Raw genomic sequence first — 288,358 nt, forward strand, 5'->3', positions numbered from 1 at the left:
ATCACCAGGTCCTACAGATCTTGTTCCACCAGTGACTGGGGGGTAAGATTTCATCTACATAAGAAATGGCACCCTATTCCCTAGTTCACAACCTTCGACCCGGGCCTATAGGGCTCTGTGGAAACCTACTGCAGCCTACAGAGAACAGGGTGCCATTTGGGAAGCAGCATTTCTCGTATGTGCTGCATACCCCTGAGGCTGCTTCCTATCAAACACATTCCATTTCACTACTTCTTGATTCTCTTCAGGTGACTTCTGTCCTGTGTTGCTCTCCGAGGCACATGTCTACTATGCAACGGATATGGCGTTAATATTTACGGCTAAAGGGGGACATGGGAGGGAGTGCACCACTCCACACCGGATGAGACTAACAAATGCCCAACACTTTTTATATACTTGGCCAGAGGCCGTGGACAGTGGGACGACAGCACATTTGAAAAGGCTTTGTTGTTTCAGATCTACACAGGACAGATGAATATAATCAATACTGTCATGAAATTCTAACAAATCTCCCTCCAACACAAGTCCCAGCCAGATTCGGGGCCTTTATTTCCACATGACTTTATTGCTGTGATCAATCAAGTGGACACTGTTAAAGCTACAGTACAGAAAATTGAGGCCCGGTTCATTGTCAGTCAGAATCACTCAGGAGGCTTCATCACCTCACCTTCCCTGTTATGCAGAATGGGAATGCAGTGTTATGATATGCAGAAGTGCACAGTGGCTGTGAGTCACGGAGTGAGTGGGCCGACTACAGGATATCTCTTTTCTCACAGTCACTACCTCTGGTTGACTGACAAATCATGACATCACTGGTGGTGTTGACATGCACTAACTTGACTAAAAGCTTCCAGCTGCTCTCCTCTGGCTAGGCAGACTCTAAATACCTCTCCTGTGACTAGATAGGCTGATAAGCTTCCATGCCCAAAGCATGCTTATAGTTTATGGCTTCTGTCGCAATCTCTGCCTGTGCAGAGATTGGGATCCATTCTCTGTTAAGCAAAAATATTTTAATAACCCAAACCCTAACCCTGAGAAGTCCTCTATAGATCAAGCTCTCTCAAACCATGGGTCAGTACACAGAGTGGGCACTGGGTCGTTTAGAGATGGGAGGTGATTCATTAGATTAAGAATTCTAGCTCTAGTCTATCCTAATTGGGTGAACCACCCATTGTTTCAGCAACCACAGCTGGAAGAAGAAATGTCAGTGACAAACATGATTGTTAAGTCACATTCGACAGGAGCTTCAGTAACAAAGATTGCTCAACTTGTTGATGCGTCACAATAGCCTCAGTCACCTGATCTCAATTAAACACTGTAAGAGAGATTTAAGAGCACCAGTGTTCTCCACCACCTTCAGCATTTTCGACTTTTCTAACTACACCCATTGATTTAATAGATGGTGATGGCTTCTTTGGCAGAAATAACTTCTTGTCTATCACTGTCAGTATTTTACATTGACTGGGAGGAACGTTTGCCCAGTCTTATTTACATTTATTCTTCAACTCTATCATGTTCCTGGGGCTTTCTTGTATATATGACTACTTTTGCATACCCTCCAAAGCATTTCAATAGGACTGGCATCTGGGCATTTCTCATCTTTTTGAGTCATTCTGTTGTAGCTATGCTTTTGTGTTTTGGATCGTTGTCCTGTTGCAAGACACATTTTCGGTTCAGCTTCTTTTTGACACGTCTTGACATTCTTCTAAAGAATTCAGGAATGACCAATGGAGTTGGCCTGGCCCTGAGGCAGCAAAGCAGCCCCAAACCATAATGCTACCGTCTCTTTGCTTTATGGTTGGTATGAGGTTCTTCTATTCAAAGGCAGTGTTTGAACACACATGGGCATCAATAAAATGTCTTCTTGCAAATCATTTCTAATAATTTGCACTTGTTCTGGTATTCCTGATTCTAACGTTAGCCACTTCATGTGATGGTAAAGCTAGATGTGTAATAGCTTTTTCCAAATAAGAAAATAGCATTTCTGTCTATTTTAATTGCATAAATCCACAGGATATTCTCACTTTTTCAAATGACTGAACAATCGTCCTGAAAAGTTTGCATACCCTTGGCGAATTGGGTAATATATGTACCATTTGTAAAGAAATGATGAGTGAGCAGGCAATACATGTATTTTATTTCTTATGGGATTTACATTCAACTCTAGGTCATAATAGAATGGCACAATCATGAAACAAAACATGTCAACAAAGAAAAAAATGAACTGACCCCTGTTCAAAAGTCTGCATACCCTTAGTTCTTAATACTGTGTATTTTCCCCCTTTAGCATCAATGACAAGGTATAGTATTTTGTAATAGTTGTCTATGACGCCCCTATTTCTTGCAGGTGGTATAGCTGCCCATTCTTCTTGGCAAAATGCCTCCAGGTCATGCAAAGTCTTTGGTTGTCTTGCACTAACTGCGCATTTGAGATCTCCCCAGAGTGGCTCGATGATATTAAGGTCAGGAGACTGTGATGGCCACTCCAGAACCTTCACCTTTTTCTGCTGTAACCACTGGAGGGTCAACTTGTCCTTGTGTTTAGGGTCATTGTTGTGCTGGAAAGTCCAAGAGTGTCCCATGTGCAGCTTTCATGCAGAAGAATGTAAATTGTCTGCCAGTATTTTCTGATAACATGCTACATTAATCTCACCATACATTTTCACAAGATTCCCCATGCCTTTAGAGCTCATACACCCCTATAGGCCTTGTTGACCCCACTCCAAACATGGCGCTTATAGTTGTGACCATAAAGCTCTACTTTGGTCTCGTCACTCCAAATTACACTGTACCAGAAGCTGTGAGGCGTGTCAAGTTGTTGTTGGGCATATTGTAACCAGGCTTTTTTGTGGCATTAGTGCAGTAAAGGCTTCTTTCTGGCAACTCGACCATGCAGCTCATTTTTATTCAAGTATCGTCATATTGTGCTCCTTGAAACAACCACATCTTTTCAATCTTTAGTTCCTTTACCTTGTTATGCAGGTCTTTTGACAGTTCTTTTCTACTCCCGATGGATCAGTATCTAGCCTGCTCAGTGCATCCTCATGAGAGCTAATGAACTCAATTACTATTTGTACACAGACACTGATTGCAATTTAAAAAGCCACAGGTGTGGATAATTCACCTTTAATTGCTATTTTCACCTGTGTGTGTCACTTTGTGTGTCTGTAACAAGGCCAAACATTCAAGGGTATGTAAACTTTTGATCAGGGCCATTTGGGTGATTTCTGTTATCATTCTGATTTAAAAAGGAGCCAAACAACTATGTGATAATAAATGGCTTCATATGATCACTAGCCTTAAACATAAGGATCTTTATTGCATGTCAGTCAAATTTTCTAAATCAATGCCAAAATTTCACATTTTCACCTGTAAATGACAAAACTGAATCATTAATATGTTAAAATACTGCTTGGTAACACAAAAAGAGCATTGTCATTTTCACACACTGTTTTATTTTGATCATGCAGTGTGGAAATATATTTATAAAAAAAATATATACTGCACATTAATGAAAGAAATTACAAATTATTTGGTTATTTCAACTAAATCACAAATCTGACATAAAAAGAAAAACACCAGGGAAGTCACATCTTAATTCTGCCAGTGTAGTCTCATAATTAAAGGTTTTGTCAGCTTAGTAGAGTTTAGTTCAGCGAATCCAAACAAACACTGTGACAAGCAAGCAAGAAAATATTTGGTAGAACTACCATTTCACTTAGATTTGGTCATTGCATCAGATCCGGTACGTCTCGAATTTGGGCCAGAGGAGCTTAACATTTTACCGACCTCTGCTATAGCACTAAATCGTGTGCAGAAAAACAAATCTGAAATGTTTGGGCGACGTTAAGTAAACACGGAGATTAGATAGGCCAGGTGCTTGGTGGTTTCCTTTGCAGAATAAGTCAAATAAATGGTTTCATGCTTTCATGGCGGGTCTGGGCCCCTGGTTGGTTCCCCCAAGAGGTAGCAATAATGTGACGGAAGGAGGATAGGACAAGATGGGGTTATGTTTATTCCCTGAACGGAACAAACACCGGCCGGCTAGGCTAATGACACAGGATGTGTTCCCATAAGGGAAACGTTTTAGTGAAAAGAACCAGTCAGCCACCATTAAACAACAGTCTCAATATCGTATTGTGATAAAATACATGTATAAAATGTATTCTGTCCTGTCTTATTCCAGTAGGAGTATATTTGGACATTTTCAAAGAAACAATAATTGCTTTTGATACACGTGAAAAAGCATAATGTCTTTTACTCAACTCTCACATACAAAGAAACATTGAATCCAACACTGCCTTTTAGAAGGTTTCAAATCACCATTATTGCCGTACGGCCAAAACAGGTGTCATGTCTGAAAGAACGGCCCATTAGCACTCATCTTGGCCCTAATGAAAAGGCCTGAGGTCTTAGTCTGGGCCCATCTACACACTATTCTCGATCCATTTCTTAACATTAGCAATGCAGAGTAGGGCTCCGCAAAACACCAGGCCTTAAAGACTCTTGATCGTCATTAAAAGGTCCTGCTTGGGTGGGGCTTAGCCTATAGCCCATTGAATGTATGGGAGGGCAACCAAAAGCCTGTTTAGACTGCGATAATGTGTTGTGATGACACATCCTTTTAAATAGCATTTACATAATATGTAAATGGTGTTTTCCATTCACAGTAGAGATAGGGAGGAACTCTCTCTGGGCCAGAGATATGCGGTAAGGCTTAACACATGTAAACACAGCTCTCTGGACAAACAAGTGCGACGGCTTGTGATGGTTTCATTTTTGAGGTGTCAGTGTGAGATTCGTTTCCCCAGTGACAAATTCATTTTATTTCTGTTTTCGATTCATACGTGGGGCAGGACTAGACCTCTTACCTCACCGCTCACACGGCTCCACTACACACTGAGACGTCTTAAGACCTGTGTAGCTGCAGGGAGCGTGTGTCAAGAAAGTATGCCACATTACCTCAGGAAGGTGTCATGCGACAATTAAACGTTTCACACATTTACACGATAAAAAGGTGTATCTCCCACACAAATCTGTCCTCGAAGTCTCGTTCATCTAGACTGAACTAACGTAGTGTGAAAACGTCTAAACCCCCTTGCCTGGGGAATATATATAGCCTTATAAACTATAAAACAGCTGTGAGGACTGAATGTAGTATATAGGAAAAGAACCAAATAAATCTGTCTTCATGTTCGGGATGAATCGATGAGTGACTGAAATGTGTGAATTTCACCCTGACAGTGGACATCTGTAATAGTCTGGTCCATCCACTGCTCCCTCGGGGCTGGGCATGGGTAAAGGAAGTCATAAAGCTGTTAAGCGGGTTTATCATGTCTGTCCTGAGAGCAGTCTGGCACCAGACCCCAGTCACAGGACCATGGAATCCAATCTGACCACACAAGAAAAACCAAACCGTGTGTCGGGTCAAATACAAAATTGGTCAAAATTTGATTACTGTGTCCTTGGAAATGAATCCTGACCACTGCTTTTTTTCCTCAATGTGTTTATGCATAAATAAAATACCTTTTTTTATTTTTTATTATGTAGATAAACATTGTACTGCTGCTACCTGTCTGGCCAATGGTTCTTTCAGCATGAACAGAACATACAGAATAAAACCAATATAAAACAAAACAGACCTCAGTCGTTCTTATCCCATGAAACCCATCTACACTGATCAAAAAAATTAAGGGAACACGTAATCATCACAGCATAACAACAAGTCAATTAAACTTCAGGGATGTCAATCTGTCCAGTTATGAAGCATAAGTGATTGTGAATCAGTGTCACCTGTTTTGGTGCAAGTGAAAATGACAATAGGTGTACTGGAGAGACAACAGCAAGATAACCCCAAAAAAGGAATGGTTTTGCAGGTTGTGGCCACAGACAATTGCTCTCTCATCCTTCCTGACTAATTCTTCTCTAGTTTTGCCTTTTGCTAGTGTCCTTGTCGCTACTGGTAGCATAAGGCTGTACCTGCACCCCATTCAGGTTGCACAGGTAGTCCAGCTCCTCCAGAATGGCACAAGAAGGTTTGCTGTGTCTCCCAGTACAGTTTCAAGAGCATGGAGGAGATACCAGGAGACAGGCCATTACACGTGGAGAGTTGGACAGGGCCATAGAAGGTCATGAACCCAGCAGCAGGACCAGTATCTGCAACTTTGTGCAAGGAGAAGCACTGCTAGAGCCCTACAAAATCATCTCCAGTGTGCTACTGGTGTGCATAATTCTGACCAAACTGTCAGAAACAGACTCCATGAGGGTGGCATGAGGGCCCGATGTCCTCGAGTGGGACCTGGGCTCACAGCCCAGCAACGTGCAGCTTGATTGGCATTCACCAGAGAACACCAGAACTGGCAGGTCTGTCTTTGACGCCCCGTTCTCTTCACAGACGAGAGCAGGTTCACACTGAGCACATGTGACAGACGTGAAAGAGTCTGGAGACGCCATGGTGGACGCATCAGGCATGACCAGTTTGGCGGAGGGTCAGTGATGGTCTGGGGAGGCATGTCCTTGGAAGGTTGCACAGACCTCCATGTGTTAGCCAACGGTACCCTGACTGCTGTTAGGTACCTGGATGAAATCCTCAGACCCATCCTCAGAGCTTATGCTGGTGCAGTGGGCCCTGAGGTCATCCTCATGTGGCCAGAGTGTGTAGGCAGTTCCTGGATGACGAAGACATTGATGCCATTGACTGGCCCTCACCTTCCCCAGACCTGAATTCAACTGAGAACCTCTGGGACGTCGTGTATGGGTGCATCCGACGCCTCCAAGTAGCACCACAGACTGTCCAGGAGCTCACAAATGCCCTGATCCAGGTCTGGGAGGAGATCCCCCAGGACACCTCTGCCGTCCCATCAGGAGCATGCCCAGACATTGTATGTTTATATAAAGCTCTGGAAAAAATTAAGAGATCACTGCACCTTTTTCTTTCCTTTCCAAAAAAGTGAGGAACAGAAGCGTTCAATTTGCAGGGGTCTCTTAATTTTAACCCTTCTTTTTCTCACTCAAAACCTTTTTTGGAAAGGAAAGAAAAGGGTCTCTTAATTTTTTCCAGAGCTGTATACATACACATATACACATATACATATTGTTCATCGAGATCCGATGTGTGATTTAAATGTTCCCCTTAATTTATTTTAGCAGTGTATAAATGAGGCAAAAACAGAGTACGGTTCACGTGTGTAAAGGACATGCACAATCTTTATTGGCAGATACAGTGATAATGACAACAGTCAACGCTGAGCATACGGTATATGTGTTCACTATAAAATATAGACTTTTAATAATGTGGTAGAAGAAAGTCATTCAAATTGGTACATTGTGTTTCTTTTATACACAACTACAGAGTAAAAATTCAGAAAGGTCAATTACTACAAGCCAGACTTTCTGGTGGACAAACAGGACATAAAACACATGTAAACATACAACACATGAAAGGAAACCATATCCCTCATGGAAAATAGTGCAATACCTTTGACCTGATCCTTATACTGCTCTAGTCAAAAGTAGTACACTACATACGGAATAGGGTGCAATTTGGGACAGTTGAAAAAGTGGGCGGACTACCTGGGCAGCATCTCCTCCAGGTCAGCCACTACGTAGGCTACAACAGCCCACAGGGCCGAGCACAGGTTCATCTCTACGGGGTTCTGGACGGACATGGTGTCTCCGTTCGTGTGGTGGAACCAGAAGTACTTGCTGTCGGCAACGTGCAGGCTGGCTCCTGCGGAACATAGAGAACACGCTTATTTATGTGGGTCCTTGAAAGTAGCACGTGACGGACCGAGGAACCAGCATCCATGCACTCTGACACAATGACATTCTAATCACGTCACATCTTCTCACCATGTTCAATGTTTACAAAACTCAACCGCAGCTGATTGCAAAACCCTTCTGTTATGTTTCCCCCCGTTTCTTGCTTCATGTGAGCGTAGCAGGAGCCAGGGCTACCAGCACTGTATTACCGTCTGGTCGTAGTTAGCGCTTAAGCTTGGCAAATCCGGGGCACCTGTACAGTTTCCAGATGGAAACAGTACAATCGAGCAGACTGTTCCCGCCCTAGCGTTCTCAAAGTGCTTCGGGAAAAAAATTTCACTTCCATCTACAGAGCTCTACAGGCGTAACAAACTGGCTAGAAATCACTTCAATTTCATAAATGATCACAGAATGTCTTTGTTTGACATTAATTGTAAAATGAGTTGCGGGATGGCAGTGGAAATGTTGCGCAAATATTGAGAACAATCGTCATATCGAAGTTAGCTTGGAGTCATGCTAATAAATGTTGTGGGTCTTTTCACAATGTCATGGGAAAGCATGCATTTTCTGATGATACAGATTCAATAAAAATTGAGGAGCTTTCCTATAAATATCTACTGTAGAATCCTTTTCTGGTGACATGGCGATTTTTCCTATCCTATCTATAATTCATCATATTTTATGCAGGCTAGCCCACAAGGTTTGAAACTGTGATCCTCCAGGGTAAAAACATAAGACAGCCTAAATAAACATTAGGGGCCCCAGAGTGGAGCAGTGGTTTAAAACACTGTCTCTATGTGCAGCCACATCATGCTGGTCAGAGATCAAATCCTGATTGCTGTATTCATTCAGTAGTTGTGAGTCCTGCTCCATACATGCCTCCAATATCAGTTTCATGTCATCGGACATCTTACAATTTAATAATACATTTCAATAAGGCCTCTAAAACAGATTACCATTACTTTAAATCGAAATTCAATATTTATTTTACATTCTGTTTGGGGCGAGTTCTCTTATATTAGGTCAAGAACAAATAAAATGAATGTCTATTGATCTCACAATGAAGTCCTATAAAGTGCTTACATTTGACTGGGTAATGTATGGACTCTCAAATATTTACTACTGGATCTTACACTTAAAATATGACAGAAATTATAATAGCTCATTGGAATGGAGATAGCGTCCTATTGTAGTTTGGGAGATTTGGTGAGGCAAATCTCTAAGAGAGAACTGTGAGAGAACTGATAACCTTCCTCACTGTGAGGGCAAAATACTCTTGACTACTCTTCCAGGCAGGTACATCACAGTTTTTGATCTGAACTTCTTAATTATTACCCCCTAATAGGTTCTAGGGGTGCCTATAGCCATGACACGTTATTGGGGAAAAATACATATTTCTTAATAAATCATTATACACTTACCCAAAGGATTATTAGGAACACCATACTAATACTGTTTGACCCCCTTTCGCCTTCAGAATTGCCTTAATTCTATGTGGCATTGATTCAACAAGGTGCTGAAAGCATTCTTTAGAAATGTTGGCCCATATTGATAGGATAGCATCTTGCAGTTGATGGAGATTTGTGGGATGCACATCCAGGGCACGAAGCTCCCGTTCCACCACATCCCAAAGATGCTCTATTGGGTTGAGATCTGGTGACTGTGGGGGCCATTTCAGTACAGTGAACTCATTGTCATGTTCAAGAAACCAATTTGAAATGATTCGAGCTTTGTGACATGGTGCATTATCCTGCTGGAAGTAGCCATCAGAGGATGGGTACATGGTGGTCATAAAGGGATGGACATGGTCAGAAACAATGCTCAGGTAGGCCGTGGCATTTAAACAATGCCCAATTGGCACTAAGGGGCTTAAAGTGTGCCAAGAAAACATCACCCACACCATTACACCACCACCAGCAGCCTGCACAGTGGTAACAAGGCATGATGGATCCAGACTCATCAAACCAGGCAACATTCTTCCAGTCTTCAACTGTCCAATTTTGGTGAGCTTGTGCAAATTGTAGCCTCTTTTTCCTTTTTGTAGTGGAGATGAGTGGTACCCGGTGGGGTCTTCTGCTGTTGTAGCCCATCCACCTCAAGGTTGTGTGTGTTGTGGCATCACAAATGCTTTGCTGCATACCTCGGTTGTAATGAGTGGTTATTTCAGTCAAAGTTGCTCTTCTATCAGCTTCAATCAGTCGGCCCATTCTCCTCTGACCTCTAACATCAACAAGGCAATTTCGCCCACAGGACTGCCACATACTGGATGTTTTTCCCTTTTCACACCATTCTTTGTAAACCCTAGAAATGGTTGTGCGTGAAAATCCCAGTAACTGAGCAGATTGTGAAATACTCAGACCGGCCCGTCTTGGCACCAACAACCATGCCACGCTCAAAATTGCTTAAATCACCTTTCTTTCCCATTCTGACATTCAGTTTGGAGTTCAGGAGATTGTCTTGATCAGGACCACACCCCTAAATGCATTGAAGCAACTGCCATGTGATTGGTTGATTAGATAATTGCATTGAACAGGTGTTCCTAATAATCCTTTAGGTGAGTGTATTTCTCCTTCATTAATAGTATGACATCTTTTATATTTTGAGTTGAAGATCAAGCTGAAAAACAACAATGACATTTTGCTCATCATCACTGAGCCAGCCAATGGCTCTGGAGGGAACTGTATGTAATGATACAGGCCAGGACTTCAGATGGACATGTACAGGGTAAAATACATTTGTAAAATCTTTAAGGACACTTCCATGGGACCACCATAAGAGGGTCATTGACATTAACATTTTTGAAAAGTTTAAAAACCCCTGCCTCCCTCCAATGTATGTGTAAGCAGTAGGCCACCACACACAAGCCAGGTCTGGAGTGGGCACATTCCCTATTTAACACAATAGCCTTTGTTACAAAAACATCTGTAGAGTTCAAAATGCAATGGAAACAGATCTACCATTCAGTCTACATTCAGCACATGATTATTTCGGCCAAAAAAACAATATTATACCCAAATAAGAGAGAAGACGCAACACCTCACATTTCAACTCTGGAAAATGAAGGAATGTCTGTAGTGAAGAGATGGAGCTACATTTCATATAGTGTGATTCCCAAATGGTACCTCTACATAGTACACTACTTTTAAGGAAAATCCTGAGGGAATCGTGTGACGTTGGGGAGGCAAACACAGCTCCGGCCAATACTAAAATGAGACAGAGGTGTTTGGACAGCTGGTCCGGTGATTCATTTGTTTAACATTATGGCTCTTTGAAATCTCAGACAGAATCCTGCCCTTCTATAGGATACACCTTTCATCCATTCAGAATGGTTGCTTTTCCACTAAAATAAAATGAAGTAATTCCTGAAACATTTCCTGTACACTAGAAGGCTGTGAAAAGGTCTTCATTCTTGTGCACTAACACGGTGTCTGGGCTGGGATAACTGACTGTGAAGTCTCAAACCCACCTATTACTTGGACTGATGGTGGGTAAAGTGAACTCATAAATATCAGACCACCTTACAGGTCTGGGTCTATAAATGTGTTTCTGGGTAGGAGTGCTGATCTAGTATAGTTAATCTCTGTGGGTCATAATAATTAACATGAGGCTAAATAGACAGGGCCGGTCATAGGTCAACACAACCAACACAACCAACCAAGTTCGTTTATCAAATGCACCGAATAACACAGCGTAATCCTCCACAATGAAATGATTGTGACATGGCACACCACATCCACGTAGTAAGAATTAAGAAAAATATATAATGCAAAATGTAGCTTGGGAAATCCAGCGACAATATACATACAGCAACACTTCTAAATATCCTCACCCTCTACTGGTTTCTAATCAGCTTCATTGTTCGCTGACGTGCTTCACCTCAGCTTTTATGGATTTGAAAACGTCTCTCTAACATTGTGTTGGATGAAACCGAAGTACATTAAGTGGGTCAGAGTTACACATACATACACACTCTTCCTCTTAGTTCCATTACATAGTCTACAGCTGCTTTCAAAAATTACAGTCTTTTTTTGTTTTTACATAAAATACTGCAGTTCTGTTTAATTCGTCCTTGTCCCCATGTATCCTGTTTTTAGAGCAGGACACAGCATATTTCACTTCTATATGGCCTTTGAGAAACCCACTTCCACAAAAATTACAACAGAGATTATGTGGAACTGAATGTCCAAATTAGTTCAGAATCAATGCGCTACTTCCTATTTAAGTCACAAGCACTTCTGCCCTGAATGACATAGACATAGGGGGTGTAAACATAGGGGGTGTAAACATCAAGCGGACCGGACCTCAGTGTGGCCATTTTATGGTGGCAAAGGTCACTTGCACAGATGGAACAAGGTTCACGTGTAATACTGTTGGGAAGGATACTCCACACAGACAGAAAAACGGGTCGGGACTTTTGCGACTACATTGGAACAAATAATAAATTGCTATAGTCCTTGACATATGAATGAATATGATTTGAAGTCCAGACACATAACTCCTGGTTCCTCAGTCAGCCAACAAAAGGTAGTCTACACATCAGACTCCTGGTTCCTCAGTCAGCCAACAAAAGGTAGTCTACAGACCTGGCACCCCAGCATCCATCCACATCTCAATATCTGTTCCCTCTGCATGTTCCTCCAGATTGGTGGTGTTAATGGGCTTCAGCAGCTTCATAACCTCAGCCATGATAGCCCTGGCCTGGGTACTGCCAGTGAACTGAAGACCCAGGGGGGTGAATGTTCCCATGTCAGACTCCATCACAAGGTTGAAGTTGGAGATGTTCACCTGGAGGAGAGGAGATGGGGAGAAATGGAGGACACAGCTGAAATATAGAAATAATTATAATGAAAACAACAACTTAGTACAAAGCTTTCATTATACAACAATAAAGTGCTAAACATGCTTTAAAAGTCAAACAGTCTGAACAGACGTGAGAGTGTCAGGTGCACATGTGTGGTCCAGAGGAGGAAAAGGCGCGATTGTCTATTGTTTGGAGCCTGGGTCCTGAGGTCATGAAGGGACTTGGGTCCTGGGGTCATGAAGGGACCTGGGTCCTGGGGTCATGAAGGGACCTGGGTCCTGGGGTCATGAAGGGGCCTGGGTCCTGGGGTCATGAAGGGGCCTGGGTCCTGGGGTCATGAAGGGGCCTGGGTCCTGGGGTCATGAAGGGGCCTGGGTCCTGGGGTCATGAAGTGACCTGGGTCCTGGGGTCATGAAGGGACCTGGGTCCTGGGGTCATGAAGGGGCCTGGGTCCTGGGGTCATGAAGGGGCCTGGGTCCTGGGGTCACTGGTAGATTTAAGTTCAAGTTCGGGTTGGAAGATATAATGTTCTCTCAGATAGCAGGGATTTTAGCCTTGAACAAGTGTTGCATTGCTGAGTAGTTGCTCAATGTGAGTCCCGTGGATGAACAGCAAAGGATCCACTCATCAGATGGAATTAAAACATTATTTCAGGCAGCAGGTCAGCTCATGACTCACAAATATAATACATTTTTTATCTATGAGGGGTGTGTGCTATTTGTTTACTAGTGATAAAAAATAAATATATAACTCACTGTCTGTCAGTGATTGTAATGATACAGGGTTGAAAAAAACAGAACTCGAAATCAAATTACCGGAGGAAAGCGAAGTTATGAAAATGATAGCTTATGTCTGGAGGCATAAATAAAACTGACGTTGTTTTCTGGGTAACTGGTCGGCTCGCAGGAAATAAATCCATGTAGGTGGGTGGGGTTGCAGAGAAACAATTTGGGTGCAGCTCCGAAAACATGACCCTTGCTGGGCTCTAACAGGGAGTACTGTCTCCTAGAAGACAGACTTTCCAAGGAACTGTAGTGGGGTGGACCAAATGTAGGAGTCGTTAACTGCATTATCAAGGCACTGCATGGTCCGTTAACCTAGCTCATGTACATTCAGGTCTGGGGCAGGGACTTCTCCAGTGATAATGAGCTGGAAAGTTTACTTCCACAGTTGTGTGTGAGGACGGTAGGAATGGATCCAAATGTTACAAACATTTACAGATAGAACCCAATCACATCTCGATGCTTATCTGGGGAAAAATTGGTTAGACTTGACATTCACTGCAAAGCAAAATCTTCTGCAAGTGGGAGTGCATATAAAAAAGAGCAAAATCGGAAGTTGACTACATGACATTTAATGCTGTTTCCACTTTAATAGGGATGTAGAACCCTTTGTGTCATAAATGTCAACGTTCAGCTAGATTAGTGTGTGGGTATATAGTCAGTAGTTTATATACCAAGTGGTATACTGAAGCTCTCCTGAGAAATCAGTGGACATCCTAGCCATCGTAGTTGGATAGTTTAGGGGAGGGAGACTGGGGGCTGCTGGCCAAAGTCAGTATGTGAACTCTCTTTGCCCCTCAAACCATTGTGATTACATTCTAGATTCAGGATAACATACACACTAACCACAAGGCTCTCCGAATGTTGATATTTACTGTGTGGTCCCTGCTCCATTCTGACTTAAACAATCTCTTCAGAACTCCCCGACAGATCTCTTACAGTAGATCTGACAAGCTAAAATTGCTGTGAATCACTCAGAATTAAACCAGTTCCCACCACATGTTGACTTGCAAAGAAATACTGGTCTTGGTCAAAAGCCAGCAGATACTGACAGTATTATGCTATTACACACAATGTGAATGGGCACTGCATCAACAGTTCAAATGCAAGGACAAAACCACAGCAAATGTTGCATCATAGTCATGTAATATTGTTTTAGGGATCTCTATGGCAATCTCTACCAGGGTACTGCGTGCGCGTTTGTGAAAGGGTGTATGTTTAACAATCTATGGAGATCACAGGATGTACTTTCAATAGTGTCCAGAGAATGTACAAGTAGTTTGGCAATAAAAAAAACCAACAAGATGGACCATGAAAGAAATGTACCTTGTGAAGCTGGAAGTACTGCTGTGCTCCTACCCCTCCCTGCTCCTCAGCGGACCAAAACACCGTCCGTAGGGTTCTTCTGGGGCGCAGACCTGAGGAGCACAATTATAACTTAAATATGTGTCAAAACCGTTTCAGCACAGCAATGGAAAAAAAGAGCATTACAATAAATGGTTTTTCTTTTTCCTCACAAAACAAACAACCAGCCCTTTAGCTATTTGAATATTCCTTACATTCAGCAGAAAATTATTTTTCAGCAGACTCTGATCAATATCTCCAACATTCATTGGAGTGACAAACCCCGTTCACAGAAAGGACATCCTTCGGATATGTGTCTCAATATACACTGCTCATAATAATAAAAATAAAAGGGAACACTTAAATCACATATCGGGTCTCGATAAACGAAATAAATTACAGATCAAAATCTTTACTGAACATTGTTTAATACATTGAGAACAAAATTACGTAACAACGGTCAACAGAAACCAAAATCACTAACTGATTGAGGGCTGGATTCAAAATCAATCAATCAAATGTATTTATAAAGCCCTTTTTACATAAGCAGTTGTCACAAAGTGCTTTTACAAAACACCCAGCCTTAAACCCCAAGGAGCAAACAACATTAGTGTTGAATTTCAGTGGCTAGGAAAAACTCCCTAAGAAGGCCGACATTTAGGAAGAAACCTAGAGAGGACCCAGGCTCAGAGGGGTGACCAGTCCTCTTCTGGCTGTGCCGGGTGAACATATTAAGAGTACACATTGTAATAATTAATAAATGCATGTGGGCTGAGTCCAGAGTCTATTTAAACCAGGTCGGAAGCATGAGCAGATGGAGACAGGGACAACATGGAGGAGGGGGGAGGTGTCAGCTCAGTGGCAGCTGAAATCGGCTTGATCTGCAAAACCATCAGAAGGACTTTGGACAGGGACAGCAACAGGTCTTTCAAGCCAGATACTCCTCAGGTATGGGCCAGGACCTCATGTCCTCCTAAATTTAAAACGGCAGGAGACAGGGAAAATTTTGAAAATGCATTAGATCTACATGAATTTATAGAGCAGAAGGAGAACTGACCCTACTCCCACAGCACAATAATATAGCAGCATAAGATCTTGGGGCTGAGACAGAGGAGTCCAGTGACACTGTGGCCCTATCTGGTGGAGGCCCCGGACAGGGCCCAACAGGCAGGAAATCAATCCACCCACATTGCCAAGCATCAACCAAAGGGACACCCACCAACTGCAACCACCCTGAATGAGGGCCGAGTATTGCCAGCAGAGTACAGCCCAATTGCACAAGTGCCCAACAGAGAGACAACAAGCCAGTGACTCCGCCCCCGAATGGCATTGGAGGGAGGGCATCCCAGTGGGGATGAGAGCCCACCTGGTAAGACAGCAAGGGTGGACAGTATCAAGTCTTTCTGGTCACCTTCACGCCTCTGGGCCAGACTACACTTAATCCTAGACCATACTGAAGAGATGAGTCTTTAGTAGACACTGGAAAGTTTGCACTGAGTTTGCATTTCTAACCTTAATTGGCAAATCATTCCACAGTAGTGGAGCTCTATGAGAGAAGGCCCTGCCATCGGCTATTTGTTTAGAAATTCTAGGTACATGATTTTTAAGTAATTAATTTGCATTTTATTGCATGACATAAGTATTTGATACATCAGAAAAGCAGAACTTAATATTTGGTACAGAAACCTTTACAATTACAAAGATCATACATTTCCTGTTGTTGTTCAGGTTTGCACACACTGCAGCAGGGATTTTGGCCCACTCCTCCATACAGACCTTCTCCAAATCCTTCAGGTATCGAGGCTGTCGCTGGGCAATACAGACTTTCAGCTCCCTCCGAAGATTTTCTATTGGGTTCAGGTCTGGAGACTGGCTAGGCCACTCCAGGACCTTGAGATGCTTCTTACGGAGCCACTGCTTTGTTGCCCTGGCTGTGTGTTTCAGGTCGTTGTCATGCTGGAAGACCCAGCCATGACCCATCTTCAATGCTCTTACTGAGGGAAGGAGTTTGTTGGCCAAGATCTCGCGATACAAGGCCCCATCCATCCTCCCCTCAATACAGTGCAGTCGTCCTGTCCCCTTTGCAGAAAAGCATCCCCAAAGAATGATGTTTCCACCTCCATGCTTCACAGTTGGGATGGTGTTCTTGGGGTTGTACTCATACTTCTTCTTCCTCTAAACACGGCGAGTGGAGTTTAGACCAAAAAGCTCTATTTTTGTTTCATCAGACCACATGACCTTCTCCCATTCCTCTTCTGGATCATCCAGATGGTCATTGGCAAACTTTAGACGGGCCTGGACATGCGCTGGCTTGAGCAGGGGGACCTTGCGTGTGCTGCAGGATTTTAATCCATGACGGCATAGTGTGTTACTAATGGTTTTCTTTGAGACTGTGGTACCAGCTCTCTTCAGGTCATTGACCAGGTCTTGCTGGGTAGTTCTGGGCAGATCCCTTACCTTCCTCACGATCATTGATGCCCCACTAAGTGAGATCTTGCATGGAGCCCCAGACCGAGGGAGATTGACCGTCATCTTGAACTTCTTCCATTTTCTAATAATTGCAACAGATGTTGCCTTCTCTCCAAGCTGCTTGCCTATTGTCAAGTAGCCCATCCCAGCCTTGTGCAGGTCTACAATTTTATCCCTGATGTCCTTACACAGCTCTCTGGTCTTGGCCATTGTGGAGAGGTTGGAGTCTGATTGAGTGTGTGGACAGGTGTCTTTTATACAGGTAACGAGTTCAAACAGGTCCAGTTAATATAGGTAATGAGTGGAGAACAGGGCTTCTTAAAGAAAAACGATCAGGTCTGTGAGAGCCGGAATTCTTACTGGTTGGTAGGTGATCAAATACTTATGTCATGCAATAAAATGCTAATTAATTATTTAGAAATCATACAATGGGATTTTCTGGATTTTTGTTTTAGATTCCGTATCTCACAGTTGAAGTGTAAATATGATAAAGATTGCAGACCTCTACATGCTTTTTAAGTAGGAAAACCTGCAAAATCGGCAGTGTATCAAATACTTGTTCTCCCCACTGTTGGAGCAAGTCCATGTATTGAATTATAGGTTAACAATAAAACCTTAAAATCAGCACTAACCCTAACAGGCAGCCAGTGTAAAGAGGCTAATACTGGAGTAATGTGTTCACATTTTTTGTTCTAGTTAGGATTCTAGCAGCCGTGAGCAGCACTAATTGCAGTTAATTTATTGATTTATCAGGGTAACCGAAAAGAAGAGCATTGCAGTAATCTAATCTAGAAGCAACAAAAGCATGGATTATTACCAAACCGGTCATGCTGCATGTTCACCACGGTATCTCCAGACTCTTTCACATCTGTCACATGTGCTCAGTTTGAACCTGCTCTCATCTGTGAAGAGAACGGGCCCCAATGGCAGACCTGCTAATTCTGGTGTTCTCTGGTGAATGCCAATCGAGCTACACAGTGCTGGGCTGTGAGCCCAGGTCCCACTCAAGGACATCGGGCCCTCATGCCACCCTCATGGAGTCTGTTTCTAACAGTTTGGTCAGAATTATGCACACCAGTAGCCCACTGGAGGTCATTTTGTTGGACTCTGGCAGTGCTTCTCCTCCTCGCACAAAGGAGGAGATACCGGTCCTGCTGTTGGGTTCATGCCTTTCTATGGCCATGTCCAACTATCCTCGTGTCCAGCTCGTCTCCTGGTATCATCTCCATGCTATTGAGACTGTACTGCGAGACACAGCAAACCTTCTTGCGACGGCACGTATGGATGTGTCATCCTGGAGGAGCTGGCTGACCTGTGCAACCTGAATGGGCAGCAGGTACCACCACATGCTACCAGTAGTGACAAGGACACTAGCAAAATGCTAAACTACAGAATAATCATTCAGGAAGGATAAGGAGAGAGCCACAACCTGTAAAACCAATCCCTTTTGGGGGTTGTCTTGTTGTTGCCTCGCCAGTGCGCCTGTGGTCACTTTCATATGCACCAAAACAGGTGACATTGATTCACAATCTCTTATGCTTCCTAACTGGACTGATTGATATCCCTGAAGTATAACTGACTTGATGTTATACTGTGATGATTATGTGTAAATAATTATGTGTATTATTTCTAACAGGGTAGTTTCAGCTACATTGAGCTAGCTGACAATCCAAGGATACAAACTGCAGGAGACAAATGACAGCAGTCCAGTCCCTTCCTTGGTGATCTTGAATGAATACTCTTAAGGCTATACATGCCTCTGACATTACCAGGGCTGAGTCACAAACAGCACCCTGTTCCCATTATAGTTTACTTAGGGGCCCTGGACAATAGAACTGCACTACACAGGGAATAGGGAGGCATTAGAGACGCAGCCCAACTAAGCCCAAGGGACCAATTTTGATTGCCGCTGAGCCATGACTAAAACAATTCCTTGATGATAAGTCCTCTTCTTTAATAATGGGAAAAACTGGGCAGTCAGTCAGGAGCTGTATGCCCCCATCCGTCCCACAGCCGGTGTTTTCCCTAAATAGCAGCCAAAAAAGCTGCTAAACCAAGCTGACCACTGTCTGTGTTCAACCCTTTACTTTTCAAGGCCTCATTGGCAATGCAAATTAGCCAGCATTGCCTGGGGAAGGATCATCAGGAGCGATTTCCTGGACTCCCTCAGGCATGGTCTTTGGGCTACTTACCATAATCTCAATAAAGCCGCACGTAACAAAACGCTATTCGGGTCAACCAAACGTAAATCTAAATGTTAGGTCTACGGTTGGCATTTACTGAGGTGCTCAAGTGAAGAATTCAGTCATATTTCAGTGCGATCATGTGAGCGTCGCAGAGGGAACCATTTAAAAGGGGGAGACAAATTCATAGGAGCCCATCTGTATGTGCCAATAGCTAAACAGCAGATAACTGGGGCTACTAGAACTACTAAAAGTGATACTTGATCAAGTGAGCAATGACCAGAACAAACAGGCATCAGCCAATGCAAATCGTTATTCTACTGTAATAACTTTGAGGCAGTTCTTGATGTTTTTTCAGAAGTCTGACAGGTTTGGATCATTTACCCAGGTCTTTAAGCAGAGACAGGGCCTCCCAGGAGATGAGCGCTCCACCCCCATCATCCATAGCCCCCTGGCCCACATCCCAGCTGTCCAGATGCCCACTGAGAAGCACCACCTAAGAGGGGAAGACAAACAGCAGACCAAAGGTCAGAATTAACGTTACATTACAATCTTGAAAGATACTGTGATACTGTATGTTAGAGGATTGGTTTCAAAGCAAAAATTGTGAAGTGGAAACATCAGCTTTTCTCCCCTGGCTGTTTTGGACCACAATACAGTACATACTGGAGGAGACAGCTACAGAGGGGTCAGGCAGGTTCATCAGAATGAAAAGATCTCAGAGAATGATGTCAAAGACATGTCAAAGACAACTGAGCAGCCAGTAACAAGCTACATTCATTGGTCCTGTTCTTATTGGCAACAGGTTTACTTTCAAAGCAAGAATGGTGATCCAAGTCATCTGGGTTAAAGAAAACAATATTTTACCCACGGCTGTCTCAAACTACACTAGTACTGCTGCTATATAGGAATCAAAATTCAATATCCTATGCAAAGTCCCAAATGGTACCCTATTTCTACAGTATTCATAGTGCACTAATTTCAACTGGAGCTTTGTAGGATATATATGAATGACAAGGATTACAAAGGTGTACACAACAAGAATATAAAGAAACACAAAAAAAAGTGTGATGTAACTTTAATGGTTATTATAAGAAAGTGGTTCTAGAACAAACTTTCCCAGATGTTGTCTGTCAGCAAGAATGAAGCACCATGGGGAGGGGTGGGTCAGGAGCTGGAAATATACCACATGACCACACCATTGCTAAGTGGGTGCCATGTGGTAGAAATATCCCCTTGAACCAGTCTTCAACCCGTCCCTGATCCAAGATACAACACTGAAGTATGCAGTCATAAGCATTAAGAATATAGATACAGCAACTGCAGCAAAAGAAACATAACAACCATACAGCATTGTAAGGGCACAAAATATATTAGGGGGAGAGAATAACAACTGAAAGAAACTGGCCTGAATATGTGAGTACCAAAACCCTGAAATTATGAGGAATCCATATGATCTTCAACGTTAATAACCTACTTCACTTAACAATTATGGTTTTCCCATCAACCTGCCAAAAACTAGAGCGTGAAATCAAATGCTTAGGCCTATTATTTTTTCCATGAAACATTTAATTTGGACTTTTCTTTTTGCCATACAAAAATGGTCTTGGTTACCATGCCAATGTGTATGCCATCGGAAAACACTCTGTGGAAGCTGATGTATTAGAGCCTTCACACCCCAAGGTTGAACCTTTTTAGGCTAAATCAAAAAAGGAAGCACTTTCTTCTTTGAAAATACAGATTTTATGCTCTGTGACAAATCGAAAAAAGAAGATACCCTCACATCCTAAACTGTGCCAACTGAACTGTTTACATTTATCCATATCAGTCAGATAAATCATCCAGTCATATCCCCTCGTCATCACCAATTTTGGGCTAGGCCTATTACAAACCAGGGTTAGCAGATGGAGCAGAATTGAGTGAAAGCCATGGAAACATATAAACGGAATTTCTACCATTAATACATTTAGAAAAGCAAGGGCCAGGAAGGAGGAGAAAGGAGAGAGGTTTTATTAAACGGCACGAAAGAAATAATTTCTGTGAAACATTTCTTCAAATGTCCAGGGATTAGCCTTAGTTTTGTACATCTAAGAAAAGAGCCACGTGGCATGTTGCTTCTTTTGTTACTGTATTATTTAGGGGGCCGTGGCAGCGGAGCCGACGTTCTCTGAATCGTTAGTGTACCATCCTGACAGATTTATAGCCTCCTGGAGCGTCGGTAACTGTGCAAAGTGTTTCTGTCCCAGACTTCTGTCAGGCTTGTCATTCTAGAATGCATTTATAGCCGATCAGAAACAGATATTCAACAATGTTGTGGTATAATTTCAATTATAAACCAGGTGGTTCAAACTCTGAATGATGTTGGGCTGAAAGCAGTGATGTATTAGACCTTATATAACAAGTATAAAACCTTTCACAGCTCTAATTGTATTCACCGATTTATACAAGTAATAAGATTCCTTGGGATTTTGTGGCATTTGGCCAATATAGCACAGTTAAGGGCTGTTGCATAGTGCCTAAAACTGCCCTTAGCCATGGTATATCAGAATCAGAAAGAGTTTTATTGCCAAGTAAGTTTCACAACAAATAAGCAATTTGTTCTGATCCGTTGCTGCAGCAATTAACACAAAAGGAAAAAGGGAAGTAAAAACCAATAAGAATAGTGGACTGAGCATAAAAATAGTTGACTGCGCATTAATAAATTACTAGAAATAACTAAAAAGTATATGTAAGCTGCAAGATCTTGTCCAATTGAAGGTTGTTTATGTATGTGGGGAGGGGTAATAGATTTGTCCAGTTGAGGGTTGTGTGTGTATGTTGGGAGCAGGCTATAGTCAATTTGGTTCCTGGGGCATGTTCATGAGGCCTACTGCTGTAGGAAAGAAACTGTTCTTGTGGCGCAAGGTTTTGGTCCTGACAGACCTCAGCCTTCTGCCAGAGGGAAGAGCACTGAATAGTCCATCTCCAGGGTGAGTGAGAAAGGCCCCAATTGTTGCCGCTCGCCTCTGCGTCCTTGAGGTGTGTAGGTCGTGTAGAGATGGCAGATTGCAGTCAATCACCCTCTCTGCAGAGCGGATGATGCGTTGCAGCCTGCCCTTGTCCTTGGCAGTGGCTGCAGCGTACCAGACGGTGATGGAGGTGGTCAGGATGAACTCTATGATGGTAGTGTAGAAATGGACCATCATAGATGTTGGCAGGTTGAACTTTTTCAGCTGCTGCAGGAAGTACATCCTCTGCAGAGGTGATGTTCAGCTCCCACTTGAGGTCCTGGGCGATGGTGGTGACCAGAAAGTGAAAGGACTCCACAGAGTTGACTGGGAAGCCACCCACGACGATGGGAGGGAGGGCAGCTGGGCTTCTCTTGAAGTCCACTATCATCTCCACAATCTTTAGGGCATTGAGCTCCAAGTTGACTGCACCAGGACACCAGATGGTCAATCTCCAACTTATAGCCGGACTCGTCCACATCAGAAATAAGTCTGATGGGGGTGGTGTCATCCACAAACCCCAGGACCTTGGCAGAGTGGTGACTGGAGGTGCAGCTATTGGTGTGAAGAGTAGGGGGGGACAGGACGCAGCCTTGGGGGAAGCCGGTGCTGATGGTCAGGGGGTTGGACAGGTGCTTCCCCAGCCTCACGTGCCGCTTCCTGCATGTGGACTCGGGCACTCCCAGTTGAAATAGCTTGTCCTGGAGCACAGTGGGAATTATGATGTTGTATCCGGAACCGAAGTCCACAAACAGGTTCCTGGCATAGGTTCCAGGGGAGTCCAGATGCTGGGGGATGAAGTGAAGAGCCATGTTGACCGGATCACCCACAGCCCTGCAGTGGGTCTAGTAGAGGCTTGTGACGGTCTTGGGGAGAGACAGTACAAGGGGCTGAAATGACTTCATAACCACAGAGGTCAGGGTGACGGGTCTACAGTCATTAAGTCCTGTGATCCTTGGCTTCTTGAGGACTGGGATGATGATGGAGGACTTGAAACATGCCGGGATGCAGCATGTTTCCAATGAGATGTTGAAGATGTCAATAAACACAGCAAAAAGCTGATCTGCACAGTGCTTAAGGGTGGATGTGGAGACACCGTCAGGCCCTGCTGCTTTCTGGGGGACCGGTCTCTTGAATAGTCTATCCCCTTCCTTCACTGCCTTACCAAAGCTGTATTTAGGCTCTCTGTCCCTGCTCTCTGTCAGGAGAACAGTACTGTAGTATGACTGTCACATCGTTGATATAAATTATTTCAGGTCAGGAGAACAGTCCTGTAGTATGAATGTCACATCCTTGATATAAATTATTCCAGGTTCAGGATAACAGTCCTGTAGTATGAATGTCACATCCTTGATATAAATTATTCCAGGTTCAGGATAACAGTCCTGTAGTATGACTGTCACATCATTGATATAAATGATTCCAGGTCAGGATAACAGTCCTGTAGTATGACTGTCACAATGTTGCCCCAGCCGTTGTCAATCTAGAAACATATTCCTCCTCCCTTCATTTTGCCCGAGAGTTCTGTGTCACCGTCTGCACGGAAGATTGAACAAGAAACCAGGCAAGCCTAGTTCAGCCGGCTTGTAATAAAAAAAGAGATGATCGTTGTTGCGCCTCCCTGGAAGTGAACCTGGTTCTCCCCATAGATACAGCAACTGCAGCAAAAGAAACATAACAACCATACAGCATTGTAAGGGCACAAAATATATTAGGGGGAGAGAATAACAACTGAAAGAAACTGGCCTGAATATGTGAGTACCAAAACCCTGAAATTATGAGGAATCCATGTCACACAGTAACATCACACAGTTTGAATATTTAGCTAGACACCATTAAGCATTGTGTTAAATTGAGTAACGTTTCTTGTTAAGTTCACCCTCACCACAAATAGCATATTACTTTTGCCACTGGCTGTTTTAAAAGCTAATTAGCCAGTAATACAGTGGATATTAAAGTCTACACACCCCTGTTAAAATGGCAGGTTCTTGTGATGTAAAAGAATGAGACAAAGATCAATCATGTCAGAACTTTTTGTACTTATAATGTGAACAATTCAATTGAAAAACAAACTGAGATCTTCTAGGGGGACATTTTTTTTTATTAAAACCTTACAATAACCTGGTTGCATAAGTTTGCCCACCCTTAAATGTATACTTAGTTGAAGCACCATTTGATTTTATTACAGCAATCAGTCTTCTTAGGTAGGAGTCTATTAGCATGGCACTTTTTTCACACGCCTATGACTGAGCACTTAAACATAACCGCACTGTTTAGCTTTAAAGCTTTTATAGCTTCATATGTTTTTGTCCCGTTTTTATTCTATTTCTATTTATTATTCTGTTTTATTATTATGATGTTGTTTTGATGTTTTCATTTGAGTATTTGTTAGCTATTGTATTTTTATATTTTTTATTTTTCTTTGTAAAGCACATTGAATTGCTTCTATGTATGAATTGTGCTATATAAATAAACTTGCTTTCTTGCAATATAGGTGGCGATAACAGACTTTTTCGTCAAGTGAAAAGACAAGAGAATAGTATTCTTTTTCCCAGCGTAGTTTTTGTCTATCCTGAACAAATCCTAATACATAATTCAAAAATCCAGCAGAAATAGTCAGGATATAACAGTAAACTGTTTTATTTTATGCTTCTTATAACGTAGTCTAGCTACTGAAGGTTGTAGCCAGCAACGTTTTTGTCTATCCTGAACAAATCCTCTTTTGCCACTGGCCATTTTAACAGCTAACTAGCCATTTGTGAATTACATTGATACGGTATCTATCAATATAGGTGATGATAACTTTTGTCAAGTGAAAAGATGAGAGAATCATGTAGACAGCTAAGTATTTCTCTATCCTTGACAAATCCTAATATCCACCAGAAATATTATATTTTAGGCTTCCTATAACGTAACTACAGAAGGTTATAGCCAGCAACGTTTTTGTCTGTCCTGAACAGATCCTGTCCTGAACATAATGAGTATAGACTGTGACAGAAGTCGAACGCAGGACCTGTTGCGCCATAGTCCGCGTCACAAACCTCTACACTATTTAACAAGCGGTAGTCAGTCAGTCAGTAAGAGACATTCGTTCTTCTAGACCGGCTCTGCTTACTCGGTTCGGGGGAAAAGAATGGCAATTTCAGCGCTGAATCAGGTATTGTGTTTCCGTGAAACACAAGGCACAGAATCCACTGGAGTTGTTTCCCTGATGTTCATGGGCTCTTCTCTTTAGAAAACAATCCAAGAATTGTCGATTTTCAGGCACAACCATTTCTAGGGTTTACAAAGAATGGTGTGAAAAGGGAAAAACATCCAGCATGCTTTGTTGAGGCTAGAGGTCAGAGGAGAATGGGCCGACTGATTCAAGCTGATAGAAGAGCAACTTTGACTGAAATAACCACTCGTTACAACACAGGTATGCAGCAAAGCATTTGTGAAGCCACAACACGCACAACCTTGAGGCTGATGGGCTACAACAGCAGAAGACCCCACCAGGTACCACTCATCTCCACTACAAATAGGAAAAAGAGGCTACAATAAGCTCACCAAAATTGGACAGTTGAAGACTGGAAGAATGTTGCCTGGTCTGATGAGTCTCGATTTCTGTTGAGACATTCAGATGGTAGAGTCAGAATTTGGCGTAAACAGAATGAGAACATGGATCCATCATGCCTTGTTACCACTGTGCAGGCTGGTGGTGGTGGTGTAATGGTGTACGGGATGTTTTCTTGGCACACTTTAGGCCCCTTAGTGCCAATTGGGCATCGTTTAAATGCCACGGCCTACCTGAGCATTGTTTCTGACCATGTCCATCCCTTTATGACCACCATGTACCCATCCTCTGATGGCTACTTCCAGCAGGATAATGCACCATGTCACAAAGCTCGAATCATTTCAAATTGGTTTCTTGAACATGACAATGAGTTCACTGGACTGAAATGGCCCCCACAGTCACCAGATCTCAACCCAATAGAGCGCCTTTGGGATGTGGTGGAACGGGAGCTTCGTGCCCTGCATGTGCATCCCACAAATCTCCATCAACTGCAAGACGCTATCCTATCAATATGGGCCAACATTTCTAAAGAATGCTTTCAGCACCTTGTTGAATCAATGCCACGTAGAATTAAGGCAGTTCTGAAGGCGAAAGGGGGTCAAACACAGTATTAGTATGGTGTTCCTAATAATCCTTTAGGTGAGTGTAGTATTGCCCAAAAACATTCACGCCAAAAACAGTACCGAATTCAAATTCAAATGAACCGATATTAATGGATAATTCATATTAAATAACAATAGTATTCACTAGCTCGAGGATTAAAATGTTTACGCCAATGTCTTTTGTTAATCTTCTTTTCAACATAATCTGATTTACGTTGTTTATATACATTCTATATCTGATAAAGCTTCAAAGGATGAGAGTTCTTTTGGGGGGGATAATCTGAAGTACCGCAAAAGAAAACTCTGTAATCTGATTAAATAAGATTATCAAAAATCCCCCCAAACAATGTCCAGTAGTATACATTCATTTTGCAATCATAGAAAGGAATGTACTAAATATAAATAATAAATAAAGAAAATTCAACATGAATCCTTTACAGACTACAATATTTCATGAAAAAAAAAAAATACCTAATTTCATTGGCTGGTGGACTACCCTGATAACAAGCCTTTTAAAGTGGAGGCAAACTTTACCTCAACTCTCTGTAAACAAACATTCATGTACACAGGCATAACACACAAATCGCTCTTCAACTGCAGCTTTACAGGATGTTTTTGGCAAAACAAGCCCACCAGCAGCCAAGCTCGTTGCAGTGAAAATAGAGGTGTCGTCTGAGGTTATCAATGTAAACAATGGGATTCACACACCTTGTTGATGCAGAGCATGAAGAAAGGCAAAAGTGATCAAGTATTATAAATATAATGTGTCACTGAATCATGGGAGGACATACTAAGCCCCACATGTATTGAACAGTCAAAACTAACAATTTTCAATTTGCTTATTTACTCCAGCATTTGGGGTTTTAGATCAAATGTTTCACGTGAGAAAGTCACTATGTATATGGTATTTTAACCTATGCCTGTGTCATACATATCTGTCTCATACAGTCAATCTCATACAGTTTTCATACATGTTTATGCTAAGCTTGTGATTCTACACGTTTTGGGATGCAGTTGGTACTGCGCACAATAGTAACTGACTGGCGAATCATATACTGGTGTTATTTTTGTAGTCACTTTTATTGCCACTACAAATACAGTGGGGAGAACAAGTATTTGATACACTGCTGATTTTGCAGGTTTTCCTACTTACAAAGCATGTAGATAGGCATCCCTGTTTCTTGAATACGTTCCTTTAACAAACAAGGGGAGGGTTTGCAAAACTTTCCTCTGGCCCCTCCAGACAAAACACATTGGCGCTTTCATCTAAAACTGGCACACCTAATTTAATTAGGAAAGGCATGAGATTTGCAGTTCACTCATTTGGTTAGATATGCTAGGTTAGGGTTAAAATGTGAAAAATTTTAATATCTGGGGGGAAGGTACCCTGCGGTAAGGGTATTCATATCACCTGGATTACTGTTGCTTCTCCTTTCTAATAACACATACCTGCCATCGCAGATTTAAACCAGACCAGATTTGAGTGGAAGAATAAAAAAAAAATAAGAGTGACTACACACTATCCATAAAGTGCTATAATTTCCCAGCTATAAAAAGGGGAAGGAAAATAACCTCAAATAAAAAGAGAAATTCTGTCATATGAAACTTTTGTTTCATACGCCACCATGAATATAACAATATAAAACGAAAAGCCGATTTTCCGGGCTCCTCTCTAACACAGTACTCTTGCTGCTCTGATGAGATTAAACCACAGGATCGTGATAAATAACGGGGAACATGGGTGCCTGGGAAATACATTATGAGCTCACACTATTACTTCACTAACAGTTCAATACCTAGCACCTCGAATGAGGCAGGGCTAATCAATACTGTAATGCACAATAGCCCTATACGATGGAAAGGGTTCAGATATACGGAGTAGGCCTGGCTCTCATTTAACCCAACAAAATGGCCTAATCGTTGGAGTTGAGCCATAGATTTTTTTTGCATTTGTTAGTTGGTGTACACCGATGAGTTAGGCGACAAGTCATCCCAAACCTTCAGATCTTCCACTCCTACAATAACCACAGGCAATTCCGGAGTTAAACATGTGTGAGCCATCTAGTACCATAAGGGCACGAGGGCCAATGGCGCTGTCGAGCGACAAACACTCCGCTCTGGGCAAAAGGGAGAACAGGTGTCGCTCGTCAAGGGAAGAGTTGAAGGGGAGCAGGCAACCTGTCACGGGACGAAGAGTGGGACGGCGTATGCGGGCCGGTGCGGACCGGGCGACGCGCAAGAAACTGTACTGTTTTGTTTGATTTAGCATATAAGGATCGCTTGCTTTGCTCAGAGGTGAGCTAGATGTTCATCTCTGTTGGGAAACGGGCACAACAGAGATAAATCGAATAAAGCAAGTCCTTTCAGTTTCTTTTTGCATACCACAGATGTTTCCTGTCCTGCAAAGCGTGAGACCCTGAAGATAAAGGCTCACACATGGAACACAAAGGGACTTTACTAAAAGACAACACATCGAGGTTTAACTTTTCTTTTCCAATCAGATAGTAAAACTTTTTTTTTTTTTTGGGTTGATCAAAATGATTACCCCGCGTTCTGTCTCGATGACACCACTGCACAGTGGTACGTGATGACTGCCGCCACTGTTCTTTTTCTGCAGTGTGTACCCTCCCTGAGAAGACACTATAGTCCAAATTCCATTATATAAGGTACTATAAGAATTTGGAAGCAATCTAAGGTCCACTTGATGTCACTACCAATAGCCGGGAACCCCATGTTTCGCCCCAAGATTGTTTAGATGAGAAATAAAAACTTTTCCAGACAGACAGACACACTCACATGGGATAAACAACGACGATCATACTGTTCATACAAAAGGCCGAGACTACTAAGCTGACAGACTGCGAACAGATTTCCACAATTCAACACAGACAAGATTGCATGCTCTCTCCAAATATTGAAATGACCACTGCCAACATACCCTGTAGTGGTCACATCTGGGCAGAGCGGGCCTGCCATATCAGTGTTACCCAACACCCCATCGCTGGTTCTCCTGGAGCTCAGATACCTGATCATCCTCACGTGTGTTCCTGCTCCTATTGGAGCGGTTTCCTCCCCCGTGTTGGTTGTCGGTCATGTATTTGGATTCAGTTTCCCCCTGTAATGTCTGCTCTGCGTTTCCCATTTGTGATCTTGTCGTTATTTCACTAAAATCCTGAAATCTGTCCTGCTTCCATCAACAACATCACAGTGTGTTAGATAGGGTAATAATAATATATTTCATTTGCATAATACTTTTCAATAATCTCAAACCTCCAAGTCCAACAACAATTCACCAAATGTAAATGATATACAGTGGGGAGAACAAGTATTTGATACAATGCCAGTTTTGCAGGTTTTCCTACCAGTCAGTTACAAAGTCTGTACATTTTTATCATAGGTACCCTTCAAATGTGAGAGACAGAAAGACAAAAATCCAGAAAATCACATTGTATTCACATTAAGTAATTAATTTGCATTTTATTGCATGACATAAGTATTTGATACATCAGAAAAGCAGAACTTAATATTTGGTACAGAAACCTTTGTTTGCAATTACAGAGATCAATATGTTTCCTGTAGTTCTTGACCAGGTTTGCACACACTGCAGCAGGAATTTTGGCCCACTCCTCCATACAGACCTTCTCCAGATCCTTCAGGTTTCGGGGCTGTCGCTGGTCAATACAGACTTTCAGCTCCCTCCAAAGATTTTCTATTGGGTTCAGGTCTGGAGACTGGCTATGCCACTCCAGGACCTTGAGTGGTTACGGAACCACTCCTTAGTTGCCCTGGCTGTGTGTTTCGGGTCGTTGTCATGCTGGAAGACCCAGCCACGACCCATCTTCAATGCTCTTACGGAGGGAAGGAGTTTGTTGGCCAAGATCTTGCGATACATGGCCCCATCCATCCTCCCCTCAATACGATGCAGTCATCCTGTCCCCTTTGAAGAAAAGCATCCCCAAAGAATGATGTTTCCACCTCCATGCTTCACGGTTGGGATGGTGTTCTTGGGGTTGTACTCATCCTTCTTCTTCCTCTAAACACAGCGAGTGGAGTTTAGACCAAAAAGTTCAATTTTTGTCTCATCAGACCACATGACCTTCTCCCATTCCTCCTCTGGATCATCCAGATGGTCACTGCCAAACTCCAGATGGGCCTGGACATGCGTTGGCTTGAGCAGGGGGACATTGCGTGTGCTGCAGGATTTTAATCCATGACGGCATAGTGAGTTACTAATGTTTTTCTTTGAGACTGTGTTCCCAGCTCTCTTCAGGTCATTGACCAGGTCCTGCCGGATAGTTCTGGGCAGATCCCTCACCTTCCTCATGATCATTGACTCCCCCACGAGGTGAGATCTTGCATGGAGCCCCAGACCAAGGGAGATTGACCGTCATCTTGAACTTCTTCCATTTTCTAATAATTGCACCAACAGTTGTTGCATTCTCACCAAACTGCTTGCCTATTGTCCTGTAGCCCATCCCAGCCTCGTGCAGGTCTACAATTTTATCCCTGATGTCCTTACACAGCTCTCTGGTCTTGGCCATTGTGGAGAGGTTGGAGTCTGATTGAGTGTGTGGACAGGTGTCTTTTATACAGGTAACGAGTTCAAACAGGTGCAGTTAATACAGGTAATGAGTGGAGAACAGGAGGGCTTCTCAAAGAAAAACGATCAGGTCTGTGAGAGCCGGAATTCTTACTGGTTGGTAGGTGATCAAATACTTATGTCATGCAATAAAATGCAAATTAATTATTTAAAAATCATACAGTGTGATTTTCTGGATTTTTGAAGTGGACCTATGATGAAGACTGCAGACCTCTACATGCTTTATAAGTAGGAAAACCGGCAAAATCGGCAGTGTATCAAATACCTGTTCTCCCCACTGTGTATCTGCAGAGATTGAGTGTAATGTACTTCGGAGGATGTTGAAGCAGTATGGACTGTATGTAGGTTATGCTTGACCTCCACCCTGAACTAGCTGTAGCCTGTTATTTATATTTCATTAGGCGACAGCCCAACTCAGCATGGTCTATCACAGAGGATGGAGAGTCACAAATTGCTTGTTAACAGCAGTGTTTGTACTGTACTATTCAACTCCCACACAGTGTAAAGTACTTCGAAACTCAAGAAAATATCAGTATCATGTATTAGTTCTTCTGCGGCCCTGATATACACTACCACTGGGAAGTCACCCACTAAGTCCACGTATTCATTCGAGGCAGTTCATTCAAGCCCAGACTATATGTGAAATTTCACAAGAAATTGCGTCAAAAACAATCAGTGTCTGGCGGTTGTCATCTGTAACTAAAAATAAAGCTTGGACCTCGAGACTGAAAATGAATCATACCAGCCAATGAATGGCTGGAAATGAGGTCAACAATGCAACTCATTTCATTTCCTGTGAATATTCCATCTTACGGCTCCAAGTAACGGGTCTTCAGCTTCAACTTCCTCATTGTGTGTAAGATTATATTGGTTTTCGTCTCCAGTATTGAGTTGACATAATAAATTCCCTCTAAGCTGTGTGTGTGCACAGACCTCCACCATGAAAATTGCACACAGAAGAAATATCATCCAGACCAGACAAGATTCAACTGTTCAAGGTTCAGATTATCAGTAAGATACATTATATGACCTAAGGTACATGGACACTCCTACTAACTAACTCATACAGGTGTGATGGTCGGTATTACACATACCTTTGGCCATATAGCGTATATAAAATAGTTTTTTTTCTGATGTTACTGAACCGACATAATGATGTTACTGAACCTTTACAAAGCAAAAAACCTAATCAACTGTTCAACTTTTCTATCTATATTTTCAGGTCTATTTTTTTTTTTTTGCTTTAGTAGACAGGAAAGTGGAAAAAATGTAGAGGACAGTTTTAGCTGAAAGGGGGTAGGAGTTAGGTGTTACACAGAGGGTGTAGGAGGTAATGGGTAGGAGTCATGCTGCAGCAGTACATTTGCACCAGGTGTTACCACCAATCCTCACAACTTTTCCCCACAAGACCAGAAATTAGCTGAGCGCCAAAAGAACTCAGGGAAGATCGGTAGTATTCAATATGTCACCTAATGGCAGCATAGCAGGCTTATGTTCAAGATGCGAGTATACTTCATCAGTGTCAGAGTTAAGAAGACACTAAATAAAAAATATATACACAGTAAGAACCTGCAATAATGCAATGATCCACAGTGGTTTTCTGAAGGTAGGTACGTCTGGCTAGGATAATCCATGGCCACTATTAGGCTTCCATCCTACTTCAAATCACAGGACTGACCGGTCAAAAAGTCCAGCACACGTGACTATTATACAAAAGGATATAAAAGGTCTACACACCCTAGTGAAAATGCCAGGTTTTTGTCAAGTGAAAAACAAACTGAAATCTTCCAGGGGGTTAAATGAAAAATAAAATCCTTACAATAACCTGGTTGCATAAGTGTGCACACCCTCTTATAACTGGAGATGCGGCTGTGTTCAGAATTAACCAATCACATTCAAACTCATGTTCAATAGAAGTCATTACACACCTGCCATCATCTAAAGTGACTCTAATTTATCACAAATAAAGTTCAGCTGTTCTAGTAGGATTTTTTTAGTTGCATCTCAGAGCAAAAGTCATGGTCCTCAGAGAGCTTCCAAAGCACCAGAGGGATCTCATTGTTGAAAGACATCAGTCAGGAGAAGGGTACATAATAATTTCCAACGCATTAGATATACCATGGAACACAGTGAAGACAGTCATCATCAAGTGGGGAAAATATGGCACAACAGAGACATTACCAAGAATTGGACATCCCTCCAAAATACAAGAAGAAAAACTGGTCAGGGAGGCTTCCAAAAGGCCTACAGCAACATTAAAGGAACTGCAGGAATTTCTGGCAAGTACTGCCTGTGTGCTACATGTGACAACAATCTCCTGTATTCTTCATATGAATGGGCTATGGGGTAGGGTGGCAAGACGGAAGCCTTTTCTTACAAAGAAAAACATCCCAGCCCAGGTGAAGTTTGCAAAAACAAACATCAAGTCCCCCAAAAGCACACAGGGAAATGTGTTATGGTCTGATGAAACCAAGGTTGAACTTTTTGGCCATAATTCCAAAAGGTATGTTTGGCGCAAAAACAACCGCACATCATCCAAAGAACACCATACTCACAGTGAAGCATGGTGGTGGCAGCATCATGCTTTTGGGCTGTTTTTCTTCAGCTGGAACCAGGGCCTTAGTCAGGGTGAAGGGAATTATGAACAGTTCCAAATACCAGGCAATTTTGGCACAGAATACTTTTTATATCCACTGTAAACAAGGAATTTATCCGGCCAATTCATCCATGCCACAGAGATACACGCAGCAATTGCTTCTATTACTTTTTATCACAGAAATAGTGGGTTGATAGATTTGTCTGCTGTGTCATTGTCTATTGAGACTGGTGGCCGAAAGGCTCCTCTTGACCTGGGAAGGGAAATAATCAGGCAGAATCCCATCTGCTATTCTATTCACTCTACTGCTGGCCAGGTCCTATGCCTCCTGGTTGAAGGGAATGCACAAAAAAAAAAGAACATGGTGTCGTTTGGGAAGCAACCTCAGAGTCAAGGTTATGTTTGCTTGTAAAGTAAGTTCCCCTAAGTTACACAAAACACATTCCATGGACCTGACTAGGCAGACGAGGGTCGACACAGTGAATCAGTGCTCATCACAAGAGACCTGTCACTGCTAGAACACATAGCTAAGTATTATATAGATTGATCGACAACAGTTTAATGTCCCCCTGCTTTACTTTCTTTATTGGACTTATGAATTGTTTAAACTGATCTGTACTAACTTTCAAAAAATTTGAAGAAAGGCTTGAAACACATCAAAAGATCAGGCAATAATTATGTATGATCTTCTGTGTATAAAAAAAACAACAATCATTATCCTTTCCTCCCTCGTCTGATTTACTGTTCGGTCTAGTCCACTCAGTTCTAAAACATGTGTTCCTGAGTCTTATCTGTCTGGAATGGGGTGAAATTATGTTCCAGCTTAAACAGAGTCACATTTGTTGAAAAGCGACATAAACCGCTCCGTTTCATTTAGTCACATTCCATGGTCACCAGAAGTCACTTGCGTTGTTGTCCCATTCTCTTTTTTCTTGTCCAGTTTCTTTTGGTTGACCCACTAAGGGCAAGTTGTCCGTGCCATAACCCCCCACGACCACGTTTTATAGGGTTCTTCTGTTCAAAGGCAGCACATTGTTCAAGTCTTTATCTTCTCCCAGGTCTTGTCTGGTGAACTAAAGCTTCACAAGTATTATACACGTTCCCGGGAGTCTTCTATTTCAGTGGTGTGGTGATTTTATTCTCACTGCAAAAAATATCTTATCAAATGTCTTATCAAGTATATTTAACTTGTTTTCAGGTTTAAAAAAAATCTAACCATCCATAAAATAAGGTACACTTTTCTTAACAAGCTAGATTATACCGCTTGTTTTTAGAAAATATGCCTTGAATATCGTGTCATTTGTATTGTTCCATGAAGCTTGGACAGTCCCATAGATCAACAAGAATAAACCAGAAACCACTTCATTATACATAGTATTACATACTTTTTATTACCGCTCATCCAAAACAACTCTTACGGTTTCACTAACACTCTGCCCGAACCTTGTTATAAATGAGCAGAGCTATCCACAAACAAAAATGTACACATCCATCGGCAAGCGTCAGCTTTACAAGTCTATTCCTCTGAATGGCTTGTTGTTTAGATTCATGAAGAAATGTAACCCCCTGATGACCCAAAAAGGTGCCCAGCAAACAGAGGATAAACTCTGGTTTTTCCCAGCTGGCTCTGACGCACAAATCAGCAGCAAGGATCAAACTTGGGGTAAAACCATGGCGGTTACGAACACTTGGTGCTGCAAAGGAGAGAGGTATAAAACCAAAGAACCAGGCCTGGGGATGACGGTTATACTGTATACAAGGTACGGAGTTGGAGGGGGACGGGGATGTAGTGCTGTAGGGGGCTGTGTAACATCTTAGCCCAGAGAGCAACACAACTACAGCCGTGAAGCTGGGTAAGTAAATGGCAGTACAATGGGAAACCACCTCTCTGCGGCTCACAGTACTTTTCAAGATGAGGGAATGGCGGGCCTCTGTGCCGTGTGTCTTGGACACACCCTATTCCCTATGTAGTGCGCTATATTGAAACAGGAGCCCATAGGGTCCGTGCTTAAAAGAGTGTACTTTACAGATTATGTTAGGGTGCCATTTGGGAGGCAAGCTCAGCCGGAGGAAATTAACAAACCCCAGACGGAAGCAGGGACTTCACAGATTTGCCGTCACCGACTCTCTAGGAAAGAAGGGATACGACAGGCTAATGGAAAACAGACCCTGGTTCAAAATAGCAGGCAGTTTGCTTTTTCAGATACTTTGAGGATTTGACAGACCATGCAATGAATGGAGTGTCAGATGAGCCAGGTTTTGCCCTTTTGGGACTTCAAACTAGTATCCATAGATACCATTCAAGGTCCACGACCTGATTCTTGCAAGTTGTGCTATTCTTGTGCTTTATTGCACAGCGGAGGGAATGAGTTGTTATGGCAGACAAAATCCCAGAGGACAGTAGCCTATCAACAGAGGTTAGCTTACCTGCAACTGACCTGGTTCCAGGCTGTTCTGGCATGTATGTGTGCGCGTGCGTGTTCTTGTGTGAGCCATATCCCACAATTACCTAACAGAGGAAACTTTATTTATTTGACAAATAATAAATCATTGCTAGGCACAGCGAAATGGTCCAAATATTTGGGTCATGTAAAGTGGATCTAGTTTAATGAAATATAATCTATACACGACGTGATTCATTACATAACCTAATCAATTCAGGAAAGGGAACAGCTACATGACAAAAGCTAAATTGAGATTTCATTGAAAATGCCTTGACCTATCCTGATAACTGTACTCTTGTCTGAGTCTAGTGTCACCCATTAGACTGCTGCTGCCTAAACACTCAGGTCAAAGCAGTTGAGAATCGATTTGTTCTGCTGGGACAAGAAAGTCAATAAAACGCTCCAGTGACATGTAAAATCACATCACACAGATCTTTAAGACGTTTATCGTCAGAAACAGGGCATACATATGGTAAAATACTAAGCCACCTACAGAGGACAGCCACTCTATTCTTTTACTTTTAAATCATTTTCAAATGTAACAACCATGACTGATCTCACAGGCGCCCAACCAACCACAAGGAGTTTCCAGAGCGCCATGAGAAAGGAAAATATTTCAGGCAAGGGTTGTCCTGTTTGTCAAGTACCCCTGAGAAATAAAGAAAAAAGTATCTCAGCATTGCAGATATTTCCCGTTCTGATTGTCCTTCAGTGTCTGTATGAGTGCAGTTGGCCACAGTGTCATTCAGCACCAGAATGACTGGAGTTTTTAAAGAGACATTGAGGCAGAGATCAGAGCAGAGTTCAGTATGAAAATGTTTACAGATTTGGGGGGTGGGGGGGTACTGCCTGAACACATTGGGATATTCTGAAGGTCTTTTGCTAGCGTGCCCTACTGAAACCTACCCAACTGGTTAGGGAAGGCTGGAAGGGCGAGATTGGAGAGGCGGGAGTTTGGGGCTCAGGTGGGTGGAATTGTAATGGGAATCGCGCATCATTACAGTAAAGCCACTCCTTTGACCCAGAAAACCTGCCGCTTCAAAGCCTCCAGAGGAAATTGGCTTATAGGATATGAGAAAACTAGTTTGAGAAAACGAAACAAAAAACACCAGCTTGTCCAAGGATAAACTTTAGGAAAACAGTTGTATTCATATAGTAAGACAGGCCTCTAGCTGCACCTATTTTACTAGCATTCAACTAAATATTTAGCTGGGCACCAGCACACCAAGAAATATTAAAGAGGCAGTTAACCAAATTTTGCAATCCTCTTAAAAATCTGTTATATCAGCACTTTAATCGGTACAATAATCACCACATAGTTGTTATCATAAGCACTGTAACAAGGAGAGAGATAGAGAACAGACACTGTAGGTGTTCCGGGCTCTGGAGGACTGTTTACTGAAATAAACATAGGTGGTAGCGGAGGAGGACCAGGAGCCAGATGGAGGAGGTGTCAAAGGAGCTTGTAGCTGCTCCATCTCCTGCGGCTCCTGGTTTGACTTTGCCATTTGCGGCAGCAACTCTTTCTGGTAGGCTTTTCCACTGGCCTGCTCTGCCGGAGCCTCTTCATACCTCCATTTACCAGGTCCTGGTGGGAGTCAGCCATGCAGGGTTGGGGTTGGCCCCACTGGCCGTCCCAGGTACTGCGTCTTGCCGCTGTAGCAACAACCTTGACTATCCACTGGACAGCAGAAGCTGATTGTACATGTCAGCTGTTTGGGCTACTCTCAAAGTTAGTTCAGCATATTTTGTTGCATCAAAGTATGCTGTTACATCTTTTTGCATAGCTGAATACTTACTAACTTGCATTGAAAGTTGCTAAAAGCTAGCTAGTTAAAGTGCTATTGCTAGCTAAACAAGCTGGAAATATTAGCTTGCATTGGCAAAAAATGTAGATACCTTATCATGCACTACAAAGGCTGGATGAATGTAAGTTTGCAATCAACAGCTCTAATCTGGGGAAATGGCTACGTAACCTTGTCCCATGTTTTGCACATGGCTTCACTGCTGTTGGCAACATCTGTGGCGATTAGTTTCTTGACAGCCATGTGCAATTGTTTTTGTGACATTAAAGTGTTAGTCATATTCATGAGGATAAAGTGCAAGCCTGTGGCATTGGCTGTCAGGAGAGGGAATAAAGTTAAAACCCTCAGCATTTACCTATAGTAATTGGTGATTATTGGGGTTCAAACAAACGTTGCGTTTACAGTCACTTCAAGAATTCTGGCTGTTATATTATTATCTATTATATTTTTATGATACACCGAAATGTATTAGATTGAGCCTGCATTTCTAAACTCACACACACTAAGGTGATATCTCATGAGAACCTCACTGCTTTAGTAACAGTCACTGCCGTTAATCTTTCCTTCGGCGAGGTTCTTGTGGCACTTGGTTGAAGATACCCGGAAGAGGTAAGTAATGGGGACTCAGTATTAATAACCCCAAGCTATACCTGAGACTTCCCTGTGGAAACCTGTGAGCAACTCGCCCCTGCAGCCACCTGTATAGATCTCCCCCCCAGCCAAGGAAGTCTTCCACAGGGCTTCCTGCTTTTTGCTCTGGGCTTGGCCAGCAGTGGCTGCGATTGCTTGATTAAACACTACAGTGGAGACGGGAGTTGGTAGAGAGACTGCGGAGGAGGAGATGTCCGTCTTCCCTCTGTAATTACAGCAGAAGGAAGGCGTCCGTCTGCCACAAGATGTCTGTGGGACGTGAGGAGTGGAACAATGAGGGAAGGAACATCCTGAGTCCTCGTCAACACCACCAGAACTATTAGCACCAGGACTGGCTGTGACAAAGTGGAGAGTCAGTGCTCCTTACAAAATAGAGTGGAGCAGACAAGTGTGAGGAAATTAGATCTGTTGCACAGGCTACAGGCCTATGTCTTAGGTTTCTACATCTGCACGAAATGGCTCACCAATTAAATTTTTCTATAAGAGTGCAGTGGGCTTAAACTTTATGGCCTTAAAATTAAACAACTGGCTGTACATACACATCGTTGTTCTGACGTTGGTTGAAATCCATTTGCAGACACAAAAAGAGGAAGTATAAAATAAAAGGCGTTTTTTATTACAGTTGTGCTCATAAGTTTGCATACCCGGGCAGATATTGTGATATTGGGGCATTGATTTTGAAAATGACTGATCATGCACAGAAACTGTCTTTCATTTAAGGATAGTGATCATATGAAGCCATTTATTATCACATAGTTGTTTGGCTCCTTTTTAAATCATAATGATAACAGAAATCACCCAAATGGCCCTGATCAAAAGTTTACATGCCCTTGAATGTTTGGCCTTGTAACAGACACACAAGGTTACACACACAGGTGAAAATGGCAATTAAAGGGGAATTTCCCACACTTGTAGCTTTTTATATTGCAATTAGTGTCTGTGTATAAATAGTCAATGAGTTTGTTAGCTCTCACATGGATGCACTGAGCAGGCTAGATACTGAGCCATGGGGAGCAGAAAATAACTGTTAAAAGACCTGTGTAACAAGGTAATGGAACTATATAAAGATGGAAAAGGATATAAAAAGATATCCAAAGCATTATAAATGCCAGTCAGTACTGCTCAATCACTTCTTCAGAAGTGGAAAATTCAGGGACCTCTTGATAGCAAACCAAGGTCAGATTTCAGGCAAAATTGCCAGAAGAATTGTTCAGGATACAAAGAAAAACCCACAGGTAACCTCAGGAGAAATACAAGCTGCTCCACAAAAAGACGGTGTAGTTGTTTCAAGGACCAATACAACAGCAAAAACGATACTTGAACAAAAATGAGCTGCATGGTCGAGTTGCCAGAAAGAAGCCTTTCCTGCGCCAATGCCACAAAAAAGCCTGGTTACAATATGTCCAACAACACCTTTGTAACGATTGGTGGTGGTGGAGAGGAACCAGGCACAGGCAGATCGCATTCGGATGTTGTTGTTTAATTCAAACAAACACTGAAAACAAAATAAAATGACTGAAAGTAAAGCGCTGACTTCAGCGGAAAGAACAAAAAACACTCACCCGTTATACGCAACATACAAGCAACAACAATGATGGACAAGTGAGGGGCGCAGAGGAGAAAAATACTGATAGAATGATTGGGACCCGGATGTGAGTCATTGAACATGTGACATGTTCGTGGAGTGACGGGAACTGGGGGTGCACGGCACGGTGGCGCTGACCCTCACCATACCGTGACAACCTTGACACACCTCACAGCTTCTGGCACACTGTAATTTGGAGTGACGAGACCAAAATAGAGCCTTATGGTCACAACTATAATTGCTATGTTTGGAGAGGGGTCAACAAGGCATACAGTGAACAGAATACCATCCCCACTATGAAGCATGGTGGTGGCTCACTGATGTTTTGGGGGTGTGTGAGCTTTAAAGGCACGGGGAATATTGTGAAAATGTATGGCAAGATGAATCCAGCATGTTATCAGAACATACTGGCAGACAATTTGCATTCTTCTGCACGAAAGCTGTGCATGGGACGCTTTTGGACTTTACAGCACGACAATAAGCCTAAGCACAAGGGTCTAACCAGTGGTTACAGCAGGAAAAGGTGAAGGTTCTGGAGTGGCCATCACAGTCTCCTGACCTTAATATCATCGAGCCACTGGGGAGATCTCAAACATGCAGTTCATGCAAGATGACCAAAGACTTTGCGTGACCAGAAGGCATTTTTCCAAGACAAAAGGGCAGTTATACCACCTGCAAGAATTCAGGGCCTCATAGAAAACTAATACTAAAGAGTGCACGCTGTCATTGATGCACAGTATTAAGAACTAAGGGTATGCAGACATTTGAACAGGGGCAGTTCATTTTTTTCTTTGTTGCCATGTTTTGTTTTATGATTGTGCCATTCTGTTATGACCTACAGTTGAATGTGAATCCCATAAAAAATGAAAGACGTGTTTTGCCTGCTCACTCATGATTTCTTTAAAAATGGTACATATATTACCAATATATTACCAATTTTCCAATGGTATTTCTAAATCAAAGCCAACATTTTACAATTTCTGCCATGGTATGCAAACTAATGAGCACAACTGTATTTTACTTAATAATTATAGTAAAAAAAAAAAGAAAAAAAATATAGAATAAGGGACATCTGTCTTAGTAGTTATGACCCTGGTTATGGAACAGACAAATCAGAGTCAACAGAAAAAAGCAAACAACTTATGCAACCTGCATTACAGGATTGTGTGGATGTTCTGCCAAGCCAAAGCAAATATTTTGCAACACAGTGTGTGCCTACCATGTATTCACAACCTGACAACTGCCACCTTAGCTTCCATGGACACTACACGAGATAGCTTCCTGACATCAATGTTCAACCCTTTACTTATCAGCCAATAGGACCAGGCCCATACCCTAAAAAGGGCCTCAGACTACAAAAGTGCTGAGATTTGAGACAATTTATGCAAACTCTTATTGGTAAAAGTAAAAGCTCTGCTCGAAGCCTTAATAAACATTCCAGACCGATAGATATCTAAGATAACAAAGGACCTGTCCAAATTATTTAACAGTTGCGAGCAGGTGTGTTGTTAACAGAAAGGCTACAAGTCAGTGGCTCCTGAGTCAGAGGCAGACAGTCTTTGGAGTAATCTAGACCTACAGTACATGTGACACAAGCTCTGTTGCTTCTGATTACAATTTTAAGAGAGGACATTTATGATTGCCCTAAACACATATAACCACTTGGCTAATAACATTTAGGAAAACGTTGCTTAAGATTATTTAATCAGTCAGGTTCATTGTTGGATGTTGAAATTGGGCATCTATAAAAAAATCTGGTCCATACAGTTAACTGATTGAACTCAGTGAAAATGAAATATCCTCTTATGTTTTACAGAGCATAGTCGACAACTGACTTGTTGCCAACATTTGCCAAAGCATTTACATTTTAAATGGATCTGATAAAAGTGCAACAATACTGAATGATTTACTGCTCAAATTATAACAGTAATAACAAATATGGGAACATTTGTTAAAAAAAACATTTCTACAAATATTTGGCAATAATTAGGCAAAATGATTGATTGAATATTCTATATAAAATGTTACCATTGCAGTATTGTTGATGCATTACAGTCAAATTCATCAGGGTTGATTGATGGATGGTCTTAAAAACTGGTTTAACAAGGGATTCCTAAATCCTTTTCTGAGATTTTGCACAGGCCAGGAATCCCAAAAAAAGATCTTCAGAATCTTTCGCACATTAATTTAATTGCCAGGAGAGTAGCACAGAATTTGGGTGCTTTTCCCTATCTCATGACGGGATGACTAAGACAGGCTGAGCCGCTCACTCACACAGCTGTGCCAACGCAGCGTTGACTTCTGACAGAAGCTAAGTCAGTAAAACACCCACATTCATTGTGCTGTCACTGTGAGTCACACACAGATTAAACGGTCAAATCATGCAGCTAGTTAGCTACATAGAGAGGTGATATCTTCTAAAATATCCCGGACAGCATGCTGACCATCACAGTCAAGGTTTGAGCACTGACTCTGCCACCAGCTGACTAGTGGCTGGGAAGCCCCATGGGAGACGCAAATTGACCAGAGTCACGCAGGGAACTGGCACAGGTTTCCTGGTTTTATCAAACTCCCTCAGGCGGATTGGGCGTCTGTGAAAGGTTTCTGAGGTTGTCAGGTGAGAGGGCATGCTGTCACAAGCACTGAGCCACATGATAGCCTGGTTGGAACGGCATTGTAGAAAAAGCTGAATGGCCTGTTACAGATGTCTAGGACCCCTTTCGCCTTCAGAACTGCCTTAATTCTACGTGGCATTGATTCAACAAGGTGCTGAAAGCATTCTTTAGAAATGTTGGCCCATATTGATAGGATAGTATCTTGCAGTTGATGGAGATTTGTGGGATGCACATCCAGGGCACGAAGCTCCCGTTCCACCACATCCCAAAGATGCTCTATTGGGTTGAGATCTGGTGACTGTGGGGGCCATTTCAGTACAGTGAACTAATTGTCATGTTCAAGAAACCAATTTGAAATGATTCCAGCTTTGTGGCATGGTGCATTATCCTGCTGGAAGTAGCCATCAGAGGATGGGTACATGGTGGTCATAAAGGGATGGACATGGTCAGAAACAATGCTCAATTGGCACTAAGGGGCCTAAAGTGTGCCAAGAAAACATCCCCCACACCATTACACCACCACCACCAGCCTGCACAGTGGTAAAGGCATGATGGATCCATGTTCTCATTCTGTTTACGCCAAATTCTGACTCTACCATCTGAATGTCTCAACAGAAATCGAGATTCATCAGACCAGGCAACATTCTTCCAGTCTTCAACCGTCCAATTTTGGTGAGCTTGTGCAAATTGTAGCCTCTTTTTCCTATTTGTAGTGGAGATGAGTGGTACCCGGTGGGGTCTTCTGCTGTTGTAGCCCATCCGCCTCAAGGTTGTGCATGTTGTGGCCTCACAAATGCTTTGCTGCATACCTCGGTTGTAACGAGTGGTTATTTCAGTCAAAGTTGCTCTTCTATCAGCTTGAATCAGTCGGCCCATTCTCCTCTGACCTCTAGCATCAACAAGGCATTTTCGCCCACAGGACTGCCGCATACTGGATGTTTTTCCCTTTTCACACCATTCTTTGTAAACACTAGAAATGGTTGTGCGTGAAAATCCCAGTAACTGAGCAGATTGTGAAATACTCAGACTGGCCCGTCTGGCACCAACAACCATGCCACGCTCAAAATTGCTTAAATCACCTTACTTTCCCATTCTGACATTCAGTTTGGAGTTCAGGAGATTGTCTTGACCAGGACCACACCCCTAAATGCATTGAAGCAACTGCCATGTGATTGGTTGATTAGATAATTGCATTAATGAGAAATTGAACAGGTGTTCCTAATAATCCTTTAGGTGGGTGTAGATGTCTTGGACTAAAGCTTATCACAGATGTCTAGGACTAAGGCTTATCACAGATGTCTAGGACTAAGGCTTATCACAGATGTCTAGGACTAAGGCTTATCATAGATGTCTAGGACTAAGGCTTGTCACAGATGTCTAGGACTAAGGCTTATCACAGATGTCTAGGACTAAGGCTTATCACAGATGTCTAGGACTAAGGCTTATCATAGATGTCTAGGACTAAGGCTTATCACAGATGTCTAGGAATAAGGCTTGTCACAGATGTCTAGGACTAAGGCTTATCACAGATGTCTAGGACTAAGGCTTGTCACCAGTGAGAGTCATTATGAGGACACAGGGGCATTGATACAAATGGATATGATGAAATTGGGGAATGAAGGAAAAGAGGGTATACAGAATAATTAAAGAGAATTTGAATAGTAACTGAAATAGCAATAAAGAACATAGAGACTAAAGACCAATGTGAAGTGAAGTGTATACAGAATGACAACCTCAAATTATGTCATTGTTCTCTGGGGATTATATTCTTTCCTCGGCAGAGATTACATCAGGGAAGTAAGCCGGTGTGGTCCAGTACAGCGTCCTGGCTGAATTAAGAATGGGTGTTGGCTTTAAGGTTAATACGAGTCTTTCAAGAAAAATTCATTGTAAAATTAGTAATATTGGAATGATCAGAATGATGTATACAGAGCAGGCTGAGCTGACGAATTTCTGCTGAAAATAGCACAACTTATCTCACCCTCATCTTCCCTTACTGAAAAAGACCGCAATAGTTATAGCTAATTCAGGGTAGTTTCAATGTAAGTCAATGCAAACTGATAGACGAATATGTCAGTCACTCATTAATTTCATAGAAAAATATTATTTGAAACATTAACTTAAAACATTAACTGCATATTTCTACTGGTAATTTTGCTTATATTTATGTTAATAGTAATGTACAAATCTTACATACTGTCCCTTTAAATTCAACAAAATTTCTGTTCAGGTGAGAAAACACTGTCATTGTGCCACATAAATCGTCTTTTTATATTTTTATTCTTTAAAATGAAATACCAAAAAAACAACCGGCAACTAGACTATAATTTAACATTGCCTCATGTCATGTCAGCTGCATGAAAACTAAAGGGGAGATGGAATGGAAAACCAGGATTATACCCTTCTGACGGCCGACAAAAAGATTGCCAAAGTGGGAGATAACAAATGACAGTCAACAAATGCCATCACAATTTTTGTTTTTCTCACAGATGTTTCTTTAATGATATTGTGGGGGCATAATGTAATGTTTTGATGCTGAAACTATTTTAGCATTGCACAGACGTGCGTGAGTAGCTAACCAGTAGATTTTCTGAAGTGACTGTTTTTCATTCAGACGGAAAACCCTGACTGGTTCTGTTTACGCCACACTACAAAGTAATAAATGATGAAAATGTTTTGACATATTGTTGTAGGTCCCATGACAGTAAGAAACTGAATCTCACTTCACCCCTGCAGAAGTTGAGCCCTTTTAAGTAAGCCAAGAGCTATCTCTGGGTTCCTTCCCCCTTATTCAACCTGGGACAGAGTTTAAAAGGAGAGACGAGTGAGACATGACAGGGCATGGCGCTACAATAACAGCTCAGTGCTGGGTCTGCTATGGAAGCGTTAAGGTGTACTAGCGCTGAATTCCAAATCAACCAGGTACAGTCCCTACTGCCAAGTCACTCCTGTAGGTCTGAAGGAGACTGAATAATGAGGGGACTGAGAGCAGATTAGCCCTTTGGAGGGCGTACTCATTTCAAAGCAGGTGAAAGCTGGAAAAAACACCAGAATGTGACCCCTTTCCTTGTGAACTCAAACAAAGAAACATCCTAGTCAAACAAATTCATAGACCCCTTGCTGACAGATCAAATCCTTAGATAGAAGAGCAAAAGCCATAGCAGAGACGGGAAGATGACAAATGTTTGCACAGAACCCTTGTTCCGGCAGTGGCTGATTCCCAAATGGCACCCAATTCCCTACACACTGCACTTCTGACAGAGTCCTGTGGGCCCTGTAAAGGGGAAATTGAGCAATTTGGGACACAAACGGTGTCCTATGACTAATAAGGAGCTCCATGGACAGGGCTCACAGTGTGCATGGACAGACGCTGGATAACTGTACAGACGACCCTTCAAATGACTGACATCCCAGCGCAGCTCCTGCTTTCTAATTGGCTCCCAGGGGAGGGGAGCTTCAGGCTTTTACACTGACCTCACAGCACACAGAGAACATGTGTGAAAACTATGTGAAATGAGTCACTCACTCTTACCCTACCCCAAATGGAGGTATTGAAGCCTCACAGCACCTGGGAGTCTTTGTAAAAGGATTTCTACTGTGAGTGGTACCAAGAACTCACATATACAATACCTTAATAACATAAATCGCCTCTAGATTACAAAACACTGGAGAGCACTGGTATGCATCACATAACCTACTGGAAAGAAAAAACGACTGTGTGTTCAGTATTGGACTTGAACTGCCTTTGATTGGCATAGCGCAGAAGTAGGCCTATTTAACAAATAATCTGCATTAGAACTCCACATCACTTCAAAGGGAAGTCGAGCGGCGAGCCATTTATATAAACGCTCTCTGTAATTTACTGGAGCCTACCTGTTCTGGGTGCTCACTGCCGATGATCTCAGCCACAGTGTTGAAGGAGTCAACGTCAGGGAACGTTTGGGCATTCATGGTGAGTCGGACTACAATCTTTTGGCCTCGTTTAGCCATCCTGGCCATCATCACGGCATCCTCCACCGTGATACAAGCTGTGGGGATCTTCTTCACACCCTCCTGATAGTCCTGCCAGCCTGTGTGAGGACTGAGACCAGAGACCAGCTAGAAATTATTTAAAGATATCTGAACTCCACTGATCTCTTTTTTTTCATGTTTTACACAGTATGTATAATTCAATAACAAGAAATGTGGGTCAAAAATGACAGAGACTAGAAAAATTGCTACATATTGTATAGTACTAGACTTAGACAAACAATCAGCTAATGAGCTGTACATGGAAAGGGATCCATTGGATGGTGACCCATCCAGTACCTGTTGATGGAGAAGGGTGTGACAGACCGGATGAGAGTCGCAACAGCTCCGACTTTAGCTGCCTCGGACGCCCCAAACTCCCTGTACTGCACCGTCTTCCCATAGCTGACAAAGGGCTGATTAAACGTCACAAACTTCCCACTGGCTTCCTTTGCCCTTTTCTTCAGCTCCTCAAAAGACTCCACCACCAGCACCTCTGCTTCAATGCCTGAACGAGCAGCGGACCCAAGGTAAAACGTAAGGCATCATGCATTTCTGCACCAGTTGAAGAATCATCTAAAACGTCCACGCCTTGGCCTCAGTTAGCACCCTCGGCATTGTGTGAGTGAAAACGCCAAACAAACCTCCTTTGGGCGTCGCAACACTACTCCCGAGTCCGAGGATGGCCAGGGTGTGATTCTGTGGATGCAACATCATGGCACTCTCTTCTCCTCTGACCCAGTGTGGTATTTTCACCGGCTCCAGGTGTACATTCTCCAGCCCGTTCTCCCTCAAAGCGTTGTACATGTACTTGATGGCCAGGTCCAGGTTCTTAGATCCGCTGACCCGATTCCCTATTGTATCAGTGAAATCTGCTAGTCTCTCATAGGAGCGGTTCTGGGCTTTGCCACGCACCGCCAGGTCAATAATGTCCTGAGCCACATTTGCATAACTGGCGATTTCTTCAGCTCTATCTGAAAAAGCCTTTTCATCTTTGTTGCGTGCCAAACAGCTACAGTGGATAAACGTGACAGTGAGAGCCAGTGAGAAAATGCTGAATTTTTTTATGTGCCCGTCTTTCATCTGTTGACAAGAATATATTAAGGTCAACGCTTCTGTGGGTAAACAAGTAGGAATTGATACCACCATGTTGTTAGAGGACAATATCTAGGTCTTCAACGATGTAAAGTAATAAATTGTGTGGTTCTTCTTATGGGTGCGGATTACATTATTCCTTCCAGGTCATCAGGAGGGATCAGCCATCCAATAATACTTATGAGCAAACATTCCATTACTGACAGAAGTAAATCAGCAACATCAGCTTTTAACCCATTCAAACAACACATTATCAGTCAGTTTGCCATATAATAGAAATAATAGAAATTCAAAATAAAGTTGGCCTTGGTAGCGCTGCCTTAGCCTCCATAACGGGGCATACAAAGAAGACATTTCATCATTCTCTATGTTCGCCATAGGAAACATCTATTTGTATGGATCACAGACTGGTAATCCTGGTGGAAAATGTCTCTATCATCCTACCGCCTCTTCTACTACATGATGACTTTTTGATCTCACTTACTAAGTAAATTAGCTACAATAAATTCAAAAAGGAAGTGTAAGTGACTTTTTTAAAGATTTTGATGGGGATCGATACAGCTTGTCCACTCAAAGCCTTTGAATGCAGGGAACTGGTATTGGAGTTCACGAGTGGTAAAGGGAGGTGATTTACTCCTTGTGAAGTCTTAACTACCACTTGAATCCATAAAGAGTCTACAATTTAACGAGAGGTAAAATCCATCTTCTCTGACCAGTGCGTGGCAAGGTGTTTGTATTGGAGGTGCGCTTTTTTTGTAAGTACACGTTACCTAACAGAGTTACTCAACAAAACTTCATGTTTTGGTGACTAAAGAAATAATGCTATTACATTGTAACTGTTGCAGATCTGGCAAATTCTATTCTACATGGCTAATTACAGAAAGGGTACATTCTATTGTATTGGAGGATCCAGAGCAATTAGAAGAATCACCTCTAAACTCAGTTTATTACAGTATTGCCTGATGCAGCAATTCGGCTCACAGAGAGACATACCTAGAAATGATATCAGCTGCTAAACACAAGTATTTCAAGCTAGCGAAAAGCAGGACCAAGTTTGGTATTCTCATAGCTACTGTACTGTACTCAATTTAGCTATGAATTATTACTCGATTCTTTGGAAAACACATTCCCTTTACAGTAAGGAATATACACTTACTTTTAAAATACGAAACTCTCAATAAAAATGGTACACACGTCTACAGTGAAATGCTGACCGTCTTTTCACATTGAATAATTCTAAACATGTATTTATTTCATTCTAGCGAAGTTTTAATCCGTTTTTAACTAACTTCCGTGATTTTTGACTGACGACGGGTACAGCGTATGGACAATCATGTTACGGTTTTTGCGTTTTCAGCTTTCGTGCACAGAGAACTTCGTTCTGCTTCATCCTCCATGTTGGGCTGAGAATCGATAAACCGTTTGCTAATTGGCACACTTAACACGTGCACGTGACCGCTAGCCACAACTAATCTTTGCAAATGTTTTTTTTTTCTGGGTGTTCACTTGGAAATATTGGTTACAATTAAAAACTTGCAGTCTGTTTTAGAATTTAGTATTAATATTAGCATTGATGGTTTACCTCCAGGATCAGAGTCTCAATTAGTTCATATATTAACTTCGGTTCAACAGGGAAAACAGGTAGAGATCAATTGGTACAGTTCTGACATTGTATTATTTTGGCTATTATGTTCACAAGATCTATCGATAAAACAAAAGTAATCATGAAAACATGTAAAGCTAGAAAGATAAATCAGTTCAAACACCCTTTTTTTCTAAATCTGAAATCCATTCACACAATGCTTGTCTTATGTCTTATGTCCTTCTGATCCACTGTTCAATGCAGTTGGCTCCTGTGGTGGTGCAGCATGTGTTCAAATCCATCCCACTGCTAATTTAGTAAAAAGCCTATTGTCCAAAAAGCCATCTATCAATCCCTGCTATCTCTATCGAAAACAAAGCATAGAACTCCTAAAAACATTTTAAAATGTCCTTTACTTATTGAACCATGGCAGTTCTGAAATAGTAATAATCTCAAAACTATACATTTTCAGATAGAACCATGTGGTGCCCATTCCTTGATGATTTAGGTTTCTGTCCTCCTGGGTGTCACTGAAATTGTCTTTACCACTGTTTCAGGATCATTTCTATAAGGTATGCTTTATATGGTAAAACACACAAAATCCTATAGTTCAGATGCCTTGTAGTGTGTTTAATGCCCACTGGGGAGGCATTTCTGTTTTAATCATGTTCTAAATCAATGCAATAGTATTTGTTTAATTTCAACTTTATCTAACCCGGCTGAATCTCTTTTTCTAGAGGGACCTGGTCAATCTGTGTAGTTCTCCTAAATATATGTGATTCGACCAAAATATCACTCACAAATGTGTAATAAACATGAATATATTTATTTTATGAATCATTAAATTATCATTAGATTGTTCAAACTTTCTATAGAACGATGCAGATTGAACCTTAATGGTATTCCTATCTGTTCCCAAGTTAGAGAGGTAAAACAAGTGAACCCAAGATCCCGGTGAAGGCACCAAATAGAGCCATTTCTGGATAACCTGACCCTGGGCCTATAATTGATATAATAGGCTTATAACTAAACTGTGAAAACAATCTGACAAAAATAAAAAATATGTAATGCCAGTGTAATTAACTACTTATGTTGGTGATTTACTGAAGACTCGTGGATTTAATCTGCATGACTTGGCAACATTTAGCTTACAGCAATGTTTTTTTGTGTTTGATTAAAGGGCCCATTTGTATGTTTTTACCTGCACTACTAGCATAAATGCAAGCCAAAATGGCCTGTAGATGTCTGCAGTTAATGCTTTAAATGAATGTTTCAAATTAAATTTTTCTACAAAATTGTTGAGAGTGCCTGAGATATGAATAATTTAAACTTGCTTTAAAATCAGTTTGCTAGCTAATGCTACCAACAGCTAGCTAATGCTATTCCGGTCTTGTTCGGTAAAGGAAGTCGTTATTGTTAAAATGTTGTATAAACATTAGAGGCAGAATTCTACACAGGGCCCCTTTAAATATATTTTACATTTTATTTTATTTGTACAGCACATTTTACAATTCCTTTGACTTATGTCTATGCAATGTATATGGAAAAAATTTAATTGTGAACTTGGCATATTCTGTCCCTATATTTTGCCTACCAGTAGCATCATTATACCTAGTACAATCCTGGGTGTGTAAACCTTCTTAGTGATTCATAGTGATTCAGATTCTATGTATGATTGTTTTACCACATTTCAGAGAACACACGGCTGAGAATGTTACAAATACATTGACCCAAAGAAAAAGCAAGTAATATTAATCCACAATGTTTATTTAGTATTGTCTCCTATTATAAGATACAATACTGTTTTTGTAACACTACTTGCCATTCCTCTCCTGTGCTTGTGATCATTCCAACTCTTTCTTAATGCCACTGTAAGGACATCATGCGTCTTGAACAGTAAAAAAAAAAAAAAAAAAAGTATTTCAGAATGGTAGGCACTTCAAAGGCTTTAAAACATTTGTGAATATACATATTTAAGAAACTTGACCTAACTTATTATTTCTAATATGTTCTATATATAAATTAATACATACATTATATTAAATTATGCAGATACTGTTGACTCAATAGTCAGGGCTAAAGGCAACACAAGTAACGGGGAGACATTGTTATACAAGTCATAATGACAGAAATACTGCTCCAAGTTCTATGGACGACTTACTCTACTCATTACGTACATACCATGAGAAAAACACACCCACCCTATGATCATACAGAAGCGCTCTCCCTCCTGGTAGACGTAAATAAGTCCTTACAAATGCTAGAACGGGAACAGGGCAATATTGAAGTATACTCTATCCTGTCCAGCGTGTCCGCGTTCCAATGGCACTGGGTTCCCTATTTAGTCAACTAGATTTTCTGCACTACTGTTCACCATAGATTCTGGTGAAAAATTTTAAAAAATTGTGCACTTAGTAGGGAGTAGGGATGCACACTCAGCTTTTGAGAATCTCCTAGATAGCCAGCTACTTCAAACTGATGTACAGCATTAGATTTGTCCAGAGTCCCATTCCCCATCTGTGTATAATGCATCACTAATACTGAAGTTGAATGGGTTGTTCAGAGCAGATGTGATTGTGTTCCATGGCATTCATTCCCCAAACGAGTCGAAACCTGGAGGTTTACACAAACATCATGACAATTCATGTCGTGAATTGGCCATAAAAGTAGTTTTACAGAGTTGTACCCGCTATATTAATGAATTGATACACCCCCATGTCTTACATACCACAGTGTTACTAAAAACAAAATGTACCATTATTTTACCAAGCATGCTAAGAACATAATCTAATTTATTGGCCTTCGTCAAGGATAGAACTACAGGGCTTTTCACCTTATTAGCTAGGGATTTGAACCAGCAACCTTCAAATTACTGCCCCAACACTTTAAGCCAATAGGCTACACTGTAGCCCCAAGTAACTAAGTATGGGTACATTTTTCCACTGTTTTTTTTTTAAATAACAGAAACAAGAACATAAAATACATACAGTGTACTCCTCCAAGAGTACCCTTTTAATTAGCAATAAATCACAGTAATTATTTACTAGAAAGGAATGCGCTTCACTTTGGTCAGTTGTCTTTGGGTAGTAAGAGAATAGTGTAATAATAGTTTCACCCAATGACAAAAAAAACATTAGAACCAATTTTGTTGTTTACATCCAAGTTAAAATGGAGACAAGATGGCTATGAAATCAGAAACACTAAATAATCTCAACATAGAAACTTAAGTTTAAGGTGAAAGTCACATGTTTAAATCTCACCTTACTTTATTTTCTGTGCTTTATTACCTCCACCAAATGTTCATATTTGTTTCTTACAGAAAGGTTGTTTGCATGTTTTGCCATGTCATAACATGCCTTTGACTACAATGCACTATGAAATACATAAAACAGTCAAACAAAATTAAAATACATCCAAATCATCATAGACTTTTGTCTTTGTTGGATGGGTGGGAATCTGCTGTCCCATGAATCCATAATAGCATTTTTTTCATGTATATCATTCAAATATGGATGTCAACATTTTTATGATTTTTTTTACAGATACATTCACTAAAATAAAATTCTGATGTTATGAGAGTTGTTTTTGAGCATTATAACATGCTTAGCCACATTTTCATAAAGAATTGTTATCCATTACTGAGGCCAGGCTGTAACACATGTTTTGTGGTGGATAACAGAAGCACAGAGCGAAAATAAGGCCATATGTAAAAATGTATGATTTTCCCCTTTAATAAAAAGCTTACAGCTTTGGACATGGAATGAAAAAAATAAATTTCATGAAGGACAATTATATTCCATCATCTATTTTTTTTTGCATCCTTCCTTGCAAAATTCGTACCTCTACAGTTAAAAAGTAGTCACAAGAAATGTCTGGAATATGGTTCACTTACTCACATAAAAAAGTTTTTGTAATTCTCCGAAACTGTTTACAATAAAACTGAAATTTTCTACAAAGCCCTGTTGGCCTTGTAAAGGAAACAAATAATATATTTGCTATATGAAAAAGATCCATGTAACCTTTCCCCATCCAGTACCATTCAACTAACAGCATGCGAGGAGGACATCGCCGTATGAGATGTTTTTCATGGGTCCCAAATGGCACCCTATTGCCTGAGTAGTGCACTATAGAGGGAATAGGGTAAAATTTGTTCATAGCCTTTGTCTTTATGTTGCTTCTGAAGTTTCTCTTCATAGTGATGTTGGTCTTGGTTCAGGCATAGAACTCCTTGGTGGGGGCTTTCTGATAGGCTGTGCTGGGGACTTTGCGCTCCCCAAGGTCGTAGCTCCCCTCGTCCTTCTTCCTCATGCGATAGACCAGCAGGAGGATTAGAAAGATGGCAAACAGGAACCCTATAACCCCACCAGCTATCACCGCTGGATATGTGGAGGGTGGTGGGATAGGGACGACATTCATGTCAGATGAGGCTTACTGATCAGAATTCAATGCATAATCAATGCCAGAGTGATTGGTGTGGAGAGCAATGACACACATAATGACACTGTTCAATATTTTAAGTCTAAATCAAATATGGAACTTTACCTTGATTGTGTTTGGTAATTACCACAGCTCAATTACCTTCAGTTAGCATGAATAAATAAGAGGGAACTATGATTTTTGTTTTGCTTTCTATATAAAACATGATAAATATTTGGTAGTAACTCATTTTGGGATATGAGAGCCTAACCTTTTTGGTAAGGTTGATGCACTAGACTGCTGTGCATGACTGTTAAACAAAGCTGCCAAATGATTATCAAACAGCTGTTGCATCATTCTGCCTTTCTGATTAACACTTGACTAAGAATGATATGCACACACAATGGACTTCGACCACACACAACCCGCAAATCCGTACCTTTAGAAATAACTACTTTACTTCAACCTACTGAACCTGAACCCTATCGTAAACGTAACCCAACCCTAACCTAACCCCAACCCTAACCCTAACCTAACCCCAACCCTAACCTAACCCCAACCCAAATTCTAACCATAATCCTAAACGGAAACCAGTCAGATGAAGCCTCTTGTTAAAGTCCGAACTGGCCAAATATCCTCACGTCGCATGAATTTCCCTGTTTTGTCATCAGATATTAAAACAGGAACACACACTCGACCACACATGTATACAGTATCACACACAGACATGTTTCTGTCTACTATTTATTACCTTCTATCTACTGTTACCTACAACTGTAAGTCCATAATTCCTTGTTACCATCCTTTGTATCAGTATAAAACTATATGCACTCACTACATTATCAGTTTGCCTGATAATGTATCATATGTACTTAAATGTGTCACCATGTTTATATATTGCGTTTCTTACCATTGTCTTTTTTATTTCAATTACTCAACACCTGGTTTTACCAAAGTGTGAGCAATTGCGTTAGATTTGAATATCAATTAACTAATAAGTTACAGGAGTTGTTCTATTACATATCCTTATAATGTGCTTAATGTTGTAAACCTATAAGTGTGGGTTTTTGTTGATTCTGAAAGCAAAGTCTTAGGTTAAACAAAGACATTTTCTTTAAAGAATGTAGGATTTTTTTCCTTATCAAATGCTGTCTTGTTATATATTATAATTTGGTCATATTTGAAAAAGAAATGCCACGAAGTAAACCATGAACCATAAACCATGAACAACTACTTTTAAAGAGGCAATGGACTCATAATGGCTCTCAAGGACATACCTGCTAGCACCTCCTTCCTCTGGAAGAGGTTTTCCGATTGGACCTCGTAGGGAAAGTCCTCATCAAACACAGTCGTGTCCAAACTGGTGGGGCTGGGAGGAAGCTCGCTGCTGCTGACCGTCTCCTCACTCGCATCCAGAGAATTTTCAGGGACCTGGGTCATAGAGAGAGACAACTAGAATAACCAACGGGAGACTTTTCAGGGACCTGGGTCATAGAGAGAGACAACTAGAATAACCAACAGGAGACTTTTCAGGGACCTGGGTCATAGAGAGAGACAACTAGAATAACCAACAGGATTCCAGTGGGGAACCACCAGGGCTCTCTAAGTCTTCCATGAAGTCACATGCATGTATACAAATTTCATTTAGTCACTTTGATTATCTTATGATTCAATCTCTTCCCTGTAGATAATTAAAAACAGAAAGTTAAATACCAAATATCCAATCAGGATCCAGGTGCTCAATTTCCATTTTCCCACGCCAAACAATATTTTAAACATGGCAGTTATCTTTTAAAAAAAAAATTGTTCAAAAATCCCTTCTGCTTTTGTGATTACACCGCATAGCCTATTCTAAAAGAAAAGTATATCTGATAAGAAGAACTCAATATTTCAATACATAACATGACTATAGATTATGGGTGAGTGGTACCAGAGCGAAATTGGGCAATACAAAAAGACATACCTTCCATAGGCCACTCCAGCTCCACTGAGCTAACATGCTCTGGCTAAGGCCGGATTGATTCATGTATAATGCCTCTTCCATTAAAGTAAATAAGCAATGCTATGATTGTTATTTTTTTTATCGATTGTTCAGTTTTTTTGTCCCAACATGTCCCATAGCTGCATTTGGCCATGGAGGAGTAATGTCATGGTGGGTGTGACTACCAGGCTGTAGAAAATGGAAAGAAACACACTACCAGCTCAGAACACACTCAAGACAACTAGACACAAAAAAATGGTCATAGATTACCTCCAACTGTGTTGTTTCTGTGAGGTCAGTGAATGTTTCTGTGAGGTCAGTGAATGTAAATGTCTCCTCCACGTTGTTTGAAAGGTCCTGAGTTGGCTCTCCACCAGGAATGACAAACATCCTTTTCACCAATTCCTCACTGCCTTCAGTGAAAGCTGAGAAGGAGAAAAGCCAATCCATCAGTCAGTCAAAATGCATTGCCGGCATAGTGCATCCTGGTTTGCAGGAAGTGGCTAACATGACAATATACACAATGACAATAATTCTACAGAAGAATAGGGAGCTGATAAGAGTCATACAACCATACTGCGACTGGACGCCAATACATCATGGCACAATCACTCGCAGTCTTAATGTCAGGTTGTATGAAATAATGAAAATAAAAAGATATTGCCACACACTCTATAAGCTTCAGGACAAATATCCCAGGAATGTTTTGAGGTCAGACTCTTCATTGAGATTGAAGGGGGCACGGATCTTAGGACTGAAAAGCCAACCAGCCTCTCTTTAACAAAATATGATCTGTATTACCTCCTCTCCTAGAGATTCAGTATATAAAGAGGGACAAAACCGAGTGGTTCATTTCCAGAAATTGGGCCGCAACGGGGCACAGTAAACCCTGCAGCTATCCACGGTTCCACATTCGCGTACTCAAGTATCCACAGAAATTTTTCTACAAGTCCGAAATTCTAAAAACGCCCTAATTTCAGCCATCCAAGCATCGATCTGGTTAATTGCATGAAGTGCAAATATAAATAAAATATAAATTAAACTGTCCATTACATAACGATTGTGCAAACGAACGGTCACGCACACAATGTTATTTTCCTAGATGCGATTGTGTTGAATTAATACTTATCCGCGATTTTCCACATCCGCGAGGGTTCGCAGAACCCTTGATGTACTGTACATCAAGTTTTAGCACCTAATCATGCTACCACGCCCTGATTTTCTAACTTAATTCATAATTGGTTTAGTCCTTTGAGACACTTTTTTGACGCCTCTGATTGTAGTCATTTTCCCCTGTTTGTGGGTGTTTTAAAGACCTCCCATTGAAGAGATCTGTGCACAGGGATTGGGCAGGACAGCTATAGCTTTAGATTCCGCCACAACTCTTAACGGAGATAACAGGATAATATAGGAAATAGCACTGACAAATGTAACCATTGCTTACTCATGTCACCGGACCCTGACCCAGAGTGGTAGTCGTCGTCATCATCGTAGTAATCTCCTGACTGGTCTTCCAGATACAGGTCATCCGACTGTGCTGAGGTGAACATCTGGGAATGGACAGAATGAGATTTAAATTAAACTCCACTCAAGTCCTGATCCCCTGACACAAACAATCCCCAGTTTAGATAATGTACCTTTAATCAGTGCCTGAATGGGGGGGGATTTTTTTTCTCCAGAGGATATCTGTGCAGTTTATTTGATACACAAATGTATGTGAAGCACAAGAGTGGGGAAATGAAAGCAACATTTCAAAGAAAATACATTGGCTGTATGTGACTGGTTATGTGGTGTTGTTTGCGTGTGTGTGCGCGCATACGTGCATGTGTTAATAAATGAATGAACAAACAGACAAAAACACTTTTTGATGGCACAAAGCAGGTTTAGAGCAGATGGAGCCATGTCTTGTCTTTGACTCTCTGAACCCTGAATCCATTTCTTCATGCCAACTCCTCTGCCTTTCTTTTAATCTCTACACTACCACTGTCGCCTGGTGCCACCTCTTCAAATAGCCTGCCAGGGCCCATGGAAACCACCATTCACAGCCGCTGATGCTCAGCAAGGCGTGTGACGTTTCCCAACACCACTGTGATTCACCAAATCCCCACAAAAGATCCTGCAATACATCTGACAAAGGTGCTCGGGATCAGCCCTCTGCGTGTGTGCGCGCGGGTGGCTGCTTGCTTAGCTGATAGATGATGACAGTAACGAGCCAGGTTCAATTTTCCTTGTTGGCGAAGAAAAGTAACAGGCAAGGATGATCTAAGAAAAAGACAGACGCCTTCCTTCAAAGAAAGCACCACACACAATAAGAGGCCAAGGCATGTAATTTCAGAATCACTGAAGGAAAAAGACTCATCAAAGAATACAATAAAGATCCTTCCTCAAAAGGAGGGAATACCCAGTTAGATAAAGACATTTACTTTTGACTTCTAACTGTGTTCACTGAGGCAAAGCACAGAAACCCATATGAACCTCTGATTAACATTTTCTTTAGGATGTTATTGTTGCATACCAGCTTGGTGTGTCATTGTGTGGTTCTGCGACTGTCTTTCAACTGTGACACAGTGGATCCTCGCACAGAGAATGTTAACACAAATTGCTAAGCAACATCCTATACAGAAAGCAGACAAAACATAAGACCAAGGAATTTGTGATCAAAGTAAGCCTCTGAAAGTGATGCAAGAAAACAACGGGGACTTCCACACGTCAGTGTACAGCCAATCCTAGCTGACCACTTCTACGCTACCGTCAAGAGTTTAACATAAGTGTGAAACCATACTGTAACAGTACTTCCATTTTCAGTCATCAAAAAATGTCAAGGTGTTCAAAAGTCTTTGGCTCTTCACTGCTTCAGAGCCTACTCAGGAAAGCGCTGTGACAAATGAGGTCATGTTCACTGGAAACATTCTAACCTCGTTCCTAGCCTGTATGAACCTGGGCACAACAACCACTGGCCTCGACAGGAGGGACCACGCTAAGTAAAGTATTTGTAAACTTTTGGTTTTATTCAGTCAAATTACTGATTGACTCAAATCAGCATGGCTGCAAATAGACCGCACATTTTCATGTCAGATCATTGAATTCTTAGGATGACTAGGGCCGTGCCACATTTGTTTTAAGTGTTGTCATGTAGTTTTGTCTGAGGACAAAACAGGGGAGAGGGTGAAGAGCAGTGGGCTGGATTCACAACCATCTGGAACACACCATGATGTGAGATAGACCCCTGGACCGCTAAACCACCAATGGGGAAACAAGGGCCAAAGCTGACCCACTGTTCAACCAGATCGTCCTCGCTTCTGAAAAAGAGTATGTAGTACATACAACACAAACAGACATTACACAGACCTTTTCTCAAGACCCTGGTAGTGTACAAAGTACAACTGGCCACTGAAAGCCCAGTGTTTCAAACTACATTCCAGATTTTTTTTCTTTAGACAACTGTTGGTTTAGGCCCTAAGAAAAGGTTAAGAGATTACTGTGTTGCTTTTCCCAGAGGCCAGTTTGGTCACATGCAGTTCTACAGTCTTACTGTACCAAACTTGTGGACACAGTACACACACACACAGTACACACACACACAGTACACACACACACAGTACACACACACACAGTACACACACACACAGTACACACACACCGCATGATTTATGGGGAATTTGTTTGTCAACACAGGACCTTGTAGGGTGACCGCCCTGAATTCTTCAGAGAATGAGAGGAAAGGTTAAAGTGTATTTTCAACAGCAGTGTAATATACAGTAGTGGTGAATAATATATCTCTCATTCCACTTTTGTCTGACACATGAAAGGTGAGCCTTGCATTCCTTGGCCAAAGAAGCAGGACAAGTGAGGTATTGTACATGTAGTGGAAGAGCTCAGGACTGGGCCTTCAGGCGGTGCCAGGTCTACAGCTGAAAAGGGAATACCAGTACTCCCTCCTCTTTCCCTATGAGCACCACTCACTTGCTTGCTTGCTTAGTTCATTCCAAACAGCCAAGCCAGCCAGCCAGGCAGCCAGCCAGCCAAACTACACGGTCAGCGTTCCCTGGCTCACTACAGGACAGTGGAGAATTCCAAACAAACCTGGGTTCAAGTAGCGAGATGCAGTGTGGTAATGACTGTCTATTGCTGTGAGAACATTGGTCTGCTTTTCACCTGTGATCATTCTCAGGTGTAGTCAGCAATACAGAAGAGAGAGGGGGAAAAACAGCTGACAAAAGACTTCTGAAGCTTTTTCACACAATCCAGGAAGATCTACAGTAGCAGAGAAGAATGACCTGATATTAATGGAATCAGAATATGAAGCAAATCTGGTTTCCTTTGAGACGTCTCCCATTATTCCTGAAGGCCTGAATGGGATGTTTCTCATCATCATACCCGCTTGACCATCAGACACATTTAACCACGCCAATACCTCTGCTAATACAGAAAGCTAAACCATAGTGCCTCTACTCTTAACCTGAACAAAAAGCATTCAATCCAGAAGAAAGCAGAACTCACCATACAAAATCAAACATCAGCATATAGCTCGAAAACAGCATATTAGGAGGTTATTATAACCAAATCTGCTAACTGTAAGGTAAGCATTTAGATCACTAGTCCTCAAAGTGCTCTAATAACGACACCTTTTAATCCAGTGCCAAGTGGTTAATGGGAGTGTGTATGTGCTGCTGTCTGACTGAGCAGAGGTGGATCTGAAAACATCAACAACGGAAGGGGGGGGGGGGCACCTTTAAACAAACGAACAAACTGAGATCCAAGGAGAGGATTTAACCTCACAGGGACACAAGCCAGACATTTGTGCATTAGGCATTAGGTGATTCATTTGGGTAAGCAGCAGGAGCGTTTCTCTGTTAAAAGCGTATAAAAATAAATAAACGCCCCAGTAACACCAGGGTGTTATAATCCTGCATGTGGAGCCACATAAACATGCCGAGGCCCGGCCCGGCCCGCCGTGCAGGGAAGCTGGACCGGAGCACAGATGCCACGGTGATATTAACCTACACCTGCTGTATCCTACTCCCTAAATCGGCACACCATCTGGAATGCAGATTCAGATGATGTAGTAGCTGTCCAACCAGCTGCGGACGTTCACAGCCCCTCAGGAGTACACAGGAAGAGCATTACCAAACTATTAAGACAGCGCTTGGCAACCCTACCAGAGCCGCACCAGATACTAGCAGGATGAATACACCCCATTCAGGCTGGAGGCACGTCTGGTATTCTCAATATGCTTCCACAAACACAGGTGTTGTGCTAGGACTGGGTCCGGAGAGAGAACACTGGATGTTTGTGTACTGTACTGGCCTAGGTTTTTCCAGTAATAAGGTCTTCCTGGCGGGGGCTGGCAGAAGATTATTGGGGTTCTATGGGTTTGGGAAACATCTGCAGTGCTTCTGTGCTACAGGCATCTTTCTTTTGCAACTGAACCAGATAAGAGGTTTTTTTCTCAAACCGGTATATTTCCATTTTTCCATGTTCTTTTTACAGTGACAGTTGTATTATTTATAACAAATATTTGAGTGTTGTCATGATTCAGGCCCACATTCAGTGGAAGCTCCATTACAGATCAATGCCATATTTCTCACAAATGACCACATACCCATCTAATGCAATGCTTTTCAATAAGTAAGAAAAGTTTTAGCAAAGATGAGTTAAAGAAACAATACTGACCAAACTTGAAGTTTAATTAGTTCTGTTTGTGATTTACGTTCTTGTAAATATGAGACGGTCCATGGGATAGGCAATGTAAAGTGTAACTTTTTAGGGAGAGTTCTTTTCAGAAAATGCACCTAACAATCGGTCATCTTGAAAGGTTTTCTATTAAGCTAACTTACATCAAGGTTTTACATGGTATCCAATCAGTTTATACCTTTTGATACTCAGCAGCCAATATCAAAAGCTGTCGAAGTGATGGATAATATTGCATCATCTTGTTGTGTCAGAAGTTTGTGCAATCAGTCTATATTCTGTGCATATTTTGGGATGTAGGCTTACATCTTAGTACCTGTAGAAGCAATATCTACAGGTACAAATTAAGTAGTAATATTTCTCAAATGTAGCAGTACAATTTTTAGATATGAGAAGTGAATTTATAAATGCACAGCAAATATGTTAACCTCAATGTCCAGAAGTGGTTAGATAATTTGTAGTATTTGTTGCAATATTTCAGAAAGATTATAATACAAATTATATTTAAACGGTACAGTTATCTGTAATAAATGCTAACAAATACTGTAATTACGCAAGCCTAGAATACTATAGCATTAAAAAGAAAAAGGTCAAATAGATTTTAATAAGGTCATCTTTAAGATTGGAGGTCCATTTTAGATTCTAACATCCATAACAAATGGTGTAATGTCCCTAATGTTTGTTTTGTTCTTTAAAGCAAAAATGGAAATGACAAGCTTTGACATACTGCCTTCAGTGAACATTTACTGCTGCGGTGTTGGTTCACATCTGTCCAATCAAATAATTTATGTTTTGACCTATGACTTTCAAACTCACAGTCTACCATAAAAACCTGTCATATCGATCATGATCACCTATTGCACTATTGCTCCATTTCTCTAACCGGCAAAAATATCTACATATTCTTATATGGTTGAATTGTTTGGTTGCACACTCCTGCCAATCAGGATACTATATATTGTATTTCATTTCTCCATTCTTTGAAACTCTAAAGTTGGGATTTTGCATACTAATGTAAAATATGTAATTGTAAGTCTAATGTCCCTCTTAGTAGAAAGAGGATTTGAATCTGAACATTTAACAGTCAGGCTGCCAATCATTTAAAACAAAATCCATTATTTTCACCACCACTTTTTTTTTCTGGAAATCACATTTGAAACTTCTGAATCGTATTCCAGTGAAAGTCAGAGCAAAGACATGGGCTAAAAACAAGGGCCATGGTCGGGATAGTATTAGAGGTAGCTTTAAAAAAAAAAAAAAAAAAAAAGCAATATTAACTACTGTAAAGCAGAAATAAAATATTCTAAGAACTGACATGAAATTGATAGCATCTTTCTGTAAATACCAGAGCTAAACAACGACTGATGGCAAATGAGTCTGCACATGAGATCCCTTCAAAAGACTGGATTACTTAGCAATTACTGTCTGAAGTCAGACTCTATGATAATTACAGCTTTTCACAATTCTTTAACCAAATCCCAGGCTTGGTTTGAGAGAGTCTGTGGTATTTCTTGAAGGCTTGCCACCATCACACACACACTCACATACACAGACACACCTTGTTGGCCCATACCCTCCAACTGGCCCAACACACAACAGGGTTAGAACCATTAGCAAATACATAATGACATCATGAACCTCTATAATCCAAACGTATTGAGAGACAACTGAGCTTATGAATCTGTATATTATTTATGATTATAAAAAGCCAGCCACACATTTTAGATAGACCCAGACTCCAAATAAACAGTGCTAGAATAGGAATGAATACACCCTCCCTAGAGCAGAACCTCTTGACTTGTGTTTCCCCTTCAGTACCGATGGCTTTTGGCCAAGCCAGTCTCCCTCTAGATCTATAAAAGGATCCCAAATGTACTGCTGAATTCTTTCAATTATACATGTTGGGTTGCAGGGCCTCTATGACATGCTTAGCAGAGCTCTCCAAAAACCATAAAAATATAATCTCCAGCAGGGACAAACAAACCCCAGTGTTAAGACGGACACAGCCTCTGTGAGCAACTTGCCTCCTGCTTGTTGTAAAGTAAAACTCATTGGTTTAACCCAAGTGACATGCGCTGACCGAACTCAAGATTCAAGATGGAAGACGGTGACCGGATTGGAAAATCTCAGAGCCCTAAACGAATAATCTACGAAGTCGATACAGACTAGCAGATAAAACAAAGATAAGATATCTCCTTGCATTTTGGGCTCGGAGCGCAGTACCTTCACATAGCCAGACAGTAGCACTGACCATACCACTCCAGCTGACAAGACACAATCAAAACGGGTTTCTTTAAAACATTCACAAAATAAGTCACAGTCACAAAAGACCACAAATCAAACATAATAGGTGGCATGTTAAACCGCAATATCACCTTACATCAATCTGAAAAATAACTCTTTGCAGTGACAAGCTGTAATATTATAATTCTGCCCTTTTGTGTTTCAGCCAAACTGAATGACATGCGGATTAGGCCTTCTTAGTCTACCCCATCCATTCCATTCAGACATTCACCTCTGACTCAGTTGTCTCCAAAAGGAAAACTAATGTCTAATGGCTAGAGCACACATACATAGTACAAAAGCATCTGGCGTGGATGTTTTTGTTTTCAGGAAAGCTGTGGCCATACATGGGAGTTACACAAGGCCAGAGACATTGAGCAGCAGTTACATCCATCAACACAGGGCAGGGGGGTTACATCTGTACAATGTTTTTTGACTGTGTAAACAATGTTGTCTGTACACCATTACGGCATTTGAGATTCTATAAAATGTTCCACTAAGTTCCATTTCACGCTAGGATCTAAAATCAGAGTAGCAATGAGGGTTTTATCTACAGTTCAATTAAAACCACACAAACTAACAAAACCTCTGAGACAAGGACGTCAGCGAAGAATTGACTACATCTACAACCATAGGATTATATCGTCAATAACAGGCAATAATTAACAACTGTAATCAAATATCCCATGAGTCAGATCAGAGTCTAAGAACCCACATAGCTTCAGTCATCAAAAAGCTACAATACAGTACACACTGTTACAATAAAGTACACAGCATTCAGTAGAAGCATAAACTATGCATTCCCCTCAATCTCTAACAGATCTGTTCAATTGGGCTGAAATCCCCCCTCTCGTGAAAGTGAAACCTGGTAACCGAAGAGAAAATGGACGAAGCAGACAGCATGTCTACATCACAAAGTTTTCCCACTCACAGCCCAGCTGCTTAGTGCCTAGCTGCTTAACCATCACCAGGTTTTCACTGAGAACTTTCCATTTGCTAAGCTAATTGAGGCCGGGGAGCAGTCTGTATCACTGCTTTACATAACCATTTTCCTCCCTCCCAAGAAATTATATTTGACAGGCTAGTATTTATTTACTTTTTTCATTCAGGTTTTTTGAGCACTTTTCACAGTCCTGATAAATACATGCAACTCTTGACATGTTAGAAGTGTTTCCAACAATGCCATAGTTAGTATTAGTTGTGGTACAAATACATTAAATGCCTTCAGAGACAAACTGTTGGTGATGATTTGACAAGTTATGTCCTTTCACTTGACACTTCATATTCTTTTGAAATGACTATTTCCTGATTGTTGACTTGCTTTCTAATCAGGGGAAACCCATGAGGGGTTGTTGGTGATGATTTTATGGTGAACAGCTCTAGATTTACAATAATGTTCTCCTTTTCACATAAACAAAAGATGGCTACTAAATATGGTGGCCAATTGGAAAGAACATTGGGCCAGTTCAAATCCCTGAGCTGAAAAGGTGACAAATAGGTGGTTATGCAACTGAGCAAGGCACCTAACCCCAATTGCTCCTTTAGGTTGCTCTGGATAAATTCAGCCAAATTACAAATATATAAATGTTTTTAAACAATTGTACAGGAATGAGTGTTGTTTGCTTTGCTGAATTAACTTGGTGGAGTAAAATCAGAGCGAACATCATGAAACACCTGGCAGTCAACACAAAACTTACACAACCCCCTAAAATGACTTTGTGAAATCACCTTTGCTGGACCACCTAGGTTGATTGCCTAAAACATACTTCTCCAAATGTAGAACCCACTCCCGTCAGCACAGAGCACACATACACACACGAATATGAAACCTACACAGCTACGCTGTATCTTAGACAGAACCATATTGCATCCACTTTAAACCAGAGATGAGGGCTCTTGCCTTTCCTGCTTCATTATTTTGGTTTATTCAACAGCCTAGGTTGGGGGGCTGGGGCTAATTAACACATCGATGTGCCTTGCAGCTAAGTGCAAAACTGCGGCTTCATTTCAAATACAGTAACAATTGATAATCTACTACGGTGTTGGACAATGGCAGCAGAATCCAATGCTACAGCTAGCCATGTCAGCTGCAGTGTACTGGACAGAAAATGTCCCTACAGAGCAAAATAACCCTATAATGTGTAGTATTTCATCTACTGAAATGACACTTCAGTAGTTGTCAAAATGTGTCTTTCAATATGAGGTAATCGGATCATAATTAAAAGTTACAATGTGTTTTATCAGTGTTTCCAGTCAGTGTTTCTAGTCAAAGTACTATAATTACGAATGTGGGTTTATACATAACTATGACCAATTGTTGTGGTTTGTATGAGTAAATATCAGTGTGTTTTATCGGGGTGTTTTAAACATATTGGGGCCATTGATGAGAGCTATAGTGAACTAATGAAAAGGAAAGATAATCATAAAAATAAATATATTATATGTACATCGACTTATTTAAGTAGAAATATACTCGCATGTTACCGAATGTAAGGCAGACAAGCAACTAGTAACCTACACCGATGCCTTATTCCATCGAGAAAACGATGACAACTTTTCACACATCATGTATATTTTGAAAATATGGAGGGGTATAATTTAAAACATCGTTCAGAAAACTTTACTCACCGGTTCACTCATCAAACAGGTCGCCAACGCAAGAGACAGGAGCATCCAAATGTTCATCATTATTCCTTTAGAAAAACCCTTGTGAAAGGTGAAAAATAATAGTAGTAGCTCTGATAGAAATTAAATCTTCAGCAGTTGTTAACACTCCTGTCCCCGATTTTACAGTGGCAGTCGAATTACTCCAAGAACCTTCGATCCACAACTCAGTGTTCCTCCCTGTATGAAAGAGTTTATTTCCGTTTTCCTACTACTTTTCTACTGAAAAACCGCAAACGCTACAGCTCAGAGGCCGTTGAAGGAATTGATGCGCTCAGCTTGGAATGCAACATTCACCAAAAGCGGAAACTCGCGCAGGGGAGAAAACCAGTCAACTGGGAATGCTAATTGATTGACGGTTACTTGGACCAGAAGAAGCATCCTTTACTTGAGAGGTACAGTAAAAAAAACTAAAAACAAAAAAAACACCCGCTTCTTTAAGATAGTGAGATTGTGACAGCATATGCGGATGAATTATAATAGACCATAGATAATCCACAGGAAATGAAAACACTCCGCTATGGCAGCTCCATCTCTTTTTTGACACCAGTGCAGAAATTCTGGAGGCGGCACGACACCTCACAAAACATTAAAGGTCTGCAATGTTTTGTCATCAGTAGATAAACAGAACGAGGGAGTCAGCCAACATACAGTGTATACTCTTGTCTAAACATCTAAGAACTAAATTTACAACACCCATATATTCAGAAATTTTTATCATGGGACAGGATCCTACCTTAACGTTATTATGCCAAAGATAATGTGATTATACCGCTCACCGCATGGATATATTTTTTAATTGTAAGGTTTTGCTTCCCCCTGTTGGTGAAAGGAGCACCGTGGACGCCGTGAAAAATGTGATGCGGGAAAAATGCATGTTTTTGCTGCATACATATTATTTAATTTTTTTAACACCTTCTGTCCAGGTTTGGAATCAGTGGGACAGTGATTAATTAAAAAACGGTGAACATTTAATTCCTTTAATTAATAGCCAGGTTTTACTTTTTGGTTTATTGAAAATGTAAAATATATTTTTGGGTTGTGGCAGTGTTTCCCAGACCCATTAATATATATATATATATATATATATATATATATATATTTTTTTTTTTTTTTTTTTTTAAATAGACTGGGGGGAAAGATTCATCTTTCACCACAATGACCTGAAGCACACAGCCAAGACAACACTGGAGTGGCTTTAGGACAAATCTATGAACGTCCTTGAGAGGCACAGCCAAAACCTGGACTGGAAGTCTTTTGAACATCTGTGGGGAGACCTGGAGATCACAGTTAATAAATGCTTCCCATGTAATCGTACAGAGCTTAAGAGGATCTACACTGAAGAACTGAACAAATTGCCCAAATCCAAATGTGCAAAGCTGGTTGAGACATACCCAAAAAGATGTGATCGTTTGCAGAAAGTGCTTCAACAAAGTACTGAATAAAGGGTCTAAATCATTAAGTCCATATTTCTGTTTTCTGCACTTCTACCAATTGATACATGCTCAACCACACTGCATTTGTGACTAGACAGAAATTATTAAAATTTAATGATGATAATTATTTCTGGAATATATCTTTATCACATTTCATGGCTAACTGACTCTTTATTCGAAGCATTAATTAGATAAATGGGTACTCAATAAAATTGAGACACTACTGTAAGAAATTTTTGCTATATTTACAGAGGTAAGTCAACTGAAATATAATTATGACAAACAACATGACAGGTATTATTTTATAGATTTCACTAATAAATAAATACATTGTGTAGGTTAGACTTATAGAACGTAAGCCAATTGATCTTGGGTTTTAGTTCTTCTGAAGTTTCGACAGAACAAACACAATGTCATCCGCTGTACAGTAAGGCAAACCCCTGTCAGAAGTGGTTTTCAGTGAACATTGTTCTTGGTAGGGAGTAAAAGCAAACTTTGGTGAAGTATCCCTGATTCCAGCTTGAGGCATACTGGGTGTTTAAAGACATAATATATCCATGACTATAAATACATTAATGAAGTTAGCAACCATTTTAAAACACTGGCAAAAATGCATTATGGGAAAAAAAAAAAATGATAACCCATTCCTCTCCATATGAGCAAAATATCAAATGAAAACAGTCTATTTAGATTCTTCTGCAGAGAACAAGAAACGATCATCTTATTCCACTCTTAAGCTCAGCTCCCTTGGAGTTCATTTGGTTTCTTTTCCACACATTTGGGATCTAGGGAGAAGAAACAGATGGTTTTATAATAAAGTCACAGAAATCATGAGAAGAATCTGAAGACAAAGGCAGGCGTGACAGACCAGTCAGCAACACATGCAGTACCCAGGGAAGGACTGGGACATGACTGAGCAATACAGGTCCCACACCACACTTAAAATGGTCCTGTTAGTGGTGCGTATTTGCGTGTAAGACAACCATAAGAAGTATCTATGAAGCACCTGTAGAGGGACAGTTGGCTCCAGGTGTCGGCCCAGGAAAGACAGCAACCTCCTCCAGATTAGCCCACTACCAAGAAACATGAAGCCTGTCACCAGCCAGAACACCTTGGGGTCCTGTGGGGAAGAAAACAACTCGTTGTTTCATCTAGAGTTAGATCTCAATGGACAACACGATTAGCCAGTCACCCTTCACCTCAGGTTCCCAAACAATTCATTTCTCATTTTTGCCACCTCACATTTTGACAGCACGCGTTCCTGGTTAACAACTGAGATTAAAGCATATCCATCGTTCACCTCCTCAAACGTGGACTCCAGGTTCATCCCGAAGGCGACGCCCATGAGGCCGAATAGGGAGAGGGAGAAGGTTCCCATGGTGAGCTGCAAGTTCAGACGCATCATCACGTTCCGGTGGCTGAGTGTGTTACGGCCAATGGGAAAAGAGGTAGACGGACGGTGAGAAACTAGGCCTACCGACCCGAGCGGTTTACACAAAACAACCACATCAGAAAAGGACAATGGCATCGTCACCAGGTGGAGAAACCGGCCACTTCCCCAGAGAGCCTTAAGATACATCTAAGAACTGCTGACAATGTAAAACGATAAATGATGTGGACCAAATGCTAGGTCAACACTGCCAGCCATGATGCATTTAAACAGATAGTCAGTATATGTTGCACGGAAGCGGCGTGATTGAGTACACTATATACAGCCTTTGCATGGGGGGGACGGGGGGGGTCACCAGGGTTCAGTAAACAGTACCTGTCCAGGTTTATGAAGATAATACTCTCTGAGTCATCTATCAGACCCTTCAGCTCCCTGGTGGTGTTGCCCAGCTCTTCAGCTTGCATGAAGTAGTTTTCCAGGAGAAGCTCCATCTCCTCCGCATGATCAATTCCCAGACTGCTCTCCTCACTGCCTCCAGAGACACACACAGACCAAACACCCTGGAATAAATAAGGGCCCTGCTGTACATGTCTAAAGCCTCCTAAATACACACACACACACACACACACACACACACACACACACACACACACACACACACACACACACACACACACACACACACACACACACACACACACACACACACAAAGTAAACCCCCCAGCTATCCACGGTTCCACATTCGCTAACTGAAGTATCTGCGGAAATGTTTCAAGAAGTCTTGAAATGCTAAAAACGCGCTAATTCCAGCCATCCAAGCATCGATCCGGTTAATTGCATCAAGTGCAAATATAAAGAAAATCTAAAGTAAACTGTCCATTACATAATGATTATGCAAATAAACAGTCACGCGCACGATATGTTTTCCTAGATGCAATTGTGTTGAATTAATACTCACCCGCATTTGTGTCACTTATCTGCAAAAAACACACACGCGCGCTAAAACACACACGCGCGCTAAAACACACACGCGCGCTAAAACACACACGCGCGCTAAAACACACACGCGCGCTAAAACACACACGCGCGCTAAAACACACACGCGCGCTAAAACACACACGCGCGCTAAAACACACACGCGCGCTAAAACACACACGCGCGCTAAAACACACACGCGCGCTAAAACACACACGCGCGCTAAAACACACACGCGCGCTAAAACACACACGCGCGCTAAAACACACGCGCGCGCTAAAACACACACGCGCGCTAAAACACACAGCAGCAGAGAGCAGCCAGTGCCAGACCCTGGCCCCATCCCCAGCCCTTTGGATAGTACCATCAACCCCACGATGCCTATGCCACTTCTCTAACCAAACATTCAGATCATCAAAAATGTGTAGAACGGACACAGACTTAAAAAAGGAATGATATTTCTACCTAAAGTGCATGTTGAAATTTCACCTACAATGCACAGGGATCCGTCCACTTGGTGACGCAAAGCTCCTCAATCATCTCGTCCTCATCTAGGATCTTTAACAGACTGTCCTTGAAGACCTTGATGTCTGTCTCCAACTCTGACAGGCTACACAGAAAACAAAATTATTACATGCTGGGAATTTTCCCAAGAATGACATTTTGTCTGATGTTCCAGAAGGGAGAACATTAACAGAATTGAAGACAGAGTTCAACCAGCCTATTGCAGGAACTTCATAATTCTTCACCTTCAATGGAGGATCTGCTTGGATAAGATGAACCGAACATTAGACTGAACACCTACTACGCTCCTTTTCACGCTCTTCCACTCACTTCTTGCTGTTCTGCAGTAGTATGTGCAGTTTGCTGCGATCTGCGGAGAGCAGTTTAGGATCCACGAGGGACTCGAGGATATCCAGAATGACAGGCTGAACTTCATTCAGTCGAGCCTGCAGGGTGTTCACCTACACAGAAACAAACAATAAATAGGTGCCTGATGAAATACCACCTGGACGTGCTAACCACAGCATACCTTAATCCCTTTAAAAACTGCTTTGTCCGTTTCAGACTGGACAGAACAGCGGTGAAGCAGTGACTCAGAGCAGCCCGTTTCATACCCTGTGCTGCAGAATAGCTTCCAGGGCACGGAACTCGAATGGCAGCGAATGAGTGGCCAGCGCCCCGTGGTCCCCACTCAACTGAGGTGCCAACTCCTGGACCAGCCACCTCTCTAAGCCCAGACCGCGGAAATCCAACACCAACAGGCAGTTAGGGGTCACTACAGCCTTTAAGGCCTAAGAAAGGACACAGGAACACAAGGAAACACTGCTCAGCACTGGAGGAACTTCATACGGGATTTTCACAAATGTCACAACAGGACAAAACCAAGCCAACTGCTGGCCTAACAGTTCCCTCAGTGAAACAATGATTGTGAAAGTCGAGATTCGAGACAAACTACACCGCACGATTATGGATCCTTGTTAATGAGCCATATTACAAATCCTCAACTAGGATATTCCTACACACATTTTCCTTTCACACAAACAACCCTGGATTGAAATCCCTCCAGGGTTGTTTGTGATTGAATGGTAAACTAGCTACCTCAATGCGAATGATGATGTTGTTGTTCCGAGCAGTGATGCTGGTGAGGTGTTGGAATCTCAGGTCTCTGGCCTGCAGACTCAGTTCTTGATACAGCTCCATTTTCTTTCTCTCTGAGGGTGTTAGATCAGGAATCAGAGCTCACACCCAAAACTTGAATTGGGAATGACAACTTGTCAGTAGGGCAGTAAATGGTTGCATTCAAACAAGGTGGTCCTTGTGAGCATTTAAAATAATAGACAAGCTAAGGAGGACTGTGACTACCGAGTGTGTGTGTGTTCCAATACTACCGAGTGTGTGTGTGTGTGTGTGTGTTCCAATACTACCGAGTGTGTGTGTTCCAATACTACCGAGTGTGTGTGTGTGTTCCAATACTACCGAGTGTGTGTGTGTGTGTGTGTTCCAATACTACCGAGTGTGTGTGTGTGTTCCAATACTACCGAGTGTGTGTGTGTGTGTGTTCCAATACTACCGAGTGTGTGTGTGTGTGTGTTCCAATACTACCGAGTGTGTGTGTGTGTGTGTGTTCCAATACTACCGAGTGTGTGTGTGTGTGTTCCAATACTACCGAGTGTGTGTGTGTGTGTGTTCCAATACTACCGAGTGTGTGTGTGTGTGTGTGTTCCAATACTACCGAGTGTGTGTGTGTGTGTGTTCCAATACTACCGAGTGTGTGTGTGTGTGTGTTCCAATACTACCGAGTGTGTGTGTGTGTTCCAATACTACCGAGTGTGTGTGTGTGTGTGTGTTCCAATACTACCGAGTGTGTGTGTGTGTGTGTGTGTGTGTGTTCCAATACTACCGAGTGTGTGTGTGTGTGTGTGTGTGTGTGTTCCAATACTACCGAGTGTGTGTGTGTGTGTGTTCCAATACTACCGAGTGTGTGTGTGTGTGTGTTCCAATACTACCGAGTGTGTGTGTGTGTGTGTTCCAATACTACCGAGTGTGTGTGTGTGTTCCAATACTACCGAGTGTGTGTGTGTGTGTGTGTGTGTTCCAATACTACCGTGTGTGTGTGTGTGTGTGTGTGTGTTCCAATACTACCGAGTGTGTGTGTGTGTGTGTGTGTGTGTGTGTTCCAATACTACCGAGTGTGTGTGTGTGTGTGTGTGTGTGTGTTCCAATACTACCGAGTGTGTGTGTGTGTGTGTGTGTGTTCCAATACTACCGAGTGTGTGTGTGTGTGTGTGTGTTCCAATACTACCGAGTGTGTGTGTGTGTGTGTGTGTTCCAATACTACCGAGTGTGTGTGTGTGTGTGTGTGTTCCAATACTACCGAGTGTGTGTGTGTGTGTGTGTGTGTGTTCCAATACTACCGAGTGTGTGTGTGTGTGTGTGTGTTCCAATACTACCGAGTGTGTGTGTGTGTGTGTGTGTTCCAATACTACCGAGTGTGTGTGTGTGTGTGTGTGTTCCAATACTACCGAGTGTGTGTGTGTGTGTGTGTGTTCCAATACTACCGAGTGTGTGTGTGTGTGTGTGTGTTCCAATACTACCGAGTGTGTGTGTGTGTGTGTGTGTGTGTTCCAATACTACCGAGTGTGTGTGTGTGTGTGTGTGTTCCAATACTACCGAGTGTGTGTGTGTGTGTGTGTGTGTTCCAATACTACCGAGTGTGTGTGTGTGTGTGTGTGTTCCAATACTACCGAGTGTGTGTGTGTGTGTGTGTGTTCCAATACTACCGAGTGTGTGTGTGTGTGTGTGTGTTCCAATACTACCGAGTGTGTGTGTGTGTGTGTGTGTTCCAATACTACCGAGTGTGTGTGTGTGTGTGTGTGTTCCAATACTACCGAGTGTGTGTGTGTGTGTTCCAATACTACAGAGTGTGTGTGTGTGTGTTCCAATACTACCGAGTGTGTGTGTGTGTGTTCCAATACAACCGAGTGTGTGTGTGTGTGTTCCAATACTACCGAGTGTGTGTGTTCCAATACTACCGAGTGTGTGTGTGTGTTCCAATACTACCGAGTGTGTGTGTGTGTGTTCCAATACAACCGAGTGTGTGTGTGTGTGTTCCAATACTACCGAGTGTGTGTGTGTGTGTTCCAATACTACCGAGTGTGTGTGTGTGTGTTCCAATACTACCGAGTGTGTGTGTGTGTGTTCCAATACTACCGAGTGTGTGTGTGTGTGTTCCAATACTACCGAGTGTGTGTGTTCCAATACTACCGAGTGTGTGTGTTCCAATACTACCGAGTGTGTGTGTTCCAATACTACCGAGTGTGTGTGTGTTCCAATACTACCGAGTGTGTGTGTGTGTGTGTTCCAATACTACCGAGTGTGTGTGTGTGTGTTTGTTCCAATACTACTGAGTGTGTGTGTGTCTGTTCCAATACTACTGAGTGTGTGTGTGTGTGTGTGTGTGTTCCAATACTACTGAGTGTGTGTGTGTGTGTTCCAATACTACTGAGTGTGTGTGTGTTCCAATACTACTGAGTGTGTGTGTGTTTGTTCCAATACTACTGAGTGTGTGTGTGTGTGTGTTCCAATACTACCGAGTGTGTGTGTGTTCCAATACTACCGAGTGTGTGTGTGTGTTCCAATACTACCGAGTGTGTGTGTGTGTTCCAATACTACCGAGTGTGTGTGTGTGTTCCAATACTACCGAGTGTGTGTTCCAATACTACTGAGTGTGTGTGTGTGTGTTTGTTCCAATACTACTGAGTGTGTGTGTGTGTGTGTGTTCCAATACTACTGAGTGTGTGTGTGTGTGTTCCAATACTACTGAGTGTGTGTGTGTGTGTTCCAATACTACTGAGTGTGTGTGTGTGTGTTTGTTCCAATACTACTGAGTGTGTGTTCCAATACTACTGAGTGTGTGTTCCAATACTACTGAGTGTGTGTTCCAATACTACTGAGTGTGTGTGTGTGTTCCAATACTACTTACCAAATGAGGTAACATTCCCATCTTTGTCAAATTTCATCTATGAGGAAAAAAGCACAGTTGAGCGTACATCATGTTTCTTGATGAATATCTTAATTCCACACAATCTCACTCCAATGAAAGAAATACTTAGGTAACTGACATATTGTTTTACATGTTTAACACATTGAGTTAAAGCAATAAATCTGACCTAAAATGCATTTTTGAGAAGGCAATTTAATTCTAGTTCATAGTGTGTCAAGGCTGATTTGACGAATACCTGTTTATGTGAAAAATGCAATATGATTTGAAATATCTCGGTAGGTAAATATTTCTGGGTACGATTAACACATCTAAAATGTGTCACTTACGACAACAAATGCAGGAGCCACAGTGGAGAGGGATGCTTCAGTTACTCTATGGCGAATGAAATATGTTGCTGTGTAAAATGAAACATTACATTAACAAATATCAACACGTGTGTATGTTGCAGCTACAGCTACCATAAAAGACAGTAACAGCGACTCTCTCATACCTACCAAGCTGGCATGGTTGTAAAAATGTTGCGTTCCCCCTCGTCACCGACAGATGCTTGGAGAGTTGGCATTTTAAAATTGATCTAGAACAATACGCTGTCCTGCAGGTAAAACCGATAGGAAGGACCCTGCATTGAATTTCTAGGCTTCTCCAAAGGATACCAGCCCTTGTAAATGACTTGAAACATGCTTCCATTGTCTTAATAACACCAGCTCATTTAAGAAGTGTCCTTAGTTTAACTGCAGTGGATGTGTTGCATTGCAGGTTATTCCAGTCTCATTCGGGAAGTCTAAAGAAGTACGAGTCCTCATTGAATTAGCTAGCTTGCGGGATAGTTAGCTACATGGTTTGGCTAGGTATTTACGATTCATTTGACAAATAAAGTAAGTCAGTGGTTTCGGATTGGAGAAGTTACACAACCAATTCAGTACCAAGTCGTATGAAAACAATTTGCGATCACATTGAAATAGCTAGATAGCTAGTAATTTAGCTACCTTCAATTAGCTACTGTAGCTAACCAACTTTTATGCTATAGCAACACTAGCTCGTTCTTCCTGTACGAACATCTGAACCTCTCGTAGAGTCAAAAGAAAATCCAATAATAAGGAAAATAATAAATGTATTGATTATATAGCTCAATCCTAAAGCCATTGGTCTATTCTTCCGTTTGACCGGGCGGTAGCTACCTGGCTAGCCAAGCCTACTCAACAACTACGACACTACTGGGCATGGGTATTGGTGTCAGAGAACACGTGCATGACCCTGAACCAAAGGTTGCAACCCATTTGAACTAATTAACTCAAGAAGATTTGTTCAAAGGAAGGAGTGTACATTTTTGCTAGCAAAATCACAAAATAACCTTGAATATTTCCCAATGTATCAATGTTACTCAAGATAAATACATTAAACTGAGAATTGTGTTTTCATTCTGGAGAACCAATCGTCACCCAATGTGTTACATGACGTTGAACAAGAAGGCGTTACCACAGCTTCATCAGCATCAGCACCATCGAACTGTGACTGAACCGTCAGCATTTTCCCGAGCTCCGACTCGGTTCTGCGTTGTCTTCGGGAGGATGCCGAGGGAAGAGATGTACCTGTTTTGACAAACTGTATCATTTTAAAAGAATACTTTTTTCGGTGGCGTAGTTTCATATAATCATACCGTCAGCTTTTGCTGTCAATATCCATCAATTGGATTTTTCTCTTAAAAAAATAGATTTTATACAGTTAAAATGTTCCCTTCGTGCTATTCAAAGCCTACGAGTTCAAACAATCTATTTAAGAGGACTTCTATAACAAAGCTATTACTTGGAGTGTTTGTCGTGTATATGTTGCACACCTGCTGGGTGATCTATGGCTTCCTATACATCAAGTCTTGCGACAGAGGTAAAGGAGACTGCATTTCTTCATACCTTGCAAACAGACCGCATCTTCAGGTAATTAGGGGACTTGGTCTTCCATATATTGTAGACAACAGCAGCGAAATGTCGTGTTGTTAGATATAGAGTCGTTTCTTTGATTGAATACTTTACTTAAGCTATTGTGTTGTTCGGAGAATGCACTGCAATTTGATTACTGTATAATGATTGCAAGTTCAGGGCCCATAAATATATGTATATATTTAATGGAATACATGTTAAATATTATATATATTATTCATTTTGATAGCTCAGCATTTTCTCCTGTTTAAAACCTGACGACAGTGAACTCAATCTCATCATCAAGATAGATGACTTTGACATACATTCCAAATTTGAAAGGTAGGTCGAATTGCCATTTAAATCTGCACTCACATGGTGAAAAAATAGCATGTAAATTATAGTCAAGTTACCTACATTATAAAGATGAGTTAATGGGCTATTTCCCCAAGTGATACTTTTCATCAAAGTTCCATGAGCTGTGGTCAAAAGTTATATAGATATATCTATAGGCAAGAGTGTGGTATTTGGGATGCATGTCTCTCACCTGTCATCGTTCTTTTTAAATTAAGGGTGGTGAATGTGTCCTTGCCACTGGCAACGCGTAACAACGGGACCTTGCACACAGTGGTTTTTGTACACAAGGCTGGAGTGTCTCCCTTGAAGGACAGCCAGCAGGTCCATCATGTTGCCCAGCTCAGCTCATACATGGTTCCCAAAGATACACTGAGCTCACATGTAGAACTCCTCAAAGTAAGAGAAGAAAATGATTCCCCTGTCCATCTTCTAGCCTGCCCTGACAAAACGTCTGCTTTATTAAACTCTCTGTTTGATCCACCCATTTGATTACCACTTTTCCACCTTTCCCTGGTATTGTGTTCCTCAGAAGCAAACTGTCACTAGTCCTCGAATAGGCAGACCAGTCTCTCACTGGCGGTCCCGTCTAACCCTGAACATGATGTCAGAGGACTTCACCTTCAACAGAGGGACCTTGCCAAGTGATGTCTGGCGTTACATGCGAGTGTAAGTCCAATACTCTATAAACCATGTTGAATTGTGTGTGTGAGTGTGTGTGTGTGTGTGTGTGTTTGTGTGTGTGTGTGTGGGTGGTAGTAGGCGTGCAATAGCAGACTAAACCTTAGATCGCATAACATCACTCACATCACGCTAAGCCATAGCTACAAAAATGGTGAGAACTTTTTACTTTATCAATAATCAGATATTCTTGTATTTTTAGATTTGAGGAGGAAAACAGGATGATTTATCTCCCCCTTCTACACATTGATGAACTCAGTGTCAGGGTGAAGGACATGATGGTGAGCTGTCACTCTGACTCTACTCTCCGTTTTATATCTGTCACATTCAGAAATGCTATGAATATAATTACATACGCCACATAAACTACTTGGAAGAGACTTTTAATGTGTTTTCTTAGGAGATTAATGGCTCCTTAACACAACTACCTCTTACAATATCGTACGAAGGCCTATCGCTGAGGCAATTCCGTTTCTGGATCCACATGCAAGATGTAACGTTTTCTCTGAAACATTTTGGTGAGTTATTTGCCTTAGTGCTAAACTTATCTGGATAGTTGGGGATTTTAGCAATGATGCCCTTTATCTACTTCCCCATAGTTAGAATAGCTTGTGAATACCCTTCTGTATGCATCCTGCAGTGGCTAACTAGTGCTTATGTAATAGCTCACTAGCATTATCTCAATGACTTGTTGTGGATGGTATGTAGGAGCATGCTAGCAGGAATTAATCTGTCCCAGGGAAGTAGATAAAGGTCCTCGGTGCCAGAATCCCAAGTATCCCTTGAAAGGTAAAGTTAAAACATTTCCATATGGCCTTACCTACACTGTTTATATGTTTGCAAATGATCCCACTAAAACAGATCTATTTTCAATTTACTTTGTAATGGAGTTAGTGTATTGTTATGTTTGGCTTAATCACTTGTAAAAAACTAACAAAAAGAAAGCATTTCAAAAGCATTGTCCAAAGTAAGACTGATGTAATATGAGTTGGCTTAGACACATTTTCATTAAGCGTTGAAGTCATCCATCACCAGGTGAAACAATTCAAAATGAAACAAGAACGCTTTGGGGGATCACTGCTCACATAAGCAGTCAAATATGGTCACGTAAGATATTGAGGAGCTTTTGTAGTCCTTTAATAAACTGTGATACAATTAATAATTTATTTCACAATTCTCTGCTGTATGCATTTTAGGGTTCACTGAGGTGAATATAGATGAAATCAAAGGCGTTCTTGTCGACACTAACTTGTACCTGTTGGCATTGACGGCCCTGGTGACCATGTTCCATGTAAGGGTTATTATCAGAACAAACTGATTATATCATTTCAAAGCATGTCAGCCATCTACACTTAGTCATTTGTCTAATTCTTGCAGTTCACATTTGAATTCCTGGCCTTTAAAAATGACATAAGCTTTTGGAGGAAGAAGAAAAGCATGGTGGGCATGTCTGGAAAAGCAGGTGAGAGTGGTATGGGAGTGGTAAAATATATATTCATAATGGGAGTGGTAAAATATATATTAATAATATCATATGTATACCTTGTTCTTATGGATCCATGTTTTCATGACAATTTAATGAATTAGGAAAGATGAGGCATAAGGTTATAGGCTGCATTTTAAATGGCACTCTATTCCCTTTGTAGTGTACTTTTTTGACTAGGGTAGTGCACTTTGTAGTCAATAGGATACCATTAGGGATGGATGAGATCAAGGCCATAAAGATCCATAGACAGGCCTCGACATTAATCAGTTTTCTGCCCATAAACACCACCTCCAGCAGATTTCTGACATGCTGGCGTCATCTCATCTATGTCACATCAATTCAATTGTCTGTATCTCTAATGCTCTCCCATTCCAGTGCTGTGGAGATGCTCCAGCACAATAGTGATTTTCCTGAAAATTCTCGAGGAACGAAGCAGTTTGTTAGTACTTATCCCTGTTGGAATAGGAGCCATTATTGAGGTACTTTATCCGACACAAATGACCAGGTTTGAAAGGATTTACAGTGTCAATGCCTAATCTCTTGTTTTTGACAAGCTTTATATTAGCCGGGGATGGCAGGAGGTTCTATGTTGCCTGCTGTTCTGTAATATGTAGTGGTATTAGATGCTGCATATGTTAGAACTTTGAGTCAGCCCACTTTTTAGTGACGTTTGAAACGTGATGTTCTTCTCACCCTATAGCTATGGAAGGTCAAACAGGTTTACAAGATACAGCTTCAGTGGAGAACCTCAAGGTCTATATTTCATGTAAGTGTGTGATTACATTTTTTTTGTGTTCATAATATTTTGTCATTGCACGAATGGAGAGGGCAATTTGTCCTGTTTTTACATGTTATTACACATTTTGATTAGGAAAAACGTATATATGTATGTACTCAAATGTATCTTTTAATGTCAAATGATGTGTTATTATTTTCTTCTTGAAAATTGTATTCAGGTTGGTAAATTTGATGAGTCGGAGAGAAAGACGACACAACATGATAGACAGGTGCACTGGAAGTCGCAGAATTGGTTGTAGTATGTTTGGTTTCTTAATAACGCTGGCACACTAAACCAAACACACAAGTATTTTCTAATGTAGCACTTATTTTTCTAGGCGATGAAATGTCTGTCGTATTTAGTGTATCCATTGTCTATTAGTGGAGCCATCTTCTCTCTGTTGTACCTGAGGTACAAAAGGTGAGACCATTCTGGAGTTTAAATACATTTAAAACACAAATATATAGTTTTGACTGGGACATCTATACTAAACCTCTAATATTCATATTTCGTTTGACAGCTATTATTCATTGTTAATCAACAACCTCGTCAGTGGTAGGTTTTACACATTATCTGTCAAGTGTACTTGGTCGTTTTGAATGTAATATAAATTGATAAAGGAAATACATATATTTATATATATATATTTTACACTAGCCTGGTCAATCAGACTGGAGGCTGTGCTCCAGTCTGTATTGTATAAATTATGTATTTAACTATGAAGTGTGTTAATAGCAGCTATTAGTCGGTAATATCAAATGTGTTTTCCTGCAGGAATATATGCTTTTGGGTTCCTATCCATGGCGCCGCAGCTGTTCATTAACTACAAGGTTTGCCTTTTCTTGAAATGTACTGCATAATGTGTGTAAAATGTTATGCATTGACAGAAATGTTCAAATTGTTCTTCTTCTATTTCTTCTTCACTCTTGTTCCCACAGTTGAAATCTGTGGGCCACTTACAATGGAATGTCTTGATGTATAAAGTGAGTAGCAACAATAACCATTTTGAAATCCAGTTCACAGTTGTGGGAGTGTTCTGGAACATCTGCTAATTACATGCATCTAGTTCTGTTCGGTTTGTGGAGGCATTCCACATAGCACCCTATTCCCTATAAGCCCTGTGTAACAAGTACTGCATTATACTGTATATGGAATACTATACTGTATATGGAATACAGTGTATGGGAGGCACTCGCAATTCTAATAAAGCCTTCTTGTGCCTCTCATTTTGTTCAGGCGGTCAATACATTTGTCAACGATACCTTTGCCTGTATCTTTGGCACACACCCGTGCCACCAGCTCTCCTGCTTTAGGGATGACATTTTGTTTCTCGTCTACCTTTACCAGAGGAGGTGGGTGAGCCTTTGTTCAGCTGTCCCTCTAAATTGCCACTAAACAAGGCCCTCTAAATTGCCACTAAATTGTAAAGGAAGGAAAATGTAAAAGTAAAATACATGAATTTACACTGTCTCCCCTATCACTGTTATCACTGGGTTCTGGTCACATTATAGTGTGTGGATATAGTGACTAATAAGATAATTGCCCCATCTTTCTATTTTTCTCTTTCTATCGTTCAGGCTCTACTCCACAAACAAGTCCAAAGGTTGTCAGTATGGATCAGGCCACCACAACCACAGGAAACCTAAAGCCCAGTGATGACTGAGTTTAACACAAGCAAACCAAGTTAAATGAGTGAAACATTCCTGCACACACTGGCGTTGCCAACAGCATGGGGGGCTCTCAGAGGGTGCATTTGGGTTTAGAATAAGCCTTTAATAAAGTGTATTATATGTTTGCAAGTCGAGAATGTAGAGAACACACCCTGAATTGTTCATCATTATCCACTTACATGTCAGTTAAGATTCTTTGTAATTACCATGACCAACAATGCACTAGATACGGCCAGCCAGTGTGAACCTTACTAAAGCATGAAGCTTCCCTTCTGGAATTGCACATCGTTTCCAAATGGAGGCATGGTTGTCAGCTTCTTGCTGTACTGTTGCCCGCTGGTTATTTTAGTATTCTTTTTATTTTTGCGAATAGTGAATGTATAATGCTAAAGGGAGAAAGTGGTAAATCAATGACTTTTGACAGTTGAAAATGATTGCACTAACTGGATAATGAACATACATACACTACCGTTCAAAAGCTAAGGGTCACTTAGAAATGTCCTTGTTTTTCATGAAATCATAAATTACATTTCACCCCCATGCTTCCAGAAGCACCTCCCAAAAGTTGGATTGGATTGATGGGCACTTCTCACGTGTCGTATGGTCAAGCTGCTCCCACAACAGCTCAATAGAGTTGAGATCCAGTGACTGTGCTGGCCATTATAGACAGAATACCAGCTGACTGCTTCTTCCCTAAGTAGTTCTTGCATAGTCCATATTGCAAAATGGAGTGATGGCCTTCCTTCCTCAAGATCCCTTTTACCCTGTACAAATCTCAGTGTGAGATATGGCTTTTTCTTTGCAACTCTGGCTAGAAGGCCAGTATCATGGAGTCTCTACACTGTTGACGTTTAGACTGGTGTTTTGCGGGTACTAATTAATTACGTTTTCTCAAACTAGACGCTCTAATGTATTTGTCCACTTGCTCAGTTGGGCCTCCCACTCCTCTTTTTATTCTGGTTAGAGCCAGTTTGCACTGTTCTGTGAATGGAGTAGTTCACACCATTGTACAAGATCTTCAGTTTCTCAATTTGTTCAATTTCTCATATAGAATAACCTTCATTTTTTTTAGAACAAGAATATACTTTCGAAAACATGTGACCCCAAACTATTGAATTCCAGTGTATAAGTTAGATGTTTTTACTAATATCCATATGCTAGTCATATCCAAAATGTATGCAGTATGTATCTGACATTGAACGTTTGAGCTGCAATGAATGCACTAATGCAGTTTATGCACTTACATAATATGCACTTATCAGGAATCTACAGAAGTCCTAACCCTAAAACTTAGCCCAGAGACTAAGTTTATGTCGTAGTATCTTGTTTGAACAATATAGTATCTTGTTTAAACGACTTAGCAAAAAAATTAAGTAGTAAAAAAAAAAAAAAAAAGACTACTAAGTCATTACTAAGTCGTTCAAATGAGATACTAAGTTGTTCAAACAAGATAATCATTAGTATGTCTAATTAGGTCAAATTCATTATGCACCAGCATTAAAAGGACATGTAATGGTTGCTACAGCCTATCGTTCTTTGATTCCGTCCAGGTGATGGGCCTATTATTGTTCATTAATATTTATTTGAAACCCTAAAGCAAGGCAACCTTTGAACTCCAAAGCATTAAGTCAGAACAGTGGGCAATCAGCTGAATAGTAGCACGTTGGCATAAGGTGAGGATGCATCAAGTGTGCCATGACATTTTGCTCAAATGATAAAACATTGTGTGTAATACAAAACAGGACTGTCCAATAAATATTCAATCCAGGAAACATTACAACGAATACAAAACTGATAATGATAATATCAAATGTGTTTTTATTAAAAACATTTCAAATATTTATTAAGAGCTCTCTGAGTGAACAAGACTGAGCAAACATTGATGATGAAACCTAACCAGAATTCTCTATTAAACACATTTTAGAATTACGAAATGTCTATTCTCAGTAATTTTTCATAACAGGGTGGAAACGTGTGAGTAAGGCATACAGACTAACCTAATGAAACATTGAAATATATTGAACCAAGATCTATTGTTTACCCACGTACAAAATGATGATCATCCTTAAATGTGAGGTAATTGTGAAAAGGGGCTTTTAATTTTAGTAGTCAAGAAGAGTGTCTTTTTCTGTTAATGTCAAGCTTACAGGAGGATTTGAGGTGTGAGGTTTGACAGCAATTGCCTTAAGGACTTTCTTGATGTCCCACTTCAATGACATCTGGTATATGAAATAATATACAAAACAACTTTTAATGTGTCAGTGTGTTCCTTCCACTCTAAAGTATCACATACAAAACAACTTTTAATGTGTCAGTGTGTTCCTTCCACTCTAAAGTATCACATACAAAACAACTTTTAATATGTCAGTGTGTTCCTTCCACTCTAAAGTATCACATACAAAACAACTTTTAATGTGTCAGTGTGTTCCTTCCACTCTAAAGTATCATATACAATACTTCCCACAGAATACATTCTCATTATGTTGGGAATTAAATAGTCAACACTTTTTTGTAGCCTTTTACTCTGGAATCACCTGATCAACTTACCTCTTGTTAATCATCAGTTCTCATTTTTAACCATGTGACAGCCCCAAGCACACTTGCCTTGGTAACTTTTCATTCAGATTTTACGTCTTTGGAGGGATTACACCAAACTCAGTTTACCAGGCACTGTAATGTATCGTGAGTACTGCCTGGTGCTCTCCAAGGTGTCGGTCTTTCGCAGCAGTAGCTCACTGGAAACACAGGGCTGCGGCTCAGAGGCAGAGGAATTATGATCAAGCATTTGACAATCTTACACACACACACACAGAGACTGAGAGGGAGACAGAGCTCTTATAAGTTCTCACCTTCATTTGGGTTAATCAATCAGCAGTACAAACAGTGCCTTGTTCTGGGAAGATCCAGTAGCCAAGAGTCAGGTCAGCTCTTCTCAGGTCTTTCATCAAACTCTTGTTAAGGGACTCTCCAGGCCCTTTTATAATGTTTTTTATTCATGATGTTTATGAAGGAGGTACACATTTTACATTATTATTCAATGATTGGTTTAGTATGACATAATCCAATCCCCTCCCCTTGTTAATGAAGGAAGTACACATTTTACATAATCGCTCAATGATTGGTTTATCATTAACACATGACCTATACTTTACATCCCCTCCCATAGTCCTTATTTTGGGTCTATGTAGGCCCTCCCCATCTCTTCACAGAGCCTTTGAAAGTTTTCTGTTTTTCGGGGTCTCCGGCTGGTTGATAGATGAACACCAAGAGGGAGGGGGTAGGTTGACGCCACCTGTTTCAGGTCCTGGTGTAGATGAACATCAAGAGGGAGGGGGTAGGTTGACGCCACCTGTTTCAGGTCCTGGTGTAGATGAACACCAAGAGGGAGGGGGTAGGTTGACGCCACCTGTTTCAGGTCCTGGTGTAGATTGTTGATGTTCCGCCCCGCAGTTCATTCGAGTTCTTCTTGATTACTTGCAATCATTTGTCCACCGGAGTTCACGTTTCCTAGTGTGTCGAGAACTGAAAAAGGTTGGCCAAAATGATTAATTGTATTTTCAAAATGCACTAAGACTTTCAAGACATTAACATGATACAAGATCAACTACTTGCAATACATTTACAATTGTTATCTCATGAAAAGTTATTTAAATAAATCACAATGGGCCAATAAAAACTAACTCAAAGTGAATGTACTCTTTATATATGTGCCATTTGTTGCTACAATAATTGATGTATGTACAGTGGGGAGAACAAGTATTTGATGCACTGCAGATTTTGCAGGTTTTCCTACTTACAAAGCATGTAGAGGTCTGCAATTTTTTATCATAGGTACACTTCAACTGTGAGAGACGAAATCTAAAACAAAAATCCACATTGTATGATTTTTAAATAATTTATTAGCATTTTATTGCATGACATAAGTATTTAACCACCTACCAACCAGTAAGAATTCCAGCTCTCAAAGACCTGTTAGTTTTTCTTTAAGAAGCCCTCCTGTTCTCCACTCATTACCTGTATTAACTGCACCTGTTTGAACTCGTTACCTGTATAAAAGACACCGGTCCACACACTCAATCAAACAGACTCCACAACCTCTCCATGACCAGAGAGCTGTGTAAAATTGTAGATTGGGATGGGCTACAGGACAATAGGCAAGCAGTTTGGTGAGAAGGCAACAACTGTTGGCGCAATTATTAGAAAATGGAAGAAGTTCAAGATGACGGTCAATCTCCCTTGGGCAAGATCTCACCTCGTGTGGCATCAATGATCATGAGGAAGGTGAGGGATCAGCCCAGAACTTCACAGCAGGACCTTGTCAATGACCTGAAGAGAGCTGGGACCACAGTCTCAAAGAAAACCATTAGTAACACACTACGCCTTCATGGATTAAAATCCTGCAGCGCACGCAAGGTCCCCCTGCTCAAGCCAGCGCATGTCCAGGCCCGTCTAAAGTTTGCCAATGACCATCTGGATGATCCAGAGGAGGAATGGGAGAAGGTCATGTGGTCTGATGAAACAAAAATAGAGCTTTTTGGTCTAAACACTTGCCGTGTTTGGAGGAAGAAGAAGAATGAGTACAACCCCAAGAACACCATCCCAACCGTGAAGCATGGAGGTGGAAACATCATTCTTTGGGGATGCTTTTCTGCAAAGGGGACAGGACGACTGTACCGTATTGAGGGGAGGATGGATGGGGCCAGGGAATTGTGAAATCCTGGCCAACAACCTCCTTCCCTCAGTAAGATGGGTCGTGGCTGGGTCTTCCAGCATGACAACAACCCGAAACACACAGCTGGGGAACTAAGGAGTGGCTCCGTAAGTAGCATCTCAAGGTCCTGGAGTGGCCTAGCCAGTCTCCAGACCTGAACCCAATAGAAAATCTTTGGAGGGAGCTGAAAGTCCTTATTGTCCAGAGCCCCGAAACCTGAAGGATCTGGAGAAGGTCTGTATGGAGGAGTGGGCCAAAATCCCTGCTGCAGTGTGTACAAACCTGGTTTCTGTACCAAATATTAAGTTCTGCTTTTCTGATGTATCAAATACTTATGTCATGCAATAAAATGCAAATTAATTACTTAAAAATCATACAATGTGATTTTCTGGATTTTTGTTTTAGATTCCGTCACTCACAGTTGAAGAGTACCTATGATAAAAATTACAGACTTCTACATGCTTTGCAAGTGGGAAAACCTGCAAAAATGGCAGTGTATCAAATACTTGTTCTCCCCACTGTACCATAAAATGCAAGTAAAGATTATCACAGCATGGGCTGTTTTATCTTTCCTTAAATTCCTTGATTTCTCCAAAGACAACAAATGCAGAATGAATGTCACTCAGAAGCAAAAACTGTAATCTAGAAATTACTTCCTATAAAAACGTGTACATGTGAAACCAATGGCATACACAAATAAAACTGTAGACAAACCTAATAATTTGCAATATCTCAAAAGCATTATCAGAAATTGCAAAAGGACTGCTGGATTAAAGTTGGAAAATGTGTTCCAACTTCGAGCCTGCAGATTTGAAAGAATACTTGTCGCCTGTTAGCCAGAGGTTGCCGTTTAGAATGTTACAAACCCCACAGGAAAAGGCAGCAAAGACTGAAGAGAAGCCTAAAGCCAAAACAGGAGTATGGCATTTTGTAAAACCTCAAATACAAACTACGATAATAAACCTCAAAACCACTTAAACATTTTTAGCTCCAAAGACACTGTTGGTGCTGCAAGGCCAGACCCATTACAACAAGGGGGAGGACACACCCCAAGCACCCCTCCTTGGTTTGACTGCTAGAGTTGATCGAGTGACTTAACATGAGAGAAATATGTTTCCTGTTTTTTGTATTACGCCTATTGTCATTGGTTCCATTAAAAAGTGGCTGAGTCAAATAAAAAAATATAAAATGGTTTATGACAGATATTTTCGTTTTCCCCATAGAAAGTAAGAAGGTCATGGTGAACCAGTGTGCTGGTTCAGCCACCTGTAACGGAGCGGCAGCTAGTGCAGGCCGAGATGCCTTTGGAGACGGCAACGTGGTGACCCCAAAACTGGGACCACAGCCGTCCACATTCATACAGCTCTCCTGCTTCTACCGCTTTGTGCCCTTTCCCTGATCAACAAACATTAATGGTAGCCCTAAATGGTCACTGTTTACTTGGCCTGGCAACTTTCAGTAACCTAGGCAACATTTTAGCTTAGGTACAGAATAATTACAGTGATGCCAAAGTATTTAGACAGTGGCACATTAAATGTTTTTTTTGCTCTGTACCCAAGCACCCCCAAGCATGACTTTGAGAATAAGGAGACTCATGGGTACTATCATCCATTTTGAGTGCAAAATATATAAGTTATAGCACTTTTTGTTCCGTTTATGGAACCGAAAGTATTGGCACAAATGTACCTACAAGTCTGTCTGTGTAAACTGGTTCAGTATTGGGTCCCATATTCCTAGCATTCGGTGGGTAGATCAAGAGTGTGAAATGTATTATAGTGTCCTTTTGCACAAATGCCTTGCTGTGTCATTGATCATTATTCACAATTAATTCAGGATAAACTGTTATTGAAGCGTCAACATTAATGTGAAAGTATTTACAAAGCTATTTTATATTTTAGTTAACCATAGAAATTATAAGTAAAAACGAAACAAATGATTTAACCATTAAAACACAGAATAATATGACAGACAGTCATAACATACTGCAAATGCATCCAACCTCTTTATAGTCGCAAGCGAAACACTGTCATTGTATGCTAGGAATATTGGACCAGATCCAACATGTGGCTACTTAAGACGAATACAGTAAATTTGTCCAAATACTTTTGGTTCCCTAAAGTGGAGACACTATGTACAATGTGCTATAATTTCCAAATTACATAAAATATCCTCACGGACTACACTTAAAATCCAAAGTCCCGGAGAACTGAGCCACATTTACAGCTTTGCAGTCCAAATACTTTAGCGCCTGAATGTCATTGTATTTGAATAGCCAATAAGTATGAGTAAAATTACTAAGATGCTCCACTTATGTTATTCATTCCCATAGACTAGACCTTATGACTTTTGATGTTAAATGGGCACTTCAGCAGATACGCTGTGAGTGTTGATAATGTTCTAATATGAATGCAAATAAAATAGAGGATTCAGCTAAATCATTCTTGAAAATAAATAACATGCAAACTTCCCAATAACATACTTTTACAGTCATGTATGAACAAATGGAAGAATTGTCAGTGCTTTTTCTTCTTTGCTGTCGTTTTATTTCATCCTTTGTTTTATCATATTTAACAACGCAGATTGAGCCTAGAGAAAATATATACTGGTGGTTGTGATCCTCCATTAATTTCTCTTGAGTTGTTGACACGGAGTGTTAACAATGAATCATGTTAGATGTAGTGTTAGGAGTTCAGTGTTCTCCCTTCTATGGAGAACCCAGTTCAGTTTCCTCATCTGTCTTATCTCCCATATGTCCACTGGGGAGGAACATTTCTGAAATGTGTCTCCAGATTCTTTTGTCTCTGGGACTGTAGAAATTCACAGTCAGTCAGCACACAAAATCTTTGCAACAAAAAATATAGACAAATTAGACCTGTTTAAAAGGTTCCAAGTCTTTACACACAAAGTTCTGTGTTGGGCTATGAGGGTCTGAGGTGGCGTAGTTCCGCCTTGTTGATGCATCGAGTTCTGTACATCCTGCTATTACTGTAGGAGCAGCGCCCTGTTCAAATCCCCCAAAAAGTGCATCCTTTGTCCCTCATCCCATTCCAAGAAGAACCACTGATCAGACATGAATGGACAGGTGACAGCACCTCTCCAGTAATAAGTCAGTCATTCATCCAACAGCAGCACTGAGTTCAGCAGGCTCATCCCCCGCCCCGCCCCCTCCGTCACTAGTGAGGCGGCGGCCGGGCCTGGCCCATCATCCTCAGCCGGCTCTGGTCGATGACATCCAGAAGGTTTTTGGCATCCACGGCCAGGGCGTGGGCCGCCGTCAGCATCTGCTTCTTGTAGTCCTGCTGCAGGCTGGTCATAACGTACTGCTGAGCCAGCTTCATCTTGTTGATCAGCTCAGCCAGGTCAGAGTTCAGCAGCTTCTGGGCCATCTCCACCTGTAGGTGAAACACGAGACATTACTTGATTAAAACAGAACAATATGCAATTAGAGATGAAATACAACCCTGTTTCCAAAAAAGTTGGGAAACTTTAGAAATACAGTTGTGCTCATAAGTTTGCATACTCTGGCAGAAATTGTGAAATCTTGGCATCGATTTTGAAAATATGACTGATCATGCAAAAAAACTGTCTTTTATTTAAGGATAGTGATCATATGAAGCCATTTATTATCACATAGTTGTTTGGCTCCTTTTTAAATCATAAAGATAACAGAAATCACTCAAACGTCCCTGTCAAAAGTTTACATACCTTTGAATGTTTGGCCTTGTTACAGACACACAAGGTGACACACACAGGTGAAAATGGCAATTAAAGATTAATTTCCTACACCTGTGGCTTTTCAAATTGCAATTAGTGTCTGTGTATAAATAGTCAATGAGTTTGTTAGCTCTCACATGGATGCACTGAGCAGGCTATATACTGAGCCATGGGGAGCAGAAAAGAACTGTCAAAAGACCTGCATAACAGGGGAATGGAATTTTATAAAGATGGAAAAGGATGATGGGGAGGGGTTCAACACTGTGAAAGACTGCACAGGCAAATAATGCAACAATTTAAGAATAATGTTTCTCAAGATAAAAATGCAAAGAGTTTGGGGATCTAATCATCTACAGATGGTCATGATTTTCTGGCCCTCAGGCCAGACTTCACTGCATGGGCTCAGGGTCACTTCCAAAAACCCTTGTCTGCGAAACACAGTACGTTGCTGCATCCACAAATGCAAGTTATAACTCTACCATGCAAAGAAGAAACCATAAAAACAAGATCCAGAAATGCCGGCGCCTTCTCTGGGCCCGAGCTCATTTAAGATGGACTGAGGTAAAGTGCAAAACTGTCTTGTGGTCTGATGATTTTTATATATTTTTTGGGAATAATGGACGCTGTGTCGGACAAAAAAGGAGAGGGCCCATCCGGCTTGTTAACAGTGTACAGTTCCAAAGCCAGCATCCATGATGGTATGGGGGTGCATTAGTACACATGGCATGGGTGACTTGCACTTCTGAGAAGGCACTATTTATGCTGAACAATATATACAGATTTTGGAGCATGATATGCTGCCATCAAGTCTTTTTCAAGGAAGGCCTTGCTTATTTCAGCAAGACTATGCCTAACCACATTCTGCATGTATTACAACAGCATGGCTCTGTAGTAAAATAATCCGGGTGCTAAACTGGCCTGCCTGCAGTCCAGACCTGTCGCCCATTGAAAACATTTGGCACATTATCAATCAAAAAACAACAAAGGAGACCCCAAACTGTTGAGCAACTGAAGCAAGAATGGGAAAACATTTCACTTTAAAAACTACAGCAGTTCCTAAACGCTTACAGAGTGTTGTTAAAAGAAGAGGTGATGCAACACAGGGGTAAACATGCCTCTGTCCAAACTTTTTTGAAATGTGTTACTGGCATCAAATTCAAAATGAGCATGAATTTTTCCAAAAACAATCACATTTCTGAGTTTCAACATTTTGTATGTTTTCTTTGTACTATTTTCAATTAAATACAGGGATAAATGATCTGCACATCATTGCAGTCGGTTTTTATTTGCATTTTACACAGCGTCCTAAGAATTTGGAAACTGGGTTGTACAAATACGTTTCAAGAACAATACACGAAGGAGGGATGGACACATGAAATGTACAAAAAGGTTTCAGGGTGCATATATTCCAGTAAATACCTTTTAAGGTAGCAACATTGTAGAAGTTGATAGAATAGGATATGGCATGAGGGGACAGTTCAACAGACTAGTAACGTACCTCTCGGTGTGTGCTAGCCGGAAGTAAAGTGATCGTTTCATCCACTGTGGCCAGGAGTGTCCTCAGTGCCAAACCCACATCCTGCAAAACAAATATCATATGAACTCATATGAACTAACCCCATCAATCTGCTCTCCACAAAACACCCCGTGGGAATAGAAAAAGAAGACAGTTTTCTGTGGTAAAATGCTTTGCTGTGGGGTGCCCTGTTGAACATGACTGATTTACGGCGTGGCTAAAGGAAGCTGTGTCTGTTCTACCTTGACCATTGGCACGTATTCCTCGGGAGGCGCCGGCTGAATTTTACTGGACATTTCTATGACAGCCTTCACCAGTCCCGTGACGTTCTCATAGACTTTGTCATTGGAGCGGTCCAGGTTGGCAGTGGGGGGCGGGGTGATCTCCTGAGGCTGGAGCTAAATTTAAGCAAAACATGAAGAAATAACAGAGAGGTTCAGTAGATCAATTTCATGTTCAACCTTTCATTTCAAATTTTGGCCAAAAGATGGCAGTGTTCTCATTAGTCAACAACACAGTCATTCATGGTAGTGAATAACAATGAAAGAAAATGACAAGGGAATTGGAAAATTCATATAATATTAAGTATATCATTAATAATATAATATTATTGGAATTGTAAATCAAATGTAGAGAGGTTTAGCGGTTATGTTAGAATTATGTCAGCATTCACATTGTATATGATTTATGTGGAATTCATCATGATTCATCATTCTTGTCCAAAGTATCAATAGCGCAAAGATTCCATCTAGGAAAGATTCATTGGGTAATGTGTTCACGATTAACTGGGTTGTTTGAAATTATAAACGACAAACCCACATTATCATAGTCACACAGACCTGATTAAACAAAACCAGCCTATCATATGGATGGTAAAGATGTAGTGTCAGTAAATTTAATGGAAAGAATGCATTAAGATGAAAAGGTTTAATTGACAGACAACAAGTGAACAAACCCTAGTCGAGACCCAATTCTATTCAGAGACGTTTTATAACGTTTACCAGTGATAAAGATGTCCCACCCCACAACAGCAAAACCCATAGCCGGCTTTTTGAACTTAAAACAAGTAATGAGTGACGATTTGGTGAGAAATAAGGTTAGAGACACACACTCCCAAACATACACACAGAGAGTCTCAGATTCACAGTGTTCTCTTACCCGCCAGGGCTAAGTTCAACAAGAGTAAGGCAGAGAGGCAAAGAGGGACAGAAGAAGGAGAAATATCAATGCAACAAGCAATATAAATCCATGCAACAACACAAGACAGCAACCTTTAGTTAAAATTGAAAAAACGGTCGAGTAGATCCCTAATCAGCTCTGGAGGTGTTGGTGACTCTATATTAGTTGACCGTGACCATGCAACGTTGTGTTTCAGTAGTCTTCTCTGGGTCAAACATCCCACTGCTTCACACAGCGTACTGGAACAGGGAGGACATTGTTTTGGCAGTGTGGAGACGCGTCATATCTCAGCCCAGTTAATAACTGAGAATGTCCGCTGAATGTCCATTTCAGCTTTTACACGTCGCCTTAATCTTACTCCTTAAGAAACAACCACATTCAATGGGGTATTCCTTCTGTCTCAGATCAGCTTCCCTAGGGCTGTTAATAAGATTGTGTACTGGATGGAGTATTTTCCCACCCCAGCCTGACCGCTTGCTGGTCATGTGTTATTTGTGCTGTTACTATGTCAGCTAAAGAGGAACCCCAAATGGCAGCCTGTTCCCTATGTAGTGCCCCACTATTGTGCAGGGCCCAGGTGAACTACCCAGGGGACAGGGGGCCATTGGTGACACAGCCCTCCTAGGCCACTGGTGCTCTGGTTCCCTGAGGTAAAGCTAACACTCCAGAAACTCAACGTAGCCACAGTTATCATCACTGGGTATTTCCAGTCTTCGCTGTATACAATGTCTCTCAAAAGTATTCACCCCCTTGGACCTTTCCACATGTTACTATGTAACGACATGAAATCTCTTACGTGTACAAGACTGAATATAGACAATGAGTTGTCATGAGCTCTCACCCCCTCATCCGCTACCATACAAATTGGTACAAAGTGTTATAGCAATGGGGCTGAATACGTATGCAATCAATTAATTTTAATTTATGTTGTAAAAAGAGGAGGGGGTGAATACTTTTGAGAGACATAATGAAGATGTAACTTTCAGGGCATGTTCAATTACAAATTGAAAACCGGTCAGTTGATTCAAGTAGCCAGGTGAACTTCTATAGTTTAAAATGTTGTTGTTTTGTAGAGTAGACGCGCAAAGAGAACCCCCAAACACAATACCTACAGAGCCAAATCACAGAGTTGTTGTATGTATGTGGGTGTAAAGTGGGCAATAAAGACAGCTGAATGTCCTTGCTGCTGAACCACAGTTTGGATGTCTAGATATGTTGAATCAGCCTTACCTTCACTCCGTCATTGTAACTTTCCACAGGGTTCAGGCTGGCCTGACTGCCCAGATGACTGGGCGCCCCGGGCCGAGGGGGTTTCTTTGGCGGAGCCGCATGTTCTGCTGGAGAACGGCCAATAGGGTGCGTGAACACAATGTCATGGGCATATACCTCCGCGTGCAAGTAGAAAAGCCTAACAGAGCCCCGTAAGGACAGGATTCGATTGCCTCTGTTATAAAGCTGTAGAAGACTCAACACATTCCTATGAAATGCTATTATGGCAACACAGACGGACACAGGCCAAGCCTGTCAACGCCGTTAAGCTGTTTGAATGATGGAGAAATGTGGTGGAGCAGCTGAGGGAACAACAGCATGGGTCATCACTCAGAGCCTTCACAGTCAGAGCACCACAGGGAAAAGTGAAAACAATAAATGGTGCTAGAAACTGTAATTATGCGTTCCACATTCGCCAAGGCATTACCTGGTTGGCCTATGGGCTGGTATATGTGCTGGTTTCCCGTCTGCACAAACAAAAACACAAACAAGTAGTTAAAATAAATACGCTAGAAATCACACAGCATTCCAGAAGGCGTGTCTCGGGTGCTAGTGGCATTGTTGGAGCCTCTTAGCCGACACACAGAATACTCTCGCTGCTTGGAGACACACTAACCAGACAACCGAAGACTACTAGTTTATATGATGGGCCGTCATTAACAATATCCCTTACTCTTATGCCCTTTCTAAGTGTAAGTTAACATAACAGTTGATTGAAGCTTACACAGTGGCCAACCGTGTCAACTCAACCCGTCGGCTTTACCCTCCGCCTCTGGGACTCTGACAGTTGTCTTTCTCTGAAGCAAGATTATGGTTTGGCAAATTGTAAAGTAGAGTGAAAGACCTGAGCACTGCAGCCTTAATGTGGTGGTGCTTTTAAGAGGGCATAGGAATGGAATGCCTGGGTGAGTTTGGCCTGAACCCAATCAATGATCCATGCAGAGAGAAAACACAGCTCTCAATACAGCTTAACATAATGCCACAGATCAACGAGAGGGGACAGATTAAATGATTCTGGTCCTGTCAATCAGAACGGAGGGATACTCATTCATCCCATGTCAACACTGTATCCCAAAGAGAATTCAAACAGCAGATCTCCAATGCTTTCCCACCCTTTCCCTGTCTGTCTGGATATTTATAATGGTTGGTCCCCAGATGTTCTGTGTGAATCTGGTAGCCTCCTGACCCTTGACTTCCCCTCCTCCAGCTGAAGACAGATCCCCAGAGTGCTAATACAAATATATACAGCCTGGGGATGGAAACCTGCCTCAGGAATGCTCATGCAGTAAGTATTGCCATCAGCACTGTAAACGAAGTCTATACTTTTTTGTATGATTAAGAACACATTCATATTTTCAGAACAAGCAGGGTGTGACTTGGGTAATAGAACCAGCAAACCTTAATTTACTGACCAATCATGTATATGTTAAATGTATACTGACCAATCATGTATATGTTAAATGTAAAACTGACCAATCATATATGTTAAATGTAAAACTGACCAATCATATATGTTAAATGTAAAACTGACCAATCATGTATATGTTAAATGTATACTGACCAATCATGTATATGTTAAATGTAAAACTGACAAATCATGTATATGTTAAATGTAAAACTGACCAATCATGTATATGTTAAATGTAAAACTGACCAATCAAGTATATGTTAAATGTATACTGACCAATCATGTATATGTTAAATGTAAAACTGACCAATCAAGTATATGTTAAATGTAAAACTGGCCAATCATATGTTAAAATGTAAAAGCTAATATAAAAAATATGTATAAATACATGAACAATCGCTTGATTGATATAATCTAGCGTTTCAACCCACTGTCTGACTGACAAGTATAAGCTTATGCCTCATCAAAAACCCCAGGTCACAACAAGCAGAGACCGACGGAGGCATTTAGGGAACAATCTTTTCTCTTTAATCCTTTTCAGAAAAAACAATACTCCAAATGATATTCTGCAGGTTAGCAGGAGAGATAATGTCCTGTTTTTCCATCTAGAGAAACCAATTAAAGAGAACACTTACTGTGCCTTGAAGGCTGCAGTCATCCTGCTCAATGCTGCCTCTTGAATTCCTTGGATCTGGTTTCTGGTTGAGACAGACAGAGGGATACAGCAGATAAATGAAACAATCACACTGTCAAAAAACAAAGTAATTCATTATCCACAAAATGAACAACTGGAATTAACATCAGTGAAAAAACATAACAATAAATGTAACAACCATATAAATACAAAATGCAGCTTTGTAAACCCAGAACAAAATGAAACAACAGGTATTGAAATCTACAGCAGGCAGATTAGCAAATTAAACTATTGGTAGCGCTTTCACTCAAAAGGAAAAGTTGAACTGGAACATAACTCTGAAACCCCCAGAGCAGAAAATGAATTTCTGGTCCTCTTTTACTGGTAACTGATTAAAACCTTAGTCTTTACCCCATCTGCCTCCCAAGCAATTGGCATTAACCCCCCCCCCCCACCCCCCCCAATTCCTCCCTCTTTGCCAAATGCTGTACCAGTTTTCCTAAGCAGGACTTGAAAACCTGCATCCTCTGGGCTGCTGTTCTCCTTTGGGTATTCCAGTGCCTGGGAGCAGAGTATAAAACGAGCTGCGAGGAATTCCATCAACTGGATGAGAAAGAGTCCACACTTGTACTCCTGTTTCCTGCCAGATGAAAAGTCTATGTGCCTGTTGAGTGAATGACTGACACACTGAACATGCAGACAGCTAGCTGTCTCTCTCTCTTTCCTCTCTCTCTCTCTCTCTCCTCCCACCCTTCCTCCCTCCTCACCCCCCCCCCCGCTCTCTTTCCTCCCTGGTTCCACCTCTTCCCTCTCTCCACTGGTCCTTGTCTCCCTCTTCTTCTGGTCCCTCCCCTTAAATGAAATAAGTGTCTATGGGTGTAAACTGCACTCAGCCTACTCAGCTTTCCAGTAAAGATCATTGGCTTTCACCAACTTGTGGGTCAAAAGAAGTTTACCGTACTTAGTGGTGCATAGAGGGAATAACCTATAATTAGATAGGAATTTGCTGTAGACACACCTGAGCAAGCTAACACACACACACACTCCATATGCAACTTCAAAAACGATCATAACTTGGTTTTCCAAAGGACTGAAAAACACAATGGTCTTCTCTGAAAAGATCTTTGTTAAAAGTGAAAAATTATATGGGAAGGTGAAGGAGGCACTCTGGGACCTATCTCTGAGATAATGACACAGTGCCACTTAAAAACCTGAGGGCTATGAAGCCAGTGCTAAACATAATGTACAACATCTGTGCACAATTAACTCAAGGCTTTCCAAGGAATGTCAACGCATATTTGCCAGACATTATAGTGAAGTTGTGAGTAAACAAGGGATTGAACTCGCACAATATAGGAATAATAAAATTGTATCTAATGTGACTGATTCCATAAAATATCGGCCCCTTTTCAATGCAAAAAAAACCGAAACAGTTGTAACCTGGCAAGGTTAAGTCTGTTGGGGACAGGCTGACATACACAAATCAGCCGATACTGTGAGTGACGTTCTGAAGTTGTTGCTTCACACACCACAATGCAATGCACCTTACTGCAGCTCATTCTGATCCACGATGTTACAGAGCAGGTACGACATTGTGTTCCAATGGAAGTATTTAGACGTCTTATGGAAGGACTTCATTAAGCACCACATGAAGGCCACGGTTATGGAAGTGTTACGACATTTACTGCATCAGTGTGTTGATGGGACAACATAAAAGCCCATTACGTTCAAACAGACACAAGATATGTAGCTATTCATCTTTGTCATAAGCTGTGTGCATGTGAGTGTTTTAGTGTGTGTGTGTGTTTTAGCGTGTGTTTTAGCGTGTGTGCATGTTTTAGAGTTTGTTTTAGCGTGTGTGTGTGTGTTTTAGCGTGTGTGTTTTAGAGTGTGTTTTAGCGTGTGTGTGTGTGTGTGTTTTAGCGTGTGTGCATGTGTTTTAGCGTGTGTGTGTTTTAGGGTGTGAGTGTATGTGTTACCAGGAAGCGTTCCTCCTGCTCCAACCAGCGCTGGTCCTCCTTCATTTGGTGCTGTTGCATCATCATCTGCTCCACACTCTGCATGTCCGGAGGCCCCCTGTCCTGCGACACCCAGACACAGAGAAGAAAGAAGATAAATAGATGGGGGCGTTCCAGGGGCCCGCCAGGGGGGCGCTCCCGTCGCTGGCCTATGTCGTCATTCTCACCTCCTTGTTGGCGGACCACATGGGGAGGTCTGGCTGCCGGTGGTGGTTCCAGGGGTCGTGGGGGCCCTGGGGAGGGTACAGGCTGTTGGGCATGGAAGGCAGGCCGTGAGGACCTGGGTATCCGGTCACCTGGGAATTAAAAGAGGCTTTGAGACTAGGTGGCGGGGCACTAGTCCTTCCAAAAGCTGGCCAACAACGTGGGTCGTCTGCTTGGCGGAAACGGACCGGCTTGACTGGCGCACTTCAACACCCCATCTTCCAAGATGGAAAGGCACGTGTCAAAGCCTGATATAACGGTCACGGTGGCAGTACCTCGTAATGGTTGTGCTGACCCAAATGCTGTGGGCTGGGGTAGAACCCGTCACTGGAGCGAGGGCTGGGGTACCCTGGTCTGCTGGGCTACGGAGAGAGTTACAGAGCTTGGTTACATTGGCTATTCAGTCATTCACTATGTCAAATGTCGTCGGTGGTGGTGGGGTGACAGGCGCACGCACACACGAGCACATACACACACACGCGCACACACATGCACACACACGCACGCACGCACACAGGCACAAGAACTCCAGGTGCAAGTTGATTAAACAGAGTATTAAAAAAAACGGGTTACAACAAAAAAAGTAGACACACAAAAAGCAGGCGGTTAGTTGAAAGGTATCTAGTGAACAGTCATGAGAGTTCTGGTGTTAGTTGAAAGGTATCTACTGAACAGTCATGAGAGTTCTGGTGTTAGTTGAAAGGTATCTAGTGAACAGTCATGAGAGTTCTGGTGTTAGTTGAAAGGTATCTAGTGAACAGTCATGAGAGTTCTGGTGTTAGTTGAAAGGTATCTAGTGAACAGTCATGAGAGTTCTGGTGTTAGTTGAAAGGTATCTAGTGAACAGTCATGAGAGTTCTGGTGTTCTGGTGACATCCTAGAGTTGATGGGTGGATATAGTGCAGGGGGAGAGAATTAGGAATCACTCTTCAATTCAGGGTTAATTGTTGAAATGAAGGCAGGCAACACCTCATCTGAGCATCACACAGCGTCCTCACAAATGGGGACATCTACCTGACACACCCTCTCACAGCACGCTGCTCGAGGCCAAACCTCCCATGTGCAGAAGACAGTGAATAAAACAGAACAGGCTGTATGTTAAAGACACAGAATAAAGACAAGGTGCACAGGAACATATGACACGATGTGCAACATACAGAGAGAAAAGGAACGTTACACAACACAGGAGATACATCCTATCAGAGGAAATCCTAGACGCAACATTAGGATACCTTAAGATGACGACGGTGGAAGGAAAAACAAAGAACTACAAATGAGCAAGAGAAAAGCACGTTGCAAAAACAGTACAGAACACCTGTGGCGGCCTGAGTTTACCATCTGTTCACCATCACTGTTCTCTACACTACGGCACGGCTGGGACCCAAACTACTCATTACACAGCACACATTGGACATCACAGTGCTGTATGACTCCACAGTGCTCTATGACTCCACAGTGCTCTATGACTCCACAGTGCTCTATGACTCCACAGTGCTCTCTGATGCCACAGTGCTCTATGACTCCACAGTGCTCTATGACTCCACAGTGCTCTATGACTCCACAGTGCTCTATGACTCCACAGTGCTCTCTGATGCCACAGTGCTCTATGACTCCACAGTGCTCTATGACTCTACAGTGCTCTATGACTCCACAGTGCTCTATGACTCCACAGTGCTCTATGACGCCACAGTGCTCTATGACGCCACAGTGCTCTATGACGCCACAGTGCTCTATGACCCCACAGTGCTCTATGACTCCACAGTGCTCTCTGATGCCACAGTGCTCTATGACTCCACAGTGCTCTATGACTCTACAGTGCTCTATGACTCCACAGTGCTCTATGACGCCACAGTGCTCTATGACGCCACAGTGCTCTATGACGCCACAGTGCTCTATGACGCCACAGTCCTCTATGACCCCACAGTGCTCTATGACTCCACAGTGCTCTGACTCCACAATGCTCTATGACTCCACAATGCTCTGTGACGCCACAGTGCTGTATGACGCCACAGTGCTCTATGACGCCACAGTGCTCTATGACGCCACAGTGCTCTATGACTCCACAGTGCTCTATGACTCCACAGTGCTCTATGACTCCACAGTGCTCTATGACTCCACAGTGCTGTATGATGCCACAATGCTCTATGATATCACAGTGCTCTATGACTCCACAGTTCTGTATGATGCCACAATGCTCTAGGACATCACAGTGCTCTGACTCCACAGTGCTCTATGACTCCACAGTGCTGTATGATGCCACAATGCTCTATGACACCATAGTGCTCTATGACGCCTCGGTGCTCTGACATCACAGTGCTCTATGACGCCTCGGTGCTCTATGACGCCACAGTGCTCTATGACGCCTCGGTGCTCTATGACAGGAAATTAATTGGCACTAATATATGACAGTAATGTGTTGTATTTAATGCTGATAATGACAGTAATGTGTTGTATTTAATGTTGATAATGACAGTAATGTGTGTTGTATTTAATGCTGAGAATGACAGTAATGTGTGTTGTATTTAATGCTGAGAATGAAAGTAATTTGTTGTGTTTCATGCTGATAATGACAGTAATGTGTTGTATTTAATGCTGAGAATGAAAGTAATTTGTTGTGTTTCATGCTGATAATGACAGTAATGTGTTGTATTTAATGCTGATAATGACACAAATGTGTTGTGTTTAATGTTGATAATGACAGTAGTGTTGTTTAATGTTGATAATGACATTAATGTGTTGTGTTTAATGTTGATAATGACAGTAGTGTTGTTTAATGCTGATAATTACAGTAGTCTGTTGTATTTAATGTTGATAATGACACAAATGTGTTGTGTTTAATGTTGATAATTACAGTAGTCTGTTGTATTTAATGTTGATAATGACAGTAGCGTTGTGTTTACTGCTGATAATGAAAGTAATTTGTTCTGTTTCATGCTGATAATGACAGTAATGTGTTGTGTTTTATGCTGAAAATGACAATAATTTGTTGTTTTTAATGTTGATAATGACAGTAGTGTTGTGTTTTATGCTGAAAATGAAAGTAATGTGTTGTGTTTTATGCTGAAAATGACATTAATTTGTTGTTTAATGTTGATAATGACAGTAATGCGTTGTGTTTAATGCTGTTGACACTGTGTCCTGTCACAGGCGTTTGTGGTCAGCTGTCTCTGTTTCTGGGTGGCAGGGGTGGGCCTGCTGGTCACTGTGGAGGTGGGGGTATTGGAGGGGCTCCTCCAGGGCTGAACAGTGGGGGGCCCTGAACAGGGGAAAGCGGGAGAGAGCTGAGCGCTAAAGCTTTGAGGTACGGACACCAACAGGCCAACAGGCATTCCCGACTAATGCTCTGCTGCATGGACTGCTGGGGGTGGGGTGAGCTGGTAAAACAGACAGAACGAACACAGAGTATATAGCAATGTGATGATGAGATACTGTAGAAAGACAGACAGGCAGCCAGGGAGACATAGACAAGCAGACAGACAGGCAGACAGAAGCAAACAGAGGCACAAAAATCAAATGTGGGTTCAAATGTATTTGAGCATGTGTTAACATACTTTAAAATAGTTATTTGTAAAAACCTTACTGATTAAAAAAAAACTATTTACAAATAACTGTTCAATGTACGCTGAGATTGAAAAAAGGTGCATGTACAAAAGCCTTCCAATATTCCACAATTTGTTCTTTCAAATAAAGGTGATACTTATCTAAAAATACATGTGAAAGTAATTGCGCCATTCTAACTAGTATTTGAACCCAGGTGTGACTGAGGGACAGTGAGAAATGATAAGACAAAGAGAAGCACAACAAACAGATTGAGACATGATAGAAGTCAAGCCAGTGAGGAGCCGGTGGGTAGAGGGTGCGGAGAGCCGGCTGATAATGTAAACAGTGAGGAGCCCGTGGGTAGAGGGTGCGGAGAGCCGGCTGATAATGTAAACAGTGAGGAGCCCGTGGGTAGAGGGTGCGGAGAGCCGGCTGATAATGTAAACAGTGAGGAGCCCGTGGGTAGAGGGTGCGGAGAGCCGGCTGATAATGTAAACAGTGAGGAGCCCGTGGGTAGAGGGTGCAGAGAGCCGGCTGGTAATGTAAACAGTGAGGAGCCCGTGGGTAGAGGGTGCGGAGAGCCGGCTGATAATGTAAACAGTGAGGAGCCCGTGGGTAGAGGGTGCGGAGAGCCGGCTGGTAATGTAAACAGTGAGGAGCCCGTGGGTAGAGGGTGCGGAGAGCGGCTGGTAATGTAAACAGTGAGGAGCCGGTGGGTAGAGGGTGCGGAGAGCCGGCTGGTAATGTAAACAGTGAGGAGCCCGTGGGTAGAGGGTGCGGAGAGCCGGCTGGTAATGTAAACAGTGAGGAGCCGGTGGGTAGAGAGTGCGGAGAGCCGGCTGGTAATGTAAACAGTGAGGAGCCGGTGGGTAGAGAGTGTGGAGAGCCGGCTGATAATGTAAACAGTGAGGAGCCCGTGGGTAGAGAGTGCGGAGAGCCGGCTGATAATGTAAACAGTGAGGAGCCCGTGGTTAGAGGTTGCGGAGAGCCGGATGTTAGTCACCTCATTAATCAACAACAAACGTAGATCTCCACCATCATGTAAAACTTGACCCGCAATTCCAGAGAAAACAACCACCAACACCTCCATCTAACAGTCATCGTGCATTGTAACCTGAGTGTTTGAGGTATAATGGTGGCTGTATACACATCAGGTCACTCACGTCAACCAACAATGCTGTATTTGTCCATGGTGGAGACTTGGGCTTAGGTACAGATAAGCAGTATAGCTACCCTCAAAGCAAAAATAAAATATAAAAAAACTATTATGAGGCAGTTGTTGACTAAAGCTCATTCTCAAACTGTGCTGAGCTGTCCTATAAAGTGTTTCCATACGTCCTTGGGCAAATGATCATCCTGCAATGTTACCAGCCAGAAGTGTGACTGACTGGGCAGGTGTTGATGATGACGCACGTCGCCACCTTAAGTCACAGTGTGTGTGTGTGTGTGTGTGTGTGTGTGTGTGTGTGTGTCTCTGTCTGTGTGTGGAAGCTCTTACTTTAGGCGGTGCCTCGTCTGTCCCCCCTGACTCCCAGGACACGTTGACCTGTCGTCTCATCTCCATGCGTGTCCTCTCCTTCTGCTGGAGCTTCTCCTCTTCCAGGATCAGGCTGCAGAGGCACAACAGACCACCGACCAGGGGGTCAGGTTAACCCAGCACAGTACAAGGATGGTTACGGTTGCACGTATGCTCACACACAAGGCCGATGCCCTCCTCTGGTCGGCTCTGACAGTCACGGTCTCCCTTTTCTGTTAAGCCTTACAGCACACCGCTGCAGTGAGCTGGCGACAGGGCGGCTTTCAGACAACACAGCTGAGCCCTAGAATAACCTTCCCTTGTAGCTGACCTGCACAACAAATGCCACCCTATTCTCAACGCACCCCAGTCAAACGTAGGGCACTGGCACAGGGAACAGGGTGCCACTTGGGACACAGGCCAGGCAGTAATCACCCGGGACCTTGACGGGATGCCGAGCAGGGAAGGCTGACAGCGGTCTGGACCCAGACAGGATCTGCTACAGTCGTTTAAAGTCTCCGGTCCGCTGCACATGGAAACACACTGGACCAAAGGGAAAGCCTTTCGAACACATGAAACTGCTTACCTCCCTTAAAAGCCTGCAACAACCATTAAGAGAAATGCTATTTATAGCAGCTAAATTAGAGGAGGGGCGTGTCTACTATACTGTACAGACTCTACCCTACAAGTCCAGCCTTTAACCCCATATTCACAGGCAATGTCTAGTGCAGCAGAAAACTGAAATACTGTCAAAACATACAGCACCTGTGATCAGGGCAGTGAGAGCTCCAGAGTACTTCTTCCTCAGTGGACAAAGACCCAAATACAGAGAACACACTATTTCCACTGGATCCCTGTCTCACCCTCTCCCTCTAAATCTCCCTCTCGCTCTCACCCTCCCTCCCTCTGTTCTTCTCTACCTCCCCCTCCCTCCCTTTTTTCTGTCGGTCTGTCCATGCGCAGTGTGTGTGAGCAACTGTGAATGACACAAAACAATAAGACTGGGGCCACCTGTCCTGGCCATTCTCCAGAACACTGACCTGACCAGGCAAAGCACACGACATTCACCAAAACCAGTCGCCACTTTCAACAGACAATTGTAAATAAGGCATTCTGATTAACTTAAGTATTACTAGCTACTACCTTTTAACGGCAAAATGAAAGAGTCTGACGGTATATTAATGGGAGCACACTAAGCACCATGTCATACGATCCTCCAAGTTCACTAAAGGACTGTAATGTCCCTGGCAATGTATTGGGATGTACAGTACCTGAATCAGAATCACCACTCCACATGTGCTCAAGGAACACCTCACAAGGACAAAGTCCGCTGACTGAGTCACGATGAAAAGGAAGAGTGAAAGGCTAGGAAAAACACCTGTTACCTCTTAACAAAGGGCGTTCAGCTTCTGCTGGAGCTCGTGCAGGAAAGGGAGAACACATCTTTTTAGGTAATCCATTAGGGAAGAGACATCCAGTACGTGTGGCACTATCAGCACAGCATCCCATGGAGACCACCAGGCATGGAGCCCAGTCAGTATAAGAGTGTTGAGTAGAGGACAGAGTTGGGGACTAACCCACTGCCTTCTCTGCTGAGGCCAGCTGCTTCCTCACTCCTTCCTCCTCACTGTGTAGGGGAGTGTTGCACTTGGCAGCTGTCCCCTGGGTATATCGCAGGCGGGAGGCTTGTTAAAGGGGTGGGGTCTCTGGACTGAAGCTCTCCCCCTCGTGGAGCTGTCAGTCCAAAGGAGACGGTGCCGGTCAGCCTGGAGGAAGCAGTGGTGCCGTCTGGCTGCCTGACTGGCAGGGAAAGACGTGGCCGAACAGACAGGCTCAGGACAGAAAGTAAGTCAGGCTCTGGCGTGTAGGGTTTCGTTTTGACAGCCCTCCTTTCCATGGAACCTTTTAATAATGTCCCTTCCCTGCTCCTCTAATAGCAGTGCCCTAGCCAATGTTGCATCCCATTAAAACAATGCTGAACAGGCTTTACAATTACACAACTGACTTCCAGGCTGCAGCTTGTTCAGCACCTTATTCAGGGAATATTACAGTGGTACCTTGTTAGGGCATTTGGTACTAGATCCAAACAGGCAGCAAAATAAGCACCAACAAGGGAGAGTCATGTTCGTTAGGACTGGTTTTGGGGAGAGATTCTGGCTGTGTGGAGAGAGATTCCAGCTGTGTATTAAAGTATGATAGAGAGATCGTTTGTGTGAGTGTTTGTGTGAGTGTTTGTGTGAGTGTTTGTGACACAATAGAAGATACTCTAATACTGTATCTGCCAGTCACACACACACACACACACCAGTCTCAGCAGCTGGGCTGCCTAATTTATATTATAATGACGTAAAACAAGCCTCAAACAATTAACCCCACATTAAATGGAATTTGTACAAATATTGACATGGTTTCCAGGACACAGCGGCCTCCACCATGCCCCTGTAGCACCAGAACATAACCAGTGTGCTGGATGTCAAACAGAGACGTCTACATTGGAGGTGGGACTCATGCCGAGCGTTGAACGGCGTAATGAAAGCACAGCCCTGTTATTTTCCCACAAGTCATTTCTGTGTAAACCAACATAGCTGCGATGAGAGCCGGCATACAGCATGGCCACCCATAAAGACACTGCAGCCGGGCATAAAAGCGCTGTGTCCTAAATAACCAGGTTCCCTACAGAGTGTTTTAACTTGGATCCCACTATGGAATATAGGGTGACATTTGGAATGTGACAACTGATGGAAAAGTCCCAGACCCCTGGCAGTCATGGGGTGAAATGATGACGTAACGTCCCTCAGGGTATCTTACCTGGACATCTGACTGCCAAGGAACACAAGTGTAAGCATGCATAGATGTTATGATCACGCTGTATTATGACTAAAACACAACACCGGGGAAGTATTCCAGTGTTGCATTAGAGGGGACGTCAGAGCCAGTCACCAGGGGTAGGCTGTCTATCTGTACTGTCTGGGAACAAATGGCTTTAATCCCCTTTTTGACCATCCCAAAAAACGCGAAAACTCAAAGCTCAACCAAACACACAGGTATATGGACCTAGTTCTGACTCCCTAACAAACACACAGGTATATGGACCTAGTTCTGACTCCCTAACAAACACACAGGTATATCGACCTAGTTCTGACTGTCTGACAAACACACAGGTATATGGACCTAGTTCTGACTGTCTGACAAACACACAGGTATATGGACCAAATTCTGACTCCCTAACAAACACACAGGTAAATGGACCTAGTTCTGACTCCCTAACAAACACACAGGTATATGGACCTAGTTGACTCCCTAACAAACACACAGGTAAATGGACCTAGTTCTGACTCCCTAACAAACACACAGGTATATGGACCTAGTTCTGACTGAATAACAAACACACAGGTATATGGACCTAGTTCTGACTCCCTAACAAACACACAGGTATATGGAGCTAGTTGACTCCCTAACTAAAGGAAAACCTAATAGAAGGCAAGATTTGAGGGTTGGGCCCAGGAACTGTTTATCTCAGTTAGTCATCCCAGACAGGAAGTGCTACAGACAGGCGTGGTCTGACAAGTCAGGGCTTCTCAGAGAGACGTCCCATAGTCCTAGACATGTATAGTAGTAAGCATGTCCTTTATGGCACCTGGGAGAGCATTGGCAGCACTAATAAGGCCATCTTCAACAAGTCCATTTCCTTCTTCTTATACTTCGGAGTAGACAACCAAACTACAGTAGTGTGCACACTAATACTGTAATGTCGTAGTGTGCACACCAGCAGGGCCAGCCCTAATCTTTTGGGGGCCCTAAGCTAAATGTTCCTATTTCCTATTGGTCCAGGGCTCACCAGCGGACACAAGAAAAGTATGTTCTGTTTGAACAGGTCTAAAGCCATTTCCCACATGATGCCCAGAAGTGTGACTGAATTGCAAAGCTCAACTGAATCACCGCGCCCAAAGTCCACAACGTGCCAGCCAGAGACCAGGTCATGTAGTACAGTACATCTACCTGCACACACAAGCCAGAAACATCCCACCTTCCATCAAATGTTGAATGCTTTAGTGATGGACTGACATCTAGTGGTGAAAGAGGAAACATATTATACGGATTTATATTCTCCCCCACTCGACCCCTGTTGGACAGCCTCCCCACTGATTAAGCCGTCTGGACAAGACTTGGCCCACCAACCAGGCTTAACTGAAAATGATTGGACCACCAACCAGGCTTAACTGAAAATGACTGGCCCACCAACCAAGCTTAAATGAAAATGATTGGCCCACCAGCCAGCCTCACTGTTTCTGAGCACCTCGATTTGATTTCAGTCAAGATTCTGTGAAAGTTTCAACTGTAAAATAAATTTTTGCCAAGTATACCTCCTATGACACAGTAGTCGTAAAAAATAAACCACTCTCCAAGACATGATAAAGAAGGACCGGAAGAGAGTTTGAGTCCACAAGGCGTGGCACCAGTAATGTAGACGTATTCAGACGGACGCACCTGAGCTGTGCTTTGAGCTCCGTGAAGCGGGGCCTCTTGCTGGGGTCATAGGCCCAGCACTTGGTCATCAGACTGTACAGAGTGGGGGGACAGTTGTGAGGCATGGCCAGCCGCTCGCCGTTCTCTATCCGGCCAATCACGTCGTTGTTCTTCACCCCCTGGAAGGGCTTGACTCCGTACATGAGGATCTCCCACATGCACACACCTGGGATAAAAAGAGGCACCTGGTTATTTACTGAAACCCTCGGGTACCCGGTCGGCTACTGTACAGCCAACAGTGAACTGTGAAGGGCTTCTGGTCCCTGGGCCTACCAAACATCCACACGTCACTGGCTGAGGTGAAGCGCCTGAAGTTGATGGATTCCGGTGCCATCCATTTGATGGGTAGTTTCCCCTTGGAGGCTGTCGAGGGGGTGGCATAAACAAACACAGCACTTACACACTGGTACCGTCATTTCTCGTTTATAAACCGAGGCTTGTACACAGATTTTGCAAACATCTTGGACCACGGCGGGTAAATACATGACTGCTTAACGTCGTAGAGGTCTCAGAAACTCCAGTAGCAAATACGATGCAATTGGTCTTTCAGTGTTTTCAAAAAAACATATTTTATTCTTCAACAAATTAGTTTTGGTAGCGCCCTATGACTGATGTTTAACATTATTGTACAAAATTCTCCGGGCAAATGCGGTTAATACTCTGGTTTGTATACACACAGAGCTATAAAATTAATGGTGCGCTTTATACACGGTGTGGGTTATAACCATGGAATTACGGTAAGCATTACAGAGCTATTCATTAATGTACAGCAGACCATTACGAAACTACAACCTTTGTAGTAGGAGCTGTCTTCCATGTATCGAGACAAGCCAAAGTCTCCCAGTTTCACACAGTCCACTGATGACACCAGAACGTTCCGGGCAGCAATATCCCTGCAAACGGCAGACACGGACACCATAACCATGCTGAATTACATGAGATACACGCTGAGTGCATTAGGCTTGGTGTGAGGCTTGACTCACCTATGTACAAAGCGTTTGCTCTCCAGGTAGGCGAGTGCTGTGCTTAGCTGGAAAGAGTAGAGGATCAGGGACGCCAGGTCCAGGTTGTATTTTCTGACTTGCAGAAAGGAGCGTAGCTGTAATGATAGAAACAGAAACCTCAGTGTACATGAACGTACCTCACAACCTACATTTCGCAATATTTGTGATCCCCCTATTGAACACTAGATGGCACCAGCCACGTGTACAGTAGAATCCCTTATTCATGAAAACAAGTGTTATAAATGATTCCAATCTTTACGAGATTTCAGGCAGGCAGAGAACACTCCTGCATGACCCACAGGTCACTGTAACGGATGGCACCAGTTAAAACAATCCCGTAATAAATGAATGTCCTGTACATCTACCGTAACTCTGTGTGTGTGTGTGTGTGTGTGTGTGTGGGTGTGCGCGTCCTTGACCTCTCCCAGGGTACACATCTCCATAATGATCCACACAGGGTTCTCTGTGATCACTCCAATCAGCTTCACTATGTGACGGTGGTCAAACTGTCGCATGGTCACTGCATGGGAACAAAACACAAACACACAGTCAGGACCTTACCATCAAATGCTCATGGGAACTTAAACAAGGTATTAGAAGCTTCACCCTACAGCTCAAATCGAGCTAAGCATCGTGGACAGCCGGGGTAGACATTGTCATGAAAAATAAGGGTTAGATAGTTAAGGTGGAAATCAACCCGTTTGTTAAGGTTCGGATCCGACAGTTTGTCTTTGTAAATATTTCTGTCCTGGACCTGATAAGTTGGATGTGGCATATTGAAAATAGCCCATGGATGAGGTCCGTGATGAACTTCATGTTTTTCTTTGGCAGTGCACAGACAGTACTTCTATTTTACGTGTGAGCTTGAAAAATATTTTCTTGCAAAGTGACATCCTTGTTGGCACGGGCTTCAAACCCCCAAGCTTTCAGCTTGGTGTAAAAAAGTACAAAGTAAAAGTCCTCAACAGGGTCCGACTGTTCACCACTTTAGGGAAGCATCTAATGAGGTCTATAGTAACCAGGTAAAGGGAGTTCAAAACTAATCAGTGATCAATTAAATAAAAAGGAAGAGTGTAAATTAGTAAGGTCACTAGCTAGATATAAACTCTGTTTACCTGGTCATTAAGCTCTACCTTGGAAACTTCCCAAAACGCAGCAGAGTAGTTTTACTTTTTACACCTCTGCCTTTCAGCAACTGGTCTGTGTGTGTGTGTCACAAACTTCAGACAGGAGGACATTATTGGTGTGACGAGTGCACAGTACTGGGGCAAGGACTGTGCAAGAGTAAACCCACTTTCTCCGAGCCCATCCATCTCTACAGCAGCTTTCACAAATTCCTGCTGTGTTTTCATACATGGGGGTTAGCTCAGTCCCACCTTGTCTGGGCATTTCATCAGGATAAAGGGGCCTTTCTCTCCGTCAGGACCACTGGAGCTGAAAAGCATCAGTCTTCTGATATTTTTCAGAACCCCACTGCTACACTGAGGATGTCTTCAAAATGGCATCCTATTCCTTCTTTAGTGCACTACCTTAGACCAGGACTGAGAGGGAACATGGTGCCATTGGGGATACGGCTTAAATCTCTGCATGTCTTAGCCCTAAAAAGGTAGAACAATTCCTCTGTCCTCCTAAAAGACAGAACTATTTCTCCTCCTTTCTATAATGTGTATGTGTCTGTATCACGTATAATGTTCAACTCTCAGCCAGTGTCCACACAAATAAAGATATTTATATACAGCTCCGGAACAAATTAAGAGACCACGGCACCTTTTTCCAAAAAAGTCGAAATGGAAGGGTTAAAATTAAGAGACCACTGCAAATTGAAAGCTTCTGTTCCTCACTCAAAACTTTCCTTTTCAACTTTTTTGGAAAGGAAAGAAAAAGGTGCAGTGGTCTCTTCATTTTTTCCAGAGCTGTATATATATATATATATATATATATATATATCAAGCAAGCACATTGCAGAGTAATCTTTTCAGCTGGGATGAAAAGAAAAGCGAAGCTTACAGGCTTCTTGCAGGAACTTTTCCCTGACACTATCAGAGGTGCAGTTTTTACATGTCTTGATAGCCACCGTCAGAGCAGGGTTTTCCTATGGGGAGAAATCAAATAAAAGCATGAGAACATTATCCAATGAAAGAGCCTAAACGAAGGACTACTCTAAGAGCCCTGGCTAAAAGTAGTGTGCTACACAGTTTTCAGGAGAAATCCTACCGGGTTCATGTAGACCCCTTGGTGAACATCTCCAAACTGTCCCTCTCCAATGCAGCGTCCCAGCTCAATCCTCTCCCTCTGGATCTCATAGTCTCCGGCTGTGTACAAACACAGCATTAGACACAGTGACTTAACTTCGACGGGAAGAACGGCACTGGTCTGTCCGACTGACATAAATCAATCTGCTCTTGCCTAAGGACAGAGGATCACAGGACATGCACTTCCATTCAAATCAGGACGGCACGCGCGTCCATGGATTTGCATGCAATGGATGATTTGCGGACATTTACAAATTGAAAAATATAATAAACTCTACCATATTAAAATAGTGGTTGTAAAACCTTTCATCCATAACTTCCTCCTGGGAGAGACCAGTACTATTTCTCTTTAAGCCAGACAATGTCTACTCTTTACCAGTTCTGCAAAATCCAGAATTAATAATACACTACTAACACTACTAATACACGGCTATTGTGGCAGGCAAAATTATAGAATACTACAAAAACACCATTACACCAGTCAAACCACAAGAAGACCTGGGTTACATGGTAAATACTTTCAAATACTTGATTAAGCTTGAATATTGCCCCTCGTGAGAGAGTACTCGGCTGGTTCAATTTTACTAGGCACATTAGCTAAATCAAGATTTGCCCAAGTACTTGAAAGTATCAGACATATACTGTTAACTCTGGTCTGACCACAATACAACCAAAAGGCAATCCGCATGTACAGAGTAGAGATGGACAGGATTACCTTCCTGGTATAATCCATAGTACTCTGAAGGGCATTTAACGTGAGGAGAAGTCATTTAGAATTACATCAACATTAGAAGTACATCGGCCATTTATACATACCGTACATACCGTACATACAGTAATACAAAACATTAAGTACACTCTCTTGTACATATTTGGACATACAGATAAAAGTAACCTAACTAAACAAATTACACTGAAGTAATTTATTCATGAAAAATCTACAGAAATTCATAGTGCAGAAAAAGAAAGCACACCCGTAGCTTAAAAAGCTGGTGATTCCCCCTTTGAAATAACTTCATGGAGCCATTTCTTGCAACTGTCTATCATTCTCTTACACTGACTGGGAAGAGTTAGAGTAGGGCTTTCACTTGGCCATCCCATAACCCTCCTTTGCTTCTTTTTGTGCCATTCTGTTGCTGTTCTTGTGTTTTGGATCGTGTTACTCTTCCAAGATCAATGTTCGGTTCAGCTTCAGCATTTTGACAGCCTCACAGCCTCCTCAAGGTAAACTATGCACATCGTTCCAGTGGTTGTGGCCTTCACGTCAGTTGTGTCCTGATATTCTTTTAAGAGAGCAGGGGCTTCTTTCTTCTGGACCTCCCATTGTAGGCCAAATTTGTGTCGACTGCACTTTGTAGATCCCTGGATGTTACCCTGGGGTTCCATTAACAACTTGGGTCAGCTCTTGGTCTGAATTTGGTGTGACGACCTGTTCTACAGTATGTGGAATGATGTAGTTTGAATTGCTTGAAAAAGGCTTTGCTTTTTTCTGAGGGCCTCAGATTGGTCTTTTGGTCACACTCATATGATTAAGACCAAACCAGAAACATTTCTAATCTTTATGGAGGGCTAGTTATTCTCTAATGATTTTCCAAACATTTGCACAATTTTGGTGCACCTGACTAAAATGTTATCCATTTTATGTAATGGAAAAGGCACAAGATATTTTTATACATGAAAGTTGCATTTCTGTTTATTTCATTGCATACATGGTTTCAATGTTTATTCATGTTGAATTTGGTTACCTTTCTCAATAAATGTGGTTGGAATTTAGCTCAGACATCCGTGCGTCCAAATACGTATTAAAAACAAATACAACTTTCCAAGGGGTGTACTTGCTTTATCTCATGACTGTACGTTGGCCAGGGGCTTCCTAACACAAGCATCACGTTAATAGTATTCACCACACTATATTTGGATATTTACAAATGTGGCCTTACGGATGTAACGACCAAGCTTGGCTGGTTTGGTTCTCTCCTTTGTTATCTCCAGGGATGACGTACACAATTACCTCAGAGTGCTTTTCTGGCAAAGTGGAGTGACATTTGTTGCATGTGGAAGACAGTCAGCGCAAACGAACTGCAGGGAGATATATACCCTTAAACTACACAGTAATTCATCAGCAGGCTCTGTTCTGGCTGTGTGTGTCGTGTGTGTGTGTGCTCAAGATATAAACCGCTAGCGTTTCAGGCTATATGTATGGGGTACTGCTATGGTACGAGGTAGACCATGGATTTGTCTGGAGTAAGACAAATAGCAGACATGAAAAGATGAAATGTTCAGAGCAGAGGAAATGTTTTGAATAAGCAGCAAGCAAATACAGAAAAATAGTAAAGCCAGTCAATTCTACTAATTGCCATTCAGAAATACAATTACACATCAAGCACTCAGTGTCAGGCATTTCCCATCAACACTGAACATTGTTAATTGCTCTGTATAAACAATAATTTTTTACATTAACAGCTAATATAAAAGAACTGACAAACACACTTAGATATTGCTCTTGAATAGTATCCAATCTACAAACAAAGAGAACACTATTGGCCACTGCAAAAACACTTCAAATGAACATAAACTTGACCTCTGTAGGTTTACAAGTCCAGTCTCACAACAACAACAACAACGACAACCAGCACCAACCATCCGAGAGTGGGACACACTCATCCACACGGGGTTAATGCCTGTGTTAATTGGGCACTAGAGCCAAGTTCAAAGACACTCAGGGTCTGGAGAGAACATCTGCTCTTCGGCGGCGGCGAGGGGGGGGGGGGGGTACAGCTGGTTCTCTGTAACTGCCCCCCTACCACCCACCCAACATGTGTCCCGTCCCCACATGACCCCGTTTACACCATGTCCCACAAGTGCTAGAGTACTTACTGGAGGGCATGGTGTATGTATCGTCCTCATCTACGATCTCTGCATAGTCGTCTGTCTCTGGAAGAAAGAAAGACAGCAACACACAGTCAGCACAACAGTTAGATGGAGGGGGGGAGGGGGAGAGAAAGAGGGAGGAGAGAGGGAGAGAAAGAGGGAGGAGAGAGGGAGAGAAGTGGAAGAGAAAGAGGCAAAGACACCAAAACACACACAACACTGATTCTCCATGTACCCGTGTTATGCCAGGCGTTCAAACATCCCTACACTTGGACCTGACCTACCTTTGGTAAAGTAGCAGACATGTATCTTTCCACAATCCCCTTAGCTTTGTAAGAAGCCAACCTCAACCGCCACCACGTAGCACAAACAGCACAGCTCTGCGATGTGTCTCCGTGTGCTCTTCACACAGAGCTCGGGCCATGTGCTCCAATAGGAAACACACCAACACAGCTGTGGTCTTTAAGTGGAGGGGAGGAGGGATGAGTAGGAGTATGGGACAATAGGTTTTTTTTCAGAGAAATGTCTTTATGAAACTCCAGAGTCCTTGTGTCGGTCTATTCCGATTGCTCTGCTGTTAACTGAAAAACAACGTTTCCAGGGAATGATTAATTCCATAGGAATGCTGGGACTGCCTTATATTTTTTGCTAACTAAGAGAAAGAAAAAAGATACTGATAACTGTGAAATGGCGGTAGTGAATTCTTTCCAAAATATAGCTCCGGAAAAAATTAAGAGAACACCTTTTCTTTCCTTTCCAAAAACGTTGAAAAAGGAAGGTTTTGAGTGAGGAACAGAAGGGTTAAAATGAAGAGACCACTGAAAATGTTATGCTACAGTTCCTCACTCAAAACCTTCCTTTACAATTTTTTTGGAAAGGAAAGAAAAAAGGTGCAGTGGTCTCTTTTTTTCCAGAGCTGTATATCCACTCTGTAATACCATGAATCTCATATTTAAGAGAATAATTGTATTACGTGACCATTTTATACTGTTATTGTCTTCTAAAGAAACGAACCAGCCATGGAGTGATTGGAGTCATTGTTTTACTAGCTATTAGCTAGTCATCTACAGTAATCTTTGTACCAGAGTACACTTTAGTTCTGTTAATAAACGTTCTGTTGCCAATGTTATTTCAGCAAAAATGTAATGGCTGTGATAAAAGTTGCATTTGGAGACTATATAGAGATGGACTGACTACCAGCAAGCCCTGTGGTCTTGTGGGAACATCCCCGACCTTCAGTATTTTGACCCTGGTTGAAATTAAGAGACCACTGCAAATTGAACGCTTCTGTTCTTCACTCAAAATCTTCCCATTTCAACTTTTTGGAAAGGAAAGAAAAAGGTGCAGCGGTCTCTTAATTTTTTCTGGAGCTGTATAATGATAACCGTTAAACCGGGGTAATGTCTGGTGTTAAAAAGATACTGATAACTGTTAATCATTGTGTTAAACTGACTAACATTTCTTAAGTTAACGTCCACCAAAAATTGCATCTATGAACTGTATGGCTTTTATTAGCCAGTTATAGGCCTACTAGTATCATTTTGTCATATGAAAAGAGAGAATTGTGGAAACCCCTCCTCTTTTACTGCGAAAGGGGTTGTGATCTATAGGCTATTACCCCAAAAAGTATGCACGGATGCGTACATCGAAAATCCACCAGAAATCGTCACAATATAACCATAAACAGTTTTAGGCTTACTATAACGTAGCTACTGAAGGTTGCAGCCAGCAAAGATTTTGTCTATCCTGAACGAATCCTAATGCGTAATTTATGTTTGTGATGAGGCTCGAACATCGGTTGCTTGCGTGGAAGGCTGCATCTCTAACCCCTATACTATTTAACAAGGGGTCGTCAGTCAGTCACTCAGTAAGAGACATTCACTCTTCTTGGCCAGCTCTGCTTACGCAATCCGGCAAAAAGATACTGATTACAGTTAAATGGGGGTAATGGCTAGCGTTAAAAGGATCCTGATAACAGTTAAATGAGGGTAATGTCTAGTGATTTAAAGGTACTGATAACAGTTAGATGAGGGTAATGTCTAGTGTTTTAAATGTACTGATAACAGTTACATGAGGGTAATGTCTAGTGTTTTAAATGTACTGATAACAGTTACATGAGGGTAATGTCTAGTGTTTTAAATGTACTGATAACAGTTACATGAGGGTAATGTCTAGTGTTTTAAAGGTACTGATAACAGTTACATGAGGGTAATGTCTAGTGTTTTAAATGTACTGATAACAGTTATATGGGGGTTACATCTAGTGTTGAATGGTTTAAGAATGCTAGGGCAGGGTAATGTTTCAAAAAGATGCAAAATAAAGGCTACATGATCAATTCTAAATATAAGGAAGACAATGCAGTTTGATCGATAGACTATGATTAATGACATATGCGCACAAGCAAACAGGGAACTAGGAAAAATAAATGAAACTTTTAACTTTACCATCCCCACTTAAATCACCTGCTGATCCACATAGGTTGCATGCACAGGTTAGAAAAGGGCAGAATGAGAGAGGGAGACAGAGAGAAGGAAAGAGAGAGGGAGAGAAAGAATTAAACAAAGTGGTTAGGGCATTCTCTGGATCGAAAGCCTTTGGTTTTTATGCATACATTTTGGGGCATTGCAATTCTTTATTTGATATATACAGTCGTGAACAAGAGTTTTTGGTGTAAGAGCTGCACCAGAAGTAAATGAGGCAGTGACCTAAACTGCAGGACCACCTCAGGCCACAAATAGAAAGCTAACAAGCTAATAACATGTCAGTGTCAATGTGCAAAGCCAAGTTGCAGGCACCTGCTATGACTCTCAGGGAGTTCTGAAGGCATTCACCGAGGTGTTGACAGTAAGAGGCTGTCTTGGGGATATAATCGGAGATATTTTGGGGGGAGAATGAAAACGTCACTGGAGCCAGTAACCATTGGTTATGGTACCCATTCAAGTGAATGGGACTCAGTTGGGTGTAAACAAAAAAGGCTTGAAATGTTTCACTTTATGCATAATTAATCTAGTATATATGAAGGTGTCACATTTTGATTTGAATCACCACGATATTCAAATTTTCCTACGATATTCAAATATTTTACATGAAAAATCATAACATTACCAACATTTTCAGAGATATCTGATAATGCCTTTCTACAGAACGGCCAATACACCAGAGGTAAGATGTGCCCTTAGGCGTCTCTCATAAAATGGGTACTTCAAATCCTGAATGCTGATTGGCTGATAGACGTGGTATATGACATATTTTCCTTTACTGTTAAATTTGTTAACTTGTTGGTAACCATTTTATAATAGCACTAAGGACCCTTTCATTCTTCTGCATCAGAGACGGAAACCTGCAAAATCTTACTGTGTCACAATAACAATTCAAATGGTCAGAGAATAATATGTATGTACGCAAAGAACAGAGAGAGCTCATCAAACTTGAGCCCTGTTCCATGCAGTCCTGACAAAAATAGTTTCCCCCGATTCTGACGCGGCCTTAGATGTTTCTGACCGAGACACAGATGGACACCACCACAAGAAGTTCCTCCCCGGCAACATCATCCTACAACATGGGGGATTCCAGGTTCCAGACAGATGTCTTTCTATTCTTTCTGAGTGTACGGTCCCTTTGAGGTCATATGCACACAGGCCTGCCTGTCTCCTTCACCCAGCTGTATCCGGCTCCATCCACCCTCTAAATCAGCTCTCTATTTGACTCTCACCCAGCGAGACTCATTGACATTCTGCTGCGATGCAGGCCAGATACCGAAGAGCTCTGTGACATTTCAAGAGGAGAGAGGCTGGACGAAGGACTGGGAGGGGACACAAACCAACACACACGCCCTAACACTTACCGACATCAACACACACAAAAGAAAACACATACCAAACCATACACACACACACCAACACATACACAAACTAACACACATGCCCCAACACATACACACACCAACACATGCACCAACATGTATGGAAACCAACACATACACATACCAACATGTACAAGCACCAACACACACATAAACCAACACAAAGACACACGTCAACACATGGGTGAGGACCAGCCATTTTGTACCATTCACAATAAAATAATTCCCTAATTCCTAACCTTAACTTTAACCCTAACCTAATCTTAATCACATAACCTATCCCTTAATGCCTAAACTTAACCCAAATTCTAAGCCTAATTTTAATCCAAACCGAACTTAACCCCAAGTCAGGTACATTTTCTTGTGTTAAGGTGAATGTTAAGGTGTGCTACGTTGAGGAGGCATTGTTAGACAAGAATTGTCTGTCAGGTGAAACTGAACCTTTGGGTGAAATATGTGCCACTGGCCTGGTCTGGTCTTTGGGGTGATTCATAAGGATGTTTTATAGAGCTGTCTGGCAACAGACTAGGATCAATGAGCATCTAGGACAGACTGTACCAGTAAATCAGCCAGATAACAGCTAAAACATTCTACCCTCCACATTTATGCTCTCACACAATCAAACAGACAACTGAGCCCGGTTCACTCCAGTCGAGGGTTTGGTTTGTCTTAACTAGCTATTGTTGGCTGGCTGGGATGACGTCAGTCCATCTTGGAACTGGAGTAGCAGCATCGTCCTTTAAATGGGCCAATTACTAGTGTGTCTACAGACTGATCTGACCACATCCGTATGACATACTGTAGTCCAATACACACACAGTATATTTGATCCTAAGCTATGGTCAACATGATGCTTTAGGGCTCTTCTGTTCAAAGTCTATCCTGCAAGATAGCAGACACAACCTGACAGCACCACAAACAATTCAGTTTGACCAAAACTTCACATTAAACCCAAAAAGTGGAAACAGGGGTGCATGACCCACAGTCTGGTGGTCTGAGAATTAATACAACCCCAGAGACCAGGGTTCAATTCCTGTCACAATACTTCCCACTCACTCTCTTTCTGTCTTACTCTGTTTACCCATGCTGTTTCAGGAACATTTAAACGCATCTAACATTTTCTTAAATATACAGTATATAAGACAACAGGGAACAGAGGGAGAACTGCTATATGACATGTAATGCAGACATCTGCTGTTCTATGACCATCAACATTGTGGGGGGAACGAGTGAACAATGTAGAATAATATATCATCTTTTGCTTTTCCACTAAAACAACTGCACCCGACCATCGGTATGCAAATATGAAAGTAAAATTCAAACATCTAGTCAGAGATATAAACCATCAGGGGTATTGGTCTGCAACCGCCGCGTCTTTCTGCAATGAGCAAATTCTGTGCCAAAAGGCCACTGCGTATGGAAATCTTTCTTTGTCACTGTGGCAAAGAGCAACAAAACAACTCAAACAACTTCACATCACAACAGCCCAACTACAGGGCATCTTGGCTACATTGGTAGGGCTTCTCGGCTACTTGGTAGGGCTTCTCGGCTACTTCAATATTTATAGGGCCTCTTTGCACTCTGGACTTGAGAAATATTTCTCATTCATGTCAATGGGCCATTACAGCTTTATATGAAAAAATACACATATGACCAAAAATGATTCCTTGTAAGATTAAATACCTCTCCTGTCTATTTGCAATTATGCCCTGTAAACTACAAACCATTAAAACTAGAAATCTGTAATACAATTAAACAAAAACTAATTGACTCCATTAACCTAACCCTAATTCACAAAACTAAATTGATGTTAATAAATATTTTAGAACATTCTATGAGATGGTATTTGAAGTGGAGAGGACAAAAACATACCTTCATTGCTGTTAGAACCATGTCTTATCATTCCAATTGGGCAATTACCATAAATAACCCTGACTAGAAAAAACAGGCAATGCTGCAAAAACAACAATTGGCAACATTTGGAAGTAATGGCAAAAGTAGCTTACCTTAAACCTGTTCAATACCCAAGATAATGTAACAAACCTGTTATTTTGGTATGGTTGCATGTTTAGTGCAGTCACAAACAGTCAAAATTGTATGGCTATTTTGACAATTTTATAGATTTTGGGCCTTATCTTGGCCTTAGATAAAGATACAGGCAAGCTACTTCAGCTACTCCTTCACACTTAGCCCCCAGTTGACATAACCAAAGCACCAGTCTCAATTGTTAAGCTTTCATATTTTTCAAAGAGGTCAGGGTTCGTTCCGTAAGGATAAATTGTGCCTTTAAAAGGGTAAATTGCAGGATCAATAACTGAAAAATTCCACTGTAAAATTGTCTCATCTTGTTACAACCTATAGATACAACTGTGCAGTTGACAATTTAAAAGTTCCAAACTGTTATCTATTGTTATTTTGGTATGGTTGCATGTTTAGTGCGGTCTCAGCTAGTCAACATTGTATATACATCTTGATAACTATTTAATGACGTTTTAGCTTAGCCACTTCACCCCTTTCTTCAGACATAGCCCACTGTTGACACATCCAAAGCACCAGTCTCAACTGTTAAGCTTTCATCTTTTTCACAGAGGTCAGGGGTTGTTCAATATGAATGAATTGAACAATTTCAAGGGTAATTTGCAGGATCAATAACATCAAAATTCCACAGTAATATTGACTCATACTGTAATATCTTGTAGATATACAAGTGTCTAGTAAATAGGTTACCAGGTTGGAAATGTTACCTCTTGTTGTTTTTGCTGCATTGTCTGCTTTGTGCATTTAGGGACATTTATGGTGTAGGTTAAGAGAGTTCACCTAGAGGTGAAAATGTAAACAACATTAAAATTATGTTGTTTACATTTACACTTCTCATGCTATGTCATAGCATATTCTAAATCATCTATCAATATACAGCTGGAAAAATAGAGTTAAGATATTGTTTTAGATCATTTTGTGAAATAGAGTTAGGTTTAGAATTTAGAGAGGTCTCAAAGAGGCCCTATTGGGATGTAAACTAATGATTATTGGACAAAAAAACAAAAAAGGTAACTTTCATTCACACTTCACATTGTGTATAACAACAAATTCTACACCAAACATTAAACCTAATTTAGAGAAAACACAGTTTAGACATAGATTTAGTTAATTTTGTAAAACAGCGTTATGGTCTCCAAGATGCCCTATTTTCCAAAATATTGTTATTTTCACTATATTTTTCATAATTTAACAAATATCTACAGTTGTTTGTAATGAATATGGATTGTATCTACTCATTTCCTATAATAAGTTAATCAATTCACACAACAGATGAAGTGTAATAATAAAATTATCTGTATTTTTGGTCCATCTGATAGGGCCTCTGTGCTACCTACAACTTATAGGTTGAAATGATCATAAATCCCAAAATAAATGACATAACATTGTAAAACGGAATGCAACTGACAGGAGAGTTCTAAGGAACATGCTGGCAAAGTTAGAAATGTCTGACAGCATCATGAACATTTCTTATCCACCTTTGCAAATTGTCTTTGAAAAACTATTTCCCCCCGTTTGAGACAAAAACAAATTACCATGGAGAGAATGAGAGAGAACAATCTTATTACTAGCTACCTAGTGATCCCTCAAAGACTGAAAAAAAACTATAATTCTCTCTTTTTTTAGGTATTGCTATAAGATAGGGCCTCTAGGCTACCTGTCTCCAGGGTTTTCGTAATTTAATGTAACATTTAACAGATTATAACAAAAATTACTGTTTGTAGCATTGCAAATGGAAGAGGACAGTGATAGCCATGTGTTAATTTATGAAAAAAATATAAAATTGAAATATGTATTCAAGAAGAGAGAGATGGTAACCTAGCGGCCCTTCAATACTTCTAAAGAGAGAGAGAGAGAGAGAGAAAACGAGAGAGAGTCCTACCTGAGACACACGCCACCCTTGCCCGAACCCCTCCATCAAGACGTTTCTCATGGTTGGAGACTCTGTGGAATAAGGGTTTAAACAGATGAACGCCATACATTGTCCAGTGAAAGTTCAGTCACAGAAAGATAGACACAGACTCTGGCCTGTCCACACAGTGACACTCAGACTGGGCTCTACTACGGACAGTTTCTGGACCATTCCATTCATTGGCAGGGCAAATTTAGCAGGGGTGTTGTAAGGGGGAGACCCATTAAATAGACCCTTCCATTTCCAAAAGGAAATGGTTTAAAGGGGTTGGGGGGTAAATGGGCGAAGGGGCAGGGATGTAACCTCTTAAAAATGGTTAGAGTCCCTGTTACGGCACACAGAGAAATTCCTCATGGTTCAGCCAAAAGAAGAGCAGGAGTGGAGCAAGGAAAGTGTTGTTTTTTTAGAGCACAATCTGACTGAAAGTCCAGCCTTGCAGAAACTCTTCCCAGATGGAAAAGAGAGAGAGGGAGGGACGGTGGGAAAGAGGAAAAGACGGGGGTGGGCAGAGTGGCTTTAAAATGTACTTACTTTGGGGTGGACTTTGGGATGGAAGGTAGTGCTCTCTCTCCCTCTGTTGGAGAGAACATGATGGGTTAGAGACACAGTCCTGCCACTGGGCCCATTTACAGACACAGTCCTGCCACAGGGCCCATGATGGGTTACAGACACAGTCCTGCCACTGGGCCCATGATGGGTTACAGACACAGTCCTGCCACAGGGCCCATGATGGGTTACAGACACAGTCCTGCCACAGGGCCCATGATGGGTTACAGACACAGTCCTGCCACAGGGCCCATGATGGGTTACAGACACAGTCCTGCCACAGGGCCCATGATGGGTTACAGACACAGTCCTGCCACAGGGCCCATGATGGGTTACAGACACAGTCCTGCCACAGGGCCCATGATGGGTAACAGACACAGTCCTGCCACAGGGCCCATGATGGGTTACAGACACAGTCCTGCCACAGGGCCCATTCAAATGCCCGTAACAACACATTCATCATTGTACATTATATTTAATAATGAGATGTAATATTCAACATTATTTAGTAATTTAGTCATGTTTTAAGAAATGGTGTGAAAGGAGTTTCTGGGCAATTTCATTTGTTGTCTTCAGCTTTCTAAATGAGTAAAGAAATGAAACAGTAGCCTGTCAACAGCTCTATAACTGCCTCTCATAAAAGCCATTTGTTCACTGAGCTCATTTGCCGGAAAATCAATAACAATCTATTATCTCCAATAAAAATCTGCAACAAAACATCTCAAACTGTGAATGAGAGCGGTCTCATTAAAATTGGTTTCAATCAATCTGCAACACTGCAATCCAGCCTCAGTATAATCCCATCTGGATCTCTTTGTGCGTGTGTGTGTATGTGTGAGTGTGTATGTATGTATGTGTGTGTGTGTGTACGTGTGTGTGCGTGCATGTATGTGTGTGTACATGTGTGTGCGTGCATGTATGTGTGTGTGTGTGTGTTTGCGCGCGTATGTGTGCGTGCATGTATGTGTGTGTGTGTGTGTTGGCATACCTTTCTGTACCCGGACAATGAAGGACTGGAGGGATCTGTTGACCAGGCGACAGTATCCATCTATGAGGTCAGCCATGTTCTCTGCCGTGTTCAGAGAAGCAGTGGTCACTGTGAGGGGCTGCAGACCGACAGACAGGAAAAAACCTCCATCAGTACTGCTATTGCTCTCGGCCCAGCTGGTTCCTCCCATTAGGACAAAGGCCACTAAACCCACCGGCAGACATCCAAACCTCACAGGTCCTCCAAGGACATCTAGTATGTTCTGCACGTATCACAAGAGTGAATGTCTTTATCACCTGGACACATGGTTTTTAATCAAACTGTTACTGCTCAGAGTTCCTCATTCTCCATCCCCCATCTTACAGGACAGCACCTCGCTGAAGTCATGTGTGGCATGTTACTGAAATAATGCACACACACACGCACAGACGCACACACACGCACACACACGCACGCGCACGTTCCCGCGGTACCTCAGGGGCCCCGGCCACGTTGAGCTGCAGCATTCCTTGGCGGACCTTGTCCTCCGCGCTGGAGTACTGGATGGTCTGGATCTGGGTGAAGTTGGCCAGGTGGGTCGGCTGAACACACAGACACAATGGCCCTTAACGCAAACGCAACAACGCCGGCCCCCACCGACACCGGCCAGAGCTGAACGTCACCGAATGCCAACCAAACCCAGGACACACCGACGCACCGTGGACGTTGCCACGGAGCGGCCAGAAGTCTTCACAACTCACCGTTGAGCCTTTGTCCGTCAGGTAGCTGATGCCCTCCTCAGGTCCAATGGCGAGCTCCACGGAGATAATCCAGCTAGACTAGAGGGCAGACGGACAGACGCAGGGTCAAGGATGTGTTTGCCCAGTAGGTGTCAGGAGAAAACGTGCATTGCAGGCTGACAAGGGCTTTCCTCAGGGCAGGAGGCGGTTATCACAGTGGGAAGAGTGAAGGGTGGATCAGGAGCCAGCTTACCCCAAGGGCACATTTAAAACATTCCTTGTCAAATCTGTAAACGGGGGACAGGATCTCGAAGAACTTGTGGATGCACTGCTCATCGTTCAGATTGGCAAACTGCTTGAAGGTCTGCTGGATCAGTTTCCTTAATGTTTTGGCCTTTGAGAGATGACAGAAAGACAGACAAATTGTTAGGACACCGAGCCTACATTTCCTAGAAAGCTAAGCAGCAATAAAGGGGAAAAATTTACTTTATTAACCCCTTACACTTTCGGGAATAGACCTATATTAGTAATGCTGCATTTGAAGAGTTTCTGTAAGAAGAATTTTGAAATACATAAGCATTGAAAGCGAACAGTTTGGATGGTGGAAAATTATTGAAGAACATTTTTGAAAAAATCTAAACATTTGCATTTGTTGACAATAAAATCAAATAATACTCTCAACACATTCAGCAATATGATAAAAAATATTCATAAAAAATATGACCAAAAAATTACAAGGGTTTGATGAACAGGAGTAACTGTTGATTTTTTATGGAAATTACTCATCACAGCTACTCTGTCTTCTTCACAGCTACACTGTCTTCATCACAGCTACACTTTCTTCATCACAGCTACACAGTCTTCATCACAGCTACACAGTCTTCATCACAGCTACACAGTCTTCATCACAGCTACACAGTCTTCATCACAGCTACACAGTCTTCATCACAGCTACTCTGTCTTCATCACAGCTACACTGTCTTCATCACAGCTACATTGTCTTCATCTCAGCTACTCTGTCTTCATCACAGCTACTCTGTCTTCATCACAGCTACTCTGTCTTCATCACAGCTACACTGTCTTCATCACAGCTACACTGTCTTCATCACAGCTACACTGTCTTCATCACAGCTACACTGTCTTCATCACAGCTACTCTGTCTTCATCACAGCTACTCTGTCTTCATCACATCTACACTGTCTTCATCACAGCTACACTGTCTTCATCACATCTACACTGTCTTCATCACAGCTACACTGTCTTCATCACAGCTACACTGTCTTCATCACATCTACACTGTCTTCATCACAGCTACATTGTCTTCATCACAGCTACACTGTCTTCATCACAGCTACACTGTCTTCATCACAGCTACACTGTCTTCATCACAGCTACACTGTCTTCATCACAGCTACACTGTCTTCATCACATCTACACTGTCTTCATCACAGCTACACTGTCTTCATCACAGCTACACTGTCTTCATCACAGCTACACTGTCTTCATCACAGCTACACTGTCTTCATCACAGCTACACTGTCTACATCACATCTACACTGTCTTCATCACAGCTACACTGTCTACAAAAACAAACCAGTATAATGTAAGTTCGTTAAAGTGTCATCCTCTGAGGTGACTCACTCACACAGCCACACTATGAGCTCCATGACAACAGTTACAATGAGATGCCTTCACACACAAAGCCCATACTGTACTTCCCAACCACATGTCCCCAACACAATCTTCTCCAATCACTTAGACAAATCACAAATCTCTGCTATTAAAAAAACGAAAACTGGCAGAAAAATAGTCAAATCAGATCTAATTAGCTAGGATGATGAAACTTAATTCGATCCTTGAGAAAAGTGAAAAAAATTTTCATTACGCAATTGTTCATTTGCAGAAGCATCAGTCATGAACAGCCTAATTGGATAACAACAATCAAAGTAATTCGTCACATGACATGTTCTGGAACGTTATCATATAAGTTAATGCTCCCTTACGCAAAAAAAACCATCTCTGTCAGTCTGCTCAATTAGTGTTCAAAATCCTTCTGAGAAAACAATCAATTTCCTGCTGCATTCCGGGTATCATTAATAGTGTTTGCAAAATCCAATCCTGATAGATGTTATCCCCTGTGGCTGTGCCTAACACAGAGTCAGAGGGCATGAGTTCAGAATGCCAGGTTAAAAACACAGGCCAGACACAGATACAAGGTGTTCAGCAATGCCCGGCTAGTAACAGAATAAAGTGTCCAGAGAAGGAGACACCTGAACGGCAGCAGGTATGGAGAGGAGGACAACTGGGGCAGCAATTTATGGTCTGTCAGCGCCCTGCAGACTGAGGTGATACACTGAATGATGAAATTCATTTGGCTCTAACACACTTTTTGCGACTCAATTTCACAGGGCATAAACAAAGTACATGAAAAGACTACCTTCTCGTAATGGCGGACAAAGCTTCTCTGTTGATTTATAAAAACAAAGCCTGAGGGCAGATTTATTGACCGAATAAAAGCGGATCACCTGAAAGGGGCAGTTGGCTGTGTTGACTGAGGTCTCCTGGGGTCGACACACACACGAATGCATACACCATAGGAAAACAAACAGGAGCCACACAGCCGTGAAGCCACACGCAGTGACTTCACTCAGAGGCAGTCAAGGTGAAGGCCTACTTCTCACAGCAGCCCTGTTGTCTACAGCCAAAGAGCATGAGATGAATGCTCCTGCTCGCAGTGTTTCCCAAACCTTTTCAATTACTGTACCAATAACAGAATTGTGCCTTGCTCGGAAAACCCCTGAAGTAGCCCCTCATATTAATTTTACTAGTACGCCTATGGTGTCATGAGTGTTCTAAAGTACCCCCTGATGATAGGCCAAGTACTCCCAGGGGTCCTCGTACCCCTGGTTGGGAACCACTGTTCTAGGGGATCATCCAGTGTTAGATTAAACCCATGGAGAGGTTGGAGCACGATCACAACACCAGGCTATTGGCATCCGTCGAGTCAAAGGGGTCATGGTTACTGTAAAGGGGCCATGGTGAATTTACTGTAGACAGCCTGTGGCAAGTGAAATTATGTGTTACAGTTTTAAGTTCACCTGATTTATTGTAAATGCTGTATGGAAGTAGTGGGTAATAACACACAATTTACTGTAAGATGTGGTATACTGTATGAAATGTAATGCTACCTCCTCCATGAATTGCCACCTTAACGTGGTGGAGGGGTTTGAGTACCCGAGTGACCCTAGGAGCTATGTTGTCTGGGGCTATATGCCCCTGGTAGGGTCTCCAAAGGCAAACAGGTCCTAGGCGACGGGTCAGACTAAGAGCGTTTCAAAACCCTTTAATGACGGAAAACATTTTGGGTACTGTAACGTCGCCTGGTATGGCGCAGCCGGGGTCCCACCCTGGAGCCAGGCCCGACTTTGTTGTTGTTTTATCTGACCTGCGGCCGTATGTCTTGAACACTCGGGTGAAGAGAGGGGCGAAGCTGTCAACTGATCACCACCTGGTGGTGAGTTGGATCCGATGGCGGGGGAGGAAGCTGGACAGACTCGGCAGACCCAAGCGTACTGTAAGGGTCTGCTGGGAACGTCTGGCCGAGTCTCCTGTCAGAGAGATCTTTAACCTCCGGCAGAGCTTCGACTGGATCCAGAGGGAGGCTGAAGATATTGAGTCCGAGTGGACCATGTTCTCCACCGCCATTGTCAAAGCAGCCGCTCGGAGCTGTGGCCATAAGGTCTCCGGTGCCTGTCGAGGCGGCAATCCCTGAACCCGGTGGTGGACACCGGAAGTAAGGGATGCCGTGAAGCTGAAGAAGGAGTCCTATCAGGCCTGGTTGGCTTGTGGGACTCCTGAGGCAGCTGACGGGTACCGGCAAGCCAAGCGGACTGCAGCCTGGGTGGTTGTGGAGGCAAAAACTCTGGCCTGGGAGGAGTTCAGTGAGGCCATGGAGAAGGACTATCGGCTGGCCTCGAAGAGATTCTGGCAAACCGTCCGGCGCCTCAGGAGAGGGAAACAGTGCCCTACCAACGCTGTTTACAGTGGAGGTGGGCAGCTGTTGACCTCAACTGGGGATGTCGTCGGGCGGTGGAAGGAGTACTTCAAGGATCTCCTCAATCCCGCCGTCACGTCTTCAATTGAGGAAGCAGAGGATGAGGGCTCAGAGTTGGACTCGTCCATCATCCGGGCTGAAGTCACAGAGGTAGTCAAGAAACTCCTCGGTGGCAAGGCACCGGGGGTGGATGAGAACCGCCCTGAGTACCTCAAGTCTCTGGATGTTGTGGGGCTGTCTTGTTTGACACGCCTGTGCAACATCGCGTGGCGGTCGGGGACAGTGCCTCTGGGATAGCAGACCGGGGTGGTGGTCCCTCTTTTTAAGAGGTGTGTTCCAACTACAGGGGGATCACACTTCTCAGCCTCCCCGGGAAAGTCTATGCCAGGGTACTGGAGAGGAGAATATGGCCGATAGTAGAACCTCGGATTCAGGAGGAACAGTGTGGTTTTCGTCCGGGCCGTGGAACACTGGACCAGCTCTATACCCTCTAAGGGGTGCTGGAGGGTTCATGGGAGTTTGCCGAACCAATTGTGGATTTGGAGAAGGCATTTGACTGTGTCCCTCGCGGCATTCTGTGGAGGGTGCTTCGGGAATATGGGGTCCTGGGTCCTTTGCTAAGGGCTGTCAGGTCCCTGTACGACCGAAGCAGGAGCTTGGTCCGCATTTCCGGCAGTAAGTCAGACTTGTTCCCAGTGCAAGTTGGACTCCGGCAGGGCTGCCCTTTGTCGCCGGTTCTGTTCGTAATTTTTATGGACAGAATTTCTAGGCGCAGCCAGGGGCCGGAGGGTGTCAGGTGATGCGGATGATGTTGTTGTGTTGCCCCCTTCAAACCAGGAACTTCAGCATGCACTGGGACGGTTTGCAGCAGAGTGTGAAGCGGTGAGGATGAAAATCAGTACCTCCAAATCCGAGGCCATGGTCCTCAGTCGGAAAAGGGTGGCTTGCCCACTCCAGGTTGGTGGAGAGTGCCTGCCTCAAGTGGAGGAGTTTAAGTATCTAGGAGTCTTGTTCACAAGTGAGGGAAGGATGGAACGGGAGATTGACGGATCGGTGCAGCTTCTGCAGTAATGCGGTCAATGCATCGGTCTGTCGTGGTGAAGAAAGAGATGAGCCGCAAGGCGAAGCTCTCGATTTAACAGTCAATCTACGTTCCTACTCTCACCTATGGTCATGAGCTTTGGGTCATGAACGAAAGGACAAGATCCCGGATACAGGCGGCCGAAATGAGCTTTCTCTGCAGGGTGGCTGGGCGATCCCTTAGAGATAGGGTGAAAAGCTTGGTCACCCGGGAGGAGCTCAGAGTAGAGCCGCTGTTCCTCCACATCGAGAGGGGTCAGCTGAGGTGGCTTGGGCATCTGTTCCGGATGCCTCCTGAACCATGGGTCCGTCCCACCGGGAGGAGACCCCGGGGAAGACCTAGGATACGCTGGAGGGACTATGTCTCCCGGCTGGCCTGGGAACGCCTCGGTGTCCACCCGGAAGAGCAGGAGGAAGTGTCTAGGGAGAGGGAAGTCTGGGCATCTCTGCTCTGCCCCGGATAAGCGGAAGAAGATGGATGGATGGATGTAATGCTCCCAAATTAATAAATGATCGGATTAATAATTAATTAAGGGGAAGGTTTGTTACTGGAATTCTGGGGAACCTGTTATTTCCTCAATCAAACTAATGACTTCTGAAGTGACAATATACTTATTTGTTTTAGCACTGCGTTTAGTGTTCTATTTTTTTTTTTACTGTATATTCCCTAAATTAGTGTGTAAATGTCAGTTGTGTAACAAGGACTTGAGTAGCACTGGCTACTTCATGTGCTTGTAGGACTTTCTCACAATAGATCATGTCAAACCAACAAGACCCTGGGGTTAAATAACAGCAGTTGAACAACACGTTCTCTAAACATAAAAAATAACCCAGCCCCCCTTGAGGTAATGGATGAAGGAGGAAGAAAGAGCCTTAACAATATTCCATCAGAATGGTTTCCAGCAAGGCTGCTGTGAGGTTTGGGGCCGGGTAATCTGGGCCACCAATTCTCTGGGGTGAGACACTGGAGGAGCAGCCAGCCAGGCAGTCAGCCAGTGAGCCAGCCAGCGAGGTAGGTACTAACACTGTTTGATCAGAACAATGGGGTCTCTCTGTTTGCAGATGATGGAGTGCTCTTGATGAGTGGCAAAGGAGGAAAAGAGGATTTCTTACCTTCACAGAATCCAGCAAACTCTTGGGGAAGAATCTTCGTAAACCCACATCTTTTCTGCAGAGGACAGAGCAGAAAAGGGACTTAATTACAGCAATAATAAACAAGACCTAGACCAGGACCAAGCCTGGCTGAAGAAACTTCAGTAAAATAATGTCTGAGACACTGAAAGATAATTGATTATAATAAAAAGCCACACTCCCTCTTAAAGCACCTCTATTTTTGGCTGACTGTTAATTTTCACACAATGTCAGACTGTTCATTTTATTTTGCCTCGTCTGGGATTAGAACCAGCTACGTTCACATTACTGGACCAATGCTCTTGACCTTCTCGACTATGTCATCTCATCAACCCCTCCACAGCCCCATCATTTGGTAAAGAGTCAGTCACCAGTCTCTCTCGGTATCGCCCCAAAGTCTGACGTAAATACACTGTAATATTCTGTTAGGCTGACAATGGAGAGGTGCTGGTTGAGCCCTGCAGCACACAGCCAGTCAGAAAACATTCAAGCAAATGTGCCCCTGAGTTTGCTGGACGGATCCTGTTCACAGTAAAGCAGTGGCGTCACTGTAGGAAATGACTGAGGGCGAGTATGGGTTATTAGAGCTCCTTAAATAGATCAGACATGTTTCGACAGAGGCTGCCCACCAAATGGCCCCCTATTCCATTCACAGGGCACTACATCAGACCTGAGACACAGGAAACAGGAGATGTCTTTCCAGATGGAAGTGCGGAATGCTCGGTTCACAGGGAAGGCAGTCAATTCAACCTGGCCTACATATGTCCAACCAGGAGGGATGACGCTCGCAGTCAGATCCACAGCAGGACGGGCCCACTGACGGAGCGGGTGAACAACAGAACCACTAGTATCAGCAGGACGGGCCCACTGACGGAGCGGGTGAACAACAGAACCACTAGTATCAGCAGGACGGGCCCACTGACAGAGCGGGTGAACAACAGAACCACTAGTATCAGCAGGACGGGCCCACTAACGGAGCGGGTGACCAACAGAACCACTAGTATCAGCAGGACGGGCCCACTGACGGAGCGGGTGAACAACAGAACCACTAGTATCAGCAGGACGGGCCCACTAACGGAGCGGGTGACCAACAGAACCACTAGTATCAGCAGGACGGGCCCACTAACGGAGCGGGTGAACAACAGAACCATTAGTATCAGCAGGACGGGCCCACTAACGGAGCGGGTGAACAACAGAACCACTAGTATCAGCAGGACGGGCCCACTGACGGAGCGGGTGAACAACAGAACCACTAGTATCAGCAGGACGGGCCCACTGACGGAGCGGGTGAACAACAGAACCACTAGTATCAGCAGGACGGGCCCACTGACGGAGCGGGTGAACAACAGAACCACTAGTATCAGCAGGACGGGCCCACTGACGGAGCGGGTGAACAACAGAACCACTAGTAACAGCAGGACGGGCCCACTGACGGAGCGGGTGAACAACAGAACCACTAGTATCAGCAGCACGGGCCCACTGACGGAGCGGGTGAACAACAGAACCACTAGTATCAGCAGGACGGGCCCACTGACGGAGCGGGTGAACAACAGAACCACTAGTATCAGCAGGACGGGCCCACTGACGGAGCGGGTGAACAACAGAACCACTAGTATCAGCAGGACGGGCCCACTGACGGAGCGGGTGAACAACAGAACCACTAGTATCAGCAGGACGGGCCCACTGACGGAGCGGGTGACCAACAGAACCACTAGTATCAGCAGGACGGGCCCACTGACGGAGCGGGTGAACAACAGAACCACTAGTATCAGCAGGACGGGCCCACTAACGGAGCGGGTGACCAACAGAACCACTAGTATCAGCAGGACGGGCCCACTAACGGAGCGGGTGAACAACAGAACCATTAGTATCAGCAGGACGGGCCCACTAACGGAGCGGGTGAACAACAGAACCACTAGTATCAGCAGGACGGGCCCACTGACGGAGCGGGTGAACAACAGAACCACTAGTATCAGCAGGACGGGCCCACTGACGGAGCGGGTGAACAACAGAACCACTAGTATCAGCAGGACGGGCCCACTGACGGAGCGGGTGAACAACAGAACCACTAGTATCAGCAGGACGGGCCCACTGACGGAGCGGGTGAACAACAGAACCACTAGTAACAGCAGGACGGGCCCACTGACGGAGCGGGTGAACAACAGAACCACTAGTATCAGCAGCACGGGCCCACTGACGGAGCGGGTGAACAACAGAACCACTAGTATCAGCAGGACGGGCCCACTGACGGAGCGGGTGAACAACAGAACCACTAGTATCAGCAGGACGGGCCCACTGACGGAGCGGGTGAACAACAGAACCACTAGTATCAGCAGGACGGGCCCACTGACGGAGCGGGTGAACAACAGAACCACTAGTATCAGCAGGACGGGCCCACTGACGGAGCGGGTGAACAACAGAACCACTAGTATCAGCAGGACGGGCCCACTGACGGAGCGGGTGAACAACAGAACCACTAGTATCAGCAGGACGGGCCCACTGACGGAGCGGGTGAACAACAGAACCACTAGTATCAGCAGGACGGGCCCACTGACGGAGCGGGTGAACAACAGAACCACTAGTATCAGCAGGACGGGCCCACTGACGGAGCGGGTGAACAACAGAACGGGCCCACTGACGGAGCGGGTGAACAACAGAACCACTAGTATCAGCAGGACGGGCCCACTGACGGAGCGGGTGAACAACAGAACCACTAGTATCAGCAGGACGGGCCCACTGACGGAGCGGGTGAACAACAGAACCATTAGTATCAGCAGGACGGGCCCACTGACGGAGCGGGTGAACAACAGAACCACTAGTATCAGCAGGACGAGCCCACTGACGGAGCGGGTGAACAACAGAACCACTAGTATCAGCAGGCTCTGTCACCCAGAGTGTGGACCAAACCATGGGTATGCTGTTAATACAGAAGGGAATAATTTTTGAAGATAACCACTTACTCCAATAATTCATAGTTTGACTTCTTATCCAGGGCGTTGCCTCGCATTTCCCTGAAAAACCTCCTGGAACAGAAAGCAGAGACAGCAGAAAGACAGTGAGTAGTCAAAGTCTCTATTACAGAAGAGTTTTGAATTGAAATCTTTAATATAACTACATAGAGATTTGAATGAACTCCTTTGTTTAGAACACATCAACCACAACTGAACACTAACCTGATTTCAAGGCAACCCAATTTAAGTGCAATGTCTTGGTCGACTTGATCTGCCATTTCCAACATGTAGTCACTCTTCACCTGGGAATCAACATGAGAGTTTCAACGTGTTATGAGTCACATACACGTTTACAATGCTAGGGTAGGGTATAGAAATGCTTGTGTGTCGGCTCCTAAAACAGGTCATCATAAACAGAGTAGCTTTAGTAGCTTTAGTTTAGACAATTAAATAAAACCCAACACAAACGTATACACCGAACATTAAAACATACTAAATCAATTTCACAAGGATTTCAAAAAAACAACAACAAGGAGAGTGTGTGTGGTGGAGGGCATGTTCATGGACAGTGTGTGTAGCAGAGTGTGTATAGGGTGGGTGTTGATGTATGTGAGCTGGGGTCTGGATTTGTGTGTAAGTGTGAGAAAAGCCTCTAAGGTGCGTATCAGTTTGCAGGGCAGATTGTCAGCTAGTTCAACATTCTGACGGCCTGGGGGTAGAAGCTTTTTCAGTTTTTCCATCTTGGCAGTGACGTTTGAGTACCATATCTTTCAGCTAGAAGCGCAGAAGAACAGCCCAAGGCTCAGATGGCTGAGGTCCATTACGTGTTATTCCTCCACTACTAAAGCAGTGACAGGTAGTGTGCATTGAGAATCCAGTGTGCAACAGGTCGATGGAAGGAGGATGTAAGTCAGTCTGATTGATCGGCAACAGTTAGGCTTCGCTCACGTGGACCAGTCACAAGAGCGTCCCTTTGTTCTCCACCAGAGAAAGAACACAGCTGAGCTGATGGCTGAGTGCGTTAATAAGCAGCAGGCCAATTTATTGTCTCTACCCAGAATATCAGCTGTCACTGTCTGTTCATTACCAGGCAATTCTTTAGGAAATATATTTCGTAAATGCTGAATCCCTTTTCCTGTGTTTTTCACCAGAAATGATTGCACTCACATTTTATGGGAAAGAAAACTGCAGAGAAAACGCAAATTACTAAGATTTTACAACTAATATTCTGTACTGAAGATGTTTTTTCATACTGATATCATAAACATTACATTTATACCTATTTCTTAAAAAATTTAATGTTTGAATGTGTTTTCTTTGACTATGACTGCCGTTTATCAGGCTATAAAGGAAAGAATTAATAAAAAAAAAGAACATTTTGGAATATGAATGTACAGCGTTTTGGAAAGCAACTCTTCATATGTTGCCTCTATTTTAGAACACCCAGCAGGTTATCGCCAACAGAGCCCGGCTTTTAGTTCGGCTTCCTTGTTTGTTTCTTCAAGGAAACTCCTGGCGAGCGGCCCAGACAGACCTGCAGTCATACTGCAGCCGTGGTGACGGGGATACGGCCCTGCTGCGGGAGGCAGAGGGCCCATCCCAAACGACACGCTGACCCCAACAGTATACTTTGGCCAATAAGGCCCTCGTCAAAAGCAGTGCACTACACGTGTGACAGGGCGCCATTTAGCACGTCCTCTAAGTGACTGTAGCTATGTGGGGAGGGGGGAGGGGGGGGGGGGCCCACAGTGTGCAGTGCAGGAGCCGGGACACAGTGATAGCGGCGGTGAGGGAACAGGGCTGACTTGCGGTGTTTAGTCATGCGCAGCCCGGGCTGTAATTCAGTGGGAAGTGGTGCCCAGTGCCCCGAGCCCCCTAGAAGCAGAACGGTATCGCCCGTTCTCGCGTCATATTTATGGACGAGTGGCCGCCTACAGTACAAACTAAACCAACAGAATGCATATCTGTGAGTTAGGGTTCCCCCCCGTTGTTGAAACTACGATCAGCGCTGTGTGGCTGCCCCTCGAGGCCACAGGTCTATGTCATTGAAAAGGACGGATATCCATTGACCTGTTTTGCTGCTCACTACCAGCTTAAAGCCATTGTGGAATCTGAGCATTAACAATTACAGTGTGAATGTACGTTTCATTGGAAGTTGATGTGCCTAGATAATGAGAACAACAGAAACCTCTCTGTTTAGATTATCTCTCTGTAGGTTGCGCTCTGATAACCCCAGGAATGTTCACATTGACCATATGGCATGGGGGTTACTGTCTTGGAAATATGATCTTTGCAATGTAGAAACGCCCTTAATGTATAGGCTAGCTGGCAACATTGATGTTCTAACTAAAAGGCCAGAAGTTATATACATGTTCTAACTAAAGGGCCAGAAGTTATATAAATGTTCTAACTAAAGGGCCAGAAGTTATATACATGTTCTAACTAAAGGGCCAGAAGTTATATACATGTTCTAACTAAAGGGCCAGAAGTTATATACATGTTCTAACTAAAGGGCCAGAAGTTATATACATGTTCTAACTAAAGGGCCAGAAGTTATATACATGTTCTAACTAAAGGGCCAGAAGTTATATACATGTTCTAAATAAAGGGCCAGAAGTTATATACATGTTCTAACTAAAGGGCCAGAAGTTATATACATGTTCTAACTAAAGGGCCAGAAGTTATATACATGTTCTAACTAAAGGGCCAGAAGTTATATACATGTTCTAACTAAAGGGCCAGAAGTTATATACATGTTCTAACTAAAGGGCCAGAAGTTATATACATGTTCTAACTAAAGGGCCAGAAGTTATATACATGTTCTAACTAAAGGGCCAGAAGTTATATACATGTTCTAACTAAAGGGCCAGAAGTTATATACATGTTCTAACTAAAGGGCCAGAAGTTATATACATGTTCTAACTAAAGGGCCAGAAGTTATATACATGTTCTAAATAAAGGGCCAGAAGTTATATACATGTTCTAACTAAAGGGCCAGAAGTTATATACATGTTCTAACTAAAGGGCCAGAAGTTATATACATGTTCTAACTAAAGGGCCAGAAGTTATATACATGTTCTAACTAAAGGGCCAGAAGTTATATACATGTTCTAACTAAAGGGCCAGAAGTTATATACATGTTCTAACTAAAGGGCCAGAAGTTATATACATGTTCTAACTAAAGGGCCAGAAGTTATATACATGTTCTAACTAAAGGGCCAGAAGTTATATACATGTTCTAACTAAAGGGCCAGAAGTTAAATACATGTTCTAAATAAAGGACAGGAAGTTAGAAACCGGTCGTAAGGAAACAAAACATGCTTCCCTCACCTGATGGTAGAAGTAGTTCAGTGTAGGTTTGTCTTCTGAAAAATGGTTCAAGAATCCTTTTGGCAAATAGCGTATACGCAGCTCATACCTGCAGATGAAGAATGCCATAATTAGCTTGGTGCACAACACAAGGTTCCAAGGTAAGACATTTACACAAAACAGTTAGGAAAGGCCAACTACGATGCTTTGATTTCAAACAAAACTTGTGTGTTATGATCTTACTGCAAACGTGTAGGATGTAAGGTAAAACTGAGCAGATGTTTTAATTATTCTGTACTTCCCCAGAGAATCCCTTTCAAATGAACTGATCAAAGAGACGAGCGAGAGCATGCCTCCCGAACAGCACCCTATTTACCACAAAGTGCCCTAATGGCCCTGGTCTAGAGTAGTGCACTGCAAAGACAATAGGGTGCCGTTTGGGCAGCAGGCCCAGCCTTGCTCACCTCTGGCAGAGAGAACCCTCCCCCGCAGCCTTTTCAACAACCCACAAACTGCTGAGCGGCTGGAAATAGCATGCCGGTTCAATCTCAGTTCCAAGCCTGTTCCTTCTAATTACAAACCCTTTGACACACCGTAGAGCAAACACTTCCCTGATGTGGCGTGCTTGAGACGGTCTGACAAAGTCCAAACGATCCTTTGCACTGTGGCGTTCTCTGTGGCGCTCTCATTAAGCTGATTTACGGTGGAATTCGATAACAGGACGCGCAGCCAGTTGAATGTAGGGGTATTTCCCTGCATGAATGCCGTGATGACAGCGTTGGGACGTTTCTACATGGTGGAGGGCTTGCTTCTCTGTGTCAACACTAGCACTGAACAGATTGTCCTTTTGAAAGGATTATTAGTGGTTAACCAGGACCCTGCATGCCTGCCGACTGACAGGCGTTGTGCCCGAGACCAGCCTTTTGGATGTGTGATTATCAGTATAATACAGGTAACCGCGCCTTGTGTCTCTTTGATGAACACGCAGCATCAACAACAACAAATCAAATGGGACTGTTGAGAATGCCCTCACACTCAACTCAGGACACCGAAGCCAGTTTCTCGGCATTATCTAAATGCAACCCCTCTCATCAGGGACTGGTTTAGACCGGGGACACAAGGTGGGAGCCATTAATGATGAGGTAAAACAGAAAAGCAGCAGGCTCCAGACCAGATCGGGGAACAGTTGAATAACCCTGGTCCAGTGTATCATTGCTTGCTGGTACCACACATGCACACAACCTTGTGGAAAGAAAAGCAGGAACATGCTTCACGGCAAAGGGGTACGGTCAAACACACACATATCCATCCTTTGTTATTATCAGTATATCTTTTCCACGGTGAGGAAACCAGGGTTACTGTGACGCGTCACATGGAGTCTGACCCATGTGCAGCACTGTGAGGAAGGCAGGGTTACTGTGACATGTCGCATGTAGTCTGACCCATGTGCAGCACTGTGAGGAAACCAGGGTTACTGTGACGCGTCGCATGTAGTCTGACCCATGTGCAGCACTGTGAGGAAACCAGGGTTACTGTGACGCGTCGCATGTAGTCTGACCCATGTGCAGCACTGTGAGGAAACCAGGGTTACTGTGACACGTCGCATGTAGTCTGACCCATGTGCAGCACTGTGAGGAAACCAGGGTTACTGTGACACATCGCATGTAGTCTGACCCATGTGCAGCACTGTGAGGAAACCAGGGTTACTGTGACGCGTCACATGTAGTCTGACCCATGTGCAGCACTGTGAGGAAACCAGGGTTACTGTGACACATCGCATGTAGTCTGACCCATGTGCAGCACTGTGAGGAAACCAGGGTTACTGTGACGCGTCACATGTAGTCTGACCCATGTGCAGCACTGTGAGGAAACCAGGGTTACTGTGACACATCGCATGTAGTCTGACCCATGTGCAGCACTGTGAGGAAACCAGGGTTACTGTGACGCGTCACATGTAGTCTGACCCATGTGCAGCACTGTGAGGAAACCAGGGTTACTGTGACACATCGCATGTAGTCTGACCCATGTGCAGCACTGTGAGGAAACCAGGGTTACTGTGACGCGTCACATGTAGTCTGACCCATGTGCAGCACTGTGAGGAAACCAGGGTTACTGTGACACATCGCATGTAGTCTGACCCATGTGCAGCACTGTGAGGAAGGCAGGGTTACTGTGACATGTTGCATGTAGTCTGACCCATGTGCAGCACTGTGAGGAAACCAGGGTTACTGTGACACGTCACATGTAGTCTGACCCATGTGCAGCACTGTGAGGAAGGCAGGGTTACTGTGACACGTCACATGGAGTCTGACCCGAAGTGCGTCCTAAATGGTGGCCACCAGCAGACTCTGAAATGAAAGACAAATGTGGACACCATATGATGTGCCTTATTAAGGAACTGAAGCAGGGGTAGTCCCCTCTGGTCCTGGGGGGTGAGATAATTCTGTTATTTGCCGTCACCTTGAGTCACAGGCCATACTAATCTCTGATTAGAAACGGCTGTGTTTATTCCTCTAGGAACAAAGACGCCCATCTCCAAAGTAGCGCATGTGATCATTATTTTTTTTTTGGTTTTGATGCTACAGGGCTTCCTCTATTGGACAGAAGGAATTAGGGCTAAGAATAAATTACTAAAGAATCCATTTTATAATGAAGAATTGGCACAGTCACAGAGAATCCCCAGAGCTAACTTCAATAGAGGCACTAACAATAGCACACAGAGTAATTCATTTCCTCTGTATTATTTAGCTCTGTTACTCCACTGCACTGACTTCATGCCTCACAGATGTTTGGGTGGACAGAATCAGCTCCACTGTAGTTGACAATTTCAATGTATCATCTGACTGTGTACAAAGGTAGGTAGGTAGGGCCAATGCAATAAAATGCTTCTTAGGAACAGAATCGGCTGTTCTGAGAGGTACAGCAGTGAAAAAGTAAATATGTTCCATGGAATTGTGTTGTTCATTGTACATATTTGTACACATGGATATTTGAGCTGAATTCATTCAAATTCATTGACAAATGTAACACAACTTGAAAAAAAACACACACAAACAAAAACACTTTGAAACCATTCATGCAATTAAAATGAACAGAAACATAATTTCATGGTGCAGAAAAAGGTAGCTTCTTTAGTTAATGTTACTACCTTTGGCTGAGCAAACTCCATCGGTCTATCAGTCTCTAACATCAAAAAGGAAGAATCTTTGCCCACTCTTATTTACAGTTCTGCTTCAACTGTCATGTTTGAGGATTTTTTTCCATGCACCCTGCTTTAAGTACATCCTCAGCATTTTGATAGGATTGAGATCTGGATTTTGAATCAGCCAGTCCACAAGCATTCTTCTATTTGTGCTGTTGTAGATTTGCTAGTGTGTTTTGGATCATCATCCTGGATCAAGATCTATGTTTGGTTAAGCTTCACTATATTGACAGACGGCCTCACATTCTCCTCAAAAAGTCTCTGGTACAATATGAAATTCATGGTTGATTCAAAGAGAGCTGAGGCCTCAGGCAGCAAAGTAGCCCCCAAAAAACAATGACACCACCTCCATGCTTTACAGTTGTTATGAGGTTCTTCTGTTCAAAGGCATTGTTTTGCCAAACATGGCACCTGGTTTGCAGGCAAAGAACTCCACCTTTGACTAATCTGGACAGACTGAGCATACTGTTCCAGTTTCAGTCTTTAGCCAGGTGTTGTCTGGCAAACGTCAGTCATGTCTGGCTATTTGTTTTTGAGACAGATGCTTCTTCCATACCGACCTCCCATGTAGGCCAACTTTGAGCAGTCTCTTTCTGACAGTTGAGTCATCCACCACCGACTGGTGTTTTGATCTTGGCATGACGTGTTACTACAAAAACATATGGTCAAGACCAAACTAGCACGCACCCAAGTCTCTCTTCAATGATTTTCTAAATAATTTGCACCTGTTTTTTTTATGTGATTTGTTGAATTTTTCACCTTTTTCAATGAATGTGGTTGAAATTTTGCTCAAATATCCAAGTGACCAAATATGTTTAAAAAAAAGACGACTTTCCACGGGTGTACGTCCTTTGACACAGGACTGTAGAACCTTTTGAATATGTTCAGAACATTTGTATTACACGCTGATGTCTAAGCATCTGTCCAGGACAGCCAGTTGGCCAGGGATTTAACTGAATCATGCAATGCCGGCCGTCTTGTTTGTGTTCTTTGGCAATATTGAGAAGTGAAACTAGGTCTGCTACATTATTAAAAGTTATTTCTCCAGCAGGACAAACCAGCATTAAACACAAAGGCACAAGCGCGCACAGCCACGTTTGTAATCCCATTTAAATATCCCTATTTTTCCTATTCAGTAACCAAACCTTTCCTGATACTTGACATCAATAACTTAACCTTCCTGCCTAAACTTAACTTAACCCAAAGAACTAACCCTGATCCCTAATCCGACAACAAAAAATTAACACTGATGCAAATTGTTTGTTTTACACCAAACTCCCTGAATATAAACACCTATCTCATGCAAATAGTCCCTTCACAGAACTAAGCAAAGTGTCTCTAACCAGAATAGAAAGAGAAGTGTGAGGCCCTGGTGAGGCCCTGGTGAACGGTACATCAGACTTTTAATTTGCAGTGACCCATCTCAGTACACATACACGTTGGTTTTTAGAAAAACTGAAATCCTAACCTAACCCCAACCTCAACCAAACCCACCAATAATGTCCTCATCACTGCCCTGGGCCTTAGGGATTTGACTAGAAGGAATAGTGACCCTAGTGGTCCTGCTTGGCTTCAGGAGAGCCAGCAGGGCGCTACGCTGCTGTCACCACACCTCTGTTAGCCACAGGGAAAGCAGAGGTTAGGAGGGATTAGTGTCTAAAACGGAACAGAAATGAAAAGGTCATGTCTAGACATTATCTCTAATACATCATTCGTCTCCAGTTACCTGCCACTCGGTCTGGGGGAAAAGGAAATCTATCAGCATTAGGCACGTGACATCAAACACTGGTTGTCACATCCACAGGTAGCTCGGTCCTCTCTTATTACCATACTCATCAACTGTTGACTCGGACAGAATGTTCTTTGTTGCATCTTCAGCTACCCTTAAAGTTACTGTGTTGTGTCTGCCCAAAAAGATATACTGGACTGGCAGGAGGAGTGTTTTTTTTTGAAGAAACATGTTTTATGCAGGCAGATATGAAGGATATTCAAAGCCAAGCAGTCAGCCTACTAGAATAAATTTGTCTTGGGTATATTTCTACTCTTAAAAATTCCTCAACTTTTATATTAGATTTTAATACAAGAACAAATTCTGTACTTTTCAATATGCTACACTGTTTTACACTATATCCAGGATGTTTGTTTGTTGACAAGGTTGGTTGTTTTCGTTGTAGTGTGAGCAACATTCAGACAAACAATAATAACTCGGGTCAGCTAGCTAGGTACAGCCCGGAACAATGGATGAATGGATAAATGGAAATACTATAAAAAATGTGTGAACGCTCATGACATGAAGACAGAAAAGCACGTGGCAGTGTGGCTTAGTGTAACATGTACATAACAGCTTATTGAAAAGAATAATGGCAAAGCAGATTTGAACTTTGATCAGACGGTACCAGCACTGAAAGGCCACATTTCATTTTCATAAAAGACTAAGGATGCAATAAACATGGGAGGAAAGACCACATGGGGGTGCATACGTGAAAGTAAACAAATGAGGCATGATAGACAATGTAAACACGGTTAAACAAGGAGATTTGACACACATATGTTTAACACCAGAAACTGACGGACATTTACTGGAAATGGAATTACACACTGGTGCAGCTGTTGTATGCAAGTATGCTGTTCCAGTCACCGTGGCAACCATTATACAGTAGGGGTGGACAGTGACAGCAAAACTGAACAAGCAGAAAGCAAAGGACCCTATGTATGTTGTAAAAGGAAATGAACCACCACTGTTCGGAAGACAGTGGCTGAAGGAAATGTAGGCTATTTAAAAAGGCAGGAAATAAAGACAGTACAATAAGTACAATGTGACACACTAGAGGACATGTTACAGTGACGTCCACATATTTTTGGCCACACAGCCATGACTGAGTCAGCCGAGCATCTTCCCATAAACCATAACAACTAAGGTGGGGGCTGGACTGACATGTTTAATAGTAACCGGGGTACTGTCTGGGTACTGTCTGGGTACAGTACGGTGAAAGGCCCACATCTGGGAGCCCAGGCATGTAGATGGCTCTGTGAGATTCTGCTGTCACTTTAACGTCACCTTGAATGCCCACTGTGTCCGTTCACCAAACCACAGCAGCAAACACCCAACTGCGTCCTCGGCAGGATGGAAAACGTGACACTCCATCATCGCAGTGTAGCCCCAAGTGTGGAGAACAGTGGAGAAAGCTGAACGTCACACTTCAAGGGTTGGTAAACCACCTAACCGTTTCCTGGTTAATGGAGGGACTTATCGTTAACTTCATAATCTAAAGGTCGTCACAAAAAAAAAAAAAAAGACTGTAATTGGTTGACATCAGGCCAAAGAAAAGCCACCTTACTCGTTATTCAGTATAGAAGATATTGCATTTACTATAACATTATTAATTAGGAAGGAAATGTTATGAATACTGTGTTAGCAAACTGCATAACTATGCCGGACAGTAGGTGGCGCTGTACTTCCTTCGATGATTTTACTCCTAAGAGAAGCAGAACAAAAGTAGAACTAACGGTGTTCACATGTGGCAATGACTGGTTCTCGTTTTATTACAACAGTATTATATTAAAGCGATAATCATGACAATATGTATCTTTTTGGGACATTTTTTCTTCTGTGAAGATTTTATTCTATCAAAAATGTCAGAAATATTAAACGGTCAGGGCAAGATGACTAGCTTAATGCAGAGAAGGTACAGAGTGTAAAGACCTTGAACCATTAAACATGGCTAAGTCGTCCAGAGCCTGTGGTCTAGCAGTAAGGCACCCAGATCTCTGTGACGTTCCCCATTGGAGACAAGGGTTCAATCCCCAACTCCACCTTGCAAGGTGTGTCTCACTCCTCACAATACCCCCTCGAATTCAATTTGTCTAAATTACGCTACAAATTCCTGCAAATATACAAAATAAAATAAAATGGGGTGACTAAAGATCTTAGACATACACTCATTAAGACAACCGAATATGTAAGCTCTGCCTGTGGAGAACAGCTGCCTTCCGTACAAGATATGGCAAAAACTGCTAACTTGCTACAGGCACACTGTACATATCTCCATAGCAACAATGACCCTTCCTTCCAAGACATACTTCAGCCCCATGGCATTGCCACTGGTCTGAATCCATTAAAACAACAGACTCCCTCGTTTTCATTCCCCAAAACAGGCACATTGCAGTTTTAATTAGGAAAATAAATATTCTAGACAGTTCAACAACAGTCAAGTGCTTCATGTGGTGGGTTACTATGAAGAGCTGCAGTCAAGTGTTTAAATGAAGGGCATCCAGACAGACATTCTAAAACATTTATAACCCACACATAACAACTACACAGGCTTTATCGAGACTCTCAGTCCCAGGTCTTCTTACCTCCACTCGTCCTGAGGGTGGTGCAGTTCGTACCTCTCCCTGACGTGCGACACCCCCAAGTCTGGGTGCAGCCAGTGGACGTCCCCAGAAGGCAGGTGGCTGAGACGGAGGCCCAGGCAGGACACGCATTTGACCTTGTGTATGTCCGCTATCTTCTGGATGATGCTCTGTCAGAGGACGCACACAGGGACACACTCAGGATACAGCAGGAGGTGAAGTTCATCGGACAACACGTCAGGAACATTCCCCAACAAGAGCTGACGAACCGCGTCACCAAAAGGTCTACCCCCTTGGTGGACGACTTTCTACCACAGCCCGGGGGAAACAACGCGACACCTTAAGGACTTCACGCCGTTCAGGACGTTGCCTGGGAGCCTGACAGACTGCAACTGACAGTCAGTAATTGTCCTACGTTTGGGATGAAGCGGGAGATGGAGATGAATAATTAGCTGTCACAGTCACTTAGCTACAGAGTGACACGTCGGCGGAGCTGTGTGGGCGCCCACCTGACACGTCCGGGTCTACAGGAGTGACATGAGGACTCTTCCAATGAGAGTGGACCACGTGGAGACCTCAGGCACCAGGCCTGAATGATATACGGTCCTATCTCTCAGAGGCTTGCACGAACAAATTCTCGTTGTTTGTCATGTTTTGTTGAGGCAGGGGCAATTATTGCAGGGGAATCCATCATTGTGAAGTCACTGCGGGCTTTTGACACAATCTGAGAAGTGACACCACACTTTGGTCAGAATGATTAACTAGGAGTCCTTGTTCCATTACGTCCTTAACGTAGTCTGACAACTCAACTACAGGAGTTAGAGACCAGTGAACCTTACGGAGGTCAACTACTTAGTTCAATAATCTTTTTGCTACTTCATTAAAGAGACAGATGCATTCCAAAGGAGATGCCGAATCCAAACATTTTGAATCTTTTCCAAAAAAATTGTCCAACTGTTTGATCACCTATTTAACTGGGTCACTCCACAAAGAGAGTGCTTTTTGGGTAGTGTAATTTGGTCAAATGAACAATTTCACCCCCAGTCAGAGTGGAATGAAAGGGAGAGTCTCTGTCACAATAACAAGACAACGCTCCAAAGTAACTTCTTCACCATACGTCCTGGATTGGTTGAACAGTGAAGAAGAGAATGTCCCAGGCCTTTCACTTCTCGTTAGCCTCAGACCAAACCATCCTGGTCATTCAAGCTTACGAACTGCTTAGCTGTAAGCCTGCAAGATCAGAATGTTTGGACAATGCTACTAATTAGCGCAAATTATGTCAATTAAAGCGAGAGGTTGACGTAATATGACTGGAAGATTTAGAAATTGTTAAAATATTTCTAGTCTACATGGGTAACAGGTATAATATATTCTCTACATTTCTTTGTCATTTGTTTTTATTTTCTACATTAAAAGAAGCAAAAACGTGTTGTACTTATTTTTGGTCAAATTGTAATTTGTTTATGTTCAATAAAAATTATTTGAAAATTATTTGAAACTGAAAGGTGTACAAGCTGAGTGTTTCTCCACAGAACACCAGAAAAGTGTCAAAAAGTTTTCGCAAGGAGTTGACAATTAGATGTTTAATGTTTACTTAAGAAAGATTATAAAAAGTATTAGCTTCCACATATTAACACTACTAAGAGTTCCATTCAAATAAGATGGTTGATATGAGTCAAAAATATTACGAGTTAATGAGCACTGACAATTAGTCCCAAATTAAACCCTATTTCCTGTAGTGAACTACAGTTGTCGACAGACCCTGTAGACACACTGCTTAGGGAATCATCAAAATGCAATCAATCACTCTAGTGATAGACAACTAAATCCCAAGAGACAACAGACTACCAAAAGCCACTTTGTCTGGTACCGTGTAAATAAAAGCTGGAATCCTTAATGGTAAAATGTTTAGAATGACAGGAAGTATGCAGGTTGAGCGGTGGCCACGGACCGTCTACTTAAGTCATGATGGGTGGCGACTACCAACCCGGAACTTAGTGAAACATACTGTTGTGTGTGCGTTACACGTGTTCTAAGCCAATCAGACGCTCAGCTCACCCTGACATCGGTGGCGTCTCCGTGGCGGATGTTGCTGGCCCAGGTGGACGGTTCACTGTTGCTCTCGAAGTAGTGGTGGATCTTGAGCACGCGGTCCATGGTCCCCGGGGAGCGCTCCATTCCCAGGCTGAGACGTGGCTTCACCCCCCCACCACACAGACCGGCCTGGTGGTTCAGGCTTGGGTCCAGGTACGCTGACGCCATGCCTCCTTTGATGGGGGCTAGCTGTCGGTCATATTCTGAGGGAAGGGGGAGACAGGGATGGTTCAGGTGAACGGGCGCATTAGGCTCCTTTGGTTGCGTGCTACTTCTGAAGGCAGACAGGAGAGGACCGACAAACACGCAAGCGGACAGACTGACAGATAAGAGCGTGTCATCAGGGGGGCTCCTAGTGCAAGTCCCTGGGCCCAGCTGAGGAGAGCTGGGCTGGGCCTGACAGTTGGGTGGCCTTGGGGAGACAGTAGGGAGCAGCGCTGTCAAAAGCACTGCCAGCACGACAACAACCCTCCCCATGGCTCCTCTACTGGGGCGGTCACGCAAAAACAAGGAAATAATATAGACTCAGTGATGGTCAGTGACATTCCTGAGCCCTCCTGTATAAGCTACTGATAACAACAATACCAAACTACAGGAAAAGCTGCCCTTTACAAGCCACACGCTGAACGCAAATGCGCTCACGCACACATTTATGGACGTCCTCTTTTGCCGGGATTAACGTTCTGATAATCCCAGCCGAATACTGTAGATGCAAGGGGGCTGGAGGCAATACGGAAACTTCGGACCAACAAATTCACAAGCAACCAAGAGTACAACACCACAATAGTACCACAGTAGTAACACAGACATGAGCTGCCTAAAGGAACTGTCCGACTTCCCTTTGGACCAAAAGCTTTTAATGAACCCCGGAAAAAACAAAAGCGAAGACAAACACTCACAACCTAACAGCGGCAGAGTAACAACACAACCTCCCAACCACTCAGCACTTCCTACCTTTGCTGAGGAAGGGCCAGCATGTACACGCCCCTGCGGAGTCCCGTTCTGGCATCCTGACACTGGCCACTACTGCCAACATGGGTGTTACAGCGCGGCGCTACACCGCGGCTCCGCGGCTACTCATCACCTACGGCTTAGTACTTAAGGAAGCTGGGAACAAACACTGTCGACGGACCCGTGTCTCAATGCACACTCCTTTTCGTACACACATTCCACTCCCACTCTTGCTCAAACATCACCCCCCCCACACACAGTCACACACACACACACACACACGCAAAGTGAATAACACATTCATGTCTTTCCTGCCCAGTCACGTCACATCCTGGTTTTCACAATGAGTCGAGTCCGCTCAGGAGCCCCGGTGAGTCATGAACATGTCACAGCTGTCTCCTCACACAGCACAGGGCTCTTCCTGGCGGAGCGGGAGGGTAGACAGCCAATCACAGGGCAGAGCCCTGTGCACTCAACACCATTGCACTGCCTTCTCTGTGGAGTGCCGAGATCAACATGTCCCCCCTGTTCCTTGGCTGAACTCGGGGGCGGGGTAGGTCAGAGTCCTCTCTGCAACACAATACAGTCTGTTCTGGCTCCTCTCCTGGTTAGTACATAGCCTAGGTTCCCCTGGGCGGGGCTGAACAAAGCAGAGGGAAGGACATCCCAGAACCCTCCAGCACTCAAAACAGTCCTGTGAATACTGTGACAACCTTCACACTGTTTACTTAAGCACAGTGGTATTCAACGGCAGGGTCGCAGTTCAAATATATACGGTATTTCTTTAGTTTTAACTATTATTCTGCAATGTGGGGTGGAAAATAGTAAGACATCATAACTTGCAAATAACACAAAAAGTGTTTAACATTGAGACATGAAACGATGGACTGTTATTGTCTGGAACATCTCAAGAACTTTGTAAGTTTCTTCAAGTGTAGTCACAAAATCCCCATACCCAAGTGCTATGATGAAACTGTTTCTCATGGTGAGCGCCACAGGAAAAGCAAGACCCAGAGTTTAAACAGGACAATAACCCCAAACAAACCCCCAGGCAGTCTAAAGTCTATCTGACCAAGAAGATGTGACGGCATGCTGCCTCAGAAGACCTGACCTCCATAATCACCTGACCTCAACCCCACTGAGATGGTTGGAGATTAGTTTGGACCGCAGAGTGATGGAGAAGCAGCCAACAAGTGCTCAGCATATGTCAGAACTCTGTTGAAGAGACCACCTCATCAAGCTTTTCTAGATAGATTAAAATGTAACCAACAGAAGGTTATAATGCTATCGATATTGGGGTGGGAGTGCAAGACACCCCCCGCCCCCCCCCCAAGTTGAGTCCCCGAAATTCAAGTAAGAAAAAGGGGATCCCTGTTCCAGTTATTTTCATACCTCTAGTCTAGCCTCAGAGTGTAGCAGCTGCTACCCACACAGGTTCCACAGGCAGAGAGGGGAAGACTGGAATTATCCAGGTAACACAGTGAAGACAAAGCATGTGTGGCATGGCTTAGAGCAAGGTTTGGCAAAAGACGGCCCCCGGGACAAAATTGGCATGCCAGCAATAATATCTGGCCCGCGGCATGATTATTTTGACAGCAGCTGGTGCTGAAATAGATCTCAGTCATGACAGTAACATTTACTCACATAAACACTCTCTTTAGTGATTTTACCTAGAAAATAAATGTGCGAGAAGGTTTTTTGCAACAATGCTTCATTTGGAGTTGAACTGAGAGTTTTTACCTCGAAAGGTTCTGAAGTGCATTCAATTGTGGCTTGCTTGACACACCTCTGAAATACCCTTTGCAAACAGCGACAACTTCAGTGCAAATAAGACACACCGGCTTTGCATTCAGGAAACTAGGTAGGATGAAGGCATAGTTGTCTTTCCATTCATCTTTGAATGCCCTATTTTCGCTGTCCACTTTCCTCTTTAGACTCATTGATAGTGCCATTTTGTGTATACAGCTAGCTTAACTGTTTAGTTCTGCACACAACGTAGTAGCGTAGCCTAGCTCCAGCACGCAAACAATAAAAAAATGCAATGTAGTACGTGAGGATGCAAAGGAATAATTCTGACAGTAAAAGGCTACGTTAAATAATGTTAGGCTCCGATGTGTAACAAAGAAGCTAATTAAAATTATACACATTATTCACAAAATGGAGAAGGAGATAAAACATAGGTGGTTAAAAGCATGACTCAAACAGGCCATTAATAGGCTTATTCAAGTCCTCTTTTAGAGTTATTTTATCCGTTACGCATTTCCCATGTGTGTGTGTCTTAGAAAGGTGGTCTGTGTTGCAAGCTGGTGAATGAAGACACTTGCCGGATCAGGCCTACGTGTCAGTAGTACTGTATTAATCCAGCACAAAACCCGCACACTGTCACACAACTGTGGCTTGTTGTTTCTGACTGTCCTACAGGATTTAACCACAAGGTAACCACAGCTGAATAAGCAGTTACAAAATAGTAAAAGTCTGTAACAGTCAATTCTAATGGCATTTTGTAACAAAGATTACAAAACGACCCCCTGACTATGGTTTGGGCCCCCTTCTAGTGGCTTAAAATAATTGGCCTGATGCCAAACGTACTTGCCAACCCTTGGCTTAGAGCCTTTATACACTACAATGTAGGCGGTGGTTCTCAATCCTTTCTGGGCCAGCGCCCCCAAATCCATTATCCAGGTCTCTTACCACCCCCCATCAAATAACACGTAGGCTAATTGCCCTGAATATTGATGATGACGATGATAATGATGACCGTTATGATTATTATTATTGTTGTTACTATTGTTATCATCCAAAAAGTGAATGACAAACAACAGACTTGTTAGTCTCCCAGGGAAACAAACAGGAGGCAATCAGAAACAGCTAGCAATTTAACATTCAAATCGTAATTAAACAACAGCCAATCAGAAATGCAAACAATAACCATTCTTATGAATTGTTCCAACGGAAAACAAGGTGCCACTTATCAAAGGGTGGAAGCAGAAGGATTAACTTGCCAAGGAAACAAGTTAAAAACCTTTGAAAGTCAGTGAGAGCCCTACGCTTGGTTGTATTGCAGTCATGTCAACAAAGCCACTTGTATTGAATAGTGTTTTAATACAGGGGAGGTCCGACAGCGAAATATCCCTCTAAATGTGTAACCACTGCGATAACGAGGCGTTCACGGTGTATCCCTCAGAGAAATTAACACTTTTAAAAGAAAGAAATTCTTCCACGGGTAATACCAAGAAAGTGAAAAACTCAATTTTCCAGAGTTTACAAAGTAAACGCCTTGTGGGACACATTTTATAGATGATACTCTGACGTCCCGTTCCCGTGAAGGCATCACGGAGCTGCGCCACAAGAAGCTGACAGAAACACTGAAGAGTTACAATACAGTCTCATCCAGTCGCAGTGGCGTAGACTGGTAGGTTTTAATGTTGCAGACCACAGTTCTCTGCAAGTAGTTGGAACCTCAAACTCGTATAGTTGTGAATCTTCAGTGTAAACTTAAAAACAACCTAAAAACAAACACCTCACCTCAACGCCCCCCTTTCCAAAATATTGGGTTAGGGTTAGCCTAACCACCCCTATTGAGAAACAATAGTGTAGAGGGTTAAACAAAGAGGAAAGACATCTAGTCACAGGTGAAATAAGGTATTCTATGAATCATCCTTGTCCAGACAGGCTGATCAAAGCTCATGTTGATTTAAACGCTAAATTAGTGTTGCAAAGGCAGTTGGGCATTTGTGTCACCTCATAATTATATACAGCATGGGTTTCATTTTCAATTTTTTACTGACACATTTGCTGATGTTCAACACATACACTACAAAACAAATAACTTGCTCCACTTTCACTTTATTTAAAGCTGACATTTCTGATCAGTTATCGTTTTCTTGGTCAAACCAAGAGTAGCACCTGACAAACTCTCTTGAAACCCAAGGATGTCAGTTCAGATGGGACTACGGTCAGAGGTCCTCAGTGTAATCCAGAAGGGATACTAAAGTCCCAAATAAAATGACTTCCACCGTAGCAACAACACCACCCCTTACATTTAGATACATCTGAAATTAGGTGTAAACTAGACTTACACTATTTAGAAAAAGAAAACAAACGCCCCATTTTTCACTTTTACACTGTAAAGAAGTAGTCTATGTAACACGTATTTTTATAAAGCAATCCTCGGAAGTTAGCAACTGAAGAATTCTGCAAGTTTATAAGCAATAATTTGCTATAAGGTATGTATATGGCCAAAATACAAGTGTTTAGAGCTGTTGTTAGGGATGACGTGGCATAAACAGTAAAAAGCAATGTGATGTCTTACTTGTGGTATATGTTCTCATATACCGCAGCTTTCAACCAATGAGCATTCTGGATTTGAACAAACCTCTTTATAATAGAAATTAATCTATCGGATTAAGTATCTTACTATGCGTTTTTGAAAATATATCGTAGTATAAAAGAGGTGAATGAAGGATTCCAGGGCAAACCAAAGGAGTCTACAACACGTTACTGTCAGGTCCTATCTATGCGGATCGCCTCTAGTCATCTCCATGTTTGTGTGGGTAGTCAGGGCATGACAGCAGGTGCCTCTAAGCATCTCTGCACTTCTGTTTTGTAGGTCCCCAATTAGATGCTGCAGCCAAGAGTTGTCTCTAATTGGGGATCTTATTTAAGTTTGTTTCCACACTTTGTGTGGTTCATTGTGTTTCAGTTGCGCTCTCCTTTGGTTTCTTTTGTTTCTGTGTGTATTGGAAAGAGGAACATTAAAGGATGTATTTCAGCTCTGCTGCATGTGTCCTGCCACACCACTGCGACAGCGACCCTTGTCAAAAGCCAGTCTAATGGAATATTTCCATACAAACATCTAGAAAAAGCATATTGTTGTAACAAATGTGTACTTATAATACAAAAACATTGCATCGGCCTCTGGCACATCAACAGAGTTCTTCCAGGCTAAATGGTTAAGTGAGAAGTTTCAATTAACATGGACGGTATGAACAGGATACAGTTGTGTTCATAAGTTTGCATACCCTGGCAGAAATTGTGAAATTTTGGCAATGATTTTGAAAATATATGACTGATCATGCAAAAATAAATTATTTTATTCAAGGATAGTGATCGTATGAAGCCATTTATTATCACATAGTTGTTTGGCTCCTTTTAAATCAGAATGATAACAGAAATCACCCAAAAGGCCCTGATCAAAAGCTTACATACCCATGAATGTTTGGCCTTGTTACAAACACAGAAGGTGACACACACAAGTTAAAATGGCAATTAAAGGTGAATTTTCCCACAGCTTTTTAAATTGCAAAAAAGTTAATAAATAGTCAATGAATTTGTTAGCCCTCACATGGATGCACTGAGCAGGCTAGATACTGAGCCATGGGGAGCAGAAAAGAAATGTCAAAAGACCTGCATAAAAAGGTATTGGAACTTTATAAAGGAAAATGGAAAAGGATATAAAAAGATATCCAAAGCCTTACAAATGCCAGTCAGTACTGTTCAATCACTTATTAAGAAGTGGAAAATTCTGGGATCTTTTGATACCAAGCCAAGGTCAGGTAGATCAAGAAAGATTTCAGCCAAAACTGCCAGAAGAATTGTTTGGGATACAAAGAAAAACCCACAGGTAACCTCAGTAGAAATACAGCCTGCTCTGGAAAAAGATGGTGTGGTTGTTTCAAAGAGCACAACATGACAATACTTGAACAAAAATGAGCTGCATGGTCAAGTTGCCAGAAAGAAGCCTTTACTGCGCCAATGCCACAAAAAAGTCAGGTTACAATATGCCCAAAACCCCTTGACATGCCTCACAGCTTCTGGCACACTGTAATTTGGAGTGACGAAATCAAAATATTTGGAGAGGGGTCAACAAGGCCTATAGTGAACAAAATACCATCCCCACTGTGAAGCATTTTGGCGGCTCACTCATGATTTCGGGGTACGTGAGCTTGGGCATGCGGAATCTTGAACAAATTGAAGGCAAGATGAATGCAGCATGTTATCCGAAAATACTGGCAGACAATTTGCATTCTTCTGCACAAAAGCTGCGTATGGGACCCTGTTGGACTTTCCAGCACGACAATGACCCTAAGCACAAGGCCAAGTTGACCCTCTAGTGATTACAGCAGAAAAAGGTGAAGGTTCTGGAGTGGCCATCACAGTCTCCAGACCTAAATATCATCCAGCAACTCTGGGGAGATCTCAAACGTGTGGTTCATGCAAGACGACCAAAGACTTTGCATGACCTGGAGGGATTTTGCCAAGAGGAATGGGCAGCTATACCACCTGCAAGAATGCGGGGCCTCATAGACAACTAATACAAAAGACTGCAAGCTGTTATTGACACTCAAGTGGGCAATACACAGTATTAAGAACTAATGGTGTGCAGACTTTAGAACAGTGGTCATTTCATTTTTTTCTTGGTTGCCATGATTTAGTTTTATGATTGCGCCATTCTTTTATAAACTACAGTTGAATATGAATCCCATAGGAAATAAAAGAAAAGTGTTTTGACTACTCATTCATGTTTTCTTTACAAATGGTACATATATTACCAATTCTCCAAGGATACGCAAACTGTTGAGCAGAACTGTACCCGACACATGGCCCATGCGACGAAGTGTTTAGGCTTAAAGTGCAACAACAATAGAAACATTTGAGCAAATCAATCAAGACAAAACAATGATAAAGATGTTTGTGTGATCTAAGCAAAGGAAGGAAACACAGAATACAAGGGTGCTGGGGAGGGTAATATTAGTGTGTCCTTCAAATAAAAAAAAAGTAGGCAGCAAGCAGGCAGGTAGCAGTCAGCAGGCATCCATGCAGCAGAAAATGCACAACCAGAATAACGTAAAGGAGGAAGTATAACACATCCTAGCTGCTGAGTCTGCTGTTAAATTCACTGACTGACCTACAGTCGCCTTTAACTGAGAAATATTCTCACATAAACAGCGAACACACACAAGCACATACAGAGAGAGCACATGACACGTTACCGAGTAGGTCTATTCATGGAAGACAGATTAACCAATGCCTGCCAGAACGCATACACAGAGGAAATTCCTCACAGTACTCCCCTCACAGTGAACCTACAGTAGGTAAGAGTAACAGTAAGACACGCAGTTATTGACACTTCATTGTCGTTTCTTGAACCGGGTGGTTCTAATCCTGTGCTATTTGAGACTGTACAACATGGGTATGACCAAAAATAACTCACTTATTTCTAATGGTGTTGTTAATGACCACACACCACCATTACACCATGTCCATGGAGCCGGTTCCCAAGGCAAATAAGAGTGTTGGAGCCACTATCTAGAGCTACACCATTTACTCTGTCTTTCTGTATGTGCAGTCATGAAGCCTGTACAGAAAAGCAAGGGACGACATGTCTACTTCATGTGGTCAGTGAGGGGTAAAACACTTAACGTACCAGTACCAAAGCTGAAGTAGCAAGGTTGTTTTCTTCACTGAGAAAAATCATTTTTGAGAGATCTTCCCAAAACATTTATTTTCTTTTGAATTTTACTATGTCAGGTGGTTTAGAAAGTGTTAAAGTGAGTCTGAGCACTGTAGTACATGGCTTGTGCAATCAACTACACATCCAGCTACCTACATTTTGACCAAAGTTTGACCAAAACAACTGACTGGATGACGCTTCAATACTAAAAGCAAGTGGAAAACGAGTGGAAAACATGCTTTAAAAGAAAACAATGTTCCTTTAAAAGATCCACCCGCCCCATTACACTGTTGGACATGACGCTGCTTAAAGATCCAAACTTCTGCCAGGACAGGTTTGAGAAACAGCGCTCCAGACTGCTCAGGTCAGCAGTAGTTCACTACCCAGGGAATAAGGGTCTGTTGGGAGGTGGCTGACGGTGTCACCGCCGGCTCCTGTCCAGGCTAGATATTGACAGTATTCTGGGTCCACATTGGCCACAGCAAAGTCACTAAAACAACACATGTCAAAAGCAATGAGAGTCACGCAGCGGTTCATCAGCACTACTGAACAATCATAGATTTCTGTTCCAGTGTTTCGATGCTGCGAAGAAAAACACTGCCTTTGCAAACACACAAGGCCCATTCAACGGCTAGGCTAGGCTAACTCCGGGGAGGTAGAGTTGCTGAGTTATGCTCCGAGAGGACAATCAGGCGGGTCAGGCTACTGATGTAACGTGGCTTTACTTTGAACAATAATCTAATCACGGTAATCTACAGTAAAGTCAGGAGTAAAGGAAATAGGAGAGGATTGGGAAGTATTACCAATATCGTTTTTTAATTCAAGCTAATTGAGAAAAACACAGGCCTGGTCTCAAATCCTGAAGTCAGAACATTTCCCTGAAACATAAATCTGACTGGTCTTAGAGAAGATTTCCCTGAGAGGAGCTGAGTCAGAGAAGTCCTCTTAGAGTACTTTTCTCTGAGAGTGGAGTCACTGTAGTCTTACTTGTTAGAGAACATTTAACTGACACAAGCTGAGTCAGAGTAGTCTTCAGTAGAGAACCTTTCCCTGAGGGGGGCAAAGTCACAGTTTTCTTCATTTGAGAACATTTCCCTGACAGGGCTGAGTCAGAGTAGTCTTCATTTAAGAACATTTCCCTGACAGGGTTGAGTCAGAGTAGTCTTCATTAGAGAACATTTCCCTGACAGGGCTGAGTCAGAGTAGTCTTCATTAGAGAACATTTCCCTGACAGGGCTGAGTCAGAGTAGTCTTCATTTGAGAACATTTCCCTGACAGCGGCTGAGTCAGAGTAGTCTTCATTAGAGAACATTTCCCTGACAGCGGCTGAGTCAGAGTAGTCTTCATTTGAGAACATTTCCCTGACAGCGGCTGAGTCAGAGTAGTCTTCATTAGAGAACATTTCCCTGACAGGGCTGAGTCAGAGTAGTCTTCATTTGAGAACATTTCCCTGACAGCGGCTGAGTCAGAGTAGTCTTCATTTGAGAACATTTCCCTGACAGCGGCTGAGTCAGAGTAGTCTTCATTAGAGAACATTTCCCTGACAGCGGCTGAGTCAGAGTAGTCTTCATTTGAGAACATTTCCCTGACAGCGGCTGAGTCAGAGTAGTCTTCATTAGAGAACATTTCCCTGACAGCGGCTGAGTCAGAGTAGTCTTCATTAGAGAACATTTCCCTGACAGCGGCTGAGTCAGAGTAGTCTTCATTTGAGAACATTTCCCTGACAGCGGCTGAGTCAGAGTAGTCTTCATTAGAGAACATTTCCCTGACAGCGGCTGAGTCAGAGTAGTCTTCTTCGTAGAGAATTTAATATATAAAACCAGACTGCTCAGCACTGGTGCTAGAGGGTAAAACACTTCTGAGTATCAGCTTTGAAGTAGAACCACACAAATCTCAGAGAGAACCTGAGTTACATCATGTATTGAGCAAAGCTCTCCATCAGAGCCCCAGTGGACCTACCATGCCTTCTGGGCCCCTGTATAATCACCCCTCTCTGCCTTCCCCGACTCCAATACAATCAGGACAAGAATGCGCTACAGCTTAAGTCATATTAAGGGGATTTTGACCTTGACTCTACAGCTGACTGTGAATTGAGGTGATAGCGTTGCCGACTGAGTCGTTTAATTTAATTTGGGGAAACTGGTTAACGTTACACTCCTGTTTTGATAGACTACAGTGGCATCCATACTGAAACAATGCAAATACACTTATCTCAGAGTTTTCTCAGTATGGGATCACGACTGCCACTCCTGATTGCATTACACTACAAATCCAATTGAACAGTCCTAGATATAACATTGTGCAACAGCAATGGAAAAGCAAGCAGACAGTCGGCCCCCCCTATCTAAAGAAACCATTCTCCATTGAACGGCAACTGTCCTCCGAAGGTGCACATCCATGCTAACATTAAAGGGCCAGTCCACAGTTGCTGAACTCGGCAGTGTCTGCACCAACAGTCAGAGGGTTAGCAAGCATGTAAAACAAAAACAATGAGCGCTGGCCTTTTGCCTCGTGCTCCTCGGTTGGAAAGCAAGGCCACAGAAGCCTCTAGTTTGCCCTACAGGCTAGCCCCTTGAAGCTGCGGTGCCACTGACTGACTAGCGGGAGTTAAGCGTATCCATACAGTCAGTCTCATTGCCGTGGCCCCCAATGGAGGCAGTCATGTGACCGGCGGGGGACAGTGAATCGGAAGGAAACCAACAAGTTCCTCCGGGCTAATTGCAGTAGGGAAGATGAGAATATTCTGTTACCCTTATCCATTTCTGTAATCCTATAGGTCTGAAACATGAACGACAGGATGTCAACAAGCCGGGGAAATTATATCAGGATCAGGAACTCACTGTTCTTTGTTGGAGTCCCAGATGTTTCACTACTTTCGACCCCTGCAATGTATTGCACAAGACAGGGAATAGGGTGAATAGCAGAAATGGAAACCTGTTTGTGTGTGTGTGTGTGTGTGTCATTGCATGCTAAAAGTTATAGTATGGCTGAGAGTCATGGTCGAGATCACATTTACATGAACCAGGGACTCATACCAAACTATTTAACAATAAATACATATACACTAAAACAAATTTACCCAAATCTGATCATGACGTAATGTAGCACTGTTTCCCTCCACTACTTAATACAGATCACAACCGCGTATCACACTGTTTCCCTCCACTACTTAATACAGATCACAACCGTGTGTTACACTGTATCCCTCCACTACTTAATACAGATCATATCAGCATGTTACACTGTATCCCTCCACTACTTAATACAGATCACAACCGTGTGTTACACTGTATCCCTCCACTACTTAATACAGATCACAACCGCGTGTCACACTGTTTCCCTCCACTACTTAATACAGATCACAACCGTGTGTTACACTGTATCCCTCCACTACTTAATACAGATCATATCAGCATGTTACACTGTATCCCTCCACTACTTAATACAGATCACAACCGTGTGTTACACTGTATCCCTCCACTACTTAATACAGATCACAACCGCGTGTCACACTGTATCCCTCCACTACTTAATACAGATCACAACCGTGTGTTACACTGTATCCTTCCACTACTTAATACAGATCACAACCGCGTGTCACACTGTATCCCTCCACTACTTAATACAAATCACAACCGCGTGTCACACTGTATCCCTCCACTACTTAATACAGATCATATCAGCATGTCACACCGTATCCCTCCACTACTTAATACAGATCATATCAGCATGTCACACCGTATCCCTCCACTACTTAATACAGATCATATCAGCATGTTACACTGTATCCCTCCACTACTTAAAACAGATCACAACCGCGTGTCACACTGTATCCCTCCACTACTTAATACAGATCATATCAGCATGTTACACTGTATCCCTCCACAACTTAATACAGATCACAACCGCGTGTTACACTGTATCCCTCCACTACTTAATACAGATCATATCAGCATGTTACACTGTATCCCTCCACAACTTAATACAGATCACAACCGCGTGTTACACTGTATCCCTCCACTACTTAATACAGAATACAGATCACTCACACAGCCGATGCTGCTAATCAAAGTCGATGATTCGTTGATAAGCTAGGTAAATCAGGTGTGCTACTTGTCTAGAGGAAACATCTGAGTGCGGGAGATAAAGACTTCTACAGTTTAGAGATTGTGGCGAACACTTCTACAGTTTAGAGAATCACTTTAGAGATTAATGGGGCAAATTGTCAAGGATGGGCGTGTGATAAATAGTTACAAAAATGCCAGGAATTAAAAATTATGTGATTGTGGAATGACAAACAAACTCTGAGTCGTCATTAGAGGCAGCCATTCAAAGTGTTTGTTTGATTTGGCCCTACTTCTGACTCAAGGAAACACGGTGACCTTAATTACACGGGGAGAAAGAAAAATCCCGTGCGTCACACACTCCGACACATCGTCTGTCCGTGTGAGCCGACAACTCCGCCCATCGTTTCAGCACATGCCTCTGGAAAGGTCTGTGCACGGCCCTGCTTCACTGTGAAGTCAGTCCACGGGGCAGAGCGCATGCTGCTTTTGGAGCCCCACTGACACCCTGCTCCCCGAATTAAAGTAGTGCAGTCGGGTAAATAGGGACCATGTTGCCAACTGGAGCACACGCAAAGTCCATGGGAGCCCTGTGGGGACTGGGGCTGATGCCACGGACCCCCCCGTTCCAGTCCCGCCACTCCGCTCGGCTTTACACCACCACATCCTTATTACATCCTCTGCCCTCCTGCCCCAATCAAGGCTTTGCCTAGCTTCTAATATATGCACACTTCACTCTCCAGTTCCCATGGTGGAAGCTGTGTGAAGAACATCCAGAGCCTGGAAATAGACAAACAAGGGAGGGACCGGCGCCTAGCCTCTCCGAACCACTGGGACCCATGATAGATTGCTGGTGCCTGGGGAGGGACTAGAGCAGCTGCCGCTGCCGTCCGCTGGACAGTTAGCTTTCTACCTGGCCTAGTTATCACCAGCTAGCTCCTCCACAGGCACACCAATCACAGCCTGGGCTGACACATAATCAGTTCACAGCCAACGGGAATTCACCCCTCCGCTCCGTATAATGAAACACGCTCAGGCGACAGACAGCTGTTCTCCTGTGAGGCAGAGCCGAGCACTATGTGATCGCGTTCTGATTACTTCCACAATGACGGATGACTTATTAATCGGGCACAGCCCGGCACGCTACGCGCCGGAGAGGAGCCGTGTCACCACGGCCTTGACATTCACCGCACCGGCAGTCCTGGCAAGGTGCTGCAGGACAGGAAGACAAAACACCTGCAAGGAGCGCCGAGCGCCACATCGCCATTATCGAAGTTCAGCGCCTTGACAGTCACAAAGGAAGCACAGCCTCTGGTGGATCACATCATCTGTCGGCGCTAGTACATACTTGGGAGTGGCGGGTGTTGAGCGTAAACGCAGGCACTTCGGGCCCAGCACAGGGGGATGCATCCGCTCCTCTCCATGACGCCCTCTGCAGAACCAGCGCCGGTCTGTCTATCCACCCTACCAGACACCCCGTGGCCAGAACCAGCCCCCGGCTCCCTGTCGCCTTCCGCATAGAGGCCGAGCCGGGCCGGGCCGTTGCCACCGAGGATGCCTCCGCCGACCCCCTCTGGCCTGCTCACACAGGCCTGCCTCAGCACCCAGGGGTCAGCGGGGGGGGGGGGCAGGGGGGGAGTCAGTGGAGTAGGAGGAGGTGTCAAGGGAGGAACTCTTGGTTTTTATCCCAACGTCCACCTTGCCTGACAGGCTGTATCCAGGTCAGAGGTGTTCGGTGTCAGTCAGGGAAAGAAACAGGTTCATGATGTCAGCGCCTGATCTTCTGATTCCTCTTGAACACACTCAGCTCTGGCACCCAGTCTCTAAATCCCTCAGCATGCCTCAGCCTTGGAGAATTAATCCAGTCCGGGCGGCACTTGACTTGAGCAAAGTAACAAAACAAACAACAAACAAACCCACGCAAAACGGTGTCGTGAAAAAAAGAGTGAAAGAAAACAAAACCACTGTCTCGTTCAGCGGTACAAACAAGACTCTAGCTTCTCTGCTCTGGCTGTGTATCCAGGACAAGCTGCTGCTCCTCTGAAACACTGCTGCTGAGATGGCTGTATCAGGAAGGACTGTGACTCAGAGAGAGAGAGAGAGAGAGAGAGAGAGAGAGAGAGAGAGAGAGAGAGAGAGAGAGAGAGAGAGAGAGAGAGAGAGAGAGAGATAGAGAACGGTAGGAAGAGAAAAGGAGTGGGGGGGCAAGAGAGAGACTACTCGAGAACTCAACCTCATTTGGGGAACTGAAGGAGGTATCGGAGAAGGCGGCTTATGCAAATCTCGCCCCATTCTCAAATTCACTCAGCCTTTCTAGTTTTTCTACCAAACGGACAGAAGCTCTTCAGCGGCAGTTGGCAGAGGGAGATAAGGACAGAGAGAGGAGAGAGACGGAAAGGAAGAGACAGAGGGGAGGAAGCTGCAAAGCCTGTCCGACCGGGGTCACGACCAGAGCTCAGCTATCCACAAACAAGCCGTCCTCCTCCTGCCCCTCGTCTTGGAGCTCCGCCTCGGACAACCACGGGGATTCAGACCGGGGCCTGTGGCAGTCGGACAGAACAAGTCCCTCCCTCCTCCTCCCTCCTCCTCCCTCCTCCTAATCTCTCCCTCCTTTCCTTTGTCATCGTCACGTTCCGGTGGTAGCAGCCTTCCGCCCAGCGTGCAGACAGCTGAGGGATTCTGATCAGATAACAGGAGACGCTCTAAGTGCCTCTGCAATGCCACCCTACAGAATGCATAGGTTCGGAATCTGAGAGATGCCCACGTGTGATTGGTCCAGAGCTGGGACTCGACCAACCACGTGGCAGAACGGTCCACAGGAATGCCATTCTGTAGACAGTCACTGTCGGTGAAGCAGGTCTGCCCTCATAGCATATCCCGTTGCAGAGCCTGATGCGGTTATTACATTTTAGCACACTAGCGGATCCCTTGAGACATTTTCATCTCTGCATATTGACGCGCGAGACTGCAAGTGTCTACTCTACAGTTCTCCTGTCCTCTCAGGCTTGGGCCTTTGGTCTAAGTCGGTCATTCGCGTTGAATCTCTGCGACAGGCAGACGGAGGGGCCCGCCACTTACTGGCTCACCTTAGCAGTCTGGTGGCTTTCTGCGCACTGCTGTTTTATAGCTAGTTACGATGATCTGGCACAGCCACAACATTCATTATTCATTGTAGAGGGGGAAAGTGATCCAGTTGTCACTTTCCTCACAGTATAGACTGGCGGACACAGTATAACCGCACTCACATGGTTTCTAAAATGAATGTGCAATGGCCAATGTCCTCTCAAGATGTCCTGGATCTGTTCTTCAGGGAGGACATAAACACTTATTGGGGGCCTGCATCCTAAATGCCAAAGTATTCTCTTTATGGGGTGACATTTAGGATGCAGAGTGAACTGTGTGTGTGTGTGTGTGCACGTGCTAAAGCCCAAGCACATACAGGCACATTTCTGTGCTTTTAGCTGTAAGAGATACAATGAAATACAAAAGCTTGAATCAACACTAAGGTGTTGGACCATGAAATTCTTCAATCAGAATACAGTCAGACAGATGTGTTGCATACGCCCTGTATACACTGTTCATTTGTTTACAGGTATTTATAGATTTTTTCCAGAATATACCGCTCCAGGAGGAAATTAAGAGACCACTGCACCTTTTTCATTCCTTTCCAAAAAGGTCAAAAAGGAAAGTTTTAAATGTAAGGAACAGAAGCGTTCAATTTGCAGTGGTCTCTTAATTTTAACCCTTCTGTTCCCCACTCAAAACCTTCCTTTGTTCAACTTTTTTGGAAAGGAAAGAAAATTGTGCAGTGGTCCCTTGATTTTTTCCAGAGCTGTATGTTTTTCAGTGTAATGCCTCATCCAAACAGGCTTTTAGTGCAGTTATCTAGTCACGGCCCAGACACATTTACTGCTCCAATATGGATCAATATAACCATTCAGCTGGATGTTAGGTCACTAAATGCAACCAACCACTCAACCTGACAGTCCTCACAGTGAGCTCCTTCCTAACCCTGTGACTACAGAGTTCAGAGCTGTGTTGCCACGGTTCATCTGTCCCACCACCTACCCCCAGAGATCGAGGCCACCTCAGATATGTATCAGGTTGGAAACCCAATTCGGTCTTAAATAATGGGCCACATAGACTAATTCACACAAAAACAACTTCGTCAAGGAGCAAAAAAAAGTAGACCATAACAAAACTCTGTCGTTCTAAGAGGAACTGGCAACTGGAAAGTGGGAAGACCTGCAGGCATTCGGGATGAATCAACATTGTCAACTCAAAGGAACGTTCAAAGGAACGCAAACCCTGAACTGATTCATAGGCTGAACAAAATGTGCACATCATCTCAAAGGAAAACGCAGCATTTTGACAAGAACATCCAAAGTGAGACAAACGGATATGCCACCAACTTGACAGAATGATGATTTATTGATGTAAATAGTTATTTGGTAAGCTCTGCCCCTCACCTTTCAGGCAGAAGACAGTTTCTACTGTTGAGGTGATTTAAGAGAGTGGCACCATTCGACTGATGGGGAACAGGAAAACTAAGTGGAAGAAGTTAATATTCTTCCATTCCTTTTTAGAGATGTTTACTACTACTAACACGTTAGGCATTTTCTATTAGCATATATTCTTCTGATAAATGTTATTCAAGCAATTAAATATTAACGAAGAACGAGATGGGCGAGCGGCGCTGATGGCAGACTAGATTCAGATTTTTAGCTACTCCTGCATGGCGCATCCTTGAGATAATATAGACGCTACATAGGACATAACAAGCTAGTCTAAGAGCAGTTTGTATTTGTGGAGAATAGCTACACAATCTCACTCGTTAAAACAATCTCTACTGCCAATCCAACAAAATTAACCTGAAGCAAAGTTGTGCAAAATTACCAGTACAGTAGGCAAAAGAACCCAGGTCCTTACCAGCGTAGTACGACGATATCCTTGAAAGGTCTGCAAGGGAAACAGTGAGAGAAAGAGAATGTTAGGAAGGGATTTAGTGGTATTACTCAGGGTATTTCACACATATAAATGAGCTGACTGTGATCCATTCAGAGTCCAGAGCCAATCAATGCACCAATGAAGGCCAGCCAGTAGCCAACAGCACCTGTGCAGATAGAGCCCCCTAGCTGCCATCAGTTTAGCACAACTGACAGGGTGGCAGATTGCACTGCCAAATGGACCAGGATCTTGGCCTGCTCTCGCAGAAGTTGTGCCAGATGATGTAACAGTGACAGTGTCATCTCAAGTAGGATTAGATGTCATTTTTAAGCTGCCGCAGTATGCTTTCACATTCGTTTAAGATGAACGCGATAACCGCAAGTATTTTGGGAATTATTACAGAATGTAAATGTACAGTCCCAGTCAGGAGTTTGGACACACATAATCATTAAAAGGGTATTTATTTAGTTTTACTATTTGCCACATTGTAGAATAGTAGTGAAGACATCAAAACTATGGAGTAACATATACGGAATCATGTAGCAACCAACAAAGTGTTGAACAAATCAAATAACATTTGCCATTGTCGATACTTCAAAGAAGGTACCCTTTGCCTTGATGACAGCTTTGCACCCTCTTCGCATTCTCTCAACCAGCATTTCAATAAACAAGTGTGCCTTGTTAAAAGTTAATTATCTTTCCTTCTTTCGGTCTTAATCCGACCCGGCGAGTCAAAATACGATTACTTTAATTATATACTAAAATGTATTAAACTAAATGAATGCTACATCCAGACTTTATTCAGTTTAATGTTAGCTGACAGGACCCAGCAGGCTATTGGCATCATTGACTCAAACGAGTCAAACATTGAAAGTAAAACATCCGATAGCAACATTTTCCTCTTAATTGAGCTTTCTCTTTCCAACTCTCTCCCTGTCTATTATCTGTGGAAAAACAAACACAGCTTTAAATGATAGATTGTGTCATTGCTGCCCGTCTACCCCCGAATCCCACAGTCAGGCTCAGCGATGGATTGACACACTGCAGCAGATCAGGCTTGTTTGACTGATCCGAGTGATTGTCCAGCGATTATGTCTAGGGGGGGACTTGCTGAGACGGCACATCGGCTTGTTAAATGGATTACTTAGGCTGAATCCCGAACGGCACCATATTTCTTACGCTTGACCAGCGTAGTGCACTTTAAAGGTAACAGGGTGCCATTTGAGACGGGGGCATAGTGTGTACAGCGCAGCACACCTGGGCCTTGATGCGACTATACATGGGCGTTGTGACTCAGCAGAATGCAGCGGTTCTGTCATTGACTACACAGCAGTGACCCTGCCAAGGAGAAGCAAACCACAATGTAACTTAAACTGGACGATAATGCCGAACACCCAATCAAGCCTCAGCCAACAAACTCCAGTTTAAGTTGCACCATTTAAATGATATTATAGACAGGGGAGCACTGAGGCATTAGCCCTCCAGGGCTCAGCACAATTAGGCTACATTGTATGAAATAATGCTATCCTATCCATTACAAGAAGCTAGACAGGACAATTTGTCACCTTGCTACTGTGGACCTTGGATGTCAATCTTTGTGCAATCATTTGAGAGCTGCTGCTGTAGAAGCGGGTGAGTAATCCTAATGGCCCAGAGATTAGTTACCGTGATGCTAAAAAGACAATCTCTTCCAGCCTCAGACTTTCAAGAATGAACTACATTAATACATCGAGAGTTGAGATCATGCCAAGCGGAACATCACTTTATCATCCACTAAACACTCTTCAGATAGAAATGTATTGCTAAGAACCGACATGACTATCACGGCGGTAGAATGGGCCAGGTCTGCTTAATACGTTTCTATCTATCCATTTCCTAAACAGTTTCACCTCACTGAATTAATTCCAGATGTGTGCCTTCTATCAATGAACAGGAAATAAAAGAGAGGAACGTGAGAGCTGACAAAAACTGCCAGAATTATAAGTTCGAACTCAGGTTATTTTCCCGGGAAAGGATGCAAGGTAAAATTCAGTCCAAAGAGGGAAATCCAATTGAATCACTGTATTTGCAATTCACATAATTTTCTGGTCATCACATAATTAAATTTGTATCTGGCAACATATAAAATATGGATTTGTTTGCTGTAACAAGTTGTCATCACAGCGAATAACACAGCAGAGCCAAACACTGTAATACTGCGTTGCCAGTGAGCGTTTATGTGTCACGGATCATCTACGTCAAGAATCATCATGGTTGTTTGTAGAACATATGGAACGGGAGGAGTTAAGTTGGGTAATTTGGTCGTCACATCCCCGTACTGAAGGGGCTGGGTGTGACAACACTGGCCTCAAAACTGAATTCCAGGGACGGCTTAGCTTCCTGAACTCTGGTAAGACATTGGTGTCATAAAGAAAAAGGTTCTGGGGGTTCTGAGAGACCATCTCAAGTCTTAACAATCTTCCTTTAGTCTTTTAGGTGCCTCTGAAGCCTATATGGGCTAACGGACACTCACAAAGTAATGGTGCATCCATTATACAGCTCTGCTTGCTCTTGTAACCCCATTATGCCAGGCATCCAACACTTTCTACACAACATTAACAACAGGTAACATAGTGGGGATGTCAGTCGGACGTCACCTCCGAAGATGATAAAAGAGTTTGCCCGTGAGGTCAAAGTAGGGAGCTAGGGACTAGGGCGCCGTTTGGCAGGTAATCCTTAGTGACTCACGACGGGCCTCATAGTGTGGCTGCATGTGTATCCTGCTGCCTGGCATATCACCATTGTGCAGAGGGAACCGCAAAGACCGCCGTACTTCCTCCCGAGACCTGGCTGGCAAAGAGTCTAATCAGCACCTTCACCTAATCACTATCTAGGCTATCTGCGGAGAGAAAAAGAGAGCTGCTTAATAAATCACTACGGGTTGCACAGCTGCAGTATATTTGCACACTTCTGTTTACAATACAGTCAACTCAAGATCCAGTCAACAAAACAGATGGGACTGTTGTGATACTGTGTAGTAAAACCAGAGAGTCTGGAGAAAGTTATTCCCACAAGCCATTTCAATAGTGGCTGGTATCCAATTCATGATTATAGACTCAAAGCAGAAACTCCCAGCAAACTCTGTAAAGTAGAGGCCATTCCGTTTCTTCCTTTATTCAGACGTTTTCTACATATCTCCAGGCAATTGCTTTTAGGACAGCGACAGTGGGCAAAGAAGGAGAGTCAATGCAGAAAATGCAGTGGTCTCTATTCAAAAACATGGTGCTGTTGGGCCCAGATCTCAGGACTTCCCCGAGCCATTTAGTTCTGCTTCTTTTCACATTGCTCGTTCAAAAAGGCATTTGATTGAAACCAACGTGCCTGAAGGGTAGCAATCCCCTGGCCAACAATCACAACTTGCAGGGGTCCACCCCGCCATAAGCAGTCTCTAGAGAGCAACGTTACAAGGCAACCCTGTCTGACCATACCTGTTCCAACCCGGACAGTGCTAGGCCAACTTGCACCATCCTTAGCAGCACTCCCGGACCCAGTATGCCGAGACCAGTCAATGAACCGGGGTCATGATGATTTTTAGGGATGAGGGAAGAAAAAAAATTACAATCATAAAAAAAATATATATATAAAAAAAATGAATAAATGAATTACAAAAAACATTATTTTAATGTATTAAAATGTTGTTCAAACTTGACAGCCTTGGTGTCTTAATAGATTTATTTTAACATTCGGTAATTGCGGCAGACATTAGCCTATAATCCAGAATGACTTAAAGTTACAATTTGATTGTTGTAAATAATTAATTGTCGACGGGCTGAATTTCTAGGTCTCCAGAGAGATCTTTAAACAACACCATTTGACAAGGTATTTCACCCCCCTATCAGCTTCTCAGTGTGTGTCTTGCCAAAGTAATTGACAAGAAGATCCATGATGAATGGTACCTGTCGTTTATCAGGTTCAGGCTAATACATGCTTTTTGAAAATGATTAGGCAAACTAATGAGCTGCAGTAGGTGTGCATGTGCTGTAAGGTTTTAGCAAGGACGTTTCGATCCCATTGGCCTCATGTCTCTGTCGGAGGCCTATCAAAATACATCGCGAAAGAGAAATAACTACAAACAGATTGCCACGGTGAGGTTCTACAGTTTAGTTATTACACAACATGACATGTCAGGACAATGCAAATTCCCTTGATTTAACATTGATGAACCAACAAAGATATGGTGAGCACATGAAGAGGGCCTGGAGTCGCCTGAGGCGTACTTAAGACTGCAATGTTCCTTTATCTTCCTACTGTTATAACACACAATGCCAGTGAATATCTGATCACCTCAAATCTGATTGAACAGAAAGCTTGTCTATGCCTGACTTAGAGCGATTGGAATTTGTTCCAAAACACTGCTACAACAAGGAACAGCTGGGCTGCCCTCTGGATGAGCTGAGTTGACTTCAGAAAGGTGGGCCTAAAACAAAATCTCTGCTTACACAAACCACCGTTGACAATATCAGCCTTCAAGAATTTGACTACTGATTTGACTATTGTTTTCATATTTGGTTCAAACAGCCCCCCCCCCCCCCCCCAGTTGGGAACCAACCCACAATCCACTGCAACACACGGTCCCCATTAGACTGTGTGTTCACCAGTATCATTGTAAACAGAAGCATACTGATCTAGTTTCACAGACGTATAACTCCACATTTGCCTGGTTAATACAAGCCTTTCGACAAGGCAAGATATGGTAACGCATACCAAGGAACTTGCCCTGAAGCCACATATCCTCGGAGACACACAGAATCGCAGTGTTCTGGAATGCACCAGGTAACTGTGACAAACCAAGTAGGCTGTGAGTTCTTCTGAGGGTTGAACACCCAGTAGCACAAGGCTGACAATCTTATGTTCACCCTACAAACTTGTCTGGGGACACTTTGGGTCATGTTGAGAAATGCTTGACCTGTCTCTTAGGTTTCACATGCAAAAGCTTGCACAGCCAGGACATGAGCAAATTCCTCACCTTATCTCAGGCACTCTCAGGCTTCCTGGGCATAACACACTTTTAGTTCAGAGCGCAATAAGCATTCCACCGCTTCTCATAAATTGACAGTCATATTATGAATATAAATATAACACAAATACCATACCTCCATTTGCACAGCCCAGGAAGTTCCAGAACTGCATATTGGTAGTCTGTTTACATGTAAACTTATATCCAAATCGGAGCAAAGCACTTTCCACTGCACTTCTGTCACTGCTGCGGAGCTTACTACACCCTCTTACAAACACACCTGGCCCCTCCTTTAGCCCTCTTCCAAACCCCGCCCTCAGTACACCAGCTATCTAGCTTCACCGACCTGCTTGCAGTAATGATATAGATCATGTAACAAACGAAATGTCTCTGGCATTGACGCTAGAAGAATGGTATATGGCTGCAACAAAGAGTAAACAAATCAATGGAATTTACTGTAAAAACTTACAAAATCACAGCAGTTTATGCGCCTACTGTAATCAATTTTCTGTTATCTTGTGGGATGTCCTGAAGATCTATGGGATTCTCTTTAGGACTAGCGGTTAATGATAACATATCATATATAAAAATGCATTTGAATTGCCATTGGAGTTTAGCAGTTCTCTGGCAAACTTGAATACCCGACTTCAGTAATACAACCATTTGTTCAACTGCACCGTACAATATTAGCGCGGACGATAATACACACAACTGCAATGTGAATGACTGAGGACGTGCAGGCTAAAGTCCAGCAATATGTAATGAAATGGTTCAAAATTGAGCAACACTCAAAACAACCACTGGAGTTATTAGAGTTTGTAAAATTGAAGTAATATTTCACCAACTTTTTGGTTTTAGATGAGCAACGCTAACAATACACTTTTAACTTGTCTAAATCAGATAGAATGTAGACTCTTTCTGCACTCTCTTTGAACTGGACTGTGTATTCCCTGTACATTTAACCTAGGCGTGAGATTCGGACATCGCACAAGTGTTCGCAGAAAAGTAAATGCATATTCATTGCATTTAGGATCTCGTTAAACCGTTTCCCCACCAAAACGCAAATTAAAGTATCCCTAAAACCTCGGACTCCCACTGCAACCCATTGTCAATGACTGGGGGTCTATGCTAACTGGCTAACGTTAAAGTTCTTAAATATCTTTCACATAATTCAAAAATGTAAACGGTCACTTTATACTCACGTTTATCTTGACTATCGATCGTTTCACCTCAACTATTGTCGTTAACCGGTACCCTTTCCCGCAAACGTGTGTTACAATCCCGTTATAGCTATATAGCAGTGCGGGGTTCCCTCCGTTTCGCTCTCTTCAATCCCGTGCTTGGACTCCCTCCTCGCGGTTCCCACTGACACAACAGCGTTGCAACCCAATTATTCCAATATGGCTGACGTGTAGCGCCACTAGAAACGTACGGACGCTCAGTGGACTCACTGACCCATCTCAGGTGGAAAAAGGGACATTCATAAGTTGCTTTAGGCAACCATATAGCTTTTTACCTGAGAAAATGGTTGCAATTCTTCATGAAGTCTTACTTTGTTACAATAAAATCACTATAATACAGTACATGTCCTTAACGTTTCATGAAATGTCAACACGCATTTTACAGATAGACACGTTAGAAATATTACTTTGCAATGCATAACATGCTTTGACAGGATGCCTGCTAACAAGCTGCTTTGCTGAAAGAAGCAGTCCATGTAGTGTCACAGACTTACAGTACATTTACATGACATTCAAGCACACCCACACAAGCATAAAGAGAACTCTGTGTTCCCATTGTTAAACGGACACATCCCAAAACATTCCTTCCGCTGACATCCCGGCATAGTCTGACAACAGCAGGCCCATAGTAGACCCCCAGAGCAGCCTCCAACCATCTTGTGTATGCCAAATGGCACCCTGGTCCCTATATACACCAGTAGGCCTACAATACTGACCATAGAGCACTGGGGTAAATAGGGTGCTTTTGGTATTTAGTCCTGACCGAGACCAGATCACAAAATCTCTAACATGGGCGTGAGGAATGTGCTGTGATGATTATCTTAATGTCTGGAATAATGAGAGAATTAGTGATTCGCTGGAAACCATTTGAGTTGTTTACTAACATTGGTGTAAACATTTGGGGTTGGCTGAATCAAGGTCATGGAGCAAAATTATACACTCACCTAAAGGATTATTAGGAACACCATACTAATACTGTGTTTGACCCCCTTTCGCCTTCAGAACTGCCTTAATTCTATGTGGCATTGATTCAACAAGGTGCTGAAAGCATTCTTTAGAAATGTTGGCCCAAATTGATAGGATAGCATCTTGCAGTTGATGGAGATTTGTGGGATGCACATCCAGGGCACGAAGCTCCCGTTCCACCACATCCCAAAGATGCTCTATTGGGTTGAGATCTGGTGACTGTGGGGGCCATTTCAGTACAGTGAACTCATTGTCATGTTCAAGAAACCAATTTGAAATGATTCGAGCTTTGTGGCATGGTGCATTATCCTGCTGGAAGTAGCCATCAGAGGATGGGTACATGGTGGTCATAAAGGGATGGACATGGTCAGAAACAATGCTCAATTGGCACTAAGGGGCCTAAAGTGTGCCAAGAAAACATCCCCCACACCATTACACCACCACCACCAGCCTGCACAGTGGTAAAGGCATGATGGATCCATGTTCTCATTCTGTTAATGCCAAATTCTGACTCTACCATCTGAATGTCTCAACAGAAATCAAGACTCATCAGACCAGGCAACATTCTTCCAGTCTTCAACTGTCCAATTTTGGTGAGCTCGTGCAAATTGTAGCCTCTTTTTCCTATTTGTAGTGGAGATGAGTGGTACCCGGTGGGGTCTTCTGGTGTTGTAGCCCATCCGCCTCAAGGTTGTGCGTGTTGTGGCTTCACAAATGCTTTGCTGCATACCTCGGTTGTAATGAGTGGTTATTTCAGTCAAAGTTGCTCTTCTATCAGCTTGAATCAGTCGGCCCATTCTCCTCTGACCTCTAGCACCAACAAGGAATTTTCGCCCAGAGGGCTGCCGCATACTGGATGTTTTTCCCTTTTCACACCATTCTTTGTAAACCCTAGAAATGGTTGTGCGTGAAAATCCCAGTAACTGAGCAGATTGTGAAATACTCAGACCGGCCCGTCTGGCACCAACAACCATGCCATGCTCAAAATTGCTTAAATCACCTTTCTTTCCCATTCTGACATTCAGTTTGGAGTTCAGGAGATTGTCTTGAACAGGACCACACCCCTAAATGCATTGAAGCAACTGCCATGTGATTGGTTGATTAGATAATTGCATTAACGAGAAATTGAACAGGTGTTCCTAATAATCCTTTAGGTGAGTGTATGTTATTCAGCATGTGTGTAAAACTATTGCAGGAGATGCAGTTGCACCTGGCCCGCGATGCCGTGCTGGACCTCCATCATAAAAATATAAATTTTTCTTATTTTACATTGTGTGTTTCTATTCTATTATAACCAGAAGCCAGTACATCTACCATAGGATTGGCATCACATGCGTATACATTGGGGGGGCATCTTGCACCCGGGCCTGGCGTCACCACGTTACAGCAGTGAAAGGGTAACGTCAAAAATGTAGAAGTCAAAAATGTATATACTGTAACAACTGCAGATTCCATCTTTAGAGTTAAACACAGGCCTATTCACTGAAAAACTTATGCAGAAACCCAATACAATGACTTGAAACATCAGGTAAATGCACATAGGACTGATAACAGCTTGCATTCTTAGATGCAAGGTCAGGTCCAGGCATAAACAACATAAGCGGTTCCTTAGGGCCGCTGACTGCTAGGGGGCCTCCAACTGCTAGGGAGTCCTCAACAGAGGGGAAAGGGAACCCCGAATAAAATGTTGCTTAGCGCCCCCAGAAGGCTAGAGCCGACACTGCTTGTAGGACCAGTTTCAGTGTGATGTGCTAATGAAGAAATAGGCAATGCATGCAATGTGTAGGAATACAGACAGCACAATAGCATTTTATTGAAAATAAGATTAAAGACATGACGTGTGTGGGGGAGGGGGTCAGTTGAAAGATTACATAACATATCCAGACTTCAGATCTTTAAACAAAAATTAAAATGCAGCATCTACTTCAAAGATGTCAGGTAGTTGAATTATCTTGACAAAGGAGAAATGCTTACTAACAAGGATGTAACCAAATTTCATGACATAAATTTGTCAACAGGTGATAAGCTTCTTGTGCTAATGGAAAAGCCCTTATATTTTATGTCACCTCATGAAACATGGGACTAACACTTCGTTAATATTTTTGTTCAGTAGAAATACAAAAGCTGCTAAACATCTTGCAGCATCCTACAGTGGCAGACCGCCAGACAAGACTTGAAATTGTTCTGCAACATAAAAAAATTCCCTGAGAATCACTATCCCCCCTCCACTGACGGAAGCAGGAACCAAACCAATGCAGCTACATTCCTTAATGTGTATATTCTATCTCACAAAGGGATTCAGCGACAATAAGAACAGCAAATAGCCTTCATCATTTTATTATGTCGTAGTCCTCTTCCTTCACTCAACTTTCCAAATGGCGATTTTGCCATCCTGGCAGTCAGAGCCACTGAGTACATAGCGTCCCTCTGCGGAGCACAGTGCCTGGACGCTGTCTGTGTGGGCCATCAGCTCCTTCTCCACACTATGTTCCTCTGTGTTGACTACGTAGATCTTCCCCCTCACTCTGCCATGACCCAGCCTCTGCCCTCTGCAGCCAACCCAGATCTGGACCAGGGAGGAGGGGAGTCAAAGATGAAAGAGAAGCTTGTTGACCTGTTATGATGCAAAAATCTACAACCTACAGTTGCCCTGGAAATTGACTTTCCTATTACAAAAGATGAGGAATGAGCAGTAGTAGATTGTAAAGTATGTTCTGAGACGAATAAACTGCAAGATGAAACAAACGTTCTGCTATGAGTAGAATAATGTGTCAAACCCCCAAAAATCCTTTGTTTCTCACCTGGTTCTTAACCTTGATCATGCAGTTTACCCCTGGGCAGTTCTGAAGCTGTATCCTCAGGACCGGCTTGGTCAGGTCTTCAGAGTGCCAAAGACAGAGCTCATCAGAATCAGAACAGCTCGTCCACAATTGGTCCCTCTAGAAAACAAAGTGGACAGGTTCAGCTAACAGGTCATGACACCGCTGACAAGACTTGAACAGCTTATTTGAAATTGACCGCACAAAAGCACTACTCATCTCTGTGATAGAGATGAGCATTTGTACGCCGTTGTGATAAGATCCTGCTGAGGCTAAAGCGCAAGGAAACATAGGCCTTTTGTACCTCTAGAAAGAGCAGGAGGCTGCTGAACTCAGTGGGCACGTTGCGCAGATTCTCAGGAACTGTCATCTTACGATGTGGGGTTCCGTTCTTCCGCAGTTCAATGACAGAGTCCCTGGCACCTAGTCAACACAACAATAAAATCTAAACTGAACAGATTATTTTGATGGGCTTCGCTGTTGTTAACATGTCCTCACTGTGGTCACTGGATCCATGCCAGTTATTTGGTCACTGACATGGCATGCGGCCCCCAGACTGACTGTAGTCAACTTACAGCACCACAGTGATCCATTGAAAAGCTGGATGGACACGAGCCTCCCACAGGTAAGGTTAAACTGCTTTTTCACTTTAAGCGTTGAGACATCCCAAAGAATGACTGTGCCATCGGAGCTGCAGGAGTACATTTGGCTGGGAGGAGGAGAAGACGGACGAATTAAAACGAAAATCATACAGCAGCTTGATTTTGGTTAAGCTACTGAAATCACTTAGTGTAGTTTTCATGTACACTGCTGCCATCTACTGGACTGAAATAGCCATCACAACACTAAAATCATTACACATTCCAAATGAGTCATGCAGTATCATACCGATTTGATGTCAGTATAACTGTATTTTCTAATCAGTACTTCGGTCATTTTAAAAATGTTGAAATACTTTATCATCCCATTTTAATACAATCATGACCATCTGTTGATAGCGTGAAGTGACCATCACAAATGAGTCAATATGTTGATAATGTGACATCTGTAGCTTGAAAATAACATGTTATGTCGCAAATTGCACCAGATCACATATACATAGCCAACTCATTTTCACCAAAGCCAAAATAAGTGCACTGATTCATTGAGATGCATTAATACTGTACATGCTCATCTTGTCACTCTCATCCAGGGCAAAGTCCAGGACCTCATGTCGGTGCTCTGTCAGCTGCTTATTGCAGGACATGCTGCGAGTGTCAATTATGTAAATGATGGAATCCTGGGAGGCAATCCATACTTGATCCTTGTCCAATCGCAGCATGCAATTCTATCCACAAAAAAAAAGTACACATATTTAGAGAGGGAGGTCTCAAATGTCACCCTATTCCCTACATTTCACAGGACATTTATCAAAAGTATGACAGTATATAGGAAATGGGGTGCTATTTGGAATGGAACCATCCAGACATTCTGGTCATGTGAATTTTATAGATTCCTCTACATTCCTCACAAACCACAATATCACTATATAATGCCAATATTTTAGAATATCTAGACAATTGTCAAATGGACATTAAATGACCTAATGGTTCCTTACACTATTCAGCACTCGTTTTCCATTTGAACTTGAGAGAACTGCAAATAATTTTGCATCCAGGAAATGACAGAGGGGTTTGCTTGCCCCAAAATACCATTGTTTGACATACAGTGTTTATAAAAAGTCTACACACCCCAGTTCAAATGCCAGGTTCTTGTGATGTAAAAGAATGAGACAAAGATAAATCATTTCACCACATTTTCCACCTTTAATGTGACCTATAACGTGAACAATTCAATTGAAAAACAAACAGAAACCTTTGAGGGGGAAAACTAAAAATTAAAAACAACCTGTTTGCATAAGTGTGCACACCCTTAAAATAATAATTTGTTGCAGCACCTTTTGATTTTATTACAGCATTCTTCTTAGGTAGGAGTCCATTTGCATGGCACATCTTGACGTGGAAATATATGCCCACTTTTCTTTGCAAAAGCGCTCCAAATCTGTCAGATTGCGCAGACATCTCCTGTGCACAGCCCTCTTCAGATCACCCCACAGATGTTCAGTTGGATTCAGGTCTGGGCTCTGTCTGGGCCATTCCAAAACTTTAATCTTCTTCTGGTGAAGCCATGCTTTTGTGGATTTGGATGTGTGCTTTGGGTTGTTGTCATGCTGAAAGGTGAACATCCTCTTCATCTTCAGCGTTCTAACGGATGCTTGAAGGTTTTGTGCCAAAATTGAATGGTATTTGGAACTATTCATAATTCCCTCCACCCTGACTAAGGCCCTGGTTCCAGTTGAATAAAAACAGCCCCAAAGCATGATGCTGCCACCACCATGCTTCAATGTGGGTATAGTGTTCTTTGGATGATGTGCAGTGTTGTTTTGGCGCCAAACATACCTTTTGGAATTATGGCCAAAAAGTTAAACCTTGGTTTCATCAGACCATAACACATTCACACATGCTTTTGGGGGACTGGATGTTAGTTTTTGCAAACTGCAGCCAGGCCTGGATGTTTTTCTTTGTGAGAAAAGGCTTCCGTCTTGCCACCCTACCCCATAGCCCATTCATATGAAGAATACGGGAGATTGTTGTCACATGTAGTACACAGCCAGTACTTGCCAGAAATTCCTGCAGTTCCTTTAATGTTGCTGAAGGCCTCTTGGAAGCCTCCCTGGCCAGTTTTCTTCTCGTCTTTTCATCAATTTTGGAGGGACATCCAGTTCTTGGTAATGTCTCTGTTGTGCCATATTTTCTCCACTTAATGATGACTGTCTTCACTGTGTTCCATGGTATATCTAATGCTTTGGAAATTATTTTGTACCCTTCTGACTGATATTTTTCAACGTTATCTCTCTGATGCTTTGGAAGCTCTCTGAGGACCATGGATTTTGCCCCGAGATGCAACTAAGAAAATTTCATGAAAATCCTACTAGAACAGCGGAACTTTATTTGTGATTAATCAGAGTGACTTTAAATGATGGCAGGTGTGTAATGACTTCTATTTAACTTGAGTTTGAACGTGATTGGTTAATTCTGAACACAGCCACATCCCCCGTTATAAGAGGGTGTGCACACTTATGCAACCAGGTTATTGTAAGGTTTTAATTTTTCAATTCTCCCCCTCGAAGATTTCAGTTTGTTTTTCAAATGAATTGCTCACATTATAGGTCACATTAAAAGTGGAAAATGTTCTGACATTATTTATCTGTCTAATTCTTTAACATCACAAAAACCTGGAATTTTAACAGGGGCGTGTAGACTTTTTATATCCACTGTACGTATATTCCACACATGGATAAAAAGGCAGATTTTGTGTGTTTAATGTCAATATATTACCACTTGGTATCAAGTATGTTGAATTAGAAGCTATAAAACTATTAAACATGTAGACCAAATCAGCCATTTCTGCATGTACTTGGATGGTTTGGGCAAGAGGGTTGATAGCTAATGTGAGGAGTAGTGGTTACAGCACACAGCCCTGTCTTGTTCAACTATCAAAGTTTAATTGTGCTGATAGTGATTGGTTGGTGGGTGAGTTTTCATACACAGGGGCTCTTGTATGAGATAAAACGCTACCACCACACATTAGAAAAACAGTGCAAACATAATTTTATAGAGACGCCTAAAACTGAACGTTAAGGATGAAGCCAGTCTGATCCGAATGAACTACTCCACCACCGAGCCGAGACAGTTAACCATAGCATACCAGCTGACAGTATCCGACTTGAATGGAGTTCTGTGACATGGACCAGCTGGTAGCGTCAAACACCACCACCCTCCCACCACTGAGGGCACACCACAGCTTTGGGTTCCTGGTAGCGTCTGCCTCAGAGTAATATAACTGGCCTGGATACACAGAGAAAGGGCAACAAGTAGTCAGAGCAACTCTGCTTTTAGATGTGACTGTTTAGATACAAAGAGAAGCACACTAAAACCTGAGTGTATATACCATGGGTCCTCACAGTGAGCCAACATATATGCTAGGGCCCAACCGATATAGCGGTTGACCCATTTTAATCAGGCGATATTAGCAGCTTACCGATATATTCGTATTGACGATTTATTCACTGATAAGAGACGGATATATTTGTTTGCAATTCATTATTTGTTCTGAAGAGGGTGCTCTTTCACAGGGTATAAGTTTGCGCTGTACAAAAGGACATCACCCACAAAACTTGTAAACAGTGGGAGGGAAGAGAATTGCTTTTAAGGTGAGTTTAAATGGAAGCTTTCCACAAACCTGCACACAAAACTATACATTAATTTAAAAGTGGCATGACAAGGTGTTTACAGCTGAAATTGGTGCTATGGCCAAACTCAGTGGTAACTACTCTGTACTGTAGGTACTGTAGCTTCCTTTTTTCTGAAATTGCACCAAAAATACTCAACTTCCTTTAAGTAAAGAGCCTGCATACTATTGGTACTACTGAAGCTCTGGCATTAAAATATTTTTTGAGATGTATAACAACGGGGCATTGCAACTGACCCCCTTTAAATTAACATAGTGATGTCAACACTTCTTCCTAATTTCAAAACATTTGTTACCTATCTAATGTTCTCTGTGGGACTGGGGAAGTGTGTTTCAAAGCGTTCGCTGTGGGGGCACGCTTAGCTTTGACTAAAGTACTGTAGTTACATCTCAGCGCTAACGTTAGTTAGCTACAGTATCTAGCAGTCTTGGGTAGTTTAGTTTGGACGAAAGCAGCACTGTATCACCAGCAGACCAGTTTATTTTGTGATTTCCCTTTTAAATTATGACTATAAGACTTATTTGGCAACATTCCTACAGTTGTTAAAAACATAGCTACATAACAATACATTGTAAATGTGTCATCTTGTGTAAAAGGCAGCTCAAAGCAAATACATTAGTTCCATGTTTAGTTGTTGCTACAATTGCAGTAGTTACCGGTTGTTCAAAAACAACATAGGGAAATAAATAGCATCTGCGTCAGTAATTGTTAATTAGCTCCATGATTTTGCTACTTAGTTTTATTTTTTTTTACAATTATCTGCAAAAAGTTAAATACGAATAGTGAAGAAAGCGCAACATTCAAGTCAATATGTATGTTTTCAATAGGGTTATGTGTAGCGATGGATCACTGGCAAACAAGTATTTTTTCAGTGAACATCGATAACTGAATCACACTGGTGAAAGGATTCATTCATATTTGTTTATTGTAGCCTTACCAGTGTTATTCATATTCATTTTACTTTATTGTTTTTCCTTTTACAATTCAATACATTCCATTTTATGGAAGATGTTGTTACAGAGTAACAAAGAATTGACAAAGAAAAATAAAATGTAATAAATTACTTTGTTACTCTGTATCTTTGTAGGCTGGTTTTAAGCACAATCCACAAAGAAAAAAGTACCTTTTTAATTTCAGATATAATAAGAGGAAATCAGCAGATATAATCAGTAAATAGTTCCACTAAAAAATCTGAAAAGGTATCGGGTACAAAAATCCCCTCTCGGTCGGGCTCCAGTATACGCTCTAGTATGACATAGTGAAGGCATATAGAAAAAGCTCTGCATTACAACATTTTTTTTTTCTTGTTTACAGTTCACATTTTGTACTACATTTCCACACCTGTGTTTACAATACATGCATAGTGTACTAATTTCTGTTCGGACAGCCATTATACCCATCTGCATGCTTTCTGCCTGGTACCAATAATGACGGCTTCAAAGCCTATCTGTGCTACTGAGGTGAAATTGGTCAATTTAACACTATCCACCATTATCTCATTAAATGACTGGGCCCGATAACACAGTAACACATACACTCACCTAAAGGATTATTAGGAACACCATACTAATACTGTGTTTGACCCCCTTTCGCCTTCAGAACTGCCTTAATTCTATGTGGCATTGATTCAACAAGGTGCTGAAAGCATTCTTTAGAAATGTTGGCCCATATTGATAGGATAGCATCTTGCAGTTGATGGAGATTTGTGGGATGCACATCCGGGGCACGAAGCTCCCGTTCCACCACATCCCAAAGATGCTCTATTGGGTTGAGATCTGGTGACTGTGGGGGCCATTTCAGTACAGTGAACTCATTGTCATGTTCAAGAAACCAATTTGAAATGATTCGAGCTTTGTGACATGGTGCATTATCCTGCTGGAAGTAGCCATCAGAGGATGGGTACATGGTGGTCATAAAGGGATGGACATGGTCAGAAACAATGCTCAGGTAGGCCGTGGCATTTAAACGATGCCCAATTGGCACTAAGGGGCCTAAAGTGTGCCAAGAAAACATCCCCCACACCATTACACCACCACCACCAGCCTGCACGGTGGTAACAAGGCATGATGGATCCATGTTCTCATTCTGTTTACGCCAAATTCTGACTCTACCATCTGGAAACATTCTTCCAGTCTTCAACTGTCCAATTTTGGTGAGCTCGTGCAAATTGTAGCCTCTTTTTCCTATTTGTAGTGGAGATGAGTGTTCTGGTGTTGTAGCCCATCCGCCTCAAGGTTGTGCGTGTTGTGGCTTCACAAATGCTTTGCTGCATACCTCGGTTGTAACGAGTGGTTATTTCAGTCAAAGTTGCTCTTCTATCAGCTTGAATCAGTCGGCCCATTCTCCTCTGACCTCTAGCATCAACAAGGCATTTTCGCCAACAAGACTGCCGCATACTGGATGTTTTTCCCTTTTCACACCATTCTTTGTAAACCCTAGATATGGTTGTGCGTGAAAATCCCAGTAACTGAGCAGATTGTGAAATACTCAGACCGGCCCGTCTGGCACCAACAACCATGCCACGCTCAAAATTGTTTAAATCACCTTTCTTCACATTCTGACATTCAGTTTGGAGATTGTCTTGACCAGGACCACACCCCTAAATGCATTGAAGCAACTGCCATGTGATTGGTTGATTAGATAATTGCATTAATGAGAAATTGAACAGGTATTCCTAATAATCCTTTAGGTGCGTGTACATAAAAGGGCCAACATTGATGGACAGCTCACCGGTCAAATATAAACAATATGGATAAGACATTTTACAAAAGCTCTATGTAATAAAGAGGACATGCACATACCTGGACATCTAAATTTTAAATAACATATTTATTGTGAAAAACAGGAGACTACTATCATAGCATGTAATCTGGCTACATCCCCTCACCTGGTGTGTAGAGCAAGACATGTACTGTCTGTGGAGTTGGGAGGTCTAGTGAGGGGTTTATCTTGTGTTTCAACATCTCAGACGTTGTCTTTGGTACCATCATGGACACTAATTACAGTGGAAAATAAACAGAAGGGAGACCAAAACACAAAACACATTTTTGTGGATGTTATATCATTACACAAATGAGCCAATATTCTGATTCATAAATGTTTTCTCATACTGAAAGTCATTGCTTTACATTTGTCATTTCACAAACCCTCTTTTCTTGAACAACTTACAGCGCATTCATCCCAGGATATCCATGTGGGAAAACCACACAACCTGGTAAAAGTACACCTAACTAAATGAAGGAGCCATCAGCCATGAAGGCTAAGAGATGAAACCATACAATTGCAAGCATTATTGCATGAAATCCCACAATGAGAAAAAAAAAAGGGACCTGGAAATAATTATTTCCAAACAATTATTTCCTAGAATCTCTAAGCTGGGACTAGAAACCTTTTCCAATGGAGAATCTCCATTGAGTTTTCACGTTCAGCGACTTGGCTTCATCTGTGTCCGGAAACCAACCCGTTCAAATGATCAGTACACTAATGGAGCGTGTATCTGGATCAAGAGGCATACCTTCATCCTTCACACTGTCAAAGTATGCCAGTTTAGAGGCAGCAGCTATGGCCTTCTGTGTCCGCAGGCACCCGACCACAGCATCCATGAGCAGGACATTGGTCAAAGCCTGCTGCATGTACTGGGGATCCTAAAAGAGACATATTTCACACACAGTGAAATTCACCCTTACACACTACAATGAGTGGGGACACAATGACAGGACCAGATGTCGGGGAAAGGCATGTCCAGTAAGAAGACAACGAGACCAATGCGCCCTAAAGGGGAAAGTGAGATTGCAGACTTGAAGGTCAGCACTTTTAGACAAGATGCAGTAGCTTATTAAGAAACAAACTGTCATAACCTTAGATTGGCACTTTTGGGAGGAGAGATTTGCCATTGTTGCATCATAATACCGTAATTAAACAATGTGATATTGTTAATCCAGAGTAGAAAACAGCCACCAGGTTGCAGTAAAGCAGAGTGTAATGTTTTCAGCATAACAGGCACAAAGCCCATGGATGGAGCAGTCAGGATTCCTTCTTTGAGTCAGAGAGGCTCACCACTTCATTCATTACGGCCACAGGAAAGTAGATATCTGCCAGAAGGTCTCATGTTAGGCCATACTAAACAACTTTTACAGACGTGTTAAGATTTATCTCAATTACAAACCATCATAAACCAAGTGGGGCAATTCTTCAATGCTGAAAATCGTGGTTAGAAGACCATATACAACAGGTACTACAGCACTTTTTATTGTTCAACTTGCATTGATAACCATTTTATAACAGCAATAAGACACCTCAGGAATTACTGCCAAACACCATGACTCTGCAATGCATTGTGCCTAAAAACAGCCTTTAACCTTATTGGTTCATTATAATGAAGTACCTTGTGTTCGTCTGCCATCTTTCTCCCAGCCCACATCTCTTTAATCAGAAGGTTCCACAGGTCACACTCAGATTTAAGGCTGGCCTCAAACACCTCCTTCTTCAAGCTACTCTTGATCTTTAGCGACGGGATCCTCAGCAAGAGTAACGGAGCGAAGGAAATGTTCACCTCCTGATGGAAGGGATAGGAATATCTGCTTTGTGATAACATATGCACATTCCCCCCAAACAAAAGCATGTCACTTCAGGTCGACGCCAAGGTTATAATCGTTAACGAAAACGAACGAAAAAACGAAAACTAGGTGGGAAAAAACATTGTCGTTAACTGAAATAAAAACAAAAACGAGGCATTACAAAATGCCTAACTAAAACTATAATGTGTGGTTGACAAAACTAACTAAAATAAAATTAGAGTAAATGTTTAGTTTTCGTCAATGTCTTTCCTTTTTTAACGCTATTTAAAACATACAGAGTATTTGCTCAGCTGTTTCCTTTCCCTGCTCTCCCTCCGTCTCTCTGTCACTCACTCACACACACACGCACGCAGGCACACACACGCACACACACACACCCCTCCCCTCCGTGCACACCGCGTCTCCATGAGAACGAGTGTTCGACGTTGAAGCAAGTTCGCGAAAGGTTGGTATCTCGTGAACACATTTACACAATCACACATTAAAAAGTGGTATAAAAATATTTTAAATTCTGAATATATTTTTGTCAGTGTGTTAATGTCTACCCGAGAAGCGATTGCGCCTTCTTTAGAAAGTTAACTAGTCGCAAGTTTGAGGTAAAATGCACTTGGGTTGTCGATGTCAAAACACTATAAGCTGTGATTCAAATATTAAATATTGTTATGTCATTTTTACTTTTACACAACGTTTGCTGCTTCAATCCAGATGAGTAGGCAGAAGGCTATTGTATAAATTTAGAATAGGGTGTGAAAATTGTACAGCTGTGGTATTTGTATGGAGTGTGAATTCTGTTTAGAAGATGTGTAACGTTAGATTTTTGGTACGGCGTATGGATTTTGTAAGAGGTAACTTTAATGTTAAAGGAATTTCCATGGGGTGTGAATTTGGTAGGCCTCTAGGGTGTTAAATGTATATATTTTGTGAAGGCGTGAACCATATTTAATATAAAGTTCTGTGTAACATTATTAACGAAGGAATTATTTTAACTCTGCCTTTCAGATAATTTTTTCAAAACATTAAAGCAAATCTACTAAATAGCGATCAGATGGCTAAAAACTTCATCTGCATTTTGAGTTCTATCTATTTATGCTCTTGGCAAAAGTCATAACAAAACTAGTGCTAGACATATAAATGTATGATGATTCATGGTTATCACAGGTTTTGAGTGCTAACATCTGTGAATCTGTGCCTTGCTCCAAATAAACATATCATAACACTTTGCCCCTAGACAACATAGTTTTTGTTGAGTTATTATTACACAATACTTTTTCTGACCTTTTTGAACCTTACCCCTGATAGCCCATATTACAAAAAAAGACTAAAACTAACACTAAAACTAATAAAAACTAAACTAAAACTAAGCATTTTCAAAAAATAAAAAATAAAATAAACTAGCAAACCCACTTTAAAAACTAAATAAAACTAAACTGAATTTGAAAACAAAAAGTCAAAACGAAATAAAAAAGGCAAAACTATAATAACCTTGGTCGACACATGTAAAAAGACTACAACTTTCTGTTTTAAAACAATCACTGTGTTTCATTCAAGCGTCAGAGGATTACGATTATTTAGGTCCATTGCTTGTACTTGCCAAAGATCATCTTAGTTGTAAGAAGCATTTCCCTGTAAACATTACTACCAACTGCCAGAAAAGGTAGTAAATGCACCTCTATATCTCTGAACTTGCTGATCTCCACAAACCCAGGCCTTGCGTCGGTGAGTAGGAAGATCCTCTTCTGTGTCATGGCGATCTTGCCCACACCCTGGTTGGTTTTGACACAGGATGACAGTTTATAAACGCACTCGTTGGCATCCAGGAACTGCATGACCTCGGCTGGGAGGTCAATGTCTTCGGCCTTTGCCCCGGTCTCCTTCCAGGATGTGTAGAACATACCGAACAACTCTGGATCTACCTGCTTCAGTTGCCCTGGAAACAGAGGCAGGCGGTTAGGAGTATGGGGCCAATTTATGATACAAATTGTACATAATCTTTAGGATCAGGGGTTTTACCAGGTGACTTCACAAGGCAAAGGCTCTAGGTTCATCCAATCTAAACATATTCAGTGCTCGCAGTTCAGTTCACATGGTAACGACAAAGTCCCAGTGATATAACCTGCTCTTAGAAGAAATCCATCACCACAAGGAGTCATCATTTGCAATAGTCATGGAATGAATTTCAACAGCGCATCAAGAGTCTAAGCAGGCTCAATAAAACATGCTCATCAAAGGCACATTTAAACTTGCAAATTAATTCCACCATTCTAGTTTGATATCCATGCACGTCATATAAGCCAATAAAAACAAGCTTCAAACAGCATCCACTGTAAAAACTGTGGTTTAAAAAAAGAAACTTCACATCTTTCATTGCTGAATGTAACCCATGAAATAACAGCCTTGAGTATAATTTAAGATGCAATGAAATTAATGAATGTTAAATCTAATCAGAGATGAGGAGTTAAAAATGAAATATTGGTACAACATACACCGATTAGCCATAACATTATATTCACTTCACCTGTCAGTGGTCAACACTGATAATCTCGTTATCATGGCACCTGTCAGTGGGTGGGATATATTAGGCAGCAAGTGAACATTCTGTCCTCAAAGTTGATCTGTTAGAAGCAGGAAAAATGGGCAAGTGTAAGGATGAGTGACTTTCAACGGCCAAATTGTGATGGCTAGACGACTGGGCCAGAGCGTCACCAAAACTGCAGCCCCTGTGGGGTGTTCCCAGTCAGTAGCTTTCAAAGTGATCCAAGGAATGAAAAGCAGTGAACTGGCGACAGGGTCATGGGCGACCAAGGGGTCATTGATGCATGTAAGGAGCGTGGTCTGATCCAACAGACGAGCTACTGTAGTTCAAATTGCTGAAAAGGTTAATGCTGGTACTGATAGAAAGGTGTCAGAACACACAGTGCATCACAGTTTGTTGTGTATGGGGCTGCGTAGCCACAGACCAGTCAGGGTGCCCATGCTGACCCCTGTACTGCCAAAAGTGCCTACAATGGGCACGTGACCATCAGAACAGGACCATGGAGCAATGGAAGAAGGTGACCTGATCTGATGAATTACATTTCCTTTGACATCACGAGGATGGCTGGGTGTGTGTGCGTCACTTACCTGGAGAACACATGGCACCAGGATGCACTATGGGAAGAAGGAAAGCCGGCAAAGGAAGTGTGATGCTTTGGGCAATGTTCTGCTGGGAAACCTTGGGTCCTGCCATTCATGTGGATGTTACTTTGACACAAACCACCTACCTAAGCATTGTTGCAGACCATGTGCACCCTTTCATGGCAACGGTACTCCCTGATGGCATTGGCCTCTTTCAGCAGGATAATGCGCCCTGCCACAAAGCAAAAATGGTTCAGGAATGGTTTGAGGAACACAACAATGAGTTCAAGGTGTTGACTTGGCCACCGAATTCCCCAGATCTCAATCCAATCAGGCATCTGTGGAATGTGCTGGACAAACAAGGACCTACACAATATTAGGCAGGTGGTCATAATGTTATGGCTGATCGGTGTATGACGCAAGTTCCACAGACCAGCAATACGATGGGATGCTTGCAGGAACTAGACAGTCATTGGATTCCCAACCAAAGAGGACTCAACATAAAACCCAGATTTGTGGGGACTCCTCCTGACTGCACCCAAATCTAGGTCACTCTCATAAGAGACAATCAATGAAGCATAATGAGATGATACACTATGTTGCTAAGCAGAATAACAGAGCACACAATGTCGAGTTATATAGCAGAGCACACACTGCTGAGTTAGAGGACCAACCATATGCTTATCATCACGGCTGTTCTCATTGTTTTCCTGCTCAGGCATATGAACTTACCCAAGGTGAGAGCCTCAAACAACCGATAGATGGTTGCTACATCTTTTACAACTCCAGATTCCTGGATATGCTTCACAAAGTCATCCGGCTGCATGTGGCTTTTAGGGAGCTTGAAGTTCTTCACCGGGTCGTCAGTTTGGACCAGCACAATCTCGTTGTCTTTCATCACCTTGGAGATCAGCCGTTTGAGCTCTGGCCTCCCGTCCGCCTGGGAGCGCTCGTCCTTCTCCAGCGAGTCCACCAGCGTCTTGACCAGGCCGCTGGGGAAGATCTCGATGTCTGTCTTGTAGAGGCTCTGAAAATCACTGAGAGCGTCCAGACGCTTCGAGCACAACGTGTTCATGAAGCCACGCAGGTAGAAGTGCCTGGACAGGAAAGGGTGGTTTGAGGTAAGACTACTCATAAATGACTGATCAAACGTGTGTACAGTAGCGCTTATTATGATCATTTGGACAAACACCTAAAGGGCCTCTCTGTCTCGCCTGCCACGTGACCCTCTTTGTTAATCCACGGGAGAACACCGCCTTCGTTAACCCGGAACTCCGGCTGCATTACGACTTCTCAATAATTACCGGCGCTACTGTTGTACGGACAAGACCAATGTTCTAAAAGGGTACCTGGCCAGGAGGGCTGAGTCATCAGGAGGAACGTGGAAGATCGCCATCCCCAGCAGCTGGATCACCTCTTCATAGTAGTTCAGGGCATAGTCATTGGCCGTGGGAGGGGGGAACTCAGGCAGCTGAAACATCTTCACAGGCTTGGGTGGGACCGTAGATGCTTTGTGTAGGCACAGACAAATATAGTTAGTGAACTAACACAGTACTCAGCTGCCGGCTATGGGGTCATTCACGCGTTTACAGAAGTCTTGGCCTGATCATGTAGGCTTTTCTTTAACCTCTTCCATTGTAAATCTTCATTATGACGGGGTAAAGTAATATCTCATGTCACCTTCATGTTATTCATTTGTGTAGAGTTATCCCTTGGGCAGACTCATAAGCATATAAACTTTCAGAGAGTAAAATCAAATTCTGCATGTTAATCAGTGTAATGCTATCATTCATTGGTCCTTTCATCTGTAGGGCTGCAAAATTCTAATAACTTCCCAAGAATTTTGTAGGGCTGCAAAATTCTAATAAATTCACAGATTGTCCCGAATTCCTGATTAAGACTTAATTTTATTTCCTGCGTACAATGTGAATGCTTTGGGACGGCAGGGAAAGCGTAGCGGCCTATTAAATAAAAAGGTACTGGTCCATTAAAAAAAGGTTGCTTTGCTCATTCCCCAAGTTGACCAGGTGTAAAAACCATGTTGTTCTGTCCCTGAGAACAACAGCTAATACAAATTACTACCATGCTGTTGGCTGTACATTTTGGGAAAGCTTCCAGAATTTTGCCCCAGTTCTCACCACTCTTAGGGTTAAGGATTTTGTTGAGAGAGGATTTCCTGAGAAGGCTAAGGTGGCGTTCCTCTCCCAGGTTGGAGAATCTCATCCCCAGACTCTTGGTCAGATGGTGGTCTGGGCCAGTGCTGTACTTCTTGGCCATCTCCTGCATGGTGTGCCTCCTGGAGATGTTCGTCGCGTTCATCCTTAAAAAGGAGAGCAGAAGATGGGTGGGATTGCAGTGAATTAGACGTTGCGGGAAGGGACATGCAGGGATAGGAAAGAGACAAGCTTACTTCTGTGTTCCTGAGAGGGTGTTGACCACCATGCGTGTAAACACATCCATCTTCCGATTGAGGCGGTCTTTAAGGAAAGAATGAAAGATGTGCGTCTCCAAAACCTAAAACATCAGGTATACATGAACAAAAGGCTCTGAACATACTCTTCAGTGATGTAAGAGAGTATACACTGATGAGCCAAAACATCATGATCACCTGCCTAATATGCTGTTGGTCCTCTATGTGCCACCCAAAAAGCGCCAACCCGTCGAGGCATGGACTCTACAACACCCCTGTAGGTGTGCTGTGGTATCCGGCACCAAGACGTTAGCAGCAGATCCTTCAAGTCCTGTAAGTTGCGAGATGCAGCCTGCGTGGATCAAACTATTTGGTCCAGCACATCCCACAGACGCTCAATTGCATTGAGATCTGGGGAAGTGAGGCCAGGGCAAGACCTTAAACTCTTCACTGTTCCTCAAACCATTTCCGAAGAAAATGGGACTTATCGTACAAGACAACCTTCATCCACTGATTCAATAGTTGGGATAGCCTTTGATGACCTTGTGCATTGATGAGCCTTGGGCGCCCAACACCCTGCAGTCTGTTTGTGGTTTGTACCTCCTCGGTCCACTGTCGGTAGGTACAGTTTCAGTTTATTCATCAAATTTACCGAATAACACAGCGTCATCCTGCACAATTAAATTATTGTGCCATGGCACCCGACACCACGTAGTAAGGGTTAAGAAAAATATATAGCAAAAAACTACAAAATAATTTAATAAAATCAAGCGACAATATACACAAGACTAAAACTGGTGAAACGATTATGACCACCTGCCTAATATGCTGTTGGTCCACCACGTTCCGCCACAACCCACCGAGGCACAGACTCTTTTAGAAGCCTGTAGGTGCCCTGGGATATCCGGCACCGAGACACTAGCAGCAGATCCTTCAAGTCCTGTAAGTTGCAAGGTGGAGCCACCATGGATCAGACATGTTGGTCCAGGTACTCACCACTGCTGACCAGGAGCACCCCACAAGCCTGGCCATTTCAGAGATGCTCTGAACCAGTTGTCTGGCCATAAAAATCTGGCCCTTGTCAAAGATGCTCAGATCTTTGCTCCTGCCCATTTCTGCTGCATCCAACATTTTGACTACAAGAATTTATTGTTAGCTTACCATCTAATCTACCCAGACCTTAACATATGCCCTTGCTGTGAGAGGTCATGTTGTTTTGGCTCTTCAGTGTATCAATAGAATAGAACTTAAACGTTAAAACAAGGGTACATTTTTTTTAAACCTTTTTATAAAACGGCTGGTCGGCAAGCTCTCGGTTGTTCAGGAACCCCTCACTGTTAAACACTCTGTGTTCATAGTTCAGGTGACTACTAACATCCCTGACGAAAGAAACAAATGCAACAGGCTATTAGTGCCTTCAAAAAAACTGAAATCTTCATGCATATCACTAGATGACTTTCTCCTTAAAGGAGCCTTGAATTGTACTTGATGTTAAAATGTCCTTACTCTGAAAGTAATGTTTTAGAGGTGATACCAATTATCAGTATAGATACCTATTATTGTTATGGATACCAATAACAATAATTTAAAAAAAGATAACAACAACAACATGCTTCCAGACCCTGATAACTTCTGTTGAAAGTTAGCTGAAGTAAAAAACAAACAAAAAACAGGATCATAAACTTCAGAGTGAGGAACCATCTCAAATCAAGTCAAATTTTTACTGTAAATCTAATTCATACAACAGCAACAAAACTCTGTTGGCTTTTCCCAGTGTGGGTATCCCTTGAGGGAGAACAATCTAGACTTCACAATAGGAAACGACTAACCTAAAAGTGTTGACAATTAGCTCCAAGGTAATCTTCTGTATATCCCGGTTCAGGTTCTGCTGCCATTGTCTTCTCAGCATGCGCATCTCATTTATGTCTGCTCCAGCCCCTTGGCGACACACCTCTAAATCATACTGCAACTGGAGTTTTTGGCTCCTACAGACCACCAAGAACAGCAAATGTCACAAGCACATAAACAATGTTACATGAACACACAAGAATGACATTGAGATTTTCCACGTGTCTTCAGTCCTATTGAATGCACAACCACAAAGTAGATTGTCCTACCTCTTAATGAAACACTCTGCTGAAGCGAAGGGGATGTCCGGTATGTCCACAGTCTCATGGCAGGAGGAAGACACTGTTCCATCATCGATATTAATCAACATCAGGTCAACGGTTTCCTGTCATTAGGGGATGGAGTCCCAAATAAACCTCTCTTCTCCAACGTCTATGACACTTCCAATTTGATGAAGAGACAATTTAATTTCGACAAATGCAACAATATTTCAGGGCATTCAACAAATGCACTGAAATAATACCCAGGAGGCTGTTAAATCAAGGTTGCGACTACAAAAGCCCTCCTACCGCAGCAACCTCCTGAAACTGGTTGAGGTGGCATCCCATGATGAACGCGGTGGGGGCCATTGTGAAATCCAGCATTTGGTGTGAGAGGATTGGTGCATACGGGTGCTGCCAGCGGAGGGGTTGGATGTATAGCAGGAAGCACTCTGCCACTAGGGTCAGGCGCGACCAGTCAGCTGAGAAGAACACAACCTTCTGTTCCATCAGGATCCCTGTGATGATCTGGAAAATATGTTTATTGTCCATCAAAACAGAAATGAGTGCAGCCTGGCCACTGAAATGACTAAATTGACCAACACCTGACCCCAGTGACCGTTCTCCTCACCTGTAAGATCTGTTCAGATGTGAAGCACAGAAAGGGGAGATGGAGGTCAAGGTCCACAGCAGGGAGGTCCTTATCCTCTCTGGCTGGAAGGAAAACCATCAGAGGTCTCAGGTTGAACATCTGGGTTAAGTCACGGGTGAGGGACAGGAGGAAAAGAGAGGGAGGTACAGGAGGAGATGACAGTTAGGCACAGAGGAATCAACCAACAATGTCAGGGTTGTTACAATACTACAGCCATACAGTGTATTAACTGGGTAATATAAAACACCTTACCACATGTAACTGCCCAGGTGGTGGAATCGGCACGAGAGACAATTTGGCAGCAAATTCCTTCACCATCTCTTCAGACAATCTGCATGTCCTAAGCTGCACCAAGAAACTACAGAAGTGTACACAAAACAACTTATTTATGAAATGCCAATATACACTTTTGGCTGTATTGTATAATACTGTATTATATAGTATAAGATTATAATTGGATTATATAGTATTAGATGTTTCACCCTACCATGAAAGACAGTCCTTAAGTGCATTGTAGTAAGGATGCTTGGATATGACACAGATGGCATGTGCAGTGTAGAGCTTTGATGTCTTTTTGGATGACCAGTGTCCATCCGGATAAATCACTGATCCTTCCTAAGAGGATAAAAGAGATCAACTGTGAAATAATTGAGTCTCTAGCAGGAAGCCGCATAATGGCGAAAGTGAAATTATGAAAATACAAGGAAATTAAAATATGGAAATTGTATATTTATGTAATATAAAACAAAATAATTTACCTGAAATGGCCGATAGCACCGAAGAACAACTCCATGGGTTTGGTTACCGAACACATCAGTTAAGACAAGAAAGTGAAATTGCTCTTCTTTTGGTTCATCTGTTACTTGAAGCCCACCTAATTCCAAGAAATAGGTTTTATTTGTACCCCTTTATACATTTGCAAGAGAAAGCACCAGTCTATGTGTTTGAGCTCATGTTGTAAAGCAGTGACTATAAAAACTGATGACTTCCAGTTTTTATTTAGGAATGACATTTAAATCTTATCTCCAAAACAGCAACTATTTCCCTTCTCAGCATCACAATGTACTCTACCTGGAAAGCAAAGGTGAGACAGGGCCATGAGGTCAATTTCTTTGGGGACGCCGACAACCTTTGTGCTCTCGGCTTCCACAGGGTCACTGGGAGCCGACACTGGCCTCTCGTCCTTCTGGATGAAGGACTCTCTGCGCTGGACCCTGCTGAAGGTACCGTGGCCACCAGACTCGCCAGTATTGCCTTTGGTCACAAATGGGGGCACGTGGACTTGCAAGACCTCTGGGTCTAAAACAGGCATGTCTGTTGTTCCATCTACCTGCTTTAGAGACTGAACAGAACCATTTATTGTGAATTCCGTTTTTTATATTTATGTGTCATCAACAAGACACTTATACAGAGCATTGTATATTGATGAGTGTACATGTAATCAAATCAAACCCACAACCCTTTGCATTGCAAGCACCATTCTCTATAGCCTGAGCTGCACAGGACCTCAATTTCCCATCAACAATGTATCTTGTCTTTTCCAGGCAGGGCTTTTACTGTAATAACTTTTCACCAAAGACATAGCTTAATAAGCGCTGTCTTAAAAATACAGCCGTTGATTAACATTACCTGGCAAACATCCTTGAGTTTATCCTCAGAGGCTCCGACAACAACACATGCTTCCAGTAACCCTGAAGGAACATGGTCTGCCATCAGAACCTGGCTGTCCTCTTCTGTACAGGTTCACAGTGGTGAAATCACATTGGAACGTATGATCTGCACTTCAGAGGATGGAAAGCAAGACCCATTTTGAATTTGATTGAACTCTAATTTGGAGTATTTTTGCATGACACGTGACACATCCATAACACATGTATCCCACGTTCACCCATAATCACTTCAGTTAGCGCGCTAACTAACTATAAAGAAAACATGACATCCTACTTATTCCTCAACTGAGACCTACTGGATTAACACAGCTCAGACAGTGGATCCCCATTAGGCCGACAGACCCAAAGAAAGACAGCAGCCTTATGAGAAAAATATGTAAACAAAGCAACTTGTGGCAACAAAGCAAAATACGGTCGATGATATGTGTGAGAAAGTATGAACACAAACACATTCGTCCCCCCCCCCCAAAAAAAAGAGCTGTGCCCAGGCCTTTAGGCGGGGCCAATTAGCCGCATTTTGGACATGGTCATCTTGAGCCTACATTCATTAAACGTTTCATTAATATTTTGTGTTTATATTTTTTGATACATTACAGATGTGATGACACATAAATATCATGTCCATAACGCTGAAATTGCCCTTCAATACTAATGGAGTTAGTAACCGGTTTCAAAATAACAATGAACATGCCAGTAAGTGTCCACGTGATGTATCGCTATAGCTACAGAAATAAAATAATCAAGGGCAGAAGTGAGGCAGGTCGTATTTTCGAGTTTGCTTTCATTGTTATGAGTTTAATCCTAGGTAGATTTAGTGTAGAACCATAGGACTACTGCATATTCAAAGGCTCAAAGCAGGTATACCTTTTTGTCCACCTAATAAGTGTAACGTTTGATATAAAAATGCATATCGTTTCCATTGGTGAATACCTGCATCTAATTCGTGGCTCCGGAAAACTTAGCAGAATTGACTGCCGCCCACCTTAATAAAAAACATTTTAAGAGACAGTAACAGTAGCTGTTGCCAAGGGCATGTGATCATCATATTCGAAGTTGAGTGCCGAACACAGGCAGTTGCGAACATCATAAACGTGTACCGTAAATCAAATCACTGTTCTCCTGAAAATGCCTGGGTCAAGGCTACATTTCTACCAACACGTCGATTACAGTATATATATATACACACACACAAACAGAAAGCTAGTCTTGAACTGATTTCCAAAGTAACGGCCTTCACCAACCTTTAGGTCTATCGGTGATCCACGGGAAATGGCCAACACCACTGACACTCGTCCGAATGAGTTAGCAGTCAAGAGGGAGAAAACACCTCTGAACACACCAGTGAAATAGTTCATCCTTGTAAACGCTGTGTGGCTGCGGTTTGGAGCATACGCACCTCTTCCTGCTTTCAGACAAAATACAAATTCATCTGCACTGAGCAATATGGGAAGTCAGCCGCTAGATTTGTAAGAAAGGCAAAACCCTACTTATTTTTAGTTTTTTTGTCTAATACATAGAAAGTACAGCTTACTGTTAATAATGTCAAGAGTCAGATGAACCATTCTTTAATTATGCCAGAGTCAGATGACCCATTCTTTTTCGCAATTCACTTCTGCTACAGCGCAATCCATTGGGCAATTTGCATAATTTGCATAAAAAGTTATCCCCCATTGGTACAACATATCTTGTTAACGGTATGGAAACTCTATAGAAAATATAACGGAATACCAACTCTCAAATGTCATTTTGAAAATAAAAACGTTTAATTTGTAAATAACACTCAAATCACACATTGGGTCTCGATGAAGGAAATGTATTAAAGATCGAAATCTTTACTGTACTTTGTGTAATTTGTTGAGAACAAAATTACATAACGGTCAATGGAAACCAAAATCACTAACCCATTGAGGGCTGGATTCAAACTCAAAGTAAAAAATGTAAATCATAGGCTGTTCCAACTTGCGTGAATTTCACCACTGCAGCACATGTGACTCAGTAGTGTGTATGGCCCCCATGTGCCTGTATGCACTACCAACAACCTCTGCATGCTCCTGATGAGACCGCGGATGGTGTCCTGGGGGGGGGATCTTCTCCCAGACCTCAATTGGATTCATGTCTGGGGAATGTGAGGGCCAGTCAATGGCATCAATGCCTTCGTCATCCAGGAACTGCCTACAACACTCTGGCCACGAGGCTGGGCATTGTCCTACACCAGGAGGAACTCAGGGCTCACTGCACCAGTGTAAGGTCTGACGATGGGTCTGAGGATTTCATCCCAATACCTAACAGCAGTCAGGATACCGTTGGCTAGCACGTGGACGTCTGTGCGATCCTCCAAGGATATGCCTCCCCAGACCATCACTGCCTCCCCAGACCATCTAACAGTTTGGTCAGAAACATGCACACCAGTAGCCCACTGGAGGTCATTTTGTAGGGCTCTGGCAGTACTCCTCCTGTTCCTCCTCGCATAAAGGAGCAGATACTCGCCCTGCTGCTGAGTTGACGCCCTTCTACGGCCCTGTCCAGCTCTCCTTGTGTAAAGACCCATCTCCTGGCATCTCCTCCATGCTCAAGACTGTACTGGGAGACACAGCAAACTTGCGATGGCACGTATAGATGTGCCATCCTGGAGGAGCTGGACTACCTGGTGGTAGTCCAGTGGCTGCAGGTACCGCATCATGCTACCAGTAGGACACTAGCAAAACGGAACAATAAAGAATCGGTCAGGAAAGGATAAGGAGTGAGCAGTTGTGTGGCCACCACCTGCAAAACCCTTCCCTTTCAGGGGGTTGTCTTGCTGTTGCCTCTCCAGTGCACCTGTTGTCACTTTCATTTGCACCAAAACAGGTGACATTGATTAACACTTATGCTTCCTAACTGAACAGACTGATATCCCTGAAGTTCAACTGACTTGGTGTTATGTGATGATTGTGTTCCATAAATTATTTTTAGCAGTGTTTTTTTGGGTCGCATTTTAGGATACATTTTAGGATGCAGCTGTATCAACCAATTTATTTAGTCATTTTTACATATTTACAAATTAAAACTATGCACAGCCAATTAGACATTTCTGTTACCTATTACAGCCAACAATAAGTACACTGTCATGCCAGTGGCTGGGTCTTCATTGCAAATGAGAGTTGGTTCTCAGTCAGCTTACCTGGTAAAATAAAGATTACATATTAGTAAGCTGTACCAGAAAAAGCTGTACCAGTCTTCATTTTTTTTCTACAGCCAGCAACTATATTTATACTACGCTCCTTTTACCCAGAGCCCATAAGGTTCAAGTCAACATGTGTACACTACATAGGGAATAGGGTGACACTTAATGAAGAAATAACACAACATATACACACTGAGACATTAAAAAGGCACACTCATTCATCTTATGCTATAGTTCTTGCATTTATTGAGACAAGTACTTTAGTGCAGCTTTGTCAGCTGTGATGTAAAAACCAATACGGATTATTGCATGTTATCCAGATGACTTAGAACCCAGCCCGGACAATTACTGTAGCTCGCTACAGTAACCGTTACAGTAAATACTGCAGGTGTTCAACACTGAATGGGACCAAAGACATTGCATGGTCCTAAGTCACTTGTCTAATACCGGTTGTCGTACCAACTGCAGGATCCTTCTATGCAGAATATGGTCAATTATTACAAAAGAATCCCTTTAAAAACATTTATACAATGGGTTAGCATCCAGCATTTGATTATTTTAAACATTCCAAGTGTTGTAAACAGACAGCTATAAGTAGGCCACTTAACCCAAAGATGAGCTACAAAAATGAACCTCCTGAATACTTCAGTACATTTGGCAAGTTCTCCTCATGGGGAGATTTGGTGCTGGTCCACTGAATACTAGGAATAGGTGAAACATGGACTGATGCAGCCATTTGTAGCTTTTTATACCCCTGAGTGATGTCATGATGTGTCCATAGCTAAAAATTAGGGAACATAAAAGGAGTTCCCCATCTTGTTTCAGACTCTCTGTGGTTGCAGCATATTTAGTGAAGTCAATGGCACAGTCTGAAAAAGAGGCTTCTAGCAGTCTGTCTGGAGAAAGTTTGATCTGAGACTTTTTATACAATCACAAAAGAAATCAATGAATTTTTTTTCAATGTAAACATGCAGTGGAAATATTCACATTTAGTCAAAAAAATGTAATATATAACAGTTGTCTACAGTAGTTCCAAGTCACATTAATGTAAAGTAATCAGTGTGTAATCCAAGCATTATGGTATATGGTCATGAAGTGGCTACTTTTACCTCCTAGAGGCCTTTAAAACTTTGAATTAGTCCAAAATGGCACCCTACTCTTTATTCAACTCACTACCTTCCACCAGAGGCTTATAGGCCCTTGATGAAGATAGTGCACTTCAAAAGGGAATAGGTTACCATTCAGGACAGTGACATAAACATTAGTACCCTACAAGGAAAATAAGCAAATTAAAACAAGACACCCATCTGCATCACAGCCATATCTGTCAATTTTAAGAATTGCACAAAAATCGGTTCAACTGAACCAGCAATCCCAACTGCAGTGATGTGTTTTCGTGAGTGTCATCGTTTGGCCACAGTCTCACACATTACCCCTCTTTGTGATATCAGTATAGATGCAAGAAAGGACACAAATGGTGATTATTGTGATGCCACCCCCCCCCCTTTCTCTGTTAAATAGTGGACTCATATTCTGGCCTCCTGCTACAGCCTATGGACATTAGTTTAAGCCGGACTTCTGGCCCCTGCATAACAGTACCACTGGAGCCTGGTTCGGACGCCAACAGGTTGTTAGGCTTCTCTCCAACCGACCCATCCTTCTCGCCCTGTGCAGAGGTAGGGGTGATGGAGTCTGGATAGATGACCAGGAAGGCAGAGGTGAGGAAGCCCAGGAAGGAGCCTGCAGATGCCACCATGGGGATGACCTGGACACTGCCCACTGCGTCCACCACCGCGCTCAACGCGGATGCCACCAAGATCTGGGCGATGTACACCTGGCACGACAGGATGGCGCAGTCGATGCCGAAGCCTCGCCGCGAGTTCCCCGGACTGTGGTGAATGTACTAGGGGTAATATGGAGAGGACAACACTAGTTTGCTTTGTAATCCGTAGAACCCAACCTCATAAACTAGCATCCAATATATAGACAATGAGCAACACTGGTTTTGCCTCAGATTAACCCTAGTCCTGGAATAAATAACATTTCTTAACACAGATTCTCCAACCGCGTGTTAGTTCAGGAAGTGGCGCCAAATTCAAGTCGTTATTACTGTTTTTTCTCACAGTACTGCCTGACAAATTGTATTGTACTAACTAATGACACAGTTCTGTTAACATCTCCAGCCAGTCACCGACCTGCTTGTTCTCGTGGTACTGACCCAGCAGGGCGTAGGGGCAATAGGAGATGCTCATGGAGATGACGCCCATGGTGCTGATCATCACCATGGCAACGTAGACGTTGGGGAAGATTGCCATGGCAGCCGTTCCCACAGAGAAGCCCAGCGTACCCAGGATGTAGATGACTTTAATGCTCAGGTCGTAGTTGTCCAGGTACTTCTGCAGCATCGCTGTCACCAAGCACAACAGACTGAGCATTATTGAGCTGGCAACACAAGTAGCACCAACCATTTCACTTTCCTAGGTGTCAGGATTTTTATTCTTTGCTGTAATGCCGTGCTGTATTCACAGATCTGGGTCACTGGTGAGGCAGGCGAATAGGATGGAATTCCTACTAGACAAGCTGATATTTCTGCTAGACTCCAGACTGAGAAACCTCTGGCTTGGCTGTAGTGCTTGGTGAGTATTTCTCGTGTACCTGAGCAGACTGCTGCTGTAGCAGCGTAGACAACAAGGCCCCAGCAGCCCATCTGGACCCCTTTATGGTAGTTCTGCAGCTCAGTGGAGTTGGCAGGAGCCTACATGAACAAGACGTGGAATTCATTAAGTCAACAGAGTGCCGAAGCAATGGACCGCCACATCTTCACTAATGAACTAGCAAGTCTTATTTCATCTACACAGGACAAAATAAAGAAATAACGTTGAGCCTTTTTTTTCTATTAGTGATCCTCTTAAGTGTGAAGAGAATTAGCAAGACCCAGGGAAAAGGAATAGAGACACAGAAATGGAACATGGACAGAGTATTACTGAGTAGAGGAAAGGCTAGAGGACAGGGCAATGAACTTAGGTAAGAAACAGTTGATTGGAGGGAGGACTGGAAAGAACGACTGCCCTTACAGTGGGGTGTCCAGCATAGATGACCTGGCCCATGAAGTCTGTGTAGAAGACAGCCTCTGCGATGATGGAGAACCAGGTGAGAAGTTGGCAGACGCAGAGCCTCATCAGCTGGGGGGGCATCTTCAGCATGGACAGCCAGAGCAGTTTGACCGTTGTGCCCTCCTCGTCCCCATCCTCGCTCTCAGAGTCCTCGCTGGACAGCGTGGCGCCGCTCTGCTGCAGAACCCTCCTCCCGTGCCGCTGCTGCATGTGATCGTAGATGTCGTTCAAGCTCCGCGAGGCCTTGACCACGAGGTTGGCGCCTGCCGCGTTGCCCACGGTGTTTCTGCGATGGCGGAAGCGTGCCGCACCCACTCGGCCGTAGTAGGAGAAGGTGAATGAGGGCTGGCGGTAGAAGGTGTGGGGGAAACGGCGTGCTCCGCTCGCCGCGCTGGTGTTAGACGGCCTTAGGCCCGGCATAAAGCCCTGGCCGGAAGCCCCGTTGAGACCCTTGGCCCCCTGGTTGACCTGGGTGTGGAGAAACTTCTCCCCGCTGTTGTAAAGGTAGGACTCCTGGAGGAACAGGGGAAGCTTACCGTCTGCCTGGGGCTGGTAAGGGACCTCCTGGTCCCAGATGCCTGATCCACTGTAGTGTCTCACAGGGGTCCCTGGGTAGAAGTCCTGGGGGTAGTCCTGAAAGTCCTGGAAGATGGAGGGCTCAATGTCAGCCAGGAAATGCCCATCTTGGTCAAGGTCTGAGTCCAGCTGGATGGTGGCATCAGGCATGGCTAGCACTGAGTCACTCTTACTCCTTGCCCTTTCTACGTTGAGGAAGACCTCCTTTTCTGACTGTGTGTCCACGCAAGCCTCGAAGGCATCCTCCTCTCCTATAGGGTCCAGCAGAGGTATACTACGAAGTCCTGCAAGGCCCCCGTTCAGTTTCCCTGAGGAGGTCGTCAGACTGGGGGTCTCTTCCTCTCCTTGATCGTCCCCACGAGCCTCAAAACTCTCCTCCTTAATACTAAACATATGAAGAATCACAGATACTGTGAAGATGACAGCAGCAAAGACAAAGAGGATCTGTTCCTGGGACTTGAACGCTGTGCCCAAGATGGTGCTGGTCCAGTCCAAGCCCCCCAGCATGTAGCCAACCGCTCCCCCCAGCCCTGCAAAAGAAAAAAACAATAGCAAAACATTAGCTTATCTACTAAATGGTGAGTCTCTGAAATGCCTCAAATGATAAAACCAGTTTAATTACATTTCTTTATCTTCCCCAGGATATTATAAAAGGAGAAACCATGACCATGAATGTGAATATTGTATTATAGGCGCCCTCAGTGACCATAAAATCCACAGACATAGTGATATTGATTGACAGTCGAACATAGACACCGATTTCAAAGTCATCAACAACACTCGCAAAACAAAAAGGAGAAAGGTCTCTGCCATGTGTGACTGAAAAATGCCCACCACAACGAAGAGAGGAAAAAGCTAACAATACACAGGCTAAACTGCAAGGTCAACCCACAAGTTGGCTTCAAAAACACGATGGCCAGGTTACAGTTAAAAAGGAAGTCTGCAGACTTCTGGAAGAAGATATTGTGGACAGATTAGACAATGGTTGACACACAACGGCCCTCAAATGTTAACCTCAAAGTAACGGTTTGATTTGAAACAGAAACTTTTGGAGAACAGCGCGAAAAACAATTTTAAAACGCATACTGCTACAATATTTATTGGGAGAGCACTGTATGGGTCAGGTCTACTTTATTGCAGTCACACTGCTCAACTTTATTGCAGTCACGACTGCCCAGTGCTACTAGGCCGACTTACCAGCAGAGAAGGCGTGGATGTTTAGGGCCATGTCCTGCTCCTCCGTGTCAGCCACGTCCAGCAGGTATGCCCTGATGGGTCCTTCTGAGGCGTCTGCACTGAAGTCCAGCAGCACCACACCCACCACAGTCAGCACTATCCCTATGGGCTGACTGTTGGGAATGTCCCCGAGGGCCAAACCTGTATCACGCATTACTTGTTAATAATCATTTTTGTAATAACTAGTTTTTAACTAATAATTAGGCATGTGACAGAATGGAATTCAAAAGAGTAAAGGGACAGATGAGAGAAAATGTCCATTTAGGAGAAAGGAGCAGCCCGGTGCTACATCAAGATGCTCTCGGACGATGAGACGGTCAGTTGAGTGTGCTACTGTGTTCTCTGGGGTATTCCATGTCTCTGTCAGGGCCAGAAAAAGTGTTGGGACTGAAGGGAGATCATCTTAGCCTTTTTGACCATAGATTGGCAGTTCCAAGGACTGCCGGAGACAGAGACTACTATGTGGGTTGTGCACGAAGGGAAGTATGAAAATATGCTACAACAATCTCAACGTGCCTTTACACATGCAGAACCACTGACCTGTGCAGCTGTAAGAGGGAATGTGAAATTCAGTTTTCTACCCTGTAAATATTGGATAGGACATTTTTAATTTGAAAAGAATAAATGCGTAGATCTTTATGTTCATGGAGTGCAATGTGCTGAATGTAACCTAGACTAATCCTTGGACTGAGCAGTAAAATAGCTTTTGAAATGTGAGATGCTTCTGAACTGACTTTTATAACGGTCATAAACCAACAGGACATAGGAAGCTGACATGATTTCTCAACAAGGTCACCTTCTCAGAAATGCCCAGCAAAGGTAGTAAAAATATACTACATGACAAGGGCCTTTCATTGATGGTTGGTCCAAGACCTATACTGAATGGGTGGGAGAAACATCATCTAGACAACTTTATCTGAAAATATTCAAAATGCATGTGATTTTATGTTTAATTTAAACAAGTGTAGCCTATACAGGATTCATACTTACTGTATGCAGGCAAGTCAAATTCGAAGAATTTAATTGAATTACTTTTTCAATCACCACATTTATTTCAATGGCAAGGCAACTACTATTGCTCAAAGGGCTTTTCAATGACCTTTGGATAATCACATTTTTATAGTAGGAAAATTAATTGCACAATGACTAAATTGTGTGTTGCAAATATTGAACCAAGATTTGGAAACCCTAGTTTGCATAACCATAATTTAGTTGGCATCTACAAGTAGACATCTTAAGATGTTCATACCCCGTCAGCCTTTGACAGGCTGTTCCACTTAACAACCAACCGTTAAAAAGCTGCACTCACGACAACTCAATCAAGGCGTGCAGCTCCGGTGTGATAAACAATCAACACAATTATCAGCTTCAGCAATTCATTTGTTTCCAGTCAATTCTATAGCCTTAATTATAGCCTTATTACACTATTTATTCTCCCTGGCCAAAGCGGGCCACTGACAGGAATGATCAACGGGGCCAGAGGATTTCCAAAACCACCCTGGGCCCTCAGGCCCTTTCCACGTCAAGCCCCGAACCAGTATCTTCCCAAAAAAAGTTACGCACAGACAGATTCAGGTTTACCTATGAGGGACCCATTGAGGAAAAGAGACACCCCCAGTAACACCCCCACACAGAGGGCCAAGATGAAGGGCCTCCTCCGGCCCCATTTGAGGGTGCAGCGGTCACTGGCTGAGCCAATGAGAGGGGTGAGGATCAGACCGAGGACAGGGCTCAGGAACCACGTCAGACTGTTGTACTGCTCTGGAAGACCTGCGAGGAGAACGACAACGCGTTAGCGCATTTAATCAACATGCTTAAGGATGACCCATTACATTGTGTGACTTCCTTCAGTGAGCTTGTTTTGTCCACGCAAAGTTCGTCAGGTGTCGGAAAAATGTGTTGCCCCGTTAAGTTCAGACGCAAAATATATGTACAGTATCTCACAAAAGTGAGTACACCCCGATTTATTTATTTTTTATATTTGATTGTATCATCCCCGGTGTCATGTGACTCGTTAGTTTTACAAGGTCTCAGGTGTAAATGGGGAGCAGGTGTGTTAAATTTGGTGTCATTGCTCTCACACTCCCTCATACTGGTCACTGGAAGTTCAACATGGCACCTCATGGCAAAGAACTCTCTGAGGATCAGAAAAAAAGAATTGTTGCTCTACATAAAGATGGCCTAGGTTATAAGAAAATTGCCAAGACCCTGAAACTGAGCTGCAGCACGGTGGCCAAGACCATTCAGCGGTTTAACAGGACAGGTTCCACTCAGAAAAGGCCACACCTGCTCCCCATTCACACCTGAAACCTTGTAACACTAACGTGTATGTGGAAACCGGGGAGGGGACAGCAAATTTACACTGTTATACAAGCTGAACACTCACTACTTTACATTGTAGCCAAGTGTCATTTATTCAGTGTTGTCACATGAAAAGATATAATCAAATATTTGCTGTATTTCAGAGCCGAAGAGTCTTTCCAAATGCTTTGTTAACTTCCAGTCCCGACACTTAGCACTAGCCTATGATCTTTTTTGCTGTATTAGGAAAGGTACTGCTGCTGCTCCTCTTCAGTTCCTGGACGTTGTGACCTCTGCCTTTTTGACAACAAACCGGCAGTCCCAATGGCTGATGGAGACTAGGAATTCCACACGGATTGTGCATGTGAAAAAGTATGGTATTACACATTCCTTTGTGTAGAATGCTACAGTCCAGAACTGGGCTACTGCAAACACTGCACAGTATGCCTTCAAAGGGGCATGTACAATTTAGTGTCCAGTGCCTATTGAAATGTGAGTGGCTTCTGTACTGACTTTCGTAACTCTCATAAACCATGAAGACATGAGAATCTGAGATGTTTTCACAACAATTTACAAGGTCACCTCCTTAAATAAATATCAAGCAAAGGTGGTTAAACATAGGCTACATGACAAGGGCCTTGAATGGATGACTGGGCGTGGACCAATACTGATGGAAACAAACGGAAATGTCAGCAGTACAACCTTATATTTGCAATAATTTTCTAACATTAAAATATACATTTCTCTGGCCTGGTGTGTTCCAACACGATAAACCACTGCCTCTAGGTCACATACTGCTGAGCACGGGTACTAACCCAGCATACCGTTTTATCCCAATGACTGTCCAATAAAGCATTCAAACATCTGAAAATATATCCCAAAAATATAACATTAAAAAAAAATAATGTGTTCCAGAAAGTCTGGAAGTTCCCATGCTTTCTAATACTAGATCCTACTTTCTAATACTAGATCCTACTTTCTAATACTAGATCCTACTAAGCTCAAACGTTCAACATGTGCGCGTCTACAATGTATGTGAATTAAATAGAATGTGAGGTACTTCCATACATTACAACTAAATACTTTCCAGTGGGAAAACAGGCTGACTGAAATGTGCCGACTCACGCATTCCCACCATACCTACCAAAATTGTACAAGTCATTGTTATTTTCTGCATTGGTGGCAAACCTGGCGATGGCCCCTCTTCACCCTGCTGCTTATGCCTAGTGTGCAGTTAGTTAACACAGCCCCATGGTCACAGCCTTTTACAATGCAGTAAACATAAAATTAGCCTTAAACAGGGCTGTCCAATCCTGTCCTATAGGCTCTCTCCAACTCTAATTTAGCACACCTGATATTTATAACTAGATGGATGAAAAGCTAAATCCGGTTAGTCACAAATGGGGTTGAAGAAAAAAAAAAAACACAGGACAGTAGATCTACAGGAACACGGTTGGCCAGCCCCCCAATCATTGACTAAAGCCGTTCTGTTATACCTACCTATCTGCAACAACACTGGTGTGACTAGGGCTGTCTCCATGGCATAACAGAATTCTCGTCCAAACATGACGCTTCCGTGCATGACCCACTGGCGCAGGGGGATTCGGCCCCTGCCAGCACTCTCGCCCAGAGACCCATCAGGAGTCTCCACGTCCGTATCACTGCTCAGCTTTTTCACTGGAGAGCTCACATCCTGACAAGGCAATGAAGCATCCGAGACAGCTTTCTGAGAGGTCATGGTCACCGGCCCACACAGGAGAGAACACTGCTCCCCTAAAGCCTTGATGTAGTTTACAGTCCTGTCCACCGTGGAAGCAACGGTAGATTCCCTTTATATTCAAACAGAGGACCTTGAGAGGACGTCCTACAAAACAGCAACACTATAGGCTCAGGGAAAATCCTGTTTTTCCTTTAGTTCTTTCAAAGCACTTTTGACAGCAATTCATAAGGTTGCGTGGCAACATACAGCTTTTTAAGAGACTCGCTCTCTTCAGCCCTGCGTGATGTACTGATTACAAATCCATATACAGTGCCATTCAGACAGAACCCCTTTCATGATATCTGTAGAGGGCAGTCTGAGGAGCATTAGTGGGTGGAAAAGACAGGGGGCAGTTGATGTGGATGTTGTTCCTCTGTAGAGACCCATGTGAGTGACTTAATGACCTGTAGAAAACAGACACATTGAAACTCAATAGGTTAACCAGGAAATCATCCACAGACAGTAATCCATGTATAACAAATACACCTATACACATTTGATTACTGATTCTGGATTGGCAATTTGAGGCATGTCATTTGTTTTGACATATATTAAATACAATCTAATAGTCAGTACAGAGAAGTACAATGAAATAAAACAATCTGCACTAGACTTGCGATTTAGTCTGCAATTAGAGTCTAATGCATCCTCAGAGGAATTCCACTCAAACATTACTCATTATACAGTTAATCACTTAACCACATTTCAACCTTATTTAGCATGTAGTCAGTTTCCATCAGTTTCAAATTTGACTTTTATTTTGAAGGCGAAAAGCGTATTCCACTATTTTGGTCAAATTATTGTTAATCACTGCACAAAGATGTTGAAGATTTTATAGAATTTGTAGACTTATCTGGAAAGTGTGAGAGCTTTCATCGTAAAATAACTAGCTAGTTTGGTCAACCATACATTTTACTCATTGAGTACAGTACATAAGCCTATTGACAAGTCAGTGCATACTGGTCTGTTGACGTTATTTCTATAAAACGGTCGATTATTTCCAGTATTTCTATATCGTTATACCTAGCTAACCCTATTATGGAGAAAGTCGCTATCTAAAACTCGTGCGAAACCTGTTCTTGAAATAGAACATTTATTTGAACTTATGTTATGAAAAGTACCACCCTCAAATCAACACTAGTCCAGCCTAGTGACGTATGGTACAGTACGTTACAGTATACAAAGTAGTAAAAAAAAAAAACGTGTTCTGGACAGTAGTGTCCTGTTGCGACATTGTTTTTTCAGTTAAAACGTTAACATTACTAAGTCACTTCGGATGCTGACTGGCTGTTAATTTTAACACCAACTAGAAAGAATTTTCATCCAAGACGTGCTACATTAGTATCCGGCTAACGATATCTGGCTAGCTAATCTACCATCTAGCAGCTACAGCACCTAGCCAAGTTTGCAAGCTTCACTGTTCACGTAATCTAGATACAGTTAGCTTCCTCGGTCTTCAGCGTAAACCACGTAGCGGTGCTAGCTATGCTACCAAACGTACAACGGGCTCAGCTAGCTAGTGGCAGTCAGTGACCGGCAAAAGTCAGCTAGCTCTAACTTCAGCTATCTGGGTACATGTGAAAGCTCCATCTATTAGCCTATCTGGTAACGCCAAAACCCGCAACGATATCGCATCTTATTATAGTACTGTGTAGCCAGCAAAAGTGTTAGTTGAACGCTACAGTAATTAAAAATGACACCTGACAGGTGTGTGTGGTATACCCATCATCACTCAGACGTTCGCTTAGTTGCTTAGTTATTTTATGAATTTGTTAATGTAGGGTGTACAGTCAGTAGCTAACGCTATTCCGTAAACCCACCTGGCTTGGCAGCTTTAGCTACAGATTGCAGATTTAAAAAAAAAAAACGTTAATCGAGCATACCTGATCCTTTTTTCCAATGAAGGAAATCTTCAAGTTACTTATTCCTTCGTCGTCCTTGTGGCTCGGCTTCCTAGGTTTATTCCCCCAACACGTTTATGCCCGTCCAATGCCCAAATGCATTGCCCAATCTCATTTCTTTGCCACAGCACTTACTACAATGACATCGATGACCAGCCGCAGTGATTATTATCAAGGCAATCTTGGCTGCTTTTCAACATACGTAACAAAATTCAGTGTAACATACATTTCCTATTATGCTGAATAAACATGACTTTTGTAATAAAACTACAACAAATACGTGAAATCAATATTTTGTACGTTTTATTCTTTAACATGCTTTGGACAGTTGGTTGGGTAATATTTGTAATGCACACACCAGCCACTTCATTGGGTTCACCACATCTGGCACCAATCATACCGCTCCAAGTCCCTTACATCATAAGTCTTGCCCATTCTAATGTTTGGTCAAACAACAACTAAACCTCTTGACCATATCTACATGCTTTAGATATAACAAGTTGCAGCCACATGATTCCCTATATCTGCCTATTTGCAGAGCAGGTGTACCTAATAAAGTTAATATAAGTGTACTGTGAGGTTTGTATAAATCAGTTTTCAGAGCTGAGGAGGCTGAAGAGAATATCTTGTGACAAACATTTCACACGTACAGTAAGAAGCTGTTTCTTAGAAATACAAATTTGGTATCAAATGCAATCTGTTAGAACATTAGGCTACTGTTGGCTATTTTGTCTGCGGTCCAAAATATATGGGACAGGATAAAGTAAAAAAAAAACTCCTCAAATTATAATTGTACAGTATGGTAAAAATATATACAGGAGCAACTAGTATAGCAACTAGTTTAATCATGTATTTGATACTCATATATCCATAGCAACTTACTGGTGGAATTACGATTAAGTAGACCCTCAGATTCAAATCAGCAACCTTTCACTTACTGGCCAAGCTGTACAAACCAGACTATCAGCCGCCGCAACTATTTTCCTACCATTATTTTAGTTAACATTTTCACAAATATCTTGGTTCGGATTAGAAAGATGCATTGTGGTCTAACATTTAGGCAAAATGCACACCTTTCCACGAACCCCGCACAGCCCATTCCATAATTTGTGGTTTCCTTCACTGGGGAGATGAAGACAGAACGTTCATCATTATCACATTGTGAGCAATAGCTGTGACAGTCCCTGAGCCCTTGGAGCTTTTCTGCATGCTGATGACGTCCCCGCTGGTCTGCTCGACCTCCTCCTTTCGGAAGAAGCTCCTCATCGTGGACTGAAAGTTGTTGGTGATGAAGCAGTAGACGACTGGGTCCATGCAGCTGTTCAAGCTGCTGAGGGTGACAGTGACGTGATAGACAATGACCTGGTGAGACATGTCCGGGTAGAAATACACCAGCACCTGGCGCACGTGGAACGGCGTGAAGCAGACGGTGAAGATGACCAGCACCGTGGTGAGCAGTTGCACTGCCCGCATGCGTCTCTCTCTGCTCTGTTGCATCAGACTGGAGTGGGACAGGGCACACATGATGCGCACTGTGAACGCCACGATGACCACGAAGGGCAGGAAGAACTCAAAAACGGTGAGGGCGACGAGCTTGGAGATGCAGCAACCCGCGTGCCTGAAGGCCGTGGTGAGGAACGAATAGGTGACCACAATAGCGAACAGCCAGATTAGTACGCACACTCCCTTGGCCACAGCAGGGTTCCTCCACTTCCTAGAGGCCTCCACTTGCACTATCGCCAGGTACCTGTCCACGCATATACTGGTGAGGAAGAGGATGCTGCAGTACATATTAACAAAGTAGCTAAATATATGCACATAGGAGCAGTTCAGGCACTTGCCCCCGCTGTAGTAGAGGATGATTCGCGTGGGCAGCGACAGGTTCACCAGTAGGTCTGTGACAGCCAGGTTGATGGTGTAGATGACTGAGGTGGTCTTGGGCTTGGTGCGGAAGCAGAAGACATACAGGGCTAGGGTGTTGAGGACCATGCCCACCATAAATATAACCGTGTTGACCACCACCAGGGCGATCCACAGGCTGTAGAAGTCATTGTAGAGACCCTCGTCCAGGTGGGCCAGGCGGTGCATGTATGGCTCCCGGCTCACGGTGGAGGTGTTGCCGGTCGTGGTGAACGTGGGCATCGATGCTGGCGTGAAGTTATACAGTGGCATCAAGGTATTGTTAAGCCCCATGGTTCTGTAGTTGGCCTGCGGCCTGAAAGAATTGAAAAGGCGATGAGATATTAGTCTGGACTTGGCAGATGAACAAAAAAGACAGTAGAACCAGACTGACATATATTCTTGTACCATGTTATAAAAATTAGGCAAAGCATTATGGGAATTCTAATCTCAGTGCTGTAATAGTGTTTAGATTGAGTGTTCTCTAAAGACTAAATTCTGTATCAACAATACATAATTAATAAATATCAACTCCGTACAGACACAATTAGCTTCCAAAATGTTGTTGTTGTTGTTGTATTTCTTACAGGATCCAAATAAACATTGTAACTTGATATTGGATGGGAACAGTCTGTAAGACATTAGCCCCTCTGGATTATGCAGAGGTTAGTGTTTGCAGTGACATTCTAAATCCCAAATGGCCCCCTATAACCTATGTGCTGCACATCTTTTGACCAGGATCAGAGACCACTAGCGAGTACATATCAGGAACTGAGTTTGCCTGAGAATCTGGTGCCTCATGGGAACGGGCATCTTCTGTTATTTAAACACTTCTTCCCCTTTGACCTGGATCCGAGGACTCTAGCCACCACTGTCATGACGTCTCCAACGTGTTTGTTTTTCCGTTGGTATCGACCCAGACTCGGTGATTCAAACAGTTGTGCTATTCTAGTCTATTTTCAAGTGTTTATTTGCCAAAAATTAAAATACATTCCTTTTCTCAGCCATGGGAATCAGATGCGGCTGCAATTTTGAAGATGGAATTTTAGACTGAAGAATAAGACTGAAAGTGGCACCATAATATGGCAGCATACAAAGCAGCATATACAGATGCAGCAGAGGTTTAAACCTGTCCTACAGCTAGTTCAGCACACCCCTTCCCAGGAAATATCAACTTTTGTATGGCAGCTGTAGCCTGCATGTGAGTGAGAAATTATTCATATTATTATACTGGAAAAGTTTTCCATCAAAGTCCACTGGCACAGAGAGCATTATATAGTTAAACAGAATGTTTAATGTTGGTACAAGCAGTGTGACTATAGTATTGTCTGCATTTAGATTCAGACCTTATGAAAGCAAACAATGTAGAGTTATGTAATTAACCCATCCCTTAAAGCCACAGCATAAATAATATGAACATTACCTTTAAACAACATTTATTCCTAACTAACTATGGCAAGGTGAAAAATGCTAGATAAAATGAAGGATATTCTACAATTGATACTTATTGTTTTTGTAGACTAAATACGGCATGAGAGGTTGTGGTATATTGCCAAAACAGCACAACTAGACTAATGGTGAATCAGATTTCAGGGCTTCAACCACCCGATAATGAAAGAAAAAACATTTGTAGATAAGCAGCTGTCTTCCATGTGTTCTGTGAAGAGCAGCTCAGCCTTAGTTTGTATAACACTTAGTGTATTTGGACTCTGTATCCTAAAATAGCAAAAGTACAATCCCCTTTCTACAGGCTGTGATTAACCATATTAGGGAAAAATAAAGGAGAGAGATGGGCATTGTGTGAAGATCTTGGGAAAGACAACTGAGTGAAAAAGAACAGGAATAGTTACTGTAGGCTCAGACTGATCCTGTGTCTTTCTGGCAACTGAGAGCACTGTCAGTGACTGATCAGGCATCTGGAATTCTTTCAATAAATTATTTCCGGCTATATAATGCATCATAGTGAGTTCATGTTGAACTGCTGAATATTTATATAAGAAAAATGTAAAACAACCAGGCTAATGAGTATAACATGCTTGGTTGAGGGAATAATTAAATGACTAATGTCATTTATCAAAAGCAATGAGAGCAATGTGGCCAGTGGCCACGACTGCCTAAAGCCAATTCTAAAAGACTTAAAAATAAATGGGAATGAATGACTGTTTTCATTGCAATATCTTTGCATATTATTTAGTTCACAAGAGCAAGTTAATCATCATTAGTAGGAGCATTTGTCAGAAAGGGTGTAATTTACAGGAAATGTGATATTAAATGGCTCTCTGTTGAGATTACAGAGATAAATGGTTTCTTGCTCTACCAATTACAGCCCATTCATTCACAAACTTCTTCTGACAATTATCTCATACTGTGCTTCCTCAGCAACAACTCTTGGGATAATGCACCACAAAAGTAATAGACAAACGCTGATTTACTATTGCTAGGGGTGACTGGGGACAATCGTACACGGTTTTACGCTATTGCTCAGAGACAACTTAAACTCAGCTACTCATTTCTTTACATAATAAAATAGCCATAATCACAATGTGAATAGTTATTATATTGATATTAATATCAGATAACAGCATTGTAATCTGCAAAGTAGGAGGATATGTCATTATTTGCCAGGTGCAATTTTAATAATAGCTGTGTTCAAATGTTAGTAATATATATTACATTAAATTAACTGCACAAAAATATTCATGGTTATGAATTATCAGATTATCATCATTTAGGAATTTTGGAAATAATATTACACTTTCTGTGTGTCTACCCAACAATTAAAACCCATATTTGTTCCTCTTAATCATCTGATGGTGCCTGAACTATCTGCTCACAATTTATTTGGCACACTAAAGGACCCCAAGGCTATTTAAAGTGTTTCAACAAATAATGCATAATTATTTTTCATCTGCTTTCCTTGTTTCTGTTTGGAGAAATTCAAGGTGTTACAATTATCCGCATCTCTCCTGCTTAAATAGCTAAACATTGGTAAAGTAAAAAAATACTTTATGGAGTGCTGATTTCCCCAAAGTGAAATGAACAGGTCCACATGCCGTAGCGTTTCGACTGCACCATGGAGCTAAAGAGTCGTTTACAAACAATGACTGACAGGGATAGGAAGGACTGTGTTGGTGATTGTGTGAGATTAACGTTGGCATTTCAACTCCAACACGTTTTGTTTAAATCCCTGAAAGCAACAACAGACTAATGTACAGTCTAGTTCAGTCTTGGATGCCAAAAGATCAGTAAAACCTTGTACAAATAAATAGCTCAGTTTGAGCTCTGAACATGCCATTTTTACAGGCAGGATGTACGTTCACGTGGTTGAGATCCCACAATATAGTCTAATCTACATAAATATAGTAAGCCTCCAACTATTTTTTATTAATGTCAGTGTCCGGCAGAATTTACATATTCATGGAATGACATTCATTAAGTAAGTCATCAGCTTATAAATGGAATCTCTGTGTTGCATAAACATCCATCATCCAATTTTAAACCGCTTTCAGTATTGCACAGGCTTGTCTCAGAAAGTCTCTTACCACATGTATTCCAATAAAGCATTACAAGAGAACATCATTACCTACCTCTACACCAAGGGAAGCGCGAGAAGCTCAATAAGTCTGTTGGCCAGTCTGAGGGGACGTCTTGGTCCAATTGAGGTTAATGGAAAGACCAGGACCTTCCCAGTACAGTAGCTGACTGCTCCTACAGCTTCCGAGTTTATAACCCTGCTATATTAAAACCTAATTTCACTGTTTACCTCTGGTCCTCTGCTTCTCTGCGTACGGCTGGGCTCTCTTATTCTTCCCATATCTAAACATTTATAATGAAACCCAACAGTGCTGTCTCTCTGTTTCTCAGCCTCCCTGTCTGCTCTTCCGCTCAGCATCACACTAACTAATCATATCCGCGGGCCCTAGGCTGGAAATTTAGAAAGGAAGACTTCCTGGGTTTACATGAACTGTGACATCACTTAGAGATTCGCTCTACCACTGTCGGTGACACACTTTATCACACTTTTTTACATTTACAGTTCACTAATTTAAATGAAGGCCTGTAGGGATTGAAAGTAATGCACCATTCAGAAAGCACAGCATACACAGCCTCCTGAATCATCCTAGAAATAGATTATTTTGAAAAGGACAACTGGAAATTGGTAATATTCTTTCGAACAGCTACTTTTAGAGGTGTCATACTATTGAGAATAATTAAATGTCATTCCCCTAACTGTCATGTAGGAAATGTCATTCCCCTAACAACCATTGGGTAACTTTTGAATTTAGAGGCTATATTGGCACAGGATTTTTTTTATTACATTGCCAAAGTATTGGAAAAGACAGGTATAATAAATAACCCAATAAATGAAAACAAATCCGATATTCTAAGTAAACATTTTGCACACTTTTTAAAAAGGATGAAGACATTTTGAATGTTAACCATGCAAAACGGTATGAGTGAGTATGTCAAGGGAAAATAAAGACATACATAAGGTTATGTTAGCAGTGTTGTTTGTGCACCATTGGTTGCCCTTTCCTCCTGGCAATGGGTCTCAAATCTTGTATTTCACCTGACAGATGCAGGGGTTTATCAATGTTTTATTTAATTTCAATATCTTTGTGGGTACGTATGATATGACAGAATACGTGTCTCTAATGAGGTCATACATTTGGCAAGAGGTATGAAAGTGCACCTCGTTTTGTGGGCAGCGAGCTGGGCTTTCTAGGCAGCCTCTTTTGATAGCAAGGCCATGCTTTGATAGCAAAACCATAGTCAAGGTTTCTCTTCATTTTAAGGTCTGTCACAGTAGTTAGGTACTCTGTGTATTCTGTTTAGGCCAAGTTAGCATTCTGATTTGCTTTGGTGGATTCCTTTCAGCAGGTCAAATAGTCATTTTTTGTGTTGCTCTTCTGGGGCCCTTGGGGATCTGTTTAGTTTTGTGAACAGAGCCTCAAAGTAGCTGGCATCGGAGGATGTTTTCTGGGTCAATTTTATACGGAAGGTCTGAGAGTTGCTTTTCTTTACCTGAGTTTGGATTTGAATGATATCTGGGTATGGTTTTAATTTAGCTCTGCATGCATCATTGGAGGTTTTGCGTTGTGTGCTGAGAATACTTTCGCAGGAATCTGCATGCAGAGTCTCAACTTGGTGTTTGTTCCATTTTCTGGATTCTTGGAGGGGACCCCACACCTCATGAAGATAAACATCAATTTTAATACACATTCCATGACTTGCATGTAAACAGTTCTCAGGGACAAATAAAATTAATAATAACAAAGGATATTTAAAGAGAATTAAGATTGGTTTGATTTTTCTTCTTGAGAGTTCAGCATAGTATCACTCAGGGACAGACTGGAACCCACATTTATTCCACAACCGTTTCTAATACATGTGCTCCTTTTACTGTCTAGGCCCGCACACTGGTAACTGACGCACCCACACTTCCTCATGTTGTTGAGATGGACCAGCCCATCTGCCAGGAATGCCCTATTTATGGTCCGTTTCTGGTACTACTCATGTAAAAACAGCCAAAGAGTGAAATTCCTTCGACACATTAATCTTCCAGAATGAGTCTCAACGTTTTCCACAGTTCCTGTTTGGGCCCTCATTTCTCCTGCACTGTCACTGCGTTTTATAACAAAACACTCTGTCTTGATTACTTTTTAAAAGTACTGATGTCAACGGAGTGATCATGACATCTATGTTTCCAGCATGACTCAGGTCTGATGGGAACAGATATGGGCCGTCCTCTCAGTGGCGCTCTACCATGTGGGCATATGAGGCGTAATGCCGCCCCAAGTCTGATCTTCTCGTCCCCGGCCTCCTAAACACTGTGACAGTGATAAAGCCCAGGGGGCCGTGTTTCATGGAATTGTCCTGACGAAGTGCAGGTATGCGCCAAACACAGCACACCGCCCGCTCCCAAAACACAGGACAAAACGGGACACCTCTGTTGGACATGAGCTAAGGTGCACATACCGGGCTGCGTTTCAAACAGACGTGTCTGCCTCCGCGATGCCTAGCCTGCAAGGTCAAAGAGACGCCAGCTGAATGTTTGTTTCATCCCTGTACGAGTGGTTCTGTGTGGACACTGTGGATTTAGCAGAAACATTTGAGGACAGTCTAAGTGCTGTTTAAACAGAACCTTCCCCGCAGGATGACTTAATATTCATTTAGTCTCTGGGGATCTTTCAATAAACAAAGTGATGGAAGACCTATTAAACAAAATTGTACATAAAATCATCTTGAACTGCACCAGTGAAACACAGTCGGGCTGTGTGGTGAGCACTGAATCTGTTCTAAGGGCTAGATTCAAATGACCCCAAACTCAGCAAGAATGTCCAAAACCATCTTTCCAAGAATTGTTTTGAGGTAAAAAGAAATACATGTAATAATAATTTTGGCCAGTTTTAATGTAATTAACAATGTTATTCATTAACCCACTAGAAACCAGGGGGACCTTTCATTCTTTGGAAACCTCTATTCATAGAAATCCATGTGAAATTGGCACCCCACCCCTTTGTTGTCAACCTCCAAAAACAAGAGTGTCTGCTATTATCAAGCAGCATTTTCTATTGTAATTGTATTGTTACATTTTTAGTGTCTTCCTGCCAGTTACTTGAAGTGCTGCGTATTAATCTCTGCCGAAGCAAGGTAGGTGATTGGTTTGATGTGTTTGATTAGTGCTGTGAATAAATGTCCACCCAAGCAAGGTATTCAATTTGTTTCACATTTAGAGAGTCATCACTGTTTTACACCCCGAGTTTCAACCCCTTTTTATCTACTTTCAGCAACACTCTTCACCAGGCCTGGCTCACAAAAAAAAATACATCCCAGTGAACATACTGCTAAAAATAAATGGGAAATGGAAAAATCTTCTTTCTTTTTCACTTCAGAATAGACATTCTGAGGTCTCTGCTTTCTATCAGAGTAAAGCTGTAAAAGCAGCAAGCGGCAACAATAACTTTAAAATATCTCTGAGCTGCGTGCAGACAGAAAGTCACACAGACAAAATGAAAGCAAGCTAATGTAAGTAAATAAACCTTCTTGTATCACTGAGTCACACACATCAGGGTTGCATCAAAAGTCCCACACTATTCCCTATCCAGTGAAATACTTTTGATAATTTACCACAAGTTGTCATCTAAGATGCCCAACATGGACCACATGATCTAATAAGCAGAGCAGGACCAAAGAGGACAGGGGCTCTGAACAGATCATTTGTTGTGCAGCTGAATGGAAGGAATCATATAAGTATGAGGAGTTTCTCAGGATGTTATAGTGACCTTCGTAACAGAATGGGGTGTCTGTTCGATTTGGAAAATATCTTTCCAACAAGAAAGGGTGTCTGTTCAATTTGGGAAAAGGTATTTTCAACAAGAATGAGTGTCTGTTCAATTTGGAAGAGGTCTCTCTAAAGGAGTTGTCTGTTAAATTTACAAGGGATTGGGTAAGGAGGTTGTCTGAGTTGTCAGCTACAGCTGGCAGATTGAGCACACTGCTGCTCTCTGAATAGCACTGAGAAGTTATAGAACTAGGCCTGTTGTATACAATGTTAATTGTGCAGTTATTTCACACAAACTTGTGCTCCGTCAGACAGGAAGTAAGGCACACACACAGTTACTTGGAGTCCAACTGCTGCAGGATAGTTAATAATGTGAATAATTCCAGATCCCCTTTCCCTACATAATGCTATACTTTTTTCCAGAACTCTGATCAAATGTAATGCACTATAAATATGAATGACTTCTAGGGGGCCCACGAATGCTCTGGGAGGGGATTTTGCTTAGGGCCCCTAAAAGGCTAGAGCAGGCCCTGATAACCAGAGTATTTTGAGGCCTGGTCCAAAGGAGTGAACAATATAGAATATGGGGTTTAATTTGGGACCCCATGCCTCTACTGCTTGTACTTTGCATTCACAGTGTATATGTCTCTAGGGCTCTCAGTCACTAAATTAATAAACATAGCTGCATGGTGGCTGGTTAAGAATCATGTCAAGTGCAGTCACTCACTGCAAGTTATCCTTCTCAATTAATTTGAAAGGCAGATATGTCACCTCCAAAATAAATTGTCACCTCCAAAATAAATTGGCACCCTTGTTAAAGAATAACATAGGTTTGGGCAATAAACTGTATAAAATGAACAACACAGGTAAGGAGCTATTTTTTTTATTGTAGAAGATGCTCTTAATTGAATGATTCAAGGCAGTCAACCAAAATAACCAATTTTCAATGGGAATAATTAAGTCTGGATATTGCTTTGGCAATTAAAACATTTTCATTTTGTTGTGAAATACATTTCTGTTTTTCTTGTATTGCCATTTTCTTACTGTAAAATCCATTTCCAGCCAAGTTTTGTTTTTTGGCCATAATTCCCCATATGCAAAATAGCTCCATAACATCAAAGAACCAGCACCATATATATTTTCTTTTGACACAAAACCCACCACTAGTGTGTGTGGGTGTGTGTGGCAAAATAGATTAATTTAATTTGAGGCATTATACTACAAAAATCCAAGATTCTTTATTGCTCGTATAAACTCGTTACCAATGCAGTTTGAACAATATAAAGGCATGTGATGTCATACTCGTGGTATATGGTCTCATACACAACAGCTATCAGACAATCTGCATTCAGGATTTAAACCAGACGACACTATAAGAGACTATATACTACCGGTATGCTATCACTTTTCTTCTCTAATTGTGTTGTCAAACAGTTAATAAGATCAGTAAGGCATCTTGGTGGATTTTATTTTATTGCCAATATAGCATGGCTAAATGCTGTGTCCAGGAATGACGCATCGCACAACTCTTAGCCTTGGTATATTGGGGATAAGCCTTATTGCTCACTTATGAACAGGGTGCTTAGAATCCTGAATGCTAATAGTCATGGTATATGAGATTGTATACAATGGGTATGATATAGCTTTTACTGTTGTGCCTAACAACAGCTCTTTGTCATGGTAAATTGGCCATATACCACACACAATGTGCCTTACTGCTTACATACACTGATGAGCCAAAACATCATGACCACCCACAGGTGAAGTGAATAGCATTGATCATCTTCTAACAAGGGCACATGTCAAGGTCTGGGTAGATTAGATGTTAAGTGAACAATCAGTTCTTGTAGTCAACATGTTGGATGCAGGGGAAATGGGCAGGAGTAAAGACCTGAGTGACTTTGACAATGGCAAATTTGTCATTACCAGGCAACTGTCAGAGCATCTCTGAAAAGTCAAGGCTTGTGGAGTGCTCTTGGTTAGCAGTCCACCGTTCACCGTCGAAAGAGCCCACAATGGGCATATGAACGTTGGAACTGGACCTTGGAGCAGTGGAAGGTCGCCTGGTCCGATGAGTCCCGTTTTCTTGAGCAAAATGTAGATGGCCACGCACGTGGGCGCCGTTTACCTGGGATGCACTGTGGGAAGACGACAAGGTGGTGGAGGGAGTGTGATGCTCTGAGCAATGTTCTGCTGGGAAAACCTGGCTCCGGCATTCATGTGGACGTCAATTTGACACGTTCCACCTACCTAAATGTTGTTGCAGACCAGGCACCCCCCCCTTCATGGCCATGATATTCTTTGATGGCAGTTGCCTCTTTCAGTAGGATACTGCACCCATTGCCTGGCTTCCAAATTCCACAGATCGCAATCCGATTGTGGAATGTGCTGGACCAACATGTCCAATGCATGTCGGCTCCACCTCGTAACTTACAGTACAGAACTGGCTGCTAATGTCGGTGCCAGATACCACAGGACACCTTCAGGGGACTTGTAGAGGTAGAGTCCACGTCTCGGTGGGTCGGTGCTGACCAACAGCATATGAGGCAGGTGGTCATAATGTTTTGGCGCATCAGCATATTATAGATTTCAGCCAATCATCGTTTGTTTTAAGTTACCAAGTTTATAATTAGAGTTTTGCTTTTTTTTTGGTACACTTAGCCCTGATTTATTCATTTCATTTGTCTCATTTCAGTTAAGTCCTTTGCCCTACCCATGGTGATAGATGATGCATGGATTTCACCTGGATTAACTCATTTTCATACCCCAGTGAAACAGGAATCACTGGAAAGCCACAATACGATTCATTAAGGTTGAGATATACTCAAAGTAGAATGTTAACTTAAATTAGCTAAAAATAATCCTTAAAGCTACACTTTAATAATTCAGATGTGAGAAACAGCACCCCCAATTCTTCCCTGTACCCCCCCCAGTCCGAGTTTGATTGACAGCTGGGTTTCTCTTTCCTAATTATATGAACACACATGCAGGCAAGCTGAGTTAGTCTAATAAATGTTACTATGGTAATGGGGGGCAATCATTCTGGAGGTGACTATACAGTTTTTGGTGTCTGTACTCTTTCAAAGGCCACTTGACAAACCCTGAAATCACACACACATCACTGTACTGTATGTGTAACTGTATTCAATCTTCAATAGAACCAGGAGTCCTGCTCTGATCTCAACCACTATCAGCTGTGGAACAAAATACAGACTCAGGATCTGAGCATCGTCATATCTTAGTTTAGGGACTGGAACTAGAAATACCTTCAGCTCATTTAGGACTGTTCCTTCCCAGAAGTCATTTATCATAAACTCCCTGATCGCATGTTTTCTGTCACTCTCATAATCTCACAACATATTGCTAAGAACAGCCGGCGTATTTGCCCAGAAACAACAGACAAGAGATTAAAATACATCACCACATGCTGCGGAATATAATTATGCTTGATAAATGTTGCCATATTAAAAAGTAATAGGTTAGCACACCAAGGTGCATTTTGTTTCTGTTAGTGTTTTATTTCATAAGCTTCCTTGTAGCTGCCAATAGATGGCCCCCTTTCCTGTGTTTTCAATTTCCTGCAAATACTTACAGGAAAAGAGATCAGAAAGAAAACTATAAATGATTGGTTGGTGTTAACAATATGAAGCAAAATAGCATGTTATTCAAATATATAAAGAAATGTCTTTTACTAAAATAAGACAATTGTTGCCCAATTCACAGCATAGTCAAGAATCAAAATACGTTTTTATCTGACTTGAGACACAGTTCTGTGCTCCCATCTGGAGCTATTAATCTAAGTCCTTCCAAACTATGCATTTCACTGTATGGATCCTTTTATATGTACCCAAGTAAAACAAAATGCCAAAAGTCTAGGCTTGTCATGCTTGACACACAAGTGTTAACACACTGGCTGTGCAGATATTCTGAGAAACCGGCAATTGTTGGAAATGGCACTCATGGAAAGAAAGTTTTTATAAATCAAATTTTTTTATTTTTAATGTGTATTCACATAAAATTGCTCATTTAAAACTCACCAATACAAGTACAGTTTTACATTGGTTTTCTACAGGTCTATAAAAGTCCTATAAAAGACTGGTCCGCAACGACAATTCCTACACATTCCCCTGAGTGGGTCAATCAGGTCCGACGCCCGCCGACTCCTCTCTGTGTTGAAGTACGTAGTAGTCGTGGACGTACATGAGCACAGCGAATGGCTGGCCAATGATGAGGGAGATCCATACGGCGGCGTTGCCATAGTTACCCCGGAGAAAACACGCCACAAACCAGGCCAGCGGAAGCTGTGAGCCAAGGACTCAGTTTGGTGAGTAAACCAACATCACAGACATTTCAAAGAGTAGAAACAGCACAGATATTCAGAGAATACAGTTCTGCAGTGTGTGCAGCTCCGTTTCTCCATCCCTGATCTCACCTGAGCCATCATGCCCAGAAAAGCCCACGGCCTCAGCATCTTCAGTGGGACACTGACCAGGTACTGCAAAGACATCAGCAGCAATGAGTTTTAGTTTCCATATATACATATGCATTTCTATATAAATGTGTGAGCGTGCGTGTGGCTGCTGATAATGGGCCTCTGAACGCCCATGTAGACACTCCATTTTATTTAATTTCTATCAAAAGCAAGGACATTTCAAAGTGACCCCAAAGCTATGAATGTTAGTGTATAAACACACACAGACACTCAAAAGTTTGGGGTCACATAGAAATGTCCTTGCTTTTGATAGAAACGCTATTTTTTTGTTTATTAAAATAAAATCAATATTGATCAGAAACACAGTGTAGACATTGTTAATGTTGGAAATGACTTGTAGCTGGAAACATGCGTCTTGGCATGCTCTCCACCAGTCTGTCACATTGCTGTTGGGTGACTTTATGCCACTCCTGGCACAGAAATTCAAGTAGCTCAGCTTTGTTTGATGGCTTGTGACCATCCATCTTCCTCTTGATCAAATTCCAGAGGTTTTCAATGGGGTTCAGGTCTGGAGATTGGGCTGGCTTTTCATTGATGAAGGGCTTTTTTTCAAGCTTTGCACGACTTCAGCCCTACCCCAAGGAGACTTTTTCGAATCATTCTTGCCGTGCCCTCCACCCCAGCTGCTGTTTGCCATTCTTTTTGTAGGTCACTTGATGTCATCCTATGGTTGTTGAGTGACATTTGAATGAGTTGACAGGCAAATCTCATTTTAACTAATGAGGTACTGATTATGTGATTACCTGAACCAAATCTAGTTCAATGAGTATAAAAACCACTGCTGTGGTCATCGCCATTCTCTTGCAATTGGACCAGCTGGATGGCAAAAACAGTGTAAGTAGTACCTCAAAGGTAATTTGAATAAAAAAATAATAATAATTCGGCATGACAAAATAGTTGAAATGAAAACCTTTGAGTGAGGAAAAGAAGGGTTCAATTCTGGCTTTACTGGCAGAGGGATACAGTGAGCATCAGGTTGCTTCCATCCTGAATATTTCAAAGATGGCAGTTCATAAGAACAAGGTCAGGCAACAGACATTGGGAACAATAAAGCTACAGACTGGCAGAGGGCGAAAATGACTGTCCACTCTGTATACAGCTCCGGAATTTTTTTTTATCTTTCCTTTCCAAAAAAGTTGAAAAGGAAAGTTTTGAATGAGGAACAGAAGCATTCAATTTGCAATGGTCTCTTAATTTTAACCCTTAGGTTCCTCACTTGAAACCTTCCTTTTCAACTTTTTTGGAAAGTTAAGAAAAAGTTGCAGTGGTACATCTTTTCCGGAGCTGTACACACACACACACACACACACACACACACACAGACAAACACACAGAAAAGGAAGTTAAGGTCTCCAGACAGACACATAACCTATAGAACGACACCCAGTTCTTCAAGTTAGAAAATGAAGGTAAGGTCTCCAGACAGACACCTATAGAATGACTGCTGGATGATTATCAACACCCAGCCCATTGCGTTGACTGATTGGGACCCGACAGAGAGCCCTGCCGTGTGACCCTCATATCCGCAGCTCCCAGTCTCCAGGGATCCCTCCTGTCATTACTCAGGAGAGGGGGGGAGAGAGGAGCGCCCCACTGGGCCGTGTGGCTTTCTGCACCCCTCCCCCCCCTGTTCCCTTCACTGTCCTCTGAAGGTGAACGTTTAGAGCAGCAGCAGCCCTGTCTGTCTGTCTGTCTGTCCTTCCGGGCCGGGCCGGGCCGTATCTCTGTGAACCTGCTGACTGAACAGGCTCTTCTCCGCACAGCCCTCTTATCTCCTCCTCCAGGAGCGCAGCAGCCTGATACGGGCTTGTGTTACACTCCTCCTCACATCCCAGCTACGCTACCGTCCCTCCAATGCTGACCTTCGACAGTGATGAAGAGTACTGGATATGAGCCAAGCAAAGGCACCAACGTGTATGTTTGTGTTTGTGTGTGTTTGTGTGTGTGTGTGTGTGTGTGTGTGTGTGTGGGTGTGTTGGGTGTGCACAACAGGGGGAGATGATCTGCTGAAATGGCCCTACTTCATTTCCTTTCTGGTAAATAAAGTCACTCCTACGCGATATAGCAATTACTACATATAAACAGCGTCTAACATATAAACAGGTTCTAACATATAAACAGGGTCTAACATGTCTAATAATATCTAGCAACTGTGAACTGTAGGCTAAAAAAATACAACACGATATCTTCACATATACATACACATACAGACATTAATACACACATACAGTTGTGCTCATACGTTTGCATATTTCTGGCAGAAATTGTGTCATTGACTTTGACTGATATGACTAATATGACTGATCATGCAAAAAAACTGTCTTTTATTTAAGGATAGTGATCATATGAAGCCATTCATTATCACATAGTTGTTTGGCTCCTTTTTAAATCATAATGATAACAGAAATCACCCAAATGGCCCTGATCATAAGTTTACTTATCCTTGAATGTTTGGCCTTGTAACAGACACACAAGGTGACACACACAGATGAATATGGCAATTAAAAGGTACACTTCCCACATCTGTGGGTTTTTGAGTTGCAATTAGTGTCTATGTATAAATAGTCAATAAGTTTGTTAGCTCTTACGTGGATGCACTGAGCAGGCTAGATACTGAGCCATGGGGAGCAGAAAACTGTCAAAAGACCTGCGTAACAAGGTAATGGAACTTAATATAGATTGAAATTGATATAAAAAGATATAAAGATTCTTGCAAATGTCAGTCAGGACTGTTCAATCACTTATTAAGAAGTGGAAAACTCAGGGATCTCCTGATACCAAACCTAGGTCTGGTAGACCAAGAAAGATTTCAGCCAAAACAGCCAGAAAAATTGTTCTGGATACAAAGAAAAACCCACAGGTAACCTCAGGAGAAATACAGGCTGCTCTGGAAAAATCTATTGTGTGGTTGATTCATGTAGCACAATACAAAGATACTAGAACAAAAATGAGCTACATGATCGCCAATGCCACAAAAAAGCCCGGTTACAACACGACCAATAACACCTTGACAGATCTCACAGCTTCTGGCACCCTGTTACTTGTAGTGACGAGACCAAAACAGAGATTTATGGTCACTACCATAAGCAATATGTTTGTAAAGGGGTCAACAAGGTCTATAGTGAACAGAATACCATCCCCACCGTGAACCGTGGTTATGGCTCACTGATGTTTTAAAGATGTGTGAGCTCTAAAGCATGTTATCAGAAAATACTGGCAGGTGATTTGCATTTTTCTGCAAGAAAGCTGTGCATGGGACGTTCTTGGACTTTCCAGCACGACAATGACCCTAAGCACAAGGCCAAGTTGACCATCCAGTGGTTGCAGCAGAAAAAGGTGAAGGTTCTGGAATGGCCATCACAGTCTCCTGACCTTAATATCATCTGGCCACTCTGGGGAGATCTCAAACGTGCGGTTCATACAAGACGACCAAAGACCTTGCATGACCTGGAGGGATTTTGCCAAGACGAATGGGCAGCTATACCACCTGCAAGAATTCAGGGCCTCATTGACAACTATTACAAAAGACTGCACGCTGTCATTGATGCTAAAGGGGCACTACACAGTATTAAGAACTAATGGTATGTAGACTTTTGAACAGGGGTCAGTGAATCTTTTTCTTTGTAGCCATGTTTTGTTTTAAGATTGTGCCATTCTGTTAAGACCTAAAGTTGAATGAGAATCCCATAAGAAATAAGACGTGTTTTGCCTGCTCACTCATGTTTTTTATATTACCAATTCTCCAAGGGTATGCAAACATTTGAGCACAACTGTAAACACACACACACACACACACACACACACACACACACACATATACAGTATCTCACAAAAGTGAGTACACCCCTCACATTTTCTTTAATATTTGATTATATCTGTGCATGTGACAACACTGAAAAAATTATACTTAGCTACAATGTAAAGTGGTTAGTGTACAGCTTGTATACCAGTGTACTTTTTGCTGTCCCCTCAAAATAACACAACACACAGCCATTAATGTCTAAACCGCTGGCAACAAAAGTGACTGCACCCCTAAGTCAATGTCCAAATGGGGCCCAAAGTGTCAATATTTTGTGTGGCCACAATCATTTTCCAGCACTGCCTTAACCCTCTTGGGCGTGTTGTTCACCAGAGCTTCACAGATTGCCACTGTAGTCCTCTTCCACTCCTCCATGATGACATCACAGAGCTGGTGGATGTTAGAGACCTTGCGATTCCATTTGAGGAAGCCCCACAGATGCTCAATAGGGTTTAGGTCTTGAGACATGCTTGGCCAGTCCATCACCTTTACCCTCAGCTTCTTTAGCAAGGCAGTGGTCGTCTTGGAGGTGTGTTTGGGGTCGTTATCATGTTGGAATACTGCCCTGCGGCCCAGTCTCCAAAGGGAGGGGATCACGCTCTGCTTCAGTAAGTCACTGTACATGTTGGCATTCATGGTTCCTTCAATGAACTGTAGCTCCCCAGTGCCGGCAGCACTCATGCAGCCCCAGAGCATGACACTCCCACCACCATGCTTGACTGTAGGCAAGACACACTTGTCTTTGTACTCCTAACCTGGTTGCCGCCACACACGCTTGACACCATCTGAACCAAATAGGTTTATCTTGGTCTCATCAGACCACAGAACATGGTTCCCGTAAACCATGTCCTTAGCCTGCCTGTCTTCAGCAAACTGTTTGCGGGCTTTCATCTTTAGAAGAGGCTTCCTTCTGGGACGACAGCCATGCAGACCAATTTGATGCAGTGTGCGGCGTATGGTCTGAGCACTGACAGGCTGACCCCCCACCCCTTCAACCTTTGCAGCAATGCTGGCAGCACTCATACGTCTATTTCCCAAAGACAACCTCTGGATATGACGCTGAGCATGTGCATTCAACTTCTTTGGTCGACCATGGCGGGGCCTGTTCTGAGTTGAATCTGTCCTGTTAAACTGCTGTATGGTCTTGGCCAACGTGCTACAGCTCAGTTTCAGGGTCTTGGCATCTTCTCATAAACTAGGGCATCTTTATGTAGAGCAACAATATTTTTTTTCAGATCCTCACAGAGTTCTTTGCCATGAGGTGCCATGTTGAACTTCCAGTGACCAGTATGAGGGAGTGTTAGAGGGATAACACCAAATCTAACACACCTGCTCCCCATTCACACCTGAGACCTTGTAACACTAACGAGTCACATGACACCGGGGAGGGAAAATGTCTAATTGGGCCCAATTTGGATATTTTCACTTAGGGGTGTACTCACTTTTGTTGCCAGCGGTTTAGACATGGCTGTGTGTTGAGTTATTTTGAGGGGACAGCAAATTTACACTTATACAAGCTGTACACTCACTACTTTACATTGTAGCAAAGTGTCATTTCTTCAGTGTAATCACATGAAAAGTTATACTTAAATATTTACAAAAATGTGAGGGGCATACTCATTTTTGTGAGATAATGTATATATACACATACATATTCACATGTATATATATACACACACATGTACATATACATACATACGTGTGCGTGTATGTATATATATATATAAAATCCACTGTACATACATATACATAAACAAACACACACACACACACAGAACAAAATTATAAATGCAACACTTTTGTTTTTGCCCCCATTTATCATGAGCTGAACTCAAAGATCTAAGACTTTCTCCATGTACACAAAAGGTCTATTTCTCTCAAACATTGTTCACAAATCTGTCTAAATCTGTGTTAGTGAACACTTCTCCTTTGCCGAGATAATCCATCCACCTCACAGGTGTGGCATATAAAGATGCTGATTAGACAGCATGATTATTGCACAGGTGTGCCTTAAGCTGGCCACAATAAAAGGCCACTCTAAAATGTGCAGTTCCATCACAACACAATGCCAAAGATTTTTGAGGGAGCGTGCAATTGGCATGCTGACTGCAGTAATTTCCACCAGAGCTGTTGCCCGTGAATTGAATGTTCATTTCTCTACCATAAGCCATCTCCAAAGATGTTTCAGAGAATTTGGCAGTACTTCCAACCGGCCTCACAAGCGCAGACCACATGTAACCACACCAGCCCAGGACCTCCATATCTACCATCTACACCTCCAAGATCGTCTGAGACCAGCCACCCGGACAGCTGCTGCAACAATCGGTTTGCACAACAAACCTCAGTCAGGTTGAGACCCCGATGAGGATGACGAGCATGCAGTTGAGCTTCCCTGAGAAGGTTTCTGACAGTTTGTGCAGAATTTCTTTGGTTATGCAAACCAATTGTTGCAGCAGCTGTCCGGGTGGCTGGTCTCAGACGATCTTGGAGGTGAAGATGCTAGATATGGAGGCAACAGCTCTGGAGGACATTCCTGCAGTCAGCATGCGAATTGCACGCTCCCTCAAAACTTGTGACATCTGTGGCATTGTGCTGTGATGGAACTGCACATTTTAGAGTGGCCTTTTATTGTGGCCAGCCTAAGGCACACCTGTGCAATAATCATGCGGTCTAATCAGCATCTTGATATGCCACACCTGTGAGATGGATGGATTATCTCAATGGATTACACGCGCACACACACACACACACACACACACACACACACACACACACACACACACACACACACACACACACACACACACACACACACACACCCCTTGCCTGGTGCTAAAATAACAGGAGAGTAGCCTCATAAAAAAAAGAAAAACAGCCTGAACCAGCAAGATCACATTCTGTTTGGCACAGCGGTCTGTCCCGCCTCAGCAGGCCGTAAGCGGAGCACCTTACCTCATGGAAGAAGGCTGATGCCAGGAACACCGCAGACTGGCCAGCCCATTTACTGACCCCTCTCTTCAGCATGGGCTTGTAGAAGTGGCTTTGGCGAAGACAGAGCCAGACAGGAAGACACTTATCAACAAACCAGGTCACATATACCCAATGCAGTCCTGCTGTTCATAAACCTCCATTTATTCCTGCCATAGAACACACATGAAGGACCTTCATTGAGGTGGTCTAGGTAGAATACATTAAAACTACTCACCGAAGGCACCATTTGTGTACAGGTATATTCCAGTTCTGCCAGAAGTATGGGACAGTTTCAGAATTCCTGCGAGAGAAAAGTCTCACACACATGTGAAATGTATTGTCTGATAATGTCATTTTTTCCTCGATGCGTCTCAATCACCTACTGTAGTAGCACAGAGGCAAAATTAGGGATCAGTTTTAACTAAAAATATTTTCACCTACCACCAGTCTCTGTAAAACTCCCTGTCCCCAAACTGCAGGAGCTCAGCCACAAAGTTCATGGCTGAGTGGAAGAATGTATAGAAGAAGATCAACCAGAGTAAATGGTTGGGCACCTGATGGGACAGGGAAGACAGTGGAGTAACAGGAGACCAGGTGAACATCCAGGACAACAGGACACTGACCACGACACCGTATACAAACACAGACACAGCGCTGTGTGTACGTAACCTCTCTCAGGACCACAGGGTAGGTCGACTATGAGGAGACCATGTTTTTTTCTCTCTTACTGCTAGCCTGAGTAGATGCTCCACCATCCTGGACAAGTCCATATCCTGCCGGATCAGGACCCGGGAAAAGAACAAAGAGTCACTGTATTGTAAAACGGTGGAACATGTTAATATGTAAATCACTACCACATGTTTATGTCATCCTCCTACCTCCAACGGCTTCATAGAACTCTGAATAATGGGCACCATCCACTGGGGGAGAAAGGGGGACACATTAAAATGAATAAATAACATCAGTCATAAATAATGGCTGTGCTGCTGAATACTCCGAGCCTGACTCTATAAGTTAATGTCAACAGTAAGCATACCTGCTGGGTTAGTCCAACCAATAACTGGGTGAAGAATAGCTGGAATGACAGAGAATCTGTTTACTTTGCATTTCTCCTCGAGAATCTAACAAATTGACAACGTATGGATGCGAGTCCGTGCGCTCACGCACACGTCCACGGTAGGCCAATAAGCCGAGCGCTTCTTCTCAACACGTGCTTTGGAGGCAATGGTAGGAACGTGAACCACTTCCACTTGGCTGAAGCGTGACTTGCGGGCGGAACTCACCATCTCGCAAAGCCTCCTCAGCAGGAAGCTCTTCCGAATCTTCGGCGATCGGGGGAAGTTCAGCTCATAGCAGAGGGTCGGTGCGAAAACAAAATAATATAAATCTAAACCCCAAAACAGGCAGAGAAAGAGACAGGCGATGAAGACAGCGTCGTCATCATCATCATCATTCAAGCGCTTGCAGCCACCTGGTTCAGTCACAGCTACATCACGACAGGCTGTGTGTGGTGGGGTCAACATCTACTGACCTCTACAGGTGAGATTTCCAGGGTAGGTCACTTGAGAGCCTACTCCCCTTCCCTCGGACCATGACACTGAGGGACCTGTAGGTGGGGAGAACCAGCAGTGTTTGTGTCCTAAGTGGCACCCTATTTCCCTGTAAAGTGGGCTGCTTTTCGCCAGGGCCCAGTTCAGTAGTAGTGCACTACATACAGGGCAGGGAGTCTTTTGAGACACAGACGGTGTTAGCACAGCAATTAGGATTCTCACTGTCACAATCAATCTGCTTGTGAGCTTCATGTGCAGTGAGTCAGCAGGTGGCAGTTAAATAGATGCGATAGGGTGTGTGTGTGTGTGTGTGTACACATTTTTATGGTTAGAGGAAACAAAATCATGTTCACCAAAAAAGGTTTTCACGAGTGGTACACACAACCGCGCGCACACACACACACAGCATCCCAGCCAACGGAAAACTGGGTCACAGTTGCCATTTCCGTAGAGGCCAGTCAGAAATCTCATTAAGCCCTTTATTACTAGTCAAAGGTCAGTGTAGAATCCCCGCGACACAAACTCTCTAGGCAAAGCAACTTTGTGAGGCGTCACTGAAGAGTTGGGAGGGGGGAAAAAAAGAATTCAAGGCACACCTGGGTTCAAATAATATTTCAGGTGTTACAAATACCTTACTAAACCTGCCTGGTCCAATGGATCAAAAGGAATTGTCAGGCAAATGGCATGCCCTATCTGGCATTCCAGACAGGCTTAATTCTAAACTCGACCCTAAATAATTTAAAAGATTGTGAATACTTTTTGAACCCTGGTTTTGGTTAAAAGCAGAAGTTGAAGCACTGTTGTTTTTCCCATTGAAGGTTGCAGAGGCAGACTTACATGAGATGGACCTGGACAAGCTACGGGCTTTAGCATAGCACATCTCTCTACACCACTTGTTCACATCTTTGTAGGAGTAGAGCTTCAAGAACAAAATGGTGTAGACTCCCAGAGCAACTGCTCCACCAACTGAGGACAAGGACATTATGAAATGTTTACAGTGAGTAATAGACACAATACTGGCAGTCACGATAAAGTGTTGTATGCCCAAGAGTACACGGTGTCCATCCAGTGGGGTTTAATGTCATGCATGTGGGTGGTATCATAGCACGAGGCTTCAGTTATTGAATTATAGGAAGAGCGAACTTTAGGTATGCCGACACACGCAAGCATGTCCCAGAGTAGAACGGAAAAGCTGGCTTGCCCTGATCTGGGGGAAGAAAAAAAAGTTGTCAAGGACAGAATGAATTACACGCTCTGTTTCTCAGTTTGCAAAGACGTCCGCTTTGATGTGTTGCTAACAAACAAGCACTAACAAGGAGCGAAGGAATGCTGTCCACCTGAGTCTCCATTTATCTCGGGCCATCCGTATCAGGCAGTGGTTGCAACACTCACCGTCCGCTCCCTGGCTATGACACGAGATGGATGACCGCCATAAACAGAGTCCGCTCACGTTTCACCAGCCCCGACAACGCTTCTGAGGCACGGAGAAACTTGGCAAGGCCCCCGGTTCATGCTAACAGACTACTACTACTGCTTTATCAATAGCAGCCATATGCTGCATGGAAATGGGTCGTGCCGCCATCCTGTGTATGGCATGGGCACAGAGAGAGATAGGGGGAGAGAGAGAGCGGGGGGGGGGGGGGGGGGGGCGCAGGGGACGGGGGGGGATTTGGGTGGTGGCTGGTTCCTTTGCCAAGAGGAACATCCGTGGCCCACTCCTCTGACCTTGATGTATAAACAGTGGCCCTGTATGAGGTACAAGCGACAGATGGTGCATCTTTGTCACCTCCTGTGGCGACGGCAGATGAGGAAAAAGAAACAGACTTTTAGGTGAGGGAGGTAAGGATTCTGGGATACTGTAGCTCGTGACACCTGCCGCCCCGTTTGCACAAACTTACAGTGAAAGACTGTGTAGAGGGTTTAAGATGAAGACGGCATTACACCTTCCTATTCTCTTGTAAGGGAATGGTTACTGACAACTCATGAATGTAGGTAAGGCCTTCGCATGTGCAGCATACATAAGAGGTCCGGTAAACGGTCGTATGTCACCAGACACCACGCTGGCAACCAACCAGCCTGATGAAGACAGGCAGAGCTGACCCAAGATCGACCCGTTCTAAGCCACTCCTCTTTTGGCCTCATCATCACCAAATCACTCCTACCTTTCTAAATACAAACAACAGCGTTTTATTCCTACACACTCTAAAATGAAGACAGAAGACAGTGCGTTCTCTCCTGATGAAAAACTAATACGGCCATGTACTGTACCTGGAGTCACTGACTTCACCATTAGAACGACAGCCACTGGGAAGCACAGAATGACTGACAGGTTGATGGAATGAACCAGCAGCCCAAAATGTTCACTGAAGCAACCCTGGAGCAACAGAACAACAGTATTTTTAAGCTCATGTCAGGCTATGTATACGGAGTACAGTATTTAACGCCTTGGGTTCCAAATGGCCCCCTGATCCCTAAAACTGGGGTCCACAGCCCTGTTCTGGTAGTACCACAGGGTTTTGTTCGTAGGCACCAAAACGATCATCCGGACTAACTGATCAGTTCAGTGATTGACTAGAGCATGAAGTGACTGACCCCTTCAAGACCAAGGCTCCTTAACCCGCCTTAAATAGTGACCAGAATGTTTGTGGATCTGAAGTAGTGCAGTAAACTGATGACATATGGTGGAATTTGGGAGTTAACTCCTTCCCATTTAACACTCAAAGATATATTCAAGATTTACATAAAATTATATACTGAAAATGTACACTGATATTTTCTGTGGATCATTAAAGTAAGTGTACTGTGTAAGAATATCAAAGTAGGCATGTTATTAGAAATGAAACTCACCACTGAGAGCCTTCTCTCTGTGTAGAAAGCTACCAAGACAAACACATTAGACACTGGAAGAGAGAAAATACATTTATGTTGTTAGTCAAGTAAATGTTTTTCTTATAAAGTAATTGCATGATACAGTAGTAACAGAACAAGGCTGAGTGTTTTGCATTATAGTCGAAGTATAGGCTTACTAATATGTTAACAGTTGATGATGGAGTCAGTCAGGAGATAGTGAAACATATATACTGAGGTGACATGAAGACCAAACTTAAAGTCGTTCCCATTACAAACTGAACATGACCAACAAAAAGTAACAGTTTCAGCACTAAAGCCTGGGGTGTTCTTTTGTAATCCACAGCAGTGTGAGAGGTCAGCCCAGTGCCCTGTTAAGATGGGCCTGCTGTCACAGCTTCAGCTGTTGGGAGAAATGAGGCGGCGCTAACACAGTCCACCTGCTACTATACTGTACTACTGCAGGACTGACAGGATGGCTCTACACTGTTAAACACACACACACACACACGCACGCTCAGTCACTTGCCTGGTCACTCGCTGCACTCACCCAGACTTCTGACTGTGTTCTCTGGTTCTCCTGACACTCTGTCGTCCCTCAAGATCCCACTGTACTTATGTTAAGAGTTTTTAACCCCGGCATCCTGGCTACATTTCTAATCTGTCCCTTATTTTATACTGGCTCGTTTGTCCCCCTTCTCTGTTCTCCAACTAAAACAATCAGGTAAAGTACTATAGGCACTAAATGCACCCAATCAATAATATATGCAAGTCGGTCTGGGTAACAGCATCAGTTAAATTACAAGTGAGGTTGGAGTCATGTGCAATGTGAGCATGCGCAGGAGCACACAGACACAGGAAAAGAAAGAAAATATGGAAGGCTTCAACTACTGTGATTTTCTGAATAGCTGCAAGGCTGCTTCTTCTCCATGCTGTACCACATTATGTGACCATGTGCTTGAAATGTCACCGTCTCAAAAAGTCTCATCAGCAGGAAGCTCTTACGAATCTGCTGTTTTAAAATAAATGAACATTGAATATATTCTAAAAGGCCTAATGGAGTAGGTTGAGGTGGACTTCTGTGGGAACCAACCTTCAATAAAAAGGGCAGTTTAAAACAAAACAATCGGCATCTCTGCCTTCAGTTCCTTGGCAATCTGTGCTTGGCTCCCAATCAAAAGAAGTACTTAAGCCAATAAAACAGACACTGAAAGCGCCAAGGACTACAAGTGCTAATAAAAAAAAAAAAATGCTGCAATGCATATAAAACTAGCCTTCTTTGAGGAGTCATTGTCTGCTATGCACACATCCTATACTGCATAAGTGTTATCGTGTCCCATAGCCCTTCTCTGTGCTATATGGCCATTAAGTAGGCCAGGTGAATGGTTCTCAAGAGACAACTGCAGCACAAGCTTGTAATAACCCTCCTACAGACTTGTATAGGGGAAGTCATCTAGAGGAGATGGGCTAGGGTCAGTGGTTAATGTAATTTCTACATTTTTTCCTATTACTTTATTTTACACTTTTTACTTTTATTTTTGTTCTGGGGTATTTCTCACTGGCTTGGATAGTGCGTAGCAGGAGGCAGATAGTATAGGGCAGGTAGTGTTTTGCTTTTGAAGTGTAGGGGAAGTGATAGCCTGTTATGGGAGTGACCCAGTTCACCGTGTTTAACCCTCTCTTTGGTCTCTAAAGACATTTAATTTAATGTGTCAAAGGTAGAAATGACTAGATGACTAATTGAATCAGTCATGTCTGGTTTACGGGTAACACACATAATAAAAATAAACATCGGTTTTCTTGCACATTACTCCACACACCAATGACCAGGCACACCGCAGGCATGTTGTATGGGTCCTTGACGAACAGCGCAACCACTTGAATCGGGTCCACAAGAATGCCGTACCTGAAAAAGAAATAAAAAAGGTAAACTCACCATTAATTTACAGAAGGAACCTTTGCAGAATGACAAACATTTAAATTGGCTCTACACTGTAATGAAGTGTTTTGGTGAATTAGATCCTAATATACATGTCAATGTCCCTGTCGACAATACTCCTGCACTTCTAAAGAGTGCAGACTGCTCTTAGAGCTGGCATCTGGGGACCGTCAGGAAGAAACTTAGCTGCAGTAGCTTTCAGAACAGCATATGGTCTAAGCAGTGAGGGAGCTGACGTTAGTTCTCTCTGCAAAACCGGTCCTTCAATTCAAACTGTCAAATACAAGCCTGTGACAACGTCACTGGAAAAGACATAAAAACACACTCTTCCCTTTCCTTTTTTGTAAAGCTTCTCATAATGTACTCACTTCAAAAGGTTTTCCAAGAACAGTCGGGCATTGCTCAAGACCTACAACAGAAGAGGGATTGTCTATTAATTGCATCCTGGAAAATAAGGCCTGTAATTCAGCCCAAAGTTCCATATATTTCTTCAAAGCATTAATTCGTCGCAGAACATATCCAGTTGCACCTGACCGTCATAGTTTTACAACAATGCTATTTGTGGAACAGATCTCGACAGTCAAAAGATGACGTGTTGGCAAGTCAAGATAATCCTCCTTTATAGATTTTTTTTGTGTGCCTTTTTGCAATTCTCTGCCTCCGTTTTTGAAAATGTTGGATTGTATTATCTCATTATGGGATACAAAGACTTCTCCACCTTCAATGGGAATTTGAAGAGAAGTTCACAGAGTACAGAGAACTACTCTCCTGACAAAATGATCTTGTTTCAAAGACTGGATTATCAACAGCTTTAGAAATTCAATTTTATTATCAATGGTTTTAAAGATGACTAAGCTGCAGGCACATCAGATTTGACATTAAATCAGATGAACTAACTAGCTGTTGCAGAATGTTTATTTTGATATATAGTGTAATTACTACAGTATTTGTCTACCATATTAAAAGTCTATGGTCTATGGGAATGCTAGGACCATGTTGACCTATATGCAAACCATTCTTGAACTCCAACATCTTTCTAGGTTAAGAGAACACCAATGGTTTTATATGGTTGTTGGGAAATGGGAATGTCCTGCTGTTTAGCGATTCTTCCAAATACAGACTTCAAAGCCAAACCTAATTAAAACAAATCAAGGCTATTAAAGTGATTAGCTTACCATAAACCTTAGGCATTGTGTCCAGGTTCAGGCTTGGACCAAAGATAGAGCCCAGCAACAGGCCGAGCAAAATATACAGTATCTTGATTTTTCTTTTGTCCACTAAGTCAGGCCCCGGGGGCACTCTCACAACATCAGAGCGTCACGAAAGCAGCGTGTGACCTATGCTTAACCTCAATCCACATTACACATTTCAGCAGCAACATACGGAGACAGGTAGGCTTTCATAAGCCTGTTGGGCTGTGCTAAAGATGAGTCAGATGTCTTTAAACGCTCTGGTGTTCAAACACAGTGTGTGATGAAAAAGCCTTCTGGTGAGGCCTGGAGGCACACGTCCACCACATACTGACGCTCTCAGATCAAATCCTCGCCTCACAGGAACAGGGACTCTGCTGCTGCTCTGCCTTAATGTGGCTCAGTGATATTGAGAGACATTGGAGTAGCCTGCATTGAGACCTCAATAGCGATTGGGTATCAGATGTAGTCTAGGAGAGGAGCCGTGGCTCGGATTGATGTGTTTTTTTAGAGTTTGGGTCTGGTTGTCTTGCTCATCAACCGAAGACATTTATCGAAGACTATCATTATATGCTAGTTTTTGCATACAGTAGGTGAACTAATCATGCACTTTATGTTAAGGTTACCAAACTTGGTTCACAACTATTAGGTACATTAAAAAAAGAAGCAGTCTAGGAAGCCTGTCAGTCAACCAGCGTGATGATAAATATGATGGCTGCCATTCACAGTTCTTCTTAGAATTACATAGAGCACAAACCCAGATCATTGACAATCATTCTATTCATATAGTAGTTTACAAAATGAGGGGTCATACTGGTAGCCATTGCAAAACATGACACACGGTTCACCAGGGGTCAGCACATTATACATACTTTTTTTATTTCCTTGAACACAGCCTAAGATCAATCAATCAAATGTATTTCTAAAGTCCTTTTTCCATCAGCAGTTGTCACAAAGTGCTTTTATAAAACACCCAGCCGGAAACCCCAAGGAGCAAGAAACAACAGCATTGAAGCACAGTGGAAAACTCCCTAAGAGGCTGAAATTAAGGAAGAAACCTAGAGAGGAACCAGGCTCGGAGGGGTGACCACTTCTCTCCTGGCTTTGCCGGGTGAACCTAAGACCTAAGTCAGTTTCAGGATAAAACAAAATGTTTGGTAAAACCTTTGGTGACACTTGAGAAAAGGTTTGGGATACACTGATTTAGACTGATGTTAGTTTATTAAAAACTATTACTCACCGGGCGTATTACTCACTGATGTAATACATAATGTCACAACTACAGCCTTGTGCCATCCAACGCTGATAAGGTGTGTTTGCAAAACTGGGTGTATTCATTAAACTTCCATTTGCAGTACCAAATAAGTAAACATGACATTTTGAATTCAAGACAGTTGAATTACTCTGGAGACCCACGGTGAGTTTACAAAGCAGTATGCAAGAACAGTAATGACAATTTACAGTGGAATAAAACACACAACACACCCAATAACAAATAGTACAGTTTTACAAAAAGCTTTCTCAAGGCATTTGGCAGGTGTCTGAGGCATTTGAGAGAAGAGGAGATTATTAGGGGACCTTTCACATACATTTGTATCCGACAAACTCTGAATTAAGTGAGGCAAACTTTGCTTGAATAGACCCAAAAACATGTAGGCCAGCTACACGGTGTCTGCATTGTGTGTGAGAGAAAGACAAACACTATTAGACTTTCATGAGCCATCACTGTGCACTGTACGTTTTCCCACTGTAGCAGAATTTGCCATCTCATAGATATATTAGCTAGTTAGCTACAACACAAACTAATAAGTCATAAGCTACAGCTCTGCACCAAATCAGGTGTACTGAGGCTAACTAGGTGGCTAGGTTAAGCTGAAGTGCATGTTATAGGTAACATTTTAGCAAACAAAGCTAATGTAACAGAGATGATGGTGTAAGCTCACAAAGCTCAACAATGAAATAGTTCTTAACCAACTTTTTATCAAATAAAGGGTAAATATAGAATCCGTGCCATGCAAAACCCCTGACAAAATCTCAAACTTCACTGAATTACAAGAGGTACATAGACATTTATTTTTGTGTAATATTTTATTTAAAACAAAGACACTCAAAATAAATTACTTTATGGTGAGATTGGAGTCATTTTGGGAAATACTGAGAAAAAATTAAATAGAAAATCAGAGAGCGAGAGGTTCTAAACAGGAGAAACTGCCCAAATCCATGGGTGCAAAGCTGGTAGAGGCATATCCAAGGAGACTCAATCTTTTATAGCTGCCAAAGACACTTCTACAGATTACTGAATAAAGGGTCTGAATAGTTATGTGCATAAGATATTAAAATTTTAGATTTTCATTTACCTGCCACCATTTTTTTTTTAAACAGGCCTTCTGTTTGTCATTATGGGATACTGTGTGTAGAGTTACCTTTGAAAGATATTCCAACTGCCTCACATTCCACATTTTGGTGTGTTAAGAACTTAATTTATCATTTTAATTTATTAACATAATTAAATATTATCTGCATATTTTGTTGTGTTATGGATAAATTAAGCCCATAACACACCAAAATGTGGGGGGGGGAAAGAAAGTGAGCCAGTCGGCATACTCTCCAAAGGCACTGTACAAACTGTACATAATAATGTACAAACGTTTACAATCATACCATGAAGTGCACGATTTGAGGTTTTGGATTTTATCCACTGTACTATTATGAAATTCAACAATGTATAGAACTGTATCAATCAATGCAGGGGAAAAAACATACCAGCATCACAACACACCAGTTGAGGACTCCCCTGTAGTTACTGTAGCCACTGGAAGAACTCAGCAGGGACTCTTGTAACCTGTGGCAACTGAGGAAAGAAGGATTGTTTGAATATATGCACCCGCAGTTGACCTGCCCTTCTGAAGCTATGGATGTTAATACCTGATATGCTGTGAATTAAGGTCAGTCTATCCAGGGGTACTCAACTCTAAACAGCAGGACCGGAGCCTGCTGATTTTTTTTTTTATGCGGTGCACTCACCTGGTGTCCCTGTTCAGAGGGATGCAATGCTAAAAAACTATTGGAACTTGTTTCAAGGGCCAGAGTTGAGTTTCAGTGGTCCATACCATAGATTCCTGACCTTAAAAAGATGTTTTAACCTGTTTAGCATAGCATTTGACCATGGCAGTGGCAATTTGTCTGCTTATTGCCCAGCCCCACCCCACAGAAGGGGTGCCCTAAAGTCAGTTGTTATACTGCCAATTTGTTTCTGGTCAGAGCAGGGGCAGTAAGCAGACCAAAGTCTGCTACTATTCATCTTACCAAACTGTAGAAAACGTGTGACATGTTTTGCTCGGAGCTAACCCATCAGCCGGGGCTGGGCAATTAGAAGACAAATTGGCCTTGCCGGGGTCAAATGCTATGCTAAACAAATTAAATTAGACATCTTAATGAAGGTCCAACATCTTTGGTGTAGGCACATCTGAATACACAGCCTGGTCTCATTGGAATACTTAGATTACATAAATGTATGGCCCGCGGTATCATACAATATGTTATGTAATGTTAGGTCACATTACAATGTGCTACCAAAACGTATAATACATTACGAATTGGCTAAAACGTAACATATGTTATGAACGATATTAAAACATATCATATGTCACAAACTCTAGACAAACGTATGTTACGAATGGCATGAAAACGTATGATGTTACGAAGGCACGAATTCATATCATACATTATGAATTTGCACAAAACATCCAACCCGGCGACGTTCAGCTCTGCAGACAGGCGTCCTACCCATTGCTCCATACAGGGGTAATGGCCTTACCAAGGTTGCTACAATGTGTATTACATGCTTTTTAACACTATAGTTAACGACAGGTATCACAGGTTAGGGTTTAAAGTTTGGGTTAAAGGGATAGTTTGTCCAAAATTCATATTTTTCTCAAAGTCCACTCACCAAAAGATAATCCTGAAGACATCATTTTTTCAAACAATCCATTACAGATCTGACCCAGTCTGTAGGTGGTGTTATTAGCATCGTCCAAATTCATGAATGGAAACGGTTCCTACCCCTATTGCAAAGCTGCATTGCAGGCGGAGAACTACCCCAAAACACATCAAGCTACATTCAGTAATCTGCCGCGGTAATAGATTTATTAAACAGTACACTGATGAAACAGCCGGCGGAACTGGGTGAATTCAAACTGGTACTAGCTAACTATCTCCTATAGCCACCAAACACCGCTTCTGTTCTTCAGCAGTGATGTCACTGAGTTGAGTGTGAACTTTAACCTCAAAAATATATGTGAAAATTACATTGCTCCGCCTAGCTGGCCCTTTTTCATCTGTGGTTATCAAAGTAATATTTGGAATTGTGGAAGATGACGTGGTCATAAGGAAGGTACAAGGGATGGGGGAGAGGAGAATGTTTCACTCATTGCCATATCTGTAAGGTCTGTTTACAGTTCCATCTCTCAACCCCATCACCAGGATGACACAGGTCTGCCAGATCCCAATCACAATGAACGCAGCACTCCTCCCAGCTCCCAATCACCGGAACACTAAGCCTGTTCAAGATTTTCTAACGTTCTTTGATCCTAGCATGCCTTCGGTGTTTATGATTTAGCTTATCCTAGTCTGTATGACTTCTATATTTTTTGCTATATTTTTGCTTGATTATTCCTTAATTCTTACTATGTAGATGTTGTGTGCAATGTCACAATAATTTAATTGTGCAGGATGACACTGTGTTATTCCGTGCATTGAATAAACACATTTTGAACTTTGAACTTCTGGATTTCCTTTGGATCAACTTCTGCCTGATCACATCTTGACCATGCTGTTTGCCTGCTTCCGGGGTTTTTAGTTTGAAATTAAATTCTACCCGCTCTGCAATTGGGACAGTACCTCTGCCTCTCCCGAGTCGTATGGTGGGTGAATCAATGGAGCAACTTCACCAACAACACATAAAAAGTTTGCGAGAAACATTTTACAGAGCATCATGACCCACGTTCACTTAGAAGAGGCCTAAATGCGAATGCAATTCCATCAAGTTACCCAGTTCAACCCGAGGAGACAAGTAATAATTCCGATTGCTATGTTATAATACACAAAGTACACATTGCCTCCTGATATTCTGGGCAAGGGTTGGGGATTAACACTTTCACATCACTCCCCTTTAGCGGCTCTCCAAGCTTCTATTTGGTCAAGTCATCATCTGTGCATTATGATTATGAAAAAGTAAGGCCTTATTCCCAGAAAAATATTTTTCCTGCTCGTATTCAGAGTCAGACAAAATATATGACCTGTATATTTTCCTTTCTTTCTTTCTCAAGCAAATTAAGTTTGACTGTCCAAGGTGAATATCAAAGACAAAATAGGTAACTTGTTTTCTAGCTAGCGAATACTATTGTATACTGATGTGTATACACTGATTCTTCCCCAAAGAATGGGATGAACACAGGAAGTAACCATTTATTTGAAATACTACATTATCATGTTCTGTGAGTTAAACAACACCACTTGTCTTTGTTTGGAGTGTTTTAGAGTAGTTTTCCGCTTGGAATGCAACTTGGCGATTGCAGTACAAACTGTTTCCGTTCATGAATTTGGACGATGCTAATAACGCTAATTACAAACTGGGACAGAGCTGAATAATTGATTGTTTGAAAAAATATATATATATATATGGGTATTCAGGAATATTGTTTGTTACGTTACGTGGACTTGAATTTTGGATGAACTCTCCCTTTAATGTTAGGTATCACAGCACTGGGGTTAAGGTTTGGGGTAAGGTTTGAAAACAAAAAGAGTTAGGGTTAAGGTTCAGGGTAAGGTTAGAAAACGACAAAGGTTAGGTTAAGGTTTGGTTAGGGTTAAGGTATCATAGCACTGGGGTTAAGGTTAGGGTTAAGGTATCACAGCACTGGGGTTAAGGTTGGGGTTAAGGTTTGTGTAATGGTTAGAAAGAAAATCACTCCTAACATATTGAATTGTAAAACCAATACTGGCCACTTCCAACAGGAAGCTCCTATTTGGAATAATGGGTAGCACATCCTTCTGTGGTAAGTACAGGGGTTCGAAACAAAGCCTGCCAAACGCTGTGTTTTCTGGATTATTACTCTAACGTTACTTCACCTAATGTAATATATCTTACGAAATCGGCTACAATACACAGTTGTCCAACCACGAGCCAATAACAATGGGGGTGGGGTTTTGCATTTCCTACCTGGGCTCCTGTACTTCCATTTTTTTTTTCATTCTGTAGACCTAGTACTCCTGTTTGTGTGTATGGACATTCAAGTTAATGACATTCTCGCGCCACCAATACCACAAGTCCCAACTCAGGGATACATGTTCAACACTATCGTTGTAGTTTGTAAATACAAGCATAATTAACTGAATGAATTAACCGAAACTGTGCACGACATGCATACATTCCCCACAGCCACAACGGGTTGTATTCATTCTGCCAAACAAAACATAAGTTCCGTTTTAATTAAAACGTTTAATCAAAGGGGAAAACAAAAGACAACTGGGAGGTACCATTTTGCCAAACAGATTTTCTATTGGACAAAATCACGGTAGGTTACCCAGATACGTTTGGTTTGCTTAAGAAACATTTCCCATGATTTCCCCTTCCCCAAATTAACGCCCTCATTAACACACCACGGACTTCCCCATTAAATGACACGCTACGTTACTCAAATATAGCCTACAGAGAAACTACACACACAATATATGTAATTGAGATTGTATACTCAATAGGGCACTGAAGTGAGTGCAGTATACGTTACAGTTAAACTTTTCTCATAACGAATCATTTCCCCAAGTCTGCGTGTTTGTTTATGCTCCTCACCTTAGTTGATCACTGGGCACATTTCTTCGTTTCTTCTTTTCCTTTGAAGCTGTAGAAGCCAAACCGGTCACATTTTGTTTTGTTACAAATGTTCTGCTGTCACCGTGTCCGATGGCACTTTCAACGACCGTTGACCGCCCATTCACTAGTTTCAAAGTAACACCAATTTCATGCGATGTGGCTCTTCTTTTGCGGGTAACGGGACCTATTTCTTCCATGTTGATAGCTTTTGATTCATTTGATGAATAGGCTACTTTGCGGGCAGCCACCTATACTGTACACATGTCCACTATTACACTGTCACCGAGGAAGTTGAGATTGCAAAACAAGTTGCTGAGTTGGAGGAGCTAGTTCCGTATTAAAAAAAACCGTAGGAACGTGGCGTGGTGGATTGGATTGACGAATCTAGCAACACTATGTACTCTATGTTCTGTGTTGTATCTAGTTATCAATCAAAGTATTTGATAACAGTGAGTGAATTTTTTTCCTATTAAAATAATATGTAGGCTACATCCAGTTTCTAAAATATACACAATCAATACCGCAGACCACTTAAGGTTTACTTAACTGTCACTAATAAAGACCGTTTTATATTTTAGTCATTTTAGCAGATGCTCTTTTCCAGAGGGACTTATTAGCGATTTCATAGCTGAGACGTTCACACAACAAATAGGCATGTTAAGTGGTTGGTAATGCGGACTGCAGGTTGAAGTGAAGTGAACATAATTTGCAAACAAGGGGATAGTGCTACATTGTTATGTTTTGTCTAGTCTATTAATATTAGTATATACTAATATTTGAATGCAGTTGATTCCAACTTCCAAGGAAATGGCCTTCATGAAAGACCTTAAATACAGGACATGGAGCAAACACATTATTTGCCTATTGACATGTTCTGATTAGTCGGTGACGGGGACAGGCCATGGCCTAAAGGATTATTAGGAACACCCGTTCAATTTCTCATTAATGCAATTATCTAATCAACCAATCACATGGCAGTTGCTTCAATGCATTTAGGGGTGTGATCCTGGTCAAGACAATCTCCTGAACTCCAAACTGAATGTCTGAATGGGAAAGAAAGGTGATTTAAGTTATTTTGAGCGTGGCATGGTTGTTGGTGCCAGACGGGCCGCTCTGAGTATTTCACAATCTGCTCAGTTACTGAGATTTTCACGCACAACCATTTCTAGGGTTTACAAAGAATGGTGTGAAAAGGGAAAAACATCCAGTATGTGGCAGTCCTGTGGGTGAAAATGCCTTGTTGATGCTAGAGGCCAGAGGAGAATGGGCCGACTGATTCAAGCTGATAGAAGAGCAACTTTGACTGAAATAACCACTCGTTACAACCGAGGTATGCAGCAAAGCATTTGTGAAGCAACAACACGCACAACCTTGAGGCGGATGGGCTACAACAGCAGAAGACCCCAACGGGTACCACTCATCTCCACTACAAATAGGAAAAAGAGTGAGCTCACCAAATTTGCATGAGCTCACCAAAATTGGACAGTTGAAGACTGGAAGAATGTTGCCTGGTCTGATGAGTCTCGATTTCTGTTGAGACATTCAGATGATAGAGTCAGAATGACAGAATGAGAACATGGATCCATCATGCCTTGTTACCACTGTGCAGGTTGGTGGTGGTGGTATAATGGTGTGGGGGATGTTTTCTTGGCACACTTTAGGCCCCTTAGTACCAATTGGGCATCTTTTAAATGCCACGGCCTACCTGAGCATTGTTTCTGACCATGTCCATCCCTTTATGACCACCATGTACCCATCCTCTGATGGCTACTTCCAGCAGGATAATGCACCATGTCACAAAGCTCGAATCATTTCAAATTGGTTTCTTGAACATGACAATGAGTTGACTGTACTGAAATGGCCCCCACTGTCACCAGATCTCAACCCAATAGAGCATCTTTGGGATGTGGTGGATCGGGAGCTTCGCGCCCTGGATGTGCATTCCACAAATTTCCATCAACTGCAAGATGCTATCCTATCAATATGGGCCAACATTTCTAAAGAATGCTTTCAGCACCTTGTTGAATCAATGCTACGTAGAATTAAGGCAGTTCTGAAGGCGATAGTGGGTCAAAGACAGTATTAGTATGGTGTTCCTAATAATCCTTTAGGTGAGTGTACAAGGTATGTATTCATCAAAATCAATGCCTCCCAAGCCAATACCGGCATTGCACCCTTTATTTTTCTTCCAACAGAACGATGTCTATGATCCCGACTTACCTGCAGAGGGCGGCCAGCAGTGGGGTACAAGGTTCTATGCTGCTGGCAGTTAAATACATTTTCTTGGGAAATATGAAAAATCATTTGTTCATTCCAAAACATTTGAAAACCTACTTTTATGTACCGTTGTGGTCACAATGGTATGGGTGTATACCTGTAATTAAAAGTATGTATTTGGGTAGAGCACTCACTGGCCTGCACACCCTTCTCAGGAGAACAACCTCCTCTAAATGAATGTCTGGCAGTTGCATGTATTGACACTGGTTCCCTTTAGAAGAGATTAATCTGGGTAGCTCCTTAGTGTGATGCCTTTTTTAGCCCTCCCTCATAAAGAAGTTATTTTGATATAGTATGACATTTAAAATTTAGAGAATAAGAGGCTTTTCAATCTATTATTAATTTTCTTTCAGTATTCAACAGCAGAGGCGGAGTTTACAAGCTTCTGTCTGGTCAGAGTGGCATGAAAAGAAGTTGATGTGACCGCAACATTTTGTGTAGCCTGCTTTCCACAAGGAGTGTCACCTTGGTTTGCTTCTGCTTTCTTCAAGAAGGGGCAAAAAAAAAAAGATTAATTTCGTTTTTTTCCAAATTTGAAGGAGGATAGATTTGTATGCGTTGCTGCATGGACTGCCTGAGCAGCACCTCTTTTGCTTTTGATAGTGGTGCATCTGTCAAACCATGCAGGCTCCAGGCACTGTGCCTGGTGTTCTGTAAGGTGGCAAGGACAGTGTTGAGAAGTATGGGGCGCGGTGAGAGTTTGTCCTTGGGGTTGTAATGAAGTTGTTGAGGAGGAAATAACTCATTCTTACACAGAAGAAAGACACAGGGTCCTTAATCTAGAAGATGCCACATTTACTCTGAATCATTAGTGACCAATAGCTAGTTTATCTCAGCAGAGATTCCGGCAGACTGATAGAGGCATCACAAGTGTCATCGGTGTCAGCACTTTCACAGTTCAGTCAAGGACTCCTTTTCCAACCTCTTTCTTCTTAGACAGACAGACATGGCAGAGAGAGATGTGCGACCTCGGAAACCTGCTTTGTGTATCAAGCATAGAGAGCTGCTGTCTCATATCCACCGCGGCCTGGGCAGAGCCTTCAGACTGAAACAGACAGGTGGGGAATGCGTCCTCCAACCTGATTGGATAATCCATTTACCTGATAAACCTCATCCAAAAACATTTATCTGTTTGGTTGTTCAAATGCCCAGTGCCATCCAAAACATGATTTTTGTTCTGAGGAAATTTCCAAATTATATGTTTTAAATTATACTCTAAATGGTTGAAATAATGTTTAAAAGATTTATGTTTAAAAGATTTTAAGAGAAATCAGCCTCTCTTCAGAGTTTCAGCCTGTTTAGGTGAAATGGTACATTTAGTCAACTGCATGATATAAATTGGCCAATCCTGGGCAACGGCGTGGGTTTAGAACATCCTATCTGTCAATTTAGCTGTGTGGAAATGAAAAAAACTAAATCAAACTGAGAGTTTCACTGGCCAAATCAGGCCCAGGGAAATACAAATATTTATAATATACTATAATGTGTACAGTAGCTCTCAAACGTATTCACCCCTTTGAACGTTTCCACGTTTTCAACATGAAATCACAATGGGTTTATCCTGGAGGTTATGCCACTGATCAACACAAAAAAGTCTATAATGTCTAAAGAGAAAAAATTACATCTGCAAATTGTTCTAAATTAATTAGAAATATAATACAGATTTTCACCACCTTTGCTATGACACACCTGAATGAGCTGTCTAAATTGAAACCAACTGTCTTTAGAAGTTATGTAATTAGTTGAATGGAGTCCACCTGTGTGCAATTAAGTTGTTTCACATCATTGCAGGTTTAATACACATCTCTGGCAGGTCCCACAGGTGGTTATTACAATTCCTAACAAAAACCACATCATGAAGACAAAGGAACATTCAAAGCAAATCTGGAATAAGGTTCTTCAAATGCACCAGATATAAGAACATTTCCAAGGCATATTCCCCAGAGCACAAGTCCATTCCTTAGAAATGGAGAGAATATGAGGCGTCGCTAACGCTCATGCGATGGAATTGAACTATGTGGGTTATACTCAGCTCGGTCTCAGGATGGTCTGTCTGCTGCTTGGCAAAGTGGATTGGTTATTTCCTGCCTGGTTTGCCCTGTCCAGGGTTATCTTCAGACAGGGCCACAGTGTCTCATTCCCTATAGTTTTTCATTGCTATATTATAGAACTGGAGGGCTAGGGTCAGTCTGTCCTGACTCAGTCCCATTTCTTTATGTTGCACTAGTTACTGTGATGGGGACATGGGTCCGACTGAATTATATGCTATCCTTTTGGATTTAAGGAATGCTTTCTCTTGTATTTCTGATGTCCTGTTGAACCTTAGGGTGACATGAGTTCCTGGACATCGCCTCAGGACTACCTCGCCTGATGACTCCTAGCTGTCCCTGTCCAAAGTCCTCCTGGTACTGTAGCAGATCTAGTTGCTGCCTGATTATTATTTATTTCACTGCCCACAGCCCACATAGTCGTCCCTGTCTTTATCCACCTGGTTATGCAGCTGATCTAGATCCTGCCTAAAGACCCTGGACACAGCCCACCTGTATTTTTTGACCTGCTGGTCATCTAAACATGTAAAAACGTTGATGAGCTTTTGGGCCTCAACACTACGAGCTATGTTTGCCACCCCACGTTGTTCCAAGTACACCATCCCCACAGTAAAGGATGGTGGAGGCAGCATCAGGCTATGGGGATATTTTTCTGCATCAGGGCCTGAAAAGCTTGTGAATATAGAAGCCAATATGGATGAAGCAAAGAAATCCCCAGGAATCTTGGGGAAAAGTACTGCTGAAGTCTGCAAGAGACCTGGGACTTGAGAGAAGATTCATCTTCTAGTAGGACAATTACCACAAACATATAGCGAAAACCACACTGGTTTCAGTCAATGCCGGACGTCAATCCAATAAAAAGCCCAAGAGGAGTGAATGATTTTTAGAGGCACTGTACGTAATGTCAAATAAAATATTTTTATTTAGATTAAGACAGACACTTATTAATTCGATTAATTAACTAGAAACGCTGATTTATTTTAGTGCAGTGATTATATAATACGTAAAGATTTAATTATCCAATGTTGACAGCTTTGAAAATACATACACATAGACTTAGCTATTCCACTCAGCTGACAATTGGCTGGTTGACCATCTTAGTTGTCAGCAACAGGGTTTACTGTGTAACGAATAACAGCTGACTTGTTTGTCATGGTAGCGTGTTTTGCTACTCTACTCCTGTGTCTGACTGGGCAAAAGTCGGTTGCACTTCAGGCCAGTTTATTCCATCTGAAGAAGTTCCACTCAGTAAAGTGGTCAGACAAATGAGAATACAGTGGACAATCTTCTGCGTCCTTTAAATAGGACAAGTTCCTAAAAATTTCAAAGGGCACACTCACTGGATATGCTCTGTGTATCTCAAGCAGACCGTATTTGATGTTCTGCTGCCCTGAGGAAATGTCATTTACTCCTTTATGTTCTGCCTCCTCTAATGTCGCCTGATCTTGTTTATCCAGACAGAAGGGGATGTGGACCTGAGAACTGTCCAAAAGAAGGTAGATATATGACTGTAGGACTAACTGCTGAGTTGATAACATAGTGTAGCCTTGTCACAAGTCATATGAATAGTTCTTTCATCCTAACCAATCACACATGTTTGTTGTTTTACAGATACAGTTGTAAATAAGTCCATTGAGAATTAATTCTGTTTTGCTGAGTGAACAAAGCATATTCTCCTTCCTCCATTTCTTTTTACAATATGGGTTTCATCCAAAGTATATAAAGCATTCTCATAATCATATAATTCTCCTGGAAATTTTGCAGCGCCAGAAAAGTTAATTTACAAATAAATGAGTATAATACTTTTCTGTAATTATATTGCTATCTAATCAACACACCATCACAGTTCTGTACGTAAACAGTTATAATGATCTGTTATTCTTGTTCAAAAGCTACTTTGAAGTTTTGTTTCCTAGTAATTTCCATGTAATTCCTCTTTGTAATCATTGTAAATCTTCAGCTGTTCATTTCCATGTACTCCTTTCATTTTCACATACTGTAGAAAGTAGTTATACTGGTTGTTCAACTTTAAAATCTGGATGGTAAATCACAGTGGAAGTGTTTTCATATTATTACTTGGAAAGGGATCATCTTAAAAAACAGCTATAGACATGGTGCACAAATAACTGAGTAATATCAATATAAAGCAATTATTATTTTTATTTACATAATCAACATCAATGAGAAATCATACAATTGTTCAAAATTAGAATCTATTTATTTATTTTTGCTCTTCATGAAAAAATGCGTTGCTTTGGTGCATTCCTGTTAATTAAAGTACTAGAATTAATTAATAGTTAATTTCTTCCTTTTGTCCCTGTCCAGTTGTTTGAGTGATGGATTTGTGCTATTTTTTTTACAAGATTAGTATGTAAGTGTCTTTGTTCTCTCTCCACAAGCATATTAAACAATAACGGCAAAAGATATGGCCAATTTCCTACAGCTAAAAGCTGTTTTTAGACATGACTCACCACAGAGTGCCTGAATACAGCCCTTAGCTGTGGTAAATTGGCCATATACTACAAACCCCTAAGATGTATTATTTCTTTTTAAAACAGGTGAGCAATGTGTTTAGAACAGTGAACAACAAGTGTTGCATCATTCCAGGGGCATATGGCCAATATACCACGGCTGAGGGCTGTTCTTATCATGCAGCGCTGAGTGCCTGGTTACAGTCGTGGTGTATTGGCCATATGCCACAAACCTCTGAGGTGCCTTATTGCTATTATAAACTGGTTACCAATGTAATTAGAACAGAATTTGTGTATACAATGTGATATTACACAGTTTTATATAGCCACGTAAAGACACATCTAAACTGCTGACTGCAATTAAAATTTCCCCCATGTCTGGATGTATTATATTATCTAGATGGAACTGGAAATTTGTAAAAGTGCACAGAAGCTGTAAATGACTGTATAGGATACTTACAGCTGATATTCCTTGCTTAGATTCTGTGTAGTCTGTAGTTATTGTGTATTCTGTCCCTATTATGTTGTCTACCACAAGCACCACCTTTGTACATTAATCACAATTCTGAGTAGGGGTAAATTTACTCAGCTAAATAAGGAATGTTTGGTGTATGGCCAGAAGGCCACAGCTAAGGGCTATTCTAGAAAACACGCAACAAGACCCGACTTGGAGTGACTGGATTAATGGCCAAACACCACGATGTGATGTGATGTCATACTTGTGTTATACAGCCAATCAGCATTCAGGATTTGAACCACCTGGTTTGTAATTAAGCAATAAGGCACATGGGGGTGAGGTATATTGCCAGTATACCACGGTTAAGAGCTATTCATATGCATGATGCAACACAGAGTGCCTGTACACAGCACTTAGCTGTGGTATATTGGCAATATACCAAAAACCCTCAAGATACTTTATTGCAGTTATGAACTGGTTACCAATGCAGTAACAGCAGTAAAAAACGATGTGATGTCATACCAGTGGTACACACTGTTATATACCCAGGCTATCAGCCAATCAGCATTGAGGATTCAAACCTCACAGTTGTTAATATCTGATATACCATTGACATTATCCAATCACCAACCGGGACCCAAACCAACATAAGCTTAGAGTCTGTCTGGAGACCAAATGGGAGGGGAGCGTTGCTTTTTGAAATGTAGTTAATAAAGTCAAACCCCCCCAAAAAACTTGGTGCATTCCACTGGTTTCAATGTAAGGAAGGAATATGTTAATTCGAATTTAGACTGGATGGAGTTTCCTCATATTACACAGTTTATTAACACAGACAGGTCTCTTGTGGCGGTGCACACGTGATATTTGCCTGAAATCTTGTGTGTGTTCTTTTCCTTTGCTTGGTAGTGATCTATAATGCATGTGGCCCTGTCTGTGTATTGTCTTACGGGGAAAGTGCCAAATTCAGCGTAAAGCAGGGCGTGCTGATGGTGGTGCTGCCAGAACTGCAGGGAGGCAGCACACACAGGGCTCTCTCACTCTGTCTCTAACTCCCCCTTTGTCCCTCTTACTCTGCCTCTTTCTCCCTCCCTCCCTGTGTCTTTCCACTACCTCTTTCTATTACTTGTTCTCTCTCTCTCTCTCCCCTTTTCTCCCTCTCTCTTGCTTCCTCTCACAGTGAGTAAGATACATGGCCCAACTCAGGACAGGGCTGTGCTGCCAGAGCACAATTGATTGAGGCAGAATCATTCAAAGCTTTAAGAATCCACTTTCCAAGACCTCCCCTGATCCAGAGAAAGAGAGGGGGGGTGGGTGGGGGTGGGGGTGGGAGAAAAGGGCTGAGACGGACAGAGAGGAATAGCAAGAGAGAGAGAGAAACAGGGATATAGAGTGGAAGAGAAGGGGAGAGACGGAGAGAACCATCCTGTAATGGGAACTAGACGAGAGGTCCAGTTTGTCCAGCAGATGGGGATGTTGAGTGTTGAATCCCAGCCGAGTGTCTCTGACACCGGCCTCGGCCAGACATTTAACAACAATGGCATCACCTGCCTGTCTTCATCCAGGGCTTTTAAATCTAAACATAACCTGTCAGCCTGGAGATTAAATTTGGAGGTCTCATTTCCAACTAGAGTATTTTTTACAAGGTTAACAACAGTGAAGGGGAGAGAAAGAACTAGTGCTGTGCATGGGAATCAATATTATCCTCTCCACGCTGCGAGGATCTGCCTCCCTGGGTTAAAGCCTTCACAGCAGCAACAGGGAGAAACAGGCATTTCAGTGCTTGAGTGCATTTTGGGCATTTCACTCATATCGCCAAATCCTCTAAAAGTATCATGTGTTTAATACGTTTTCCTTTTGTTTTGTTTCTCTCGGCTGTGTCGTCGGTGGGAGGGCCCTTAAAAACGTTTACACAGCGCAGCTACGGAGCCTCCTCACATCATAAATAAGACATGGCCCCTGGTGATTATGTGCATGCTTAATCTTTGCATACATTACGATGGCCCTTAGCATCTGGGGCCACATGATGCTGTTGGGGTCCCCACATGGGGGCTGTGTATCTGTAGGGGCTGTAGGAGAGTGGCACAACAATGCTCGAACACACAGGTATTGGTCGGTTGTTGTTTGAGATCTAAACAGCGGCTCGATAGATCAATTGCAGTATTGGAAGAAGCATCATGATCACCTGTGAGCTGGAGTTATTTTCATTGTGTTCAGTGTGTTTTTTCCCTCCGTGTGTCTGGTAAAACTTTATCTTCTTAAACAAACACTTGAAATCGCGTCACTGTACGGTCTGTTCTGAGAGGGAACATCAAATGATAAAGCAACAGCTCCCGAATGCCCATATACAAATACTCAGTCAGAAGCCAGTCTTTTTCGGTGCAGACATTCAGAAAAAAATGGGCTTGTATTGCAAACTGTTCACCGTGACATCATGTGAACTTACACTCGGTTCACATTGTTTTATCTCTATGCTATCTGTGCTTCTCCGTGCAAGAAACGTGATGTCTGAATCTCCCATTTATCCAATACTTAAGTCTCCAGGGATACCGCATGTTACCTAATTTTCTGTGGAAAATAAAACTACATTTGTAAATTTGGTACATACTGTACTAGAACTAATGCCTAACTTGATTGTATTGTACTTTTGCCTGTGTGCGTGGTCATCAGTTCAGGTGTGGGGTATAGAGACGTAAAGAGATGCTACATGTTGCCTGGTGCATTCCCTCCTTACTGGATGTTTATTGTTGCTTCACCAGTGAACTGCAATAATTGGTGCAGAGAATGCTTTGAACAATGATGTCAGGGACTGCAACTCATGAGTAGATAAACCTCTCCTCAGTCAGACTGATTGCATGTGGTTGGGAATCCTTCTGCCCAAGCTAGGTTATGCATTAATGGATAAATACTTTATTGTCCCATAGGGAAATTTACTTGGCTAAATTACAGGCATTGCTGTGAGTCCGTCTGCACTGCATTCAGTCCCTCAGCCACTTACAACCCACAGGGTGGGCAGTTCTGCTTCTGGAGTGCTGCAGGCGCTTAATGTTTTAGACCAGGTGTGTTGGATTGAGTCAATCACTGATCCATTGTGCTGCGTAGTCGGGACCAAATCCTGAGATAACTGCACCTTTCCAAGAACAGGGTTGTCTATGGGTTTGTTCACACTATGCAACATTTTCCAGGCCCATTGAAGACGCTAGATTATTTTGTTGTTGTAAACTTGCAGATGTCGATAGCTCAAGACGCCACCTTCTGAGATGGCGTGCAACACAGCATGCGCCCCCAGGAGTTTTGCAAGCGTGAAGAAAATTCTGTCGGAACTGTATCAAGTTTTCTGTGTAGCGTGCACGCATATCGCTCGATTTTCCCACGATTGATGGCCACAATCCGGTGTGGGCCATCTTGAACGTGCCGGTGTAATTCCAAATGCTATGGAAATTATTATGGCAACCAAGATAAGTCTATCTAGCATTTCATTCACTCTCTCGTAGTATAAAAAAGGCCTCTCCTTACACCAGGCAAATTCCCCATTATTCCCTTTCTCTAAGAAACACGTATTAGTTCACCCCCGTTCGCCACTGAGATTTATAACATTGGATTGTTGTAATCATGTCGGGGATGCTTTTCAGTCCACCATGTTCCTTCAACCAGTCCATTTGTTTGAAATCTGTGTGTGTGTGTGTGTGAGAGAGAGAGAGAGAGTGAGTGAGTGAGTGAGTGGGGGACAAGAAGGTGAAAGAGAACAGGACCCCTGATGATAGAATGCTGAGTCAGTGTTGGCCATAACTCATTGGAAAGGAGAAACAGAGGAGAGATTGGAAAGGCATCCAAATTAGGAAGCTTCTGGGAATCCAGAAACATAACCAGTACCTGCAAAGAATGAAAATATAAACAGCCATAAGATACCCCTATTGTATTTACAGTATACACAAACATGTCCAGATCTCTGCCCAAGGTCCATATTGTAACTTAATTGCCCATAATAATCTACGCGGCGGGGGCTTTGTAGAGGTTTTGGAGAGCAGTTCTTAAACAGTAAGCTGTGTTTTAGTTTCTTCTCAACCCGGAGCTCCATTTCGTTGTTTGTCTTCTCTCCTGACAGCAACCCTTCAAGTAGTGGAGTGCCTCTTTGCTTGATGTGGAGATCAAGCAGCGCATTGAAAGGTAGCCTGTCTGTGGCTACAGCCTGTCTAAGGGATGCACTGTATGGCTAATAATGGAATACGAGACGAGTGTGCATGTGCACGCAAGTGCACACACACACACACACACACACACACACACACACACACACACACACATGCACAGCAAGTTCCTTTACGTTACCCAGACTTTAATTTTTCAGTGACAGCAAAGAAACTACATATTCTTCGTGCGTAGTCTTCAGGGACCCTCAAAGGACTGTATTTTTGTATTCTCCTTTTAAGTAGACTGCAGTAATGGATGGTGTTTTATTGCTCCTGAAATGATGGCATTGATAGTCCCTGTTGCACTCCCTGTTGATTAATACTGCCAGCTGGAGAAGCTATTGTTAGGAGAAAAACACAGCTACCAATGGATTTTTACAACATTATTATTAAAAACTGAAATAACTGAAATCCATTATATACTATTTTCAACTTGCATGCTGCAAAATTCCACTTTGATTGATTCATTACCTGACAGCTTGGAATATGAATTTACAAAACCAATGGAGTTCATAGAACACATTATACGGCTGTAGCTAACACCTTTACTGCAACTACACATAAATCAGGACAGTTGAATCTAAGGATTGTTTTACAGGCCACAGTATTCTGCTCGCACTGATGACAAAGCAGTAATCTGGATGGATTTTTTTGGAGGAGAAACATCACATAGCGACCATGATAGTGTGCCAACCGCAGCACTCCAGTGAGGGGATTTGAAAGGATGGTTTAGTAGGAGAACTACAGTATTAGGGAGGGAAAGAAGGGAATTCAGAGCATTGTTATGAAGTCAAATGCTCTCTCTCTTCCGTTTCAGAGGGCTGTTCTCTTGTTCTGAGAACCTCAGGAGTCTTCTGTCTGTCTGTCGGTGTTCCTCCTCCCCGTTTCAGGAAGCCTTACGTCTCCCATTGAGCTCACAGCCAATCTGCGTCGCTGATCTTCCAGCATGTCGAGTCGTCTTAGTGGAGAAATGCACTCGCCCGCTAAAAGCCCACTGCTGCTCGTGGGCTGTACCTATGTCTCTGTATAGCTGCAACACTGGACAGAAACCTAACCCCTGCATTAGTCTTGACTTTCCTTCTCAGGCCAACATATCGTATCTGTATCTGCGAAATGACTGTTGATTCGCACCTTCCCTTTAGTATTCCACACGTAGAGCCATCGATGAGTATGGTGGGAGAACCGAGAAAGGAGGTCCATACGAGTGGGCTTTAAACGTGTTTGACAAGTCCCTCATATTAATGAGCGCTAGGTTTGGTTCTCCCTTTGCCTGTTGGAGGATTTAACAGATTAATTTTACACCAAATGAAGACAGCAGAGATATTCCGTGGTAAATCAAAATGAGCATGGTCCCATATTTAGGAAATGCTTCGTCAAGATCTTTTTTCAAATGTGTTTCACATTTTTTAAATAATTGTTTTGAAACGGCCTATAACTTTATATCGAGCTTAGTTTATGTCAGGATACAGGAAGAGTCCATCCATTTCTGTCCTTTAACTTTCTCAATAGCAAATTAATTTTACAAGCTTTACTGTTGATTCTTGTGCAAGAACCTGTAGGTTAAATGGTTAATACTGTATGATAAAACTAGTGCAAACAGAATATACTTGAGTTACGTGATGGTGCCGTTACTTTGAATTAATTCAATTTGAGCAGGCCCAGTCTTAGTGATATGGATATTAGCAAGAAGAGCTGGAGCTGGTTCCATATTCATTACCATTATTTTAGTCTCATCAAATGAAGTGTAAAAATACCTCTGCGAGCAAATGAGTGAGGAGTGCTTTGGCTTTAAAGTGTATCCTTGGCAGTTGATCTTGTTTGAGAGGAAAACTTGAAAGAAAGGACATTTGGCCAAGATTAGCTTATTGGCAGCTCAATTGAATTGCATTGAATTGGTAAGAGTTTCCCTTTGAGACTTCATCTTTTAATCATGGTGGGTTTCAGTCTCCGCCATGGTGTCATCAGATGTTCACACAAGAAGGGGACTGCAATTATGCGCCATGTTTTCAGACAGAAGCCCCGTTGGAATCAACAATATCTGGCACTTTCCCCATGGTACTTTGACAAAGTCTGCTGAAACAAACTAGGCTTCCCTCTGTGATGTCCTGTACATCTCTATTTGAACACTGCTCAATCAGGACTAGGAAATGTTTAGATTTAGATTTCTCTTTTATTCACTTTTCACAACTGTCTTTGCTGGAAATATTGAATTATACAAGCCGAGCCAATTCATCTGGAGTATACTTGCTAGCTGCATGAAACATTTCCAGGAAGTATTTCTAAAAATTCTTGTGTGTGCAGCTAACAAATATGTTACTGTATAGTGCATTCAGAGTGGGTATCCGTTACACAGATTTAATCTTGGCAGAGAACAATCAATCCTTGGGCTAATGGTCTTTGTGTGAGTGTGATCCATGTATATGTGTAGGTGTGCGGACCCAGCCTCTCCACAAAGATAGTAAAACCTGAAAAATCAGACACCACCAATGTTTCTCGGCAGGTCCCCACAAGAAAAAATAATATTGCTGAGTTAGGGGTTAGGTTTCCCGAAAAACTGGCTGTAGTGTTTTTATTGTGGTTACATTTAAGTTAGGGCTGTTTTAAGCTTAGGCATAAATATTAGGCTGTTGTTAAGCAAGATAGGGTGGAAAGAGAGAAAACTAGAGAATTTAAAAACATTTAAATAAAGGGGAATTTATACATTGATCATACACTCAAAATATGACTAATTGTTAAAATTCTTGATATATATATTTCTTTCTAAAAACAGGTGTGTCACGATTATTGCCACTTCTGAGAGTTCTTATTAACCAAACTGAAACTGTGTGAGAACATTTGATGAGCTCAAACAGACAGGGAGAACAACAAAAAGCAGGCAATGTTAATAGAAGCCTTATGGCAAATGATGTAGGAGGCTTGGTAAAATGACAACAGTCTACCAAACAAATTGCTTCAGTTTTGAATTCTAAGGGTGACCACAGAAAATGCTATTTCATTTTAAAAACACAATACGAATTTGATACTTTCATTGTTATAATCTTTCTTTGTGAATCCTACAATATTATGTAGTGTATTTTCCAAACAAAAACACTTACTGCTCAGATAAATAGCTTTCAAGAACCAAGAAACAATTGCTCTGTACATCCTGGGGTATTAGACCAAGGACAGTTACAAACAGGTACAGTGGATGTGGTTCAAACAGGCACAATGGATGTGGTTCAAACAGGCACAGTGCTTGTGGATCAAACAGGCACAGTGGATGTGGATCAAACAGGTACAATGGATGTGGATCAAACAGGTACAATGGATGTGGATCAAACAGGAAAAGTGGATGTGAATCAAACAGGCACAGTGGATGTGGATCAAACAAGTAGAGCGGATATGGACCAAACAAGTAGAGTGGATGTGAATCAAACAGGAAAAGTAGATGTGAATCAAACAGGCACAGTGGATGTGGATCAAACAAGTAGAGTGGATATGGACCAAACAAGTAGAGTGGATGTGGATCAAACAGGAAAAGTGGATGTGAATCAAACAGGTACAGTGGATGTGGACCAAACAAGTAGAGTGGATGTGGCTGTGGCTGTATCTGCAAAACTCTTCCGCATTCCATTGCTTGCAAAAACAGGCCCTGTCTGCTAGGTTAAGTTCCTACTGTTCGTCAAAGGGCATTGCGCTGACATGCAAAGACAGAGGCTGTAGTGTTGACGCTGTGCAAGAAAGAGATTAATGGAGAGGAGCGACAGAAAGACAAGGGAATTCATCTGGATTACACCCAGAGACTAATGACTAATGTGGACAAAGAGTTGGCACCTTGAGGGATGGCACCTTGATCGCTTAGCTAGCTACCTAAGGTTGAGGTCTGCTTGAATGATTTGGTTCTACTAAAAACATTTTACATACAAAATGTAAATGGTCCAAGCTAAAGAGGACCACCAGACAGTGGGTGAACTAAAACCATGCCAATCACTGCCTGTGGCACTTCATGTGGAAAAACTGAGTGAGAAAAGACAAACTCCAAAGGTATATGGGCATTGACACATTGTTTTTCTTGGTTCTGTATTCCAGCAGTTTGGATTTGAAATGATACTATTTTCATGTGAATAAAATACTGTGAGCTTTAATTTATTTGAAGGCATTTTCATCCATATTGGAAGAACCATTTAGAAATTACAGGTTGATTAATGCCCATGTGAGGGTGCCAAATGGATTTGGACAATCGGCCTCACAGCTGCGTCTTAAGAAGCTGGGTTTATTTGTGGCTTAAGTACATGCACCAGAGAGCTGTCAATATCTAGTCTTGATTTGGGGCTTAACATTTACATTTAAAGTTGGTTGCTGGGGTCTAACAACCTGAGGATCAAGGGAGTGTCAATGGAATTCAAGCTTACCACCAAAAGGAAAATACATCTGAATTAACATTAGAGCATTAGGCATGAACAAACAGAGAAACATTAGGTGTGCCAAAATCAACTGTTTGGTACATTAAGAAGAAGGTAAAAAGCACTGGTAAGCTAACAGGTGGCAAATTACTTGGTATACCCAAGTTAGACTCAGGCCCCGGCGCCAGGACGAAGTAACTGAGGGGGCTGTTAAAAATGGCAAGGGGGCTAATGTGTTTTTTGGCTAGGGAAAAATACAACTGAGGGGGCTGAGCCCCCTCGTGGCACTGGGTCTGGTTACAACTCCACACTTAATTACAAAAGAATGCTCACTGTAACAAAGAAATAAAAAACAAACAACTGTCTGACAGATCAAGAACACTTTTCAAGAAGTAGGTATGTCACTCAATACCATCCACGGAAGACTTCACCTGGTGACCTACAGAGGCTGGACTGCAAGTAGTTACCTCAGGAATATGATGACCAGTTACCAGTACCTAGAAAGCCTGCAGAGTTCTGGAAAAAAGGTCCTAGCTGACAGACAGACGAAGATAAACATGACAGCAAAAGGATTGTCTGGGTTGTGGGGGAAAATTATTTGGGAAGGGTTGTGTTGGGATCTTCTTTATTTTATCTTTAAGACAGGAAGATTGATCGAGATATTACCAAACGTTCTGTAGCCAAATATATTGGCACCCTTGGGCTTCATTAGATTTTTCAGGGACACAGGTAGAAAAGGAATGCTGCTCAAGCCCCATATGTGGAACAAAAGTCATTATTGAGGGAACAGGTTTAAATTTGATTTGGGATATAGACATTTCACACCTCCCTCAGACCTGGGAAAGATAAGGCCCGCGATTCTATCCAAAACTTAAACAATTATTCAAAACAAAAATACTTGACAAGGTCTGTAGCATACGTTGCTTTATTTACTGCTGCGTATTTATTAAAAGTCCCATGGCCAGTAATAAGTACAGCAGTATGTCTGTTGCTATAGGGACTAGCACCTCAATCCACGCGCGGAAGTTATAATTTGTTCATACTACACGCAATTGATGGCTAGCGATCTCTGGAAATGAGCCTGTCTAAGGAAAGTTGATAACTGCAAGGTATTTAAAAAAGAATGGACAGGTAAATATGTATTTGCATATGTCGCAGGTAAAGCACTTAATATGTAAAGCTAACGTCCCAGTTTTTAAAGAGTACAATTTGCAGAGGAACTTTGTGAGCTGTCATGCGGCCAAATACAAAAAACAGTCACCCGATGCTAAAATTCAACAATCCCAAGAACAGATCAAGCCTCACTGACGAACATCTTGCAGCAGTTCCGCACACTGCTTCAATAAAAATGACTCCTGACTTCACCTCACAACGCCCATACGAGGCTCTCCAGTTCAAATTGAGTGAGTGGCTCTAAAAGATGATTTCTTGGGTCTGGGTTGCTGGAATGGCTGTCGTTAAAAACACGTAGGCTAGTACAAAAAATATACTGTGTGAAGTTAGATAACGGCAATTATACCAACATTTGCATTGAGTGAAAATCTTCAAAAGTGATTTCATGGACTTATGGCTACCCTAATAACGGTTGTTAACAATATACCTTACAGTATGTAATATAGCCTACTCTGTTAGGATGAAAGTTAAGTTTTAAGGCAAATATGTGTTGCAACATTTCCGTTGAGTAATATCCTTGAAAAGGGATTTCTTAGGCCTTTTCCTGCCATAATAACAGTTGTAAACAGAGTATAATACAAAAACATTGTTAAAGTTAATTAAGTTAGATTATTAAAATGGTGTTGCATGGAAAATAAATATGCATAAATATAATATGCAAGTAACAGAGTTAGCTTTGTTGTGTCTTTAAGGCATGTTGGTTAAAAAAGTAATCTGGTCCACAATGCTCTCTGGCATTTTCAATGTGGCACCCCAGTGAAAAGTATTGCCCACCCCTGGAACCAAACAAAAAAATTATTACAAATCAAACTTGCTGTAAATAACCTTGTTAGAAAAACAGTGCTTTAGGGAGTTGTACAGTCATTGCCAAAAGATTTGGCACCATTGCATTTTTTTCAGGTAATAAAAGATGTCTTCTTGAAAACTGTTGATATGCTAAAATCTCTTGGTATGCCCATATATATTCAAGTTGAATATAACCAAACAATCTGAATGCTTTACTATTCTTAGTTTATTCCACAGCCCTGGCAGTTTCTAGAAGTAGTTAGAAAGTCTTTGGAAATAATTTTGAAATAATTTTGATTTCAAGCAAGTGCTTTTTACTTTGGAACTCGCCTGTGGGGAAGTGCAGATACCTGCAATATGAATATCACTAATTCAATCAATTTTAATAGAGAAAAGGACTCATACCCCTGTTTTGTGTCACTGTGTGTACTGCAATGCATGTGTATAAAATAAAAAGAACTGGAGAATTGTCTGAGGTCAGACAGAAGATTGCTGCCAAGCATGGACAATCTTTTATTATTATCATAATAATAATTTCAAGACGTTAAGGCCCATGCCACTGTAACCAATCTGCCTGGACATGGTCGAAACAGAAAGATTGATAGAAGGTTGTAGAGAAGGATTTTTCAAATGGTAGAGAAAGCATCTTAATCAACTGCCACTCAGATTCAAGCTGACCTTCAGACACAAATTACTACTGTTTCAACTCCCACTATCTGTCGCCAACTCAGTGAAAAGGGGCTGTGGGGTAAGATATCGATTACTGAAAGAGATGTTAGAAAGCCTGATTGTAATTTGCCAAAACACACTTGAACATGTAACTAACCTTCTGGGACAATCACCTGTGTGGACAGATTAGACCAAATTAGAGCTTTTGGTAAAGCACCCAATCTCTATGTTTGCAGAGAAGAAAAGGAAGCCTTCAAAGAAAATTATACCTTCCCCAGTCAAATGTGGAGGATCTATTTTGGGTTGCTTTGCTGCCTTGTGTGCAGGGCATAATAAAATCAGAAGAATATTGAGCCATTTTCGAACACGTTGTGGAACCCCAGTGCCTGAACGCTGGGTCTCCGTCAAAGGTCATAAGTAATACAACAGGACAATGATCCAAAACACACTTCAAAAATCATCCCGGAATAGTTCAAGACAAAACACTGTTCAGAAGTGATGAGTGGCCAGCAATGACTCCAGATTTAAATCCTATTCAAAAGCCTGTGGAGAGATCTTACAACAGCAATTGGGAGCCACCTTTCAAACCTGGGAGTGTTGGAACAGTTTGCACAAGAACAGCGGGCCAAATTGTCAGTACAGATAAGTAGGAAAAGGATCCTTTGCTACAGGAAGTGCTTGATTGTAGTTATTTTGATCACAGGCTATGCTATAGTACCAACAGTTGAGTCTTGGGTGTCAATAATGTTGTTGTTTTTTTAATTAAAAATTATTTATTAGGTTCTGATTCACAAAGGTCCTGTAATGTTTACAGTGAAATTAAAAACCCTGAAGAACAAATATGTCAATTTAAAAAAAAAAATGTTGAGACAATGGTTCTTTGAAGAAAGTGTAAGAGTGCCAATCCTTTTGGTGACTGTATGTTAAAACAGATAAAATATTTAGTGACAACATTTTATTTTATCCAAAAACAAATGCTTTCCCTCTGACCTCCCTTGCAGACCCCCAGGGAACGCGGTTTGAAAACCCCTGCCATAAATTACACCACAATATGTTGATAACAAATCTGTGCATATTTCCTCACCTCCCCCCAGTAATCCAGAGAATATAAATTACTTTGCCAGGGGAAGTTGGAGGGGAGTCAATGTGAGATCCTCAGGGAAGATGAACAGAGATTAGTTCGGCAGCATCTGGGACAAGACTGTGGCAAGACACTTCTTAACCACAATCTATCTTCACTGCCTTTCACCTCTCTGGAAAGGAAAGCCCACAGAGCATAGTACACTGCATCCTCATCTACATTAGTGCTTCACACAAATACTCCACTTACTGAGTTGAAATGGAGGATATAATGTAGACGACATTCAATGGAATTAGAATTACATTTACATAACTGTCATCAAACATGGTACCATGGAACATATGGACGGAAGGCCACTGGAATTCCCCTCTACGCCAGTCTTCAGAAGTCTGTTACCCTGGGAAGTGACTGTCATTGACTAATAATCAACTGGATGGATTACAGTCCACCTGAGCCCCCCCCCAAAGTTATTAGCCAATAAATACACTTCCAGAGGACAAAGCGGTTTGAAACAATGACCATGAACGTCTCATTGTTATTCTGAACCAGCCCAGGACGGTGTTGAGAGTTTGAGTCGGGCGACAGTTGGACATCTTGTTCTTTTAACAAATTGGCGGCAATCTGGTATATCGCCATGGCCACCACGACCAGACACACAACTGTGGCATTGTGCAAACATGTGTCGCCATGGCCACCACAACCGGACACACGACTGTGGCATTGTGCAAGCATGTGTCGCCATGGCCACCATGACCAGACACACGACTGTGGCATTGTGGAAAATGTGTCGCCATCTGGATAGCTTTAATTGGAGTTGAGCAAGGTGGCACCTTGACACAGCATCACAAATACTGAAGGGAAATGTCTTCCACAGAAGGTGTTGGAGTTCTGTTATCACTTGGTTCACCCTACATTACAAGGTGACATGAGATTGTATCTGAAGGCTAAATAGCTTAGAGATTCTGCATAAGATTTTTTCCTGTAAAAACGATTCAGTAATGTTTATATGATCCCCTTTTAAAAATGATTTGCGACTATTTTGTAGGTCTACATTAAATAAAATGCTACTTTACAAATTTGGACAGACATGCACAATTACAATATATGGATGTACACACATAAATCAGATTGAATGCATTTAGCTACATCTGATTCACATAACTGCTCTTACAACTAAACACCTACTGTATCAGTTACTTTTCTGCAAAGAAGATGTACATACGCATACTTGTTATACCCCTGTCATACACTCACCCTAAAGGATTATTAGGAACACCATACTAATACTGTGTTTGACCCCCTTTCGCCTTCAGAACTGCCTTAATTCTACGTGGCATTGATTCAACAAGGTGCTGAAAGCATTCTTTATAAATGTTGGCCCATATTGATAGGATAGCATCTTGCAGTTGATGGAGATTTGTGGGATGCACATCCAGGGCACGAAGCTCTTGTTCCACCACATCCCAAATATACTCTATTGGGTTGAGATCTGGTGACTGTGGGGGCCATTTCAGTACAGTGAACTCATTGTCATGTTCAAGAAACCAATTTGAAATGATTCCAGCTTTGTGACATGGTGCATTATCCTGCTGGAAGTAGCCATCAGAGGAAGGGTACATGGGGGTCATAAAGGGATGGACATGGTCAGAAACAATGCTCAGGTAGGCCGTGGCATTTAAACAATGCCCAATTGGCACTAAGGGGCCTAAAGTTTGCCAAGAAAACATCCCCCACACCATTACACCACCACCACCAGCCTGCACAGTGGTAACAAGGCATGATGGATCCATGTTCTCATTCTGTTTACGCCAAATTCTGACTCTACCATCTGAATGTCTCAACAGAAATCGAGACTCATCAGACCAGGCAACCTTTTTCCAGTCTTCAACTGTCCAATTTTGGTGAGCTCGTGCAAATTGTAGCCTCTTTTTCCTATTTGTAGTGGAGATGAGTGGTACCCGGTGGGGTCTTCTGCTGTTGTAGCCCATCCGCCTCAAGGTTGTGCGTGTTGTGGCTTCACAAATGCTTTGCTGCATACCTCGGTTGTAACGAGTGGTTATTTCAGTCAAAGTTGCTCTTCTATCAGCTTGAATCAGTCGGCCCATTCTCCTCTGACCTCAAGCATCAACAAGGCATTTTCGCCCACAGGACTGCCGCATACTGGATGTTTTTCCCTTTTCTCACCATTCTTTGTAAACACTAGAAATGGTTGTGCGTGAAAATCCCAGTAACTGAGCAGATTGTGAAATACTCAGACCAGCCCGTCTGGCACCAACAACCATGCTACGCTCAAAATTGCTTAAATCACCTTTCTTTCCCATTCTGACATTCAGTTTGGAGTTCAGGAGATTGTCTTGACCAGGACCACACCCCTAAATGCATTGAAGCAACTGCCATGTGATTGGTTGATTTGATAATTGCATTAATGAGAAATTGAACAGGTGTTCCTAATAATCCTTTAGGTGAGTGTACATATAAATCTGGTAAATTGTTTGGGAGGTGGGGTGGTTTTTCAAAAACAATCAAAGGAAATTAAATGCTACGATATCTATAGGAAATTTCAATCATTATTTAACATGAATGTCAGGGGCAAGAATATTTTAGATTTGACTTGAAAATGGGCAGTGGGCAACATATGCATTACTATAAAAAATGTCTATCTTTATAAAGGGCTGTATGATTACTAACAATCAAAGGAAAAACACCAGAAAGTACTGATAACATTCCCACACAGCAGAGAAACCACCATCACAATGCATAAAGACCTACCCGAATTTGATCCACATTCATTTGCTTAAATACGGTGTAATTCTGAGATGGTGAGAATGGCAACAGCTAATTTTACAAACACAATCGAAGAGGATTATTTACTCCCCCATTAAGTGGGCCTTGTGGATGACAATAGCATCTAACCCATTTAACCACCTGTGAGCGTAGCCCCATGGGCACAGCGTACCCAGTCTTCCTGCCGGAGAGCCAACTGTGCTGGGTATTATCCTATCCTACTCACCCCACAGCATTGTACAAAGACAACAAGGATGGAAAAATAGACTATATAGTATAGTAAAGATAAAGAGGTTACACTGGGATTTGGGAGGTGGAGTGGCCCTACATTGGTTATGGTGGCGGGGGGGTCAGTAGCGTATCTGTCTTTGCATGATGCATAGATGTGCTTCTTATAGCACTATATAAATGCAGTTTATTAAACATCATGTCATGTAAAGCTATATAGAGCGTAGGCAAAATAAGAAATATGTGGGTTTACTTCACCAACAATGAAGATAATGAATAGAGGTTGTGCATTGTCCATGAGCTTGTCCCAAAAGCAATCTCTGTCAAGACAAACAGTTTGAAGGAGTATTGCCCAATATAGTTACACTACTGTTCAAAGGTTTGGGGTCACTTAGACATTTGCTTATTTTCCTTGAAAACATACATAAAATGAGTTTGAATAGGAAATATAGCAAAATTAATAGGAAATATTGTCATTGACCAGGTTACAAATAATGATTTTTAATTTAAATGTCCTTCAAACGTTGCTTTTGTCAAATAATCCTCAATTCCCAGCAATTACAGCCTTTGCAGAACTTTGCCATTCTAGTTATCAGTTTGTTGAGGTTATCTGTGAAGATTTCACCCCATACTTCCTGAAGCACCTCCCACAAGTTGAATTGGCTTGATTGGTACTTCTTACATACCATACAATTAAGCTCCTCCCACAACAGCTCAATGGGGTTGAGATCTGGTGACTGCTGGCCACTCCGTTATAGACAGAATACCAGCTGACTGCTTTTTCCATAAATAGTTCTTTGCATAGTTTGTAGCTGTGCTTTGGTTCATTGTCCTGTTGTAGGAGGATATTGGCTCTGATCAAACGCCGTCCACAGGGTATAGAATGGAGTTGCAACATGGAGTGATAGCCTTCCGTCTTCAAGATCCCTTTTACCCTGTACAAATCCCCTGCTTCACCAACACCAAAGCACCCCCAGACCATCACCTTGCCTCCACCATGCTTGAAAGATGGCGTCAAGCACTCCTCCAGCATCTTTTAATTTTGTTTGCATCTCACGAATGTTCTTCTTTGTGAGCAAAACAACTCAAACTTTGATTTGTGTGTCCATAATTATTTTTTCCCAATCTTCCTCTGTTCAGTGTCTGTGTGTTTTGGCCATCTTAATCTTTTCTTTTTACTGGCCATTCTGAGATATTTGCGGTTTCTTTGCAACTCTGCCTAGAAGGCCAGCTTTCTGGAGTCATCTCGCCACTGTTGGCATTGAGACTGGTGTTTTGTGGGTACCTTTTAATGAAGCTTCTAATTGAGGACCTGTGAGGCATCTGTTTCTCAAACTAGACACTCTACTGTATTTGTCCTCTATCTCTGTTGTGCATTGGGGCCTCCCACTCCTCTTTCTATCCTGGTTGGATACAGTTTGTGCTGTTCTGTGAATGGAGTTGTACACAGCATTGTATGAGATCTTCAGTTTCTTGGCAATTTCTTGCACAGAATAGCTTTCTTCTCAGAACAAGAATGGACGGACGAATCTGGAATGGAATAGCCTTCTTTTTTCTTTGTTTCGAACTCACAATTGCTGATGCTCCAGATACTCAACTAGCCTAAAGGCCAGTTTTATTGATTCTTTAATCAGAACAACAATTTTGAACTGTGCTAACATAATTGCAAAAGGGTTTTCTAATGATCAATTAGCCTTTTAAAATGATAAACCTGGATTAGCAAACACAACGTGCCATTGGAACACAGGACTGATCGTTGCTGATAATGGGCCTCTGTACGCCTATGTAGACATTTCATTTAAATTCATTAGTTTCCAGCTACAATAGTCATTGACAACATGAACAATGTCTGCAATGTATTTCTGATCAATTTGATGCTATTTTCATGGACAAAACATTTGCTTTCGAAAACAAGGACATTTCTGGGTGACCCCAAACTTCTGAATGATAGTGTGTGCTTTTTAAGAATCTGAACCCTACTAATTATTTTGCAAAGACGAATGGTCAAATATTTGTATGTGTGGATGTGCAAAGCTTGTAGAGACGTCAAATAGCCTCACATCTGTAATTGTGGCCAAAGGGGCATCAACCAAATATTGACTAAAAGGGGTTTTGAAGAATAATAAAATAGTATTTTTCTGAAATGAAGGACTTTTGTGTTGATCAGTGGCAAAAACGTAACTATCCTGATCTTGCGAACTTACATTCTGTTTCACTTCACACATCAGTCTTGACATGGACAATATATATTTTTATTTCTCAAACCAAGTTTTGGCCGGATTAATCAGCGTTCTCTGATAATCAGTGGGAGGGATTTAGTTGTTGACAATCACACCACAGCTTTAGCTAACACACAAACAAATGTATTGCAAATTCTAAATAAACGTCCTGGAACTTCTGTTTACGGTATCCCTCATTCTAATAATGCTTTTGTGGTTAGCTACATTTGATTTCTCAAATATCCTCTTGGTGTGTACAGTGGTGCCTTGCATTCATTGCATTAATACAGATGACGATAGTCATCGATAAAAGACATGTTATCTAGCAAAGATAAATTAACAAAGCTGCATTTTCTATTGATGTTTACTCAGAATGAGATTAGGCACTTTGTAAAATGTAATTAGTAATTTCTTGGATTGGAGTGTTCCAATAACCTGCAGAATAACTTTTCTCAATGCCCATTGTTAATGCCCATACCAAACTGTTAGAGCACATGGATGTCCAGGCTGATGTGTGGAATGAAACAGAATGTGTACTCACGGGATGAAGATGGCTGTACGGGGCTAGCAAAAATTCCCTGTGAAATTTATCAATGGAAAAAAGCACAATTTCATTTTGAAGCTGGGCTAAGCTCTTGCTTCTACAATGTAACAATCTGTTTTAATGTATGTTGTGCATGCTGTTTTTTGCACTTGTGATTTATTTTGGCCAAACTTCATCCAAGTCTATGTCCTAATACATGCAGTACAACAAAACCATTGTTGTTTATTTAAGATTGCGGCATGATTATTAGCTGATTAGCTGATTAGATTAACTGTTTATTAACTGACTAATTCTCTTAACCAAAGATGCCTGGGGCTCTGTCCTTTGGACCATCAGTGCCGGGGCTCCTGGCCCAATTTAACCCCTGTGTATACACTCAATACCTGTATTCAATTTAACCCCTGTGTATACACTCAATACCTGTATTCAATTTGTCCCCTGTGTATACACTCAATACCTGTATTCAATTTAACCCCTGTGTATACACTCAATACCTGTATTCAATTTAACCCCTGTGTATACACTCAATACCTGTATTCAATTTAACCCCTGTGTATACACTCAATACCTGTATTCAATTTAACCCCTGTGTATACACTCAATACCTGTATTCAATTTAACCCCTGTGTATACACTCAATACCTGTATTCAATTTAACCCCTGTGTATACACTCAATACCTGTATTCAATTTAACCCCTGTGTATACACTCAATACCTGTATTCACTTGTGTTGTGCAGAAGGGCTTCTCTGGGCACACATCGCATCAAACCTTGAAGTGGATGGAGGCAAAAGCGAGTGCTACCCGATGCTAGCGTGATGCACCTAAAAAAGACCCGGAACCAGATACAGTAGGTGCACCTAATAAAGTGGCAGCTAATAAAGTGAAAAATAAAGAGGTTTCTGGAACCTTCTTGCCTGTAATGAACTATGTGCGAGATGCCTTGTACATGTTAGCCCCTGTGGCGTCATATTCGCACAGTGTGAGGGACACTGTGTACTATGAGGCGCTGAGGTTTATTACAAGCTCCAAAACTCTCACCTATCACTGTACCCCCTGTATGAGAGTGGGCTGGCCTTTCTAAGCTTTCTGGGAAAAAGTCTTCATTTATAAGGCCATACTGAGGCAGCTCCCGTTTTACCCGTGTACCTATGCAGTGTATTGTCCAGCAGACAAATGATAACTGCTGCCTGGGATCACATTACTGCATTTTGTTGACTGTGCCGAGGGCATCTGCAGTTCTGAATGAAAAACCGTTCCAGTTCTGTGGCCCTTGTAGTTGCAGTGAACAGTAAAAGGGCAAGGAATTGGAAGAGGTAAATTAGTTTAATGGAGTAAAACTATAATACACAATGAAGTCGGGGGAGGTCAATGTTTTGTCTGCTTGTTGTTAGGGCTGTCAAAATATCAGATTTTCACTACACAATTATTATGGCCAAAATAATTCACAATAAATATATTATTGCAATTTCTATTGGAAATTTGAAGAAAAAAAGCAATAATGCAATCTGTCAAATTCATCCTCAACTTTGTTTTACTGTGTTTTGTCTCTTTTTTGGCAAATTAATTACACTCAAAATACGAGTGTAAGGAAGTGGAGAGAGAGTCTGTAACCATAACTGTACAAATACAAAAATTTAAGCGTACAAAAAGAACAATTACCCTTAATGGATAGTGAAAAGGCAACCAGATGAACTGATGAACAAAAGATCCACGAGGCCTAACACCGAGATGAGTTTCTGGTCATTTTGTCTAAGTGAATAGGCTACAAAAATGACGCGACCTTGCGGCTCTCTCCTGGGGGTGAATTGTATAGGTCCAGACTCGTAGTTTAAGCACATGCATCGTTTGTCTATAGGTGACGTGAATAAACTATAGATAAATCTAGAGATGCTTTTGGTGAAATACAACGTCATTTTCGCCTAGTGAATACGGTATTATCATATGTGTATTAACATGAGTCTCCTGCTACTCTCGGTGTTTACGTTGATGTTTTAAACTGAAGTGCTTTGGGTTTTTTTAACTGTCTGTTGCTCTTTTAGCCCAGCCTTTGAATATGTATACATACATTTTCCCCTCAATCTCACTGAGACTAACATGGAAAAATAAAACCCCAGTATCCACATGTTATTTGGGGGTCGCATCAACGGCTCCGGTCACAATGGTCTTGAGTTGGAGATGCTCGGCGTACAGTGATTGTAGAGCTACTTCAAACATAGACACTTTATTAGACTGTGTAAGAGTGAACACTGATGACAAAACGGATGCGAGTCTGTAAAGTGACGCTTCCCTGCAAAGCAGGGCACTGTGTGAAGTTTAGGCATATGTTTGAATAGAAAATGTATTTATAACATGTGTAGCACCCAGTGCTCTACTTAACAAATGTGCATATGTAAATCTACTGTGCAGATAAGTCACTGTGTTCAGCTGTGGGAGCAGTCCTGGGAAGCAGATGTAGCCAAATGCATTTTGTCTGATTTGTGTGATGTACATCCGTAGGTTGGCATTGTGCGTGTACAATGCTGCTGTCTGGATCTGTACAATGACAGTTTTGTTTACTGCAGACCTACTCCCCACTGTACAATAAAGCATTGTTACCAGCCTCTGTATCTTTTGAATATCATGCCCTTTTTTCCCTGATCTTTTTCACACGTAATATGCTCATTCAAACCCCAATTTAAACGCGAACGGAAAATAAATTGAGCCCCGCTCAGCTTTCGTCTTCGGAAGGTTTTGTGTGTTTTTGTGTGAGTTGTTCTCCTGCCCTGACAGCCATCACAGACAGACACCAGTCAAACTCAAAGACATACCCATCAACGTGGTCACATTGCCTCTTGGTTATAGTGGAAATGATGCCTACTGAAATATTTAAACAAGAGGATCATTGGGTGGGTGGGTGTCTGTCTGTGGGACATCATTAGCATCACAGTGCCCTTTAAAGTGGCAAGACAACCAAAGGTTTCCCTTGTCGTCCACGCTTTTATCGCTGTCCTGCTGTTAGCCAATCCTCATTTCGCTGTCAACATGTAACAACGGGTCAGAACGTTGTTCTGAACATAGAAATTAGAATGAATTCATTCTTATTTCTGTGGTTCAGGAGGAAATGCACAGTTGTATTCCTTGACAGCAGCAGGAACAGCAGAGTGCTCAGAGATATCCGGAAGCTCTTTTATCTCCTGGTTCCATTGTTTTCTGCTGTTTCAGGAAGAGAGGACTGCTCGACTCTCTCTGCTTCTGGATCTCTGGGGCCCTTGTCTGTCTGTGTCTCTCCAGGAAAAACAGAATGCTCTCTCACATTGTTTTGATATGTTGAAAACCACTGCAACTTGACTTACAAAAAGCTGAGGCAAAAAATGAAATGTGCCAAGTTGTAGTATGTGGCCTCTTCTTTGAAAATTCTTTAGGCGGGGACAGGATTTAGGTTAGGATATGATTATTTGGGGATATTATAATAGAGACAATTAAATAATTGAATTACTTTGAATCCAAATAATCAAATTACTTTAATCCAAATATACCTAGTATGTTAATACTTTTATTAGGCATTTTAATATTTTAAAATAAAATATTTAAAATATTTGGGGACAATAGAGTTTATTTTGCCTAAAGAGCAGTGGATTCCAACCAACACTGCAGCAGTACATGGCCAGGCAGTGGCTTAGACCACTGGAAAACCTCAGGCCACCCATTTAAGCTTTTTAAAAGTGTGAAAGTAGTGAGTGAGTGAGTGCATGCTCCTGTGAGTGTTTCTGTGTGTGTGTGTGGGTGTTTGTACGTGCGTGTGCGTGTGTCAGTTTGGGTCAACTCACTGCTCAAGAGCGAACGCATGGCTTATCCCTCCCCAGCTCTGCAATTAGAAAACGTCAGCAGTCTGCAGTGCTGTGAAATTGAATCATGTGATAATGGTCAAGGTTTTCAAAAGGATATTTCATCCAAAGTCACTGAAGATTATGCAACGCTGGCTGTGCGTACCACATACTCCCATACCCACATACCCCCATACCCTCATACCACCATACCCTCATACCCTCATACCACCATACCCTCATACCCCCATACCCCCATACCCTCATACCCACATACCCCCAAACTCTCATACCCACATACCCCCATACCCACACACCCTCATACACCCAAACCCACATACCCTCATACCCCATACCCTCATACTCCCATACCCTCAAACGAACAAGAGCAATAAGCACTGGCATCTTCACTGTATGAAAAATAATTGTGAGCTTCCAGTCAGATCCTTCTAAATTTTGACCTGGTTAACATGTACCATGATCCAGGTTCCAGAAAGATATTCTTAGTTGCTAACCGGTATCATGCCTTATAAAGGGCTCATGAAGGGCTTATAAAAAGCTTCTAAAGGGCTTAGCGAGGGCTTAATTAGGGCTTTTTCAGTTGGAGTCGGTTTAACTTGCAACTGATTAGGCTAGTAATTTGTGCAAAAAATTATGTCCTTGTTCCAGCTTCTCTGTAAAGGAGCAGACTAATATTCAACTTAGCTGAGATATTTTGGATCACAGTAAAGTGATATAAAGATATGAGGGGTTATGCAGGATCTAAGGGGCAATTTTAATTATTAACACATCTATTAATTCTTTTGCAAATTAAAGATTTGAAATCTTTTAAAATTAAACATCTGCCCCAACAGAACAGTGATTGTATCAGCTGTTCTGAAGGAAAATTTAAGCACTACACTATAAAAAATATAGCCATTCCTAAACGTTTCATCTTTTGTAACTAGCTAAAAAAACTCTCTCTTGCTAGGAACCACAGTGTAAAATAAAAGATTAAAGAATTTGTGTCTTGACATGTGAGAACAAAGCAGGTAGAGAATGGCTGACAATACTTAACAAAATCCATTCAAATGATGACTTCAAATAACTCAGACAGGGATCAAACCTGATAATTAAATCAGCAAGATTCAAACTCAGGCCCAAGAGGCCTTTCTTCCATTGGATGCTGCTGTTGCATGTAGACAAAGTAGGCATATCCAGGGTATAGCTCAAATTATTAATGTTTTTGTTCCAAATGACACCCTAATCCTTATAGTGGGATCCTATCTCTATACGCCCTGGTCAGAAGTAGTGCACTATGACAGTAAATGGGGTGTCATTTGCAACACATCTCCAGTCTAGTGACAACCTGCGTAGGATCAATGCGGCTGCAGATCTGATGGAGCTGACAATTTCCTCTGGACTGTCAAAGCTTTCAGCTAGATACTACCTTGCTACTTCATTATACTCCACAGGGCTTCACGTTTCACTTTGTTGTGGTGAAATTGTCCTTAAGAATAGCTCTGAGTCTGAAAAGTGTCTCGTTGTGTCTCTGTCACATATTGTGCGGTGTGGATGTGCGGCAGTATATCCTGTATTTGTGATGCTCATCATTTGTTAGCGAAATGTGCTGTTTGCCGTTGACTGGATTAAGAGGAGGAGCAGTGACACAGTGGTGTGCTTCTAGGCTAGTGAGCCATAAGACACAAAGCAGTGAAGGATGGAGCTGGTCACAGTGATGGTAGGAGTGAGAGGAGCCCTCTGAGGATTGGCTTCAAATCCCTGAATCCCACGGCTGATTGAATTTGAGGCAATGCAGGTGCACGTCGTTCTAGTTATAAGTGCTTTTCATCCAGGAATACATTTCCCTGGGTTGACCATTTCACTATTTATTTGCTGATGACGCAAATCTAACAGGACAAATGGTTGTGTTGTAGTGACGTTCTGCTGGACCACACTAAATATGACATTGTCGTCGATGACTAATGTTCATTCCTGAAACAGAATACTAGCTAAGCCCGTGCACTGTGCTTGTCCCACTGTGCTTGTCCCACTGTGCTTGTCCCACTGTGCTTGTCCCACTGTGCTTGACACTAGAGTGTTTCCCGTTTTTACACCTCCCTTCCAATATGTCAAAAGAACACTGCAGTGACAAACATTTCTTCCTCTTCTTTTTTTTTTGGGGGGGGGGGCGGGACGACACAGTTTCCAGTGACAACTGTGTTAATTTGTGACAATAGCGGAGACAGTGGAGCATATGTCGGAGCCGGGGGCCACTTGTAGAATGACAGGGGAAACAATAGCGACAGCGGGGAGGCGCTAGGCGCAGCTGCCCTGCCTGCCTGCCTGCCAGGCCGTAGAAAGTGGGTGCCCGCCTTCTTACACAAATGTCACTGAACACTTGCAGAACCCCGGGCAGGGCAAAGACAGGATAGCGAGGGACTGTGGATTCGGAATAGGGGCAAGGCTACCCCTCCCTCTTTGAGCGGAACTTCAGCCTTCTGACAGACACAAAACCCCTTTCCTTCAAATATCCCGCTAGTTCACCGTGCTAGCCTTCTGACAGACACAAAACCCCTTTCCTTCAAATATCCTGCTAGTTCACCATGCTAACTTTTGTGTCTATCTTAAAAGGATAGGGTGGAAAAAGGGGGAAATATATAAATGGCACCTTAAGATGCTATAGTTATCCCTGCGTCTTCACATTTCCTTTGACCAGGGTTTACACTGGGCCTTTGTTGTAATATGTAGAAATTCAATTGCGGGAAGCACAATGAAAACTAGATAACTCCCCATAAATGTATGCAATCATATGATTTTTTAACATGATTGCATGTCAACTGCATGGAAATTAGCAGTTGACACAGATTTAGCCTGGTCTAGGTCTAAACAAAATCAAGCTCAATGAAGTATTATACTGGGCTTTAATTTTGTGTCGTACACTAGGCTTATTCTGTAAAAGACCCACTCCCATTCTCTTGACCCACTCACATTCTCTTGACCCACTCCCATTCTCTTGACCCACTCACATTCTCTTGACCCACTCCCATTCTCTTGACCCACTCCCATTCTCTTGACCCACTCCCATTCTCTTGACCACTTCCCATTCTCTTGACCCACTCCAATTCTCTTGACCCACTCCAATTCTCTTGACCCACTCCCATTCTCTTGACCCACTCCCATTCTCTTGACCCCCTCCCATTCTCTTGACCCACTCCCATTCTCTTGACCCACTCCCATTCTCTTGACCCACTCCCATTCTCTTGACCCCCTCCCATTCTCTTGACCCACTCCCATTCTCTTGACCCACTCCCATTCTCTTGACCCCCTCCCATTCTCTTGACCCCCTCCCATTCTCTTGACCCACTCCCATTCTCTTGACCCACTCCCATTCTCTTGACCCACTCCCATTCTTTTGACCCCCTCCCATTCTCTTGACCCACTCCCATTCTCTTGACCCACTCCCATTCTCTTGACCCCTCCCATTCTCTTGACCCCCTCCCATTCTCTTGACCCCCTCCCATTCAACCACACTGAAGGTAAGTAAATGGGGTGCGTTAAGTCACTTCCTTTTCTTCAGTCAAGGATCAGCTCCAGAAAGAGGGCATGCCTAAAAATAAGTGAGTTAATGAAGAGTCGGTTTCAAACGGGTTCATACTAACAATAATACCCAATGTTTTTTTAGAGGAAAAAGTGTGAATCCTTTGTATAAGAAGTACAATTTAATTTCTGTAATACTAAGCGGTTGAATTCAACAGGACTGTGTAAGACACAACTGCTGTTAGAGCCTAAGGGCCTGTGGAATAATAGAAGTGAATGGTAACATCATATCAAGTAGTAACCTATTGTTTTAAAATGAAAAAGGTTTGTAAATGGAGGAATGATAGTGGGACGTCAGTTCAAGTAGTATGTCCGTCTCAATTTGTTAAGTAAATCAGCATATCTCCATGAAAATAAAATAAAAAAGGGCAGAACTGTTAGAGTCAGAGTTTGGTTGAATATCAGTGTCATAAAGAAAAACTGTAGAGTTAAACTATATATAGATACAGTATATACAGTGGGGAGAACAAGTATTTGATACACTGTCGATTTTGCAGGTTTTCCTACTTTCAAAGCATGTAGAGGTCTGCATGTAGAGGTACACCTCAAAAAAATCCAGAAAATCACATTGTATGATTTTTAAATAATTAATTTGCATTTTATTGCATGACATAAGTATTTGATCACCTACCAACCATTAAGAATTCCGGCTCTCACAGACCTGTTAGTTTTTCTTTAAGAAGCCCTCCTGTTCTCCACTCATTACCTGTATTAACTGCACCTGTTTGAACTTGTTACCTGTATAAAAGACACCTGTCCACACACTCAATCAAACAGACACCAAGCTCTCCACAATGGCCAAGACCAGAGAGCTCTGTAAGGACATCAGGGATAAAATTGTAGACCTGCACAAGGCTGGGATGGGCTACAGGACAATTGGCAAGCAGCATGGTGAGAAGGCAACAACTGTTGGCGCAATTATTAGAAAATGGAAGAAGTTCAAGATGATGGTCAATCTCCCTCGGTCTGGGGCTCCATGCAAAATCTCACCTCATGGGGCATCAATGATCTTGAGGAAGGTGAGGGATCAGCCCAGAACTACACGGCAGGACCTGGTCAATGACCTGAAGAGAGCTGGGACCTCAGTCTCAAAGAAAACCATTAGTAACACACTACGCCATCATGGATTAAAATCCTGCAGCGCACGCAAGCCAGCACATGTCCAGGCCCATCTGAAGTTTGCCAATGACCATCTGGATGATCCAGAGGAGGAATGGGAGAAGGTCATGTGGTCTGATGAGACAAAAATAGAGCTTTTTGGTCTAAACTCCACTTGCTGTGTTTGGAGGAGGAAGAAGGATGAGTACAAACCCAAGAACACCATTCCAAACGTGAAGCATGGAGGTGGAAACATCATTCTTTGGGGATGCTTTTCTGTAAAGGGGACAGGATGACTGCACCGTATTGAGGGGAGGATGGATGGAGCCCTGTATCGTGAGATCTTGGCCAACAACCTCCTTCCATCAGTAAGAGCATTGAAGATGCGTCGTGGCTGGGTCTTCCAGCATGACAATGACCCGAAACACACAGCCAGGGCAACTAAGGAGTGGCTCCGTAAGAAGCATCTTAAGGTCCTGGAGTGGCCTAGCCAGTCTCCAGACCTGAACCCAATAGAAAATCTTTGGAGGGAGCTGAAAGTCTGTATTGCCCAGCGACAGCCCCGGAACCTGAAGGATCTGGAGAAGGTCTGTATGGAGGAGTGGGCCAAAATCCCAGCTGCAGTGTGTGCAAACCTGGTCAAGAACTACAGGAAACGTATGATTGCTGTAATTGCAAACAAAGGTTTCCGTACCAAATATGAAGTTCTGCTTTTCTGATGTATCAAATACTTATGTCATGCGATAAAATGCAAATTAATTACTTAAAAATCATACAATGTGATTTTCGAGATTTTTGTTTTTAGATTCCGTCACTCACAGTTGAAGAGTACCTATGATAATAATTACAGACTCCTACATGCTTTGTAAGTAGGAAAACCTGCAAAATCGTCAGTGTGTTAAATACTTGTTCTCCCCACTGTACGTGTGTGTAGGGGAGGAGGATGAGATGTAGATCATTGTCAATGGGGAAAAAATAATAAATGACATGGGAACATTTTATAATAGCTATCATTACAGGAATTTATAAATTATTCATAAAATAACCTAGGAATATCTGTTGAGTCATTTACAGTGTTGCAGTTACACCTGGTTATCCAGCCTTGTGGAATAATACAACCAAAACGATCACAAAATAAAAGGCTGACAACCTACAGTAAGATGGCAGTTTTTGTCTTATATCCTTCCTTTTCAACTAATTATGTCACTCAATCCTGCACATCACATCTCCACAGAAATTACACAGCTCGGAAGACATCGGTCTGAAAGGAGGAATGTCTTATTGAAATGGAAATGCAGCTAAGCAATTAAAATGTTTCATAGGGGCTCATTAGCATTCTTGGGATGTCTACAAGCTTAAATAGATACTAAATTATGGGAAATTAAAAACAAATAAATACAGCAGACAATCAGTATCTCACACCATTCACGCTTAAAAAAACAGGTTTGATTGATAAGGACATACTTTATCCTTTGTATTCACAGCTTTGTGCCATTATTTGTGAAACACCATCTCACAGTAACAAGGCAACAGTGGGTTTGACTCTAGTCAGAAAATGAAGACTCCCAAACCGTACGGAGACCTTTGCCTTTCTGCCAAGCCCTTTCTGCCAAATCTTCAAGAGAAATGGTTTCTAGAGGCTTGGCAGTCGTTTTTCTGTTCCCCACTCATGTGCAACTAGGCTAAGCTAATGAGTACATTTACCCGTAAAATGCTGAGGCAACTTATTTTGTGTGTGTGCCTGTGTGTGTGTATGCGTGTGTGTGTGCGTACTGTATACGCATTGAGTCTCATCTGTTTATTAAGGTCACTCATTTGCGGGGGAAAAAGAGATTGAAGTTTTCCCTGCAAAACTAATTAGAGGAGCATCCTGGTTTTCATAACACCACCGTCCCTCTATCCACCCCTCCCTATATCCATCCCAGCCCCGCCCCCCACAGCCCATACATTGCTGGGAGAGACAGAGTGAGGGCTATAGAGAGGGAGACAGAGAGAGAGAGAGAGAGAGCTATGGGAGAGAGGGAAGGCATCTGCTTGACTTTCGACGGAAGACATAACAGCTACTACAGAATAATAGGTCCTCTGTGTTTAATATAAGGCCTCTGTAAGTTCACCTGGCGTGCTGACTCTTAAAACATGCCTCCGAAACCACGAACCCTGTGACCAGATGGATGGAAGTTCTATTGGCGAACCGCCAGAAACGCCGAGCCCCAGTGATGAACTTCTTTAAAGGATTTTACAACTTTCAAATCATCGGCATCTCAAGGCTAAACTGCTCTCCCCCGATGGCCATTTGCCACCCTATTTATCCTTGTTTGGTTGCATACAAAAACAGCTCACAGGTCAGTGTGTGAAACTGAGAGAGGGGAAAAACACTTATTTGATGTGACGCAGGCTGAGATGTGCCAGTAGAAACCTTTTATCAAGCTTCCTTCCTCATCCGATGTCATTAAAAAGTCTTCCATTCTGTCATAAACAAATCTTATGTCTTTATAGATGTTATGTTGTTATTCCTCTGTGAGTTCTCTTCTCCTCGCCTTCTCAAAAGCATGCACGCACGTAGGCATTCACACACACAGACACACACACACACACAAACACACACACGCGCACACACACACACATCCCCATGGGGATTTATTGAGAACACACTAGTAGATGAGTAGTGAAAGAGATATTATTCCATTTGTCATGTTCTAAACATCAGATTCATATCATCTCATCTCTCGCTCTAAAACCATTGCAAGAGTCTTTTCGTTTATCATATTGTAAGCCCACCGTCCAGAATTCCTCCCTCCCCTCTCTCCCCAAAAAGCTCACATCCCTGCTGTTGACTGTGAAGTTAACGAGTCAGTGCTTCATATTTCCGGATGAACACCATATTTAGACCAGTGAAATGTCAAGCTCTGCGTATGCTGTTTGGTTTGTTCTGTCTCTCTCAACCCCCTCTCGCGCCTCTGGCTCTGGGCTCCGAGGGGCTCGAGGGGAAGCTGGCCGTGGTCCCCCCCTCCACCCCCCCCCCCCCCCCCCCCCCCCCCTCGGAGAACGGTGACCGTGGCCCCAGCAGCATTGCTCTATGGGGAGCACTGGCACTGGGAACCAGGCCCCTGAGATGCCAAGCTGGCTCTGCCTGCTGTCAGATCCGCCCCTGCTGGCCGCCCTGCCCTCCAGGCCCCACATGGCACCCACATCCTGTCTCAAACCGCTCCCTCTCGTTCCCGCCCTCTGAGTCAACACAGCTTCAGCCGCAGCACAGACGGCCTTGTCCTGTCCGCACACCGGACACGTGTCCGCATTCACTGGGCGCGATGCATCGATGTCACGCTTTCTATTGGCCACTTCACCCCTCCACTGGCGTTGAGGGAAAAACACCATGTAGAAAGTATACCGCAACACCTCCCTGAAGCACTGTTACTCTATCAGGGGTGTTTACACCAGGTTTGATTTGTGATGATTTCTGAGGTTGGTTCTAAAGGGAGCCAGGCATTATGTCTGTATCCCAAATCAAATGGCGCCCTACTCCATATATATAGTGCACTATAATTGACCAAGACCCTAAGGCCTCTACGAAACAAGTGCACTGTATAGGACGATATGGTGCCATTTGGGACTCAACTATGTTTCCTAGGAAAATAATACTCTGAGGACTAGACCAGAGGAGCATGGCTCTTTACTCTGGAAAGTTCCTGAAGGCTTTAACGGGGAAATATGCTTAATGCTAATTTTACAGTTTTGCACAGACAGGGAACAGCAGGGATGTCTAAATAATGTGACTGAGGAGGTTGAACAACACATAAACAAACACAAGATATGGAACGATGTGAAACATCACAGAGGGACGAGGCTGGAAACAGCTACCTGTATTTCACCACTTCCATGGCAACTGCCAATTGAGAATAATAACATTTTCTCGAGAGCTATAGAAAGATATTAAAAACAGCCTGTTTGATATTTTGTGGATTTATTCTGAGTGTATCATGGTGAGCAAAGCTGAAGGGCAAATATTCAAAACAGATGGCATGAAAACTTTCTAGGATTCTAAAACAATCTCCAGTTAGGTTCTAATATGACTGTATATCCTGAGTAATAACACATCGTTCAGCATCAACCTTATTAGACACTCATATATAGACAATAAAAAAGTATTGACCTAGATCACAAAATAGGTAGGAATGGTTGAAAGAATTCAATCATACTTGGTAAAATTAACAAACGTATCTCCCAACTGTGATCACTAGCATCCATGTGTGTGCTCAAAACAGTGTCCTATTCCCTGTCTAATACATTAGATGTGGTCAAATGTAGTGCACTATAACAAGGAATAGGGTACCACTTGTGCCACCGCACAAGTTTCTGGGATGTGGAGTATAACTCGTAAACGGAGGGATTATATCTAATAACACTCATTAATAATTCAAAGCAGTTCGCTAAACCTGTGCACTCAACCATGTATATGTCTAATGTTGGTCATTTGACCCACACGGGTAAATGGCTTTACAGTTTTCACGTCCTTGATGGGAAGCCAAAAATACAGTTAGGGGCCAACTTACACATCCAAACAAACCTACAGCACCAACAAACAAGATAGTCCCAGCATGGCAAACATTGTCAATTACATGACGTAAAGAAAGAACTCTGTATGTGCGTGTGACTGTGCGTGTGACTGTGCGTGTGACTGTGCGTGTGACTGTGCTTATGCCTGTGCGTGTGACGGTGCATGTGACTGTGCGTGTGCGTGCATCTCCTACCTACATACAGATGCACCTCTGTTTATTTCTAGGTATAATTATCTTCTCAGTATCTCCTTCAGTGTTCCCTAAAGTACTAGTCAGACAGAAAATGTGTGGGCCCATGGCAGTTCTTCAATAGCTGACTGGCTGTTCTCCTTGAGCGCTGTGTCTCATTTATATATATATATATATATATATATATATATATATATATATATACTATACTACCTCTAACAAGGGCATATAAGGCTCTAGTAAAAAGAAAGGCATTATAGGGAATAGCATGCCATATATATATATATATATATATATATATATATATATATATATATATATATATATATATATAGGGAATAGCATGCCATTTGGAACCAAGCCATCCACTTAGACTGGCTCTGTGAATAAAGCTTGTCAGACATGGTTTGGACCCACCCACTCATTGTCTGGGTGGTGGCGAGAGGAGGCAGAATGTTTTACACACAATTTTTGTGTGTATAACACAACACTCACCAGTCTCAGCTACGTTAAGTCTCTCAGTTACTCTGAGATTTAGAAGTTATCCACTGAGAAAATGTCTAGCTATGCTTGCCTGTGTTCCCTTTGTACTGGTGTAACATGTAGCCATGGTCAACACTGACACTACGGAGGCGCTGGTCAATGCACATTCTGATCCACAAAACCAGTCGAAGGAAGACTACCATGTACACAACTGAATTGAATGCAATCGTGACAGACATGATTTTTGTCCCTCGCTGCACATGACTCCATGTATTGTATGCTTTTGTAAGAGTAACACTGAGGTAAAATTGCGAAACCCCACGGTGAGGCCCATGTGTTCACACCCCAGACTGCACGGATGGGCCGAGGGCAGTCTTTGTTTCAGTCATCACAAACTGTCTGTCTGAGTAGGTCTCATCAGCACAGAAGAAACTACACCCAGGCTAGATGTCACGCTGCATTTTCTATACGTACATAGCGTAACTAATTAGTGCACGAAAAGGTAACCTCTCAGTGAAATAAGTCACATATGCCTAAATTAACCTTTTAGCGCAAGTGGAGCATATGTGACGTCTTTCATTGTCTTTGCAAATGAGGTTTCATGAACGCCAATGAATTATGAGCAGCAAATCCCAGCTACTGGTTGTCTGACTGGGGTGCATCCCAGTGGCACACTCTTCCCTGTGGAGTGCACTATTTCAGACCAGGGTAATTAGAGTACCATTTGGGACCAGCATCCAGGTGTGGCAGGAGGAAGAGAAAGAAAGAAAAGTGGTGCAAGTGAAAGTCTATACCAGTAAGGGACAGTCTGTACCCTAGTAGTGAACCATTTGACCAAATGAAAAGCCTATACCCTAGTAGTGAACCATTTGACCAAATGAAAAGCCTATACCCTAGTAGTGAACCATTTGACCAAATGAAAAGCCTATACCCTAGTAGTGAACCATTTGACCAAATGAAAAGCCTATACCCTAGTAGTGCAGCATGACTGCCCTTTGCCTATATGGTGAACCCTTTTGACCTAAGCCCTCAATAGAATGTAATTTCTGAGACACCGTATTATTTCATTGCTTTGTTCTACGTCTGTATAGTAATTGCTAGTTTTCAAATAAACCAGCGATGATGCTAAACTGATGGATGCCACTTGTCAAGATGTGATTAAAGGTGCATAGAGATTCTCCAAGTATGATCTACTAGTTCATAAAGTCAATTCCTTTATCTCATTGGCTATAGTTATTTTGGTTTGGCGTATAAACACATTTGTCAGCAATATTTGCCAACGTCTAAGAGAATCAATAATGTTCATTACAGTAACAAAATGGCTCGCTTGGAGATTGCCCCTAAATGCCTGTCAGCCTCCATCATAGTTCCGGGAGTTCACACTAACAGCAGAGTCTGTCTGACAGAGGGGCCCACCCTGCATCTGTTGTCCAGAGGGCCCACAGCCAACCCCATCAATCATCCAGCATCTGAATCTCAACTCACTGATGCACCACAAATAGTACCCTATTCACTATGCAGTCTACTCTATAAAGCCGATGGGTTCTGGACAAAAGTAGTTCACTACATGGGGAATAGGGAGCCATTTGGGACGCAGAAAATGTGTTTTGACAGCACACCATGTTGTCTCTCATACAATACAAAAGAATTAGCCAGAATGGACTGGCAGAAAAACAGGAACTTTTTCCTCCAGTTTTGAAGAACTTGAAATGCCAGTGCATTAGCTCAGACTGCATACATCTGATATGTGGATCCTTAACAGAAGGAAAGCTATTGAACATTAAGACGTTATGTGTAGCAAAGGCAAACTATTTTGGCTCGTACAAAAGGTTTTAAAACGCAGAGGCTCTGGGTGATGATGAACGTATTGACTTCTAGATAAATGCGTGAGGATACAACTATCCGCATTTACGTTGTATGCAATACATCTAATAAATGACGCCTAACGGATATTCCCATGGGTCTATAAACCACCTGCTCCAGATTGATAAAGACATGCTGTACGCACTAAATAGGATAATGTTGCCTACAGTGTAGTTTTCCTGCCTGTCAACGTGATATACTTTCAGAGATCTGAGATATTTTACAGTTTTTTGGTAATATTGTATAATTTTGGAATCGTGACACGTCCTTTGAAGACAATTAGCAGTTTTTCAGCGATTAGCACAGGATGTTATACGTTCCTCTCTTCATTGAACCTCGAGGTTTCCATCTCCTCATCATCCTTGACGTCCTTTACATGGGAGTGAACTTGGATCTTACTAATGCAGCTGCGCTATGATAGTGACTTAGTGAAATAACTCATGGAGCAGCAGGAGTCCACGGCCCCATACAGCCTGAGGTACACAGAACAGGACAATAGTGTAGCGAATGTCAACCTGGCACGCCAACTCACCAGAGTCTGAACGTTGTTGCTGACCAGGTACCTCCCTCCATGGCTTGAGCTGACCCACCATCATGTGGATACTTCCCAGTAGGGTGACTTCATCAAGCCTACGCCACCTCAGTGGTTCCAGGAGCAGGAAGGCGAGTTCTCTTGAGTAACCAGCTCAGTGCCCAGACCTCGACCCGAAAGAGCATTTCTGAGATGGAACGGGCTGCATTCTGCTGTCCCATCTTCAACTGGACAAACATACAGTACATGTTCTGGAGTGGAATGGAACCAACCAAAGGAACTGGATACTGAGTGAGGATGTTTATAACCTGGAGCACATCTAGATCATAGGTTGACATTTCTACCATTATGGTGTAATGTGCCATTTTACCAGTTCACCACAGCCAGTGAGAGTGCGCCGACAGTGGTCTCCACTGGTACAATTGTCAGAGTTTACTGGCTCTTTGCAATCCTAACATGATTATGAAAGTCAAATTCCTCCAGCCCTATGCAACAATGAGCTCAGATAATCTATGACTCTTGAGGAAAAGAGGGAGGCAGAGTTTTGAGGTGTTCTGTGTTTGTGTGCTGCCTGGGTGAGTGAAAGCTGAGAGATAAGATCAAAGCAGCTGTTTGATGAAGCAGAAGAATGTTGCTTTGTGTGGGAAGACATCTGTAGTCTAGCTGCAATTTTCTATTGTCTGGACTGGATGGAAAACCGTTTTTGGCAACCAACAATGTGATGCATTGCTACCAACCAACCAACCAACCAACAGCATAATAGTATATAAAGTACTGTCCGTATGTATTGTGACTGAAGATATATTTCATTTTTTTTGGGCTCTGTACCCCAAAAGTTTGAATTTAAAATCAAATAGTTACTGTTGGTTTAAAATATAGATTGTCAGCTTTTATTTTGTGTACATATTGGTTTTACTTGTTGAACGTAGTCCCCACTATTTCAGGGCAGCAACAGTGTTTGGATTTTGCACTTATGAGTAGTATTTGGTTGCATACCCTTTCCAGGCAATAACTGCCTTAAAATCTGCTCCCGATGACCCCCACCAGACACAGGGTATTCTGTTTGAGGATACATCCGTCCTTCAGTCATTTTGTTTTGCCGTCTTTTTGCCTTAAATATCAATTTCATCAAAGAAAAGGCATTTTTTATCGGATTTACTTAAATCTGAAAAAATTATTGGCCTGTCAAGAACATTCACTATAAACCAGAGGGCCCACAACTGACCCCATCAGTCCCCCAGCCTCTGAAGCTCAACCTACTGGCCATGGCCGTATAGACTAAGACGTATCCAATGGTTTCTGAGGCATTTGCTTGTAATGTAGCAGACAAGTTTGTTTCAGTACACTTCAGAAATAATTTGGTTGCTGCAGTCAGCAGTCAAATCATCAATGAAAGGATACTTACCATTACTGAGTTACGCCATTCGCCCACCTAGTTGTAGACATGCACTCTATATTGCTGTCTGTGGATAAGAGTATCTGAATAAGAGCTTCTGCCAAATAACTAAGATGAAAATGTAGTGGGACACCTCCAGTGGCAGCCATACCCAAGTCATAACACCACATTCACACATTACTTCACAGACAAGGTGGTAAGCTGGGAGCCTTTCCTTCACTCTGCACTTTTCTCTTGCCATCACTCTTGTTACATTTTCATATTGGTCTCATCCGTCGACAATACCCTTTCCCAGAAGTCTGCAGGCTTTCTTTATGTACTGTAACCTGGTCGTCTTGTTGTTAGAGGTGGTTAGTGGTTTGCACATTTCGCATTACCGTCTGTAGTTCGGCTAGCTGAGTCTTGTGTGGACAGTTGTGGCTGACACACGCATGCGTCCCTCCTGAAGAGTGTTTTTATTTTATTTTATTATCGTAAGCCTTATTCGGTCATCATCGACTACAGACATCTTGCTTGGGCTACCTACAACTGCTGAGCTCACCAGTCTTGTCTGTCTTTTAATGATGTTCCAAGATTTTGTTTTGAGTGAGGTTTTGGCTGTGTTTCAGGTTCATTTCTTCGGAATTGCTGCCTTATAATGATTTCCTGAACGTCAATAGCAGATTCCAAAGGCAAATGTAAAGAATTGACATTGATTCCTTTTATTCCTGCTCAAATTATGGGATGAAACACACCTGACAACCAGATGCACATGTCAACCCAAGTCTATAAAAGGTGCTGTCACTAATAAGTGGTGAGCAACCAACACCCTCGAATTAAAGCTAGAATTGTTTAATTTGAAATCTAAAGTTAGGATTACAGAGTCATAAAAAGAAAACATTCACTTCACTGTCCCAATACCTACAGAGAACATTGTATATGCTGCAGATTTCGGTGGCACTGCATAGCACTTTGGGCTGCCAAAATCGCTTCCTATATGCAATCCCGACAATAGAAAATGTTGGTGGCTAGAGAATGACTGGTATGACAATATTTCATTTCATATAATGTAATAATAACACAAAACAATACAATACAATACATTTAATGTTCTTATTTTTCAGGGTACATAGGTGGTGGAATGTGTATGGAGAATGAAACAGTGGTTGACTTGGCTTGGTATTAAAGGAGATTTATGGTACTGCTTTAAGTGAGTCAATGAGCTCTTTCCATCGCTGCCTCTCCATTTCTTCCCCCAAAGCCCCACAGCAGTAGAAATCAACTTTTTTTGACATGAAAAATGATGGTCAGAGCTTACCCATGATGTTGTACAACGATTTACGTCAATAGGTCATCATTTTAGTCAGAGAATGATGTACAGTATTTGGCCTTGAAGTGGCGATGCTGTGTCTTTCCCTATGAGATGCACATTCTTTCTAGCCTGCGTTTCGGTTCAGGGTTTTATTTTGACTGTTATGACCCAACAGCATGGCAATGTTTATTAATCAGAAATACCTGCCGTTCTTCTTGCGACTGACAGCTAGCATTTTCTCCATAGGCAACGCTTCCTCACATACCATGGCGCAAATTGAATTAGGATAGAACGTGCAAGCTCATCTTTCTTTTTTTACTGTCTAATTGTTATGATCTTTAGGGTAATTGCCAAGTATCACTTATTTGCTTATTACAATATATGAAAGAAAACACAAACATTTGCCATTTTATAAATTGTGAAATTGCATAATATGATTGCGTTTTAGAACCCTTTCCCTTCTGATTGATTAATACCTACCCCATGATACCCTGGGGGGGGTGGGGGGGTGTGTATTTTTTGTCATTCGATTGGTCCTAACAAGACCGACAGGTAGCAGAAACTGTGATTTAGATAAGGCATTGACTTACAGCAGCTAGCTACAGTGCTGAAAGGATAAAAGTGAGAAAGAAGAACAGGTTATTTGATCATGTCTGTGTGCATGTCCAAATCTTAACACTCTGGAATGCAGCACTGTTTCAGTGGAATTATCAAATAGCAAGAGTCAGATAAATGTCAACCCTCCACCGCTGAGACACATCTCAAAAGGTAACACTGTTTGTTCTTGTTATTGGCCTCCTCCACATGGGCACCAAAACCCATTTTGTGAATACGTGTTAGTGACCTGTGTCTGAATTTAAAGTTAGAACCTATAAAGGAGAAGGTCTGATGTAGGATGTGATTAGAGGAGGGATGGGCCACTGGTGAACCTTTCATTCTATAAGCTTCTACACTCTAACCCCCCCGCAGGACGTAAAGCTTTATCCACCAAGTCATGCTTTAAGGCTGTGGTACCTAATCTTAGAAAGTAACAAGTTGACGATGATGACATTTCTTTCCTGGACCCAATTAGACATTTTAAATAGTTTATTTGGCTTACAGTTGCCTGTGTATTTAAGTATGTGAATGATATTGTACATCTTAACTGAGAGTCTGTAAAGTCTACGAAGTTAAATACAAAATGTATAAATAACTGAGCTATTCAGCTTCACCTTTTAAAATGTAATTCTAGACCACTGTATTATTTATAATCTATCTATCCATGTGGTACTGCTCAAGTGGACAGTCCATTTGACTCTTCTCCTGCTGGGATTGCCCTGACTGAGACAGGGTCAAAGAGTAAGTGACCTTTAAAACGGAGGAAATGTCAGCCGCCATCTTCTCTGCATCCCCATAAATGGTAAGACACTGAGTCATACCTGTAGCACAGAGAAACCACTGAGTCATACCTGTAGCACAGAGAAACCACTGAGTCATACCTCTAGTACAGAGAAACCACTGAGTCAAAACTGTAGCACAGAGAAACCACCGAGTCATACCTGTAGCACAGAGAAACCACTGAGTCATACCTGTAGCACAGAGAAACCACTGAGTCATACCTGTAGCACAGAGAAACCACTGAGTCATACCTGTAGCACGGAGAAACCATGAGTCATACCTGTAGCACAGAGAAACCACCATGTCATACCTGTAGCACAGAGAAACCACCAAGTCATACCTGTAGCACAGAGAAACCACTGAGTCATACCTGTAGCACAGAGAAACCACTGAGTCATACCTGTAGCACAGAGAAACCACTGAGTCATACCTGTAACACAGAGAAACCCCTGAGTTATACCTGTAGCACAGAGAAACCACTGAGTCATACCTGTAACACAGAGAAACCCCTGAGTCATACCTGTAGCACAGAGAAACCACTGAGTCATACCTGTAGCACAGAGAAACCACTGAGTCATACCTGTAACACAGAGAAACCCCTGAGTTATACCTGTAGCACAGAGAAACCACTGAGTCATACCTGTAACACAGAGAAACCCCTGAGTTATACCTGTAGCACAGAGAAACCATTGAGTCATACCTGTAGCACAGAGAAACCACTGAGTCATACCTGTAGCACAGAGAAACCATTGAGTCATACCTGTAACACAGCGAAACCCCTGAGTTATACCTGTAGCACAGAGAAACCACTGAGTCATACCTGTAACACAGAGAAACCCCTGCGGTGAGTGTGTTTGAAACCGCAGACCTGAATGTGCTGGTCGATGGGAGGAGAGAGTGTGTATTGTGCTGTGTGGCGGTCGCCTGGTGTGTGTGCCAGCTCTACATTTAACACAATGATGTGAGCGCCGACTGATCCGTGGGGGTTCTCTGCAGGCCAGCAGCGTTGCATATGCTCCAGTGCTGAGAGAAGGATGTCAGCCTGTATTTTAGGCCCTGTCTCAACGGGAAGGCAAATACTTGGAGACTTGGAAATCGCTTCAAAGGCAGAAAATAGCCACTCTCTCTGAAATTGGTGTGATATCACTGTTTGAGTTTGAACTCTGCGAGTAGAGAGAAGGTCTGGTAAACATTGAATTAAAAAAAACAGGCTTGGTAGGATGGGGGTATTCAGGGTGCATCACTCACAATCCCACAACGGAATGTTTTGTAACAGGGTCTTTCCAACCAAATTAACATTTTGCCTGCTCTGAGGCTGCACACATTACCCATAGCTAACAATCTCTTTAGATATTTTTCTTTAATTTACTGTTATGACATGAACATCAAAGAACACTTCTTTGTTCTCTGACAAATGAGTCAATGTAAGTGTATGTCTC

The 288,358-nt window shown here is 42.5% G+C and overlaps 9 protein-coding genes across 26 annotated transcripts; 1 reads left to right on the forward strand and 8 right to left on the reverse strand.

Annotated features, from left to right (window-relative positions):
- Positions 1-7,173: 7,173 nt before the first annotated feature.
- LOC105018893 (carboxypeptidase Q) lies at positions 7,174-49,219 on the reverse strand. Of its 2 annotated transcripts, XM_010884688.3 has the most exons (8): positions 49,041-49,219; positions 47,434-47,872; positions 47,090-47,297; positions 46,655-46,862; positions 19,725-19,836; positions 14,671-14,762; positions 12,345-12,546; positions 7,174-7,729 (listed from the first exon to the last, which is right to left on the reverse strand). In XM_010884688.3, the coding sequence occupies exons 2-8, from the start codon at positions 47,870-47,872 to the stop codon at positions 7,569-7,571; spliced, it is 1,422 nt and encodes a 473-aa protein (XP_010882990.2). In that variant the 5' UTR covers positions 49,041-49,219; the 3' UTR covers positions 7,174-7,568. The 2 variants fall into 2 exon arrangements, with proteins under 2 accessions (XP_010882990.2, XP_012994667.2); XM_013139213.3 differs by lacking the exon at positions 49,041-49,219 and having other exon boundaries at positions 47,434-49,024.
- Positions 49,220-50,935: 1,716 nt separating this feature from the next.
- LOC105018894 (syndecan-2) lies at positions 50,936-66,897 on the reverse strand. The gene is made up of 5 exons (XM_010884690.5): positions 66,466-66,897; positions 57,308-57,413; positions 56,134-56,288; positions 55,160-55,313; positions 50,936-53,842 (listed from the first exon to the last, which is right to left on the reverse strand). The coding sequence occupies exons 1-5, from the start codon at positions 66,523-66,525 to the stop codon at positions 53,679-53,681; spliced, it is 639 nt and encodes a 212-aa protein (XP_010882992.1). The 5' UTR covers positions 66,526-66,897; the 3' UTR covers positions 50,936-53,678.
- A 1,264-nt stretch (positions 66,898-68,161) lies between these two features.
- On the reverse strand, positions 68,162-75,993 carry mrs2 (magnesium transporter MRS2). Of its 4 annotated transcripts, none has more exons than XM_020041360.2 (11): positions 75,305-75,993; positions 75,137-75,204; positions 74,790-74,826; positions 71,906-72,018; positions 71,422-71,598; positions 71,138-71,268; positions 70,797-70,913; positions 69,703-69,855; positions 69,238-69,355; positions 68,944-69,057; positions 68,162-68,722 (listed from the first exon to the last, which is right to left on the reverse strand). In XM_020041360.2, exons 1-11 carry the CDS (start codon positions 75,495-75,497, stop codon positions 68,654-68,656), a joined length of 1,290 nt encoding a protein of 429 aa, XP_019896919.1. In that variant the 5' UTR covers positions 75,498-75,993; the 3' UTR covers positions 68,162-68,653. The 4 variants fall into 4 exon arrangements, with proteins under 4 accessions (XP_019896919.1, XP_012994681.1, XP_019896920.1 ...); XM_013139227.3 differs by having other exon boundaries at positions 75,301-75,391; XM_020041361.2 differs by lacking the exon at positions 75,137-75,204 and having other exon boundaries at positions 75,305-75,366.
- A 153-nt stretch (positions 75,994-76,146) lies between these two features.
- LOC105018853 (cleft lip and palate transmembrane protein 1-like protein) lies at positions 76,147-82,366 on the forward strand. 4 transcript variants are annotated; one of them, XM_010884627.3, is made up of 17 exons: positions 76,147-76,741; positions 76,974-77,065; positions 77,296-77,476; positions 77,610-77,746; positions 77,961-78,039; positions 78,159-78,276; positions 78,955-79,049; positions 79,136-79,220; positions 79,620-79,723; positions 79,945-80,010; positions 80,201-80,251; positions 80,360-80,442; positions 80,543-80,577; positions 80,797-80,852; positions 80,961-81,005; positions 81,259-81,374; positions 81,600-82,366. In XM_010884627.3, exons 1-17 carry the CDS (start codon positions 76,538-76,540, stop codon positions 81,676-81,678), a joined length of 1,626 nt encoding a protein of 541 aa, XP_010882929.1. In that variant the 5' UTR covers positions 76,147-76,537; the 3' UTR covers positions 81,679-82,366. The 4 variants fall into 4 exon arrangements, with proteins under 4 accessions (XP_010882929.1, XP_019896916.1, XP_034144691.1 ...); XM_020041358.2 differs by having other exon boundaries at positions 76,572-76,691; XM_020041357.2 differs by lacking the exon at positions 81,259-81,374.
- A 4,519-nt stretch (positions 82,367-86,885) lies between these two features.
- Positions 86,886-170,083, reverse strand: ptk2ab (protein tyrosine kinase 2ab). Of its 9 annotated transcripts, none has more exons than XM_020041264.2 (33): positions 168,841-168,994; positions 163,658-163,720; positions 146,258-146,496; positions 144,203-144,369; positions 136,666-136,753; positions 133,558-133,637; positions 133,345-133,407; positions 130,367-130,421; positions 124,373-124,513; positions 124,141-124,218; positions 123,874-123,981; positions 123,401-123,518; positions 122,398-122,440; positions 121,837-121,898; positions 114,062-114,118; positions 111,147-111,244; positions 110,940-111,024; positions 109,352-109,452; positions 108,912-109,027; positions 108,721-108,821; positions 108,202-108,291; positions 107,890-108,094; positions 103,384-103,495; positions 98,621-98,707; positions 98,309-98,437; positions 98,103-98,204; positions 96,125-96,187; positions 94,509-94,548; positions 94,043-94,149; positions 92,792-92,800; positions 91,876-92,031; positions 91,616-91,696; positions 86,886-89,795 (listed from the first exon to the last, which is right to left on the reverse strand). In XM_020041264.2, the coding sequence occupies exons 1-33, from the start codon at positions 168,875-168,877 to the stop codon at positions 89,577-89,579; spliced, it is 3,300 nt and encodes a 1,099-aa protein (XP_019896823.1). In that variant the 5' UTR covers positions 168,878-168,994; the 3' UTR covers positions 86,886-89,576. The 9 variants fall into 9 exon arrangements, with proteins under 9 accessions (XP_019896823.1, XP_028971369.1, XP_019896828.1 ...); XM_020041269.2 differs by lacking the exon at positions 168,841-168,994 and adding an exon at positions 169,907-170,083 and having other exon boundaries at positions 86,887-89,795; positions 163,691-163,720; XM_020041268.2 differs by having other exon boundaries at positions 86,887-89,795; positions 163,691-163,720; positions 168,841-168,993.
- Positions 170,084-172,695: 2,612 nt separating this feature from the next.
- On the reverse strand, positions 172,696-194,124 carry LOC105018851 (DENN domain-containing protein 3). Of its 3 annotated transcripts, none has more exons than XM_020040684.2 (25): positions 193,794-194,124; positions 192,512-192,658; positions 191,954-192,224; positions 191,641-191,756; positions 191,370-191,497; positions 191,135-191,240; positions 190,862-190,981; positions 190,540-190,758; positions 190,240-190,355; positions 189,952-190,107; positions 189,405-189,501; positions 188,123-188,226; positions 187,851-188,032; positions 187,062-187,221; positions 186,445-186,809; positions 184,266-184,525; positions 182,406-182,576; positions 181,536-181,665; positions 180,909-181,016; positions 177,478-177,617; positions 174,897-175,057; positions 174,306-174,439; positions 174,035-174,153; positions 173,713-173,850; positions 172,696-173,477 (listed from the first exon to the last, which is right to left on the reverse strand). In XM_020040684.2, exons 2-25 carry the CDS (start codon positions 192,593-192,595, stop codon positions 173,271-173,273), a joined length of 3,792 nt encoding a protein of 1,263 aa, XP_019896243.2. In that variant the 5' UTR covers positions 192,596-192,658; positions 193,794-194,124; the 3' UTR covers positions 172,696-173,270. The 3 variants fall into 3 exon arrangements, with proteins under 3 accessions (XP_019896243.2, XP_019896242.2, XP_010882922.2); XM_020040683.2 differs by having other exon boundaries at positions 192,512-192,663; XM_010884620.3 differs by lacking the exon at positions 193,794-194,124 and adding an exon at positions 192,849-192,995 and having other exon boundaries at positions 192,512-192,663.
- Positions 194,125-196,720: 2,596 nt separating this feature from the next.
- slc45a4b (solute carrier family 45 member 4b) lies at positions 196,721-206,859 on the reverse strand. The gene is made up of 8 exons (XM_010884615.2): positions 206,584-206,859; positions 204,442-205,104; positions 202,222-202,410; positions 200,602-200,781; positions 198,790-199,934; positions 198,371-198,470; positions 197,911-198,122; positions 196,721-197,618 (listed from the first exon to the last, which is right to left on the reverse strand). The coding sequence occupies exons 2-8, from the start codon at positions 204,677-204,679 to the stop codon at positions 197,229-197,231; spliced, it is 2,454 nt and encodes an 817-aa protein (XP_010882917.2). The 5' UTR covers positions 204,680-205,104; positions 206,584-206,859; the 3' UTR covers positions 196,721-197,228.
- A 53-nt stretch (positions 206,860-206,912) lies between these two features.
- gpr20 (G protein-coupled receptor 20) lies at positions 206,913-212,376 on the reverse strand. Its single transcript, XM_010884614.3, has 2 exons — positions 212,088-212,376; positions 206,913-208,816 (listed from the first exon to the last, which is right to left on the reverse strand). Exon 2 carries the CDS (start codon positions 208,792-208,794, stop codon positions 207,721-207,723), a length of 1,074 nt encoding a protein of 357 aa, XP_010882916.1. The 5' UTR covers positions 208,795-208,816; positions 212,088-212,376; the 3' UTR covers positions 206,913-207,720.
- A 7,391-nt stretch (positions 212,377-219,767) lies between these two features.
- On the reverse strand, positions 219,768-242,230 carry dgat1b (diacylglycerol O-acyltransferase 1b). Its single transcript, XM_010884613.3, has 17 exons — positions 241,423-242,230; positions 237,336-237,423; positions 233,751-233,791; positions 233,264-233,349; positions 231,444-231,496; positions 230,865-230,970; positions 229,434-229,562; positions 228,578-228,652; positions 228,330-228,433; positions 228,083-228,121; positions 227,925-227,966; positions 227,775-227,819; positions 227,488-227,600; positions 227,282-227,347; positions 227,029-227,116; positions 220,218-220,280; positions 219,768-220,086 (listed from the first exon to the last, which is right to left on the reverse strand). Exons 1-17 carry the CDS (start codon positions 241,638-241,640, stop codon positions 219,922-219,924), a joined length of 1,521 nt encoding a protein of 506 aa, XP_010882915.2. The 5' UTR covers positions 241,641-242,230; the 3' UTR covers positions 219,768-219,921.
- Between the last annotated feature and the right edge of the window lie 46,128 nt (positions 242,231-288,358).

This window comes from Esox lucius, chromosome 20 (assembly GCF_011004845.1).
Source record: "Esox lucius isolate fEsoLuc1 chromosome 20, fEsoLuc1.pri, whole genome shotgun sequence".
NCBI lineage: Eukaryota > Metazoa > Chordata > Actinopteri > Esociformes > Esocidae > Esox > Esox lucius.

What these genes read in the sequence shown, in the direction of transcription:
- LOC105018853 (XM_010884627.3), top strand. Translation starts at nt 76,538, where the DNA reads ATGTTCCCTTCGTGCTATTCAAAGCCTACGAGTTCAAACAATCTATTT. An exon ending in TCAGGGTGAAGGACATGATG is followed by an intron (nt 78,040 to 78,158) that starts GTGAGCTGTCAC and finishes GTGTTTTCTTAG; the next exon opens with GAGATTAATGGCTCCTTAAC. An exon ending in GGAATGTCTTGATGTATAAA is followed by an intron (nt 81,006 to 81,258) that starts GTGAGTAGCAAC and finishes CATTTTGTTCAG; the next exon opens with GCGGTCAATACATTTGTCAA.
- LOC105018894 (XM_010884690.5), bottom strand. Translation starts at nt 66,525, where the DNA reads ATGATGAACATTTGGATGCTCCTGTCTCTTGCGTTGGCGACCTGTTTG. An exon ending in GTCAGGGTCCGGTGACATGA is followed by an intron (nt 56,289 to 57,307) that starts GTAAGCAATGGT and finishes TCTCCTTCTCAG; the next exon opens with CTTTCACTGAAGGCAGTGAG. An exon ending in CAGAAACAACACAGTTGGAG is followed by an intron (nt 55,314 to 56,133) that starts GTAATCTATGAC and finishes TCTATGACCCAG; the next exon opens with GTCCCTGAAAATTCTCTGGA.
- slc45a4b (XM_010884615.2), bottom strand. Translation starts at nt 204,679, where the DNA reads ATGACCTCTCAGAAAGCTGTCTCGGATGCTTCATTGCCTTGTCAGGAT. An exon ending in ACCAGTGTTGTTGCAGATAG is followed by an intron (nt 202,411 to 204,441) that starts GTAGGTATAACA and finishes TTCTCCTCGCAG; the next exon opens with GTCTTCCAGAGCAGTACAAC. An exon ending in TCTATGCTGGACACCCCACT is followed by an intron (nt 198,471 to 198,789) that starts GTAAGGGCAGTC and finishes TTGTTCATGTAG; the next exon opens with GCTCCTGCCAACTCCACTGA.
- gpr20 (XM_010884614.3), bottom strand. Translation starts at nt 208,794, where the DNA reads ATGGGGCTTAACAATACCTTGATGCCACTGTATAACTTCACGCCAGCA.
- LOC105018851 (XM_020040684.2), bottom strand. Translation starts at nt 192,595, where the DNA reads ATGGCAGACCATGTTCCTTCAGGGTTACTGGAAGCATGTGTTGTTGTC. An exon ending in GACTCAGCCCTCCTGGCCAG is followed by an intron (nt 186,810 to 187,061) that starts GTACCCTTTTAG and finishes TTTCCTGTCCAG; the next exon opens with GCACTTCTACCTGCGTGGCT. An exon ending in TGTCTTGCTCTACACACCAG is followed by an intron (nt 177,618 to 180,908) that starts GTGAGGGGATGT and finishes CTGTGTATCCAG; the next exon opens with GCCAGTTATATTACTCTGAG.
- dgat1b (XM_010884613.3), bottom strand. Translation starts at nt 241,640, where the DNA reads ATGGAAGAAATAGGTCCCGTTACCCGCAAAAGAAGAGCCACATCGCAT. An exon ending in GTGCCCAGTGATCAACTAAG is followed by an intron (nt 237,424 to 241,422) that starts GTGAGGAGCATA and finishes TTCTTTCCTCAG; the next exon opens with TTGCCACAGGTTACAAGAGT. An exon ending in GAGTTTTACAGAGACTGGTG is followed by an intron (nt 227,348 to 227,487) that starts GTAGGTGAAAAT and finishes TTTCTCTCGCAG; the next exon opens with GAATTCTGAAACTGTCCCAT.
- ptk2ab (XM_020041264.2), bottom strand. Translation starts at nt 168,877, where the DNA reads ATGCAGTTCTGGAACTTCCTGGGCTGTGCAAATGGAG. An exon ending in TACATACACCATGCCCTCCA is followed by an intron (nt 111,245 to 114,061) that starts GTAAGTACTCTA and finishes GTTTGTACACAG; the next exon opens with CCGGAGACTATGAGATCCAG. An exon ending in GTCAGCACAACCATTACGAG is followed by an intron (nt 98,438 to 98,620) that starts GTACTGCCACCG and finishes TTTAATTCCCAG; the next exon opens with GTGACCGGATACCCAGGTCC.
- mrs2 (XM_020041360.2), bottom strand. Translation starts at nt 75,497, where the DNA reads ATGGAAGCATGTTTCAAGTCATTTACAAGGGCTGGTATCCTTTGGAGA. An exon ending in ATCTTCATAAACCTGGACAG is followed by an intron (nt 69,356 to 69,702) that starts GTACTGTTTACT and finishes TAACACACTCAG; the next exon opens with CCACCGGAACGTGATGATGC. An exon ending in AGCCAACTGTCCCTCTACAG is followed by an intron (nt 68,723 to 68,943) that starts GTGCTTCATAGA and finishes TCTTCTCCCTAG; the next exon opens with ATCCCAAATGTGTGGAAAAG.
- LOC105018893 (XM_013139213.3), bottom strand. Translation starts at nt 47,938, where the DNA reads ATGGTGGTATCAATTCCTACTTGTTTACCCACAGAAGCGTTGACCTTA. An exon ending in GCAGTGAGCACCCAGAACAG is followed by an intron (nt 19,837 to 46,654) that starts GTAGGCTCCAGT and finishes TTCCCCTCTTAG; the next exon opens with GTGGTGCTTCTCAGTGGGCA. An exon ending in GATGGATGCTGGGGTGCCAG is followed by an intron (nt 7,730 to 12,344) that starts GTCTGTAGACTA and finishes TATGTTCCGCAG; the next exon opens with GAGCCAGCCTGCACGTTGCC.